The following is a 288,358-nucleotide window of genomic DNA, read 5'->3' on the forward strand; positions in this document are numbered from 1 at the left end:
TCATTTCTTATAAATTAAGAAATAATTAATCTTTTCTAAATTTTTATAACATTTATTATATTTATTTAATATTATATATATATACTTATTATTTATTTTATTTTTTAATTAATATTTACTTATTACTTGATTTTTAATTGATTTATCACTTCTTTATTCTTATGTTCAAAATCTAATAGAGTTATGTTAAAACATCCAATATAAAATAATTTATGAATTTTGATTTTATATTTAGTCAAATTAAAAAACAGTTAAAATTGTTCTATATCATTTTTGTATATCGTTATTATTTTTTACTTTAAAATGAAAAAAATAGAATTATTCAATTTTATATTAAATATAAAAATTAAGATTCTCAATCAAAAATAAATTATTTCACTTAAAAAAATAATAACGTTTTATTAATCATTTATATACATTTTTGAATAATATTATTAATCATTCATTTTTTTCTATTTCAAATAATTTGATTAAATTTGATATGATTACTTCAAATAAAAATCAATCAATCAATGCACAAAATGTTGGAAGATAATAGGATTTAAAAAGCGATGGACAAAAGTTAAATCTGGAATATAACTGGACTTCATTATACAATTGCGTATTTTAAAATTGGTAAATTATATGCTTTAACAATGAATCAAATATTCGAATATAATTATTTAATTTAAATATAAATTCAATAGGAACGATTAATAAATTTCAAATTAAATGTATGAATCTTTTATAGTAATATTTTATAAAAATATTATTATAATATTATTTTTATTTAATTATTATTATAATATACATATATACATTATAATAATATATATATATTATATATTTATTATTATATATAATAATATATGTTATAATATATATATATTATATATTATAATTATTATTATAATATTATTATAAAATATTATTGTACATAAATAGATTGAAATAGAAATTCTAAAAACTTTACAATTATTATTATTTATATTTTAAGATAATTGTAAGTTGAAAATTAATATTATTAAAATAATAAATAAATCTAATTTTAATTTGTGAAAATATATATTAATTATTATATATAATATCGTAAAAAAATTGTTAATCCATAATTTAACAATAAAAATTGTTAAATTATTAACCATTATGTTCAAAATATTAATTTCAATCGAATCGACAAAGTATGTATGTTTCCGCCGAACTTTGTAATATTCGCTTCGTCCTATAAATATACGCACGTCGCGAGAGAGCGACCATTTCATATCGAACTTTGGTGACGTACGGATCGGAAATAAAATATTTTAACTAAATTTAATATTATTCTACATATATTTAATATTGTTGTATATATTATATATAATTATTTTTTAATTGTTTTACTTGTTCATCTTTTTTTGTATTTTTATTTATTAATATTATTTTTCATTTATTTAATTTTTTATTTATTTTAGATTTATTTAACAATATTATTTTATTTATTTAATTTATTATATCAATTATTTATTTATTCATTTTTTCTTTTCTACTTTTATTTATTAATATTTATACTTTCATTTATTTGCTCATTCGTTTATCTTTTTTTATTTTAGATTTATTTATTCATTTTTACATTTACTTAATTTGTTTTTTAATTGTTATTTAATATATTATATCATTTATTTATTTTTATTTATTAATATTTATACTTTCATTTATTTGCTCATTCATTTATTTTTTTTATTTTAGATTTACTTATTCATTTTTACGTTTACTTAATTTGTTATTTAATTGTTATTTAATATATTATATCATTTATTTATTTTTATTTATTAATATTTATACTTTTATTCATTTGTTCATTCATTTATTTATTTTTTTTATTTTAGATTTATTTATATATTTATTTTGACATTTACTTAATTTATTATATCATTTATTTATTTATTTATTTTTTCGTTATGTAATGTTAATAAATTTCAATAACTGTTTTAGATGGATTTCGATGCGTAGTCACTTCCTCGTCGGTGAGACTTGATAATTGGCATTGCTTTCCAATTTTTTTACAAAATTTTTTTTACCTAAAAAAAAAAGAAAAAATATTAGAAATATTACATCAGAAATAGTTTTCGGAACGCGATGGCAAGCCAAGAACTACGCATACTTGTAATTCAGTTTAAATTTTGCGTAATTTTAATTATTTTAATATTTGATTAGATAGATTGGATTGTAGATATTAGATTGGATTATAGATATTAGTAAAATAAATTAATAAATTAATAAATATATAATATATATAATATATAAATTAATATAAATAATATATATATAATATATATTATATATTTATTAATTTATTAATTTATTTTACTAATATATATATAATTAATAAATTATATCAAGATATATTCTTTAATTTAAAGCGAAAAGTAAAGTTTCAGTTTTTTTGCTACTTTTACTTATATTTTGTTTTTCTTAATCATTGATAGATTGCAGGTATTAGGGAAAATAATATTAATTAGGTAATAAATGAATATTAATTAAAAAATATAAGTTTCAATCCATTTCATTATTTTTCTATTTTCATCTCGAATTTTTATTCTATTTCATTTTTTAATTATAAAGCCAAGAAAATCAAATAGAGAAGCGAGAAATGTTGAAACGATACGAAAAGCTTATAAAACAGAAAAGAAGATAAGCTTATAAAACGGAAGAAGTGAAATATGGCGCCATCTCTTGCTTTTAGAATTCACACTTACCTTCGAAAAATTGTCAAAAGATGGTGCTAAGAGTCCGTTTTTACCATATCACTATCCTTTTCCTATTATTTTCTATCCTTTTTTCCGTGTTTCATTTGCAGCACTCTGAAGATGGCGCTGATTTCAATATTTTTACTTTATCTCTGTCCTTCTTTTATCATCTTTTATCTCTGTCTATACTTTTGGCACGTGATTGCACGAGATACAGGATGTCAATTGAACACGTTTTCTCAAACTTGCAATTCGTGTTCATTCAAGATATTCTGTAACGGAATATTTAAAATTTTATTTATAATTTTATATGATAATATATCAAGTAGTAAAAGATTCTATTTATTATTATTTCTATATGTATATATTCTATATCCAAAAGAAGTTTTTAGTATTTTTATCAAAAACCGATCTATTTATCAATATTATCCAATAGATCATTCTCATTATTTTCATTTAGATTTCAAAACCTAAAATTTAAACTTAAAACTTCCTAAATCCAAACTTGTATCCTTCTCGCATCATCTTCCATCTTCCGATCTCCTTACCATCAAATTGCATTTCGCGTAATCGCCTCGCCATGCCAGGAAAGTATTGTCGAGCTTTATCTCACAGAAAGTCCGTGATACAAGTGCAGAGACTGCGCAGCATCCAACAAGCATATCGCGAATACCTAGAGGGGGTAGAGGAAGGATTTCGGTTTTTAATCCGTGGGTGTGGATACGTGGTGGGGATGCTGCAGACTGGAACAAAGTAGGGATGGACCCCCCTCTTGTCTATTTCTCTTGTCAGAGAGGGGTATCGCCCCACTCCACCAGCCTCTTGCCCGCTTGTTCCTGTTTTTCCGCCCCACTATTTCTCATGCCCCCACCAACGCCATCCCCCCCATAGGCAGACGTTCAGGCATCCTGTCTCACACCCACCGTCTCCTCCACGACTGGCGGGGGTCGCACTGGCCGCCTAGTGACTTTCGTGGGGTCGAGTAACACGTGCGTGAGGAAACAGCAGCCGGTCCGCGACCGGTTTCTTTCCACCGCGGTGTTAACCTTAAAGATCCGGTAAATCGATCGTGTTTTTTTTTTTCGAATTAAAAGTGTTTTTCCCCTCTTTTTTTTACACGTCTCGTATCGCGAGTTACATAATGGTTGTTCAGTGACTTGTCTTGTGTCGGTGTCGTTAATTGTTGTTAATTATTGTCCATCGAATTCGAATTGATACAAATGTGTTTGACCGTTATATTTTACTGTTTTTACGAACGGTTTCATTCGATTTGATTCAGTGTGTTCAGGCCGATCCTTCTTCTTTCGAGGTACTATGGATAGGGTGTTATGTGTCCGTGAATGGTTTCGAATATATTGTTGGTTGTTGCAAAATATTTAGCATGCTGAAACGTGAAATAATTATCGGATAAAGAAAGTTTGTAGTTGAAATACGTGTACAGAAGAATGTGGGTACAGGTATTCTAGATTGGATTTATTTCAGGATATTTTTAAAAATTGGTTATCGATCAAAAGATCGGTTGATTTTTTCCAAAGAATTACGTATAGAATATTGCATTTTCACGAATCATCACGAATCATCATTTCTCATTAGAAATTTTCGAAATATTTAAAAAATTCTGAATTTTTCACATTATTATACAAATACCAAATACTTTCATAATAACAACATTTCAAAAAATTCATATTCAACCATGAATCTCGCGATTGAAATTAAACGAAGATCGTTTCTTTTTTTTTTTTTTTTTTTTACAAATCCTTCAATTTAAAAAAAAGAATACAAACACATCAAACGTTAGATTTATTTCGAGAAATATTTTCAAGGATATCGAAAGGAGAAACGCGGCTTCTAATTAACTTAATTAACCTCCTAGCTTCCCTCGAGCGACATCCGGCTTCCTCGAACCGGAAGCAAGCGTTCGGAATGCCGTTTTATAATAAAATCTCGTAGCGTGATGACGATTGTTCGGCCGTTTTTAAACGGAGGAAAGAGAGCCGACCTTCTCCCGTAATTTCTGCCGACCTGATTCGAGAGATCGCGTAATTCATTTACGGGGCTCGTCCTTACACGGGGAGGGCAAGAAATAGAGCGAGGAAGCGGAAACCTATATTTGGATTAGTCGCTTTTATCATCTTAAATGGGGATGTTCGATTGCTCTCTGTGTGCCAGGGAGGGGGGGGAGAGATGTTGGTAGTTGTTAAAGTGGTTTTCCTCTGCTTGTTTGCCGCGGTATCTTGGACGTGTGTGCGTATGGAGGGGAGAGGGAAGCGAAAGGAGAGGGGGAAAGAGGAGTTAATGAAAGAAGAAGTGCTGACGAAAGAGTCTTCGTGCTGTTGGCTTGCTTCCTACAACCACATCGCCTTTTCTTTATTTCTGTGATTGCAAGATTTTGATGAGAGTCACTTTTCTAAATTATTCGGAGATCGTAACAACGAGAAGTAGCTTCGGTTAATTTTCTTTCTTGTTTTACAAAACAACAATTTGAATTTTATGTAGCTATTTGGAAAATTTATATTTATCGATTTATTTTTTTTAGATACAGATTCGAGAGAATTAAATTGTTGATTCGTCACTGCAAATATCGAATTTAATAATCTCGTTAATTTCAAAAATTTTTCAAAAATTTCGATATATTTCACGAAGTTTCGATTTCAATAATATTTCACAAAAATCAATTCTCTAATTTTTCCCTTTTTTCTTCTTCTTCCATTTTTTTTTTTTTTTGTAAATATATGGAACGAAATTTAATATTGGAGAAAAAAATATCCAAATCTTTCGAAATATATCAAAAATTTCGATATATTTCACGAAGTTTCGACTTCAATAATATTTCACAAAAATCAATTTTCTAATTTTTCCCCTTCTTCTAAAAAAAAAATTTTTTTCTTGTAAATATATGGAACGAAATTTAATATTGGAGAAAAAAATATCCAAATCTTTCGAAATATATCAAAAATTTCGATATATTTCACGAAGTTTCGACTTCAATAATATTTCACAAAAATCAATTTTCTAATTTTTCCTTTTCTTCTTCTTCTTCCATTTTTTTTTTTTTGTAAATATATGGAACGAAATTTAATATTGGAGAAAAAAATATCCAAATCTTTCGAAATATATCAAAAATTTCGATATATTTCACGAAGTTTCGACTTCAATAATATTTCACAAAAATCAATTTTCTAATTTTTCCCCTTCTTCTAAAAAAAAATTTTTTTCTTGTAAATATATGGAACGAAATTTAATATTGGAGAAAAAAATATCCAAATCTTCGAAGTATTGGTTTCACGACGAAACGAGTGGGGTGCGTAACTCGATAAAAAGGGTGGCTCCGCACACCCTCTCCCTCTTTCGTAATGACCAATTGGGAATGATTGATACATGGAATGACAGGCTGTTGTTTGTGCAAGAATCTAGATGGAAAGGTAGGGAAGGGCTGAAAAGTGACGAGAGGAATAGCGATGCAGTCATAACAGAACGAGTTATATACGTTTCTTTCTCTTTTTTCGATTTACACGTTTTTGTCCATAAATCATTGGATACTTCGAGGATATTTCTTTTATCAATTTCATTTACGATTCTCTTTTCAGAATTTTACGAAACGTATATAATTTATTAAAATTAAAGATTTAGGATGTTTTAAATAAATTTTTAGTTCAGTTAAAATTTCGAAAAGCAATGGAATAATTTACAAGATCAAAATATATAAAGAATTATATTATAGAAGCAATGGATAATATTTACATAAAATAAAATTTATAAATTAATTATAAAATAGTTATAAAATATATGAAATTGTACTTTGATTTTTTAACTTGGACGAAGGAAACGAATATTTACGAAATAAATTAAATAATCCAAAAAACTTCGAATCAAATTTTAAAAAAACTAAAAAAATTCCAGCATCGATAGTTTAATATAATTCACGTTTGAAATTAACGAAACTTCCAAACTCGTTTCTAGTGTACTCTCGTTAAACAGTGCCAACCACACTGGCTTGAAAGAGAAATAGGGATTTGCTTAAGAAATAATTGCGATCATTAAACGAATCGACAACCGTGGCTTTTCGTTCGCTTGTTCCATTATTCCTTCATTCGAGAAATATTTTTTTTTCAAGACTCCATTTTATTGAAATTCGAAAGAAGAGATGAGGGGAGAGTTCTTTTCGATTTCTGTCTTCAAAATGGAACGAAGTTTTTGTTATTTTTGTTTAGATCGATCTTGTTCGAGTACGTTTCAAGCTGATTAATAGAATTTATCATTTAGACAGGATTTTAATCGTACATAATTTTTTAGAAAAATTGTTAATTATTAATTTTTTTAGATAAAGAAATTAGATAACGAGAAATTAATTATATATATATATATTATATGATTTTTAAAAAAGATGTCGCAAAAAATTCTTTTTATATTCTTTTATAAAATTTTATATTGAATTCCCTTACAATAATAACTGTCTTTCTTTCTTCCAAATTTTTTCCAACTCTATAATTAGTATAAAAAAAATAAAAATAAAAAATTCGTCGAATAAATCTAAATATTTTACGAATTTCGATCACTTCAAAATCTTCGAATTCAATTAACCACCAATCTCGTTTCATCGTAAAACAACAATTACCTTCATTTCAAAATTTTCTCGATCGATCTCCTCTCGAATCTTCCTCTGAAAATCGATTTTAAAAACTTCATTCATCTCCAAACTTGCAATTATCCACAAATAATTAATACGATTCATCCGATCAATTCATTTTTCCAAAATCGAAGATCGAGATCGAAGCGAGCGAGGAGATAACAGATCGAGAAATGGTTCGAAACGTTCGTCCGTACAGAGCGGAATGGGAAGAGGAGAGGAGGGAAGAATGCGGTGGAGAGAAGAATGGCGCGTAGGTAGGGACACACGGTTCGCGCGCAGTTTATGATAATATTTAATCCAGTTACAGCGAAGGGTGAATATAGAGCGGACAAAGCGGACCTCGTGGTGGTCAGTCGATGCCTCGATGCACGGTTGGCAGCGGTGTAATCCAGTTATGCCCGAGCTACGGACGCAACGCGTTGCGGTTTAGTAACGTTCCGTATCGCTTCTACGCGCAATACGTTTCCGCGATATTCGTTTCGTTCGGCTATTTTCGGCTATTTTCGGCTATTTTCGGATCGAAGGGGGCGAAGAAACGAGTGGAAATTAGGTAACCACGCGTGGATTTGTTCTGTCAATCGTTTGGGATATTCGATCGTAGAATTAATGAAAAAATGAGTGGAAATCGAATTTGTTAATATTAATTTGCAATATTTTCTATTCGTTTGTTTTATGAACGTATCTTAGATTAGATAATTACGCGTGAATTTGTTAATCGATCGTTTGTTACTCGATCGAGGCAATAGGAGTTATAGAAACGGACAAACAAGTGGAAATTACGTTGTGGATATCGTTTGTTAAACATTCGTTTGAAATATTCGATCGAGGCAATAAGAGAAATTGAAGAGGATAGATAAATGGACATTAGATAATTAAGCGTAGATATCGTTTATCCGTTTGGGATGTTCGATCGAAGAAATAGGAAAAATTCGTAAAAGAGGAATTCATTATGTGTGGATCATTCAGAATATTTTAAATTCTATCGTTTAATCATTTATTTAACGAACAAATAGGAAGAATTGTAGAGAGAGTGAAAAAAGGAATAATTTTGGATTATTAAGTTTAGAATATTCGATTAAAATAATAGAAAAGATAAACAAATTAATGGAAATTAGATAATTTTTGTCTTCATTACGTGTGATTATCAATTGATTATTTAGAATATTCAATTCGAGAAAATACAAGTAATTATAGAGAGAAATGGAAAAATTAATCAACAACCTTTTGAATAATTATTCTTTGTCCATTACGTGATAATTAATTTATGATTTAAAATATTTAATTCGAAAAGGAGAAATTGAAGGAAAACAAAATCAATGATATCGGTAAATAAAAAATTCTAAATTATTTTTATCCACTATGAATGGTTATTAACTTTAGAAAAATTGTTGTGTATTTAACTATCAGTTTTTAAACGTTTTCATCAATCGATTTAGAATATTCAGTGGAAAAAATAAGAAGAATTAAAAAAAGATGAAAAAATTAATTAATAAAAATTTAATTTTTGTATCTATTAATTATCGTTCACTAAATCGATTGATTATTTAAAAATATTCGAAAAAAACTTACCAAATAGGCGAAGAAACAAAAAGCATTAGCAGTTAATAATGAGTTCCAATTAATTTTCTAATTTTCCACTTTTGATTATCAATCAATTGTTCTCAATATTCAATTGAGAGGAAATAACGAGTAATCACAACAGTTCCATTTTTCCTCTCTACAATGACTAATTTCCACGGTTAAATGGATTACACGGTTGATCACCGACGTTTGTCACTATCACTTTGATCTTTTTGATCTTTTTTTCCACTGTTGCACATTCCTTGATCACTTTTTTTATTTTCCACTATTTGCTTTATCGAAAATTTTCTCACTTTTCACCGTTTGGAATCATCGTAAACACACATATATTTTGAATCATCAATAGTCTCTTTTAGCTAAAAATATTTGGAGTTCCAGTTTCATTACTTTAGCAGCTTTTTCCCAAACGTACTGCACTGATCGAAACAGTTCTATTTTTCAACGTTTCAACGACTAACTTTAAGAGGATTACGCAGTTGATCACTAACGTTTTCTTTCATCGAGTCTTATTCACCACTATTCACCACTATTATAAATTTCTTTTTTTTTTTTCTATATTTCTTTTTATATTTAATTTCGTTTTACAAATTTAATAACACTTCACTTGATTCGTCGAGTATATTTGAACAAGTAACGATCGAGTATCAGATTACACACGTCAATGCTAAATATTTACGAATTTATTTGTGCAAAATTTAAAAACTTACAAAATTAATGCATAAAAATATATAAAATATAAAAAATTATCATACTTATTATTATTACTTCTTTGATTATATTTATAGAAATGAAATTTTGCATGAAAATTCGTAATATAATTGATCACGTGTAAGATAAGAAGATGATTTGTAGTTTAAATGTGGAGCTTCATGGTTAGAATCGATAGGTTACCGTTGGAAACTCGTCTTAATGTTGCAGTGAATCTCATTGGATCGCGAAGCCTTCGAGAGGTTTTTTACGCGTGTGACACGTGTTTTGACTCGATCCGCTTCTCCGCGACGGTTAGAAACGTTTTCGAACTAATCTCTCTTTTTAAGCACGAAACTAAAAAGTTGGAAAAATAATTGGATTGTATTTGGAAAATTTCAGATAGTTCTTGCGATTTGGATTGCTGTAAAAATATTTTTGATTATCGAGAGTTATTTTCCACGCAATTTAAATTATTCTATTTAGAAATTTGAAATATCGTCGAATTGTTTCGTTATTTTTTACGATTTAAACGTCTCAAAAGTATTTGTGAGTCGTTGAAAGTTTCGCGTTATTTTTTGCGATTTAGATCGTCTCAAAAATATTTTTAATCGCCGAAATTTCCACTATTTTTGTCAATTTGGATCAAAATAAAAAATATTTGTGATTGTCGTATATTTCGAACGAATTTCGAGGTCGTCGAATCTTCTGATACTTTCCACGATTTGAATTGTTAGAAAAATATTTTGGATCATCAACCAGTTATCTTTCGCGATTTGAACTCAAAAATTTGAAACATCTTAAATATAGAATTGAGTATTTTGTACGATTTAAATTATTCTACCAATATTTTCGAATATCGAAATTCCTATTATTTTCTTTGAATTGAATCATTCTATAATATATTTGTATTTATCTAAAATTTTATACATTTCTCAAATTTTTTTTCAAGATTCAAACCACTTTAAAAATAATAATTCTCTAGATTCGATAGAAGCACTCACAAGCAAACACACTTCCAGTGATATAGAATTTCACGACACTTAACAATAACGAATAAACTTCACGATATTAGTGATAATCTTGGTGCAGTGAAGTGTCAAAAGTGCCAGCCACGATAATAAATAACAAGAACAACCACGAAGAACAATAAAGAATACAACAAGAATATTTTCCACAAGGAAATGATTATCTATTCGCTATTCGATTTCGATCGAAGGCAACATAACCTAACATAAGAAGACGATCGAGGATAATTCTTCCTCGACCCAAGATATTCTTCTTCAAGTGTCCAATGGTTCTTCGAAGACTGGTCGAACATCATGCTCGATCTCTTCTGTATTTTGGTGCCACTACGGCTAGTGTAGAATCGATCACAGAATACGACAAAAGAAAACATAGCTGCGAGCTATTACGTGGAACTAATCCAAACGAGGATACGCGTGAGAAGTGGATCAGAAAGGAGCGTAGATGTCTCTGCCGCGATCTCTTGGCGCCTGGAACACAGTTTTCCTTTCGTACGCCACGCGCTAGACATTTGATGAACGACACGTGGCCTTGTAGTTTGAATCGGCGAAGAATAAAGAGAAACAGGAAGAAGATGTTCCTCGATGGGCTAAGAATCGAGCAATGTCGCGTGTTCTCGTCTCTCAACGACTCATTGTTGGATCAATGAAATTATAATTTTGATAGAAGATAAAGAGAGGTTAAGAGTGTTCAGTTCCTTGTGAGATGAGATGGAGATGCCTCATGTGGAGAGATGACGAGTATATTCGAAGAATCGAGGTTCGAGTTTATCTGCCTTCGATGTATAATATATTGTTCATACGTATTATCATTAGATTATTAAATAAATTATAGAAAAATAATATATAGAAGAATTGGTATAAAGAGACGTTTGATCGTTCTTATCGAATTAAGATTTTGAAAATTAAATCACATCCTATTTAGATCAAGAGAGGAGATCGTTATTTTTTTTCAAAAAAATTAAAATTTTGAAGAATTTGAAAGATTTCTGATCGAGACGAATTTATTATAATTTTCGAAAGAATTAAAATTTTGAAAATTGAAGTGGAAGATTCTGTTTACACGAAGAAAATCTTCGATCGAGAGGAGGTCGTTACGAAAACTGAACGTGGTCGAGTAAACGAAAGAAGGATTATTCCAACGATCGATATCCATTCTCTTTTGTCACAAGATGTTTAATCCTCGATACGGTTCCTAAAAGGATTTCCTCCTTGATCAGCCCGCTCATCAAGGCTGAATCTAAAGACCCATCCAAAACGAATCTATTCCTATCACGAGGAATAGACATATCGAAAAGAATCTTGGAAACATAAGAGAGATAGAAAAAGATCACGTATCTTCTATACATATTTCTCCTCTCTCGCGGGAAATCATCGTCAAAGAAAGAGAAGACAAGACTTGTCTTACACTATAGGTTGCCTTTTTCATGTGATTGGCTAAATTCGTAACAAAAACAAATAAATTCTTTAATTCTACTTTAATTCTACTATTAAAATCACCACAACTTCTACTTTATTTCAGTTAAATTTGTAACAACTAATTTTTTAATCAAACATAAATTCCATTGAAGATCAACATTATAAACCAACAATATTATCAAAATAAGAAAGTAAAAAAAGGACAAATCATTTTGGTGAAGTCTTCTTGTAACTTGGCTAAATACGTAACAACTAATTCACTAAGAACCACTACAAAACTTCCACTGGTTAAATTTATAAAAATTGATTCGTTAAATATAAATAAAGTCCACCAATAAAATCACTAAAAATTTCATTTCTATTAACATTCATACCACAATTGTTCTGTTAAGAAAAATATGAAATAAATATAAATAAAATCAAGAAACAAAATAAGAAGAGAAAAATAAAACTTCTTGGCAAGCTAACCTAACCAAGATAACCAAACTATCAAAATTGTATAATAAATTTTCTCTAACCTACAAAAATTCGTCTATTCTGATCTATAAAAACTCAGTAGAAGGAAATTCTTCTTTAAATATTAAGATTTAACGAAACAATGAATCTCGAAGCGAGGAAAGAATATCACACCACAAATATTTAACGATTTCGATTCACCATTACCACGAGCACGATTCTTTCAAACGCAACTGCACAGAGGGAGACACTATCCAGAATAGAAGATCGAGGTTCGAGACAAGTGTATCGAAAGAGCGAATAAAGTAAAACAATCGATTGTAGAACAAAGATCGAAGAGGAGTAGGAATCGAAGCAGGAAGTTTGTTGTTTCGTTCTCTTAGAATTTTTCTACGATTGAATCGTTCCTTTTGTGAAGAAGGATTAAAGGAACAAGGATGCGATCCAAGTGGAGAATCGGAAGGATCGTACCCTTTAACGGGAAGAAATGAAGTTATCAGTGTCGGCTTACAGAGCTCAGGCAAGTGCTCACAAGAAGATCCTTTCCAACTATCAGCATCAGCTGAGTTACGGGGCCACCAATCAGGCGTCCTCGGCCCGGACCCCCTCTGATCCCGCGACGTTCCTTACTGGCTTCAAGGTTAGTCATTTTTTTCTTTGCATATTCACGATTCAAGAAAAATTTCAACATTATAATCAATTAATTTTGTTTGAATTTTTTTTTGAATATAATTTCGAAGAGAATTATAGAGAATTATATAAGAGAATGATATATATTATATATCATTTTTTTTTTTGATAATAGGAAAACTTTGTCTTTGATATTTTTTTTTTGTAAAATTAATTTTTAAAAAGCAATAGTTTTGGAGGCTTTGTAATTATCTTTTGATAATGGAAAAAATTTATTATTAATATTTCACATTTTATTATATTTTGTAATTTCTTTATTCAAAATTATTTTTGCACAATAAAATTTTATTCACATTTTCATTCCTATAGTATACACATAGCACTTTCAATTATGCATGGAGGATATTTATAATCTTAGAATTCCAGATACAAGAATTTTTTCTTGCATTGATGGTGCTCGATTTTAATACTATAAAGGCAAAAACCTGTATATTGTATCATTAGAGATTAATTAATAATCGCGTCATAAGTAATTAATAATTAATAACTACTTTAGTTAAAATGATTAATTCGCTTTCTGTGTGAATTAATTTTCTGAATCGTGGATGAAAATTTAATTGAATTTTAAACATTAATTTAATGGTGCTTTTTACATGGAATATTTTTTATTTTATTAAACATTGGCAGTTTCTTGGAAACTAATTATACTTATTGAGAGTTTCATTTATAATGTAGTAAGTACGTAATTAAAGTGGGTGTCTTTGTTATTATGTTTTTCATTTTTCAAGAGAAATTAGAATATAGTCATTAATATTTTGCTTGAATATTTCAATATAATTTCCTATATTGTTTTTTGAATTGTTAATTGTCTGGTTCAAATTTAATATTAATATTCGAATGGTTAAGTTGATGTATTCTGAATTTTTAGGATGTTTAAATCTAAGAAAAATTTATTTTTAATAAATTCTTTTTTTTTACTAAAAATTTTCCAAGAAAATAAATGAAAAATATATAATTCGATAAAAATATAGGAATATAAAGGAATATAAAATTATATTCCTAGATAATTAAAATAAAAAAACTTATTCAAAATGTGATGTTATTATTAAATTAATTTTTTAACAATTAAATTAATATTTTATTATTATTAATACTTTATTTTATTAAAATTTAATAAATGTATGCAATATAAAAACGAAATTCTTTAATCGATAATTTTTAAAATAAACTTCGAAATTTCTTAAAACAAAAATATATGAAACACGAAGTAGAATAAGATTGAAAAAGATAATATAGAAAAACGTTTAGAAAAAGAACGTGGTAAGATGTACGTGACTAGTTTTTATTTGGATTTTAATTGTGACTTTACTTTTTTCACAAAACTCTAGCTTTCTTCTGCCATTGTCCTCATTTTCATTGTACCACTCGAGGAACAAAAAGTTTTTTTCGTCTAAAAACTTTTACTAGGTCCATAAAATATGCACTTTCGTTTATTGGAATTTTTTTATTTAGGTAATTCAAAAAATTTTCGAATTTCATTATTCGATTATTACAAATTTTGCTTACACGTAAAAATTTTTATTAATCATAACAATTTTTTTTAAAAATGAAAGATACAATATAAACGCATTATAGTAATAATTTTGAAATAAAAATTTTGGAAAATTGAAATAAAATATTCATTCAAAAATTTTACATCACGTTTCCAAATCTCAAATTTTCGAAAATCAAAATTACTTCATTCTATGCTCAGATGACAAAACCCAAAATTTTTTTTCAATTTTACAGCATTGTAATTTCATACTTCATTCATATTCTGTAAGATCACGATAAAAAATGCAATTTATTCTTCTTATCTTTTCCAAACGTAACAAACGTGTGACATATTTTGGAAATTAATAGTTATCTAAATGCATACGAAAAAAGCACGTACATACTGTGTATCCGAATTTCGACGAGAAAAATGACACATCAGATTTGTCATCTAGTCAAAGAAGTGTAACAACGGTTCTCATTCAATTTTATCGAAATTCTAAATTCTAAAAAAAAATCTTAAATTGAAAAAATCTCGTTTTTTCGAATTAAATTTATCAATTTTAATAGCAGAGAGGAAAAAAACCAAAAAGAATCGAGTCTCCGTTCTTTACCGCTCTTCGTCACTCTTTTAATGGCGTCCTCGATTTACCCGCGCGATTTAAATTTCAAACGAACTTCCACCCGAGCGATCTCGGACGATTTCGACAAGCGTCATGCCATCGATATCGACACGCAATTACCTGTTCTCGTACACGTTGGCACGTAACAAACCCATCGTCGACGTAATCGTGATAACTATGCACCGTCGTCTTCTCTCTCTCTCTTTTTCCTTCTCTCTTTTCTAATCGACCAAATTTCCTGGACCTGGATGAATCTATCGATGGCAACGACTTTACGTACTCGCTCTCCATTATCTCGACACTCGAATAATTTCCGCCCGGATCGGGGATGGATATCGAGCGGAAATTAAGAATGTATCGGCGCGCGATTCAAACGTGATTTTTCATTCAGAAAATGGAAACGAATGAAACGGATGAATGGAAGGATTGTAATCTCACTTCTCGCCGCGAGTGAAATGTTTTTCCAGTGCTTTTTCGGATTAATTAAAGGAATCGAAAAATACGTAATTTTTTTTTTTTAGTTTGTCTGCATATACAGGGTGGAAAAGAAATTTTGGAGGAAGATTTAAGGGTATTGTAAAAGTTTCGATAACAAAAATTCGACGCAGTGATTCTGTAAATTTTCTCCAACTTTTACGTTAGTTTCGATCTTTGATTTTCATCTTCGAGATATGTTCCACGGATATATATATATATTTAAACAGAATTTCATTAGAAAGAAATTAATTAATTAACGATCAATCACGATCTAAATTATACCCTTCGAAAATTTGTTCCAAATTGATCAAGCCAATTAAGCAACTTCCAAGTAATTCAATAACGAACTGATGACTCAATACCATCGGTTAACTGAAAGTTTGAACGATAAAGAGACTCTTGAACGATTATTTCTTCCCAAATTTAACTTATTTTTCGAGCAAATTGAATCTTGATAATTGCAATGATTAAATGTAATTCGAGAGACAATTACATATTGGAACGAACGGTTGTCAAAAACAAACGAGCTTCCATCACCACTTTTGACGTTTCGATGTCCGGTAATGATCTGTCGAGTTGTAGCTGGAAAAAAAAGAAAAATAAAACAAAAAAAAGAAAAAAATAAACCATTCCCAGAGAATTCCAGTCCAACCAGCGAAAACAACGGTAATTGATTTTTTCTCTTTTATATGGATGCAGCTATGTGAGCGGGGCAGCTAGGAGCAACAGTCCTAGAAAAATGTCGAATAAACTGCCAGTGGTTCGTATATCGGTTCCCGTAAGTGTTACTGCAATCTACTCTACGGTCGAGTGTGTTTATATTGTGTATACGGAAACATAGGAATCGTTGTGCAGGGTGTTGATATGATTCATGGTTTGGAAGGTACATCGAGGTATTAAGAAATTGGCAACGAAGCAAAGATTTATTTGTATATCGAAGTTTATAACGAATATTCGACAAAAAATTAATCGAAGTATTAAAATTTTATCAGAGATAGATAAATTATTCATCTATAAAAACAATATCGAAGTGGAAGAGAAATATAATAAATCACATATTTTTTTGCTGATTAATATAATTAAAATTTAAATTATTCAGAATAATTCCAAATTATAAGATTAATAGAGAAGAAAAATATAAATATAAATATATAATAAAAATATATATAAATAATAAAGATACATATATATATATATATATTTGATTAAGTACATTTTTATCGATCGAGCATCAATTAGAAAATGTAAACGATTCCACCGAAAAAGGAAGAAACTAGGAAACACGTACGTAAAGTATACATCTGGACAAAAATCCCTAGTCTAGTTACAAACATAATTTAAATTCGTCCCACTGACGCAAATTTCAATTGCTTGTAACTCGACAAGCAAGCCTCGACCGATACTTTTTTACCCATCTCCCCCCTCCATCATAATCGATTCCACGCCAAAGGGTATTCCACGAATATATCGACACCCTGTATAACGTCCAATGCGAAAGGAAAAATACGCGAACAATGTTTCCATCCTAAGTGTTCAATCGTAGCGTGCGTAATCGATTGTACGGTAGCTTTCCCCTATCCTGATCTTTATAGAGGCTAGATAGGGCGTAAATAAGAGAGATAGAAACCTGTATCGGTCTTGATTTCATCCTCCACGCGTGCCACGTAGCAGGGGTTCCCAACCACTTTCTCGAATCGCGAGCCCCTTCTGATAATTTTTCCTGGATTTTAAATTGGGAAATTATTTTTCGTAAAATTGAAAAGAAAATTAATCGCAGAGAGATTTTTTTTTTTAAATTCGTACGTAAAAGTAATTTTGATAATCGTGATGAAAATTTTCTGGGATTCGCAATTTTTTTTTTATAATATATTTTCCTCAAATTTGCTTGGAAACCGGAAATACGAAGAATATTAATGTTAAAATTTTTCGAAAAAGATTAAAAATTAAAAATATTATTCTTTCAAAAATATTATTCTCATTAAAAATATTGTTCTTTTAAATTTGATTTGGAAATTAGTTAAAATACGATGTTAATTTAAAGGAAGAAATTTTTAAAACGTTTTTTCACAATAAAATTCTCTATAAAAATAATTTCGAAAATATACGAATCATCCCTTCGAATTTTTATCTTTCGAGAATATTGTAGACAAAGAATGGGAGAACAACAATTTCAACTGAAGTAAATAATGTAAAAATCTCTTTTGGGGGTCGTGACTCACGTGTTGGGAATCCAGAGCCTATACCATTAGATCTTGATATGTGTGTCTCGTCCAAGAATATAGTTTCCAATTCCCTTTCGTTAGAACCTAGAGGCGTTCCTTGCATCTTCTCGTTAGATTTAGGTGTATTCTCCCTAGTGTCTGAATGCTGCATTCAATCTTTCATCGACTGTGTAAGTATTTACTTACTATGCGTTGTTTGTAAAGTAAATCGTAAAGAATTACAAAAAAGATTAAAATTAATCGATTCTAAGGATCAGAAGAAATATAAAATTTGATATTCGAAAATTATCGACCGAGTTACGAGCGAATGATTAATCTGCATTTTAGATAAAACAAAACGTGAATCGATCCTTCAATTTTATATCTGTCCCGTAAACGATTGATTAATTTAAACGTCGTTAAAATGTTAAAGCATAAGACTGTGAACAGAGATAATAATAAAAGAATAACAATTTAAAGTTAGAAATTGCGATAATTTTCTTATCGATACATATAATTATGCTTTTCTACAATAAAGCAATAATCACGAATGCTTGTAATATCTCTTATTGAGCATTTCAACGATGGATATATTTATTCGTCCGCCAGTTTTAATGTCAGTCTGGCACGATATCAACCACCATTAGCCATAAAACTGGAAAGTGTTATCTTTTACGGTTATGCCTGAATGCGTTTCGTGCGATCGAAATCGAAAAAGTTTCGATGCGTAGCAATATCATCTTCTTTCGAAACTATATTTTAATAATAGGATTATCGATCGATTAAATATCCGATACTATTCTATCACTATTTGTATTTCCACTTTCTGTCACCATAACCTTATACACAATATCTGAATAAATATTCTTGAATCAATCACTGCGCCACGTTATTTATAATTATTGAAGGAGAATAGAAATTCCTGCAATGATATTACGTCACATAACCACAACGATAATGCAACACCAATTTAAAGAATTTTCTCTATTACTACACTTTCATTCTCGAACGATTTCATTCTCGAACATAACCTCACAACTCGATTCTCCGTAAGCGATATTTCCACGATTTTTCCCTCGAAAAAACGTTACCATCGTTCCATTGTCGAGTGAAATTGCATCTGGTATAGCCATATCAAAAGTTAGACGTGTACCGATTGTTCGTTCGTGACGGCCGAGTTCCGTTGGATGGACCGGATCGCGGAGAGAGATCCGTTCTCGCGTGGCATTCGCATTGATTCGCCTCCTTTCAAGATGGATACTACCAAGTGGTGGGGGGTAAGAATTCCACCGATCTCTTGAAACGCAGCGAGATATCGGTGGAAAGTTTCGAGATCCCATTTCGCGAATGCGATTTCCTGGTTTTGTCGTGAAATACGTACTACCTTTCGAGTTCAAGTGAACTGAAAGGACAAATTGAGCTTGGGGACAGGAGGTTTTTGAATTCGTATTAAAGGTATGTGTGTTGTGGTCGAAAATGGAAAGGATATAATAATGTGAAATTTTCCACGAATAATTTTAACCGAGAATAATAGTTTGGTGTATGACGAAAAATTATTGTAGAAATTTTCCACGAGTAATTTCAACTAGGAATAATTCGTCGTGACCTACTTTATCGATAGGGAAATTTTTCTTTATGTTTCTTTGAAAATTAGTTTCACAGTCGAAGGTGAAACATATCGCAATGTAATAATAATCCTCTTCTGTGAACTTAATCTAACAAATAAAAATTGCCATTCGAAATTGACAAACACTCGTTTCGTGAAATTTTATATGTAAATAATATCAAGTAATCTTCTTTGAGATTGACAATCACTCGAATTAACTCACGTTATGATCTACGCATTATAATCTGCCATAAAAATTTAATGTTTCGATCTAAAAATAAAATTACTCGAATAATTCGTCATTCGATTATATCAGTCACGAATAAAATTATCTCATTAATCCTAAAAATACAGTTGAGAAACACTGGTATTAGTTCGAAACCCTAACCTGTATCAACAATTTCATCCACTTTTTCGCGTAGGGGAGAAAGGGAGAAAGGAGAAAGTGAAAACAGAAAAATAAAAAAAATCTCACGAGTCGATTCGTAAATTCTTGGCGAGAAGATTACGCGGCGGAGCAAACTCGTTAACGTCCTCGACTAAATCAATTTTCCCTCCGCCTCGATCGCGTTTCTTTCTCTCGAGAGGGCGCTCGCCTCGAGCGAACCAACCTCTTTCGGAAATAAGGACGTCACGCGGCCCATTTACCGATTCCCAATTATTTCTAATTGCCCTGCTCGCCGTTCCAACGTTTTCCTGTATCAACCGGTCCCACGAGGGGCCAATGTTCCACGCGAAACGAGCGTTACAGGTTAGGTTACTCGCGTGACGAGCGCTATGCTACTTCAATTAGTGCGATACCCGGGGTGTACAGGTTAGCTCGATCCTCGTATTTTCCCTTCGATGATCGTGCGCAACGGTGCATGTCGATATCTCGACGCGTCCAGGGGAGGCATTAAATTTTGCGATCGTGTGCACGAGATGGTGGCATGGAATCGTGTTATGGTTTTTTTTCCCTTTAAATCGATTTTTCGCTTGACCGTGAATTAGAGGGATTTTCGTATTTTTTGTTTTTTTTTTTTTTTGAAAATAATTACGATTATTGTATAGAAGATATATCGATGAATAAAGTGAATAAAGTAAATATTATCAAAGATATTACGTAATTTATTTTAAAAATAAATTATTTGAAATAAAAATTTCCAATTACTTTCAGAGTGCAAATTTATTTTAAACGTTGCACGAGAACGAAATAAATCGTGCGATATTCGAACGATAAAATCAAATTTACATTCGAGTTAACTCGAATGATTAAAAGAGGTTAGAATACTCTCTATTGTGTCGATAATTGCGATCAATATTATCCAGTTCAATTTTCTTCGAAATACAAAATAACAATCCCTCTCCGCAACGCAAATAAGAACAATAGAATCCGTGGTTTCGTCAAATATTATTTCTGCCAAACTGGTCGCGATTGATGTTCTCGATTCATTATTGACATTTCGTAAATAACGGTGAATGGCACGAATGCGAAACACCGTGTCTCGACACGTGTAAATACGAATAATTTGCATGCACCGACGAACAAAGTTTCGCAAATATTACGTGCGTATAAAGTAGCCGTAACACGCGATGTTATTCGTAATTGCAGGTTCGATGATTAAAATTCACGCGCAGGACGATTCGTCTTGCATGCGACGCCATTTTCCAACTACATTATCAACCGGTCGCGGTTGATTAATCAATTTTCTTTGGAAATTTAATAATACAAATTTCCATCTTTGAATCTCTTTCTAATTTTCTAATGTTCGATTTTTTCATTTCATAATGGAAACGATTAAAACAACTCTGATTTCAATTTATTATGATTTTTTTTTATTCAAATTTTTAATCTTAAATTTAAAATTCAATAAATTTCTAACATTTCGAATTATTAATTTCAAATTTTTCAAATTTTGAAATTTCAAATTCGCAATCTAATTGATATTTTCATTTCTCGCTTGTCTTATTACCGATCGAGCAGTAACAAAGACATCCGTTCGTCGCAAAGCAAAAAAAAAAAAAAAAAAAAAAAAAAAAAAAGAATGTCGTTGAAAAGCATCTTGTTCAAAACTACGATCACCGTTGATCAACTTCGTGCAACAGTTAATTATCCGATCCACAGTTGGATGGCTCGTTTCCACGTTTCGATGCGCTTAATAAAGTTTGTATTGTGTCAGTTCTGTGCACTCTCCATTCGGTCAAGTTGCGACGTGTTTCTCGACACGCGTCACGAAACATATGCGCTCTGCAACAACTTTCCACACGTTTGTATGTAGAAATCGATGTATATACCGATTACTTCGTTAATTAATTTTCGAATTAACGTGCACTGGTTAAACGTGGTTTAATCTCACGTACATTAGCGAAAATTTTTTTTTTATCTTGGATATATCTTTTTTCGAGTTAATCTTGCATTTTGGATTCATTTTTTTTCTCAATGATAAAACTTGACGTTAATTCGAGCAAATTATATCGAGGTTATGGTAACTTTGTTGATTGATAATTTATATTTCGAATTTTTAATAAAATTAGAATTGTTTTTAGATACATAAATTGATTGATATTTTTAATTATTCCATTCGATAAGTCCAAAAGTAAAATAAATTACAATTAAATTGAGATCATAGAGATTATCAAAGCAATTTAAGTTAATCATTATTTCCATATTTATTTTATAATGTATAAAAGTAGAAATTATATAGATTGATAATTCAATATCAAAATTCGTTTATTAAATTATTTCTACAAATTAACCAAACATTCCACTTAAAAGATACATATAGCGATTAACACATGGCAACACTCGACACGAGATAACCTAAAAACAAATCAACTTGCAAACAGTGCTTAAACGAATCCTTCTTCATCCTCTCTACCGACTCTAATCTCCCTTTAATCATTGCCTTCTCAACTACGAAAATTAACGAGAAATTACGCAACCAAAACACACGTTCTATCCAACCTAATCTTTATTATTCATCGCATCGTATCAAGTGCTGTTGAAAAGTTTAAACGACAGTTTTTCAATTATTTCTTGTCACATCACAATCTAAAAAATTTTAACTTTTCAATCGTTTCTTCTTTTCCATTCCTCGAAATTAATTCCTTATCGCAATGTCACAATCTAACCTAAATTTCTATATTAATCTACATTATCGATCGAAAAATTTAAATGAAAATTAAAAATTCTAATCTTAGTCTTAATTATTCATCAGTATTGAAAGATTCAAACTATAATTCTCAATCGTTTCTTCCTTCCCCCATTCCTCGAAACTAATTTCTTCTCGCAATGTTACAACTTAACCTAACTTTTTTCAATCTTCATTATCGATCGAAAAATTTAAACGAAAATTAAAAATTTTCCATAATCTAAATTATTCGTCGCTCACCAAAAGATTTAAATAATTCTCAATCAATCCTCGAAACTATTCCTTTATCGCAATGTCCCGACAATAACCTAACCTAACTTTTATTATTCATCAAGTACCACTGAAAAATTTAAACGACACTTCCCAACAGTTGCTCCTTTCTCATCCGTGAAACTGGCAATCCTTCGTCGACTTATATCCCCGTTCAAATATATTCACTTTCCACACATTTCTACAGGTATACGTTTCCTCGCAATCCTCGTATCAAGGATTTTGTCGTATCCGTTTCACGGTATTTCGCTTCGAAACATACGAATCGCAAAATATTTCCGACTTTCGAATTCCTCGACGAGTTCCACGCCCCAATAATTCACGAGGCCAGATTTTTATTCTACGACGCGAACATCTCTTCGAGTTCTCGTATGGAAAGACGAAGAATCATCTTTCAATGACAGTTTAATCTAAGTTAAGTCTCCTGGTTCGATCGAATGGATTATTCAGTGAAAGAAAGAGAGAGGAAGAGAGAGGGAAAATATTTATTTATTATATTCACAAAATATTTAAAAATAATATATATATGTGAGAATAATATATTTTACATGTATTTCTTATTTTTATTGTTTTATATTACTCTTTAAAGAAATTGAAATTATGTATATACGATTTAGTCTGATTAATTTTTGACTACACTACTTGTCGATTAATAATTTAATAATTAGTATTAATGATCGATAAAATTATAAATCATTGCATTATGATGAGATAATAGAAAGAGAAAAATTCAAATTTGATTATAGTCTGACGAATTTTTTACTTTACTACTTGTCGAATATTTCTAATAAGATTAAAATCAACGGATGATTTTTAATGGATTAAATCACTTGATATACGAGATAATGGGAGAAGAAGATTTAAATTTCAAATTTTGACGAAACTATGATCACTTTCTCTCGCCAATTATAAATTAATAAAAATTATAAATCGATCTCGAACTCGACTATTGTCTGACCAATTTTTGACCACATCACTCGCCGATAAAATTATATTATTTCGACTTCAAAGAATCTCATGGTGACAATCATCAGATTTCCAATATCTTTAGAAAGAAAAGCTATTGATCACTCGAATTGACTTACAAAAACTTCTCAATCTAAAAAAAAAAAAAAAGAACCGAGAATTTTTCTCGTATCCAATAGCACACAATTGTGAACACATTCCACATTAAAGTTGAACAACGGCGCACAGTGTAACAAGTGTAACAAGTGTAGACCACCACTTCGTTCATAACGGGTCACGCGTCAAGGGAATTGCATTCGTCGCTTTGTTTTTAACGATAGCGAGCTATCGTCTATATTCCCCCCTCTCCCCCTTGGAACCGGTCTCAAGGGGGGTTAAACCCTCCTGTTTCTAAATTCTCCACCGGCGACCACCACTTTACTCCCACGTTTACTCGGAATAAACGCAATCGTTTTATATACGAAGACCGTATCTCGATCCGCTGGGGACATTGGTTATATTATTATTATTATTATTCGATTACATTTGCATCGCACGCGACCGAGGAATAAAACGTGGATGATCAGGTGAGGCGAGGCCACAATATATATATATATATATATATATATGAAATTGTGAATTCCTTATTAATCATTTCTTTTTTATTTTAGGGTTTCGTACTACTTGATTCATTAATTTTTGATCTATACTACTTCTTTTTTAAATCGTGAATTAATCATTTTTTCTTTATTTTAGGGTTTTAGAGTTTTTGGTTTTGGAAGTAATGGAAAGAAAGTAACGAGTGACGAATTGTTTCTTATAAAATACTTTGTTATTTTTCATTTTTTAACATGAGAGAGGCGATGAACAAGTTGAAGAATAATTTGAACTTGTAAAATAAATTAATGGATAATTCGTACTACTTGATTCATTAATTTTTGATCTATACTACTTTTTTAAATCGTGAATTTCTTATTAATCATTTCTTTTTTATTTTAGGGTTTTAGAGTTTTTGGTTTTGGAAGTAATGGAAAGGAAGTAACGAATGACGAATTGTTTCTTATAAAATACTTTGTTATTTTTCATTTTTTAACAAGAGAGATAGGGAGGCGATGAACAAGTTGAAGAATAATTTGAACTTGTAAAATATATTAATGGATGATTCGTACTACTTGATTCATTAATTTTTGATTTATACTACTTCTTTTTTAAATGAATTATCATATATAATAATTATATGCTAACCATTTGTAATATTTTTTTTTGTAATAGTTTCCTGGCCAAATTAATATCAACATATTAATTGTCTGATTAATAATTGATTTATACCCACTTGTCTGACTCATGGTTCTTGTTCCACTTGTCTGTCTAATTCATATGTGATTGATGTACATATATATCTGGCTATACTACTTGGCTATTAATCTAATTATTGGCTATTTATTTGATTAGTGGATGGTTTATAATAAAACATTGATGATCATTAATTGTCTGATTATATGCTTGATCTATATCTTATTTGTCTCTGAGTCATGGTTCAAGATATGATAATCTTGTTCCACTTATCTGTCTAATTGATATATAATTGATATACACATCTGTGTATACTACTCATAGCAATCATGGCTAATAATCTAATTAATGGTCATATATTATTTATTTGATTAGTGGTTTGTACATTACTCGATGCATCAATTATTGATCCGTATCACTTTTCACGTGAATTATTGACTACAATCGTACCAATACTTTGATATTGCTCACACTTTCCTTATTCTCGATCATATATTAATTCTCTGATTTATACTAATTTATTTAAGCAATGATTTGAAAATATAATGATGCTTTTCCAATTATATCTATATATCTTCTTGTGCTCTATCGTGATCGATTATTTCACATTCTTTTGAACATATTTTGGTCTTTTCTACTTGTTCGTTACACACGCAAAAGATTGTTCAAGAATTTTGAAATATTCAGTGATAGTCGGTGAAATAACAGAGCCCAAATGCCCGCATAACAATAAACAGAAATTCGAACGATTCGGTTGAAACGAATCGCGTCCATTTCCAGTCCAGATCCATCCTCGAACGATTTATTTCCTCGTTATTTCCGTGTCTCGACCGGAAGTGGCCGTCTTACGTAACAATCTCACCCTCACAGCTCTCGATCCTTTTCCATTATATTTTTCGTAATTTCTCTCTCTCTCTCTCTCTCTCTCTCTCTCTCTCTCTCTCTCTCTCTCTCTCTCTCTCTCTCTCTCTCTCTCTCTCTCTCGAGTAAAAATTAAAATATTCGAATACTTTTGAATCATGAAAATTTCTCGTTCTAATAATCAATAATCTTTTTTTTTTAAATTCATCTTTTTTGCAAATATTCGAATATTTATTCAACTTATCTACTTCTTTTGTTCATATTAAACAGTGAGTTGTTTATTGTGTTTTCTCTTTGAGGAACGATCTAAGAAAAGAATTTTTTTTTTTTCAGAAGATTGAAATATATAACCGAGCATATTCAATTCAATAATAAATAAAGGATTTCGAGCATATGGAAATTCGTTTTTTAAAAATTAATATCGCCGCCATATACATTTTCCTATTCATACGTTCGAACGATCACGGGGTTCGTAAACTGCGAGGGCGTGAAATTTCCAATAAAAATTTTTCGAACGGCTTGCTGACCTTTTCGAGCAAATCAATCCGAGCAATGTGGGCAGGCGCTTTTTACTTTTGATTTGTTGAAAAATTATATAATTTTCCTCAGATTCCAGGCGACGCTTTTTAATATTAACGTTGTTTGAACGTTGAACCGAGTCGAGAATTTTCGAATTTTTGAGATTATATTCTGATAGTTTTGCTATAATCTCGGCCAATTATTGATCAACCAATAAGCTTCTAAGTTCTTTAGAATCTTTATAAGAAGTAAGAGAATCAGGAGAAAAAATAAATTCCCTATAAATAAATAAATCTTATTTCTCTTATAAGACTTTTCTTATAAATTGAAGGTTTAATTAATACGTTTTTTATTTTTTTATTTTAAACGAAAGAGAATTACTTTATTTCAGGATATTTCGTTGATGAATATTGGATTGTTGAGTTTATGATTTTCTTTTTTTTTTTTTTAAGTCGAGTGAAAAAGTGGAAGAATTGAGAGAAATAAAATTGAAGATTTGTTCATTATGGATTCAATTTATTATTGAATAATTTCGCGTTATTTTCAATTATCAAAATTTGATATCAACGTAATGAGAATGTTAATCACGTCAACGTTATGCCAAGTTTGATAAGTCGATACTAAACGTGTATGCATTATTCGTGATTTAATACGAAATTTTGTTTTTCACGTGAAAATCATTGATGCGGAAAATATCTTTTATTACGTTTAATATTATTTACATTTTAAAAGAAGAAATGTGTACCAAACAAGGAACGTAAATATTTGCCAAAAAATGTTTTCTGGAATATTTCCAATTCAATTTATCCTTGAGTTACTAAAAAAAAAAAAAAAAAAAAAAAAGAATACAAAATTCTATCAAAGCATGGAAAGATTACGCAAAATTAAAAAAAAAAAAAAAAAAAGAAAAAATAGTCGTTTTATATTCACCATGGATCGTTTATCGATTGAAATGCACCAAACAATTTTTAATCCATTCTCAATTAAACGCAACACACAAACGGAAATAATTATTTATACGAAATTATTTTAAATTATTTTACATTTTTCCATTCTCCAAATGTACTCCGTTATTTAATCGAACAAAATATTCCTTTTCGTGCCACTCCAATTTTATTCATGATCTGTATGCATTAAACTAGATAATTCACTTTTAATTCAATCATTTTATTTCACAAAATTTTTATCTCTTGAAAAAAACATTATTATTCCTCTATAATTATTTCCTGCGTACAAGCAGCTTTTAACAATTAAATACTTTTATCAATTCTAATTCTAAAATAGAACAATTTTTTTTTATCGTTAACGCATATCGATAGAAAATTTTGGTTACGTTGAGTTTTAGGTTAGGTTTTCAATTTTTTAAATAAAAATTTACCTTCCCTTCTCATGCTTGCTAAAATTTATTTTTTAATTTCACCGCAAAGAATAGAACACGAGAAAGAAACAACAAATTTCAAAATGTTTCCTTCCTCCATTAAATCGCGATGATATGTTTGTCATGTCCACGATATCAATCAAATAATGTGTACTCTGTTTTCCTGTATACCTACAATCGGTAATGCAATTACAGTTTGCACGTACAAACGTATTGTTACGTTTTGTCGCGTAACAAGAACTTTCGAGCTGATTATCGAGCAATCTGATTTCCTGATTATCTATCGCGATGATCAAGTGAATCTGTGGTGGAACTGTATATGCATGCGTTAATCACTTCGAGAATTTATACGGTTCCATCTTGCTTCGAATAATAATTCGGGGAATTTTGCAGTATAAAATTATAAAATTTTTTTTTCATTGCATATATATATATAAAATTATACACACGGTATTCGTGATATTTATTATTGATATTTATTATTATAATATTTATTATTATTTGATATTTATTATGTAATAATGTAATAAATAAAAGAAACGAAATTTTTCTATTCGACAAAAAATGTTCAGTCACGAATAAAAATTTACTGGAAAAACTTATTTGTTACATGGAACAGGTGTTACAATATAAATATCACGTTTGTAAATGAGAAAATATTTCATTGTGTTTCATTCGAATATTTTCCCCTAAAAATCCCCAGAATTCCCCATTATCATTTAATTCATCCTCAAAGCGACAACATATCTCGGCGCCCCACGCTGTTCCAATATTAATTCGAATCGCCCCAGTATTTTATCGAAGTTGCGGAGCAATATAAAGTTTCCCATTTTTCGAGGTTAAGAGATTATACCGATTCTCGTTTACGTTACGCGCAATATATCATAGTAGACTTGGCTAGTGTTTCAACGTGTTTCAGGTACTCGTATTTCAACGCGTATTGCCGCTTCCAGATTTTTAGGTGACGAAATTTCGTCGTATTTTGTAAGGAAGATGGAATGATTCGACGAACTTCAAAAAGAAAAATTAAAATTTTAGCATTGAAACGTAGTATTAATTTTTTGGCTATCTAATCAACGAGTAATACTACTTGCTCTATTTGTCTGTTTCATTATCGATCTATTCTACTTTGATCGAGACTCTTTCGAACTTTTTTAAGTCTAAATTCTTTAAAGAGATCTTGAAATATTGAGAATTCTTCAAAATTCTAATCAAAATTTCAACGTAAGGAAACATTCAGCTTACTGGAACGAAAAAAACCTGGATGAAAAAAAAAAATTATTTTCAAAAATAATTCGAAAATTCTCAAAACTACAAAATTCAAACAATGCAACAAACAACTTATAATAACTTATATGACGTCGAGAAATCAATAAATTCTCGTTTTTTATCTTATTTCCGATCGAAATTTTTATTGATTCTTATTCGATCGTTTTCATCGATATATAAAATAGTGCATAAAAGTTTCCATGGATGATGGACTGTTCTCTTCCGTTTAACACGCGCAGGACACCAAGGTTCTGCAGTCGTTTATACGATCCACCAAGGGGAACGAAATTTTCCAGGACTAGGTAAGGAGTACGAGTCGATAAGCGAGCAGACGTGAAATTTTCCAAGCCGAGCGCGGTGCAACAACGATTCAGGGATAAAAATGAAATAAACAGAAACGTGGTGTAACACGTCGTCTCGTGTTTATGATTTGAATATTATTCTGTTCTCCTTTTTTTTTGGAGAATATTTAAAAAAAAGAAATAGAAGATACATTCTTTCGAATCGATTAATTTTTTAATTTGAAACAATGTGTTAGCAAGACATTTTTGGGAATATTTTTAATATGTTTCTTTATAGAATATCGTTTATTTAAGTATTTCTAAATTTTTTAATAATAAAGATTTATTAAAAACGAATTAGTAATAAATATTTGGGATAAATGATCGAAAATTGTCTTTAAATTGTAATTTTACGTATAAAATAGGAAATCTGATTTCAACACGAGTTATAACACGTTCATAAAATATGCTACGCACTTTGAAGGTTAGAAATTTTTGCATAAAACAAGTTATAAGATTCGTGGTAATGGAAAAGGGAGTGATCAAAGTCAAAATGTAATGTTTCAAAGGAGAGAGAAAACGTCAAAGTGTTATTTTGCAAATTATAATTTTTCTTTTTTTATTCGCTCACTCACTCACTCACTCACTCATTTCCCTCCCCGCAAAGGATTTAAATTCTCTCGCGGCCTCGATCCTTTTAGTCTTGAAACGCTTTCGATGTTACCGATGTTACCATTGCATGGTAACTTTTGCAAGTTCAACTTTTTATTAAAAAAAAAAAATATTACAGCTACATTTTGAAATTAATTGTAAATATAATTGCGTGGAAACAACGCGATATTTTAATATTTTTATTTAATATTTATATTTATATCCATCAATTTTTATACGATATTAATAATTCGATAAGTTGCAAATTTTAGGTTAGGTTATTATTTTAAGTCTTGAAACGCTTTCGATGTTACCGATGTTACCATTGCATGGTAACTTTTGCAAGTTCAACTTTTTATTAAAAAAAAATATTACAGCTATTCATTTTGAAATTAATTGTAAATATAATTGCGTGGAAACAACGCGATATTTTAATATTTTTATTTAATATTTATATTTATATCCATCAATTTTTATACGATATTAATAATTCGATAAGTTGCAAATTTTAGGTTAGGTTATTATTTTAAGTCTTGAAAATAATTGAAACTAATATTTATATTTGTATCTAGTAACTCATCAATTTTTATACGATATTAATAATTCGATGAGTTGCAAATTTTAGGTTAAGTTATTCGTATCGAATAATATTAACAATTCGAAATGTTAGTCTTGTAAAAATTTCTCTGTGAAAAATTTATTAATCAAACTTGCGTCCGTTGAAAATTTTTCATTCTCGAAATAACAATATTTGAATCGTCCATTTGATTTCCTTTTATCGATAAAAGCAAAATATATCCTTTTCGAGGATGATCTAGAGACTTTTGCACAAAAGAATACGAAATAGGGGAAGAAATATTTTCCCCATATGATAAATAATGTACTATTTAGAATTTTACGAACGTGTAGTACATTTTCCTCTTTTTACGAAACAAATAGTAAAAAGAATATTTTCATATTCCATATTACATTATTCAAAATAATCATAAATTGTAGCCAATACAAAAAAATCATATATTTAATTCAATCATTATCAATTATTCATTATTATTATCAAGAAATTTCTAAACAAATTAAAATCACAAAATTTTATTAAATCTTCTCTCTCGCTCTCTTTTACATCCATCTCCATGCAAATCGAGTTAAAAAATCGCGTATAATAAATAAAGTCGTTTCGAAAACAACAGCAAGCAACGAAAACAAGTAACGAAATAAAGCGTTAAATTGGAATCGAATCTGATCTGAAATTAGAGAGCACGTGTGTTACTTTTTACTCCAATTCCCCGGTGGAAAAGTAGCAAGCTAATCCTTAAGTCTACGGAAGCGCATAACGCTCGTGCACTTTGTCACGCACCTCTGAGACCCCATTTTCACGGTAATGCAATAACCGAGATTCCGGTTTAAGCCCTTGACACCTCATTGATCGGAACGAGCGCAGTTTACGGCGGCGAAGAAAAATCACAGGTTCGACGACCCTGCGTTTCTTCCCGTTTCGTTTTAATCTTCATTTTATTAATTTCAATCAATATTTTCTTTTTTCGATCATTTATTTTTTTTATCGATTGTCGATAATACAATTGCAACTTACGAAAATTATGATCACGCGTTTCTTTTTTTTTTTTTTCGTTTTCAGAATTTTATTTTTACGTCGAAGAATTTTTCCTTTCGAAGAATGGCTTCGAGTTATGAACGAAGAACACTGGCCTGGCCCGGTAGCGTTGGCTACGAGTCGCGAGCAAGCACGAACAAGTAACAAGAGAATGGAATATTTTTTTATCGATGAAATTGTCTCCAATTTATGAATATTTCAACATTATATCGACACAGGTATATTTTTTTTTGTATGTATATAATAATATATAATAATTTTATATTACAATGTAATAAGACTGTTATACTTATTCATGTATCAAAGATATTCCAATTGTTGATCAATGATTTACTTATACCACTCGTTTCAGCACTGACGATCTTGTTCCACTCGCATTACGATCGAGTTATGATACTTTTTATCATGGATGGGTAATAAAATTTAATAGCTGAGGTATACTTCAATAATTTATTTTCTTTAAAATTATTATCCAAATAAAGTTTGAAATATTTTATAAACGAAGTAAAATAAGGTAATCGCTAAAGCCTGTCCGACTCTTACTTCTCTATACTACTTATTTGATTACGAATATGCTCTCGTTCCGTCTGTATCAATATGACTGACCTGTACTACTTATTTTCCTGTCCACTCTCCACCAGTGTATAATACATATTAATTCATATACAGTACACTTGGATTGCGAATCGATAATTTCTATCATTAATTAAGAGAACCAGCCCAAAGATTCTCCTCCAATTAAAGCAACCCTCATCGAATAAAGGAGGTGGCCAGGATCCAAACGAGATAAATTATACATCCCTTCTCATAAAGAAATTTTAACAAAATAATCATAGAGGAATAGAAATTGTTTCGATTTAATAAAGTTTCGAAAAAATAAATTGATCTCTTTGATGCAATTTTTAATTACTTTCAGTAACAAAAACTATTTTCTATCTCGCCTTTATTTTTTAATTCAAAAATAAATAAATAAATAAATAATATAAAAGTTGGAGGAATGTTTTCTCCTTTTTCCTGTTGTTGTTAAAAAAAAAAATAAAAGAACAGAGAAAATTTCCAATCTAAAAAGAATCCTCCATATAACCTTTGAACTGAAGTCGTCATCCACTAACAAGATACCTTCGAAGGTCTCGATAAACCTATAATTGCATCGAAGAAAATTACATCAACTCTGTCGTTTGGAAACAACGAGACTGCTAGTCTCCATCGCTTAAAAATATGAGGGAGGACAGAGAGAGAGGGAAGAAAGAGGAAGAGGAAAAAAAGAAAGAAAAAGGAAGCGAAAGGAGAAGACGAGGGGAGGGAGGGGGGGGGAGAGACAGTGTGCCGTGGCGAAGAGAGAAAATACGATTGGTGGGGATATTGATCTTCTCTGGGAGGTGGCATGTGCAGCGTCCTCGCTCCACCGACTTCACGATTCCTCCTATATTCTTCTTGTTTTCCTTTCTAACCTAACCCTATCCTCTTCCTTCGAACAATTCTGCATCGCGTTGGTCAATTTCTTCTCTAAAAGTAATACAATACGAGCGTTGCAATTTAACTTGTTCCTGTCTTTAACAAATATCAAAAAAAAAAAAAAAAATTAATTGTACTTTGAAGAAGAAACACATTCAATAATAATAATAATAATCCTGCTTTTCTTTCTTTCAATTGGCATCGAGATACCAATTTCTTTTTTTGAAAGTAATAATAAACAGAGATGTAACTTGTGTTAAAAAAAATATCAAACAATTGATACTTTGGGTACTATGGATATATTTTGAAGAAATGTTATATAATAATTCTTCTTATTTCTTGCTTCAATTGTAGCTTGGCTTATTTTCCAAAAATTAATTTTCCAAGATTTAATTTCTTCATTTGTTTAAGAATGGTAAACATCAAACAATTAACACTTTGGGATATAGATATATTTTAAAGAAACATTTAATAATAATTTATAATTCTTCTCATTCCCTTCAATTCTATCTTAGTTTATTTTCAAAAAATTAATATAACTGATTCAACTTCTTCACTTGTATCTCTTCATCTTTTTGATAATGGCCAACATCAAGCAATTAATACTTTGAAATATAGATACAGTTTAAAGAAACATTTAATAATAATTTATAATTCTTCTCATTCCCTTCAATTCTGGCTTGGTTTATTTTCAAAAAATTAATATGAATGATTCAACTTCTTCACTTGTATCATCTCTTCATCTGTTTGACAATACCAAACAATTAACACTTTGGGATATAATATATTCTGAAGAAACATTGAATTATAATTCAATAATTCTTCTTTTCATTTCGATTATTCTTTTTAATTTTCCTTCCCCAATTCTGGGTCCAATCTAATTGTTAAGCTTCCAATTGCATCTGCATTGAGATCCACATCTTCTTTTCTTTTTCTTTAAGCCAACACCGTTAATAATAATCGTATAACAAAGTTTGGAGCAATAGATACGTTCTTAAACAAACTTTCAATAATGATGGATCGAGCTATGATCTGATTACGCGAGCCTCGTGATAATGAAGAAATAATATGCAATTTCAGTTTCTAGGAAGCGAGGGAAGAATCTTTGGAAGGATAGAAGAAATTTGTTCTGGGTAGATTTTATTGATGGATCGATGGAGCCTAAATTTTTATTACACCAAAGACGAGCTATTCAAATGGATCTTTTTGATGGATCGAATTTTTTTCTATCGTTTGATAATTTTGCCAAAGTTCATGAACTTATTTTCACATTGTAATTTTGTAAAATAATTACATAAATTGGATTGGATTGAAATTGAAAAATTGCAAATAAGAAAATTTCAATTTCATTTTTTCAAAATTAATTTTATTGATATTTTTCCCTCCCACCTGCTTCCATTATAAATTATAACGGATTGCATGTAGATTGTCGAACTGTTCCGTTCCTTAAAGATATCACGAATGACGTTCAATTAAAAGTTTCGTCTTAACTTTTCTTTTTAAGGCAAAAATTCTTAAGGAAATCAAGCGTCAGCGACAAAGCAGGTATCGAAATTCGGTGAAATAATTCCACGTTGCTCTCACCGATGCTTACTTCCGGTGAGACGAATCTCAACTTTCCACTCTGCCAATTTCTTGGATTGATATTCACGTTTGTTGCGAATTTTCATTATCTCAGATTATTATTTTCCTTCGAAAAAACAAAAATTAATAATAATAATAATAAATGAAATTTTCTTTTTTGAAAAACGTAATTTATCATCAATAAATATTTTCTCAATTATAACAAAAATTAGAAGAAAGGAGAAAAATATATAATAATTGTCACAATTTTATGAGATTCTGTGGATTAAAATTTCCAAATTTATTTTCCAAATTTTGTTTAGGAGAAATATGAATTGATCAAGTTTTTAAATTTACTCCTCGAAAAATCGATATATGTAATTTTTAATGGAATATTATTTATTATTTATTCGTAAATAAATAATAAGGAAATTGATCGATCGATGTTTTCAGTTAGATTGAGGTTAGGTTACCTGACCTTAATCTAAGATTGATCGAAATTAAAATTTTGTGCAATTATAAAAAATTCTAATCCATCGTTGATATTTTTTTGTCGACAATTTTTATTTTATGTTAAAAAGAAGAAAAGATTGAATACGTTTTTTTCCTTTCCGAAAAGATTTCCTCGAGGCGAGGATCGATTCAAGAACTGGGACATCTCTTTCCGCCATTTTTCTTCTGATAAACGTAACGAATTTCGCGGTTGCCTCATTTAAAAATGGCGCCGCACAAAAATTACACTTCCAGAGAAATCCAATTTTCCGAATAATCCTTGGAACTCGTGAACGTAATCCTTCGTCTCATTTTTTTTTTTAAATACCTCCACCGATTCCCATCTCCCTTGCATTTACCCTCGGATTATTTGCTCAATGTGAAAAATCATTTCCTCCACGAACGTTGAATATTTCTTATGTTATTACAATGTCATCAGGGGATAATTCGTTGAATTCGAATTATGTTTGAAAATATTGAAACGTGATCCTTCGTTTCTATAATTTTTTTTCTTTCTTCTTTTTTTAATTAAAAGTTATAATATCTTTAATAAAATTAATCGAATGATTGATCAACGAAATTTTCAATATTTCTTTTTCATTCGAAACGTTACGTGTTACGTGTTAACATATCTCATAAAGAAATGTGTGTTTTCGTTACCGATGATCGGTAAAGAAATTTTTCGCTCGATTCGAATTCTTCCCAAATTAATTTAGGAAAAAAGAATTAAAGTTCCAGCGTGTGGAGCGAAAAAATTACAAGGAATATGTTAAATTACGATTCGCATAAGCTCCGTTTTATGATTACATCGTAAGGGTTCAATTCGCAAAGTGTTAATTTAATCTCTCTTTAATAGAACTTATAGTCTTTTACGAGGAGTTGAATAATAAGCACAATGCTGTAACGAGCTGAATTTTGAACATCTCGAAAATCATTTGAAACATTTTACGAGATTTACTTCGTTGGATTTGATAAATTATGCGTAGTTTAATCGTTTCGACGGGTATTTAAGTGTATGATTTAAAAAAAAAAAAATTTTTAGAATTTTTATTAAAAAAAATGTTGAGTTTATTACATCTTTTGAAATTAAATCGTAACTGTCGTGTCTGCTAGAAGATTATGACATGGTACGTGTCTCTGGGAAATCCTTGTATCTTTCAGGTTGTTTCTCATTTCTATTTCATAAGGGTGAAAAGACCCCTAAGGGAAATGGTGAACTTTCATGTTATCGTTCACGAATGTGTACGAGAGATAAAAGAAAAATCTAATTTTTAAGTTCGTGTTCCTTCGATGCTTTAAAATGTAATAACAAAAAATTCTGAAAAGGAAGGAATAGGATTTATTTGATAAATAAAATAAATGCAATGTATGCCCCTAACATTTCTCACATTTTCTCCTAATCCATTCTCAAACAAACATCTTAATTTCCAAGAATTTCCTTTTAATTTTCTTAATTTTCCTAATGCTTAAATTTTCGAATATTCAAATTTCCAAAAATTTTTCAAATTTTTTTCAATCCATCGAATTTATTCTCTCCTTCCTCGAACCAGAAAAAAGAAAAAAAAAAAAAAGGAAAAAACTTGATCACTTGATATAAATCTTGATATAAAATCCAAGCCTCGAGAGAGAACTTCCTCCCCCATCCTTGCAAAAACTTTTGCAAAACTGGTCGCAGATTTCAGCGTTCCAAGGAATTTTCTCGCTCTCTGGGTAAACACATGTGTGGGGATATAATAGCGCGAGTTACTTCCACGTCATTTATTCGAACGATAAGAACGTTTCGAGGAATCGAGGAAAGGCAGATACACGGACACGCGCCATCCGTCTTTTCCAGAAGGATCCTCGTTCGTTGGTTCTTCGATCCGAAACAGGCGAAGACAGCCTTGCCGCCTGTAGAAGTGAGTAGACGCTTGCCGTACTCGTTCAAACTCGTTCAAACTTATTGTTTTAGAAATATGCGATAAGACGGTCGTGAATAGTACGGGTCAATCATTAGTCAGGCGAAGAGAGAAGAGATAAAGTTGGAGTATATAGGTCAATGATTGGGGCAAGACAAGTAGAATGGTTCAATAGAGATTCGACAAGTAGTGTAAGTCAAACATTGATCGGAGGAAAAGGAAAGGATAATTGTTGTTAAGTAAATAATATTAATATAGATCAATAATTGAGACAAAGTTAAGTATATAGTGTAGTATAGATGATTGACAAAATTGATGAGACAAGTGGAATGGTGGAGTTGTGATTTAGTGAAATATTGATTAGAGAAAAAGAAGAGAATAATTAAGTAATATACATGAAAAAATATTTATGGTTTGATAATTAATGTAAGTCAATAAGATTTGATCAGAAGAAAAGAAGAGGATAATTATAGTTAAGTAAATAATATATGGATCAATAATTGAGAAAACAAGTGGAGTAATGTAATTATGGCGTGGCAAGTAATGCAAGTCAGTTGTAGTTGAGTGAATAGTATATATCAATGATTGATGAGACAAGTAAAGCAGTATCAAGTAGCATAGATCAATCATTTATTAGAAAAAAATTATTTAGAATTACACGAATAATTTTTTAATTGTAATTATTTTATAATTTTTGTTTTAAAAATCAAAGTTGGACAATTGTTTGAACAGTAATAAAAATTAAAAATTTTTTCGTAGGTTGCAAGTTACGGAATAATTGTGAATAAGTGAAATTTGAAAATGAGACAAGTAAAGCAGTAAAGTAGTATAGATCAATCATTTATAAGAAAAAAATTATTTAGAATCGCATGAATAATTTTTTAATTGTAATTATTTTATAATTTTTGTTTTAAAAATCAAAGTTGGACAAGTGTTTGAACAGTAATAAAAATTAAAAATTTTTTCGTAGGTTGCAAGTTTCGGAATAATTGTGAATAAGTGATATTTGAAGATGAGACAAGTAAAGCAGTATCAAGTAGTATAGATCAATCATTTATAAGAAAAAATTATTTAGAATTACACGAATAATTTTTTAATTGTAATTATTTTATAATTTTTGTTTTAAAAATCAAAGTTGGACAATTGTTTGAACAGTAATAAAAATTAAAAATTTTTTCGTAGGTTGCAAGTTTCGGAATAATTGTGGATAAGTGAAATTTGAAGATGAGACAACACGTGCCACCGATGCATATAGAATCTGATGAGAGAACGTAGTCTATATGCTTTCCTCGGACGAGAACGTGTTAAACATTCATCTCGAACAATCAGTTTCCGCAAACTGCGCCATGTGTCACCCAAAATCTGCTATACATGCCTCACGTAACACGTCTCTCTCTTACTAGTTTCTCCAAATCTCATCTATGATTAAATTCGTTTGGAACATTAATTGCATCATCTTGAATAATTTGCAATTAAATTTGCAAAAAATTAAAGAAAGAAAGGAAATCGATTTTGATTTGTCTCACGAATGATCGATGATTTCGTTCTATTTCGCATGTCTCGTCAATGATTGATCTATTCACTGCTTGGTTCTTTTCTCCACTTTCTAATTAATGAATGATACATATACCATTCGTCTGCTTATAATCTACACGTTTTATTTTTTGCTACAGTCTGACCACAATTGTTTTCTGTTACTTACGTTATATACGTTGACTTACACTACTTATTCTATTATTCTTCTGATTAATGATTGACTTACGCTACTTTTCTAACTGTCTTCTCCTTTTTTTTAACCAATCTTCGACTCACGCTACTTGTTCAGATTATCTTCTTATCTACTTTTCTGATCGATTATTTTTGGATTTTTCATTATCACAAGATGAGCAAGATGCTGTAACATCGATTACAGTGAAACTGGTGTCGTATTCGACAAAGAAAGAGATTACGGAAGTTTTTCTTTATTTCAAAGGTTATCTCGTGTAAAGTAAGAAAGCTCGTGTAAAAAACACGTGAAACACGATAAGAATTTAAGTTTAATATTTGATGTTATTCGATGGAACATTTCGACGAAGAAAAATCCTTTGGAAGTCTTTAAGTCTCTACGTGAAATTTTTGTTAAAAATCTTATTAATTTGGAGAATTACAAGATAGGGAGCAAAATGATTTCTTGTTTTTTTTTTAATGGAAAAAAAATAAAATTGAATAATTTCAATGGATCGAAGTGACCATTATTTATTATCATCGATTAATTTATCGACAATCGATAATACGTTAATTGACAGAATTTCAATTACTGTTTTGATTGTTTTAAATCGAGAGATATTTCTAAATCTCTTTAATCCACTAATATTTATAGTTTCTTATTTCAAAATGAAGAAAAGTTGGATCGTTGGATCCGATTATTTACGCAGAATTTTATCCAGGCAAATATAACACGTACCATTAACGAGATAACATAAATCTACAAATATTTTCTGATCAAACATCGGTGGCGGTATCGTAATATTTCGATGCGAAGCAGTTTGCCTAAATGTGCACTAACACGTGGAACGATGAAATATCGTTATACGTCCCGCATTATGTAGTACGATAACGTGACGCATAATTTATGGAGTAAAAGTGCTCGTAAATATTGGGAACGATTCACTTTTTTTTGAATCGATATTTACCATTTTATATATACACGTGTATATATATATATATATTTTTTTAATCCATCAATTCTCTTTTAATCGTTGATTTAATTCCACGTAATTTTCGCTTCAACGCGGATATTCTTTATAAAAAAAAAAAAAAAAAACGGCAATTAAACCTTTTTTAATCGGCGAAAATTAAATGTTTCAACGGTTAAATTAAAAAAATGGCATGGCGATCAATCGAAGTTAGCAAATATTCGAGGCGAACGCGACTTTATCGACGGAGTAACAACATTACTTTAATTTGAAATAGAGTTGAAAAACATCGCGTACCGCGTATTTACAATAGTTAGGAAACGATTAAACATTGAAGCGCAATTACGGGACGGAAAACAATATCGGTTTTTCACAAAATCGTATCAAGCTCGTTTTATCGCGTTTCGTAAAGGAAGTCTTTATTAACTTATCCTGGTGTCGTAAAGTGAAATAAAATGGCAGTCGTAAAAGTTCAAGGAGCGTTTTACATAATGAAAATCTCGGCAATCCAAAGGAGAATCTTAGGAGAATCTGGCGAAAATATTCGAAAATTTAAATCTTGGCGATTCGAAATTCGAAAAATCAACCGTTCGATGCAATTAAAAAAATTTTAATTGAAAATCTCGAGAATAAATCTCAACTTTATCGAACGTTTCTAACTTTAAATTTTTCCTAATCGCAATTTTTGACGATTCGACGGTAATCAGAAAAGAAATTTAAAAATTTTTGAAATTGAATAAATTAAATTTCTAATCATTTTCTAGGATACAAAGTTTTCCTAACGACACGATAATATCAAATTAATTTAAAATATACAAAACCGTTTCCACTCCTCACTATTGCTCGCTCCTAATTGGAAATTTTGTCGATGCATATTGACCTAATTACCTTTGTTGTATCTCAACCGCCGTGCCCTCACTTCCTTCCCACTAGAGTTTGTAGACTTTGCTCATTTCTCTCCCTCTTCCTCCTCATCTTCCCTCGCAAAGCAAAATTTTTACGTTTGAAAAACGAATCATATGAATCTTCCTTCCTTCCTTCCTTCCTTTCTTCCTTCCTTCGAGCCAAGAATATTTATTATTTTTATCCAACTCGAGTGTTCCTCTCGTGTTTTTACTTTAATCGTGTTTAAGCAACCGTTAAGGTATTAAAAAAAGTCTTCTTCGAGTCTCTTTCGAGTTAATTCGTATTATTTTTTTTCTCTCTCTCTCTCTCTTTTATTCTTTGTCAACTCTTTTGTATAATAAATATTTCTGTAAACTTGCAATTTCGAAATCTGAGATGCAATGAAGAAAAAAAAAAGAAAAGGAAGAAAGAAAATCGAAATTCTTGCAGAAACAGGAGAGAAATTGAAATTTCCAACAATATTGAAATGTCTGAATAATTTAGATATCTTCTTAATTTGAATAATTATAAAATGCAATATGCATTCGTTGAAGATACGAAATATCGATTGCAATTAAAATTTGGGTATCTTAGAATCTCGAAAACGAGAATTTTTGATGCAAGCACGAAAAATTATAATCTCGATCGAAACGTCAGAAAATTGAAATTTCCATATTTTGAATTTCTGTTTATTTCTATGAATTTCCAAATTTTGAAACGATTCCAAAAATTATATACATTACAATACATCTTAAATTTCAAAAAAATTAAAATTATCGTTCTCGATAATTTGTCCTTCTTTGTGATCCAAAAAAATTCTTATCTTATCTTAAATTCGAAAAAGATTAAAAAATGGCGCACGTTGTTTTTAATCTCAGACAAATCGTTCTCAGCAACTAAAAATACATCAATTCAGCCAGTTAATAGCCATCATTATCCGCTTGCTTTCCACGTGTCACCACGTTTCTTCATTACCGACCCACTCAACGAGACCTCTCGAAGAGAATGAGAGAGAGAGAGAGAGAGAGAGCGAGGAAGAAAACGTGGAGAAAGAGAGAGACACGGTTATCGAGACAAAAATTTCTGACTGTGGCTGTTTCGGGTCTTTGCAGGCGAAATTAACCCTTTGATTGGCGAATGCTTTGACGTATTAGGGTTGAGTTATGCGCGGTAGTCGCGGTTAGGGGCGGTGTTAAGTGGATTTTGGCGGGTTTCGAGCGTGGTTTATCGATTTTTCTTTCTTTTTCGGTTGTAATTGGGATATTATATCCCATTAACCCTTTCACTTGTACACTTGCAATCTTTTGATATAATGGATCGGTTATTGGAAAGCAGAGTTCGGGGGTATTGGATTATTTTATACGTAAGTTTATTTGAATAAGATGTAAAATTATAATTTTCTCTCATGCAAATTTGAATTGTCGAACGAAACTGTCGTGTTAATAGTTTGTTGCAAAATTTAAATTTACTTTAATAATTTTATCGTACAATGTTTCGAGGTTAAAATTTTATTATTAAAAATATCGAAATTTTGATCATTCGAGGATTTAAATATTTCTATATAGTTCATTTCGATGTAAGTGGACGATCTTTCTTTCAATTTTCGAGAAGAAAAAAAAGAAATTTTAAATTCTTCGCAAATAAAATTTCCTCTATTCCTAGTTTACGAAGTGTCTAGTATATATATATCGGTAATGCATTAACTTCGGTCGATAAAACAGTCTCTTGGCTATCAGCCTATCCGTGCTTTGTAACTTTAGTATTCTCAAGGACAATCGGGGGAAAGAGGGATTGGACGTGGAATAATTGACGAATTCCATTTTCACAAGTTTCAATCTAATTCAACAGTTGCACCAACTACGGACAATATTTTATACAGTTGGCGAGAATCGTTGAGAAGACTTGGCCAACTACTTTCCTCCTTCGATCTTCTTATCGACGATCCCCGACTTTGCCGATTATTCTTGATCGGAATGATCCAATTAATCGGGTGATTTCGTTTCGTCCTTGATTCGAATCAGGTTTAGAATTATGAAAACGAAAGAAGAATTAATTTACAAGACAGATAATTGTAAATTGGTCTTCGATAAGAGCGATCGAATCGTCCTTTCCAATCGTTTCGATCAATTTGGCAATTTAGCATTCGTAGGAAGTTTGGACGAAGCTCTTGAACTCTTTCAAAGCCATTCCCAAGTTTGACTTCATTAGAAAGGAATAAAATTGTCTCTCGGAGTTTCTCTTTTTTTCCTCGATCATCGTTTTTTTTTTTTTTGCATCTTATCTTTCGACTTGGACGAGGATTTGATCGACTTTTGCGTTGGAAGATATAAAAATGTAGGAGAAAAAGTTGTTCTTTACTCTGCTCACGATCTGCTTACGATCGTATTATTTGTTCGATCGAGTAATTGGTAATACGCTCCTTGCCCGACCAATGATTGATTCGTACCACTTCTTTGATCACCAATATACCGACCTGACTAATTATTGACTTCAACTATTTATCCGATTATCAAATTATATTACTGACAGCGTTGATTCATACCACTTTTCCAGCTATCTGGCTGATATTTGATTGATTTATTTTACTTGATCATTTTATATCGTTTACTTGATTAAATGAACTTGTTGAATCAATTAATCAAATTATTAATTATTATATAATTAATTAATATATTATTATTAAATATAATATATTAAATAATTAATATATTATTATTATTACCGGTCTGATCAATTATCCAGCTGTACTATTTGTCTGATCAAAAAGTATTGTTACTAACCTCGCCAATGCTTGACTCGTACCACTTTTCTGGCTATGACTGGGCTATTCTCCTTCGTGTCTGACCGTAACGCAAGATTTCAGTTATTTATACAAAATAATTCGCGTAAAATTAAATTTTTCACGAAAAATTATTCTCGATCTCGTGTTCTCCCATCCTAAATTATAATTACTCTCGCGAGAGTTGGAAACACGAAAAGTATTATCCTGGCGGAGAGATAGGGATAGAAAATTATTTCAAATCGAATTAATTAACACGGAAATATATAATCGTCGTGTGAAAATTCGAAATAAATGAATTTCGATTTCGAAGGAATTAAAAGTGCAGCGGCTTATAATTATATTAATCCAGAGAATTCAACCGACTTATTAGCCGCGTAGCCAGTAACACGTTTCACATCGATTTCCTGTACCAATGTCGAACAGATGGACGTAATTTCGACATGGAATCGTATTATAATCTTGCAACCGGTAATTTAGATCCCGCATTACATATTTATTGGGATCGAATTGCATTAAATCCGATTCACGTGTAATTAGCCAGGCTAGTGAATAGGGACAAATTGCGAATCCTTGTCAATATACATTCTTGCGCGTTTAAAATTTTCGAAAATTTACGAAATTTATATATATAATTTCATTCGATATATTCTTCATCTACTATAAAAATTGTCTAATAATAATAATTCATCATCTTAGAAAAATTTAATTTTACCGCGTTAAAAATTCCCACAATATTAATTATTAATCTCAACGATTGTTTTGAACAATTTCTTTCTCAACCTTTAATCTTTCTACACGCTGCTCCCTGTTTTCTAATGTTTCGAAACATTTGCGCGAAAGAATGCGCAAAGAATTCAGGCAAAACAGGTACCTGTAATACCATTAGATGGTATTATCATTAAAATCGGGGAAAAAAAAGCGCAACGAGTTTTTCCCTATTTAATCGCTCTTTTTCCTTTTACATTCTCTTTATTCACGTAAAAGGTATTTATATATGACGTGACATTCGATGCTTTTAATTTAATTAAAATAACCTTGACTCGTAAATTATTAGGCTTAATTAATCAGCGCTCGGTTCAGCCACAGTTTTGTTTAATTGATTGGACATGACGATCGACGACTAGAGATCTATGCCACCGATTTTTGAACGGGTCATTTGGCGCGAAAACTGATCGAGAGTGCTATTAATTTAGTTTTACACGCTCGAGAGTACCATTTATAAATTTTTGAAATGTTTTCGCTGCAATGCGGAATTTATAGAATAATTAAGGAGAGATTATATATATATATATATGTTCGAGGTTGCTCTGTTTGAAAATTAGAAAAAAATTAGAAAAAATTTTTGAATTATAATTTCTCTCTTAGAATTGAAATAATCGATTTTCAATCGATCCACTCGAGAAATCGTGCAACATTAAGAAACAAGAAAAGAGACAGATGGATAGATGGTCTGGTTATTCTAACACAGGATTATTATATGGTTATAAGGAAATATTGAAAAGTGGAAAAGGTGGAAATTTATTAATTTCGATTTTCATGGAAGTGAAAATTTTTTAAGGAGACGAGAGTGACGTTAATCGGTGGTTAATTGTTGCCCGGCTTGGCGACATCTTTTGTAGTAAAGTATTAATTATAAAGATACACAAGGGGGAAAAATTAATCTGGCTCTGGTGTAAATTAATATAAACGTGTTATAAAACAATTTCTTATTTTGCGCGCTTGGCATTTGGCAGAGGATTCAATTAAAACTTTAATTAAACAACAGCTTCCCTTTCTGATAAAAAGGAGGATTTTGTTAATTAAAATGTAAAAAATGTTTCGTCACACTCTTTAGCCTCGATATCCATCAATATTTCATAGCTTCATGTTCAGTTGAATGGATATTTTGCTCTTTCTTTATTTTATTTAAGGTTTAAGGTAATTCTTTTTAATGGTTGAAGATAAGACTTGCTCATTGAACTTGCTCGTTTATAGATTTTTAATTAGCTAATTGATCAAAAAAGGGTCATCCCTTACCATGTCATTAGATACTTAATTATTTTTATCGCCTCTTCCCTTATGTCGATCATCTTTTTTTTTTGTTTTTAATCTTCTTCGACCAAACCCAAACTTTGCTTCTCAATAGATTAAAAAATTTACACAATTTCTCTTCCAACAAAATTTCTTTCTGTACATGTAAAATAATTTGTAAAAATTCAATATTAATTCAATTAGAATAAACAAAACAATCTTCAAGTGAAAAATATTCCTTTCATTCTTCCACTTATTCAATAAAATTAAAAAAAAAAAATAGAATGAGTAAATAAATAAGCAAAAGTATTAATCTTCAAGTGAAAATTCCTTTCATTCTTCCACTTATTCAATAAAATTAAAAAAAAATTAGAATAAATAAATAAGCAAAACTATTAATCTTCAAGTGCAAAACATTTCTTTCATTTTTCCACTTGTCTAAAAGAAATCATATCGATAATGATACATTTTTGTTAAAATTAAAAAAAAATTAGAATGAATAAATAAATAAGCAAAACTATTAATCTTCAAGTACAAAACATTTCTTTCTTTCATTTGTCCAATAAAAATTATATCGATAACGATACATTTTTGTTAAAATTAAAAAAAAAATTAGAATGAATAAATAAATAAGCAAAACTATTAATCTTCAAGTGCAAAACATTCCTTTCTTCCACTTGTCCAATAGAAATCATATCGATAATGATACATTTTTATTAAAATTAAAAAAAAATTAGAATGAATAAATAAATAAGCAAAACTATTAATCTTCAAGTGCAAAACATTCCTTTCTTTCTTCCATTTGTCCAAAAGAAATCATATCGATAATGATACATTTTTGTTAAAATTAAAAAAAAGATTAGAAATGAATAAATAAATAAACAAAACTATCAATCTTCAACTGCAAAATATTCCTTTCATTCTTCCACTTGTCCAATAAAAATCATATCGATAATGATACATTTTTTAAAATTAAAAAAAAAAAGAAGAAAGAGAAAACTGCATGTAATAATCTAATATACCTTTCTTCACATCGTATCTTTATTTTATAAAATATCTGAATACAGCGTCGCATTAGAGAACTCAACGACACGGTTGAATTCTGCAATTTTCCTTTTTCCACGTGTCCCGAATCGTACTGAACAAAGTTACCGCGAGGTGGCGTGGTAGAATAGCGCGATCAACGTCAATCAAATATAGCCAGAAAGGGGATTTTCTACAATTTTCGAGGGAATTCGCGCCAGGAATTCGAGAATTGCTCCTCGACCACCGATTGCGGTTTCGAAAATGGCGTCGAGGACGTCCCATCGAGCGTTGAAACTTCATTCAAACCGCCCACGCTAACCCATGATTAATTGCTTTAACTTTGATCACCGCGATTAAAAGGGGCGGCCATTTTTTTTTTGAGAAATTAATTTTCAGAAAAAGAAAGAATTAGATTGCTCGAATATGGATTAATATACATATACACAATAATATTTGCCAATTTTTTCTTTTTCTTTTTTTTTTCAATGGTAATGAAAGGAGAAATTTTTTTGGATCGAAATTAATTTTGGACGTCGTTTTGGAGAACGTTTAATCCCTATTATCCCTTTCGTGGCATTGCTCATTTTTCAACGATCAATCGAAATAATTGGATGTAACACAATCGAGGGTGGAGAACTCGATGACCCAATTTCAGGGAAAAAAAATTTAAGTATTACTTGATCGGGCAGGAACGTATTTCAAGATCGAGTTTTCAATGAGAAGAGAAACCGTTCCATTCGAGAACTCCCTAGTTGGAGGCGAAACTTAATGAATTTTATCTCAGCCCAGGCTTATTCACAGAAATTCCCCCCTTTGTTGGAACACCGCGTGATATAATCATTTCCTCGATTTTCTACAATTCGACAAATGCGTATTTTCAATTATTATTAATTAATCAGCCGAAAAGATCTCTATTATACGTTTGACCATAATCGATTTATGCTACTAGCTCAACCAACAATTAATTTTATATCACTTATCCACTAAATTCCGAATCGTATGTTATTGGTTTGATAAATTGATAAATTGATCTATCATTGGCCAAATTGATCGACTTGTACCACTTACGTACCATCAACACTCGATTCGTTCCACTCGCTCGTCCATTATTAATTCGTATCACTCGTGTCCGATTCGAACTGTCTTACGCTACTTACTGTTCACTCGCTCGCCCATTATTAATTCGTATCACTCGCGTATCGTGTCCGACTCGAACTGTCTTACGCTACTTACTGTTCACTCGCTCGCCCATTATTAATTCGTATCACTCGCGTATCGTGTCCGACTCGAACTGTCTTACGCTACTTACTGTTCACTCGCTCGCCCATTATTAATTCGTATCACTCGCGTATCGTGTCCGACTCGAACTGTCTTACGCTACTTACTGTTCACTCGCTCGCCCATTATTAATTCGTATCACTCGCGTACCATGTCCGACTCGAACTGTCTTACGTTACTTATTGTTCACTCGGTTGCCCATTATTAATTCGTATCACTTGCGTGTCCGACTCGAACTGTTTTACGCTACTTACTGTTCACTTGCTCGCCCATTATTAATTCGTATCACTCGCGTATCGTGTCTGACTCGAACTGTCTTACGCTACTTACTGTTCAATATATACACGTTGCTTCTTCAACGAATTGATTATTTAAAATTCGCTCATTGCCCACATCATCTTTACGTGTCTTGGCCTCTCTCAATTCGCACAATTTCCCTCGAAAAAGCCTACAGGGTTGATTCCCAACAAGTCGTCTTTCTTCTTCTGTCCAAACAGGTTGGTGTTTTCTCACTTTTTTCGTGCAAACACCCGATAGAAAAGCCGTGTTATTTTTGCACGAACGAATTCAGGAGATTCGCTCCTTGATCACGTGCATCACCGACAAGTGGCGTTCTTCTCTAATTACCATTAGAGGCTGCGTTCCACGTTAAAAGAAAGCTTGTTGTTGTTGGGAGAGGAACAATGGTTGCTCGCGTCTGGCACAGGGTAATAATAGAAGATAACGTTGTATAGCTTCATCCCTTGTGTCTTCTCAGATAAACTTTGCTCCTCGAACCGAAATGAAGGGGAACATCTTGAGCGATTCATTAGCAATGCCGCCAGCCAGGTCCTTCCTTTCTGGAGGTTTCTGGAGGAAGAGATTTTTTCTTTTGAAGAACGTTGAGCAGGGATGTGGGGGAATTGAGGGGTTGTTCGTGTACTGTATTAATTGTGCCCGATTTGAGTTATAGTCGTCGTAGAAGAAAGTTGTACTACTCGTCTGCTCATTGGTAAGGCTGTACCATTTATTGTCTTTTGACAAAGTTATCGATGGTATATCTTGCTTATTGTATTAATTGTATTATTGTTTTATTCGAGTTTCAGTTGAACTTACGAGTTTTAAATTTTCAAAGTTTGTACAAGAGTTTTACTACTCGTCTTACTTTGTGACTGATTCGTACTACTTACTAGGTAAAATTTTCGATAATATATCATTTAATATTTATTAAATGTATTATCGGTTTGATTTGAGTTGCAAAATTGTTGATGATGATGTGTCATTAACAAGTTCAATTTAACTTTATTTGTACTATTTGTTCGAGTGAATCACGTACCATTATTTCAATGGTTGTACTACTTTTCTGAATTATATATAGTAGGCTGATTAATGCTTGACTTGAACTTTACGAATTTTAAGAATTCTTTTTATATCATCGTGTAAATGAATATTAAAATTAATTTATAGTTTTCAAATAGTCTTCAAATATATTATTTTCAAAATTAAACGATTTATCGAAGATTCACAAATTCATTTTCAATTTTTCGAATTTCCTTATACATAATGCTACGAGATAATTTCTTCGTTGAGGAAGATTCATTCAGAGTATAGAAAGGTCAGAAGAAAAAATGATTTTTTTTTCCAGTTTATCTCTAAAGAAAAAACCAGGATCGAATTAAACGAAGGAAATGCAATATCAGAGGAATAATATGGGAGGATCTCTCATTATTTCCGGATATAATTTTTACCAGGTGTTGATTGCAACGTACGTTCATTTCTGGTAGAGAATTAAATACGAATTCGTTTCCTCTTCGAACGTGTCCCCACGTATCGCATTACTTTTTTATTCCTTTCTTTCTCTTTCTTGCAAACACGAACAAAGAATTATCGTTCGTTAATTTCGATATATTTTTATTAAAAAAAAAATATATATACGTATAATAATTTTCAAATAATTCTTGATTTTTTCGATATTATAATATTGAATAATTACTTGAAAAAATTTTTAACAATATTAAAAACACGAATAAATGAAATTTTAAAAAAATACGGATATTGATATTCTTCTTTTTTTTTTTTTTTTTACGATATATTACTCTAGTTATATTCAGAATAATTCGAGCACAGTTAAAAAATGGCGAACGATGGGTTGTTGAGAATTCAGAATTCGTAACAAATCATTGATCGAGAGATAGCACGGCTGGTATATATTCAACAAATATGGAAATTCTCGCGATAAATGTGTGAGAATTCTAGTTGTTTCAATCGTGACGGAATTATTTATAAAAAAAAAAAAAAAAAAAGAAAAGGAAAAGAAAAATTAAAAGAAAAAAAATAGAGGATACGGAAAGAAAAGATAATTTCAAGATCACGATAGTGATTCTTTCAGATGGCCAGATAAAGCACGCGTGATGCCACGTAGGACAAATTTCTGATCAAAGATTGATTGCATATTAATAAGAACCTACTCAAATTTCGAGCGTTCGTTCTATTTATCGATCGATGGTAACGAAATATTATTTATTTATAAAAGGATTTAATTTTTTTCCTAAAATAAATTTAAATCAATCGTCGTTCTTTAGAGAGAAATTTAAAATGAATCAAAATTTTCAAGTTGCACCGTTAAATTACGAGCAATTGTTGTACGGTTTTTGTTGTACGACCAGTTGAACGTGTCTGTTTGACGAGTTGCCTATATACAGGCGCTTTTGCTTGTAAGTTGAAAAGTGATCGATATTCTTGCATATCAACGTTTATTTTTATATTTTAGCATTTAGAATATATTTTTCTTAAGGATATATAAATATTAGGTAATATACATCACCGTTCAATCTAAATATCCTGTTAGAATAATCTATTGAAATATGAATGTTAATTGTAAAAATACTTTCTTTATACTTTGTAAGAAGAAACTGATATTGGTACTTTTTCTTTATTTTCGTATCTTGATCAAAAGAAAGAATGAAGAAGCTTCCTTTCTTAAATATCACGATTTTTCGGGACAAAAATATTCGACGTGAAAATTCGTAACGAAATAAATTTACGCGATAGATGAAACGAGAAATGACACGTGCAGATGGCATCGCCATGTACACACAATCGACCAGCCTTGACATTCTGATAAAGCTTCCTCTTCATTTAACCTCTTTCCTTTTTTTAGGGTGTTCGATATCGATTGATACTAACGTTGAATATTTAAAAATAACGAATTTAAGCAATAAAATCGATACGTCAAATAAAATATCATCCCTCGTATTTAACTACTCTTCATCTTGTATCGACACGATTTAGCAATAATTATTATCGATATCAATCACGTGTTCATATCGCACCGACATCTATCCAATTTTTTCATTGCGTTTCAGAATCATTTTTATACACGTTTTCTATAAATAATATAAATAAATATACCTTTCTCCTGCTTTTTCAAAATTTACATTGCTATTCAATTTATAATTTTTTTAAGTTTAAAATTAAACTTTCTCTTTATAAATAATAAAAAGATTACTCGACGAAGATTTAAATAATTAAAACAAACTTCAAGCTCTTATCATCCAAAAATTTCTACTATTCAAATTTCTACACTTACAAAACTTATTTATACCAAGAAAGAAAGATAGTCAAGACATTTAAAATTCTTGTACCAAAAAATACAATATCTACAACTCCACACAAAATATACCCAATTATCCAATTATCCAACATTTAAACAAAGAAAGAGACACAACGAGTCTATTCAAAGTTCTCTTATCAAAAAAAGGTATATACTTTCCAGTATCTTTTCAAGCACAAAATATATGTACATATATAAGGAATGTCTATCTATCTCACTCACACCAGCGTATCGAGACTACCTCCAAAACGGGGGAAAGATAATTAAGACGTTGAAAGTTATTAGGCCACGGTGGTATATACGAGGGGGCATAACAGGTTACGATCGGTATTTGAAATCTTGTTTATCCAGTATACCATGGCGGCACTTAACGTCACGGTCAACAACGTCGGAACGGTAAACGTCGCTTAGATACGTCTATTAAATAGGAAGTTGCTCCGATGCCCCGTTGTATATTGGATCGTTACTCATTAAACCGGCCAAAGTGTTCCCCCAAGATCGTGGCCGCCCCTCTCTCTCTCTCTCTCTCTCTCTCTCTCTCTCATACACGTTACGCGCGCAAGAAGGAGAGGTGGTTTAGTTTTGGGTAAACACGTAAACCGCGTTCCCCAACCGATCTTTTTGCGTTGTGTAAAACCTCGAGAAACGAAGTTAGAGTGGAATAACCTTGCGGGGGTTGCGGTTCATCAATTTATGTGCATCACGTTGCAACGAATTTGGGGAGATTGTTCTGTGAAGAGGTATTCTTTGAATATAATATAATTTTTCGATTATATCGGAAATTTGATTTTAATTTTTATCGTGGAAATATATATATACGTTTGGAATATTTTTAAATTTTCGAAGAAATGGTTTGAATAGGAATGGCTTTTTTTTTTTATCGAAATATTCATTTTTTAAATTAAGTAAAGTTTGAGGTCTTTCGAATATTTTTATTGCAAATTTAATTTTAATGAGCATATCTTTTTAAATCGAAAATTTGATTTTAATTTTTATGTTTTTAAATTCTCGAAGAAATAGTGATTTGAATACTTTTTTCTTTTTATCGAAATATTCATTTTTTAAATTAAGTAAAGTTTGAAGTCTTTCGAATATTTTTATTGCAAATTTAATTTTAGTGAGCATATCTTTTTAAATCGAAAATTTGATTTTAATTTTTATATTTTTAAATTTTCGAAGAAATGGCAATTTGAATACTTTTTTCTTTTTATCGAAATATTCATTTCTTAAAATAAGTAAAGTTTGAGATCTTTCGAATATTTTGATCGAAAATTTGATTTTAATTTTTATCGTGGAAACACGTTTAAATTTTCGAAGAAATGGCGGTTCGAATAATTTTTTTCTTTTTATCGAAATATTCATTTCTTAAAATAAATAAAGTTTGAGATCTTTCGAATATTTTGATCGAAAATTTGATTTTGATTTGTATATAATGAGCGTATCTTTTTAAAGAAATTTTTGAAGAAAGAATATTTTGAATAATTTTTTATCGTAAGCTTGAGTTGAGGCTTCGAATAGTTTTTGAAATCTTCGAAGAGGTAATATTTTTTTTTTGAATTTTTCGATTATAGAGTGGAGTTTGATTGAAAATTTTAATTTTAATTCTTCTCGCAGAGATATCTTTTGAAAGTTTTTAAATTTACGAAGAAATGATACGTTGAATAATTTTTTTCCCACGAGTAATTTTTGAATTACAAATGAAGTTTGATCGAATTCGAATTTAATTTATATCGAGAAAATATTGTTTTTGAAATTTTTTTAAAATCTTCGAAAAGGCGATATTTCGAATAATTTTTCAATCGTAAATGGAATTTGATTGTAAACTCGAATTTAATTTGTATCGAGAAAATATCGTTTTTGAAAATTTTTTTAAACCTTCGAATGGATATCTCGAAATAATTTTTCAATTACAAATACAACTTGATTGTAAATTTAAATTTAATTTAATTTTATCTTAAAATTATTGTTTATTTTTTGAACTTTTTTAAAATTTATCCTAATTTTAGAGATAAAATAATATAATTTTGAACATTTGTAGTTTAATAAAATGCACGATGACTTTGAAAAAAATTTCGAAACTTGAAGATTCTAATTTATTTTTATCGCAAAAAGAGCATTAAACATCTAATTTTCTCTTATAATATTATAAACATCTAATATTTCCATCCAAGCAATAAATAATACAACTCTAAAAACACTAAAAAAAAAGAAGTCATTATGCTCGAATATATTATTTATATGAAATGAAAGACGATCGAGGTGCATTATTCACAATTTATAGTCCTATTTCGAAAGTGGACGATTTTATAGAAAAAGTTTACTTACCAACAAAACTAAGATACAAATATTCTGATTCTCTTCGTGGCGAGTACGATTTTACTTTAGATGTAAAGTGGGTAATATTATTCACGAGCAAGTTGAATTATGATAATTCCCGATAAACCATTCATATTCATGTGGTTTAACTCCTCGAGAAAAGAGATTGAAGATCCTTTTAACGGCGGAGGAATAACGAAACAAAATACAGATTCGTATTATCTCTGTTGCTTTTTCAAAAACTGTCTTCGTGTTTTCGAAAATACGTTTGAAAAATTTGTTTATTTATTTCTTTTTTTTTTTTTCGTTGCATCTTCTCCATGCATTTCGTCCGTATGTATATATATATGTATAGAATGTAATTGAATCTTTAAGGAACACACAGTGTATATAAACACAAAATTAAGAAAGAAAAATTACAGAAATGACGGGATAATTAAATGTGGATTGAATTTCAGGGACTATCTGCGAAATGCGGTTCTTCAGATGTTTCGATTCTGTAAGTAAGATTTTGTGAAAACACGTTGAGAACACAAGGCACAAAAATGGATGTTTCGTATGATGCACAGAGCCACAATCACTTTTTGTATGAATACGAATATATAATCTGTCAATCTATTGCGTGTGTGTGTGTGTGTGTGTGTGTGTGTGTGTGTGGATTTTGTTATTTAAGCGAGTATTTTTTTCTCTGTATCTATGTCTAAAAATCTAAAAATTAATATAAAAGAATAATCTAGTAAGTTCTACCTTAAACTGTCATTGATCGAAAAAAAACGGAAAAACTTGATTATGATTGATCTGTTCTACTTCTCCATTCGTTAGTCTATCTATCTTATTGACAATGATTGTTTCGTATTATTTTTTCTGTCAAATGGTTGACTCGTGCTACTTGTTCATACATCAAATATTATCTTAGTTCTATGATCAAAGATTGACTTTGTACTACTCGTAATATAATAATAATTATATTAGAACTAATCAGTTCCACTTGTCTAATGAAATTTAATTTATTTCACTTGTCGTTTCTTACAGCTATTGGTCTATATAACTTATATTCTGTCTTCCCATTTTAAATATCAATGGTCGATTTATACTCGTCTGATCCAACCACATTTTATTTCACTTGTCCATTCTAATTCATTTTTAATCGCCCATTGTTAATCTATACTACTTGTCTGACCATGCAATCGAATCGATGCATTAATTGTTCTTTATCACTTTTTCAAATGAATAATTTACACTATTTATCAATTGTTCAATTTGTCCAATCATATCTGGCTCTAATAATCTACCCTATTTTTCCACCCATTATCATCAATACCTTGCTTTTCTAATAAATAAACGAACTCTAATTCGTTTCACTCGTCGTCACTATAATCGACTTACTCCACTTCTTTTTCGATTAATATTAATCCACGCTACTTAAATCTAATAAACAGACAAACCTGGCTCTTCAGTCGCTATCGTTATGACTGACTTACTCTACTTTTCTAATAAATAAACGAACTCGTTTCACTCGTCGTCACTATGATCGACTTACTCCACTTCTTCTTCGATTAATATTAATCCACGCTACTTAAATCTAATAAACAGACAAACCTGGCTCTTCAGTCGCTGTCGTTATGACTGACTTACTCTACTAATAAATAGACGAGTCTAACTCGTTTCGCCAATGACCGATCCACTCCACTTCTCTCCCCATTATTATTAATCTATTCTACTTTCCAAATAGACAAATCTAACTTGTTTCGCTATGATCTACTTCTCCATTTCCCATTATTATTAATCTATCTAATAAATATACCAAATCCTTTTCACTCGCCCTCACAATGACTGATCTGTTCCACTTATTCCACAAGTCTTCGCCATTTTACACCACTCTACGTCCATTTTTCCCACATAAGACAAGAATGCCGTGCACACCTCGTGCATCGTTCTCAATTCCATCCTCGAGTCGCAGTGGAAGAATCGTACAAATAGCGATCCCGCGATACAAACGCTTAATTAATCCCCCGACGGGAGAGGAATTGAAAGCCGGCTTATCGCTGCTCGTCAAGACTCTGGCCCAAGCTGATATCCATTTAATTAAGAGCACGCGGATAGAATGTCATTATCGTTTCGACCGTTGTTGCACGCGGCTCCCTCTCAACTTTGCTTACACACCTGGAATCGTGCGACTCGTCGATAAGCCAAGCAAACAGGATTTACACCTTTGCGAATCTTCGATCAGTGGAACTGGTCTGTTTGAATAGAAGGAATGAATAAAGTTTATATATTACAGATTTCTGAAGAGAGATATCTTTTTTTTTTTTTAGTTATTTTGGAAATTTAAGAAGGAAATTCGTTTCTAATTCTAAGTGGGTATTTTTTTTTTTGATATTTCGAATTTTAGATATTAATTGTGAAATTGATATTTGTAATATTTCTTGTAATATTAAGTGGAATTTTATATGAATTTAAATAGATTCATTATATATCAACGATATGTACGTTACGAATAGGGAAATGAATGGAGACCACGGTACAGTTATTTCTGTTTTCGATACACCTTGGAAAGTCTGCGAGGGAATATGGAAAGAGGGGTGGTTACACGTCAGTAATTTTGGAGAAAGCCGGATCGTAAATCCTGAAATCCATTACTTTCCAGAGATGCGTCCAAGTCTGGTTCTCGTGTCGGTATACGTTACATTAGTAGTTATTGTGGAACTGGAAGAGATTCCACGAATCTTCAAATCTTTTATGTGTTCTGGTTAACCCAGACATGCCTATTACCGTTTTGAAAAAGAGATGGATTTCAAGTGTACGTATATTTTATTTTCGAACCAGTTTGTGCACTGCTTTCTTCCATATTTTCGTTCTTTAATTCCATTCCATCGAAGTTGAAAAGTTCGAGGGAATCTTCAAATTTCGAGCGTTTATCGATTTCAATTTTAACGGGAAATCTCCTCGTTAAAATATCTTGGATCTTTCGATCTTTGGAAATATTTAATAGGAATATTTAATTTACGAATTTTTAATATCGTAGATTATCGTAAACGATCGAAATTATTACGTCTCGTTTCTTAAAACTCGACTCGTTCTACTGATTCGATCAATGATCGATCTCTACCACTTGTTCGATTACACTCGATGTATTACCACTTGTCCGACGAATGACTCACTTGTATTACTACCGTCCAGTTTCATTCTTGCTCGCACTTTTGCTTGGCCTATACTACTTGTCCACGATCCCACAGCCTCTACCGCGTAAAAGCTTCGATTCGAAGTCACCAATTAATAGAACCCGTCCCATAAAATAACAATCGCGTGCAGCAAACAATTTAAACAATTTTACGTCCCGACAATTTTCGGGAAATTAATGGAACACAGGCGAGGCCATTAAAAGGCAGTGAAGATGCAATTAGACGGTCAAGTACGAAGTAATCGTTGGCTGACGAGAAACGCTCCTATTCTACTTACACTGCACTTAACTCGTTGACCGAGTGAGTCAGCTTTCAAACACGCCGCCGCGCATCGTTCGATAACGATTCTCACTCGGGTTTACGACACATGTCCGACTCTGTCAAATGCCCGATTTTTTATCCGATTTATTTTGCTCGTCAAACTTTCTTTCTTTCTCAATTAAAAATATAATTAAACGAAATATTATATAAATACTTTTTTTTTTATATAAATATTATTTATATTTGCTGCTAATTTTATAAATATTTATATTTTAATTTAAATATTTATATTGCGTACGAAATAATTGCAAAATATGTAAAAACTATACAGAATTTTAAAGTTGTGCGAGAAGAAAAAGAATTGGAAGAATTTTGTTCGATCGGTAAAGAAAAAATTATCGATCGAGCAAATTAAAATAAAGAATATTAATGTTACATGTCGAGTTTTCAAGCTCAAAAGTTTTCACCAATGGTTATTTAAACCCGTAAAAGGAGCATGAAACTTTTCAGTTCCGATTACAAATCCCGATTTCCTGCCCGCGAACAAAAGATTCCTCGTTCGTCATCCGGTTTTCACATCTTACCGCCACACGAGAAACACGAAACACGAATTTATCGAGTTTAACGGGATTTCAAGGGAAACATTTCTTCTCCTTGGCCATTCAAAGTTTTTTCACGTTGACGGAACGTGATGTCTACTTTTATACTCTTATCGAATCGGATCGATGAATCGAAATACGAATTATTTATCTTAACCCGCCACACAAATTTCTTATTCAACAAACATGGATCCTTTAACGTGAAAGTAAAAGCGGTTGGAAAAAAAGAATTTTCGAATCAAAATGTTGGAATTTCTCTACAACTTTTGTATCGAAATGTAAAATATACTTTTAAAATAATTTTACGATTTTTAATTTTAATAAATAAATCGTAAAGTATTTCAAACTCCATCATTACGTACAGACATTCTATAAAAAGAATTCTTGTTTCTCGAGCAAACAACACGATCAAAGACTATCCCAGAAACATCCATAAGCATCTCCATACTTCCTCCACAATTACAATCATTTTCTAAAAAAAAAAAAAAAAAAAAGAACAGCCCAATGGATTCTTCAGCTATTATTCTCTTTCCTATAAAAAAAAAAAAATCTTGATACGAAACATCAGATCCGATCATCGTCCAGCATTTTTCCGAATTCATTCGCGAGTGGGAGAGGGATAAAACGACGCGTAATAAATCAGCGTCCCGCGAAAGGGATGCTCCGAGGAGCATCTCTCCTCCTCTCCCTCCTCTATCAACTCCTGTTTCCATAGTAGCGGAAACTTTATTATATACCGTGCGTAGTAATAGCGTGACGAGGCGAGCACGCCTATCCGGCCGATACAAAACTGCGACACCGACCGAGTGGGCGGCACTACTCTAAATCAAGGGATGAATATCAACGCGTAGCGGGACAATGTGGAAGCTGTTCCGTTATTTCGCGCCGGCCACCCTTTCCTGTCCGCGGCACCCGCTGTGACCCACATCCGTCGATTTTCGTCTGGTTTCGACAGGGGTGGGGGGTGGATTTGAACGAGGCGATAAGCGTTTGAAATTTATACGAAAGGAGAGGAGGGAGGAGAAGCGTGCGTTGAATTAAGTTTAACGTAAATATTTTTTTTTTGGAAATATATTTTAGAGAGATATTGTGAAATTTGAATTATCGTATCATTTGGAAATATTGTGGGCGAAAATTTCTGTTTTTTTCTTGGAGTATTATTTAGGGTAGATGACTTGTCGTATGTGAAACATTGTACGGCGGGTAATTGGTTTACTCCACTCGCCGGCAGTAACTGGATTATTCTACTATGTGTCTGATTATGAGGGATTGTTTTGTTCTACACTGTCTCGTCGTAATTGTCTTATTCTACTTGCCCGGAGATTGTTCTTGATCTTGGCTCTTATTCGATTTCGTCGATCGTGATTCAATTTGCCAAGCCGTTACTAATCCGGTTTTATTCCACTTGTTCGTCAGAATTATTAATTACATTCGTTCGATGGTATTTCTACTGCCTTCTACTTTGATTGATCGGTATCTATAGGTTGACCTATATTACTATGGTACGACCATAACTGGCCAATTCCAAAATTGTCTAATCACATCTTGTCTTGCTCCACTTGTTGTTTCGCCAATGGCTGATCCGATCTACTTCTCTAGCCCGTCATCCAACCGCTGTTTCTACTTGCCTAACTATGTTTGCTCTCCTATTCTATTTGATTAATCAACGGTTGATATATACATATGTCTCGTTTTATATTCGTTTTCACTGTGGCTGATCTATTCTACTCGTCTGCCCATTGCTAGTCTATCCTACTTGTTTAAATACAGCTGCGAGTGAGTCACATTTATTGATCCCGTCTATTTTATCCTATTTTTTGACCAACAATCGATACTAATTTGCCTAATGATGATTGGCTGGATCTATTTTTATTATTATTTGTTTCTTTGAATAATCTCAATTATTTTCAACTCGTTCTATTTTCTATGTATACAATACGGTGTATCAACAAACGAATCGAATAAAATTACTATCGTGTCTGATCTTTCATCACATTGTATTCTTGCGACCTTTTCTCGATAAACGAAACTTCAGAGGGTTGATAATCATCGATATCGACGTGGACCACCTTCGGCGACGTGGTAATTTCCGCAGTGGAATTCCTTCTGCCTTGCTCCGCCATTGCACGATCGTATTAACGTTACGTTAGGGTCTTGCAATTTTAACGAACCTGTTAACCATCGGCTAATGAGTCGCGTAATTCGACGAATAGCTTTCGAACATTGATATTACTTAGTTTTATTTTAAATGGAGAAATTTGCATCGCTGCAATTTTTAAATAAATTTTCAAATTTCGTCCACTCTTAGAATATTAAACTCTTTTATTTATTAACGAATATTAATATATATACAAATTTGTATCTTTTTTGATTGATTTGTAAATAAATAAATATTAGTGAAGTATTTTTAAAAAAGGGTTCATAAATTTGTGTATCTTCGTAAGAAAGTTGCAAATATTAAAATTTTATTTTCTCCTTCGAGAAATCTCGATAAAGCAAATAATCGTTCGAACTATTTCTTTAGATATTTTCTTATTGTTAACCAAGTTCTCTGCACAGCTTCGTATTTCTCTGTGTATAAATCTAAGAATATCATTTTTCCGTATATTTCTATGTATCCCTTATTTCCCCGTGTAGGGGATCCGCGAATAGAAAATATTCCACATTTTTCCACGCGTTTTATCTCTCATCCGTGAAAAACACGCGTTTGTTTCACGTGTAGAATAGCTGCGATGCAAATTATGGGACGATTCATCATTCTTTCTAAATAAATTAAGGGTATAGCAACGTATAAGATCGATCAGAATTATATCCTAATTAATTTGTAATTTACAGGTATCAAAAAATTCCTAACAAAAATAATTAAACGGAAAAAAGTGAATATATTAATAATTATAAACTTATTCTACGATTCGCTCTATTTAGGTTAAGTGTTAACTCACTGGATAACGCTACATTACAGTTATCTGCAATTATTCGAGCGATAAATTATGGAAGTCACTTTATTCTTATTTCAATATTCTCTCGTTTCGTTCGATTTTAATAATTGATCTTTGCAACTTCTTACTTCATTCTTCTCTAATTATAAATACAAATTTATTCTTACTTCTTCCTTAAATTTCCCTTCCCTCCAAACTTCTGTCGCTCCCTCGAAAACAAACTTCGATAATGCTTAATTATCTCGTCGAGTTGACGCCACTGTCGGCATCGAAACGTTCGTACCGACAGAGCGATACCGGACGCGATAAGGTTGAATAAGGAGGCACAAGTACACGCGTATGCCAAAGTTTTGCGCGTCGAGTGGCTTTCGAGTGCAGCACACAGTCATCGAGAATGTCGATGACAGCGCGATGGAGTGGCGCGCGTTAATTTGAAAAAGTATGGATTGGCTAAAAGTTTGGGATGGCAAGTTTCTCAGAATCGACGATGAATTTTTTTCGATAATTTTATCTTACGATATCCCATATTCCTCTCCTCGAAAGTATTATTTATCGATCGAAATTTAAAAGTGATAATAATAAAATTTCTCTTTTAGGATAAATAGCCAGTTTCTTGTGATTTGATGTTCATTCAAAATTGCAAGGAATATTGGACAATCTGTTGATTTTGAATTTCTTTTTTTTTTTAAATAAAAAACAAGAAGAATTGAAATTTATATACGAAAACTCGAGAAAGAGATCGAATCATATTCCCTTTTTTTTCTATTTTTCGAAGAAATGGAGGATCGTTATTGGGAATAAATATTTCTAGGAGAAAAATCGAGGGCAAGATTTCTCCGTTTGTTTTATCAAGGATTGGTTTCGCGGGGCGCAGGTGAATCGAGGAACAAAGCTTGAACACACAAAAGCTTGCGTTATCGATCCTCTTGTTAACCCTGTTTCTATTAAAAATGAGATATTTATACGGGATCGTCTTCGACGCGATTTCATTCGAGCTCTATCTTCGTATACCGTAAATACCGTGGACGTGTTCCACGCGAGTGGAGGCGGGAGAGGGGAAAGATTGGAATCGATGCTTCTTTAGAAAGAGTAATCTCTCCTTTTTGTTTCGCTGTTTCTTTGGAAATTGCCTCAATCGTCCTTCCTCACGTAACGTTGAATTTTCTTTCATTGGATAAATACTGTTGTTAAATTATAGCGCTGTTAGTTGTGTGTAAAAGTGTTTAAAATAATGTTTAAATTTAATAGAGGATGCGAACGTAACGTAGTTTAAAGAAAATCTTACTTTTTTTTATTGATTTTTATTATAAATATATAAGAGAAACTGTTATATATTGAATTTATTTAAAATCTTTTTTAAAAGGAGAATATAAAAATAATGATGTGAAAATAATTTAAATAAAAATAATCTTCTTAAATTATTAGAATTTTAAGCTAATTATTAATTTCTAATTTTCTTTCATATAGTTATAATACTGGATAATGATTTTTTAAAAACAAGTAAATGAATGAAAGTGAATTTTAAAATTAAAATATTTGAAGACAATGAATGAGAAAAGAATTTAATTTACTATCATTTAGAATTTACAGTTACTTGAAGAAAAAAACATACAAGATCGATTGAACCAATTTGCAGTAAATAAAGAATCGGGCGATGACGACCGCGTTTCCCCGTTTTAATTACCCCGCCAATCGCGGAGTAAGCATGGCGCATTCGTTGTCGAAACTTGCTCTCGTTTGCCTTCTGTTACGTCCCAAACCTTGTAAGCTAAAGTTTTAATGAACGACGCTGTGCGACTCGGGTATTCCCTACAGTCTTCCATTCTTTCAACGATGGTCTTTTTATTCCTATATCGATTTCAGTTAAACGGCCGAATTTCAATGATAATTAATCGGTGGTCTGTGTTTAACCATTAATTTTCGTACAAAGCGAGGCGCGATTTATTTCCAGAAGAAAATAAATAACGCAGAATTCCTGCGAAAATAATTACGATTATCGATTTGTTTAATACTTATTGATGCATTTTGAGGTTACTTTTACACTCGATGTCTACTTTAAAATATCGTGGTTTAATTATATTATAGGTTAAGTTATAAATTTAAGTTAAGTGTAACCTATTTATTTGCGGTATACATATATTTCAAAATATTGTGTTTTATATTAGATTATAGATCATGGATAATAGGTAGCTAATTAAATCTTGCCCTAAATCTAATTTAATATTATGTATTTTCTAAAATATTATTATTCGGTTCTACGGTAGTCAAAAGATCCATCAGAGATCCTTGAAATTACATATAGTATTGTGTAAACGGATCTATATTATTACAATGATGGACTACTCGCATTCTACATATTTATATTTCAAAAGATATCAATAAAAAGAATTGAAAGGACAAAAAAAATGCAATTTCCAAATGATAGATCTACACAGAATCAAAGAAAAATATTAAATCCCAATACTACTATCTCCAAGAAAACTACTAACAACTAAAACGAGAAAAAGACACAATTTCTATTTCCTGAACGATAGATCCAGGAAAACGCACAGCAAACCCAATCACAAAGAAAAATATCGAATCCTGCCCTATTCTTTATATCCCAAGAAAGGTATCAACAAATCAAAATCAAAAAAAGTCGAGAAAAAAGGAGTTCCTATTCCCGGATAACAAAAGATCTACAAAAAGAAACACACATACACACACAACAAACGCAATCACAAACGCGAAGAAAAGTATCAAAACCTAATCATAACAAAAACTTAAAAAAGAACAGAAAAATACGCAATTCTTATTTCCAGATGACAGATCCACGCAAACAAACAAACGGTTAAAAAGGTAATAACAAAGAATCAAAGAGAAAACGTCATATTCCTATTCCCTTTCCAAGAAAGGTGTGTCTTGCAACGAGAAGTTAAGAGCGAGAAAAAGACGCGACGAATTCCCATTTCCGGATCCATCGGAACCAAGCATCGCTCGGGTCCTCGCGCTTCACTTCCTCCAAGGAGGTGGTCGAAAACGGTCCGAACGGGTCCAACGACGGGTTGTAGACGAAGCTTTAACGCGTTATCGTTCAGGATCTTCTCCTTCCCTCTCTCCTCTCCTCTCTTCTTTCTTCTACCCTCTGTGCTCGTCTCGCGTGCCCTCCCTTTGGTGTGCTTTTCTCGGAGGGACGATTGACGTATCGATTCCGTGAGGGAAGCGGGCACCAAGGGTGGTGCAGTCTGGCCTTCGCCGTCGTGTCTGCGTGGTCCAAAAGTGATGTGGCGTCGTCGACTGGCGAGGAGAAGGAGGAGAGCTTCTTTTCGTTTGGCTTGCCGTTTCCCTCCGATCGGTCAATCGATGCGTTTCTCACCGTCTCGGCCCACGTGACTTAACCTAGAAATACGAGTGTGTGCATTATGGCTCGTGTTAATATTTGGACATTGCGGTGCTTTCGTGACAGTGTGATATCGAATATCGATTTTCAATGGCGGTGAAAAATGGATGATGCGTGTTTTAAAATCAATGATTTTATAGATTTATAGAGATAAAATTCCTCGAGTCGAGAAATTTTAATTCTAATTAAAATGATATTCTTGAGAATAATTATATATATGGGTAATTTTAAATTTTAAATTGAATTAAAAAAGAATTAAAAACTCTTGATTTAACACACTAATAAGTTAAAGAAATAAAATTTTTCAAATTTTCATACCAATATTTGTACATTTATTTTGACAAGTCTAAAAATCGATCTTCCAAATGTATCAAGAAATAACCTCACAAAGTAATAATCTCTTCCATAAATATTAATGCGTAACTTCATTTTATGTATGAAATCTTCCAAATCTTCCAAACGGAGGAAAGGTTCACCGATGCGAAAACTTTAAAGAAAAGTTTCGACGACCTTTGATTGATTTTTTTTCACTCCTCTCATCTCGTACCAATTGTTTCAAAAGAAAAACCTAAAAAAGGCAATTTGTCCGTTTGTCATCGTTTATACTTGGTCGGTTGTGGTCTCAGAAACGTCGATGATCACTCGTGGTTCTAGAAAACTCTAAAGAGCAAAGATAGAATTCGTTTGAGAAATGGAATTCTGCGAGCACGTTGGGGGCATGTTGATCCAGTGACAAGACACGTGACTGAATTTCGAAGAATAGTGGCGTGGTCCTCTCCCAAGCTCTTTTAAAACTACAAAGCAAGTGTTTCTCGACCTGTGACTTATATTTGGACCAGTTCAGAATCTCGACGGTTATTTTCTGTGAAAGAAAAAGAAAAAAAAATAAATAAAAGAAGTGGATCGATATCGGATGAAGTTCACGCGAGTTTTAAATAAGAATGTTAAAAATATTCTCCAAGGGGATCCTTTTCGAATATGAAGAAATTTGATGGAGTTATTCGTGAAAATGTTTTGTTGCGAGTCGATGAACGGATTAATTTGGAAAAAGTTTGGCAATAATAACTGGAAAGTTGTGGAAAATTGTTGAAATATAAATATCGATTCGAGAATTGTATGAATACAAAGAAATTCTGACTTTCTTCTAAAAAAACAATGTAAACATAATACGATAATTGAAATCAGAAACGAAATTAATTTCGTTTAAAAGAAGAATACAAATATTTTTGTTTTGAAAAAAGATAAACTTAATTTTTGAAAAAATACTAAATTTCTAACAATTTATTACGAAATATAATTTTTCATGGAATTAAAATTGTTAATTCAATTATCGAAACCTAAATAATTATCTTTGGCACGTTCTAATCTAATGGAAAGATAATTCAAATTCTACAAGTGAACACGTTAAACCGATTACGACGTTTTCATCGACGTAGCATCGTCGCAAATGCTAAGGAACATCAAGGGAAATTTAATACAAGCATTTACAGGTGCTCCATTTGCTGATACCATCCGTATATTCCCCCTGACATCGTTGAACGAGCACAGTCGAGATTTAGGAGGACTTTGTATTCGTTAATTCTATTCCTTTCTGCTAGCTTTATCCCAAATATCCTTAATATACTAGAGATTAGACGAAAAATATTGAGCTGGTATGAAAGTTATTAAACCTTTAAGTCTTTAAAGCCAAGATAAACAATTTTGTGTTTTTTAAATGAAAATCGTTGCTCCTTGGAGATTAGAGAAATTACTCCTATAGACAGAGAACAATTCACGTCATCAAATATATAGAATTTTGAAATTGCAATGCAATTCAATTGTGAGCGTAAGCTGCTTGAATCATCAAGTGGATAACAAATAGTGCAAAGAAGCAATTTAAATATATAACAATTTTGGAATTACAATTCAAAGGATGTAGCTGCTTAAGTTATTAAATGGTTAAAAAATACTACAAAAAAGCAAGCTACAAATACAAATCATCAAATGAATTGAGGTTATAATTCAAAGAAATCAAATTCAAGTCAAATATAATTCAAAGTAACTTTGGAAAATAGAAAATTTGTATTGTGTAATTTAAATAAAATTTAAACTTAGATTTTGAAGTATTAAAAATCACAAAATATATCAAAATAATAATTAACAAGACCAAATTATCTTATAAAAAAATCATTCCAACGCGCAATTACAATGAGAGTAATCAAACAATTAAAACAATCGAAATTTCAAGATGGAATCTTGAGAATTTGGAGACATGATTAATGCATGAATCATCATTGTGTTCGATGCACAATGAATTCGAATTAGGAACCCTCTTCACGACACGACAATGTTCGTCACCAGGCGACCAAACGTCGATCTAAGAGTCCCACGGGAATTATTCGCGTCGAAGACTCAACCTCCTGACATTAATGCGAGGACAGGACGATCTGGCCAGTGACAGGATCACGAGTGGCCTTTCTGTGCAAATAATAGTGCTTGATCCATGCTTTTGTATCTGAAGATGTTCGATGTTCGAAGATGATCCTTGGTTTTTGGGATAGATAAGTGTTGGAATCACGGAGTCGTCGAAGGAGATTGGTGGTGATCGAGCGAAAGCTCTATCGCTCTTGCAGGTTCGTTTCTTGAAATATTATTTGTAAAATGAAATGAAAAATGATTGAGTGTTTGACACTAAAATATTTAATTAGTATTATATAATGCTATATGATTTGGAATATATAAAATTATGTATATTTATGTTCTTAGTTTTCCTCTTTATTTGTTTTATATTAATTCGTTATTATATTCATATTAAATTCATAAAGATTGATCATTTATAAATATTACATCAAATTTTTCTTCTCATAAACAAAAATTATGTTTATGAAAGGTTAAGTGATCATAAAAATGTTTAAAAAAATAATTTTTCATTTATAAAAATAACAATTCTAAGCAAATAATGATTATAAAAAGAAAATAATCCAACTATTTTAACTTTGCAATAAATAAAATTATATAAAAAATAGAAATATTAAACTATAAAATACTTGTTCAATATAAGAAACTTTTATATCAAATGTATCTACATAAAAATATAAATAAAGTAAAGTATATATATATATATATATATATATATATATATATATATATATAATAAAGTAAGAAATAAAATATTTTTTCATTTTATCATAGAAAGAATTTCAAGCAAACATTACATCCCAAAAATAACTTAACTATTTTTATTCTATAATAAATTTTATATATTTCTAAATGACTAGCATATAAGAAAAAGGGATATTATTCTATAATAGACTTCTCGTGTATCAAATATCATCACATAGACAATTTTTGTATCAAGTGCATTTAGATGCATTCATAAAAGTATTTAACTAAGCAACTTTTCAATTATATTAAAAGAACTTCAACTAAACATTAATCATCAAAAAAATAATTAAACTATTCCAATTCTATGACAAACTACATTCTTAAAATAAATATTATATAAAAAATATATATTGCAATTTATAATAGATTTTTGTAATACAGGAAATCATTATATATTATTATATTAACTATATTCAAATACATTGAAAGAAACATCCAACAGAACACTTTTTTAATTATTATTAAAACAATTTCAACTAAACATAAAATGTATGTAATCTAACCTCTCTAAATCTATAATATAAGAATATATCTATAAAGAGATTTCAATTCATGATATATATATATATATATCTTTATCTTTCAATATACAATATACAAAGCCTTTGCAAGTCCAATTTTGCAAGCCTTTGAAAACGCATTTCAAACGCATTGTAAAGTTTGAACCACGTACCTTCTTTGAAAATAGCTTTCGGAATCACGAGTCAAATCCTTTGATATCTCCGTCAAAGAAACTCTTTTACTTCATAATCTATGAAAACCAGGTATCTTTAGAATATCAATAGTTCTTTTTCTTTCACTCGACACTTTAACAGAAACTAAACTATGGTAACTGAAATTTACAGTTGCCTTGCTTTGTTTCGACTTCATAACTGTCTTGAAGTATGCAACATTTCGATAACAATCGATCGAGATCTAGTTCTATTGGGTTACATGCATATTTCACGTGATTCCGCTAGTGTGTAACTAGGAATTTGATCAATTTCGCGAGTGTTACGTTTCGGTAGAAGTGATTATAGGGACGACGACATGGTATTTGAGATTTGATTCAATGGGGTTCAAATAATTGTTGAACCTAACGCCCGGTATCGATCGTTGAAGCATAGACACAGTTAATTAAGTAGTGAATACTCGAGACGTGAGAAAGATGATAGTGTTAAATTCGATTGACTCGTGAAATATTCTGTGAATTCGAATAGAAAAAAAAAAGTGTAACTTTGACATATTCTATAGTTCGACATTTCAAAAGAAATTGAAATATTAATATTAAAATTTATGATAATTTATTTTTAGTGTTTATATATATATAATATTTTATTTTATAATATTTAATTAAATGTTTTTTTCCAAAATGAAAGAAACGAAAATAAATATAAAAAAAAATTTTAATTTTTGATCTCGGGTCACTAAAAATACAAATTAGCGTATAAATAATTGTATTGGCAAAAGTTTGCCACTTGATCCGTGAACGTGCTCGCATACGGCCATTTTGAAATTTTTTTTCGTTTGAATTGCTACATGCCGCGGCGTGAAATATTCGACACGTTCAATCGTTCTTCAAACATTTTCCATTTTATCGGTTCAACAGGTAGGCCATAGTTATATCCATAGTTGCAAACGTTTTACTAAACCGACTAAATTAAAATCAGTACCAGATTGTCGTATTTCTTTGATTTGAAAATATATTGCTCTTTTTTGCGCTGTATTTCGTGAATCATAGTTGATTTAAAAAAATTATATCGATTCAGTTAGGAAAAAAGAAATTATGAATTATATAAAATTTATTTAGAATTTAATTTAGAAGATGATTGTTTGAAAAATAAATAATAAAATATAATTTATATAATTTTATAAATAATATTTTTGTTTATATGAAAGAAAAATGTATATATTGTAAAAGAATAATTGTTCTTTTATAAGAATTATATTTTAGATGTGATTTTATTTAGAAATGAATATAGATATAATAAACTGATTAGAAATATATTGAATGCAAAGAAAATTTTTTTAAATAATTTTAATGTTATTGTTTTATGTTGAAATTATTCAATTCTTTTATGTTGATTGAGAAAAAGGAAAAAAAAGAATGGAAAAATTATTTCATTGTAGATTAATTAGCAATTCTTTAAGTAAAATCACTTTTGAATAAGATCTTTTGGATAGAATTTTTCTTTGAATAAAATTCTCTTTCTTTTCTTGAAATTAGGTTAGGTTATCTTTTTTAATCATTTTTGAATAAGATTCAGTATTGGATAGAATTTTTTTTAGATGTTTCATATTTGAATCTTTTTTAGATTTTTTAAATAAAATTTCTATTGGAAATCTACATTTGAATAGGATTTTTAGACAGGGACTTCTTTTAGACAAGTTGTTTTGTATGATAATGTTTTCATTTAAATAGAATCTATTCTAAATTTCAAGTATTATATATACAATTCATTTGTATAATACAAAAGTTTAATAATTTTAATATTAATATAAACTTAATATAAATATAATAAATAAAATCTTTTTCATAGAAGGATGCTTAGAGATTATATGAAGAATTTTGTTTTTTTTTAATAAGTAGATAAATATATAAATAAATTGGATATTAATAATTAATAATCACGTGGCTTAGTGTTACATCATTATATTATTAAATTACAACAATAAATTTTTGTCTTCAATAATTATTTTTATTTTAAATTCTATTTTAAATTCTCGTTTTAAAAATTCTTTTTTATATTTTCACAATTATAATCAAAGTAACTCAAAATAGTTCTTGATCAAACGTTAAATGATGTTGGATAATTGACAAATGGCAATCAGCAAATGATTAATCGGCGATTAATAGTCTGATTCATGGAGTGATTTTGCACGACAAACCTATTAAACGCGTTTTTTCTTTCGAGAATTGGCCATTTTCCAAAAATCGTTGCTTGTCCCTGACAGTCGGTGAACCCTTAAAGCGTCATTTGTTTCGCAAATATTCGCGACCTGGCCAAGTAAAACGACGCGGAAATCGCGTAATCGCGGTGAATCATCGTAATAAATAATAAATCTTTATGGCGAATCCGTTTCTATTAATGCTGGAATATTCACTTAATACTATTCATTTCGTGGGATGTTGATGCGACTCTCGCGTGTCTCTTCATTGAAAATTAATACGATTTCAAGATAAGATTTTTTTATTTTTAAACATCATGTAGGTTGTATTCGTGTTAATTTCAAAATATTTCTTCGAATTTTAAAATTGTTTATTTTATTAATCAATACAATTTGGATATATGAAGAGTATAGATAATATATAAATAATATAGATAGCATAGATAGTATAGATAGTGTAGATCAATTATTTGTCTCACGTTATATATAATATAGTCAAACTAGTCTGTTACTTATTTGATAAATGGTATAGACAATCAACTGAGATTAAGATACTTTTAGCATCTTATCTTGAAAGATTAAACTTCGAACCATGCGCTTCCGGTGCACAATTTCTCCATCAATTTAACATCGTAATTTGTAAGACTAAGTACCTTTTAAAGGGATCCGTATTATGCCATCGTTATTTGAAACTGGATGCTTTCGAGCGAAGAAATATCGTTGCTTTCGACGAAACAAATAGTTCCTAGGAAATTAACGTGAGGAATATCTTTCTTAGAATTGGTAAAGGCTCCCTAATTATTCCAGATTATTGGAATTTCCGCCATTTCACTCCTTCCTTCATTTATTGATTGTTATTCTTAATGCAATTTCCAAGTTGGACCTTCGTTTTCAAATGATATTTTCTTTGAATTAATTAGAAGCGATGAGTTGTGAAATTGAATTATGATTTCTCTTAAATATGTTATAAAATGTATAATATAAAAGTGAAAAATTATTTTTGTTTATTGTTATATTTAATTATTTTGTAGTTTTTATTTTTATCTTTAATTAATTTCGAAATTATGGATAAATCGAGAAAATAAATCGAAATTTAAATTAGAAAAATTCGGGAGAATTCGAGGGAAATCTCGAAAGTTTCGGATCGGTTCGGCTACAATCGGCTATATTCGACTGCAATCAGTCATGTTCGGCTATATTCGGTTGCAATCGGCTGTTCGGCTACAATCGACTATATTCGGTTACAATCGGCTATGTTCGGCTATAGCAATAATTCCAATTTTCATGTGATCTTAAAATCGCAATTTAGACCGTTATAATTTAAAATATTTAATCCTGTACATATTAGAATTACTTTTTAGAATTTTATTTAGAGATTTTATTTAAAGAGATAATAATTTAAAAATGATATAATGAAAAATAGGATTCGAAAAAATTCCTTTTATCCATAAATCGTTCCAACAATCACGAAAAGTTGTACGAAGAAAATTGCGAGTGCTATGAACTAGAAGAAGTTGACGACTTCTAATTTCTGGAAGAAAATGGTCAGAGGAAATGGAAGCAAATTGAAGGAAACGAAACAAAAGTAAGTTTTGTCTCGAGTTTGGCAATTTTACCGTCATAAGGCAATAATTACCTTTACCTATTTTATTTCTGAGATTGAGGGGGAAGACTCGTGCATATTGCTGAGCCAGTAAAGTGCTCAAGAGATAAATGAGAAGGGAAAAAAAAGAGTATTGAGAGAATGCGCCGTAAGATAAATGATATCTACTCACTGCTGTGCATTTACAAGAAAAGAGATTAAGAAGACTTGCTCGTGGCTTTGCTCATTTATTTTTCCAAAGATAATTCGATAATTGATACGAGGTGATTTTTTTACTCGAATTCGTTATTAATAAAGCGTTTTTTTTTGCGTTATTATTTAATACATCATTATTCGAATCACGATTAAATTTATATTCAAGTATTTTAATTCAAGTTACATTAATTTGAATAAGATTAAATAAATTTTTTCTGTGTAATTCTATTTCTATTTTGAAAACTTTTTAAAATTTTTAGAAATATTTTTTTTTTATTTTTAACACAAGTAGTAATTAAATTTAAATTTACAATATTTAATTAAAGTCGTAAACGCTTTTAAAATTCCATATTATTTTCATTTGATTTCAACTCAGAAGTGCTGTTCGTTTGTAAACATAGTCTTGAATTAAAAACTGGTGAATGAGAATCATATTCACGAGTTTTACCAAACACTCTACTGAATTGTTATCGAATTTTCAACAACATAAAATCGACACAAATTCTTTTATAATATATATATGTGTATGTATGTGTGTAGAGAATTAAAGAATATAATTTGAGATTCTTAATATTGAAAACAGAGAGGATAAATTGAAAATTGAGTCAAGTGAAAAATGTAGGCATAGGAAACTGGCTATCCAGTGAAATTTGATTCAGAAATTAGTTTCTTTAACACGCCATGGTTTCAAGATTCGGAATCCTACGCTTTGAACTTTCAATCTCACTCTGACGTGGACTCTTCGTTAATCCATGTCGAGATCAACTTTGACAAATGGGATCAGTCAGAATTGCTTTTGGAGCGAGGCTATCTCTGATGTAATTGCATTTCTTGATTTCAGATGTACATAATCATCCTATAATTAGATGTCTAATTTTTTTTTTGTGTAAAAATATGAAAGAATTATATATTATCGTAGATACCAAGCGATGATTATTTCTTCAAGTAAAAATTGTATTATAAATCTACTTTGCTTGTTTTATTTTAATCCGTGTCCTTTTTTTTTCGACAACAAAAACTTATTGTGATAATTGGGGAATACGTAAAAATTTTCACATGTACAGGGAGATTCGATCATTTTAATCGCAGGAAAATTGAAATTCAAGCTATTTAAATAGAAGAATCGAAATTTAATTTCGATATGATTCGATCAGAGCTTTGATTTTTCTTTTTCGATTTTACTGAACATACAACAATTTAAAGTCAAAATAATCGTATCGATATCGATTTGATGCAATCCTTTTCCAATAATAGAAATGATTCCTTGTAATCGTAATTAAATTTTAAAAAAATTAAAAAAAAACAATTCTTTCTTTAAGTAGTCGATACAGAATTGAAGAGATACCCTCAATCAAGATCAAGTTCTTTCTTTTATTGTATTGGATCGCCAACGTAGATATTTAAAATATTCCACTTTTTCTGATTAAACGACCATATTTCGAAATTAGAAAATTCAACTATTAGATCCTTGCCATTAAAATCTAGGACACGCGATTTATCTACAAAACTCGGGAATGGTTATGAGTCACCAACAGAATTAGCCAATTAGCAACAAGTTAGACAAACTTCTCTGTGCAAAGACAGCTCAAAAAAAAAAAACCAGTTATTTCACATAGTCACGAACAATTCGTTTTGCAAAAACACGTCTCATTAATATTCGCTTCAAGACTACATCATTAGAGCCACATCTAATTACCATTTCAACCTAACCTCAATTATTCTAATCAAACTGAAAATGTGTATATATATGTGTGTGTGTCTCTATGTATGTGTGTATAAATTCCAATACGAAATTTCCTTTTCTTTAATTCGACGAGTTTCGAGCAATTTGTTTCCCTTTGTTAAAAGTAACGGACAATGTTCCTCAAAACTTTTTTTTTGCTCGCTCTCTTTCTCTCTCTCTCTCTCTCTCTCTCTCTCTCTCTCTCTCTCTCTCTCTCTTTCTTCATATTTATCCATTTCCAACGGAAGTTGAATGGAGACCACATCCGGCCAAAGTTTCGACGAAAACTTTGTCCGTGGAAAAAATTTATCAGAATGTCTCTATAAATGGCCATTATACAGTTTAATGCCGCTATTCAACATTTTCACTGGCTCGTTTTAAAATTAAACATGGCGGAAAGCAAGGAAACTGTGATTACATAATTGAAGATTTCTGTGTGCGTTTGTGTGTTCTATGTTTTATTTAAATTTAAGTGGATGCAGTGAAGAAGATGTGGAATGATAAAGGAAACGGATAAATATTATATTTGTTTGTTTTTTACCTGTTATTATACAATTGGAAGATGAAAAAAGAATTTTGCATATTGTAACGAAGATTCTGTGAGTATATATTCAAATTTAAATTATGAAAATTAGAGTGTTCAAAAATTTATTTATTTATTTTAACATATTATAGAAGTAAAGAGAATGGAATTTTTTATTAAATATTTTTTTTTTTTTTAGCTTTCGATCGAAAAAATTTTCACTCAAATCTTTGGAAAATAATTCGATTACAATTAATCGGAGAAAATAATAATTGCCAAGATAATTCTTATTGGCGTGAAAGTCTCTTCGTCGCAAAAAATCGAGGTAATATTTTTTTTATCGACACAAAACATTCTTCTTTGATTAAACACGTCGGGCGTCTTGACGGCGTCGAACGAAGAAAGGAAAAAAAGAAAAAAGAAAAAAGAAGCACGGCCAACTTTAATATCGAAGCCAAGTGACGCACGTTGATGCGGGAGAGCTCTCTCTCTCTCTTTTTCTCCTCTCCTTTAAAAAATAATCCGTGTCTTGAATTAGAAACTCAATCGTTCTCTAACGCGTGACTGAGAGAACGCACATGTTTTCACAAAGGGTTGAAATTGCTTCTCTACGTGTGTAGAATCGATGATACTCACTTGTAAATGTATAAGTAAGTAATTAATTATATTATTGTAAATATCAATGTAATATAATCAATAGATTTATTAATTTTTCTTTTTTTTTTTTTTTTTAGATGATGGAAAATATTCTTTTCAACGATGCTTTATTCAGGTATTGAGGTATTGAATATCGATAAAGGGCTGTCTCTTTTTTTTTTCCTACTATCTCAAATTAGTTATTCTTTTTTAAGTTAATTCGAATTATAAAAGAATTGATATATGATTTTTCTTTCAGAAGTCAATCATTTGATCAATTTGATGAAAAAGATACAATGGTACAATACAATAGTTTTACAAAATAAGTAAACACATTGTTTGCTTCTTCTTCTATGTGAAATTTACCCTTTGTCTGGTATAAACTATTTTTGTGAAGCAAATAAGCATGTGTATGTAACGAGGGTACGAAGGAGAATCCCGATAAATTGCAAGAAAAGTTGGTATAATGTTGATGAAATATGGTGGAGGGTGGCGAGTTGGTTTTAAGTTTACGACGCGCAGAATATCCCCCTGTTTTAAAGATAATATCCAACAAGAGTAACGAAGGTCTTGGTCCCTTTCTAGAAAAGGGTCGCAAAATCCAAACATTGTGACCTTGCATGCTCAACTACGCGAATAACGGATTAAAAAATTAATAAAAATTAGAAATATGAAATTAATAAATTGATAAAAATATACATGCATTGAATGTCGAATATATCGTGAATTTTAATGAATATATTGGATTTTTGGAAAGAGTGAAAGTTAATTTTAATTCTGTATAATTTTTTTGTTTTATATACACTTCTTTGACTAATTGAGTATAGAATAATTTATCAATGGGCCACTGGATGATATTTTCCTTTGTCCCATGTGACCCATAAGATATTTTAACACAAGTGACTGAAAAGTTTTAAGACAAGATCACCAATTTAACAGGTTACAAATATTATTCAGAAAAAGCTAAATAGTTTTTTAAATTTGTAAAATTATATTTAAACTCGTCGTCAAAAATATTTTATATCCATGTATTCTTTCTTACAAATTCACGAAACATTCGTGCAAAAATTCGCAAAATGTATCAAAGTCGAAGAATCTTATTCTCGAATGTGCAAAAACTCACTCAACCATTTTTAAATTAATTAAGAGATCTAGCACAACAAATAAGCTTTCGTTCTTCAACCGCGAAATCTTTTATTAACAATTGTTCGCTCTCAATCTTTGGCTTGATTTTCTGAGTGAATTGATATATCCAAAAGGGTCCCATCGGGTTCCGTTTCCCTTTTCCTCGCGAAAAGGTAGGAAGGGTAAACGTTGTCACAGTATCTTCTTCGTTTGATCTTTCTCCATTGCGCAAAAGACTTCCTTTTCAGTGAAAATAAACGCGGTGTGGTCGTCGCTTTAGAATTTTGTGCTCGATTTCAGATTGTGGATAGATGGTTTGAGGTTATGATTACAAAAGTTACAAAATTAACAATGTGTTTAATTTTTTTCTCTGATTGATAATTAAATTTGTTAACCATTGTTCTTGGCTATAATTAAATGATAATTATCGAGCAATATTAATTATTCTTAATCAAAATATTTATGCTATGTAAATATCTAATGAAATTATTGACATTTACTACTCGCTTTAACAAATTGTTATCTATATTATTGATCCTACTACTGAAAAATTCTTCGACTGTGATTACCTTTTTTCATTTGTCTGCCAGCATCACAACTGGTTTATTCTTAGTTGATTATGATTCATAATTAGTCCATCTATCTGAGAAAAAATTAAAAACATGTCACAGCTATTGTGTCAGTAAATGAAATATATTTCCAAGAGATAATGTAATTCGAGAGATAATTTACTTATTTTTTGGTGACAAAACATTTATCAATATCTTCTTTTTTTTCCATTTTCGAGATTACTGTATCTCCTTTTTCGCTTGCAGGTGTATACATTTTCAATGAAAAATCGTTTCCATAATCCTTGAATCGATGATACTCCTTCGACTGGTTTCTCCGTATATCCGTGAAAGAAGTTCTTCGATTTTACGAGTTCACAGAAAAAAAAGGAAAAGAAAAAACGTTCTCATTCCCAAACAACAATCGTAGCAGCGCAGACACGTGACAATAACTCGGGCGAAAATTCTCAGAGCATCTGGAAACGTCGTTATTCCCCGATTCCCTGCCATTGTGTCGCATTCGATCTGTCAAAGGGGTTGCATCTTTTCTCCCCTCTTATTCGAGGCGAGGAAGAGCCGAGGATCTTGCGCATCCTCCATTCGTCCCTTTTTCTTTTTCTTTTTTTTTTTCCACGAGCAAGACGAGAGTCGTTCAAAGGGAAGAATCGTACGTGCCTCGTCGAGCATATAGATTCTTTCCAACTTGTCTAGAGACGTCTGTCTTTGTACCTATCCATTTGTCTATCCATTTCACATGGTCTATTAAGCAAACTGTCATTGGATTGTTTCAAATTTTCTTTTTTTTTCTTTTTTCAGTTGTTGTAACGTAGAATCTTTTATGTTGAATTTATATACGCGTGTAAAGATGCGACTATATCCTGTATATTTATACAGGATTCAGATATTGCATTTTCCTCTTTTTGAACAGACTTTTTGAACATGTAACAAGCTCAATATAGTGAAACAAAGGTATATATATTTATGTAACATAGTTTATTCTTATTTCCTTTCTTAAATATATTCTTTATTTCAATCAAATTTATTTCCTTTAATTTATTTGTATTTTTCTTTTCATAGGAATGTTGGGTATAAATAAATTTAAACTTGGAAAGAATAGCAAGTGTTGATTATTCCAATGGTTCAATGCGAGGTGCAGAGGTATTGATTGGCTCCTTGTTGATGAAAGGAATAACTTCAATGTAAAAATACAAGTAAAACAATTTTTTACAATCTAAATTTTAATCCACAAACGAAAAGAAATCAGAAACAAGTGAATTTTAACAGATTAAGATAAGATATATCAATATCATTCTCCACTCGTCCACTATAAAAAATATTATTAACAATAATTAACATTTGATTAAGATGATCAAAACATTATTAAACATTGTACAATTAACAACATCTAATAGACAAGGAAACAAGAGCTCGATTCCATGAGAAAAAAGAAAAATATATATATATTTAGAACGAAGATTCCACTCTACATCTTATTCTCCAACAAATGGATAACATTGTCCGTACGAAACGGATCGGTGCACCACAACCGGTTGTTACAAGCGATTCGAGCAGCTCCCAGGGACAGAAAGGCACCAAGTTTAATCTAGCCTGTGCAATCTCGTCTAAACGTATCGAAATCCGGTCGAATATAAATCACAGGGGTGTGAGGGGGTGAGGCGTATCCGAAAGCGAGCCATCATTTATTCAACGTTTCGCCTCTGATCCCTAGCCAACCTGAAGGGGGTGGAACTGGACTTCCTGGACACCTGGAATTCCCCCCATAGCTTCCTACTATTCCCTCGTAATCATGCCAGGGGATTAGTTAGTGACCAGCTTCGCTTTGTAATCGCCAGTGTTTCTCACCCTCTCCTCCCCTTTCGACACTCTGAAAGACGTCGTAAAAGAAACGGATAAACGGATATTGTACACTCGTAGGAGTGATGCAAGATTTAGCTTTATAGATAGTGGATCTAACGAGGAGATTATTCCGTGTTTTACAAGCATGCGATTCGGCTTATTGTCGGGGATAAATAGTTGTAACTTTCAATTGTTATTCTCTTGTTCAACGTGGGGAGGGGGAGGGGGGAGTTTTTCGAAAATGTTTGGACAATTTGAGGAAAGGAAAAAGGGAGATTCGGTTTTAGGGATGTGTTATCTATCGGACAAGTGAATTTGCGATTGAATGATCGATCTGTACTACTTGTTCCAACTATAATTGATTTATTTTACTTGTCCGGTTAGGTTTGAATTATCGATCGTTTCATTTTTCTGATCGTGACAGGCTTATCCCATTATTTGTAACAACAGCCACTGTCCATTTGTCTGGTATATGATCGATCTGTATTACTTAGTCGAGAATGATTGATTTATTATTGTCTGATCGTTTAAATTATATTTCGATGTAATATGGAATGCTTAAATGATGCTTTTCGATAAATAAAAGCATCGTTTAATTTAAATGTTATATATATCACAATGCAAGTACAATATTATAATTGGTAGAGCAATTGTTGGGAAATATTCAGTTATATGAATGTTATGTGGATTTTAGGGATGTAAGAAATGTTTCTAAGTGAACCAGAATGACATTTTCATTTTAGAAAAATGATCCTCAACCTGAGATGGCTGAATGAGTGCATCATTTATGCAGAGAGCAAGTTTAAGAGGCAAAGATACATTTTTAGAAAACTTCTGATTCTTTTTCCAACCAAGCAGTGAAAATTTTATACGCTGTTACTCTGATATTAAAATATATCCTCAAAAATAAAGAAACACAGTGTTTGAGATAAACTCACATAATTTTTCTCAAATAAAGCATATGAAATATTATAAAGATATTTCTATTTGCAATGAGAAAAACAACATGAGTACATTTGATGTTCATTTTTGATACATTGTCGACTAAAATCAATTTCCTTCTGATTAACAATAAAATGTTCAATGATTATTAGAATTATTAGAAAAACTAAAAACTACGATTAATAAAAATAATATTCAGGAAATCGATCCACGACCAAGAATTATCGTTCTAAATCTTTCCATGCATCATAGTCCCACTGAAATGGAATAATTTCGCGATATTTCATCCGAAATGCGTTTTCGCATTGCAGATTTTAGGCAAGGGAGAGGATTAAGCGACATTTTTTTTTTTCGAGAGAGAGAGAGAGCTTTGCCCTCGAGCTTTCATCAATCATCGAGCGCGTCGGTGGTCGGATCGACGAGGTTGACAATGGGTGGCGATTCTTCCCTCGAATATGTCAGCCATCCTTATCTTCTAACATCAATCACGCGTTTAGGATTAATAGCCGTGGATGAGACAGTGATTTTCACGATTACAAAACTGACAGATCCTTTTGCTTCGTTCTTATTATCCCCGCGACGAATATTGTAATATTCACACGTCGGATAAGAAGATCAAAGAATTTTTTAATTTTTTAATCTATCTTAAAGATTGATCCTTATTTTTTTTTACTTTTCATTCGATTTAAAATCAAATTTGTCTTTGAGATATTAATCTAGTTCTGCATGAATATTTACATCGATATTTCATTTTATCTACATTTTCGTTCTTCCTTCCTGAAATTTAAATTCAAAATCCATTCTTCACAAATATCTCGAATCCACTCCAACATAATTCACTCTTTCGAAAATTCCACGAGTATATAGCATTCCATGTAAAAAATAAACAATATATAAATCCATGGTAATGTCCAATTTCACGTATTTCCGGAACCGGAAGATCGTCATTCCGTTCCTTGATTAACCAGAGTTTTCTTCTCCCCTCCTTGCGAGAGAGAGAGAGAGAGAGAGAACGAAACAATTTCTCAGCTCATAAAGAAGCCAATGCTTCCTAGCAGAGATGTTTTGGAAAATTGATCTCTCCGTTGGATTATTCGGTACACCGACAATGAAAGGCTTTAAATTGGAGTTGGTGGAAGTTTTAGTCCTTGGCAACGATGTGTTTTGGGAAATTTGGGAAAATTGCGTGCGGTGAAAATTGGAACATTGATGGTAACTGATAACCAAATGGTTTCCACGATGAAGATTCGTCGAGTCGAATGATTGAAAGCATAGTGGAAGAAGGTGATGAAGGATTTGTGTAAAAAAGAAAAGAAGCCAATTTATTGTAAAGCGATCGACTCGTACTACTTTTCTCGACGAAATTATCGAGCATACTACTGATCGAATTATTATCGACTCTGTCGATTGATTCTTGATTTTGTTGCTTGTTTGATAAAATTACCGATAAACTATCGGTTTGGCCAAGTACTGTTGACCCTATATTGCTTGTCTGATAAATTTACCGATATACTACTATTTGCTCGAGTAAATTATTGACCGCGTGGTCCGATCAATTTTCGATCGTACTACTTGTTTGGCAAAATTATTGATTTGGCATATATATTTAAATTTGAAATTTAATTCAAACTCTTGATGTCTTCTCATTGAGTGAGAAAGTGTGTTTGAACGAAAGTCAAGAGTGGAAAAAGTGTTTTATCAAAAATAGCCAGAGGTTATTTTTCATTAAAGATAAAGGAAGAATGTAAAATAAGAAGAATGGGGCTCCATCCATTTTTTGCGAAGAAATGCATTCGTACTTATTTGTATCCCGTTCTATTTTATAAAAGTAACATCCTCCCTCTAATCCATCTCTGACTGTATCACGCTGCACCATTGGAGGGAATATTACGGTATATTAAATTCTATAAGAAATCGTTTCTCCTCGAAATATATTGCAATAACAAATTATCTTTCGTTTTCCTAAGATTGATAACCGAAGAAGTATTTTCCATTCGTAAGATCAAAAGTTAAAATTAATTAAATATCCTATCATTTTTTATCATTCCTTTATTATTTGAGAAATAATGATCATTTAGAAATAATTTGTTTCTTATTATAGTATTTCGATAATTTTATTTTATTTGTATTATACAAAATAAATTTGATATTTTTATTTCATAACAATTAAAATTTAATTACATTAAACAATAGACTTTTCAAATTCGTATCAAAAGCAGCAATAAAACAGATTTTTAAGGTTCACCTTAATTTTGATAAATTTCAGTTTAAACGTTTCTTAAACGTTCGAAATTTCGTGGAGAAGGGGGGAAAAGAAGTGGATTAAGTTGGAGAGTTAAGAGAATCGACAGTTCCAAACTCTTAAGCTTGGAATAATTCCGAGTGCAATAGCTCAGAAAATTCGGTCACCGGATTTTGAGACGTTAAAAACCACATTCGACTCATTCTCAATTTCCTTTGCAATATTTTTCAAACCTTATGAATAATAAAAGAAAGCTTACAAAATAAAGAATAAAGATTTTTTTACTCGAACTCTTCTTCCTTTTATTATAAAACTATAATAAAACATGGTTTGTCAGTGTATTATTCCTATGAATCTTCAAGCTTGTTTAAAAAATGAAGCTGTATCTGAAAAAATATATTATCTATATTTTACATTTCTTTACACAATTATATTTATTGTATTATGCCAATTCATAAATATACATATTGGCATTAGAAACTCAATTTTGAAAAGAATAGTTTAACTTCTAAAATCAAGTTACCACAATTACTTCAAAAACATAATTTATTTTTAGAAGATAATTAACATTATTGTGATACTAGTGCCATATTAACTACTACTTAATTATAAATGTTTGCAAATTATAAAATATATTTCTCCTCATTGAAGAAACATTCTTTCACATTTTTTAAATATATTAAAAAATTACTATTCTATTTCATTTTATTCATTGAAAAAGCAGATCACGTAAATCGATATTAAAAAAAAATTTTAATAAAAATCAAAATTGCTTGTTGCAAAAATCTCATAAATAATGTGATTAATATATAAACGATTAAAAATTAAATTAAAAATTCCATCAAAATTTCCATACGAAACACAACAACGAGATGTACAATCAACATCAATATTGAAAATGAAAAAAAAAAATGAATAACTATTTTCCTAGAAAAATCGTTGAACTCTTGTAAAATTTCTCGTCACAGTATGTGGCTCTGTTAAAAATTCAGATTCGACAATTCTTGTCCCAGAATCCACGAAAACATCCTATGTAAACCAACTGTGCATCGTATCCCTTCGAAATTCGCCATAAGGGACGGTTATATTCAACGTGGGTTGGCGCTAGTGTCGAGAATACAGATTTACGAGGAAATAAGTTATTAGAGCGTAAACTATGGTGTTAAAACAAATTAGTTCCTTCCTTTTTCTTTCTTTTTTTCATATCCCACTATGTAAGTCCATTTTCTCTCTGCCCGTGTAAAAAACAACAAATAAAATGAAAATCTTTTTATTGGCGCGTGACCTTTGACCCTTATAGGGCTTACGATAAATTTCTTACAGAATATAGAAATTAGCCTTATAGAAATAATTGATAGAATGTTTTAGGGATTAATAGGTATAGGATTTAGTTTGATGAGTTTTGAAAATTATAGTTTTAAAGATTTGAACAATTTTTTCAGTTTTATTTGATCAATAGATATACTTTTGACATATTAAATATAATGTAAAGGGGAATGCATATTTTTAAATATTTTACAGAAAAGAGAGTAAAGAAATAGAAATAGATTATACAACAAGAATATCAATAAAAGTAACTAGAAAGTTGGAATTATTAAAAAATTGTAATAATTATAAGTTACTGAATTAGTAACTAGAAAATTACTAAAAGATCACTGTAAACTGTAAACCTATTGACATAAGTTAAAATATGAACACGAATTTTTATTAATTAAATTAAAGTAACTAAATTAAAATATTAATTTCGCCAATACATATCACAATGCACAAAAGAATAAATAGGAATTAATATAAAAATTAAATTACATAACCTATGTCATCGAAATTATTAAATATATTTATTATTTTATTATACCATATTTAATTTGTTTAACGTTACATTGAATTCAATTCTGACATGTCAGAAATATAGAAATGTCTCTTTTTTCACATGATAATGTTTCATCAAAGTGATCGTGATATACATATACCATATACATAAATAAATAGTAAAAAAATTTTGAATGAAACATTAGAAAATCAAGATTTACGTATCAGAGGTTAGATGTAAAGATTTACCGGAAAAATATTTGAATTAAGGCAATACGAGAACGAATGGATCTCGTCTATAAAACGAGTTGTGATTTATCGATGGCTTAAAGCTTGGTTTGCATGTGCATTCTTTGCGTGCGCGAATATCGATCGAAAACTGATAAAGTTATATGACGATAAGAAATATAATTTTCTTCTATGAAAAAGTATTCGATTGGTTATTTTTATTCGTTTTTCCATCCAGTGGATTATATTTGCAAATTTTTATTCTTATTCCATTTTGAATAGAATTATATCAATCAAAGTGACAGGGCTTTAAAACTTTTTTTTCTTTTTTTTTTCCTTTATACATTAAGTAAAATTATTATTTACTTTTATTCAACCAAAAAACAAAATTAAAATGTTTGAATAATGTAGTATTTGAATCTTATACGGAAAATATAAATTTATTGATAATCATTTCCATAACTAACCTCAAAATTACTTTCCAGAGTGTCACAAATTAGCTTTAATTAACTTTAATACGTATCTTGGTCACTATCGATTAAACCATAATATCATATTCATTTAGTTAATATTGTTTGACTTTCGAACAACTGAAATGTGACCCGCAGGAATATTACTGAGTACTTTATTCCTAAAATACAATCAAAGCTGTACTTTTAATTAATGCAACGTAATAAACTATAATACCTTATAATAAATACAGCTGCCATTTAATTCTTTCATTATTCTCATAAATTCAAACATTATATCTCACAATCATAAATAAATCAAAATAATTTTTATCATTTTGTAATCAAAGAATTTAAAAAATATCCCATTTATTTTAACATAATTTATCATAAGAAAAAATTGAATATTTTTAATAGTAAAAATTCAACCAAATACTCTTCACAAAAATTCACACTATGTCAAAGATACATTTCTCAAAAAATTATAATGTTCTAGACAACTTCCTTACACTATGATATATAATGTTATTCGAAACAGTCTTGAGGTTAGGTATGTTTAACTGTCGTGTTCGCAAGTAGACAATTATGAATCCACCATCCATCGCATAGAATCATATTTTTGTCGAGAACCACGCTCCAATGATATTCGTTCGTTTAATTCATTGCATTCAGAATAAACATCAGATGGAGATGTGGGAATAAGATGTGTCTCTCAAGGATGCAATTCAATTCGAATAGGTTAATTGCTTGCCTTCCTTGAATATAATTATTCTTGTGATCGAAAGGAATAATATTTGAAAATATTGGATGGAATTGCAGTTCTGTTTGAAACTTTGAATTCGAGGTTATATCCTCAGATTTGATAGAATGTTGTAAAGTGCATTATAGATTAAAATATTGAATATGAATATAAATGAAAACGAATGTTTGTATTTCATTATGTAAAATTTTAATGTCACTTTACAATTTTTGGACATTTTGATTTGAAATTTTGAAAATCTTTGAGGTTATCAAATTAAAAATGTTTGAACTATTAATGTATTCCTTAGAATTTAAAGGTTATTAGTGCAGAAAATTTTCTCATGTAAAATCTATTAATGTTTGAAATATTTATTTCAAATTAAAATTAAAATTAATAGAAAATTCAATATACGTAATTATAAATTGAAAATTTGAAGTTATATTTTGTTAAATTAATAATAAGAAACTTAGAAAAGCAGTTATTTTTTCATATTTGATACAAAGTCTTAATATATGTGATATGTCTTGATACAAATTTTTAAAATTTCATTTATTTTCAAGCAATCGTTTCCAGAAATAAGAATAATCTTCTCGTATTTCCCTATGAAAGAAAGCAATTTTTCTCTTCTCGACACTTGTATCTATTATTTTTGTTTTCTTTATTCCTCGTCCCTCCAATTTTTCACTCTATTTTATTCTTTCTCACTATTTTCTCTATTTTCCTTATTTCGTTTTCCTGGATTTCTTTCCTCTGTTTTTGACTTCCAGTTCATCGATATACGATGAAAGAGATATTCTACCAATATTCGTTTTTTATTTGAAAAAAAAAAATGTTTCGATCTTATAAAATATTCAATCCATATAATACAAATTTCTGTTTTTAAAAAGAGAGCTACTTTATGAATTAAAAATATACAACGTTACATTTATGAATGAACAACGTGTATATGTATTAAATTCCTTACATAATACTACAGAAAAAAGAAATGAAATAAGTAAAAATATTAATATTTAAAATCGATATTCGAAAAATTATTTGATTAATGATGATTAAATATATATATATATATATATTTAAAATTATTTTAATTTAAAAATTATAATAATAATCACTTAATATAAAATTAAAATTATGAACATATCATTTTACATCTTCATTTTCTCTACTTTATTCTTGTTTTAATTAATGTTACAAATTTTATCACGACTGGAAACGAATCTATTAAAACTTGAATTTGCTCGGGACAAACATCAGCTTTCCAAATAGCTGGATTGTTTGAAAGGACGCGAAAAAACAAAAAAAAAAAAAAATCCTCGCATTGTCGTTGCTTACCTTTCCCCTGCTTCTTATTTGACTTTTTAAAATTCAACAGGGATGCTAATAAATATAGGAGGCTACGCCAACACGTGTACCTTGTCGTCTCTAATTTCTATCTTCTCTTTCTTTCTCTTTTTCATACGATTTTCTCCTTCTGCTCTTCCTTTAACCATGTTTTTTTTTTTTATTTTCTCGCTGCACACATTTTTTAATTTTCTTTCTTCCATTTTTTGTATTCTTCTTCTGTTTTTTTTCTTTCATTTTATCTTCTGATTTAGTTTAAATTTAACTTTCTTTTTCTATATTATTTTCGTTTCGTGTTCTTTCTTCATCCTTTTTTTCATTCTTCGTATCCTTGTATCCTTCCTCGTGTTTTTTCAAATTTCAAATCTTCGATTTCTTTCACATATTTATTCTCTTTAGAGATCTTTTACATCTCCCTTTTTTTTGACTCGAAATTCATCGATATGCGACACGAGATATTCCATCGCCAACCAACAGTTTTCGAATCCCCGCGCCACTCTCATCACCATAAATCCTATTTATCTTTCGTTATTTGACTATCAGAAATTTTACACGCATTATCATATCACCCGACGTATTCTCTTAAAAACTCACTCGACGAACTTATTTTCGCCGAAATTATCCGAGTTTATAATATTCCAATACATCTGGAATTCTTTTTAAGAGATCGAATCGAAAAGAGATTCTTATGGATATAAAGTCTTCATTTACTTCTCTCTAATTTTTCTTTCGAAAACGAGTTTGTTTATAAATGAAATTATATTTTTAATTATTTTCTCAGCTTCAAACTGGTTAATGAAATGATATATATTCAAAAATTCATGAATTCAAAAAAATAAAACTATTATTCATTCAAATTATTGAGAAAATATAGAACGTAATTTTCACTGCTTTAAAAATCTGAACTGAATTATAAACAAAAATTACTAAAAAAAGAAGAGAAAAAAAAAAAGAACTCACCCCCTATCCGTTCACGCATTTAATTTTCTCCCGAGGCACGAGGTCGTCTCGAGGAACACGAGGGTCGAGTCGAAGGGCGAGCAACGCCCTTGGTCGTTCACCATGCAAATTAATGCGCATTTAAATCGGGTGTCGTGAAATTACGCGCGTTAATCAGACGAAAACTCGGCCAGCTTGTTAGCCGATATTGTTTCGTAATCTTGGAAATTTTTGGATCAGAATGGAGCGGGGCGAGAAGAGGAACCGATTTGCACAGGCCGTTTTTATGGGCCTCGTTAAGACGTAGTTCGATGTAGTTGCGTGCCCGATCGATACCACTACACTACGGCTGACGCGCGATAGGCCTATACTACTGCCCGTATATCGCCTACGCTCGAACAATCGCCGTTTTACGGTATCGTGTCGCTGAATCGTGTGTTTCAGGATTATGGGTTTCGAATTATTCGTAAGGGAAACGTGAATAATAAAAATTGCATAATAGTTAGAAAAGATAGACACTGTTTACCAGATCACAAATTCCTTCGAATCAATGATTGTTTTTTTTATAAATTTCAAATTTCCATGATTAAAATTTTCAAATAAATTCATTTCAAATAAATTTCACGAATTGTAACATAAAATAGTTTAAGTGAAACGATTATTTTTCGCTCGTACTCGCAAATCCGTTAACTTAACCAGAAACGCCTGTACGTAGGCAACCGGTCCGGTCGTCGTGCTCGGTTGATCGATGTGAGCGGGTTGCCTGCGTACAGGCGCGTTCTTGAACATCGTCGCAACTCAAAGATTGAAGATTCTTCTCGCGTAATTTTCGAATTCTCTATAAACTCGCACACGGTGTCCCACATTCACGAGACAAGATAATAAACGCTCGAAATCGACGCGATGGCACATGATCGAAGGATTATTATTAATGCTGATCCCGACGAACGTTCCACGACGAGAAATCGCGTCGAGTCACGTCGAACTTTATGAAAGTCGTCAGCAAACTCGGCTCCCCGACATGGACCAAGCCTTTGATGCGGTGCTAAATTCGAGAGGTGAAATTTGACGAGACGGGAAGGATTTGCCCGACGAGTTAATACCGAGGATGAAATTGCGGCGTGGTTTATCATTTTCAGCACGTGGTATATATATATATATCTTTGATTTCTGCGAGATTACAGAGATGACAAAGTTGCAAGGATCTTTTGATCGAACATTTTGAACATTCAATAAGAATATAATTATTCCAATTTCATTTCGAATTCATCTTATTGAAAACAATTTTTTTTTATTTTGATAAATAACTTGATCACGTACATCTACACGTAAGTTTAAAATTTAACATTTGCAATTCAATTGTTTCACTCTAATTGAATTAAGATTCTTGTCATTCCTCGACGAAACTGAATATTATTTACAAATTCAAGAAAATCAAAAATTAACACTTATCCACCGGAACAACACATATATATATATATATATATTTAAATATAAATAAATTAAATAAATTAATTAAATATATAAATATAAATATATTTAAATATATTATAATATATAATTATATATTATATAATAATTAATATTAATATTAATATATTGTATAATTATATAATAATTATATATATAAAGAATTTAATTCACTACTTATATATTAATTTATAAATAATTATAATTTATTATATATTATATAATTATAATAATTCTTGTCATTCCTCGACGAAACTGAATATTATTTACAAATTCAAGAAAATCAAAAATTAACACTTATTCACCGGAACAACATATATATATATATATTTAAATATATTATAATATATAATTATATATTATATAATAATTAATATTAATATTAATATATTGTATAATTATATAATAATTATATATATAAAGAATTTAATTCACTACTTATATATTAATTTATAAATAATTATATATATATAAATATATATATATTATTAATATTAATATATATTAATATTTTATATTAATAAATATATATATATATTTATATATTGATATATAAATATTTATTATTTAAAAATTTTTTCAAAAATTAAAAAATATTAAAATTTAAGTTAATTTTTTATACTAATTATATAAATCATAAATAAACAAATATGAATAATATGCATAATAATTAATTTTTTAATTTAATTTTTTTTAAATTTAAATAAAACTCAAAAAAACCCAAATGAAACTCAAAAAAATCCAAATAAAACTCAAAAAACCCAAACCCCATATATATATATATATATATAGAATACGAATAAAGTTTCCTCCAAAATTCAACAACTGATCCAACAACTATTCATTACATGCCAACGCACGCATATTCAAGATTTCTAAAACACCCACTGGTATTCATCAGCCGTGTATATGCCCTTCCTCTGCAAAAAGGGGCAGCCTTTTGAAAGCGCCGTGTGAACCGACTGTCCGCGGCACGTGCCTTCAGACAGCAGCTCCAAAGAACAATGGACGGATCTGTAGGCAACGCGTACAAGCTGGATTCCAAACAGAGACACTCTGTATATCCATCACTGCACTTGCCCGGACAACATTGTCCTCGACTTGGCTATGCATCGATGCCTCGTGTTTCTAAGAGAGAGGGAGAGAGAGAGAGAGGGATAAGAGATTGTCTGATGGGAGAAACGTGCGTTCATTTAGGGCATTAAAGCTTTTGTCGGTGGTAACAAAAGTTTAAAAACTTTTGTCGAGGAAAGTGGATTACATTGAAGATAATTGAAAATATAAGGAAAATTGGACTTTGCCAAGAGATTGGCAAAATCATGTTTCAGATAATTGAGACAATTCTGCATAGGAAAATTGTGTCCACAAATAATGTAATGTTTATAGTTGTATCAAGTGTGTATTTTAAAAGTTGGTTCATATACATTAAAATTTTTGGGACTCAAGAAAGTTTGAATATAAGTTATACAGTTATATAGTTATATTAGTTATATAGTTTGAATATAAGTTTGAGAAATATTGTTGTGAATGGAAGAAGTTTTATTGAGTTAAACATTTTTGGAAGAGAAAATGAATTTGAATTTGAATATTTCATGATACAGGATATTCTGAAATATTTTGCAGGTTTCAGAATATGGTTTGTGTTATATTTGGATTGGTATATAATGAAACTTTGGGATATTAAAGTAGGGCATATTGAGAAACACTGTGTTGTGAGTGGAATAAGGGAATTTTTGTTGTTGTTGTTAATAAAAGTTCTATTTAATTAAAAACTTTGGGAAGGATGAACTTAAAAATGCTTTTGGATTTGTCTTTCACAATATGGAACATATGATCCATTTCAAAATAATTTGCAGGTTTCAGAGCATGGGTGACTGTTGTATAATGAAACTTTGAGATGTTAAAGTAGGGCATGTTTCAAGAAATGTTGAGAAATACTGTTGTAGATGGAGTAAGGGTGTCCTTGTTTTTGTTAATGAAAGTTCTACTAGGTTGAAAGTTTTGGGTAGAACTTGGAAGACACTGTTATAGACTTAACTGAACCAATGCAATGGAAAGAAAATTGTATGCATTGATATAGACCTATGTTTCATTATTTGAAACTATATTTCATAGTTTTACCATTTAACAATTTATAAATATTACTTTTATTATACAAGAACTTTGAAGTATGATTTAAAAAAAAAAAAAAAGAAAAAATTGAGAAGCACTGTTATGGATGTAATGAAATATGAAATTTGAGTTTTAAGTGATGTAGATTTTAATAAATTTCCTGTGTTACATATTCCTGTAGAATACATATGGAATAAGAGAATGAGATATTATACGTATAATGTAAAACGTGGGCGTACAACATTTGTTGACAGCAATAAGCCATCAATGATTCGAACAATAAAATATTTTATTCCCCGTATAAAACCAAAAATCCAATTACCTTTAGCAAAAGTCAATATAAATAAATATACTGGCAATATACGATGACGATCTCATTAATCGGCCCTTCTCGTCATCGTCGATAAACCGACCAACAACGTTGTTTCAACTTGAGAGTTTTATGCCCTCCTCGTAAATTGAACGAAGAGAGGTCGGTTAAACGAAGATATCGGCTTCTTTACCATAAAAGTCAGCTTTATTTTCACAAAACGACACATCAATTGCACGCCCTCTAGGTATAAGCCCTGATGCAGAAGACTTTCATCCTTCCTCTCTTTCGACAAGTATACGTTTCTTTGAGACACGTATCATTCATAAAGAATACTTAATGCTATAAAATACATCCAAAAAATAAAATATAACCTATAAAAAATATATATATATATATATGAATTTATAAAAATAAAAAGATTCTTCAATCTCAAATCTTGCTTATATTTCTTAATTTCGGTGAATATTTAAAGCTCATACATAATATTTTCATCTTTTTTTAGATAAAATTTGTTCGAAAGTTGAACCTGACCTAATCTAACCTATATATACGTTGTTTTTAATTTCTATCAGAAAAAATATTTAAAGCTCATATATAATATTTTCACTTTTTTTAGATAAAATTTGTTCAAAAGTTGAACCTAACCTAATTTAACCTATATATACGTTGTTTTTAATTACTATCAGAAAAAATATTTAAAGCTCATGTATAATATTTTCACTTTTTTTTTACATAAAATTTGTTTGAAAGTTGAAAAAAATAATATTATACGTAACCTAACCTAACCTAACCTATACGTACGCTGTTACACTTTTTAATTTTTATTAGAAAAAATATTTAAAGCTCATACATGATATTTTCACTTTTTTTTTTGGATAAAATTTGTTCGAAAAAAAAATAATATTATACGTAACCTAACCTAACCTAACCTATACATACGCTTTTTAATTTCTATCAAAAAAATATTTAAAGCTCATACATGATATTTTCACTTTTTTTTAGATAAAATTTGCTCGAAAGTTGAAAAAAATAATATTATACATAACCTAACCTAACCTAACCTATACGTACGCTGTTATACTTTTTAATTTCTATCAGAAAAAAATATTTAAAGCTCATACATGATATTTTCACTTTTTTTTAGATAAAATTTGTTCGAAAGTTGAAAAAAATAATATTATACGTAACCTAACCTAATCTAACCTATACGCTGTTACACTTTTTAATTTCGATCAGAAAAAAATATTCAAAAATTCATGCGTGTAGCAGTTTCACTTTCGTTTGCACGCAATTTTCTACACTGTGTGATGTGTTTGAACGGGATGTTTAACTTCTCGATCGTGTAATTCAGTAAAAGGAATATAAGAGCGAGGGCTTTTAACATTCATGATGGGGTGGCGATCGTGAAAATTTTTAAACCGCCTCGGCTTACTTTTTAAACAGGGGAGGCTTCTCAGGAGGAAACGTGTTTCGAATATTTCCTTCGGGGACGTTGTTTGGAAACCTCGTTTCGAGGCAACTTAATTCACCGCGAAAACTTAAATTCGATTTTGAAAGAAGATTGCCGATAAATAGAAATACGATAGAAATTTCGAACGTTGTATGAGTTCTTTCTTTCTTTCTTTTTTGTATCGCATAAAAATAATTCTGAATAGCGAAGGAATTTTTGGCAATGTTTTAAAGGAAGCTTCATAAATTTATTAGACAATTTGAAACTTAAAGTGAATAAAAAAATATGTATATGATTGATCTATAACTTATCTGAAAATTATTAAATCATTGTCGAAGCAATAATTGATATATATTACTTTTCTGATCGAATTATGGATCTTGTTCTACTTGTGCAGCCAACAGTTGACTTATACTACTCTAACCAATAATTGATCATACCGAATGGCTGGCAAGTAGAACAAATTAATTATGGTCACTTAGAGTAGATTACAATGAATCATAATTACATTAAACATGTTTAGTCTGATTGTGACTGACTTATTCTTGTTCAATCAAGTTACTAGCTTTTGTTTTGGATGTAAAAATGGCCTAATTATTTATAAAATATTTAATTAGATTCTTTTTTTTAGATATACTGTAAATTTCATTGTTCACATCTTTTTTAAAACTGATAATTATCACAGAGACTCTTCTTGCAATTCAACATCCATCAGTTATCGATTGGATAAGTAGAATCATAAACCAATTAACGATAATGATTGGTTTACTCTACTTGTCTGACCACAACTGGCATATTTCACTTGTCTGGTTACGCATAAATTCTCGAAAGCATGGAAATAACACGTGAATTTCCAACAATGAAAATCCAAACTGTAACCTATTAAAAGCCAAACTGTACGCTCGTTTAAGCCTCTCTTACTCGTCTCAAAATGATGGCGCACGTGCACTTAAGGGAACCATCTTCTTAATTGCGACTTGAATGGCGTCGCGGTTAACCGTACAAACATAATAAATGAAAACGTAGCTTGGTGTCAGTGTTGGATAATATTTACCAAAATAACTATTCTCAAATATTGTCTAACATGTTAGATTTTGATTAAATGACATTTAAAATAGGATTTCATTAAATGAAATAAAATATTTTAATCAAATAAATTATTTTAATAAATTGAATTCGAAATCATTATTTTCAGCAATAATATTTAAAATAAACGAAATCGATTAAAATAAATAAAATAATTCGAGACAAAATCTAAATATTTTTTTATAATATTCAAATAAAATATTATTTTTCAATACTTGATATATATATATATATAAACGAAACGTTTTATCCTCAAAATATATGCCCATTACTTTAAAATAAATAGGATTATTTGCCATTTTTTTTTTACTATTTAAAGTAATATTTTATCCAGGTCTGGCAAAGAGATATGTAGCCTCGTCGATCAACGATGTACACCGAATCGTTGATCTTTGTCAACATTATCGGGTCTCGGATCCGTAATTCCGTCGCTAACTTGCAGCATTCATTCTTGACCCAATTCTCGAGCCCGACGTTACCGACCGAGCAACTGTTTGCTAACTGATTTGCGACTGTTTGCCAACTGATCCCTAAGAAGAAACGTGATTTCACCGTAGGGGAGAAATTATCGTGATCGAAACGCTACTCGATATATTTTTGCATTATTGATTCCGATATGGAAATATCGAGATGGTTCAAGCGTTATTATTGACGGTTATACGAAGTTATAGGTGCATACATTATAGGAAATATATGAAAATTTTATTAATCAATACGTGTGAGCCATGCGACGCTATTTTGAACGTTTTACGTAATTTACCGATTCAGGCATACATCGTTGACTATTATCACTGAAATTATTCGGTATATCATTATAGAATTATTTAACTGCTATTTTTCACGTATTGTATATACATATATATTTTTTTTTCTTTTCAGAAAATAATGTTATCTTATTTTAATAAAATTTTAACTAAAATTGCGCGTAAAGAAAGAGCAATATTTTCATTTTTTCCACAGAGAAATATATTATGAATATTTAACTCGCTCGAAAGTAATATCGTTAAATTTAAAATTACGCTTTTTAATTATTCGTTGAATTACGTTTCATTAAGATTAAATTGTTCTTTATTCTTTGTTTAACAATTCTTCCTGTCATCTCGAAAGAGAGAATAGGTGTAAGAGGTATTTGACGAAAATATTTAAGCTTTTATTTTTACACGAAATTCGAATGATGTTTGATAAAGGATGGAGCGATATATATATGGTATTTCGGTATTTCGGCTTTATTTTCGAAATCGTTGGCCGAAAAATTGGCATTCCTCGAATAATCGCATTGTAACACGTTGAAACTTTTTGCCTTTCCCTCGGGTGTTAAATGACGCGCATTAACGTCGAAACGGGGAGGGAGAAAAACTTTTTTTTTTCACTCCCCCTCCCATGCGAATTTCTATTTGCTTTGAGATTTTTCACGTGTGAAACTCGTCATGAAATCGATGAATTTTCGTCGATATAATATTTTTACAAATTAGGGTTTATTTTATTATTATTATTTTTTTGAAATCCTTATAAAGTTTCTTTATTTTATTATTTTAACACGAATCTCGATTTTTTGAAATTATGTTTCGAAAACACTTTTTTTTTTCTTTTGAAAAAGAGAATTTTAATTTTGTATTTAAAAATTACCGTCAAAAATTGTATTTTTTTTTTTGAAAATTAATTTTTCGAAACAATCCCGAATTAACGTTATACTTTGTATCCAACGATAAATTAAAACGTTTATTAAAATTTTATACAGACTTTCAATAATATATTTGTTTACGAAACACAATTTTCTTTTCCTCAGTTTGAGTTTTTAAAAAATCGGGAAAATTGGAAAAATTCCATTTCTCGAATTGATATCTCATGTTATATTTTGCAATCTAGTGATTAATAGCCGACAAAAAGTTACCAGAAAGTTAAAAACGTTACGATTTATACATTGATTGATTCATTGGCTGGCCGAATGAAACGTTTAATTCTAAAAACGTACACGAATATCACACGTGTATATGTTTTAGCTGGTTAACGGCTCCCGTGTTAGGGAGCATGCGTTAGCAAACGTTCGTCGTAATCCTATTTTTTCATTCCGAACAATCGAACATCACGCGCTTCGTTGTTTGGGATTTCACACACGATACACGCGTCAGATCTTTCTTTTTTTTTTTCAAACAACGAACGAAATATTTCGAAAGTGAAAAAAATACGAAGAAATAAAAATATGATAAAAACGAATATAACAAATGTATATAGATATAGAATTAATTGGTTGGTTGAACTTTATTCTTCGAACAATTTAATTTTCCATCGAGTATGGAGATAAAGTGTGATAAAGAGAGAAGTTTTAAAGAGTGAACTTTTTTTCGTTCAAGAGAAAAAGAAAACGGGAATGTAGAAATAATTCTGCTATGTGAATTCGATTAAAATTATACGTTTAAAAAATATTCGTATAAAAAAAGTAAAAGGAGTTATTACTAGGCTTTATAAAATTAACTAGTTCCTAGTTTTTTTTGTTTTATTTCTTTCCTTCATCAAGGATGTAATTAATTATTGCAATTAATTGATTTTGTTATTTCATTACTTTCGTAATAACTGTAATAATTATATCACAGGAATTAAATCGATTATTTCGTAAGTGCTTTTTTTGGTTCAACGTTTTATGATTTCGTGCGTTTATTGGTTTTAATTCTTTTCGAGCCAAGTTCGAAAAAATAAAAATGTTTCCTCGAACAAGTTCAACTAAACGAACTACCTTTCTATTTTTTTTTCTTTTTTTTTTTTCATCGAACGTTTCACTTTCTGCTTGTGACAGAAAAAAAAATACCAGATTTTCGCGAGCAAAAAATTCAACAATTAGTAGTTATAACAAACGATGTATTTAATGAGCGTTTTTTTCTCTTCTTCTTTTTCTTTTCACCGATGGAACTGTTTTCGCGACTTTGTGACGCAAAATGAATAAAAGATTTACAAGCAATTTTCCTTTTTTATCGGATATCGATATGATATTTTATTTCATTTAAGAAAAAAAAAATGTCGATTTTATGTTTAAACAATCAGTCTCAAAGGAGATATTACTTCTTTTATAAATACAGAATATGTTTGTGCATACAATTTTGTGTTTTAATGTACGGATAATGGACAGATGAAAAAAGAATTATTTCATTCCGTATCTGATTGTTTCTTGTTAGAAATTCTTCGATCGTATTTATTAATTCGAATATTATTAAATTTTTTTAATAGCGATTAATGACATCTTTTCGAGATTTTATTTCTTCTTGAATAATTTAGTTGGAAAAATTCTAAGACTGAAAAATCATATATTCCTCTTTCACAAATTTCGCGAGGACTGAAATCCCTAAAAATGAAAGTCACTAGATGAAAGTCACTAGGAATGGAAGCAATCTATGTCAAAGTCTGGAAAGAAATGGTTCGAATTTAGCAACGTTGGCTGAGAAATCCTACGATTGAAAAATCGCAAGACTCTTTTGCAATCTCTGAAAAATACCAAAGACCAAAAAATTTCCTAAAAATAAAAAGAGATAAAAGTTATGAATAAACGAAGAACGTAACAAAAACCTTTTTTGTATTTATTTCTAAAATTCTCGATCGTTATGTTTTGTTAAAAAAGAATTCTTTTTTAAAAAAGAATTTTCAAAATTAATTTTCCTAAAATTCTTGTAATTTTTACAGGGAAACACCGGTCATCAAGGTAAAAAAAAAAAAAAAGAAAGAACCAGATAATTCCGCCATGTTCTTTTGTCCTACGACTCGGAGACAAATATCTCCATGCTTCCAACAATGGATCGCAGTTTTAATGCTTCTTCCTCTTTGAAATGTGAAAAATGTGCTCTTTTCGTGGCTAACGTATGATGGAATTTATTTCAGACGTGCCTCTGAATCGTATCAATAATTTCCAATTTATATACGCCATTGAAAGCCCAATAATTAACACTTTTTGATTAATTTTTAAGTATTATTTTAAAAATAAGTAATAACTCTTTCTCTTTTCATATCTAATTATCTATTATATTTACACTAATTATGTGTACTGTATTGAAAAGGTTGAGAATCACTGCGAGGTGAAAAAGTTATTTTCCAACCCCTTTTATGAGCAAATAACTCAGATATTCATATATAAAATAAGGAAGATTAAAATTAATTAATTAATCTTGAACTTAAGTGATATTTCTATATAATAGTTAAAGCAATAATCTTTGAAAAAAAAACACTTTACAAGTTTGTTTGAGGATCCATAGATTGGGAACCACTGCTTTAACGCGTCCAATTCGATATATCCAATCGCCATTTTGGTCAATTTTAGTGCAGCAATTCACTAGTCCTTAATATAAACGTGAGTATCTTCGGTTTTGGTTTGGGCAATCGATTGGTTTAACATTTTGCATCGATTAGCATTTCCATTTAATGTTCAATGTTATTTTAATCAATTCTTGTCACTAATTTTCCGTATCGCTGTGTTTAATGCGATAAATTGTTTAAAAAAACGTATTAATTTACGATATTTAATCGGAATAATATACTTTGTTCAATTTCCATCTAAATCAATTTCCATCTGAATTATGTATCCAATAATAAAATTGTTGTATTTCATATAATAATATTATCTATATAGCATATTTATATCACAGTAAATGGAAAGTATAGGAGAAAATAATGAAGAATATTTAATCTAATGTTTAATAATTGAATTATTGAACAAGAAATTATAATATATTAAAATTGTCTTTGTGTTCTTTGCACTCCATCGTTTATAATATACATTGAATAAAAGTGAATCAAAGTTTTCAATGAAATGTATTATCACTTATATAACAAGTTGCAAATTGATTTAAACTAGCCCCTTCGTATATGCAACTATTGCAAAATGTTGGTAAAGTTGGCCACGCCACTAATGGTAAAGTGTAGTAAGAATAAACAAGGACTGTATGAGAGCATGGAAATTGATGTCATATAGAAAGTTGAAGTGTTAAAGGTACAACGTTTGATATTTTGATAAAATAATTCTTGAATAACAATTATTCTTACACTTGTCTATCGACAAGATGCAAAAGTATAAAATATATACTTTTTTAAAAAAGCGACTACAGTTTGAATAAAAAATAATAAAATAATAAAACGTATGTAAAAAATATAATTTCAACATATATTTGAAACATTTCCACGTTAATTTTTCTCTTTTAAATATGACCGATCAAGTGGTACAAGTCGATCATTTCTTCGAAATGAAAAGAAATAAAATAAAAATATTTTAGAAATATTAAAAATAAAATTAGATCAATTTAAATAGGATACTTTGAAGGATTAGGAGATTGTGGCTAGAAAGGAAAATGTATGTTGATTTATATTTTCTAGGAAATAAAATTTTCCTAGAACAATACATCTTAGAAATGAAAACGAAACATTAGTATTCATAAAGAAACTAAATTTGAAATTTTGAAGCTGATATCCATTGTAGCATGAAATATATATTTTCAAAAATATTATAGAAAATCGTTCTGATAAATTTTACAGTAGATCGTGACGTGAATTGGAACCATTCTATTTGTTACAATGTTTAATCTTCCTTTTTATTTACGCCAATAATTTACAATATTTCCCACGTGTATTTCACCTGTATTTTCGAAACGCGTTATTTTAGGTCAGTTGTTGAGCAGACAGGTAATATACCCCGATCAGTTATTTTTCAAAAAGATCAGCCATTGTTGCACGATAAATCAATCAGTGTTCAGATAGTAGTATAGGTCAACCGTTCGATCAGGCAAATAAGTTGAAAGTCAGGATTGGATTAATTAATTCCGTTGAAAAAGTAATTGGTTAAAAACAAAGTAAGTTAATTGAAGTAATTATTATCGTCTTATTAATCGTTTTGCATTACTATTATAAATTATTCAACTCATCGAAATAACTTCAATTATTAAAAACAATCATGCAAGTAGTACGAGTCAATCATTTCTCGATTAAAGAAGAAAAGGACAACGATTCGTAAAATACAAAAAAAAAAAATCTGATTGAAAAATGAATATATAAAATTCTTCTCTCTTCGCTCGATATTTTTTTCATTCTTATAAAAACTTTCAAAAAATAAAAATAAAAATATAACGAGCTTCCCATACACGCTCTGTGCGACGAAAATAATTTGGCTGGGCAAAAATAAAGTGGTATTCATTGAAAATTACGCGTACCAAGCCTCTCTCATTCAAAATCTGATATCCTCAATTTTAATTACTCCTCTTTCCAATTCCACAAAGTTCACAAATTTTTCCACCCCTTCCTTTCTTCGAAGATAAATAAGAACGTTTGAACGAAAATTAAATTTTATAAAAAGAAAAAAACAGAATTGTTTTCACAAGATGCATTTTTATAGATACAAAAATCGCGGTAACTGTGCATCCGTGTATTCAGAATAACGATTTCGAAATAGGAAACGAGGAAGTGCAAAGCCGGATTCTCGGCGGGCCATTTCGAGAGCCCCCTTTGCGAATTCGCACGAATGGCACACCGGTTATTCTTATCGTGCAATTTCCACGCTTCTCGAGTAAGTGGATGGACCATCACGCTCTCCTCGATTCTCTTTTAATCCTCCTCTTTCTTGACTGAGGGTGAATCCTCTCCTTTTATCTCGTGCAAAGAAAGGAAAGGAAAATGTTATACGTTTTACACGTGTATAATTTTGTTCCCAATGAGCGAAGGATGATCAATTTCCAAGGTATTTTGAAATATCGTTTCGATGCCTTTTAAACTTGGAAATTTATAAATGAAAGTGATATATAAGAATTCTACTCGTTTCTATTTCGATTTGTTGATTTATATTGTGACGTTGCTCTTTCCATTGATTTATTCTCCTTTCGATTTTCTATTCTAGTTTTTCATCGATTTACTGTCACGATTTTTAATATCGACTTAAATATATTTTTTAGAAAAGTGTTTCAAAGAGATTGGATTTTTTCTGCTTCCAATAATGATTGTCAATACATCTTTAGAAGAAATGAAATTAAAATTGGAAAAATAAATATCTTCTCGCAATCTGTCATCGATAATATTATCTTTATATTTATTATAATAATTACACAGACGATTAAAATTAATAATACTTTGATACAATAAAGAAGTCAAGTGTCACTTTTTTTTTCAAAAGGAAAAAGAAATCGATACTTTAAATATAAACGCGTGTTTACGTGATTGCATACGGTTTCAATCAGGTCAAATTAATTAATTTTTCATATCTTGAACCGGATAATCGGCTATGGCGCGAAAAGCAAGTTAATTTTCGTTTCGTCGATTAAGCACCTCTTAACAGTCGTTCGATAGAATTCGCAGCCAATTAATTTTACGTGAAAACAAACTTACGATCCATAATTATTTTTGTGATACGTCGATATTGAAATTGAATGGCAAAATTTAATTCAAATTTTTCTTTCCTCGAGATATTTATATTTAAAAATGAATTTTATTGGCGAATAAACATTTTTTTTTTTTTTTGAACAATATTTATCGAACGAAAAACGACTTGAGATGGCCGTCTTTATCCAGTGTTATCAATAACAAATCCTCGGGGAGGGGTGGTCACGTGGTGGTTTCGAGGGAAAAGTGAGTTTTCCTCGATAGTTGGCGAGAACAATTAAATTGGTTTAACCCATCGACCTAATTTCGAGGAAGGATTATTAATTGAACGCATTATAACTTGAACCAGTGTCCTGTTTCTATTAGATCCGGGCCATTATCAGAATCTGCCAAGGATAATTCGTTTATTAAAAAGTGGATGGAAGAAACGAAAGAGTTACGTTTTAAAAAAGACGTTTACAAAAATCGTTGTGGTTTCGATAATAATGGCGGGACAAGTGGAAAAAGAGAGATCGAGGATTGAGTTAAGAAAGTATTAGTCGAAGTAGCGTGGATCAATCATTGGACTGGAACAGTAGAAAAAGACAGTGAGAGGCGGACGAGTAATGGAATATGATAATTTAATTTAATTTTTTGATTTTCGATTCAATTTAAAATTGTCATGAAAATATTCGACTACGTTTTATTCGATGGTTGTATCTTTCGCACAATCTAATGTTTAAAATATATATATTTATATTATATCGATGAATTTCAGCCGTAAAATGGTCAGTCTGTTAATCATGCAACAATGCATCTATTTTATTATACGCGAATTGAGTTCAAGTTATAGTGATATGGATGGTTGCTCATGGTGACAAATTGGTCAGCTTAGTGGTTACGGTAACTACTGTATGTAGAAAATACGTTTAATTAAATTTGCGAAAATTTAATTATAATATATTGCAATTTAAAAATTATTGAAATAAAAGATAATTGGTAAAAGAATATGTAATATTTGAAAAATATATCTATATTAATAAAAATTATATAATATTCTATACTAATATGATAATACTAATATAAATTGGAATAAATAAGAGCGAGTAACAAAAGAACACCATAGCGTAATGCATTGGTTCCTGGATTTTAAATCTAAGAGTCACGTGTTCGAATCCATATATTATTGTTTTTCATTTTTTCTCGTTTTTTCTACACTAAATTAGTATTATTTATACTAATACTAAAATATATAACGATATTAATAATATAAATTAACCTATATATTTCTACTATTAATATATTTCTATAATACTAAATACAATATAATAATAACTATTATATATTAGCTATTAATAAAATTAATTATTAGTAATATATATATATTATACTAATACTGACGGTGATATATAATAATTTACTACATTAAAAACGTAAATATGTTGCAGGTGGATCGTGCGGAGAACGAGGAGGGCCAGGGAGGGGGTGGTCTGTCGACGTCTTCGGCGGGCTGCAGCGGTGCTTCCGGTTCGAGGATGGGCCCAGGGCCCGATTCCGGTAGCAGTGCTCCCTCTTCTGTTCCCCACTCACTCGCGACGTCAAGAGACGACGAGGACGACGAGGACGAGGAAAGTAGCGGAAGACGTTCCAATGGCCACACAGGAACGCGGTGAGTCGCCTCGATTCTTTACTTCCTTCTTCACGTTACTTTTTTAACCTTTCTCGATCGGTGTCTCCTTTGGAACGATATCCCCCTTGACAAACACAAAGCACGCTTCCTTGTACGTCGAGTGATGATCTAAAAAGCTCTAAGATGAAGAGCACGTTCTCGAGTTTCATCGAGGATTGCGATGGCTGAGCTTGTCGATCGAGATTGCGTGGTCTCGATGTGTATTCAAGTTGATTGAAGATTGAGTGTAGGGTCGATTTACGATTACTCCAGGGCTTTTGGCAACGATTATGGAACCTTACGTGGCACTGATGATTCGTTTCTACGAATAAAACTGATTGGATTTTCGATATCTTCCATCTCTCATCGATAGGAAAACTCTTCATCGAAATATATATTAGAAATATTGCATTTTTTTTCTAACCCTGTTGCGATAATTCTTATTCTCGAAATAACGAAGAAAGAATATTATTCAGTAATAAAAGCTTATGAAATTTAAATTTAAGAAATTCATTTCACTTATTAAATATTTTTTCCAAAAAATACTATTTTTTGGGGAGGCTCTTCTATATTAAATTTTCCATAAATGGATAAAAATATTCATATAATTTAACGATTGATAAAATTTTATATATATAAAGCTTAAAAGATTCAAGATCATCAAAGAGAAAGAAAAAATTAATTCGAAAGCCATAATTGCAGCAAAATCGAAATAATTCTCATCTATAATATTTTCTTATTCCTTTAATTTTTCCTTCCTTTCGAAAAGAGAGAAAAAAATGATAAAAGTGAATTCTAACGAGAAAACGTGTATCGAATCGTTCGTGGTAACACTTGGCCCGATAATTCGCACGAAGCACGAAACGCGCGGGAATTTTAATTCGAACGACAGATCGAGTCGAGTGGAAAATGAATTCGTGTGGAACAGGAAAGCTGTGGCAAGATAATATATTGCGAGCGATGGAAACGAAGGGTGTGCGGATATTCCGAAATTATTATTTTCGTTCCACGATATATTCACGCATATTTGATTTCAAATATCTTTGAAAATTAAAAATGTTGCATTTATAATACATTTTTTTCGATAATTTTTAATAACAGAAAATTGGACATATTTTATTGTTTGGTTTGATCAAAAATATTGAATGGAAAGAGTATAAAAAATATTGTTGTATATAATGAAGGATGAATTATAGAAGTTATATAGGATAATATGAGGAAATGTTTGAGAAAAATAAATTTGATTATGTGAAACTTGTAATTTTTAATTACAAATTTTCTTCGATGATAAATGATGAAGAATTTTATTCATTTAATTAATTATTAACTGTTATTAATTTATACAGGGTAGTATTCGTATGACAGTTTAATAAATTTCATTCAATGCGAGCAATGTGAAATGATAGACACATACTTAATTTAAAATTTGACAGTAAAGTTCCATTACTAATGGATTACCGATAATCGGTAACTGATATAAGTTATTAATCACGCAACATTGTGTTCAATAATTATTAATTACCAGTTTCTATATGAACGAAATCGAAAAGTTAGTTTAAAATATTATTTTACATCATTAGTATTATCGTTAAACTCAATAAATAATAAATATATACGTAAAATTGAAATATCTTAAATTATATTAATATACGTACAATTCGTAATCACAAATCATATCTGGATAATGTACACGACAAATTATTTTGCAATTTTATACAAAATTCGAAGTAAGATATAAATATTATAATATATATATTATATATTTCGTTCATATTTATCGAATGGGAGAGAAATTTTCACAGGAACATTAAAATTCCTTCGACTGCCCGAAGATTAAATTAAAGCTGGTTTAATATCTGGAAGTAGTCCGAGTCATGGAAATCAATTGCGACCAATTTTCGAGGCGAATTGTTTCGATATGAAATTGAATTATTAACAAAATCACATTTACCGATGCATATAATTAACGTGAAAAAGATTTATTCCTAACAAATTTGCCATTGGATTTAAAATTTGATTCTACTATAATATCAAATTCAATCTCGACATTTAAATTTTAAATTGTTACAAATTAAATTTTTAATCGAATTTTAAACTTATTAAATGAAGAGAATCGAAATTTTGAGTTGAAGTTTTATTATAATAAAATTGTGTAGACACAATTGACGAATCTATTATTTCGAAGAAAGACATTGAACACGAAACGAATATATATTCTTTCAAAAAAGCAATTCTTCGTTTCACGTAAAGTGAAGTATATTACGAAAAAAGCTTGGAGGAAACTTGTCAAGATTGGTGACACGTTTTGTGCCACGGCCAGGGATATCACGTACACGTAGTTACGTGCCTGTTAGCTTGTCTTCATCGTCGAAGGAAGATGGAAAATCTATGTTATGAGACTTTTGCTTTCATAAGCGTGGCATGAAAGTGAACTACATGCACGATGAATATTTGTGAAAATTGAAGAGCTCGACGCATCCTTGACATTTCCTTCTTCGAATATATTAATGTAACGAAGTGACAGAGAGCTATTTATACGTATTTGTATCCGATTTGATTTATTTTCGCCTCGTTTGGTAAAAGAAAGTGACGAGAGAATGTGAAATGAAAGAAAAAAAAAAAAAAAAAGAAATTTCTATATCCCGTTAATTCGATTCACATCCATAAAAATAATGGACAATCTTCGAAAGATCAATTCTATACGTCGAAATAAGCAAAAAAGTTGATGTGTCAAAACGTCGATTGGATTGCACTTTTCTAGTTATGCGTATAATTTAATTTTAGAGCAGGAACGCCTGTACGTAGGCAACCGCCTAATCCAAGCCGCGCTCAGCTGATCGATGGGCCGGTTGCCTATGTACAGGCGTTTCTATTATAATTATTATTCCAATGATTATTCCTATTATCTTCGTGTTATTTTGAATACGTGTTTGATTGAAATTTTTTACATGAAGTATTTAACGTTAAGATATAAAAAAAATTATTGTATCGAGAATCAAGAATAATTAAAATCGACAATTCTTGATGCTTGAATCAAAAGTAATCCCTCGATCTTCTCTGCATTACAACTCGTCCAAGTTCTTTAATACCATTAATAGGATCTAATAACGTCGATGTTGCAAATGGTACGCTAATTATCTTCCAAACCAATTACATTTTATTACGTTCGAGTGCGGCGAGATATGCCTGTTTGCCTAGCTTTGATGCTTACCATCCTTTTTACAGCCAACTAACCATCCTTTTTATAATTCTCGTGATTTCGACTTTCGTGATTTTCTGCAATCTGCACACAACTTTACACGAATCGAAAGTTATTCGAGTGAAAAATGATTCGTGGTTTTTTTGCAATTATTTCTATTTATCAAATCACATATTCAACTGAAATATTAATATTAATATATTAACGATATCAATTACTATTAAATTTTCATTAAATATAAAATACATTTTAATATTTTAATAAGCATAAATGTATTACGTACATTTAATGAATTATTCCAACTTGTTATCTTCTTAGAGAACAAACATATCTAATATTATAATCCTAATTAAATTTGTATTAAAATTGAATGAAAAATAATGCTTTTGCAATCGCAATAAAATAATACGATATCTATTTGAAGTCTATCTATTTGATAAATATATTATTTATCGAGGAGGGATTCAAGAAGATTTGACGGGAAATCAAAAGAGATTAGTCATTTCCTTCCCGTGGAAAATGCGTTTAATTACCTCGTCTACGTTGTTACGGTTTAAGTTGTAATAAGGGCATACCATCTGGGATCTTTAATCAAAAGTCGAGTTCTTGAAAGACTTTACAACAATTCTCCTCAACTTTGATTTAAGCTAGCTAACTCTCTCTCTCTCTCTCTCTTTCTTTCTCTCCTCCTTCCTCCTCTCTTTCTCTCGATACTCGAATGAGAAATCGACTTTCCCACAATCTTACCAAGGACTTGGACTTCTTGAAATCCAACTGTTACTTGTCGTCGTTTCCTCAAATATAGACTTTTCCTTCGATTATTATATAATATTTAATATTAGTTTTTTTCATGATGCAGAGGAAGTTAAATTTCTGATCAATTGGTTAAAAAAAATGAAAGAAATTGTTTGTCACTTTCATTCGTGTATCTAAAGGGCTACAGAATCCTAGAAAAATTAAGAAAGAATCAAGTAACAATCGATAAATTTCAATTCGATATTTAAAGAAAATATACATATACCGATCGAGAGATTTCGAAAGAAAGGATAAGTTGAAAATTAATAAATTTATGAAAAATTATTTAATTTCTAAAGAACGAACACGGTACAATACAATAGTAGCTCGTTTCAAAATCGTCGCGGAATAAATAAAAAAAAAAAAAAATGGAAACACACGTCCCATTTTCACACTAGAAATGACACAACTCGAGACGACAACACGATTCACTCGCCGTTAACGCAATTCCCATCTAGGCGACGTTTCAAACAGCGGATGATAATGGATAGCGTGGCAATTAGAGCGAGAATATTTTTCCCGTGGCCGATGCATTTCGCATAGAAAATTTCCTCGTTTTTCCGTCAGATTAAGGCCGCGCCAATTCTCATTCCTCCCCGTTTTTTCACCTCTTTTCCGCTCGACGCGTGTTTGCAGCCCGTCCATCGTTACCGACCGAGTCCTCCTTTCTCGAAATCTCTCTCGATGAAAATTAATCGGCCGAGCGAATGGTGGAGGAGGGGAGGGGACGTGAATCGAAAAGAAAACCGGGCGACGATAAAAAAAAAAGAGAAAAACGAGAAGAAATATTAATTGGTTGGATTTTTGAAAAAGTTTTGGACGGGAAATTCGATGCGAATTTTCTTGAAAGTTTTTTAGCCAATTGAAGGAAAATTTGAAAAGTTTTCAAGATTGATGTAGATAGGATTTTTGACGAAGGAGGGGAAAAAATTTGACTTTTTTTTCTTTTTAAATTCGATTTTGACGAAGTATTTGAGATTAGATTTTTTTTTTTTTTTTAAGAATTATTTTAGGAAATAATTCTGAATGATTAAGACAATTTTGGGAACGAAATTAATCGGGATAGATAAAAATATCATTAATTTTAATTCTAATCCCGTGGATATACACGTGAAAATCTGTTCTGCCTTCGTTCTTTCGCAAAATTGCCTGTTAAAATACAATTTCGAGACTTTAATTATTCAATTATGAATGGACTATGTAAAATATGTTTGAAACGCAATTACGATTATGGGGTGGAGACGGTCTATAAAGTGTGGATGACGATCAAAATATAACGCAATTTACAAAGATTAAAAAGTTTGATGGATGCGAGAGATGATCAAAATAAAATAGAAGTTGGACGGATTAAAAAGTTGACTGAATAGAAGATCAAAATACGATATAACTTGGGAAGATTAAAGACGTTGCACAAGTTGATCAAAATAAGGTTCAACTTCTGAAGATTGAAGTTGCTAACGTGAACATGGTAACGCGATAAATGTATAACGTAATATTGAGGATGAAGTTTGAACGTGACGTGATTATTTTTAAAATGAAATGTGAGTATTTTCTATTTTCTGTTTTCCATGTAAAATTTATTTCACTTCAAACTTGAATATGTATCTTTAGAATAAATTAAATCATCACATTATAAAATTATTAAATTCATTTCTAATTGTGCAATTAATATTTTAAATAAAAATTTCTAAAGTTAGTACCATTTTTGTTATTCATAAATCTTATTTAATTTTAATTTCAATTAGATACAATTAGATATTTGTATCTGTCATAAGTGATTTCTAGTGATTGTCACCAGATGTCTCTTTAACTTTTACTTTCTCGCAAGTACTTATCTTCGATCCAATTGATATATACGAAAATTCTAAAAATTACAAATTGTAATATATTCCAAGTATCAAGTATACTTTTTTTTCACTTCACATTTTCTTTAATGTCTCTCTTTCCATTCTTTCATCACTGCGGCAATAATAATCTAAGAACGCGAGCAAAAAAGATGATATATATACTCTCTCTTCAGTGTCTCATGAATTAATCATAGTAGCCACTTCCTAATAAGCTACGTTGAGATATTTTAAGTCAAAAAAAGTGCAAAAAAAGAAGACGATGCTATATAAGAAGTTTTAAAAGTAGGAGATTAAAAAAAGTGGTAAGAATTTTAAAAAATAAAGTGTGTACTATATTTAAAATTTCTAATAAAAAATACACTTGAAACTTTTTTTAGATCAAGAAACAAAATGTACATTACAAAATTTCACCAGAATTATATACTTAAGATTCAAGACGTTATTAAAAAGATTAAATATAATGGATTCTATCGAATATTCCATAATCAGTTCTACCAATTGAACGAACACTGATGGTGTTATAAGCCACGAGTTTAAGAACCATTCGATTCGCAGAATCGATATTTAGCCGAGATGATGGCTCGTAATGTGCAATCTGACGGAGAGCATCTCGAGTGCAAAAACCCATTCGTGTCCACCGTAAGTGTTGGGGATAATTTCGACGAAAAATCGAACGTTTTATCTAACGGAGGTTAGATTCTTCACGTTCGTGCTATCGTAAAAAGCTTCGAATCGTAGGAGAAGATAAAAGTTCCGGTTAGCCAAATCGAAGTCGAATTTACCGCATCGTCTCGATCTCTTGGTTCGTGCTTCGTGTGATATATAACTCCCTGGTGGGTCTCTCAGCCACGATACATTTAAAATACAGTGGAAATTTATTGCTCGATAAAAAATCGTGCTGCGACGATGGTTTTCCGATCTGTTAATTAAAATTGGTCGAAGATGATCAATCTATGAGCAAGAAGAAATTATGCTTTTATCCATTATCCTTTTTTTTATTCTTTTGGAAAAATTGGAAGGAAATTTAAAGAGAAGGAATTATTAGAAAGGAAAAATATTTTTTTACTAGTCGTAAAAAAAAAAGAAAGTTAATTTTTAAAATTTTTAAAATAAGTTTATCATATTTCGAAAAGGATATTTTATCTAACAAACTCTTTTTTATTTTTTCCCTGTCTTTTCTCCTTTTCTTAATACTTCTTTTTCTTTGCTCACAACTTCATCCTAATATTTAGATAATTTCGCCATGATTCTTATCTCGTTCACGCTAGGGAATTATATGTGCGAATTGCTTAAAGTTGAAGATTGCACAAACTGTTAAACTTCGGGGAAATTCGGTGGAGATCGGATATGAGATCGCGATATTCTCGTTCGAGAATGTGAAATTATTTGCGATACAAAAACTTTCTATTTATTACAGTTTCCAAATTCAAAAAAAAAATTCTCGCGCTAAAGAAAAGAAAGTCTTACGTCTAGGGATCCCTAATGTTTATACAGTAACTTTTTTTTCAGAACTCTTCTAGTTACTTTGAGAATCGCTTGAAATAAGATTTTTCTTTCCTTTTCGAAAGATCTGGATCTCTTTCTTCAAACTTTTCTTCAAATTTTGAAAGATTTTTTAAAAAGATTCTATCGAGATCCGATTTTAGATCTGATCAAAATTTTTTTTCGATATTCTATAAATAATATAATACCAAAAAATATCATCATGTTCCACGTAAAGGTCTCATTTTATCTCGTTGACCAATTACTCGATAATAAAATATATATATTTTTTCATATTATTTCGTATAACTCATATAAATATCTACATATATATATATATATTTATCCATCCACGAGTCGATAAAATTTTCGTAAATTCACTGGCTTAAAAAAAAAGAAAAAGGAAGAGAAAAGAAATGAATCGAACTTTCGTCGACTAATAGCAGTATAGAAGTACAGGAACGTTCTTCCTGGATAACAGGAAAGCAAAATCGAACTGGTTGAACCGGGTGATGAGATTGGGAAAGGAAATACTCGATATTCTACAATGCGATGGAGATGGACAGACGGACACAGAGAGAAAGAGTGAATGTGATCGCGCGTGTGCGAAATTACGATAGAATTGAAAGAATGAGGGAAAGAGAGAGAGAGAAAGAGAAATGAATGAGAATAAGTGGGAGGAGGAAGAAGAGAACGATCGGTTTTCATCATCTGACCTGTTAACGATCCCCATTGAAGGGATCAAAAGGTTAGAATAGCTTCTTGGAAACATCGAATAGAATACTTTTGTCGGATGCTTGAAGCGAGATGGGAAATGGAAAATAAAGTTTTTCACCGTGGAAAGGAATCCACGTGAAAAGAAAGCAATTTAGTTACGTTTTCTCTTCTCGGTCGGTATTACAGTATAATAATTTCGACGAGAAGAATTTCCTAGATATTTCACTACTAGATTGTGTAAAATGTGTTTATGATTGGTGAGTTTTTGTAAACTTTTTACTCGACAGTTTTCGTTAAATTTCGTCTAAATTGAAGGAAGAAAAAATTTTTTTAAAATCTTCTTTTTGTGTCTTTTCGATATTAATAATTTTTATTTTAAAAGATTAAATCTTGAAAATATCGAAAAAGAATTATTATTCTTTTTCATCGCTTTTAGAGTTAAGAAATGGTGAATTTTTTACTAGCATAAAAGGATGTGATTTAAAAGAGGAATCGTTAATCTTCCCTAGGGATATATTTAGGAATATTTATTTTCCCCTGCACTGCATGATGTTAATTTTTTATACGTATACATAAAATATGTAGATAAATGAAAAATTAAAATAAATCTTTCGTTCATAATGATAATTATAATTATAATTATAATACATAGAGATTTTTCTTGCATTTTTTATTGCACCTCTTTAAAAGTAGATTCATCTCATTTCTGAAAGCACATTTAAGACGTAGGATTAACAAATTTCTATCAAAATTCTGTAAATTGAACAGTAAATAAATTTGAACATCGCACATTGTATAATATTCATTGTAACATAAAATTAAGCATGATGAACACAAACTTGATAAAAATAACACAAATAAAAGCACGATCATAGACACGTAATATTAAAAAGGGGAAGATTAACGATTTTTATTCGTGTAAATAATTCATTTTCATCTTCACATATCTTTCAAAATATTTTTTAATAATTAATTCTCTCGAAGAAAAAATAATTTTTAAAAAATTAATATTCTTGCAAGAATAGATAATTGATTAAATATAGATATATATTTTTAATTCCATAGAATTACGAATTCGTTAAACCAGTATCTTTATTATACAATTCTATGCTTATATTTCGTTTTGAATTGTAATCTTCGCGAGAATATTTGCGAAAATTCTTTGGCAAAAAAAACTTTGTAAAAATGAGACTTTTACATCGATATATTTTTTTATGAGAATAAAAGCATGTTATGTATATAAGTTCAATTTTGAAAAATTAAAAAAATAAAAAAGAAATGTACAAATTAAACTTCTAAAAACATTTGTAATTGGGATTAAAAACTTTGACTGTTGGTAACTTGTCGTTGAATTAATCGAATATTAAAAAATAAGAAAAACTTAAAAAAGATATATATACAAAACTTGATATGATAAATTTTTACGTTTACTTCGTATTTGAAAGAAAAAATTTTATTCAATTACTAAAAAATTTCAACAAAACAGAAATATACACAATAATTTCAAAAATAAAATCCTAATTCGAACGGTCAAAGATTCCGTATTCCCAACTGCATCCTCGAAAAATCTCCAAAAATAGTATGTATGCGACATCAGCGCCTCCAGTGAGTGAAAAAGAAAGCTTCAGTGAGATTGGAAACTCGAGTGTTAAAAATTGTTGCCGTGAATGAGGCAGAAAAAGCGAGAAAAATTAATCTTTTTCCCTCCCCACTTCCATTCCCCCTTCAAAAAAGAGAAAACCACCCAAAAACCAAGAATAAAAAAAAAAAAACAAAAACAATCAGAAAGAAAAGAACAAACGAGAAACAGTGAGAGAACAGAACGAAAGAATTTTGACAGATGAACGAGCGAATGGTGGTAAACGAGTGGGAGAGAAAGAGAGTGAGAGAGGCAACCCGTCGGGGTTCTGTCTTCTTCGCAGGTTATCCGAGCTGTACCGTCGAGACACATCCTCGAGCCATGGAGAATCGTTGGACAAGGATCCAGTTGGTGTGAGCGCGACATCGACCACTTCAGAGTCTTTGGAGAGCAATGGCCTCGATACCGAGATACCAGCCGCTGCAAGAAGGCCTCGTAGCACTAGGGGCTCGCAAAAATGGAGTAACGTACGCGCCGTCATGGCGCTATATTCCTCCCTACGCAAGATCAAGAGGTACTCCCGCCATTGCTCGAATATGGACGGTAACCTCTCTGAATTGCACCTCTCTCTCACCCCCTCACTCCGCAGCAACTCGTCTACACACCGGTCTACATGCCGGCCTCTACACAATCCGACACGTGTACACACACACACACACGATCGCTGTCGTCGTACATGGTACACAAGAGTGTTTCGCACGTTCGTCGCTACGAGGCGACTTCGTTTAACGGACACTGTGTAGCTGGGATGGATTACGTGGGTTTGAATCGTGGACTTGAAAAGGAATAGTGTTTTCTTTCTTTTTTTCTTTCTTTCTTTTTTTTTTTTTTTGAAGAGATAGAGGTCTGGAGCAAAGAAAGTTAGAAGCGAGACGACGTGCAGTGGATCGTGTATATTGAGGTTATGTATAATGTATAGGAAAGAGGCAGAAGTTATGTTTCTTTTAATGTTTCTTTTGTGTTTGTTTTAATGTTCTATTTTGTTATCGTTATTATTATTTGAGGATTTTTTTAATATATATAAAAATGTTAATGTTTAATGTATATTTCTTTACATGGTAAATCATTGTATGGTTCTTATTAAAGAAAATAGGTTAGATTAGGTTAGAGTTTATTTATCAATAAGTATAATGATATTCTTGTAAGAAAGTATTGAAACAATCTATAGATTTATCTTTCGTATATCATTTATAGATTAATTTTCTTTACTTTATTTTTTCTTTCCAATAATCAATGATCTTTGTTGTATCATATATAATTATTAAGTAAAATATTTAAATTCTAAAATACACACAATCCCAAACATGATGTTACAATATTCCTGTACGAATTTGGTATTTTTATTACTTTTAATTACTTTTGGAAAACAAACTCGTTAAAAATAGTTTCTCAAACAATATCAAAATAATCCAAGAATGTTATTTACGACTCTAAATACCAAGATCTATTTTCACCCATCATATTCCCCTAAATAATACATCTCTTATTTCGGACTGTTCCAACGTCTCTCGCTTTTAACCCACGCACTCAAATTATTCACATTCGGTCAAAAAGTCCACGTCGTATGCCATGATCCAACCACCCACACACACGTCACACGTCTTTCTCCCTCTTCTGGCAAAAGCGACACGCGCGTTCACACAGTACTTACGTACACGTTCCACTCGTTCACTATGTAAAATTTCCAAGATTCATCAGCGTGGAAGCAACGAAACGGGTCACTCATCTTGGAAAAAAAATATTAGGAAAAAATTTTGCTTTTCGTCTCTCGTCTCTTTAATATCCGCCAAGACTTCACTTTGACATACCATTGCAAAGTCTTCTTGATACTTGGAATATTAATAACGAATGAAATATCGTTAATTCGTTTTAAGTCTCTCTATTGGTGTGATGGCTCGTTTCTTGAAGAAACGAATGTGTGATTAAATAATTAATTGTGTTAATTATATTTTTAAAAATTAAGAATCTTTTGAAGTTTTTAAAATTATTCAAATTTTTGAAATTTTATTATTTCAAAATGTTCTTTTTATTGATATATTCAATAAAACTTGGGCCAATTAATAAGAATGTTTTTATCAAGACCTTCAATAAAACTTAATTATAAAATTAATATGGCGCAGAATTATTAAAAGATAATTAAGATTTTTTTAACAATTAAATCTCGATTAATTTTAACGTATTGAAATATAATTTATAATTTCGCAATAAATTCGCAATTTTTAAATTAGATTCTATATCAAATTCTATCACTCTGATCCACGTTTCGTTGCTTTTTACCTTGTGAACAATGGACGTTGATATAAAGGAACGTTGCATCGCACCAAAATAATGGCCAACCACTGATCACCGCAATTCTATCCTCTTTGATCTCTTCTTCTTAGTGTGCAATATCGAGTTCCAACCACTAAATACATTATATACTTTATTATGGATGACACGGTAATGGCCGATCACTGTTCTTATTTTCTACGATCTTTTTTTGAGATTTGGATGAGAAAGAAAAATGAATCTTGTTCCTTCGAATTTTTAATATTTTTAAAATTCCTCTGTATACAATAATTACACTGGCATACAGTGTAAAAAAATAAATAAAAAAGAAATATTCTGGGATAAGTATGAATTAGAAAAGACAATTTTTTTAAAACGATTAAATAATTAATTATCGAATTAAAATTAGTTTATTTTAACAATTTATACGCGTTTATAAATAATTATAATAATTTTTATCTCAAGATAAGATAGAGATAATATTTTTCGTAAAAATGATTGACCTTTATCACTTCATCAAGAAACTCTGTTTGATACTTGCTATAACTATGTTCCAAACTGCTGTTACGGCTTACATTATGAAGTTTACAACAGTGAAGCTTTAACGGCAAGAGCGTGAAGATCGTAAAAATTTCAAGACATGACTCTTCACAAAAAATCAAAAACTTAAAATCATTTCAAATCTATTCACTGTTGCGACAAACAAAATTATAAAATTTTTTTAATAATACAAATTCGAGATTAAATCAAAGTAAATATTAAATTAAAAACAAATAACAATTATGATTAATCTAGCAATTTAGTTACGTTTTTTCTTCTCGGTCGGTATTACAGTATAATAATTTCGACGAGAAGAATTTCCTAGATATTTTACTACTAGATTGTATAAATGTGTTTATGGTTGGTGAGTTTTTGTAAACTTTTTACTCGATAGTTTTCGTTAAATTTCGTCTAATATCGAATTCGAAGGATGAAAAAAGTTTTTTTAAATCTTCTTTTTGTGTTTTTTCGATATTAATTAAATTTTTTTCATAATATACTCGAACAAATTCGAGATTAAATCAAACTAAAAATTAAATTAAAAACAAATAACAATTATGATTAATCTAGTGATCGAGATTACAAAACAATTCCTATTTCCATTTGTTTATAATAAATATAATAAAAAAAAAAGTGTATTTTGAAACTCGCATAAATCATTCCTCTTTATAGCGACACATAATTCAAGCATCGATAGTTTCATATCCGAAAAAGAAGAAGAAGAAGAAAAAGAAGAAGAGACCAAGAGTTTACGATCGTTTTTTTTACGACGTTCGAAAGAACACGATAAATTCTCATCGTTTATCTTATCTTCGGCAACGTTGTTTTTGAGCCATCGAGAAGGGAGAAAGATGAAAAAATTATTTTTAATGGGCGAGCAACACAGGAAAGAATTTTTCTCCTCCAATAATTCTCACGATCCTGTTTTAATTCCTGTACAATTTAATCCAAACTTTCCACGCGACTCGGCGCGAGAAAAGTTAGGTTAGGTTTATTTGGAACGCTTAAATGTCACGATTATTAAGCTTGTACGTCGAGATATATTTTTCTAAGACTGTTCAATGTAGAATAGTAATGTAAATAAATAATAATATTGCATAATTCTGAGTCATACGTTACGTGAAATATAAAATACGATATTTTTGTGTAATTCCAATTACAGTGAATAATAGATACGTAATTTCATGCAAGGTAAATTAAACGTGAAAATGCTATTTCTATTAAATACCATTGATTGCAGATTATAATATAATATATTCGTTCAACAACTGTATGTGTACTCTGATAACAACTGATAATTCGATTTCGTATAAATATCGTATTAATAATATATTACTAACATCCTGTTGTATTATTAATAGATAATTAATAATCCACTTTTTTGTATATGCATAAATTTTATATATTACATTTATTAGATTATATAAATAATCGATTATAATAGATAATAAATAGATTATATAATAGAATTATATACATTAATGTTATAATGACGAAAAACGTGTTATTTTATTTAATTCGTTTCAGAATTTCATTCAAGTCGTTCTAAATAAATCTCACGATAAAATTTGCAATAGTTTCGATATAATCAAGCACAGGAATGAAACAGGATAATGAGAATTTTGGATAGCAGGGAAGCGAGAAGAAGAAGAAGACGAAAAATAAGGATAAAAAAAAAAAATTAGTATATCGTTAGAGTTAACAATTGGAAAGAAATGCACGTATTGCAAATTGCAAGCATCCTTGGCATTTGGCATGCGTTTAACAAAGAGTTCCGTTAGAAGTTTGTTATTCTTTTTAGTCATCACTTCATCAAAGAGAAGAACTACGTGTCTTCTGGCGACCTAATTCTTTTGAAAAAAAAAAAAAAAAAGAAAAAAATTGGAAACACACGTTTCGATACGTGGTTAATCGCGCGTTCGGCCAGAAGATTGCTCCTTTCACTTCCGTTTCCGGCCGAATAACGGAAACTGCGTTCCCAATGTCGAACTTTTAACGCATTATCGACCCAACACGCGCGTTTCGGTTCATCAAATTCCCTTTTGCGAGTTTTCGAAATCAAAATCGGAGGGCAAACGAGTTTTGCAACAATTTCTTTGTCACGATTGAAGTAATTATAAATCACGGGAGGAAAAATTTGAGTCATGTGAATCAAAAAATTGAATTTTGTTGATTTTATTGTTAGTTAAAAATTAATTCATACACAAAAAGAATTTTTTATTTTTTTCGAATAAAGAATTCTAAATTGATATTAATTTTTCTAGTAATTTAAATTTTTTAAATATTTCTGAGATATTATTTTTTTTTATTTTTGGGATCTATATCCATAAAAATCGATAGATACGAACTTATCGAATTTTTCTACCGTGGTTTTCATAGGATGTGCTCTGCTTGATCGTTGGTCGGTAATGTATTAAAAAATTAAATAAAAGAGAGAAAAAAAAAAAAAGAATCCTCGATGCACAATACCTTTTGCATGAGAAGTTTAGATTGCAAGATACGTAGAAATTTGTATCGATACGTAGTTGCAAGGAATTTTTATAAATCTTTCCTAATTATAGGCCTGCGACAAGGGAAATATCATGGGTTGTGCACCGATTTTTCGAATTTATTAAATTTTCGATTCTTTTTTCTTTTACGAAATGTAAAATATTTTTCTTTTAAATAAATGAAAGAAATTTTTTCAATTTTTTGAGACGAGAATACTTCAAAAGAATTTATCTCAAAATAAATAAATAATATCTGAAGAAGAAACGAAAATTTAAAAAAAAATGGGTACACAACATTTCGCAGTAAAATATCCAAAAATATATATATATACATATAAGAATAAAAAATAAAAAAATTTTCTAATAATAATTCTAGAAGAGGGTACGTCTCGTCTAAATTATCGAAAGAGAGATATCCCCTCTTCGATAAGTGTAATAATAATTAACTTCGTAGAAAGATAAACTGCTGGACATTCTGTTGTATTAGAATTCTCACCATAAAGATGGCGGTGCGCTGACCTTGATCCTGATCTGACAATGCTGATGCTTGACGCCCCCGATTGCCTCCCTTCTACCAGCTCGACTCGAATTAGAGAAGAAAGACCCGTGATCCAATCACCAGAAATGTTTCTTAAACGTACACACGACACGTACACACAAAATGCATAAAAGAAAAGAAAGAACACACACACACGCACAGAAAAGGCAACGTAAACACGACACATGCATACATACACAACATGGGTGTGTTAACGATTAAAAGAATGCGTAGTGGCATAATAAAAGTTTATTACCTATTTAGTTTTTCTGCCTCTGTCTATATATATAACGTACTTGAAAACTCTCTCGATGTTTCTGTCTCTGTCTGTTTGTCTATATCTGTCTGTCTGTCTGTCTGCCTCTGTCATCCATCTGATAACTTTAAAACTCGTTCTTTTTACTCGATTCTCGCTCACTTCTTATTTCAACAATTCACAATTTAAATCTGTCATCATCGTCATCATCATCATCTGTCAATCTATTTACCTGTTAGAGTTTAGAGAAAAAAAAAGGAAAAAAAAAAAGAGCAAGAAAGAAAGAAAATGGTATGACGATAAATAGAAAGAATCGACGTTTTCGATTGAATGGTGTGTTTTCTTTAAATGGGTTTTTATTGTCGAATGGAACGCAAGTAGGATCTTTTAAACATGCCTGCTTGCAACAATACCATAGATATTTATATACAATATATATATATATATACATATATATCCATATAGCAAAATCGTGTGTTGTGTGGAACGAGATGTTTTCAGAGAGATATGCTCCTTAGTCCAAGAGGTCTTTGCATCACGATTCATGCATGGGTCTTGCAAGAAAGGTTACGACGAGCTTTGAAATCGAGTAAAAAATTATTCGAAAAGCGTATCTTTTCCGTTTTATTTTAATCGGTTGCGAGAAAACGATTTCTTATTTTTTTTTTAATAATAGCTTCGAAATTGATTGCTTCTATATCAAATGCGATTTATTTCAACGGAATCGAGACGAAAAAAAATTTTTTCTCTTTTTTCTTTTCTTTTCTTTTTACTTTACTCTTTACTTCGGAATAGAACGGAATCTCATTGGCCGATCCGTTCTCAAGTTTTCAACGTGATTTCTTATTTCTGTCTTTTCCTTTTCTTTCTTCCTTTTCGCACGATCGATTCAATCGTGGTTAGTTAATTGTTCGGTTCCGTATTTTTATGAGGGGGAAGAAAGGAACGATCATTTCGGAGGAGCTGGTGATTTTAATTAAAAGTAGTTTGTCTACATTTGCGGAAGAGCTTTTAGAATTCTTCCAAAGGCATCCATAAATTTTATGGAGAGGTTAGAACTGTTTTAGGAGAAGCGCCTCCTATTGACCTGAATCTGTTTTATCGGTCGGTTAAGAAGTAGAAGGAAAAAAAAATTTTAATTTATTCGTTATTTATAACAAATAATTATATTGTATTTTTTTCTATTTTTTTTTTTTAATCTGAATCTGTATCTCTTGTTTTTTTTTTCTTTTTTTTTTTTTTACAATTTCCATTCTTCTTACCTTTCAAAAATTTCTCTGTACTACTCTAAATTTCTCGAAAAGAGAAAATTTACTTTCCTCTCAATTTTCCAAAAAACACAATTTATCCACTTTCCTACAATATTTCTATTGAATTGATTTCTAATACTAACATTATTCTAACATAAATTCACTTTTTCTTTTTTTTTTTCAAAATTTAAAACTTTTTCAAGAAGAATGCAATTTTTCTATAATATTTCTAATTTCAATCCTACACATAATCCTAATTTCTAGTCACTATTTATCACCAAGAAGATGGAGTCCCTGTCTTACAAGTCCCTAGGAATCACGTGACTTTACCTACATGGCGCTCGAGCGCCAAAACGGCGCAGACAGTTCCTAACCTATTTCACCGTACACACAATACTTAGCTGAAGTTTATCGCGTTTGACAATGAAGATTCGTTGAAGATGCTTCTTTAAATGAAAAAATATAATGAATTCAATAGATATTCTATTCTACAAACGAACAATACTACAAAGAAAATAAATTTAATATAATTCATAAATTATTTATCAACTTTTTTCAGTAAAAAACAGTAAAAAATCTGCGGAACAAATTACAAAAAAAAATAACCTATAAATCAAAACCTTAAACATCATCCCAATATCCCTGATTTTCACGAAAAGTCTCGAAAAAGAGAGAAAAAGTTTATTCTTCCCTCGTCCTAATAAGACTCCCCCCAAGAAAGAGCGCCACGAGGTAAGCACGCGTGAACAAACACGCGAAACTTCCGAATCCACCCGTCGTTCCCCTTCCCCCCCCTTCCACCCCCTCATCGTTTCATCCCTCATCTGGCGATCTACTCCTCTCTCTGTTCCCAGAACGAAGAGCAATCAACGTTGGATGAAGCTGCGCACCACCGTCCAATTGTCATCCGCAATCTCGACGATCCAGAAGAAACCCCCTTTGAAGCGGGAGGACTCGTTCCTGAAGAGGTTCTCGACCAGGCAGATACCCGAGAGCCAGGAGACGTTGGACACGGGGGAGGGGGAGGGGGACGCGGCCGACGAGAAGGACTCGAGCGGGAGGCGGCGCAGGAGGCCCCGAAGGTTGCAGAGGCCGCCCAAAACCGTGGTCAACCCGGACGAGAACTTTTACTATTACTGGCTTATGCTGCTCTCCGCATGCGTGTTGTACAATCTGTGGACGTTGATCGTGCGCCAAAGTTTGCCCGAGTTGCAGGCGGTCGCCCCCGCCACGTGGCTCGCCTGCGACGGTTTCACGGATCTGGTATTCTTTCTCGACGTGGCCGTGCAATTCCGTACCGGTTACCTGGAACAAGGTTTGATGGTGTACAACAGCAAGAAACTGGCTGGACATTACCTCAAGTCGAAGTCGTTCGTGTTGGATCTGTTGGCCCTGTTGCCCCTCGACCTTCTCCAGGTCAATCTCGGGAGCAACCCTATGCTCAGGTTCCCGAGATTTCTCAAGATATATCGGGTGTACAATTACTACTACATGGTCGAGTCGAGGACGGTCTATCCGAATCTGTGGCGCGTGTTGAATCTCATACACATACTGCTTATACTGGCGCACTGGTTCGGCTGCTTTTACTACTTGCTCAGCGAGGCGGAAGGATTCCAAGGGGACTGGGTCTACCCGTACAGGCCGGGCGAGTACGCGACCCTCACCAGGAAGTATCTCGGCTCGCTCTACTGGTCCACCCTCACCCTCACCACGATCGGCGATCTACCCACGCCGGAGACCAACGCCGAGTGAGTGATAATGTCTCTACGACTGTACACATACTCTTCCTTTGTTTTCTTTTCTTTGTTCCTTTTCTTCGATTTTCGTTTTGTGGTCTTCTTTTTTTGCGTGTCAGGTGGGTGCGAGAGAATTTCTTTCGATTCTCGCGTCATTTCTACGGTTTGAAAAAAATATTTTTTATGGTTAGTTTGTTGGACGAAAGAATAATTATTGGCTATATATTTTGTACAAGTATAATTTAGATTAGGTTAGGTTATGCGCAGGTTTCAATGATTCTCGTAAAGCGTTCGTCAAAATGCGAGAAGAAGAATTTCAAACGAAAGTTATATAGCATATAGAAAAAAAGAATATACTTATTATATATTGTACTTTATACGTTTTATATAAATATAATTTAAGTTGGGATGATTCTGATTAATTTTGCTTAAATTTCTCGTAAAATGTTACGAAAGAATAATTGTGACATAATTATAGGTTATGTTACTTACCTAAATTCATAGTACGTGAAAAGTGTATGGTAATTTTACGTACAAGTTGGATCAGTACGCGAAAAATAGAACGATCTTTTAATAATTCCATGCTACAATTTGGAGAAATTGAACGTACTTAAATTTTCACAAATTTCCACAAACATTTTACGTAGTTTGAACATCCAAATATGCTGCACCCACCTAACACGTATACTTTTCACATATATGTATATATATATATCTTTATACATCTTTCTTTTATCTCTTTGTGGGCTTGACGATTCTTTCGCCTCTTACACATGCAAACTCTTGTCCGTGTCTGTTGTCCGTTTGCTCGCCGGTTAGACGGTTATTCGTTCAAGTGTTCGCCACACAGGGCGCGGCCTGTCTCTAACTAGATATCACCCAATCGACACTCGAGACTTGAGAGAGAATGGAATACCGCAGCGTCGTTGATTTATACACAGGCACAGTTGGCCCGATTTACACACACGGATACTACTCTGCGCGGGGTTTTTGGCAAACTAAAAACCGTTTCCAATGTGGGTGGAAATGGTAAATTCTGAGAATTTGCGGTGATTTTTGACAGTTGGGAGTTTGGGAATTCGAAGGGAAAGTGGGTCGTGGGGAATTTAAATTAAGTCGGGATTTGAATCGTGTTGGAATCGGTGTTTGTAACGTAAGTACATCGAAATAGGATTACGATTGTAGGGGAACAGAAAGATAATCCTGGAATAAATATATTTCTCCGCAGGAGAAAACAATTTTTCATGAGTATTACTTTTTTTTTTTTTTTTTCTGTTTTATCCGAGACAATTTTTTTTAAACTTGGATAAAGTATCGATAGAGGACTTTTTTTTTAAATATCGAACAATTATTATTTATAAATTAAATTTTTATCTCGGCCTCGTTTTATTTCTTTAAAAAAATATACCAGAAATATACATTTATTTGTATAAAAATAAATAATCAAATTTGAAAAACGATCGATCTGTCATAACGAATGGCACGATGTTCCATTATACATTATTCTCACTAAACGTATATTTTAAATCGGATCACCAAAGAAAAATATTAAAATTAATTGTTAATCGAAACGACTCGTTATTCGAATTATTATTCTTTATATCGGATATATATAAAGTACATCCAATCGGCGCATGCAAATATCGTGCAACTCGAGACGATGGCAAATATCATTCGGATAATCGACAAATCCGGACGAAATATCCAAGAAATCGGTCGCGACACTCCTTCAAATACATTTCCTCGAGTTGAGGGGAGGAGGGGGGTAAGCCTCTTTAGAATCGTGAAAAAGCAAACAAGCTCGACTAAGCTCGGATAATCGGATAGAGCCGATGAATATGGAAAAGTAAATCCAACTACCGATTCTTCTTTTTTTTCTCCCCTCCTCCTTTCTTTTCCTTTTTTTTTTTTTTTTTTTTATTTCTCGTACAACATCGTTCTCGTTCTTCCTCGATCGAGAAGAGAATGGTTTTCCCGATAAATGCGATGACAAAAAAAGGATCTAATAACGTCGCGTGTTCGAATTTTCCATTAATTGCTCTTAAACGTTTCAGTTATAAAGGGGATAGTTGGTGATGAGTGGGGAAAAAAAAAGAAGAGGGAGGGAAATTGAATTAGCTCGCGCGTATAAATTTCGATCTGTTAAAGGTGATGGAGGCAAGCGGCCAATTTGCATCCACATTTTTGATAAAGGAAATTCGAGGAAATAAATAAAATTAAAGAAAAATATATCTATTAGAACGGAAAAATTCATTTGGATAATTGGACAATATTTGTTTATCCGTTGCTAACGAGTTTGAATTAACGATTCGAAAGAATATTCTTGGAACGTTTTAATACCTATTCTGTGAAGAAATAAAAGCGAACTTATCGATCGAGAAATAAAAGTGAATTTATCGATCGAGAAATAAAGTAAAGTTATCAATCGAGAAGTGAAATAAAGTTATCGATCGAGAAATAAAATAAAGTTATCGATTGAAAAGAATAAAAATTACTGTGATATATGGAATAATTTTATATAAACGTGTAATCGGATTAGAGAGAAGTAAGAATCAAAGATTCTTTGAAAATTATTCGATCGATTTATTATTATTCTTACTGTTGTTTAATTTTATAATACCCGAATAGATATTGACGTTGAAAAAGTAATAAGGATCGGTCAAGGAAGAAGAAGAAAAAAACTGTTGTAATATGTAATATACGATGAAAGTTCCCCTTTATACGGTTAAATGTGGTGTCTTTTAAGTGGTACTGCCATTCTGAAGCAATTCAAAAGGTAGAAGAAAGAAGTAGTACTTACAGAATTTTAACCAGGTTCTAAGCATATTTTATTCACTGCAACATTATAACGTGAGTGGCGCTGCAAAGTACGAAGTTAGAACTTAAAGAGTTAAAGACGACCACTTTAAATCTGAAACGTCTAGTAATAGTCCAATCTGGATGTATTACAAGTTTCCTCATTTTCACAATTTCGCTAATATCGTGACGTGTTATAAATAATAATTAATTAATATCATAAAACATTTAAAATATGATTCATAACCTATTTGAAAACTATGCATAATTTTTATCTACTATCCTATTTTATTTTTCCTATTTAATAATAAATAATAATTACAACATTTTTTTTTCTTTTCTTTTTTTAATATAGTTACAAACGAATATACAGATAGCATAGAATACAAAAAATAGAAAAGTGAATAAAAAAAATTGCAAGTCATAAAAAGTATTACTAATATTATTGGCAATATTTCTATGTATATACACGAATAATAATTTTAAGCGACGTTGAAGTGAAATTTGAATATATCGCGTAGAAAATTTAAAGTCGACACCTTTGCCTTGAGAGGTTAAGTCGGGCTGCCACTTCGGCCGCGTGACATAATAAGGTTTTCTAGCGTGTTGCTGATAGCTTAGAGTCGCGTGCATTCACGTGCCGTGTTTTTCGTCGTTTTGGAAACCATTTCCTCTCGAAATTCGTCACAGCGATCCGTCGAGTCATCGAAGAAAAGCGCGCGAAAATTCAAACGCAGTTGACGTTAATAAGAGATATGCTAATAACCGGTGATGTAACTATATTCTCGAAACATTTCTAAGGCTTTTCTACGTGTCAAATTGTCTTTAGGGGCGAGAAATGTGATTATTTGAATCACAATGTGATTCTTAAGTAATAATCGTTCTTCTTATATCGATTTTATTATTTAAATAATTCGATCGAGTATAAGAATTATCGCGTATATTTGAATAAATATATTTAAAATCTTTCGATTATTATTATTAATTCACTGTAATTTTCGATGATAAAATCAATCCGTCCGCGATTTTAACAATTAACAAACGATCCATCTTTGATTCCATTAAGAATCCAACAAATCAATTTTCATACGGACAGTTTAGCCGACATGGAATTGAATTAGAAGCATGATATTTGCGTGGAATCCAATTAGCATAATGAGATATTCCAACGTTTCTTTTTCTACTATTTGACTTCGTCTTATATACGTTATATATATTTCTTTCGATATACGTTTTTTTTAATATTATAAATATTTATTAATATAATAGGAGAAAAATTTTCGATCTGCTTTTTTTTTTTAAGAATTAAATAAGAATCTTTCAAATGGGACAATCAATTTGACAATCTTTTTTTTTTTTCCTTCCTTTTTCACTGTTTACCTTTGTGTTTCTCTTTGCCATCACGAATTGAAGTTAATTCACTGATAGAAAACACGAGGATGTGAACGAAAGGGGCTAAAGAAGAGATCAGAAAACACGACGAGTTCAATCTGATAAAATAAGAGAAAAATGGAAAAGTACAAGGGAATAAAATACGTTGCAAAAGTGGAATAATTCAATCTGAAAATGAAAGAAATAAAAGAGATAGGTATCACAAAGGGATGAAAAGTCCATAAAAATCCAAAAAAGGGTCAATTTAAAAGGGAAAGGTAGAGAAAAAAAAGGGGGGGGAATAAAAATGCAATAAAAGGAAAGACGAAAGAAAAATGGTGAGATAATTACACATATTCCGTGCAGTTCTAATTTTAATCTTTTAATCTTAATGCATATGTTATTAAAAGTCATTTTCTCGATTAATCCTTTCGAAAAAAACTTGAATCGTCGTTTATTATAAAATTAACAAAATTAAAACTTGAAGAAGAACAAGAGTTCAGAATTATTTCAACTTATTAATACAATATTCTGACAATATAACATTGAATTTAGAATTTAGATTCGATGGTAATACTGTGTCAAAATTTAATTACAATCTGAAACTGAATATCTTCCAATTTTCTAAAAAAAAAAAAAGAAAATTGTCACAAAAGTAAGCAATATAAACATTTCCTGTCAATTAATACTCGCTATTTCTTTTTCTTTTCATGAACTTTTTAATACACAATTGATATACAATTGATGGTTGAAGCTTAAGGTTAATTAGAGGAATGACCTTTACCCAACATGTATCAAGGTCGAGATCATCGAGCCGACTTACCTGAGAGTATCTCGAGAAGAGCGAAAGGTCAGGATAAAAAAAAAAAGGAAAGAAAAAGAAAAGTCAATCTGAAATGGAAATAAGCCACGACCCTCTTATAATTATATACAAAAATACATTTTCGATCGTAAGAAATTTCTTTTTTCTTAAAAGGTGGCCGAAAGAAACGAGAATATTAGTCAAATAAATCAAAAATATTTCAAATCTCGCGCGTTAACGTGCTCGATAATATGTCGATAATATTTTCGATTCGTTTCTCTTCGATTAACCTAACCTCTTCGTTCGTATCATCGTTCACAGATCGAAGAAAATCGTACTACGATAAATTTCAATTCAAAAGAGAAGAGAAAAAAATTATTTGTCCAAAATAAAAAGAAAAATGGGGAGGGAAGAAGATAGAAAAATTGGGATCGTTAAGAAAGAGGAGAGGAGAATAATTGAAGATTACGCGCGAGCAGGATTCCATTTTCTCTTAAGCATAACATGTCCCTTAGCGAACCAGATAGATGCCTAGGAATTAGACTCGTGAAGCGGCCTTTGTTGTTGTTGTGTTGGCAGAGTCGTAGCGGGCGGCAATCCCCGGAGCCTCGCTCGTCGTGGCCGACTGTCCCGGCTTCTGCAGTTCAAGCATAACGGAGGGTATCTGTATCGTTTCCAGAAAATTCAAATAAAAAAACGAGATCAGTAAAAAGAAAAAGAAAAAGAAAAAAAAAACGAGATACATGCGAAAAGAGAAAAATTCGAAGGAAAAGGGAGGGGGGAGGAATAGGATTTCGAATTTCGAGAAAAAGAAAAAAAAAGAAAAACAAAGCAGAGGTTGAGAGAATGGAGAAACGATCGTGAAAATGGCGTTAGACTTGCGATTCGGATTGAGATTGAACGTTGTGGAACGAGCGAGAGAGAGAGAGAGAGAGAGAGAGAGAGAGAGAGAGAAAGAGGTATGAAACGAGGAATGAAAGTGACGGGAGAGCGATTGGTTTCGCGAACGTGAGGAGAAAGGTTGATTGGGCGAAGGAAAAGGTGAGTGCGTGAATGGTCGATCGAATCGATGGAATTCGAAAGTGGAGGGGGAAGGAAAGGCGATTGGCACGTTCGAATTTCCCGCGCGAACAATGGCGAGGCCATTCTTTTCCCCGCGTGGGCGCAGTGGACGACAGAATAAATTTCATTCGCTTATATTATTATTATTATATTATATTTATTATATATATTTATTATACTTATTATTATATTTAGAATTTAGATTTGATTGGAGAGAGTACGATTTTTTTCCGTGGGTGTTTTTTTTTTTATTAAGGATTGGCGAGTTTCTAGGGAATTTTCGAACTGATGGGAAGATTATTTCAAAAATTAAGAGAATTAAGATGCATCGATATTTCTGAATCTTTCAGAAATATATTCCATAGATATTTTAGGATTAAAAATTTCTCTTCTAGGGTTTTTTTTTTTTTAATTTTACTATCAGATATTTAATATTATTCTACTGTAATCATTATCGAAGTATTTTTCTTCTCTATATTTAAAATACGTTTCAAAAAATTAGAACTAAAACACACGATACAATTATTTCTCGTGGACTCTTTTTTTCAACGTCGAATGTAACGCATTCAAAATAAAAAAAAAAAAATAGAATCGGACCAGCTTCCATTCTACTTTCCATTATAGAATTATCAGAACCGTGTTATTTTCCATTACAAAACAACTAACTGAAACAACTAAAGCACGTAACTTTGTCGTGAACTCTTTTTCCAACGTTTTACCGTATAATAGAATTTAGCAAAAAAAGAAAAAAAGAGAAATAAAACACCATCGTCATCCTCGGTCGCATAAAATATAAAAAAAAGAAGAGAATTATTCCAAGCTTAAAAATTAAAATTTCTCAACTTCTTAATCGATTCTTAATCCTCGATCAAAACTAAAGATCCATAGCCAATAATACAATATATATATATATATATATATATTTAAAAAAAAAAAAAAAAAGAGGAAAATAAAACACCATCGTCATCCTCGGTCGCATATAAAATATAAAAAAAGAAGAACCAGAATTATTCCAAGCTTAAAAATTAAAATACGCCCAAATTTCTCAACTTCTTAATCGATTCTTAATCCTCGATCAAAACTAAAGATCCATAGCCAATAATACAATATATATATATATATATATTTAAAAAAAAAAAAAAAGAGGAAAATAAAACACCATCGTCATCCTCGGTCGCATATAAAATATAAAAAAAGGAAGAGAATTATTCCAAGCTTAAAAATTAAAATACGCCCAAATTTCTCAACTTCTTAATCGATTTTTAATCCTCGATCAAAACTAAAGATCCATAGCCAATAACACAATATATATATATATATATATATATTAAAAAAAAAAAAAAAAAAAAAAAAAAAGAGGAAAATAAAACTCCTTATTTTGAATCGGCGGCAGTGATAACCGAAATTCGTTATTCACACGCGGTTGAATTTACGCGTGGCGCCTGGGGCCGGCTTTCACGCAAGCAAATCAGAGTAGTATTATTCATGTCCCGTTGGCCGGGTGAGCCTTTGACGACGAGACAAGGGGCGGCAAAGCCGGCAATTACTCTTTGTCCGGGGGAAGGTATCGGTAAATAGGTGTCGACGGTGCACCGACACGAGCGGAAACGCCTTCTCCTATCTCTCGCGTATCTCCCGCGTGATCGATGAAACCGGTTTCCACCACGCAATAGCCGCGGATCGATCGTGGAGTAAGAGAGAGAGAGAGATAGGTCCACCACTCTCTTGAAAACTCGAGAAGGAAGGAGAAGGAGAAGGAGAAGAAAGGAATTACGCGGAAAAGGATAAGAGTCGCTTGGGTGGGGGAAGAAGGAAGGAACGGTCGTAAGAATCGAGAGATAAGTGGAGGGGGGAGGATACGTTGATCTCTGTGGGTGGATAGTTTTTTGCTCCCTCTTGCGCGATCGAGCAGATATTATTAGAGGAATTTTACGAGTCGCGTAAATTTTTTGGTTTTTGTACATCGATGTTTAAGATTCGTTACATTTCCTTTTTTTTAAATCAAAAATGGGTTAAAGAAAGCTGTGATAAATTCATTTATGTATATTCATATATACATTTATAATATATATTTAAATAATTATAATATAATATACTTAATTATAATAATATACTATATATTTTAATTTCAACATTTTGTGCTGTAAGATAGTTTGAAAAGACTAATAAGAAAATTCGTTGCACATCAGGAAATAATATGGAACATTCGTTTCACAAAATTTCCCTAGATCGAGAAATCTTCTATCTAGGAAAATAATATGGAACATTCGTTTCACAAAATTTCCCTAGATCGAGAAATCTCCTATCTAGGGAAATCTTCTATCTAGTAAATTGAGAATTGTTTATATTATACTGTCATGGTAATATTAATTCAAAATTTCTTTAAATTCAATTAGTATCGTAACAATATCAACTCGATTAACTCGAAATTTCCTTAGTTAAATAGTTAGAAATCTACATTATCGATGTGGCGTTATTAATCATCCGTTTGTTTATTAGTCGTATAAAAGGTAACAAATCTATGTGCGCGGATCAATTAGGCAGGCATTATTTCCACCGTGCATAAAAGCTTTGATTAATAGATGGGAGGCGTAATCTGATTTAGATCCCCCTCGCGATTGTGAAATTCGGATTGCAAATAATACGTGAAAACTCATGGTTTATAGCGGATACAATTCGAGTCACATTCCGTTTTGCCCCGTTATCGTAGGATCGTTTATCGTCGATCCAGATGCTTCCATGTATTGGCCTGACTAATGTATATTTATTACATCGGAACCGAATTCGAAAGCAGATTTCTCGAAATCGACTTTACATGGATGTAATGCAAAAATATAATGTAGATGGGTTTAGAGTGTCTTGTAAATAGTGAAATATATAGGATAAAAGATTAGAAATGATTATTGCATAGGTGATATAATAGATCTGATTAAACATCTTTTGTGTCATGATCATATTAATATATTTAATTTAATTAAAAATATTGGATTAATTGTACTTAATTATTTTAGAAATTATTAAACGTTTGACCATTGATTTATATGGCGAGTAAAGATTACATAGAGATATAGATATGTACAATTAAATATGACTAATCAAAATTATTATACTTTTAAATTTACTATTTGTAGTACTGTGAATTAAAGTAGAAGAAACTTTTTATGGAATGCATTTAATTTCAAAGTTCTAAGAATGGATGCCATGCTCTTGCTCACAATCCTCTTAAATTGAAGAATTTAAAATTTGTAATTTTCAAAAAGAAAAGAAAGATATAATTTTGGCAATTTTTATACAAATCCAAAAAAAGTTGCTATGAATCAATTACATATCTATAATTATAAAATAAATTTAGAAATATAATTTGTACATAACACAATTTCAATTTATTAAATTATTCAGTCAAATATATATGTATAATAAATATATTGATTGTATTAAATACATTGATAATTTAATTTGATGTTTATTTTAAAATTTTTTTAATATCAAAAATTATTTTATATAAATCAATGACATGAGTAATTCCATAAATAGCATTAATCAAACAAATATCTTTCATCTAAAATACAATTATAAAAAAAAATAAAAAAATTGTAGGATTTATTTTGTAAAATTATTATCAATAAGAAGAGAAATAATGTGTATACCAAATAATAACGATAGTTTCATCGAATGTCTCATTCAACGGTAGGGAACAAATCAATGGAGACCATTATTCATAAGGGTGATGCATGAATAGCTCGATAACTCACGAATCAACGCGAAACAACAGGTATAGTTAATTATTACTTGTTTCATGATTGTCACTAGATACGTGACACTGCCATCTTGGTTATCGTGCTTTCAATATTACACTCAGCTAAACCAGTATTATGTAAAGCTTATGGTCTAGACTCTTAGGTAACGTTCATACTGCCAATTCGTTATCCCAATAGACAAGTTTGATTTTACGAGTAGAAGGATCTTGATCTTTTATATGTTTGGCGAGATATAATGTGTGATTCGAAATAATTTAACAAATTTTGGAAACTGTGAAATGTATTTTGTAGAAATGTTACTAGAAATTTTTAAATTTATTTTAATTTTCTAAAATTATCATATATTCATTTTTATCAAAAAGAAATTTTATGGAATTGAACAAAATTTATAAATAAGTGTTATAAAAATTGGAAACATAAATTTTTGCAATTAGAAAAAAAAATAATTTAAGAAATTTCTTTATGTTTATTTAAAATAAATTCTTGAAAAAGAAAACTTTTGAATTTAAATATTATTATGCATAAAGAATCAAATAACATTGCATCACATTGCAACAGTTCTTTTCTCTGAAAAGATGCAAGTATTTCATTTAAACTTTCTCTCTTGAAACTTTACATAACTTGTGAATTATTTAAAATATTAATCTAAGTTTCCATGTATAATTCCAATTCAAAATAATCCAATACGAAATATAAATATAACTATGTTTAACTTTTTCATTACATTAATATTTGAATAAAAATACCAATAAAAAAAGAAATATTATACAAAATTCTTGATTAAAATATATATATATTGATTAAAAAAATAAATTATATTAATTTTTTAATTAATGAATTTGCATCATTGTCATAAAATAGAATTCAGGATAATAGAATAATTAAAGTCATTCAAAGGATATTCACGATCATTTGACAGCTATTCAGGATCATTTTGTGATTATTTTAGTCACTTAACGTCATTCAAATGCACTTTATGGTCGTTCGAGAGCATGTCAAAATCAATTAATTGTTAGACGTCCTAGTTTCAACGATCGAAAAATCATAACCTAATAATCTAACCTAAATTATATCTTTTATAAATAAATATAATGTATAGAGAAAATTTTAGCAAATTTTCTTCTTAAAAAAGAAAAAAATGTTATCACAATAGTACACCAAAGCATTAAATATTAATTTTAAATTTATAAAAAAATATATATATATATAAATAAACGATACATATATAAAAATCAAATATTTCGATATTTTAAAACATCGAATGTACAAGTCAAATATAAAAATAAATAATATTAATATATCATATTACGATATCAAAAACAAAAATTTCAACTTACAATTAATAATTTTTCATCTCACATTTTTCATCTGACAAGAGATACAGTGGTTCACTATTTAAAATTTGAATATTCAATATATCACTGCTTCAATATTGCACAGTCATTCATTCGTACAAACGTATTACAAAGATTAAGTTATAGATCATGAAAACTATTTGAAGTAAATTTATTAAGACAATCAACTTAACGCGTTTAACGTGGAATCGTCGGTCACGAAGAATTTGTCTAAAATCCACGAATGTCTACGGTTTCATCACGATTGACAAAACGACAAAACGACACGATGACGTGACAGGAACGAATGCGTTCTTCAAATCGATATTATCGAGTTTCACGATATCTCAAAACCTATCGATCTCTATCGCATTTTTCCTCGATACGACAATCGTTTCATGAGGATTAGCCATTGATCAAAAATTTTATCAAAACTCGCCATTTTTTTTTTTATTTTAATACCGAGTGGAATGATTCTGACTAAAAAATACGATAAAAATTATGGCTAGAAAATTTCTTTTTTAAAACATTATACATGGAAATAGGATTTAATCACAACAATTTTCAAGATACCACAACACAAGATGTAAATAATGATAATATAAAAATAATGTGTACATATATGTACATATATTACAAGAAAATTTAAAAAAATCTGATACTTTTGTATATATATGTAGAGCTATATATAAAGAAATTTATTTTTTTATGTAAAATCTTTTTGAAGATTTCAAATTTTTTTTCATTTTCTATAATATTTTATTTAATGTGTTTCATATTTTATATAATTTTAATTGGAAATGTTTTTTACAACAGGATATTTGATTAAAAAACAAAAATAATACATTATAAAATAAAATAACTGAAACTTTAAAAAATTCTTTCATATATAATTCATTATCTTTTATATTACATTCATGAAATTTCATGTGAGACAGAATTATTCATCCTACTTTTCTCAGATATTTAAAAACATTTTTCGATATTATCAATAATAATATATTATTATATGCAATAATTCAATATCTAAAAGATAAAAAAATAATCTAAATTTAACAAGATCCTTTCTAAATTTCTTCAGTACATTTAATTTTTTTTTTCTCAGTTCATCCAATTAGCTTTTGTGATATCCAATACATTCTTTTCTTCTGCTTTACATTTAAACAACAACCTCATACAAATTTATAATCTGTCAAAAAGAAAAGAAAAGTCTATTAACTTAAATCATTCTTTAAAAAAGAAAAAAGAAAAAAAAGAAGAAATACTTGCACACAAAGATTCAAGATCCTTTAAAGGCTGAAAATTGAAAGGTGAAACGATCCTTGTCTTAATTACTCCATCCGATCTCAATACTTCTGAAAGTCTCTAAAAGATTACTGTTCACCAGAGATGGATTGAAGACATCGTGAAATTTTCGGTCGATGTGAGCGTGTCGTTGAACGAGTATCGACGACAAAGGGGAATGTTCTTCTCGGAACGCGAGTGAAACTCATCCTTTATCGGTGGCATTTCGAATTCTGGCCTAGCTCTATTACAAACGGTCCTAACCCGCGGTCGACGACAGTCGATTCCATCTAATTTGAATAATACCTCGGCGAATATTCTATCGGCCAATGGCAGACCTATCCCTCTTCCATGGAATTTTCATTCGTTCTTCGATCAAGCGTATTAAGTATCGGCAAGAAGCTCAACGGTGTCTTGAAGCATTCTTCATTGTCATGCAATTGGAACTTACTTATCTTGCTTCGTAGCAGGTGTCATTACACAATGGAACCTCGATTACTGAAACATTAATAGATTTTGAAAATAGTGATATTTTAAATATGATTCTTATAATTTCAATTAAAATTTTTCGACGTAATATTTATATGTATATCATTGTAATTTAATCAATTAAATATTTAACTGATTATAAGAGAAAAAAATTCGTATGGAAAGATATATTTTAGATAGAAAATATATTCGGGTTAGATCGGAAAATTTCGGGCGTGATCGACGAAGTTTCTATTATAGCTGATCCACAACCGTTCAATTTTAAAACAAGTATCGAATAATATAATATATCATGATTTCGTCCAAACTTTTTTAATTTTAATTTTCGAAATTAAAGATTCTGAGTTATTATGAGATTTAATATTTCTAATTACATTTGTTTCTCTAAGCGTAATCCACGAAAAATTTTTCACTTTTTTTTTGTATTAATCATAATTTTTTATTACGTGATATAATTTATATTCAAGTAAAGATTAATATTTTTCAGATAAAATCAATTGATGTGTACTTCAATATATTATATATTAATTGTTCTATGAATCGTATGGAAATTAATGGAATAAATGCATTCTAGATCGTGATAATTTACCATAATATTTATAGTGGTGTCATATAATGATATGATTGTTATGATGATGTTGTTGCAGTAATTCATTATAAATTCCAACTAATTTTCTAAAAATAATTATAATTTTCAAGAGGAATGAACAAAAAAATATCTGAAAAATATTCTTTTTATCCATTCATTATTTTAAAAATTAATCAACAAATTAATAAATTAATATTTTCTTTATTGCCGTGGAAATAAATATTATTGTTTTCTATTTGCAAATAAAAAATTTCTATACGAGAAAAGAACAAAAGATTGAAATTGCTTTTAATAACTATCAAAAAATATCTATATTGCAACAACGAAAAATTACCTCAGTATCGAATCAGTTGTCCACAAGCTAATAAACTGAAATTGGCACTCAATTTCAGAGATAAAGGGTGCACTTCCAATAGAGAGTAATTCAATGACATTAAACTATAGTACTCGTCGATAGCTCGGGAATATCCTCGATATTGTTAACCTTATCTTCCTCATCGGTTCGCTATCGTAATGGCGGCCCAATCGAAGGAAATTCAACCGATAGAGGGCAGGCATGGACAATTCATTTGCAGAAGTTTCGAAGGGAAAGCGCTAGGATAAAATATTCTATGGTCGATCTTTGAATTGTGATGTGTTTGTTCTTTTTGGATGGAATTTACTGCGCGAATAATTTCAAGGTTAGTTGAGTTCTATTTTCTTAATTCTTATAATAAAATGATCATGGAATGAAACATTTTTATTCTGGAGAAATGGAGAAAAATTTCTGATTCTGAAATGAGAAGATTGATTTGATAGGTTAACGTGAATAGAGGGAATAAAAAAGATAAATAATTTTTAAATATAAGATTGAAAATTGTATTTAAATTTAAGATTTAATTACTTATAGATAGAATGAAAGAGAATATTTTAATATTAAAGGATTAAAATTTATATATTGTTTTTATGAGACAAATTTATATAAAGAAATCACAATTTATATTTTATAAAATATTACAAAAACTATAACCTAATATAATAGAAGAAAAATAAAATCTTTAGTTTTAATTTTAATTATTTATCAAAAAGTTAAAGATTTTGAATTTTATTTATTTTTGTTAAGTATATCAATCGATTTGTTAAAATTTTTAACAATTTTTTGCTTTATTTCTTTCTGCATTTCAATGAATCTGCTATCATATAGTTTAACAATAGAAATATTAAATTTTTGTTTATAAGTTAGTTATTTTTTCATTTCTTTATCAAAAGAAAGATAACTTGACACTGAATACAAATATCTTGAACAAAAATGGCAATTCATCTGAGATATAAAATCTTATAATCTTCTTTCCAAATCAAATAGAACATTTTATACAGAGAATTTGCCAAGGGAGAACAAAAGACGAAATTTTTATGATAATTTTGCCCGAGTTCAATGTTCTAATGAAATTCCTGTGTTTGATTTTAATTTGTAACATTACGTGGAAAATTACGTATAAAAGAAAGAAATCGTAATTGAAAGTTTGAAAACTTGAACATTCAGGAAATTTGCAATGCTATTACGTTTTCAATGAACGTCGGGATTAACTTCATTAGGCACTTATCTTAGAAGGACTTGTTACTTGGTAATTATCAACGTTGCGAAAATAATTTTATTATCAAGGGGGACATGAATTTCAATGTGAAATTAAGGAAGAAGATTTTCATTCCGTTTCTTCTGAAAAATAATTTGCATATCAGGAAAGTGGAAAGTAATTTTCAAGAAATGCTTACTTTCTTGCCACGAAATTAATGCAAATTCATCTGAATTTTAATCTTATACTCAGATTCCTCTAATAATTTAACAGATTGGGATTTTTTTTTAAATAAATTGAATATTTCGCGTAAATTGTTAAATTGAAAAGTTTTGATAAAATCTAAATTGAGTTTTCAATATTTCAAATATATATTCTGAAATTAATTTAAATAATTTAATAAAAAATATTTTAAAAATATGTCATTATATTAACTTTTAATTGTATTACGAGAAACATTATACATATATCAGTGCATAAATTTTTCAACATTTATTAATCTAAAAATTTATCGAATGGTAATTTAATATGATATATTGAACTTTGAATAAAAAAAACATATAAAAAAAAAATATTATACGGAATATATTTTATTATTTACATGGAAAATTTTATTATTTTCTCACGTTGTACTTTGAATTGATAAAGTAAAAATTCATTAGAATTTATTACTATATATGAAATTTATTTTCATATAGTAATATACAGATATTTCCAAATAATCTATTATTATCTCAAATTCATTTCTCCTAAATATTTTAAGTTATAATAATTTTTATTACAAAAAGTCTTCAACATCTTATTTTTAACATGATTAGATACATAAATTTCCCAGAGTAAGAACAATATAATCAAAAAAATTTTTTAATCTTAAAATAATAGATAATATTGATCAAAACCAATATCATACTTAATAACACTTAATGAATTTTTATTAAAAAATAATGCTCTTATATCCACAATAAAAATGTTTTTACTCAAACATCTACATTCGAATTTCAACAAGAAAAAATTTCAAAAATTTCAACAAGAAAAAATTTCAAAAAAATATAAACGGAAGACCATTGGAAAAAGCAAGGAACGTATAAAACCGGTTTTATATCCGATAACCATTTAAAAAAAAAAGAAATCCCCAAAGAGAAGAGAGTCGACGGATAAGCCCGCGCGATATTTTGCAGCTGACTTAAATGAAAACCTTAGTGGCTGGAAGCGGGTAACCAAGTCGAAACCTGGCTTCCATCGAAATAAAATTAATCGAGGACTTACGAGTACGTTTCTCACCGTAACTCCATCCCGATTTGGCATTTCCGACCAACAACCGATGCAATTTCCACCGAGGGAGATCGAATTTTCCCGCGCAAGTGTCCACTTTCCCCCTCCACTCTACGCGAGAATTAATAACACGTCACGTGACACATTGTCGATCGCATTGTGCCATCCGTGAACAAAGAGATAAGGAAAATGCAATACGAGTTGACCAATTGTTTCATTTCCAGACCACCAGATCGCATAAAGTTAGGTTAGAACAAAGTATATCGTAAATTGAATCTAAAACTATTTTTTTTTTTTCGAAATGATGTTAAAGAAAAAAAATTAGATTATAGATATAGATTAAGTTAGGTTAGGTTAGGTAATTTAAAGTTTGGCGAATAAAGATTAGATTCATGGAAATTTGAAAACTATGGCGGAATTAAAATTTCAAAATTATCTCTTCAAAAGGAAAAAAAATTAGATTAAATCAAAGTTGGATTAAATTAGTAAATTAAAATTTGATAAATCAATATTGGATTCATGGAAATTCAAATATGATAGTAGAATTAGAATTTTAAAACTATCTCTTTAAAATCATTAAAATATTTCAACACTAAGAAAGAAAAATTAGGTTAAGCTAAATTAAATTAACAAATTAGATTTTAATAAATCAAGATTGGAAAATTCAAAGAATATAGTAATATTAGGATTTCAGAATTATGATATTGTTAAATAATATTTCAATGTTAAGAAAGAGAAATTAAATTAGGTTAGGTTTCAACAAATCAAGAAATCAAATCACAAAAATTCAAAAATTATGATAAAATTAAAATTCGAAAACTATCTGTTCAAAATTATTCAACCCATTGGAAAGGACACGATACTTCACGCTAAGAAAGATTAGGATGAATTGAGAGCAGAAGAAAAGGTCGATCCCCCGAGAATTTAAATCTCACCTCTTAACCTCGCGGAACGCGGAAGCCACTTCGAGAGGTTTCTTACTTTCCGAGCCTCTTCGCCTCCACCACTTGGAAAAATAATTTCAGAGAAATGAAACCGAGGAAATTGCTTTGATTAAAATATCGAGGATCTCGTAGGAGATTAGGCTACGGTCAAGGTTGTCCAGGATATTGTGTCATAAATTGAACGGAATGGAAACTTGGCTATTCCAAGTTTAATTCTCATCGTTTGGATATAAGAAGGAAAAGTGGGATTACAGCCTTCGACCGACATTGTTTTCCTCTGTAATCGCATTTTTATGTCGGAATATTGGAATATTGTTCAGGAAGGAAATTTATCGATGATTTATTTTGTCCTTGGATATATTAATCAAGGAAAGGATGAGTGTAGAAACTGTAGGAAAAGTTTTAGAGGAAAACTTATCAGTTTCGAGAAAGACTTTTTGATAGATTAATGATGGAATGGTATTATGATGGATTAAGGGAGAGATTATGGGTAATAAAAATTCAACGTCGAATTTATCAAATTTATCAATATTTTGCACCTAAATGCAAAAGAATTAAATGTAATATATATATAATAAATAGAAAAAAATTTAACTCGTACTAATATTAAAATTTATTTAAATAGTGATATAAAAATATTAAATCTCTTCTTCATCTATCCATACACATCATAAGTTTATCAATTTTTACAAAATTTTAATCATTTGTTATTATTTTAATACACTAAATGATATATTCCAAGAATTTATGAACTTTTTTTGGCCAAAAGTTAGGTTAGACTTCTTATAACCTAAATTTATTAATATAATTGAAATAAAGTTCCTATTAATATTTAAATATTTTATTAATTATACATTACAATTATATATTATTAACTGCTAATACACATATAAACAAAATTAAAATAACTCAAATCCAGGAATGAATTAATCACCACTGCCTAACTTCACACGTTTCTCACGAAGCTAAATAACGGAACAATTTAATCACGGGTGAGAACAGCGCCTTTCCGAGGCACGACGTGCCGCGAACTAATTTTTCACTATGCCAAAAGAGAGAGAGAGAGAGAAAGAGAGAGTGTCTACCCTGGTAAATTGATAGCTTCCACGTTTTCCTGTCCACGATTCTCTCTACGCGATCATTAAGATACACGAAGGCTTGAAGCGTGACGTTTCTTCAAAAAAAAAAAAAATAAAAAAAGAAAAAGAGAGAAAAAAAATAGGAGGAAATATTCTCTACCGCTTTTTCCACGTTGAGTGACGTTTCGCGGTTCTACCAACTGACCCAGCTTGCATTTCCAATTCTCCAAGATCTGGCAACACGCCTAACGACGCGGCCGCTTAATGACCAGAGAGTTTCAGGCGTACTCCCTCTCTCCCACATGCGCGAGAAGGAGGGCGAATACAGAGTAAGAAGACGGTTGGTACGGCCGAAAGTGGTATGGGTGAAATTTAATCTACCGTCAACTCGAGAGTCCAACGAATCGCAAATCGAATCTTCCTCGTTGACCTTAAGCCTTCGGGCCTGACCCGGAGATTCTCGAGGACAGTTTACCTGAAGAAAATCTCGAATAATCTTAAACCTATCTTGTCTTTCTTCGAAAATTTTTTTTCTTTGGTATAGGATATTTTTAGATAGGATTTAGAGATTTTTGAAGGGATAGAAAAATATTAAATTTTTTTTTTTTAAATTTATGCAGGAATTTGTAATGATAAAAATTCTTTCCACAAAGATTCTTCTTCTTTCAATGAAACAGTCTTGTATAAGAGATATCAATGAAAGGAAGCCAAAAAATTTCTTTCTTTATCTATCAACGTTAGATTCGCGAGAAAGAAAGCCTCGGCTGGCTCGAGGATAATGAAAGGATGCGGGGAGTACGAATGGCTGAAAAGTATAAAAGTAGAGACAGAGAGATTCTGAGAGAACATGGACACGCTCCAGGAAGTATGAGAATTCCGGGGTGGAAGGAGGCGAGAAAGTGGGTGGATGAGAATTTTCGTTAAAGAATGAACGAACGAGAGAAAGAGAGAGGAGGAAAAATTGGAGAGATAGAAATGCACGAACTTGTCTCTTTGCCAGTGTATATGTATATGGGTGCGTGAGTAGATATAAATTCTTAGAAGCACATCTGAGCGGTTACGTGATCGCGTGATATAAATGCAAAAATGAGGGTGGAAAAGAATCGCTCAGAAAAATGTTCGTCCTTCGTGAACCGGAAGCGATAGGTGTAAAGAGATAGAAGTGGAATAAAAGAAGATTAATTTGGTTTTATTTAAAATCGACCAGAGATGAGAGATCAGATTTGTCGTATTTGAGAAATTACACGATTTTTTTTTTTTTTTTTTGAATTACAGATTTGTATCTGAATATAGATATAGATATTATTTTCACTTCTGCTATATAATTTTAAATTTATAAAATTGAAATTAATCGAAATATAAATTTATTTTAAAAAATAATATCCTCCATTTTCATTATAAACTGTAAAAAAAATTTTTAAATTATATTTATATTTTTATTTTCAAAAATAATATCGAAGTAACGAGATATCAATTTAATATCAATTTTCGAAATTTTTGCAAAGAACGTAACAAAAATATGACCAGATATAACGAGTATAAAACCTGACTTTTAGCAGGTCAAAAAGTGTTAAAATTCGCTTTTTGCACGAAGCACATGTTCGCGTTTGACATAAAAAACAAAAAAAAAAATTTCAATTTCCGATTCGTCGCATTCCTCATGAATAATTTATGAAAGGAAATTGTTCGATAGTTCCTCCTAGGAAATTCGAAAAATATTCTTACCGCAATTCGTATTCGTAAAAAAACTCGCCGTATCTCCCTAAAAATTTTTCTGAGCAAGAAAATTATATACGTACGTACGTGAATATACATATGCATATGTGAACATCACGATGAGAATGTATATATAGAGATTTCCAATATGTGTTGTAGTCTATATACACGTATAAGTTGATGAAAAAAAAAAAAACATAATTATCTAATGTTATAATATAGCATGGCTTATTTTCATTAGCCTAATATATAATTTTTTTAATACAAGTACGTATCGAAATATATGTCCCCAAGTATATTATGTTAATATATTCATATTCTGTTCTGTGTGATTATTAATGAATATTTAAGCACATTTACAAGTAATTTGCAATGTAAATATAATTTTCTAAATCGCAGGTAATAACAAACAATACGAATTAATGAAGCTTATTCAAGAAATCGTCTACTTTATTTTTGATTTGATAATATGATAATGAGTGCATAACAATGACGTGTAACAAATGTCACATTAATAAAATTACGAAAAAAATAAAGTCGTATTATTATAGAAAAAAGAAAATCTTAATAATCCTGTTTTAATTTAATAATTAAATTATTTTTATCAATTTCTTTAAATAATTTAATTATATCCCAATAAAATTACACGTATAAATAAAACGTAAATATAAATTAAACTCATTATATTTCGATACACCTATATTAAAATTCACAATTTCAAATAACAATCGTGATATACATTTCAACGCATATATAGGAAAATCATCATCTCTAGTGTGAATGACAGAGAGAATAGAGCAGTGTGTCGAACGTGTGCTATAGAGAGAGAGAGAGAGAGAAAGAAAGAGAGGTTAGAAAAGGAAGAAAGGTAAAGGAGTAAGAAGGAACGAACGAAAGAGGAGATAAGGGAGGAGAATATAGGGAGAATATAAAAAAAAAAGAGAGAGAGAGAGAAAGGAGAAAGGCTCCGGCGGGGGCCGCTCGTCCATGAACCGAGGACACTGATCACATCCTCCTTGGACTGATCGGCTCTTTTTCTCGCTTCCTGATCCGTAGGTACGTCTTCACGATAGTGAGCTACCTGATCGGCGTCTTCATATTCGCGACGATCGTCGGTCAAGTTGGAAACGTGATTACCAACCGGAACGCGAATCGGCTGGAATTCGAGAGACTGTTGGACGGTGCAAAGACATATATGAGACACCACAAAGTACCGGGCGGGATGAAGAGGAGGGTGCTGAGGTGGTACGACTACAGCTGGTCCAGGGGTAGGATACAGGGTGGTGGTGACATCAACACAGCACTCGGATTGTTACCTGACAAATTGAAGACCGAATTGGCGCTGCATGTGAATTTGTCCGTATTGAAAAAAGTCACCATATTTCAGGTGAGGTCTTGTCGAATTTGATTTCAAATAAGTGTAATATTTTGTTTGGATGGTGAGTCGAATTACGTAAAATTATGCTTGCTATTTATTGTTTGTCGGTTATTAATCTAATAGGATAATTGTTCTGAGACATTTCTCTTTCTCTTATTACATTAAAAAGCTACTAATAGTTCTAATATTTTCACATTCTTCGCTTCACGTTGTAGAAGATATTATTGATTTAAACTCGTAATTAAAGAATAATTTAATTTAAATATCATAGAAAAGATAATTCATTTCGTAATTTTTAACAGTTGAAAAAATTCTAATTATTTTCTTTGTAATGTCATATATTTTGAAATATTGTAAGGGCTGCTAATTTATATTACCATACGATTTATTCCATGGATCGATGACTTGAATAAATAATTCTTCAGTCGGACAAGGTTTTGTAGTATTGCTTTCAATTTCAAGGAAAGCATTTTTAATCAAAACGTTGAACTATAGTGGAAAAAGGAATGCGATGATTGCTTGAATTATTAGTAAATTCCCTCATTTCTCTTAGAAATAGTAGAAATAATCCTATATAAAGGAAGATTCCAACGTGACTATTGATTTCTATTCAATATTTAGCTTTTGTTTCTGTTATTTAAAAATGTTTGAAAGGAAAGTATAAATTATCAAAATATTAATTACCTCTAATATATTCTCTAAAGCTCACTATAAAATTTGAAATTTGAAAATCCTTAAAATTGCTAGACCTTTTCGCATGATAATTATCAACATTGGAGATTATTTTCATCCCTTATGAACAACACCCTTATGAAGTTTCTCAAGCTGATAATATAAATTATAAACGCTTAAATTATAATTATAGAAGTTAATAATTATAGAAGAGTTGTGTATTCTATACATGAAATATAGCTAGATTTAATTTTTGCAATGATAAAAAGAATCAACGAATGGTTCATAAAGTACCAAAAACTTGTTTTTTAATGTAATTGAAATTTGAAACTATTTTAATTTCACGTTTAAAAAAATTTATTTATTACTGAGATTATATTGTTAAGGGTTTAATCTTGTTGTGTTGCTTGTTTATCATACAAGTTAACAATAGGTCAATTGAACCTTTGTTTGTTAATATAATACATAGGAAGTGAGGCTTGTTTGTTTAACACGAAACATTAACTAATTCTATATTTAGTTGAAAAAATGTTTCAAGAAGGTACACCCCTTGTGTTAAGTTAAATTGTTTCAGAGATCGATTTTATCGTTATCATTTTATCAACATTATCATCAAATTTAATTCAAATTTTTAATCTTGAATATAATTTAATTTTTATTATATAGATTTTGAAATAAATATTTTTGTTTCTTCAAAGAATAAAATATAATTATCGAGATATGTGAATGAAGAATTATAAATATTTATAATGAAATAATTGGTTTAAAAGTATCGATATTTCACATTAAACGTTAATAACAATAATTTCATGCATATATGGTTAATTCCATTCGATCTCAACATCAACTATAAGCAATTTGGAAGCTAGACCCATTAGAAGATCAGTTGCCCTCGAGTCGTGTCGGGTCGTGTGAGAATTCATGCTTGAACATACCGAATTGAACTGGAATTGCCATTAAACGTGATCGATAAGGTCTTTCCGTATTTCGTCGTCAATTTTATCCGAATCGAAATGACATTCCAACGATAAATATGTTAAATTATCAAATCAGTTACTCCAATTACAATTGCAATTATAATATATATTAAATATTATTACTAAATTCGAAACAATATTTATATTAATTTAACAAAGATATGCATTATTAAATGAAAATTTAATGAACAACTTTTATTCACAAACTTACACAGAATTCAAGAATTTTTTATATATTTAAATTTTCAATTGTCGAATCGATCAAATCACTAAGTGTGTATGGCAGTTTAATCTAACCTATTGATAGATGCAATGTCATCTTCATTATTTCTTGAAATTATTTCGGTCAAACGAGCATCTTCATTTCTTTGTACACAAAAAATAAACGAAAAAAAAATCCACAACAACTTTCGATCGATTAATCGAATGAATTATTCTCAAAATTGTTGAAAATTAAATTACGTACATACTTGTAATATGAAATTATATCAAAATCCCGAAAACTATCGAAGTGGCCCGATATCACTCGATCCCGCCCAATATTTTCCGATCTTGCCCGATATTACCCGATCCTGCTCGATATTACCCGATCCCGCCCGATATCACTCGATCCTGCTCGATTTTGCCCGAATTTTTCCGTACTGACCCGAAGTTCGAGATTTCCAAGTCTCGAGCAAAATTGCATACTCTTGATACACTATTTATAAGTGCAATATATTTAAAAATTATTTATATACAATATGCAGTATATAATAGAGCTTATTGATTCTATTACAATTATTATATTTCATAATTTTTTCTTCACTCCTTTCCGAATATTGAATATTATATGAATATTATATTTATATTCGTATAACAATCATTACTTAAATTTTACATCAGTGCTTCTCAAACACTTTTTTTCATATATCTGAAGAGATAGATAATACGTATAAATTGTGTTATATGTTATATATCTTTCGTATCGATTATTGTCAATACGGTGGTGATAATAGAGAGAGGCAAAGAAAAGAAAGACATTGAAATAGGAACAAAAAGATATGAGATACCATTCTCTCCAGTTGAAATATCTTCTTATTTTATCCTCGTCTTTCTATGAACCAGCTATATGGCGAAAGGGCGCTGATGATATCTTCAACAAAAAAGCATCAAAGTCCTATTTATTGGACTTTTAAACCGTATCAAATGATTTTCCGATAAATTTCATTTATAAAAGAAAATAATCGTTTTCGATATTTTTGATACTTTTTATATTATTCTTTCTGAGTCACGTTCAAATTAAGAAAAATAATTATGCGGTATAAATTCTGAATCATATTAAAGTTCTTAACCTTCCATTAATATTTTCCATTAAAAATGGAAAGAAAAATTTCTGCTCTCTGTTTTACGATCGTTCTTTTTATTATAAATACAAAAATACAAAAAATTAATGGATGATCTACTTCGTCAGAAATACAAACCACTACTTTTGATATAAATGATTTTAAAAAATACATACATAAAAATGTAGCTCGACTACATTTACGTTAAAAAAAAAGAGAGAAGAAATTATACTTTTTCGAGGACAAATTTATCTTTTTTTTTTTTTCTTTTTATTATTCTCATAATGTACACTCATCCCATCCACAAGTTATCTATTATATTTAATATTTAATACAATATATAAATCTCTCTCTATTTATCCATGGAATACTTTTTGTAGAATATAAAAAGTCAAAAAATTATACAAATATTTCGATTAAGATTTATCTCTATAAAAAAGAAACAATTGTGCGAGACAGCTCCTTCTTTGTCGCACCACCATTTCTATCCGTATCTCCGTCTCGCTTCGACTAACCTCGTAAATCGACATTTCTGTACAAAAAGTATATCCATTTTCGTATCGAAAATATTCTTACGAATATATTAACATCCTGTATTAATTAATATCGATACGATATTAAAATTATAACGTTAGTTTCACTTATTTAGATAAATTGGAAATTTATAGCTAGACAAAGAAACGTGTTTATGTTACGAATAATCATGAAGGAAACATTCGAGAATTATAGCACCTAGTCTGAAGAAACGATGTCCTCATAAAAAAGACGGGGGGGATGGATGGATACTTTTAATCCACCGTTTCTGAGAACGTCGCGATAAAAACCGACATTACCGACGGAAAAATTGAGTTTTTTTTTTTTGTTTTCCGAGAAATTGGAATGTAAAATGGACTTTAATGTTATTCGTTTATCGATTGCAATTCTTTAATCTTTGATCGATGGTTAATTTGATTTTTAATTATAAGTTAAAATTCAACGTACGTCATTTTAAATCTTGGATGCAAAATATTTTTCAAGACACATAGATTTATATTTTTAATTTTCGAAGAAAATATGTGAAAACATTTTTAAATGCATCACGACGAAAAGAATTAAGAATGATCGTATGTAATATTTATTCTTTAATAATACAGGGAATACACACGACTCCCACACGTATTTAACGAGAAAACAAAAATACCATTAATAGTACAGCGCATTGCTTGTATAATTAATATTTACAGTGTATACCGTAATATCAAGAGTAAACGTACACGTGCAAAGTTATAATATTTATAATCAAACATTATTGGAAACAATAATGAGTTTGTTCAGAAAGGAAAAAAAGAAAAAAAAAATTAAAACGAATAAAATTTCAAGTTTCAAAATTTTTTCTTCAATCTCTGATTAACAATTTTAAAAAAATATTCTCAACTTGTTGATAAGGATTTTATAAAAAAAAAAAACTCTACAGAAATTTTTCCGCCATAAATTCCATAAATTGTTCAATTTGTTAAAACATCAATTGCTTTCTTAATCAAGAATTTGAGAATCAAGGTAGTAATTGTTCGCTAAGAACAAAGCTATATTTCCCTTCGTCAATGCGGTAATAAAAGTTTCTTAGGGTAACTAGAGGGAACAAGAGTTCGCACTTGTACCCTCTTTTTATGAGTCATAATATAGGCGAAGATACAACCGCTTCTGTTCGGTTGTACGTGTAAGCGAGGTTTGCAAGTATAATGCGTTCCGTACTCGAAAGTACGGGCGAAAGAAAAATGTAACGAGACCCGAGGAGGAGAAGTTCTTATCTCATAAATTGCCTCTTGCCTTTCGTCATTCTCATCGTTGCGTTTTACCATCGGTCGGTTTTCTAATTCAGTTTTCGTCAAAAAGAAAATATTTATGTTTACGTTTCAGATTAATTTAATTGATTTTCGTTCTTAATTTTATTTAAAAATCGAATAAAAAATATGGAAATTTTCGATTTAATTTTCTTCGCATATTTATATTTTTATATTTAATTTGGATGTTTAGAATATTTTAAAATACCTGTGGGATACTTATTTGATCGATTGTACGTAAAAAAACAAAAGTTAACGCGCAAAGATGTTGAATAATAAAAAGAAAAAAAAAGCAATTAATTGGGCGCCTGTGTACAGGCAACCTGGCCGTCCAATCAGCTGAGCAGGACTGGTCGCCTGCGTACAGGCGCCTCCAATTTAATTTTTAACTAACATTCGATTTAATAAGCTATTATTCGTTGAATCAACTTCTCTTCAGGAAAAGTGATGAATTTCTATTGTTATTAAATATTTTTCCTTTAATATTAATGGAATAACCATGAACAAAAATAAAAGGAGTAACACATTGGAAATCGATAAAAAAAAAAATAAGATGATCGTAAGAAAAAAGGATCAAAGTTTTAATGTTTACTTGAAATAGAGAAATGAAACGTACCTTCAGATTCGATGCAACAAAAGGGAAACTTTATTACACATTTTTTAACTTTCAATAGAAAAAGGAAGAACATTAATTTTACCAGTTCGATTTATCGACCGGGGTAAAAATTTAAAGTTGAATGAAGAAATTTTAAAATTAACTAAAAACTTCCCTTAAATCAAAGGCATCTGGAATGAAAAGTTACGAGCTAATAAAAAGAACTTGGAGGATTAATAAAAACTTTCCACTTTTTCGACTTTATCTAAATAAACCAAAAAATGAGACTTAAAAAAAAGAAAAAAAAATTCGATATTATAAAATTTTTTGAATTAACAAGTCGAGAACAAGTTTCTACTCTCGATTGTGGCAGAAATATGAATGGATAAAAATTGAAAATTTTTTGTATTTTCTAATACAGAAACGCGATGAGATTTCTAAAATACGAATGAATGGTGTGATGAAAAAAATATTCTAAAATTCCTCCTCATCGAAACAAGTACACTGTGGAAACTAATTATCCGTGTAACTCGCTTGTTGACCGGGATTATAATTTATAGCTCATATAGATAACACGATTGGCCATCAATTTTAATAGAAACGTGTTACTTCGCTGCATTCCTCAACTCCAATTAATGTCTGATCCAGGTCGAGATCGGATATTAGAGAGCAATTATTCAAACTCATCAAGTGATATTCGAACGATGTCCGCGGATGCCTCTATGAAAATGCTCGAGAATCGTTTCCAAAAAAATTATAAAAGTATAATTAAAACGCCTAAAGTTTATCAAAGTTTTATTATACCAATTTGCTACAACAAATTCGAATCTCTTCCAAAATCTCGTATCATTTTAAAAAATATTTATAAATATTCTTTTAATTTATTACTAATTTTATTAATTATAAACATACATTTATGTTTTCTTTTTTTTTGTAATATTTATTTTTATTTCAAATAAAATATTTATGTATATATACATATTTAAATAAATATATATTCAATATTATTTATATATATATAAATATATATTTTATATTAATAAATATATATATATATGTATATATTGATATATAAATATTTATTAAACTATTATTTAAAAATATTTTTAAAAATTAAAAAATATTCAAAATTTAAGTTAATTTTTTATACTAATTATATAAATCATAAATAAACAAACATGAATAACATGCATAATAATTAATTTTTTAATTTAATTTTTTTAAAACTTAAATAAAATCTAAATAAAATAAATAAAACTCAAAATAGTACTCGATTTTTTAAATTTTGGCCTTTAAATCATTATTATAAGAATTTCGACGTCGATAAAATTTAAATTTCTTAAAAGAAGCTTCTCATTTCATTAAATCATTAATATTAAAATTATTATTATTTATTACGTTTAATAATTTTATTATTATAATATTCTATATAATTTTATTTTTAATTTATTGAAATTTAAAAAAATTTAATAATTTTTCTTTCAAGTAAATAAAAATCATATGTATCCTACAATTATTTAAAAATTATCCCATTTTTCATTAATAATAAATAATTACATGAATTATACGAAGAATCAAAAGAGTGATGGAGAATTATAAAAGGCAGAGAGATTTATCTTCTTTCGACAAGAAGAAGATCGGTTGTATAAATTCGAGGCGAAAGAAAAAGGAAATGAAAGTAGTACGATTGATCAGCCTCAAACAACAAACTTGCCTCGCCTGAGTGAAATCGATTTAACGTGAAATCTATTCAGCCTTGGGCAACGACAGATCACGAATTCAATCGTCTCGTGCCAGCCACTGATGCAATTAACGTCTGACGTACGTAGATACATCCGCCCTTTGATTTCACTTCTCATCTCGCTCACATTCGCGCGTCAAACGATCGAGAATAATCGTTTTCCTTCCTCTTTCGAGCTTTGATTCTCTAATTTTTTTTCAGAAAATAATTCTCTGAAAAAAAAAAAAAAAAGAAAAATTCCTCCTCCTTATCGAATCACGTTTTGCATTATTTTTCGTTATTTGTTTATTTATTTATTTATTTATTTATTTTTTTATCGGATTTTCGAGCGTATTTCTTCGAGCGTGTAACGTGATAAAACTTGGATTGGAAACGATGCAGGAATCTCTCCCTGTGGTGGACGACTCTTTCTCTTCTTGGAAACTTGGTGGAGAAAGATGGGAAAAGATCGAGAGGAATGAGTTGTGGATTCTGAAACTTCGTCGTGTTGGAGGGAGAAAAAAAATATGTGGAGAGAAAAGAACTCGAAATATTCTTTCGATTATCACTAACACAATAATTTATTATCACAGTTATTCGTAATTATTTGAAAATAAATAATATTAAAAAAATATTGTATAATAAATAATATTAAATAATATTACAAAAAAAAAAAATAATATTTATCGAAATAATTAATTCAAAATTTTAATGGACGCTATTTCTTTAAAAAAAGAGCTAAATCGTGAGAGACGAGATCGATTAATGATTAACCGAAGCATTAGTATCTGTCCAAGATGTATAAATCGGTGAGGAATAGTCGGGAGAACGAAGCCAGAGCTCCCTATCTCGCAAAGGAATTAGAATTTCAAAAGAGATGCATCGGAATTAAGGAGATACGGGACTTTGACAAAAGTCTGTTTTAATAGGAGTCGAATATCGCGAGAAATCCGACTATTCTAATTGACCGAGATATCTGATATTGAGAAATTTTATACAGATTAAATTTTTTTTAAGGATACAATATTATTAACAGCTTGTGCAAATTTTTAACTTATTTTCATTTGGACGAATAAAACGAATATGCTTGAGTTTCTAATTTTCAATGTTCGATTTTTAAAAGAAAAAGTTTTTTGGGTAAAAAGTACACGAAAGAGGTATTCTTGCCTAAGAGAATGCAATCAACGTGTTATTTGGTAAGGGGTAATGAGAAACAATGAGTGTAACAATTTATCGCGAAATAAGATTTCAGCGAAGGGTAAAATTAATCCAAGCCTGCCAGTGTTTCTAATGCGCTATCGTGGAGAAGATACTTTAAAGCAATCTCAATGGAATGAAGACGATTAGATGATAGCCTTGGATGGATACATTCTTGGTTGAGAGAAGAAGGATTTTTAATAGATTAATAAAAATATCTAATTAAATTTGTTTTATTATTAATATTTAATTATTGTTATTATTATTTTACTATTAATATTCCGTAGAGGAAAGATGTTTTTGCTCGTTGGTAGTTGCAAACTCGACATAAAATTGCGAAACTATTTCGAGTGAATAAGAATGAGGTTAGTACGTGCGTGGAAAATATCAAATTTTACAGTGTGTAATTGTACGAGGTTACGTTCTTTGTGAAATTAAAATTCAACGGCAATTATTAACGAAAATATGATAATTATTTCAAAAATATTTTTATATTAACACGGGAAATAATGTTGAATTTAAATGGATTAAAAATAACAGCTCGGAGACTCGAGGCTCTACTGTAATACTAGATATAATTCATTGCTTAAACCGCGATTACTTCACCCGAAATTTCCCGATGTTAGCCGAAGCTATCCGAACATTATCTTACGAGTAATTTTGATTTAACTGACGAAAGATGTACTGTTTTATCGTATGTTATACTTCTTGCTGTATTATCGACGAATAATTAAAAAATTTAAATTGGAAATTGTTAGAAAAATACGTATATTACGTAAATAATCAAATCCCGTGAATGATAAAAATATAATTTCGTTACTTCGAAATTTCCCCAAATACAAAATACAACTAGAATCAATCGAGTGATTATAAAAGGGAGAAAAGTGAGGTTAGAAAAAAAAAAAAAACATTCGACGAGATAGAACTTTCGAAAATTTCTACAAAAAAAAAAAAAAAGTGTCACAAATTGCGAAACTCGCAGATAAAAGATAGAGATCGTGAAACTTTTCGCCTGTGATAATCCATTTTACTCCACGACAAAGGGAGCAAAGACTTTTTGTTCGATAATCCCACAGAGGATCGAGCAACGTCCCGTTGGAAAAAAAATTTGTTCCCCGAATGGAACGAAACGCGATATTCGCTGGCTTACATCGTTACGTTATCAGATTTCGGTGGTGGTGGGGGGAGGGGAATAGCCATTCGAGCGTGGATAAATCGAGTAAACCGAACGTTTTCGTTGAAACGCGTTAGACGCTTTGCTTATTGTGATCGAACGTGTTTCTCCAACGGAGCCATTATTTACGAATGGAAGAAAAAAGAAAGGAGGAAGGATTTATGATGTCTTTGCTGCAACAGTTGAAACTGTTCGCTTTAAGGAACTCTGTCCTCGGTCGGTAAACTCGATGAAAATAAATAGAAGTTAAGTTCGTGGAGAAAAAAAAATTTTTATTAGACGCGATAACAATGAAATATACTCTACTCGGAAGGTAAATAAATACCTTGCTGTCATTCGTTCGATTTTAAATTTATCTTAAAGCAATAAGCATTTTTTTTTCTTCGATTAAAATTTATATTTTGATTTAAAAGATTTGGTGAATGAATGAAAGCGTAACGAATTAATAGAGAGGAAATATTTTTTTTTTTTTTTTTAATAGTTTACGAAGAATTATGTATGAAGTTCCATTTGGGAAAGAATAAAGGAATATCGCAAATTGTCGAGAATCGTGCATTGCATATTTCATTGCATTGAATGTGTTTTTAACGAATCGGTGCCACGGTATATATAAATATTAAACAGTGAATAATTTCATATTGTTTGCAAAACAGGTTATTTTTATTTCCGTTATTGGCCACTGTTAATGAACATTTTTCACGTATCTATGAATATCTATGAATATATAATTTTGAATCATTTCCATCGACCAGCATGAAGAAGGAAAAAAAAAAAAGGAAATTTTTCTTCAAAGTTAGAAAAATGATAAAGATGATTGGATATTAATTTTTTGATTCAAAAATTTGCACAAATTTTTACTTTAAACATTACAAAATTATATTTATAAAGAGATGTATCGGTTAAAATAAAATTCTCCACCATTTTACGCGTATTCCCTCTAAATAATTCCTCTTGGAAAATACATTTTGCCTAGGTAACCGAAGGGAAGCTTAAAATAAAGCAACGCGACTCGAACTAATTTTAGGCCACAAAAGATACAAGTTAGCCCGATTTCGAGCGGAAATGGATTGATTGGAAGCTCGCTCTTTGCGTAAGAGTGAATTTAATTTTGTCAAAACTAATAATAACAACGATACACGTGGAAAATTCGGGGAGGGGGGGAGGATGGATTATTAAATAATCCATCTTTATTCTAATCGATATGTAATTCAATTTTAAAATTAATAAATTTATAAAATTAGAAATAATTTCGAATAATAATTAAAAACAGTTCGAAGTCGCGAAATAATGGAATCATAGCAGTGTGAAACTATAGTTCCAGTTTAAAATCAGTTTTACTTGGTAATTCTATTTCACGACGAAGTTTGCCTTGTATCCACCACGAAAATTTAATTACAGCTATTTTGCCTGCACCGAATATTTCCAAATAAAGAATTTATTTCCGTTTTATAGAATTGTAATTTTATTATTTTTTCATCGATGTGTTAACAATTTAGAAGAAATTTATATTTAATAATTATATTTCTTAAAATCTTATTCGAACGAAATGAACATTTCGAATAAAATGATAATCTTTTGCCAGGATCGTCTCAGATTCGACGAACGTATTGACGAACGTTGCGGCTGTGCACCTATCCTCGAGCACATTCTGCATCCGTTTGTCACGAGTGCATCCCCCCTCCATCGCGATAAAGGAGAGAGAAGATCTCACGAGAAGGTCTTCGTAGATCGTGGAAATATAATATTGCCGCGAAATTTCCATTATTTCGAAGCCGATTCCGTGTTTTGGAAGATTACGAAATCTTTTTCACGAGAGAGAAATGAACGAACGTTGAAAAGAATTAAAGAATCTTTTGTCAAATGTTACATCTATTTAAATTTTTAATATTTTTATAATATTTTAATTTTTATAATATAATAAAATCTTAAAAGTGGAAGACGTGGTTTTTTTTTTCAAAAAAATGATTTGTCTCGGAGAATTTTAAATAATTGTAAAGAAAGAAAATTAAAATTGGAAGGAAATTTGCATAAGAATAAGAAAGATTGCGGAAGAATGAGGGAAGGAAAACGAAAGGGCAGAGTGTTTGAATGAATTACGTCACATCCTCCCGATATTTTATTTACGTTTATGGATAAGCATGCACGAACGCGCCCCTGTAACGCGTTTAAACACGACAAGCATCCGTTAATATTCACCCTCCTCTCGATATCCTGTGCGAGAGCAGAAACCGCAAGGTCGTCCTCAAGGAATCGATAAGAGGGATGCTAATTTCAGTCGTTTTGCGTACTAACATGCGTGAATATATATTCCATCCGTAACCTTCCTGTTATAATAATAATAAACCAACTCGAAACGATATTAAAAAAGAATTTGGTTATCAAATAAAAGAAACTCAAAAATAATTCTCGTTTATTTTTTTGAAACGAGTGAAAAATTAAAGGGGAAAAATAATTTTACAAAATATAATAACCTCTAATTAAAATGAAGAAATTCTAATTTCCAATTTTTTTTTTTTCCAAACGAGTATACACTTAATTGAATATATACGTACGTGTAATTTTAAACAAAGGAGAGAAATAATTGTTTAACGGATTCCCAGGAATGAAGTTGAATTGTTTCGCGTAGGTTTCGATCGCGCAATGAAAATCCGGCCACAATGTTGACTGACAAACACGCGACTCTCGGGTAAAAACCGTAAGGGAACGGAGGAGAAGAATTTTTTTACAACCGGTAATTACAATTGCCCGGGTAATTGGTGCATTTATGCGACTTTTAATTGCCGCTATAACGTGTCCGCCTCGATGAAGCCTTTAACGTACCTTTCATTACCATATCGTCCACTGTGCACCCGTGCGTTCTTGTGTACACGCAAATACGATATTTTAACGAAGTCTATTGTAGACCGAATGGACAAAAGGAAATCGTTATATCGAGTAGCAAATATTTTACGATATCGATCTGTCATTTGATCTCTGTTTTTTTTTTTAGCAACGATAAATAATTTTTAAATAATTTTTTATTGCAAAAAGATTGCGCACGATGGATATTTAAAACGTGGAGGATAACAGTTTGATGAAAATATTGTATAATGTTCTTCTTTGAGTAATTTTTTATGTAGAATTTAAGTAAGAATTTTAAAAGAGTTTTGAAAGAATTATTAACAGTAGAATATTTAATTAGGAATAATAATAATTCGTTAAATTAAGAGCTGTTATTTCTTAAGAAATTGTTGGATAAATGATATTTTCCAAGTTACATACACGTGGAATTAAATTTTTCACGGAGAGCGCCTGTGCGTAGACGACCGTTCGTACAATCAGCTGTTCTCGCTAGACCGTTTCACCGGTTGCCTGAATACAGGCGTTTCGAATGTAAAATCGAAATATTTGTAACTCGGAAAACGTATAAGTCTTTTTTTTGCAGTTTTATCAACTTTTATCTTCGTTTTAACGCTTTGAAATTATTTTACAACTATTTCTGTCTTGAGATTTTTTTAAATTTTCCACTTAATCAATATTGATAATTTCAATGAACCAATTCATATCAGTTCTTCTCTCTATGTTTGCAGGAGTGCCAACCCGAATTTCTTCACGATCTAGTGTTAAAAATGAAAGCTTATATATTCACGCCTGGGGACTCGATATGCCGAAAGGGGGAAGTGGCTAGAGAAATGTTCATAATAGCGGACGGGATTTTAGAGGTGATTAGCGAAACGGGAAGAGTTTTAACAACCATGGAAGCCGGGGACTTTTTCGGTGAAATTGGAATTCTTAATCTGGACGGATTAAACAAGTAAGTAACTTGAATTACCTCGTATTCTATTTCGAAATTTTCTTATTTTAAATCATTTTGAAAAAATATTGTCCAAATATATTTTATATATATATCGAATGATCGTGCAAATTATAATGAAACAGATATATCAATAATAATTAATATGAAATATTTAAACAAGCAGACTAGTGTGATTTCGAGCGAATTTATGGAATGAATAATTTCGATATTGAAAATCAATCTGTTTAATCAACATTAAGTAATACGATCGTTATTTTAACACGAATCTCGATCAGCTTTTAAAATGAGTTAAAATTTAATCGAGAAACACAAAATTTACATTATTTTGTTCAATAATATTCAGTTCATATATCTTCGTAGAAAAATTTTAAGAAAACTCTATGTACTTTGGATTTGTTAGTCCGTGTCTCGAGTTTTACGAAAATTTATCGAGCATAAATTGATGCATTGCTTAAACACACGAATCCAAGCAGTGAAAAATTTATCGGAATGGTTCTGGTTGAAATATCCGGCCGGACGAAAATGCGGTAACAGTCGAAAACTGCAATCGATAAAACCCTCTCCCGATTTTGTCCGCTTTTTATTTTCCTCGCCTTCTGACCCTGACATGTATATAACTCGTCCTACTTTCTTGTTTCGTCATTCACTATCTCTGAACTCGGCTCAAATTTCGTTCCCCTTCGATTTTCGAAATTTCTCGAACGAAAGCAGAAATATGAAATATACAAGAAATCGAAAAATTTTATTATTCCAATAATTGTATTGAATATTGTGAATATTGAATATTGCTAAAATTTTTAGAATTTTATAATCAAAAATTACGGGATATTTATTTATTTCGACAATTCAATTTCATAAATTTAAAAGTTCATCGTTTATTTTTTTTTTTTTTTTAAGGAAAACACAATTATTTCAATTTTACAATTTTTAATTCTCTTTATAGTTTCTACGCGAAGAAGACACGAATCGGAGACAAACTTTCTTGAACTTTGAAGTTCCTCGAAGCGAGCTTAACTGAATTACAAAAACTAATAATATAATGAATTTAAAGTAAGAAACAAAATCACTATGGAATAATTGATATATACGAAATTCGTTGCATCATTATATAATATTACCAAAAAAAATCATTCCTATTTTCGTTAAAAACACCAATTTCACCGATTTATCGTCAAAATTATCAATACTGGATAATTTATACCAAATAACACAACGTATATAGTACTCCGATTATTTAGGGATCCCTAGCCGCTCGCTGAAAACTGTTATACCGACCGAGTCCCCTTAAAAATCCCCTCAAAAATTCAACGTACGAAACAAAAAAAAAAAAAGAAAATAATAATAAATAAAACGTATAATTTTCAATCCCAAGCCACAATATTCAATTTTCGTTATTCGAATAATTAAATCATTAATTAAATCATCCCCAAATCAAAGGCGCACAGCCGATGTTCGCTCGGTGGGTTACTCGGAGCTGTTCAGCCTCTCCCGCGAGGACGTGTTGGCGGCTATGAAAGATTACCCGGAGGCCCAAGAGATCCTGCAAAATCTCGGTAGGAAGCGTTTGATGGAGGCGCAGAAGGTCGCAAGGGCGTCCCGGCAGCCGACGTCGCCCGGCCACGACTCGTCCGACAACAGCACCGGGAAACGGATCGTGGACAAGTTGAAGAGCGACGTGAAGGGGTTGAAGAACGCGTTGAGAAAAAGCAGGCGGAACACGAGGCCCGAGGAGAGCCTGGAGCTGCAACCGTTGACCCCGAAGGGGCCGACGTTGAAACGGCAGCAGAAGGTGGACGACGGCCAGGTGGACCCGTCCGCCTCGAGCGGCGTCCAGGAGGCGCCTGTCTCCCCCCTGGGCGCTGGCCTCCCGTTGCTCGCCAGGCTGAGGCTGTTGAAGGAGAAGGAGGAGAGGGAGGAGCGTCGAAACCTGATGGAGACCCAAGCGCACGCGGCCGAGCAACAACAGCCGGGCCAGCAGGAGGCGCAGAACCCTACGAACCCCAACCTGCCGTTCCTCCAGAGGATTCTGCTGTTGAAGGCGAAGAACGAGCAGGAGGCGAGGGAGGCGGACAAGGAGGCGCCCACCAAAGAGCCTCTGCTCCCTAAGAACACGAGTATACCGGAGGAGGAGCAGCAACAGCAGCAGGAACAGTTGCAGTCGAGGCAACCGCCGGTCAAATCGATCCAGAGGCAAGCCTCGGCGCAGAGCGCTGTGGAGCAGAGCGTCAAGTCGCCGACAATTGGGAACGTTGGAGCGTTGGACGGGTCGAACGGGTCGAACATCGCGAGGAAACCTTGGGCGATGCTGAAGGACGCCTCGCTGACTAACAAGGAGAACTCCTCGCCTCAGAGGAGTCCGCCGGCAAGGAGGTTGCAGTTGAGGCAGAGCTTGGTCCACATAAGGCAGCAGACAAAGATGTACGCGTCCGTTGACGACCTGTCGCCCGAGTATTGCGGTCTACCGTTTGTCAAGAAGCTGAAGATACTCAACGAGAGGCAAAAGTTGGCCGAACTCGAGAAAGCGGTGAGAAGCTCGAGTCTGGATTGCGGGGAGAACAACGAGATCGAGTTCGATGGAAACTTGACGAGAAGTCACTCGGAGGCTTGCGCCATCGAGTACGCCAGGAAATTGGAAAAATTTAATCAGGTATGCTTACAAAAAGGAAAATGATAATTTGATTTTTCAAGTGTTCGAATGTGTAATCTTGGTGGGTGATTAAAATTAATTATTATCGTTACGTGCGATATTTGATCGACATTTCGAGAATCCAGTCCTAGGGACTTTTGCATAGCAACACGTTATTACTATATTATTACTATACACGCTATTACGAATATCGAGGCTGTATATAGTTGGCTAATAGTTGGTATTAGTTTCTGAGAAACTTGGTTGATACTTGGTTGGCCGATCGTCGGATGGTAAAGTTCCGCCATTCAATTTCTGCGTTATACACACTTGATTTACTCGCTTCGTTCTATTCGGGCGGAACCTGTCAATAATACTGTCAATCGAACCAAAAATTCTTTCTACAGTGAGTTCTAATTTTATTTTTATCTCGTTAATTATATAAATATATTATTTGATACAATTATTTTAATCCTAAAATAATTTTATTTTAATCCTAAACAGGGGAAATTATATGGAATATCAATTATAAAATCAATAATTTCCAACAATTATAAAAATGATAATACAAAATTTTAGGATGAGATTACCAATCAAATTCAATAATTGTATTGTCAAAATTAAATTATCTATGGTTAACATCATGAAAACGATATATCACTCTACAAATTCTAAAATAAATATCGAATTTTTCAAAATTTCGCGAGAAATCCGTTTCCGAAGGGTGCGATCGATTCAAAATTCGCGCCATTTCTTTTCAACGCAATACAAATACAAATATTGCAGAATCGAATGGCGTCGATATCACCGACGGAGCAATTATCGCCCGAGAACGAGACGCTGGAGAGGCGGAACCTGAAAAGCATATTGAAAAAGTTATCGGCCGGGAGCAGAACCGGAAGCTCGGAGACGTCGGCGACGAGCACGCCGGACCGCGAGGCAGCCACCGCCGAATTGAGGAAATTGATGAGGGCACCGACCATAGAGGGATACGCGGCGCGCCACTCGAAACTCTCGAAGAGCGTCACGTTTAACAAGTACACGCTGCAAAGCCCACCGTCCGAGCAGATACCGGTCAATTATCCGATCGGGTCTCATTTGTCCGACGCCCAAGAGCAGGCCTCACTGCCACCGCCCAATAAACTCAGTTTCCGTCCTTTGGGCAGCGGAGGTATCCTGCAAATGGTATCTCGGCCACGAGAAGAGGAATACTTGGGGGAGTTGGTGTCTGGTATCAAAGAGATCGTTAAGGGTCGTCTGGTGAGTTTTCTTTATATGATTTATATGATTTTATGTATTCGTATACGATTTAGAATGTGTTGTGAGGAATTATAATATATATATGCATATAGGTTATTTATCCGAAGGATTGATTTTGGAAGTTTAAGCAAAAGTAAATACATTAAGATAATTAAATTGCTGGTAATTTAATAAATAAGTCTCGAAATTTTTGTATACTATGAATTATTAATATTTTGTATAAGACTAAATTTTTAATTAAATCATTACACACAAATTATTGATAAATGAAATTGATATTTATAAAAATTAATTTTTACCATAGCCTGCTTAAATATTCATAATCATATCCTCCTATTTAAATATTTTCATTTAAAAAATTGAATATTTTTTCAATTAATCAAAAATTGTAATTGATTCAACGTTTAGAATAATCAGATCAATAAATCATAAATCTGAGATGATAATTTTTTTTTAAAGAATTCAAAATTTCAAAGTATCTATAACCTTAAAATATAACCTTAAAAATAAAAAGCTTGGTAAAAAGAGCATTTTCTAAGACGATAAGATTCGATAAGATTCCTTAACTTTGTAATTTCTCCGCGAAAATATCAACTTGGAAGTTACCGACTTCGATACTGCAAAGTTCTCATGCATCATGTTCGCAAGAACTTTGCACTTCGACCAGTTATATTTCGTCCTATTTGCTGTTTCTTGTTCCAAGTCGCTAATACGTTACTTGTTACTATATTCTGTTCAAACAACGATAATGCTTCGTTGATTTTGCAAACACCGCTCAGTTACAATTAAATGATGTTTGTATCACATAAATCATGTCGAATCGCATAAATTTCTGTTTAGAATTTGTTATATTTAGCAATTATAATTATGTTCCTAATTTATTTTAGGATTATTTTTAATTATTTCTTTTTTAATTCGTTTTATTAACTATACTTGTGTTGTGTACAGAAGTGAATTCAACAGAAAAATTCTTCTAAGGAAAAAGAATATAGAAGAAATACTGTTAGAAATCTCAAGAATCCTAGGGAAAAAATTCTAGAGAGAAAAAATTTTAAGGAAAATGGTCACGTATCTAAAATATATCGATAGAAACCAGAAAGTGTATTAAATATAAATAAAAAATATAAAATTTGGTGAGCAAATCAAAACGCCTATATAATTCTAGAATTATTTTTGCACATTAGGGGAAAAAAAAAGAAAATCACTAAATCAATGCTCTTAACCTATACACTTAAAAAATACAGAAAAATTTAACTCGATATCAAATTAGTACCATATAATTACAACTTCAAACAATTAAAAAAGAAAAGAATCAAGAATCTCACGATATAAATCCATATAAATTAAATCTTAATCTTCGAACGAACCCTAACCTACAAATCCTCCAATATAACAATCCTGTTTCCAGGAGGATATTCAGACCAAGTTCGAACGTCAGTTCACCTCGTTGGAGCTGGAGATTCGCAAGCGGGACGAAATAATATCCCAGCTCCAGGCAAGGATATTAGAGCTGGAGCAAAGGGAGTCGCGGAACGCGGACGAGTCCATGGGCGACAGCACGGAGCACGACGCCTCGTTGGAGGAGGATCTGGACGACGACCGCGAGGACCATCCTTTCATGAGGGACGGTTCCGTGGACACCGTTCTGACCACCACCCAACCCCGTTACAAGCGTTCCTCGCCGTCCACCGAGTCTAGCTCCCAGAACAGGAGATCGTGGGAGGAGCACTCGGAGGAGGAGACGTTGGAATTGCAAGAGTTGCCCAGCTCGATCGTTCCACAACCATTGTGGAAGGACGACGTGGCGATCGACTTCGAGTCGAACAGCGAGAGCAGCAGATCCGAGGACGAGTTGGACGAGAGAGCGGCGAGGGACAGCGAGAACGACGGGGACGACGACGAGGAGGCCGAAGTGAGGAGGAGGCAGGGGCGCCGAAACAACTGGGAGGTGGCGATGCTGGCGCAAGAGTTGGAGGCGAGGCGAAGGAGTAGCGAGGACGCGAACCCGGGCTCCTAGCGCATTAACGAGATTCTAGACGTACTGTGTTACCTTACGAGCACGTTGCGCACGGAGGGCTGGTGCAACAGCAGGCCTGCCAACACCGCTGCTCGAAACGCCCCCCTATGCGAGAACGATTGCCCTTACCTACAGTTAGACAGCATGACCAGTTGTAGGGAGACGATGATGTGAGGGATTCGTTCCTTGTTTTCTATGATTCGCCAAGAGATTCTGTGGGCCAATCTAATATGAAATTCTCGCGAGATCAGGTTAATACACGCGTAATAATAACGACAAGTCGAATTTATGCGTGCGTTTAATCGTATCGCGGTCGAACTCCCTCTCTGTGTACGTGATATACGAGAGATGACGGTTTTGCGAAAAAGAGATTTGGGATGTCGTTTAATTCTTAAATACAAGATGTTGATAGCATATTTTTTTTTCAAGATTTGTATATACGAAAATGTTTATTGAAGCTTATTTATGTTAAGTTAACTCATTCGAGAGCATATCAAAAATCTATATAATATTGACGAAACAACAAGTACATTGAATGTGTATATGGAAAGAAATATGTGAGAAATTTCTTTTTTTTTTCTCATGCACATATTGCATTACTGTTCTCGGATGTGTTAACAACACGTATTAGATGAATTTTCGATTTCGAGATATTTTGTTACATATAAAAATATCGTGCATTTAAGGATTAAACATCGGTGTACTTTTGATTTCATTTAGAGTCTTGATCAAAGAATGTGAATAGTAATGCTCTTTTGAGATAAAATTTTCATTTTATTTGGCAATGTCAAACTAGTTATGAAATTATTGAAATTTTAATTGAAGTGTTAGAGTTTCTTAGTTGATTTAGAGTTGATTGTTTTAAACAAGAGGAATAGTTTTACGAGGAATAATAAAATGAAAATTGGATATAGTCTGTAGCGAGTAAAGATACAACTTTGTTTTTCAAAAGTTGAAGTTTATAGAGGTTTGAAATTGTATACTTAGATACTCATATCTGCTACGAAGATTTGACTAAAGAATTTTAAAATGTTACGTTACATTAGAAACGAAAATAATTGTAAGTGAGAAGTGATTTTAATTTGAAAAATTGATTAATTTTTATCATTTAAACATAAAAGAATAGTAAAATGATTCATTACTGTTGTAAACAATGGTACAAATTAATTTACGTTAATCTTCATCTAACTTGCGAATCAAGTTTATTTTCTAGTCATCTTTTAAACCTATAATTTTCAACAATTGAAATATATACATATATAACATGTACATTCGAGGAGAAAAATAAGTATAAAACGAAATAGAATTTCGTTTATACGTGAAAATATTTGCTCGTGGATTCAAAGGCAGCATGTAAAGTGCAATTACATTAATTACTTCTAAGCGTTGATAATATCTGTCTCACCTCTCCCTTTCCTCAAATCGTTACAATATGATTTACTCGGATCTAAGCATGAGTTTCTCTTGTCCACGCGCAAATTATAGATTACAATTTCAACTCGAACGATCGATTAACTTATTTTATCATCAGATAAGCACAATAAGTGGCTAAGTATAGGTATCCTCTTAATTGCAAGAAATATGTAAATCCTTATAAACTATTGATATATTGATAATGTATTAGGTTGGTGTATGAACCAATATCTACAATGTTTGAATTTAATATATTGAATTAAAAGAAAAAGAAATTTACTATAAATTATTATATTGAATCTGAATAAAATATTCATATATTATTTTAAACTGTAAAAATTTATAAAAATCACAATTCTTATAAATTCAGAAGAAAATTCAGAATCAATATTTGGATAAAATAAATAAAATTTATTTTAAAAAAATCTCATATACACCAACCTAGCATTTAATAATATATGCAATGTATGTATTTTTTTTAAATATCAGAAATTATCTTTTTCAATTATTAACGTTTCTTTTCTCAATTACTTTTATTTTAAGAAATAAGATATTTTCCTATTATGCAAAAATCTTAATAACATTTTTTTATTCCAAATCACAAATTTGGAATTCAAATTTTGATTATATTATAAATGGTATTGTAAATAATCACAGATGCCTGAGAGGATATTATACTTGAAATATCTTGAACTGTAAAACGTTAAGCACCTAAATGTGTAATCGTGTATACCAAATGGACGATAACTAATTATTAAACATTATCATATCGGGTATAGTTCCATTCAAATTCACGCAGAAGAAGAAATTGTTCGAAACTAGATCCATGCGATTATCCTCTTTTCATTGTCTGCCTTAGCGACTTATGAACGACGATACTAAACTTGTTACCAATTCTACGTAAAAAAAAAAAAAACGATTTAGATGTTTTATTTTTTTTGTTACAGAGCAATACATACCTCTTGTATCGTTTCACGAGATACTTGTTAAATAACGATTAATAAGATAAATTATAAATCTGTTATTACGGAAGAGATATATCTATTATATATATATATATATATATACACATATACAGACATACATATATATGTACATATTCATATAATTTTAAGTGATCGATTTTAATTTCACGATATCGAGACGTTAATTTAAGAAATCTACAAAATTTTTCTTAGATAGAGAGTTACGTGATCTATTCATTCTATGAAGGATTTAAATTTTGCCGCTCATTTTTCCCTCATTTTTTTTTTTCCATTCACATGGTTATTTTCATCGTTTATAGAGATACGATATATTACGATCGAAAATGAAATGATATTCGATACTACGATGAATTTGAAAAAAATAACCAATTTCGACGAAGTGATACACGCATATACACGTATACACGGACACATAAAACATGTATAATTTAATTAAAAAAAAAAAAAAAAGAAAAAACGACAAAAGTTAATGGGAATTATATGACGTATACTGACCAGACCAAGCTCAATATTTCTAGAGTCTTTACAAGATAAATAAATCTGTTAAGTGACAAATGACTATTAAATTAAGTAAGGAGAGGAAATCTATTAAGAAAACTTATACATACTAGCCTACAATTTATTTATCTATGAATGCGAGGGAAAAAAGCGCGAATGATGAGATATACATATATATAGAAAAAATAGAAAGAGAGAGAATTATATTATAGTGTGCGTGATAGAGAGAGAAAGAGCGAAAGAGTAAAAGTTAACAAAGAAAGGGAGAGAAAGAGAGGGAGCGAGTGTAAGTGAGTGAGAGAAAGAGAGAGAGAGAAAGAGAACGAGAGCGAGAGAGAGAGAAAAACGAAGAATGCATAAAAGGAAAGAGAACTAGTCTTGGAGAACTATTACGAAAAGCATTTTAGATGCTGATATGTACCTACTACGCGAATGAAAAGAGTATACAATAAAATAAACAAATGTTTTCAAATTTTGTGTATTTTTATGCAACCTGATAGTATATAATCATAATAATTTTATAAATTTCACATAATTTATATTTACTTTGGTAAAAAGTAAAAAATAAATTTCATTTTAATATCTTATATAATTGTTATAAATTTATTGTTATAATCGTTATAATTTATTTTGAAATAACTATGATATTAAGTAATATTTAACAATATTTTTTTAAAATATCAAATATTTTTTTATTGGACAATGTAGAATTGTACAATGACGATGTACAATTGTACAATGACAATCAAAAATTGTAATTTTAAAAGAATTCAATTTAAATTTTCTATAATATACAATAATATATATACAAAATATATATTACCTTGCTTAAAAATTTAAATCAGCTATGTTGTTCAAAATATGTTGATAATACATGTAATATTATCACAATAATTTTTATTATTATCATATATTTAAAGATATTTAAAAATAATATCTATACCGATACTATACGATACATTAATTTAAAATATTTTATCTCTAAATTATATTGATATTCACTTCACACCGATGCTGTTAAACTTTAAATCGTAATTTACAAAAAAACAAAATATAATTAAAAAGCAAAAAAAAATTCCTTGTTTATACACTTTATATCACTTTATACACTTTATACTTCGTATAAATCATATTTATTATAATATTTTCATATGTATTTTAATTTATCTTCAAACTTTTTAATACGAAATGACAAAACTATTTTATTACGCAATTCCATAATTTCAACTGACATTTTCGATATTCAAATCGAGCGCACTCGAAGTTTTCGATTTATATCGAGTGCAACGTACACCGTTCGATTTCGAAGTAGCTACATAACCTTGAAATCATAATAATAACAAAAGCGTCGCGACTGAGTTTTGTTATCAAATATTACGTGTGCTATACCCCGTTCCCGAAAACTAACTGTTTTGTTGTGATGTGGAAAACGTGATTTTATTTATAATTTTTAAAGGATGGGCGACATTAGAGCCGGCCTCGAAGAATTAAAACTCGACGGGGCTCTATTCGCCGATGTTAAATACTACGTCAGCGGCGAAGGTGATCCTAAGGTATGTCATTTCATCGTTTCCCGCGTTTTTCCTTTACCCTCAACATAATGTCATTAATTTCATGATATTGATATTATTATATTATAACTATTGAAAATAGTAATCTATTCACAAATACTCTGAATTAATCGCAATTAATACGAAAGAGGTTATAAAATGGAGTCAAATTTAACAGACTGCATTCCTTGAATGTAAAGATGACAAGAAATTTAAAAAAAAAATTGAATTGTATAATTTTTTCAATATGAAATAAATTATTATGTTAGATTAAATGAATTTTATTATTAATATTTTCAACAATAATTAAGCAATACATATCTTTTTTATCAACAATTTTAATTTAATGATTATATATTAATTTATAATTTTAAAAATAGGAAAATAAAAAGAATAAAAATATAATTAATGATTTTATTATTTTATGTATTTTTATATTTGTTTTAATTTTTAGTATATAAAGTACAATTATGTATTGTTTTAATAGTAAAGCAAAAAAATGTTTTAAGAACAAACATATTTTTAATTGTTTTCAGATTTTAAATTTACTACAAGAAGGAGGTGCAGAAAGATCAAATTATTTTAGTGATTTTGTAACACATTTAATAGCAGGCTATGATGCGTTGGAAAATGATATATCTGCTGCAAAGGATATCTATGAGATACCAGCAGTTACACAAAATTGGATTTTATATTCTGTCAAATGCAATAAACTTCTACCGTATCCTATTTAGAAATTTATAATCTATGAAATATTAAAAAATTAATTTATTAAAATATTAGTGTATCTTTTTTTAGTTTTTAAGAAAATTAATGATAATTTTTTAAAATAAGATTAAATAAGAAAAATTATTTTCTTATTTATAATTTAACTGCTTCATCCATTCAAAATTGATTTGTTTCCTTATCAATAATATTATTATAGGCCTCATTATTTTTCACCTGAAGATACACAGTTATTTTCAAATGTTCGAGCATGTATATCTCAAGTAAGCCGTGCAGATAGTAAAAGTCTTTGGGCAATGATTACACTTCAAGGTGGTAAATGTCAATTACGTTTAGATCGATATTGTACTCATTTAATTACTGGAAAGGCTGCTGGACTAAAATATGAAACTGCAATGAGGCATCCTATTCAAATTGTAACTCCAGATTGGGTAACAGAATGTTGTAAAAAAGGAGCTATTATAAGTGAGGTAGAATATCATCCAAGACTTTTAATATATCCAAATAGTTCTACAGCCATGATTACTGGTTTTATGGATGAAGATACTGAAAACAATACTACTCAAGAGGAACAAGATAGAACTAAAGCTATGTTGGAACAACTCAAACAACGCATGCCTTGGAATCAACCAAGTCCACCAGTATCTTCCAATACTTCACATAATATAAATACAGCTAATGTAACTGTAACAACAATATCTTACACAACAAATGGTCAAAGTAATGTTAATACACAACAACATCTTCCACGACCAATTCCTGCTACAAGTTTATCTAATACTTCCACAATTGCATCTTCTGTTTCTGATCAAAATGTTACACAAACTAATTGGTTACCACAAGCTTCTCAACAAAATAATGTTGTTCAAATAAAATCTGTACCATCGCAAATACAGCAACCAGAACTATCCCCACAGCAACAGCAGCAGCAACAACAAATGAATATGCAACATACATTATTACAACAGCAACAATTAAATCAACAACAACAACAATTATCTCAACAACTTACACATCAACAATATACCCAACAGCAAATATTGAATCAACAACAATCTCCACAATTAACATCTCAACAACAGCAATTAATAGGAACTCAACAACAGTCGCTTGCACAACCACAAATGATGCCACAACAGCAACAGCAACAAATTAATTCTCAACTACCTCAACATCAGATGTCATCATCTCAACAATTATTAACCCAACAACAAAAACAGTTAAATCAACATCAAATTCTTTCACAGCAACAAATGAATCAACAACAACATTTATCACAGCAGCAACAAATTAGTTCTCAACAACAATTAGTCCAACAACAACAAGTACAATTGACACCTCAACAACAACAACAAATAGTTTTGCAGCAACAACAGCAACAAATTTCCACTCAACAACAACAAATTGGAACACCACAGCATCAGTTAAACCAACAACAAACTCCACCACAGCAACTTACATCTGAACAACGACAACTTATACTTTTGCAACAACAACAACAACAACAAAAAATTCAACAAATTTCTCAACAATTACAACAATCTGCGCCTCAAGGTTCGCAACAATTTGTTATAAGGGATGGTCAATTACAGCAACAACCTCAAAATCAACAATTAATGGGTCCTAATCAACAAGGTTTTATTGTTCAAAGAGATTCTCAATGGCAACAGCAACAATATCATTTACAATTGCAAAGGCAACAGCAACAACAAATTGGTCCACAAAGACCAAGTGGACAATGGGCTCAACAACCACCACAACCACCAAGACAATTAATCCAATTGGATGCTCAAACTCATCAACAGTTACAACAAATGGATCCACAGCAAAGAGCTCAATTTATTCAAAAGATCCAGAAACAAAGAAATTTACTATTACAGAGGCAAATGCAAAATCGTCAAGCTCAACAAGGTGCGCATATCGCTGTCATAAGAAGTCCAGGAAAGCCAGTTCAACCTGGTGGTTTGCAGTGGATTCAGCAACCGCGTCCTCAAATGATAGGACCTCAAATTGCCCAAACTCCTGGTCAAAAACCAGTTCATTCAGGAGTTCAACCGCCTGCTTTAACGCCGATTAATTCTTCTAATCAAGTGATTGTGCAAGCCGGTCAAAATGTGCAAGGTCCACAAGCTGGTCAACCTGGTCAAACCTTTCAGCAAGGTCAACCTTTGACACCTCAACACATAGCACAATTACATATGCAAAAGCAGCAACAAATGGCAAGGTTGCAACAATTGCAGCATCTACAGCAGCAGCAGCAACAACAACAGCAACAACAGGGTGCACAACAGGAGCCTTCTTTGACCTCGTTATCGAATAACGCCCAAATACCACCGGACCAACAATTGGTCGTTAATGCAAAAACGAAAACTGCCCTGGCGAACATGTTGACGAACAGATTGCAAGGTAGTGCTGCTGAAGGTAGTGCAGCTGGTCAACTCAGATTAATGACCGCTCAACACAGACCACCGCCACCGCCGTCTCAGGATCCACAACTCCTAGCGGCATACCAGCGGAGAACCGTTGGGAACATCACAAATGGAGCGCCGCCCGGCGCACCGATAAAGATGCAATACGCTCCGGTGATGCCTCAAGCGAAAGCTCAGTTCTATGGTCACAATCCAAATCTGAAACGTATGGTCTTTCAGTTTTTCAAAAAAAAAAAATCTCGATTAAGACTATATGATTCATCATTATATATAACTTATATTTTCGCTTGGAAAGAATTTTTGAATAAATTTCAATTTATAATATAATTATTTAATATATCTAGTATTTCAAATTCTATATATAAATATCTAAGCATTTTCTTATACAATCAAGTAATCAATATATTGAAAATCTTTCAAGCGTAAATATATATATATATATTTTCTTTTCATTCATTTCATTCATTCATTACATCCATTTACAATGGCAATGAAACAAAGTCAAAAATAGAAGAATATAATAAATAAGGAATCTCTCTTCATCTTTCTCTTTCTTTTGAAAATAATCAATTGCTATTTTTTTCCAGTGCCACCAGATCTATTTTTGCTAGGTTGTATCTTTGTTATCGTCGAGTATGACGTCCAACGTCCAAATGATGTTTCCGTTTGGAAACAAGTGATCGAGAGACACGGAGGAGAGGTAGAACCACAATATTGCACCCGAGCCACGCACGTACTTGCAATCACCCAAAAACATCCAACAGTGGTGCAAGCGCTACGCGAAGGGAAACGTTGTGTCAGTGCCCATTGGCTATCGGATGTTGTCACTAAACAACAGGTACTACCGCCTTGGCACGCGTTGCATTTTCCAACGCCATTCAGCTTGACAGAACTTCCATGCGCCAAACAAATTGTATCGTTGTCTGGATTTGAAGGAGAGGAACGCGCGAAAGTGAAGTATATGCTAGAAGCATTGGGAGCTAAAGTTACCAATTATTTTACCAGGCATAATACTCTCCTCGTTTGTAGAAGGTATAAATTAATTGATCTCAATTTTTAGATTTTAACTGTTATTGATTAATATCTTAAAATGTTCATGGATAAGATATGAATTTAACAAGAATAATAGGATTTTGTGATCATGTTTGTCTTATATAATTTTATTTCTTCAAGATATATAATATAGATTGCAAAAGTTGTTGTAAAAGATATATTCATTGGACAAATAGATTTTACTTTTTCATTTATTATTTATAATCTATAATATTTTTACATGATGCAATGATTAATAACATTTATGTATCTATTCAACTAATACTTCAAAATATTTATCTGGAAACAAGCTAATATATGTATAAATTTTTCTTATATATATATTGAATTTTATTTTTATTCTCTAAAAATAAAAAAAAATAAAATAAATAAACTTTGTTTTATAATATACATGATAATCAATCGCTATCAATAATTTTTAATGTTTTTAAAAAAAATACGTTTCAGACCTGACGGTCAAAAATATAAGAAAGCTCGAGAATGGCAAACTGGAGTAGTGAATGCTCAATGGTTGACGGATTTATTATGCGGCCAAATGAACGCACTTCATCAAACTGAAAATCCGAAATATCAACAATACAGCTTGAGCAATCCTTTTAGATTGGATTATTCGCTAGTGCCTCATTTAATGGGTATCGTGAATTTAATTATATTTTTTTCCAACAAGAAAATCATAACATATTTATTTCATTAGCTTCTCTAAATTTAATATTCTGGATGGCATTAAAATAATATTTCTTTCAGCTGCATGGAAGATGCCAATAAACATTACTCAGGAATCGTACGATAAAGTAAAACAGGTTGGTCAGGGTCCAAATTCGATAAGAAAGTATAAGAAGCCGCGATTAGATGGTCCATTATTGAATAAAGACCCACATTTGTTGGGCTTGGATGAACCAATAGTTGTTAGTAATCCCGATCCTCCACCTCCGGATAAACAACCGAGAATATTATTCTCCGGTATAAATCCTAGGAAACATGCAAAGGTAATATATATAAAAGCATTTAATATTATATAATTCGCAAATATTTTATTAATATATATATTGTTGATGTTTGTTTAACAGAGAATTCGAGAATTAGGTGGTGCATTGGCAGCTAGTTGGCGAGACGCGACTCATCTTGTGATGTCAGCACCAATAAGAACTGTAAAATTGTTATGTTGCTTATCACGTTGTAAATATATTGTCACGTTACAGTGGTTACTCGATTGTTCTGCGAGGAACACATTTTTAGATGAAAATGGATATATTCTTGGGGATTCAGAATTTGAAAAAAATTTTAATTGTAATATTGAAAAAGCTCTAGCAAGCCCTAACAGGGGAACAGTACTTAAGGTAATATTAAGTCATTATTTTGCAAAAAATTGAAAATTCATGATGAACAACATATTAGCAATATTAATTTTTATATTTTAATAATTTTCTTTGTTGAATAGGGTAAAATATTTTATGTCACACCAAGTGTAATACCATCTCCGTCGGCTATCGCAGAAATAATTGAAAGTGCGGGTGGAACGATGGAAAAAGCACGAAGATCTTTGGTACAGATCCAAGAAATGAATAGTAATAAATTAACTTATATCATCGTCACTCATGAAAACGATCTTCATCTTCTTACCGATGTTTTACGTGCAAATATAAGTAAGTGATTTTTCACAATTTATTTTCCCTAATTTTTTAGGATAATGTTAAAGTAAAATGTATAAAAATATATTAGGGAAACGTGAACAAATTTCGTATTCCTGTTTGTTTATGTTTTTTTATTTTTTTTTTTTTTTCTTGAATAATTGTAGGTGTGTTCAGTGCAGAAATCGTGTTAGGAGCAGTTGCACGACAATACTTCCAAACTGAACAAATCTAAATATAGCACTGTTTTCAATGTGCTGTATTATAATTCCTGATGAGAGCTTACTAAATTCTTAGTGAGCTATTTTGGAGATGAAAATTTTTGCTTACCTTCTTCAATGGGACAATAAAGAACATAATTTTATCATACAGGAGGAACTATTTTCACTGAAAACATTCCAAAACCTCTCCTTTCATGCTTCGTTTCTGAAAATAGTATATTTTATATAGCATTTCAAATATAGATCATTTGATAGACTTGTTTTTTAACGTAAAAATGTATTGTTCATTTATAGTTAAGAAGTATTATTTTAATTAGCATTTTGTAGTTATTTTTTCCACGATAGTCTTTATCTCTCTTTATGCGCGTATGCTTCCCATCTTTTTGTCGCATATACAATATACACATATCATTCTAATTTGTATCGTTGTACACTTATTTTCTTCTATTCTATATGTTTCGCTTATCACTGTCTTTATACGATAAGAAATGAGTTATGTGTAAGAGTGTACGATTGAAAATAAATAGAAATATGTATTATTGTGTTCTAATTTTGTTACTAATCGCGTTATGTTTTTTCTCAGTTTTATTAAGATTGTTTAGAAAGAATCTTTGTGCATTTAATTATATAATTTATTTACATTCGACATAGTTATTTTATTGTACAATAAATTGTAAGAAACATTGTTACAAACATTTATCATAATGGGATAATTTAAGTTTGATTGTAGAATAAGTGGCTTACAATTCTCTACAAATTTATAAGAATATGTACAATATAAAAGTATGATTATAAAAAGAAAGAAGAAAGGATATGTTTTGTGCAAAAGAAAATGATAATGACACATGGAAATATTAAAATGTAAGATCAAAATTACATCAATAATAATAAATATTATATACTATTAAGTATAAAAAAAACTAAATTACAATATATTATCTATTTTTACAGATAAATTACATTTTTGTATATTCATTGATATTATTAAATATTTATATGAAAAGTACAGCTAATATAAGCAGTCCAGAAATATCGCATACATTGCTTTTAAACTTTACGTTTTACAGTCACGAGAGATTAAATTATCATCAATCGACTCGTTATTGATTTGGTATTATTTTACAGATTATAAGCAAATTATTTTAAATTTTAATTATAAAATAATAACTTATATGTAAAAATTAATAACTAACATATTTACAGTTACAGATCACAATAAAAAATTGTTCTACGAGGAGATCATATTTTGTATCCATTCCAAATGTTGTGCAACGTCCACGTAAACTATATACTGATTTAAATCACAAGACATGGTGGTTCTATTCAACAAGGATCTCGAAACGATTCCTCGCAAATAGAAACGATCCGTTTTATTATCGTACATCACGAAACCGCTTCCGCTATCACCGTTGCAAGGACCACTTCCATTTCTCAAACCTGCACAAAATGTCCGGTTCGAAGTGAACAAGACGAAATCTGAATTGCTCCAGTGACAATCCTCCTGTAATTTATTAATAATTATTCACCTTTCAATTGAAATTCTAGGCAAATGTTTGTCAAGAAATTATTGGAAAATGGAAAGTTATAACATTTTAAATTTTTCAAATCTGTATGAAAGTTGATAAATGAAAATCAAGTTTGAAATGAATGAAAGTATTCAGATAATTGATTTTATTGACTCATATTACTCTCAGGTATGAACAATTTCTTTATGATCTTGACTATTATATAAATATTCGTATAAAGATTTCTTTATATAATAGTACAATGATTTGATCAAATAAGTTTAATATTTAAAGAAAAAGATAATCATACCTGATGTACAATGGGAGCTTCGATCTGTCGAGGCGCTTGCAGATGGCGGTTTCCATTTTCATCACGTCCCCATCCGACCACGTATCCAGATCTTCCCACAACATTGGCAAGAAGCGCAGGTCCTGTCCAGAGACAGATTGGTCTGATTACATCATTATACTCCACTTTATCTCTCAGACTCAACACTGCTAGATCCGCATCAGCACTGCTCCCTTTGTCAAAATTAGGATGGAGCTGGTACGCTGCTATTTCTCCATTCACAGAACCCGTTTCAAACCAATCTCGAAGGCGATAGCGTCCCAAGGATACTACCAATGTATTAGGAGGTAAATTAATATTGCCTATTAGCAAACAATGTGCAGCTGAAACAAAAAGAAAAATAATTACCAAAAAAAATCTATCGAAAATTGTAATATTATAACTTTTGGACCATTAAATGGCAAGAATTAAATTACAAGAATTAATCTTTTTATATTATATAAAATTATTATAAGAATTAATCCTTTGATACGTAACAATTTCTTTCAAAAGTGATTATTAGGATATATTATGTAAAAAATGATATTTTTGACTTTCTATTTTTTTTTCTCTTCTCCCTTTTTATTTCATAAATATCTCAATTTTTAAGTCCTTAGCTAATATTTAATATTTCTTGAATTTTAATTTCAAGAAATATTTAAAAAGAAAGAAAGCATTTGATTCGCATAAAAATTCACATACCTGTAATAATGTGCTTATTAGTAATCAATGTTCCCGCACATTGGAACTCGAAATTCTTTTTGGCGACAAAAATTGCAACCAGCCAGGGCCACTGACCCCGAAATGCATTCGTTCCTCCAGCCACTAGAAGATTGAACTTGTTAATGCTGCTTCTACCACACTCCACCTTATTTTGCTTGCTGATTGACACGGATTTCTCAGATGATGGAGTGACGATTGGCTGATATTCCACTGGTGGATTGTCTTGAATGGATGGAAAGTTTGGCAAGGGCTGAGGAAAATTAATATTTGAATCGAAATTGAGCTTTAACGAAGGAGGATACAGCGTATGTTTTAGGGTAATGGACGTCATTATTGGTTGACTTGCTGGAATAAATAATTAAATATTAATACAAATTATATCATACAAAATTGTTATAAATTTTTATGAAAATTATTATTAAACTATTTGTTTTTTTAGGAACTTTTTGCACAATAATACAAATATTAATAAAATTAATAAATTATAAGATAAAAAATTTCTTTTATATTTATCGCTATACACTAGAATTTATTGATTAGTAATCAATAATCTTAAAGAAAAATTTTCTTAAAAGTTTATATTAATAATTATATATATCTCTTTAAAAAAATCTATTGAAATTTTCTACATACCGCTTGGACCTGAACAGATGTGTTCATCGTTAAACCATAAATCAGTTAAAATGGGTATGGGCCAAGGAAGTGGAAAATGGACTTTATAATATAAAGGCCTACCCTGCATGACTTCTCTAATCGATTGTTCCTTCGGTTGTGCTAATTCTAATTTACCAAGATAATTCTGAAACACAAGATCATATTGCATTAGTGTAACTTTAACTCTCATATCAATGTATCTTTTAGATCAATATTTTTCCAAGTTTAAATTCTTATTATCAAAAAATATGTGAAGTTATGATCAATGTTTATATGTTAATTATTTACCGTTGGCAATATAACGCCGATATTCAATTTGACAATAAGTGTCAAAGGAATTCCTTTCGGTGGCGATGGTATCTCAACAAAACCAATGATTTCATCTGTGATAGAATCCGAAATATATCGAAAGTATTGGGGACACGGCGACTGATGAACTGCTTCTACGATCAATTGAAGAATACACAGCAATAGTGCAACCTTGATAATTACACTCACCATCCTGAAACTCTATGATATACTATAAAATTTATTACTATAATTTTAATATATTATTATTTAAAATTTAATAATTTTCTTTTAAGATTTTATAATCTATCAATTAAATTTTGTTCATTTGATAATATACTTGTTGATCGATTAACTATCGTTTGGAAATTGATAGATTTATTTCTTTGTCAATTGATGAAATTAAACTGCTTATTCGTAATTTAGAGAGAAAAATCAGATATTTTGATTTTTGATTGGAAAAATTAGATTGAGAATGAAGATTAAGGAAATAGAAATCGATGAAGAAAATATTGTGTTGTGGAAATGGTAGGATTAAAAATAAATCATTAAAAGTCTACTGGAAATGGTAATAAAAGATCATATAAATATACCTACCTGTCATACAAAGGGACTAATCGCATCAATCCTTATACGAAGATACCTGGGATATACATCAATAAATAATTCCAAATATCTTTCAATACACAGTTCCTTTAAATCTTTATTATTTTGTTTCAGGAAAGAAACACTCCTTTTATTAAAATTTTATGGAATACAAAATTTGAAATAAGAAAATTAATTTCTGTGATTCCGAATTTATTTTAAGTGATGATAATTTTACAACAAAATTCATATTCATTTTCCTAACAAGCGATACTACCTATATGTTATCACAATAAAAGAAAAATTAATAAATATATTTTTTTTATGATAATTAAAATTATCACTTTATGCATTCGTAAAAGTACATTTAAATTAATATCACTTAATAACACTAATTTAATTCATCATTTGAATTGCAAAGGAAAGTCCTTCAAAACACTTATCAATAAATTTGAATTGCAAAGGAAAATTCTATCAAATATTAACTCAATATATTTGAATTGCTGAAAATACTTTTCAGAAATTAAATTAATTATAATTAAAATTAAAAAATTATTAAAAATAAAAAATTCTTCTGAATATAAATGAATCATTATATTATTATTAAAACTCTATTACTCTATATCCATAATATCATTATCTCTCTCAATTTCACAAATTATACAAAATTTATCAAAAAAAAAAAAGAAAATATCTCTTCCAAATATTCAAATCTTTTAAAAAGAAGAAAGAAGAAAATACCTTAGATCTTCAACAATATTGAAATATTCCAAAAAAAAATTTCACTCTTAAACGATTATTCGCACTTCACCATAAAAAATGATTTTGTATCAAAATTGTCAACAAATATTCTAGAGAGAAATAGAAGTTTAGTACAACTTGTCACGTTCATCACGTACTGTCTCACCTGAGGATTTATCGGTTCTTCTGTGGATTCTGAAAAGTGGTGGGGCATCCCCGACAATTAACCGTTTCATTCGTACGAAGAAATCCTGAAAGAAAATGATGACGCGGAAGAAACAATATGATCTTCTCACGAATTTGATCAATCGCATCGAATGAATCATATCGGTCATGGAAGTAACATCAAGAATACATTTGTGAATGTTATTGATCATAACATATTGACTAAATGAATTTATGTAATTTTAAATGAATAAGATTACATATATATAGAGTGTTAATGGAATATCTTAGGAGGATCGAAGCGAAAAGAAAAGTTAATGTAACAAAAATATCAATTTATTATTTATTTGTCAAGTTATGAATAAATTGAAGTTTACATTAGATAAAATAAAACGGATATAGAGACAATGGCAGTATAACGTATAATTAGGCAGTATAATTTTATTATATTATATTTACTTTTTCAATAGATTAAAATCTTACAATAGAAATTACAATAGAACACCCGTTATTTCTTCTATTTTCATTTCTATGTTCTAATACTCTTCTATTATTTTTTTTCATTTTTTTCAATGATTAGATCAGATTAGTGTTTAATTTCTTTTAATCAGAATTCATATTGGAATAAAAAATGAAAGAAGAAATAATAAATATTGTTATATTATATTTTATTATTTTTAGAATTAAAAGTTAGTTTATACAATAATAACAGTTAAGTTAGCCTAATTTAACTTGAATTTCCAAATATTCTTTTAAAAATGCTTATAATTATAATTAAAGATAAATAAATCTTTTATTATTATTTTTTAATCTTATCTCTAAACTAACTTAATTGTAAAACAACAATAGAATTGGATATCCATTATTTTTTCCTATTTCTTCATTATTTCGCTACAGTATGAATCACACTGTTATATCAATTTCTCTTACTATTATGATCAATATGATTAATATAAGAATTTATATGACAACTTTGTTTTTAATCCTTCAACATGTCATTGTTTTATTTCAAAATATATTATTTAATTGTTTGAATATTTTAATGAATATTTAATCTTTATCGTAAATATTATGATTTTCAATTTGTTTACAAACATAGTCGAATAAAAACAATATAATAGTTAAATATAAACAATACAATGTAATAGTTAAAGATAATTTTAATATTCAATATCAATTACGATGAATCAATTTGCGTCATTTCACTATTGTGTATTTCATGTTTCATTTGTTTTTGGAATTATGCAAAAGTATTAGTAATTAATAATAGAATTATTAGTAATAATATTTTATTAAATTAGTTTTTTTTAACAATTTTACAATTGAAAATATTATAGATTTTTTTTTATTAAAATTTTTTCATTCTTTTTTGAATATATTTTCATTTCTTCATGAATATATGAATGATTTCTGAGTGATTTATTGTATTTGCATTCGAAAATTCTGGATTTTTTTTATTCTTCATCTCCAAATTACATTCAACATATTTTCTTTTCTTTTTTCTATATTTTCTTTTTCTTTGATAGAAAAAAATTGATAAATGATAATATTGTCTTTCTTTTTATTCTTAGGAGTTTATATTTTACAAAAATATTTTAAAAAATATCATTATTCTGAATATTATTTATTAAAATATTATTTAATGAAAAATGCAACATTTATAATCATACTTTGGCAACTTTTACATTTGTCAACATTTTCTTTTTAATTTTAATATTTATATAAGTCAATATACACAAAAAATAATTTTCAAAAGCATTCTTTTATTTTAGTGAAATATAATTAAGCTATCTCAAATACAATAATTATTTATACTATAATTTTTTAACGCATTAATTTACAATTTACAAATAACAAAATACAAATTTAGAATTTAATATAGACTTATAATATTAAAATAATATTAAAAACAAAATTATCATTAGAAACAAAATATCAATTCACATAATTAATGATTGCACAAAAAAATTGTAGTATTTTAACAATATATATCATTACTCCAAAATTTATGAATTTATTTAATAAAAGATTATTTAGTATTACAAAGCATTACACATATATTATTTGTTGAAACATAATTGAGAAATGACAGCTAATATAATTTTAATTATTAATATCTAATATTATTAACTATATACAATATAATTATCTCTGGAAATTACTGAAACAATTCTTTTCATATTATATAATTTACAAAATAAACTAAACATTATAAATTTCTTTATTATATCGGGTATTCCTAAGATTATATGCAAATTACAGACTAGATTACTAAGTTAAATAAGGAAAATATTAACAATGTTTCTATACTTTTTGCATAATTTCACTTTTCATTAGTGTATTAACTTAAATTTCTAAAATAAGTATAAATTTATTATTATATAAAAGAAAATATTACAAATTTATTAAAAATATTATTTTTTGTTAGAAGATATAAAATTAAATTTTGAGATTTAAGAAAAATATTTCTTTTTTGTAAATATGAATTCTTATCACATCAATTATCATTATTGTTTTTTGAAAAATTATTTAAGAAATTTAGCAATGAAAATTAATAATAATAGTTTAATTATTAAAATATTAAATTTATACAAGATCAGAGATTAGAGATTATCTTTTCTAATAATTTAAATAATTTTTTAATTTTCAGCAGGTAATACTTTTTTTGTGTTATAAAAAATATTGTTTATATTATATCATTCATATATAAAATTTGAATCAATGAAACGAAGAATAAAAAATTTTTCGTATTTGAAACACGTATACACGTATACATTCTCTCAGTAAGATTTCCTTCTAATATTTTAACATTCGATTCTTATGATATTGTAATCGATTTATTTTTAAATTCTTTGCACGCTAGACTTAGTTCACTGGTAAAACAGTATAAAACAACAATACATTATCTGAAAAAAATGTAACGTTTTAATACTCGTATATAATTGATATTTGTTATTTTTTGAAAAGAATTATTTACTATGAATTACTAAGTTCTTTAAAAAATATACATAATTTTATTTGATTACTTTATTATAATTGAAAAATTTACTTAGCAAATTCTCAAAATAATAAAGAAATATAATTAAAAAATCTGATCTATAAACATATATTCATATATATAATAAAACATACATACATAAACACAAATAAGATTAAAATTTTTCTCTCAATAGATAATCAAAAGGATAATAATTTTTCTTTATTTCTATTCAAATATTTTCGATTCTTCAAAATAAAAAAATAATTCTAGGATACTCACTTTGTTATATTTATTACTATTTTTTTCTAAAAATATTTGAATAACGTTTGTTTCAAATGAAAAATGTTATTTCATGCAAAGTGAATACTTTTTAATTGACGGATCTACAAAATTAAGCACAAAATAAATATCGGTAAAAAATATTTTTTATACGAATATATGAATATATATACTCACCCATGGCCTCGCATTATATTTATAAATATATTTCGATGGTATCTGTTTACAATGATTCAAGCGATTCTTAGAACATTTGATGAATTTCCGTTTTCCTTTCTTATGACCTTTTTCCCCGGTTCCTAATATTGTAAAATTCTTCAAATGAATATTCGCATTACATTAGTCACTATTAATGAAAAATTCATTAATAAGATTTTAATTTTTATAAAAACCATTCAAATAACTAAAAAAAATAAAATAATACATGATTTTGATATTTCAATGACAAATTTATGTTTGGATCTATAATTGTAAACGAATTGTTTACAATTAGTAGTCATTCCTGTATAGCCTAATTAAAAATTAAAGAAATAGATAGATAATTTAATATAAATTCAATCTTGATAATAAATTAATGAAAAATAAATTAAAAGTATTGAAAAAAAACTATATTATCTAATAATAATTTTATTATTAATCTTTTATTGTATTTTAATAGTATGTTTTTAACGTATACACGACTAATTTGAATCAAAACATTTTTAATACGCATGCGTAGTAACGACATCTGTCAGATTCTTAGCAAAATAATAACATTTAAATATAACCTATAACGTGTAAAAACTGTTTACTACTGTTAAGTGCATTGTATTTTCTTGATTTTTATAAATACATATTATTATTATATATAATAATATATAAAAAATTATAACTTGACGCAAAATTTATTATAAAATGGAAGAAATGGATTTAGGAAGCGATGAAAGTACCGATAAAAATTTACATGAAAAGTCGGTGAACAGAAAGATCGAATCAGAAATGATTGAAAATGAAACTGAAGAAATTAAGGATGAATTTGATGAAGAACAGGATAAAGATAATGATGATGATGATGATGATGATGATGATGATGATGATGAAGAGGATGCTGATGAAGCAGAAGTTAAAATTTTAGAAACTTCTCTTGCTCACAATCCATATGATTATGCGAGTCATGTAGCTCTTATCAACAAATTACAAAAAATGGGTGAATTAGAACGATTACGCGCTGCCAGAGAAGATATGAGTTCAAAATATCCCTTGAGTCCTGATCTCTGGTTATCTTGGATGCGTGACGAAATTAAATTAGCAACCACCATAGAACAGAAAGCTGAAGTAGTAAAATTATGTGAGCGAGCAGTAAAAGATTATCTTGGTATGTTTTTTATTTTTAACATATAATAATAATATATCATCTGTGTTTTATAAATACAATTGATGAATATATTATGTATTAAACTGATTGTTGTAGCTGTAGAAGTATGGTTAGAATATTTGCAATTTAGTATTGGTAATATGGGCACTGAAAAAGATGCAGCAAAAAATGTTAGACATCTTTTTGAAAGAGCATTAACAGATGTTGGATTACATACTATTAAAGGTGCAATAATATGGGAAGCATTTCGAGAGTTTGAAGCTGTGTTATATGCTCTGGTAAGTGGAGAATGAAGAGATAAAATAATTTTAAATTATTAATAATTTCTTATATCAAGATTTCATATATTTAGATTGATCCTTTAAATCAAGCTGAAAGGAAAGAGCAATTAGAACGTATTGGTAACTTATTCAAAAGACAATTAGCTTGTCCTCTTTTAGATATGGAAAAAACATATGAAGAATATGAAGCTTGGCGTCATGGAGATGGTACAGAAGCTGTTATTGATGATAAAATTATTATTGGAGGATATAATCGAGCTCTTTCAAAGCTTAATCTTCGTTTACCTTATGAGGAAAAAATTGTTTCTGCACAAACAGAAAATGAATTATTAGATTCATACAAAATATATTTATCATACGAACAACGTAATGGTGATCCTGGAAGAATCACAGTTTTGTATGAAAGAGCAATCACTGATCTTAGTTTAGAAATGTCAATTTGGCTTGATTACCTTAAATATTTAGAAGAAAATATTAAAATTGAATCAGTTTTAGATCAAGTATATCAAAGAGCTTTAAGAAATGTTCCTTGGTGTGCAAAAATATGGCAAAAATGGATAAGATCATACGAAAAATGGAACAAATCGGTATTAGAAGTTCAAACTTTATTAGAAAATGCTTTAGCAGCTGGATTTTCTACCGCGGAAGATTATCGAAATTTATGGATAACTTATTTGGAATATTTACGACGAAAAATCGATCGTTATTCTACAGACGAAGGAAAACAATTAGAAATATTACGTAATACTTTTAATAGAGCTTGTGAACATTTGGCAAAATCATTTGGCTTAGAAGGAGACCCTAATTGTATTATATTGCAATATTGGGCAAGAACTGAAGCTATACATGCTAATAATATGGAAAAAACTAGATCATTATGGGCTGATATTTTGTCACAAGGACATTCCGGAACAGCATCTTATTGGTTGGAATATATTTCATTAGAAAGGTAATTTTCTATATTATTTTTAGTGTAATAATTTATAATATAATGTTTTCTAAATTAACATTATTTTTTTTTCGTTTAGATGTTATGGAGATACAAAACATTTGAGGAAATTATTCCAAAAAGCTTTGACCATGGTAAAAGATTGGCCAGAAAGCATAGCAAATTCTTGGATAGATTTTGAACGGGATGAAGGAACATTAGAACAAATGGAAATATGTGAAATACGAACAAAAGAAAAATTAGATAAAGTTGCTGAAGAAAGACAGAAAATGCAACAAATGTCCAATCATGAACTATCACCATTACAAAACAAAAAAACTCTTAAAAGAAAACAAGACGAAACTGGTAAATGGAAAAATTTAGGATCTTCTCCAACAAAAATTACAAAAGTTGAAATGCAAATAAAACCAAAAATTAGAGAAAGTCGTTTAAATTTCGAAAAAAATGCTGATTCTGAAGAACAAAAATTAAAAACTGCGCCTCCGCCTGGTTTTAAAATGCCGGAAAATGAACAAATGGAGATAGATAATATGAATGAAATGGATGACAAAAGTACAGTTTTTATAAGTAATTTAGATTACACAGCAAGTGAAGAAGAAGTTAGAAATGCTTTACAACCAGCAGGACCAATTACAATGTTTAAAATGATACGAGATTATAAAGGACGTAGTAAAGGATATTGTTATGTGCAACTCAGTAATATAGTACGAATTATTTTAAATAGAAATTACGATTAATTTATATAAGTAATAATGTTTAATTAAGAAAATATTATTTTTATAGGAAGCAATTGATAAAGCTCTACAGTTGGATAGAACTCCTATAAGAGGGCGGCCAATGTTTGTTTCAAAGTGCGATCCCAACAGAACACGAGGATCTGGATTTAAATACAGCTGTTCTCTTGAGAAAAACAAGCTTTTTGTTAAAGGTATGTAATTATTTAATATCTAATCCTCAGTTGGTATTTTTCAAATCATAAAAAATTCATAAATAATTCGCAACATTTTAATTGTTTATTTCTTAATTGTTAAATAATTTATTGATTATTTAATTATTTATTTAATTATTCACGTTTATTTTTTTATATTCTTTTATATACATATTATATTTAAATTGAAATATTAATTATTTTTATGGGATATTATAGGATAATATTATTGTAAATAATAATAAATATTAATTAAAATCATTTATCTTTAAAATCTTGTAAGTCATCAATATAAAAAAATTGTAATATTTTACAAAACTAATGTATACTTATATGATTTCATTATATTTTCTAAAACAGCTATACATTTCAGTTAAATAGATCATATTCGATACAACAAATTATATTTGTTTTCCGAAAAATAAGTGATATTTAAAATATTTCAATCAATGAAGTTGATTGGAAAAAAGACAAAGAAGAAAAACATGTTGAAATACAGAATGAATATTTTAATCATATTATTAAGACAGAAATTGAATAATTGAATACGAAAAAATTTCGGACATAAATAAGATATTTATATCTTATAATTATTTTAAATGATCCAAGAAACTTCTTTCAAATTTAAAATATTGCATCGAACTATTGTGGAATATTATTTAGATTGAGTAATTTTTTTATAATTGATAAAATTTTAAGATCATTGAATAAATGAATATTAAATACAGAAATTTATTAAAACGTTCATGGATCATACATGAAGTAGAAATGAAAGCATTTTTTAATTTGCTTTATTTAAATAATTTCTTCAAATCAGAAAATGAAGATACTTATTCTTTATAAGTTACAAATATTACGGAGCATCACTTATTTCCATCTTATTGTGCCATTGAACAAATTCTTATTCCTATTCAATATATTATGATTTAATGAAATAAGAAAAAGAAAAAAGAGAATGAAGATATATGTATTAATTCCATGATTTTCTTTAAAAATAAACTTTTACTTCATAACTGATTGATCATCAATAATTTTACAAATTATATGTGATACAAATATAAAATAAAATGAAAATTTTGTATAAAAAAATTATAATAATCAAGAACGATGTGAAAGATGTGAAACAATGTTGTAATATAATCGTGTAAGAAATTCGTTAAAAAATTAGAGAATTAATAAAAATTACAGATAATCCGATAAACGAAGAGGCTGTTCGACCAAAAAGACGACGCTGCAAAGAATGCTCTAGCAAGCTTGACAGAAAATATTCTACATACTGTATGAAATGTAAAAAAACAGTTTGCAAACAACATTTATTGCAACAGATTTATTGTTTCACTTATATCAAAGGTTTCAAAGAATCATATGATGTTATTTGATGATGATTTTTGATGTTATTGTTATGATCATATCAGATTTTTTGTTACAAACCAAAGTGATATCTATTAATAAAAATTTAGTTTATATTTTTTTATTCGTTCTCATATTTTATCATTCTTATTTATGTGCAAGAATAATATTTGCACATTATTTTTTATAATTATAAATGATATAATATATTCTACTTTTTATTTGTTTTATAATTTTATTTATAATTAAAAATAATATTAAAATTTTTATTTAAAAAATTCCTTCTTTGTATACACATATCCCATAATGATAATTACATTAAAAATATCATTACTTGTACAATATATCTATGGGTTATAAATAATTCTGAGATATCAATTATATTATTATTATACCAACTGAGGATTAGATTAAAAATCGTAAATTAAAAGAAAAAATATTTATTTTTATGAAATGACTAGGACTTCCGGTATCAACGACAAAAGAAGATCTTGAAGAAATTTTCAAAGTTCACGGAGCATTGAAGGAAGTCCGTATAGTTACTTACCGTAATGGCCATTCTAAAGGGTTGGCTTACATCGAATTTAAGGACGAGAACAGTGCCGCGAAGGCACTTCTGGCCACTGATGGAATGAAAATTGCCGACAAAATAATTAGTGTAGCCATAAGCCAACCACCTGAACGCAAGAAAGTACCAGCGACTGAAGAACCTCTCTTAGTTAAGTCTCTAGGTGGTACTACAGTAAGCAGAACTACATTTGGTATGCCCAAAACATTATTATCTATGGTACCTCGTACTGTCAAAACTGCTGCTACTAATGGCAGTGCAAATGTGCCTGGGAATGGTGTTGCTCCAAAAATGAATAATCAAGATTTTAGAAATATGTTACTGAATAAAAAGTAATTTACTACAACGTCGCTAATTTCTTGAATTTCAAAATCCTTGTTTTTTTTTTTCGAATGTGCTTTAATATATGTATATACGAGAAAAGTATTCAATTACATATTTCTTAAAGCACACATATAATAGAACTTCTCTTCTATGATGAACTCTTTCAGAGATTTAAGAGTTTATTTAAAAAGAAAAGAGAAAAATGAAGGGAATAAAACTAAGAATCACAAATTCTTAGAAAATAAATATGTTTAATGTAAGAAAATTTATATATACAAGATGAATGTGTGCAAGGTGAGCGATGTTATTACTCTAACTATAAAACGAAGACACGAACGAGAACAATTTTCCCATCACGCATACATTACAATGTCACAAAGATATATGTATACTTTTTTCGCACAGACACGCACGATAGAAAAATATTCTAGAATATATATATATATATATATATATATAAGAAAGAAAATGAACAAAGGAAGTTGCATTGCAAGTAGTAACAAATCAGGGTGACCATTTTTCTTTTATCTTAATGGAAAAAAAATTCTTTTTTTATGTATACATATATTACATATACATACATGACTTATTATTGTTAAAAGATATTGTAAGATAATGTCGAAGCAGCATTTACAGAAATTGTTACAGAATTATACAGTTCTTTTTACTTTTCTTTGTGCATATTTGGTCACCCTACCATCAAGTACAAATATCCTTCTACAGCTGCAGTGGTGCATTGGACGTGTTGTGTTTTTTATGCCTCGGTGGAGCGACAGGTGGACTTTCAGGTGTCAACCTCCTCGCCATAAGCCATTTTTTGGCTCGGCCAGAGTGATAGTAATACGCATAAAGCAACGCCATAGCCGCCAGTACAACCAACAGGCACGTACCAGCGATAATAACACTGAATAACCAATATGATCCACTCGGCTCTGGCACCAATGTTGGCTCTGTTGGTGATTTTTCTCCTGGAACCGATTTCGGAGTTGGTGGCTCTGCAGGTGGAAGAGGTTCTACGTCATCTCCTATAGTAATATCAGCACAAGCACGAAATTCTTCTTGAGGACCGCAACCTACAGCTCCTATATTATTGTTAAAAGAAGTACAATTTATAATTTTATGTTATGAAACTTATTGATTAATTTTTAAAAATAAGGTAAATTATTTTATTTGCAACTATAAGTATTTTTTCCTTCTTTCTTTTTTCTCTATTTTTATTTCTTTGCAAACTGAATTTGATAAATCTCATTTTTTATAATTTACTTTATATAATAATGAGTATGTAGTAATTGATCTACATATTAATCTTTAAAAATTATTTATTAATATATTATAAATATATCAATAAGTGAAAATAATTTTTCAGTTATTCTTTTTTTTTTTTTTCTTTTTAGTTATATATTGCATTATATTGCACTTCAAGAAAAAAATTCATAAATCACACTGGAAACACTGTACATGTAAAATAACATTTAAAACATGTAAAAATAGAAGTATTATGATGAATAATTTTGAAATAAATGTTTGTATATGAGATCTGAAAATAATAAAGCGATTGCTTAAGGATAAACTCTATCGAATACTAATAAATATGAAGCAACTATTCAACGCCATTATTAATTGTGTAATATTTATTACGTATAAAAAATTAAAAACTTTCCATTTATACTTCCGTTGAAGCATACTAATAACATTTTAATTATGTAATAAGAATTATTTTTCTATACAAAATTGAATCCATTTTATATTCTATTAATTCTTACGTCCATTTTTATTTTTTTTTCAGTAATAAAATTTTTGGACGACGCATACACATACAAATCGATAAGAAATGTACAAAATAAAAACACAAATGAAATTGAAAATTCTCATGAAATGAAGAGAAATAATATTAAGCAATGAAATTATACAAAAAATTACGTAAGAATTAATTTTTTGAAATCCATCTTCAAAAAAAAATCAAACTCTCAGATACCAATCACTTCACTATTAACAGAAGAAACATAATTTAAACCAAAAAAAAAAAAACGATCTAAAAATTCCATATCAAAAATCGAGGAGAGAAGCAAACTGAATTACCGCTCTACTTTATCCCCGATGCAATCAGCGGCTTTAATCGACTCCACCCTTTCGAACAAACGCTTCATTCTATCAACTTTTCCCAATATCCCTGAAATTCAATCTCCATGCACCCAGCTTCAACAACATCTCCGCAACAACGAAGTGCTTACGATGCGAGAATCCATTTTTGCTTTTTTCTTGCAAAGAAAAAGGTGTCTCTCTCGAGCATCCATTGTTCAACAAAATGCGGGCCAACCGTTTCGTCTTGGAATTAAATGGAATAGAAATTTTTCATTGAGAAAAATCTCCAACTTCTTTAAATCCAAAAAGGAAAATGATATCTGCCTCGAGTTTCGTGTGCATCAATGTCACGTGAGAAAAGAGAGAGAGGAGGAAAAGCAAAAGGATGAAAATTGGTTCCAGTGATACCTGTTCCGTTTCCACAGTCGCCCCAATTATTTCCGGCCACGTATCTCCATTGAAAAACGCATTGGGCGCAAGTCAGATCGTCCGGCAATTTGTAGAAAGCCTCGAAGATCTTGTTTCCTGGCCCCGGATAATATCTGATCGATCCATTTTTCGACCGAAGCAGATGTTGGTCCAAGCAATCTTGGTCCACTTCCTTGTCCTTGTACGTCATCGCACACGTACGGAACTCGAAGTAACCGTGGTGATTCGCCGTGAGTTCCACACGGACCGGTATCACAGAGCCTGTTCGATACTTTCTCACTATCACACCATTTCCGTATTTGCCACCTGTCTCGTGCAAACGAGGCTGTAAATGAAATTGCAATTTATATTTACTTTTGTTGTAATTTTTTTTTTAACGAAGTTGATACTTGTAATTTTTCATCACCATATATTGTGAAATTAATTCTCTTTTTATTCCCACATTATTTTAACAACCATGGATTTTATAATTTATTTGAATGTTATAAATGATAGAAGAATTCATTTTATAAATAGGATATAAATAGATATACTTGGTATATACTTTGGTAATTCATAATGTCTTTTGAAAAATTGCATTTACCTGTGAGGATTTTTTTTTTTAATTAATTTAATTGTAAAATTGTAAAAAAAATATGTAATTTTGTTGTTAGCTTCAAGTAAAAATTACATTCTATTCTATACAATTAATGGGAAAACAGAATTAATTTTCTCAATAAAATAAATAAAACTTAGACAGTATTTCTCTATAGAGAATAAAAGTTCACAAGAAGATTGAAGTTTCTTACTTTACTTTCAGATCTTGATAAAAGTTTGAATTTCAAATTGAAGATTATAAATTTTCGCAGAAGAAATTTTATGTGTGAAATATAAATGGTGCACGTAACACGTTATCAAGTCTAACTTTGGAATGTTATTGTATCTGTTCATTTGTTAGAAAAATGATCATAAAATTCGTTAATATATTGCAATAATTAAAGAAAATAGAAAATTGGAGAAATAAATCGGGAAAATTGATACAATTAATTGGTATAATAAAGAAAAATATTTTTCAATCGAATGATAAGAATCAAGAAAAGAAATAGAATCATCTTTTATTTTTTTATGTATAATATTATAAAAAAGAAATTTTTAATTTTTAGAAATTAATTAAATTTAAGAATTACAAGATAAAAATAAAAAAATAAAAAGTTACATTTATAAAATCTAAAAAATTTTACTGTTGATATAATTTCAAAAATTATCAAAAACAATTCAAATTATTGAATATTTAGTATTAATTAAAATAACATTAAACAAGTACTTTGAAAACATTTCGTTTTCTATTCTATTCTTTACAATTTTTACCATTTAAATAAATCTTTTTTCTCATTTTTTCTTTATTCTCCTATTCGACGATTTAAATTCTGTATTTTGCAAGATATATTTTTAAGAGAGGTGTTGAAATACATAGCATTGTTGTAGCAGGCTTATGTTCGTTCAACAGACTGGAAAATCGCAAATAGTAATTTATTCTGTGTTACAAGAACATTGCTAGGAGATAATTACACAAACTTCACAATGAGATGCATTTCGTTTGATGTAGTTCTTTTTTTTTTTTTATTTAATTTTCCTTTCTTTTTTATCTTTTTATTATTTGAAATAATGTTTATGTATATTTTTGTTCAATAGTGTAAAATTTGCTTAATAATATACATAAATAACAATGATAAAAAGTTCAAGGAAAATATATTTAATTATATTACTATTAAATTAAAGTCATTATAAATGCATGTGCTGCATAATTAATGTGAAGATGTGCTGATTAATTATTTAAAATATCAATATAAGAAAAAAACAACGAATATACATATATTATAATCCTGATTTTATGCATTAAATACAAAATGGAGCTAAATAACGTATTAATTTTATTATATTTTATTCTTTATTTAATAATAAATAAAATCTTTTAGCAAAAATATAGAAAATTTGAATATTTTACGAGATATTTTTCAAATATTTTACTTTGATAATTTTTTATGTAAAATGATACGTGAAAGAAATTTAAAAATATATTAATATCGTTTAAAATATATAATTGCGGGATTGATGATGCACGATTACACTTGTGAAAAAAGAGAGGAAAAGCTCACTCAGGAAAGCTCTTTAAACCATTCAACTTTTCTTCTGCCACTCTCTGCCTTTTTTTTTGTTTGCAAAAGAAAGATGTCCCAGTTACGTGACTACATATAACCTCATATATATTTAGCTAAAATTCTTTATTGTGAAGTTTAAGCAAAATAAAAAATAGATATTAAATATTAAATAAATTTATCTTGCTCAAATATAATTTTATCTGTTCGTAAAACAGGATTTATATAATCAAATAAAACGGATATTTAAACTGAAATAAAATTCAAAACTAAATTCTTTCAACTTTAAAAAAAAAGAGAGAAGAAAAATTTAAATTATTTAAATTCTTATCTTCTAATAAATCATATCTTCTTTCATTTTTTATCGTTATTATATCAACACAAAATTTAATATGTCAAATAAGTTTGAATGATACATGAAATTGATAGATGGCGTGCAATATCGATTATAACAGATCGATCTCTTAGTAGCCATTTTTTCGAATAGTTTCTAACGTCGCGTCGCGTCGTTAAACACCATTTTATAGTTATTATTAATTGAATGATTTGTTCTCTCAATTTCTCACAACAATTTCCTCATAAGTATATTTGAAATGCTTCAAATTTAATACAGTTACATCCAAGATTGTGTAGGAGTTAAGAATTTCTAAAAGAGTCCCGTTAAGCGAATTCCAATTCGGAAATTTCAATGATAAATGGACAGAATGATAACTGCTATTTAAAGAGTAGAACGTTTAATCGAAATTTATTTTTATATAAAAGTATACAATGATTTCAAAGTTTGTATTCACACATCTTATAAGGGAAAATCGATAACTGACGGATACGAATTTTTATGAAACTTTAAAATTATTTATTAGTCTAACCTACAAATCTGTTGCATTTGGTTCGTATAATTTTTATTTATTTTTATCTGTTTGAATTATACATGAATTAAATAGAATTTAAATATAGATATACGTGCTAATATTTCTCGAAAAATTAAATATTATTCAAGAAAAAGTATTTGTGCAATATGTAATCTATTATAATAGAAAGAAATATTCTTTCCTTCTTTTCCTTCTTTTCCATTAATGCATATTATTGTATAGTCACAATAAACTAGCAATTTTATAAAAAATTCATGTCTTACCGTTGGTGCATCCCAAGCATCACCGCATATGCCACACTTTCCCTTATTTCGTTGCCATTGCCTAGTAAATCCTCCGCAATAACATTCATGATCATTGTAATCGTGAGGAGTATCGAAACCATATCTCCACATTGAAGCTCTTGATGGTGGTTCTATCAGTCTTCCATGGGCTGAAATTTGCCTCACGAGTATTACACTTGCAAAGAATATCAAACTAAGAATCTGGAGACGCATATTTGCTATGATGAAATTTGGCCTCTGAAATTTGATCATATCATTCATTATTATTTATTACTTTTATTAAATTAAGAATTTTTGTTTTTAGATCATATGTAGATTGAGAAAAATCTATAAAATGCACATCGCATATAAAAATTAAAAATGAATAAAATCGAATAATTTGATTTCAATAAAATTTGATGGATCAATGCAAATCTAAAAAATATAATTTAATTACATAAAATTAAATCTTTTATTAAAAATTCAACGAATAAAATTATTATATTTTGCGTATATATACATTCGCATAAAAAATTTTATTAAGCTTAATTAAATTTTTTTCCTTTAATCATTATTATTAGAATTAAATAATATTAAAAAATTATTCAGTATATTTCAACATTATTTTTGTATATATATTCTGGTTATGTTGTATAATTTACATATGTTTCATTTACATATATTTTTCATAATTAAATATGTTTTGAAATCATTTTCAAATCATAATTCTATATAAATGTAAAAAAAAATCAAGATGTACTTGAATTCATTAATCATTTATTATAAAATTTAAGAAAACTTAAAACTTGTGATAAAAGACAAATCCTTTTTTAATAAGTCATAACTTAAATTGCAAATCTTTGCCAAGTGTTTAAGAAATCATCTCTTTTCAGGTTAATTAGTTATTAACTCTAAAGAAAAAAGAAACGAGGAAACCTCATAGAAATTTAAAACTTGCATAATTAACATTTATAAGTGGATGCAGTAAAAAGTAATTTTTCATTTATGCGTATAAGTAAGTCTTAAAAAAACTTGGAAGTACTATTGAAAAAAAAGTTAAAGAGCATTCACACACGTATACAGCAGGTAATTAGAAACTTTTCAACGGCCTGAATTTTTATTAGAAGAAAAAATTACGAATTTAATAAATTAACTTTGAAAATAAAAATAATTGAAATTTCATTCGAAAATCTAATTCGAAAAATTCAATATGTGCATAATAACTGTAATAAAATTTATAAGAAAAAGTTTCTTTAAATTGTGCTGTTTTTTTAATTTAATCTGTCTGTAATATAATTTTATAATCTAATAATTTTGTAACTTTATAGAAAAATTTAAAAAAAAATAATGATTGACAATGAAATATCAATTGAAGATGTTATTTGCTTTTGACACAATGAAAACGTGTCAAAGTTTGACAAAACGGGTTTAAAGAACCACAATGAAAATCATAAGCCATACTTTAAAGCGGTAGGAGACGAATTCGTGTCGATTTCGATGCAAAAATTCGTAACAAATCGTTTATCATCAAAGTCAATCGATTAGAAAGCAACTGAAGATTGATTGATCTCGCTTTACAACGAACGACACATAAGATTCATGTGAAAAGGATGAGAAAACTTGGATGAGATCAATGGCCGAGTACATTCCAAAATCATTACGAATTTCTATCCCGAAAATTATACAGATATTTTACACGTATACATTTTTGTTTCTTTTTTTTAATAATGCTTATAAACAAATTTTTAATAATTAAAAATTCATAAATTTTTATTCATATAAATCTTTTTATGCTGCTTATTTAAATTATTTAAATGGAATGTAATTTCATTATTTATTGAATATTTATGAAGATAAAAAGTAAATAAATATTTATAAAAATGTAAATCAAAATATGTACAGAGAAAGAGAGAGAACAAATTAAATAATAAATAATAAATATAAATAAAAGATAATAAACATAATAATAGAATGAATTTTTATTCAAATTATAAAACTTTAATTATCAGAAGTAAAGTGAAATAAAACTCTAGTTTGGAAATAAACTAAATTCTAATAAGTTTATATATATAATTATATATATATTTACTTAAATTTAAAATAAAATAAAAAAATAACTTATTTTACTTTTCTGTTATTGTTTTCATTTATTTAACAAAAAAAATGAATCATAAGAGTATTCGAATTTGAGAATTATTAATTATTAAAACTCGATTATTCATTATTATTCATTATTGCAAAAGAAAATCAAAAGGAATATAATTTGATTAAAATATCATTATTCAAAAATTTGGATCAAAAATTAAAGTTCAAATAAGATTTTATTAAAAAGAAAAAAATAATTGGATTCTGGAATTAAAATTCAAATATTGAAATAAAATTTATCTTATTCTACCAAGCTTCATTCGCTATTCATTCCAAATGCATAATAGTAAAGATAAAAACGTAGGTTTTCTCAAAAGAAACATGGATATTTAAACACGAGTAACAAATGAAATTCCATCTCATAGAACAATGCTCCTCTTAAAAATAATATCCAAACAACCTTTCTTTTCACACTCAGTCAAAATACTGGATATAATTCTATGATTTCACTTTCAGCTATATCTCATCTTGCTACAATTTACGTATATGGTTATTATATTTGGCCATATTGTATAATATTCTCTAATATTCTCGTTGTTTCCATATGTTTCATTAATGAGGATACACCAAACTAATATCATAATGATAATATACAAGAAACTAGGAAATAGGACAACAATTGTATGAAAACATAATTTTAACAAAGCTTTAGACCGAACTGGATGAGGATATTCCAACTTAATAGAGAACACTATAGTTACAATCATAAAGGAGAAATTGGTAAACCGGTTGCAACTACAAAACTATTGCTATAAATGCGTTATCAGAAATAATATAGACATTACCTAAAGATTGTATCACGATTGAAACTAATATCACTAAAGAATCATGGATATCATATTATCAAAGAAATAATGATGCAGAAAAATAATTTTTTTGAAAATAAAAAAGATTAATTTTATCTAATTAATTAAATAAATATATAATTAAATGCAATTGAGTTCTTTCTCATGAGATAGACAAAATAATTGCAAATAGAAAGCTTACATATCTTTTTTTTGAATATTTTAATTTTTTTCTTGTGAAATTTTTCATAATCCAAAACTACAACTGGATTAATTAATAAATTAAAATTAAAATTCAATAAAAATACCACTGTAAAAAAATTCAAATTCGATTGAAGCATCATTGTTTCAAAAAAATTCCATCCAAGGAGATAAAAATAGATCAACAAATACATGATTTGCAAACAAATTTTCTCTCGAAAAAAATACTTCATCCCCAGTTTTTGACTACTCAAAAACAGAATAGCGGTCTCATTAACGTGTCAAATATACGGAAAGTAGGTAACCCTCTCGGAAAGAGAGAAGGCGCAGACCGGTCTCCAGCGCATTGGATGAGAGAGTACGAATTCTCTTCATAGACACGAAGGAAAAAGCTGTCGGTTCACTTGCAGAGGAAGCGGATCTGGAATACATTAAATCTAATGAAAAGCTTCCGAACAGCTACGATATCTCTCTCTCCTCTCGCCTCGAGAAAATTCGAAATCGTGGCCACGGAACCAGGTTGAACGAACGAAGGTATCTCACGACGAAAATTCACTTCGTGTCGAGTGAAAATGGAAATTTAGTAGTAGTTCAAACTAGGTTCCAAGGAAAACAAGCGAGCCAAAGTCTCTATACAGCCGAGGCAAGAGGGGGAGAGGAGGGATAAGGATCGATAATGTAAAGCAGCACCTCCGGTGGTCTAACCACCTCCGTCGAAAATTCGGAATTTCGTGTCAGGATTAATTAAAAAAATAATAAAAAAAAAAAATCGAATATAGTTCGCCAGCGAAGCGAAATCTACTTTTAAAAACTGTAATCCACCTGAATACAGGAAGATATTTGGTGGTAATTGGAGGATGTGATTGAAAGGAGAGGAAGGCAAGTGTAAATTTGTTAATGAACGTAGTATTTAATAGGAGTTTTTCGCTATACTATTATAATTATAATTATATTGAATTTAATTAGGTATAATTATTTGAAGAATTTAATAATGTTTAATGATTGGATAGAAGTTTTATAGATTGTAGGTAATGATTTATTATCCTAAATTATTATACTATAATTATATTGGAAATAATTAGTATAATTAATAATAAAATAGATTGTTACATATAATTGTTTCATTAGATTAATTCATATGAAATTTTGTTTCTTCAGAATTTGAATGAGCTAATTGAGCTTACAATATTATTAATTGTTATCTATTATTATTAAGAAAAAATGTGCAATGAAAACAACATTTGTTAGAACTGAAAGAGGAAAAATTTGTTTTCCATAAATAACGAAGATATTATATGGTTCTAATAGATAAAGTAATTCGATCTTGATTCAGGTTTACAATAGTGATAGCGTTTAATAAGATTCGAAGAGTAATACGTTAACTGGTATATAGGTCAACAACGAGCTACGGCAAGAGTTAAAATTGCTTCCTTTCTTTTTTTCTTTATTTTTATCCATTGTATTTCATGTTGTGAGAATGAAAAGAAAAAAGTACAAAATTTATCAAGATTTATGATTTCACGTTATTTAATGATTTTGTACAAAGATAGATATTTTTCATGAAATGTAATCTCATATATAATTCCTTTTCGCATAATTTCATGAAATAATTTTACGATATGTATAATTTTAACGAATATATAAATTACGTTCAATAAATTGGTTTATATATTCGATGATTCATGAGGAAGGAAAATAAACGCCCTACTTTTATATCTAAAATCAACAAATGCCCGAATTATCATTAGTAAAGAATATTACGATCGATATAACTGTTTAAAATTGAAATGATAGAACTAGAAAACTAATCAATTATTGATTTGAACAATCTATAAGTTATAAATTAGTTTTCTAATATAATTTTCATAATATTTTCTATACCTCGCATAAATTTTGTCAGCAATTATTTATACAACTTATTTGTTACACTTATTGAGTGAAAATTTAGATGTAATATTGATCCATATGGGTCAGTCTTACCCAAACAGTTTCAATATAATAATTATTCCAACAATGTATATTCAATGTAACACTTAATACCTCATTTTTATGCACTTTATTCATACACTGCGCTACTAATACATATCCATAGCCTATCTCATTAATTCTCGACACTTCACTAGTTTCACTTCTTCACTAGAATAATATCATTGAAATATATTCATTTATTATTTTACCAACATTCTATTCTACTCGAACATCATATTAAACTTCTTTCATTAAAAGTTATCAAGATTGATATATTTCAAAATATACTATTACAATAATATTTCATTCAACAAAAATTTTTCATAATCAAATATACACAAATCTTCTCTAAATAATTCGATTAAAAAATTTCAAATTTTTTAAAAATCAATCAATCAAAATTCTTATATTTAAAAAATTAAACAATTTTTAAAATACAATCTCAATCCATGACTTAAACAATTTCCAACATACTCTATTCTCTAATCATATATGATATTTCCAATATATCCTTTCTCCTCGCACAATAAAACCCTCCGACAATTACACCCAGCACAACCGGAACCCGACACCGAACCGGTATTCAGGGTCAAAAGTCTGCTCGATCCACGTACCGTGTGCGCGAAAGGAACGAAGGCCCAGCTTTCTCTGCGAGGATAGTAGACGGCACTGGCATCGGCGTATCAGGCCCCACGGTACAGGCCCGGACCTCGATCAGCCGACGACTGAACCCGACTTTGCTTTTCAGCGTGCATAGACCCTCGTGGGAGTAGGTTATTAGAACGAACCGGTTGCCCGTACTCATACCACAAATCGCCTCGATGATGCGTCACACTAAGAGATTTTCAGTGAAATGTTGTCCTCTGCCAATACCATCCTTCAATCATTTTCGTCTATTTTCTCAGGAAAAGCAGCTTTTCCGAGATCAACATCTCTTCGATAAAAATTCTGAAATCGCAAAAGTTTGTAAGTGGAAGAAACTGAAGCGAAATATGTACAATCGGTTGCAAAAATATTTGTCTGATGAATAGTTTTTGATATATTTTCTTGGTAGTTTGTTCATAATTTTTTATTACACGTTGTATGATATTTTTCCTTATTTTGAATAAAAATTGAATAGAATCTTTCTTTAATTAAATTCGCAAAACTTCAATCCGAAACTTTGCAAAAGTTTGAAACTTTCGAAACTTTAAAATCTCAATATTCTTATCTTTTCTTTTTTTTTTTTAAGAAAATTTCTCGTAAATTTTTATCTATTTTCAGATTATTATTAAATTATACTTATGTATAAATAGAATATATGTGTAATAGATATGGAATTAGATAAAATATATCAAATGTTTAACCTCACTTTTGCAACTGTATTCGATACATATAGGTTACATATACTATGTATCAAGAATTTCATATAGTGGATTTTTATGAGAAAATATGAGGGTATTACTAACAATACGTACGGTTCACGAAACATATAAAGTAGATATATCGTACTTTTGCTTTGAAAGTGACATAAATTTAAGAATATTAATTTAAAAAAAAAAACAAAGAATTATCTTTGAATATGATCTTTGAATAAAACTGTGGATTTTATGCTTTTATGGAGAATTTAAAAATGCAAAATTATGAAAATACTTTTATATTTATTATTAAGAATATACAGAATAAAAATTCATCATTAAAAATCAAATTGAATCAAATTGAAAATCATTTCATTTCAGCACAATTTTTGTATTTCAATAAAAAAAGAAAATATTAAATTAAATATAAATTGTTATATATTCTATATGAATTTTAAAATATTTTCTCATAGCAAATAATTTAAAAATAATTTATAATTTATTTAAAGTTTGATTTAAAATTTTCTATAAAAAAATTTTAATGTTGAAAAGTATATAAATTATCAAATTTTATATTGTATAATAATAAATAGAAATTTTGATTAAAATTTGTTTTTATTTGTTTTTTTTTAAGAAAAAAGAAATAATAAAATTTGTTAATTGATCGAATATAATTTTTATATCATGATTTTATATTTTAAACGAAATAAAATTAATTAATTTAAAACTAATGCTAATAATAATGTTGAATAATTATTGAATGTTTTATCAAATATATTTTATTTCTATAAAAAATAGATACGTTATAAAAGTGAAATTCTCGATATAAATGAGATTAAAGAGAATACTCGATACATCGAGTGAAAGTTTCGGAAACATGAAATAATAAATTTGAAAAAGAAATGCATGAACAAGTTTTAAGCATAGACTAAGTACACTTTCAATGATAAATTAAAGTTTATATGAATTTCTAGTAATTTTATAGTTAAAAAACAAATTGATGATCATTTTTCAGATAGATAAAAGAAATCATGTGATGTCAAATAAATTACGATGAAACATTAAACGGAATTGATCGATAGAAATTTTTGATGATTTTTAATAAATTACTTCGATAAAAAATTTCCAATTAGTGCAATAATTGAAATATAGATTGTTTTTGGATGAGATTTATTTTAAAGTAAAAGAACGATTTCAATTTGAAATAATTTTTTTTAATTATTAAAAAACAGAATATTTTCGAATGAAACTTGAATAAGAATGATTTATATCGAATAACTTACCTAGAGAAAGTTGTCAAGAAAATTTATTTTGTCCACGAAAAGAAAAAATTCAAATTTAATTTATTAATATTCAAATCATGTGCAATTCAATAATAACTTAACCTTTAAATTTTACATCTTCCAATACTATTAAAACAATAGCTTTTAAAGATTAATAAGAATAAGCAAAAAAAGGTATAAATCTCGATAAAAACTTTTTGAGAAGACAGAACATATAGATATAAGTAACCAAGAAACATCAAAGGGATTTAATTGATCTTTTCGTCAAAAGAAATATTGGATCACTACCCAACATATACAACACAATATACATAATACAGTATTGTCCCGTGAGAAATTGACACATTTTCAATAGCTGCTTTGAAACTTTAAAAATTTTTGATTGATTGATAAGTAGAGAGTTGAAATACTTTAACCACAATATAAGCTTAATAAAATATGATTCAAGAAATTTGATTCGACTTCTAAATAATTTTCATGAAAAAGAAAAACTCTGATATGTAACTTTCACTAAAGTTAACCTATACAGATAGACGAACAGATTATTTTCATTCATTTCTTCTATACGTAAAATAAAAATTGACAATCTAATCAAGTAATGTGAAAGAAAATAAGATTAAAATTATAATGAATGATGGATTTATAATGCAAGACATCGAATTGATCGATCTTTTGTAAAGAAAGAAAAGTTGAATTCTATTAATAAAATACATCAGGTAGGAAATTCCCTTCTGATTGCTTTTTGATGATAATTATAGACTATGACAAATGCAAAATATTGAAAGGAAGTTTCAGAATAATTTGATTGCTTCTTTTGAAAAATACTTGGAAATTTCATTGAGATTTCCTTCGTAGATATATTTCTAATCGCTTCTTAAACTCTTGAAAAGAAATTAATGTTGAACAAGCGTTTCTGGAGCGGACAGATTTAAACCGTAAAATTATTCAACTATATTTAATTAATTCGTTTATTTAAGAAAATGTTTAATAATAATGAAAATTAATTGAACATTTAAATATTCAAAAAACATATGAGAAAGCTGAAAAACAATTTTTTTGTTCGATTTAATATCAAATATATAACACAAATATTTGAAATTTTATTTCGAATTATTGATACATTAAAAATATTTTTTTATCAAAAAAATATATAATTAAAAAAAAAATTATTGAAAATCAGAATAAATCAAAAATTAATTTCAGAAAAAAATATTTTTAAGAAAATGAGTATATAATTATCGAAATGATTCAATTCGAAAAAAAGTTATAAAAAAATCACAATTCTAAAGAAACAGACCGTAATTGAAATCATTTCAAGCAATGAAACATAAAGTAAAAACTTAAATAGAAAAATTGTCTATTACGAATATGATCTGTTACCATTAATAAACTTTTATATTTTTACAGATTCTATTTTTAGTGATTAACATTTCCAAATTTAAAAAAATTTTCTAGAAATTAAAATTCTGTTTACTTTTTTTGTGAAAAATATTAACTTTATTAATTTTTAAATAAATTAATTTATTTTTTTATTTTCTCAATTTATCAATTCATTATCAATTTAATTATCAATGTTGATTCCAAAATTGTTATCAAAATTACTTTGACCTAAGTTAATCATCTATAGTTATATTTTTAAGAATATTTGAAAGAGATATGTATTTATAAAATTGAAGTAAATATACCTGTTGCATGCTCTAAATGAATGTATTTTCCAGGCTCAAGTGTTTCTTCGCTACATAAAAGCGTCACTTTTTCTGCGACATGAAGCAAAGATCTTGGAAAAGAAGAAAAATGTCGGGCGTTTAAAAACGCTTACGGCTGATCTCCGTCTGCTCGGTTTCCCAAAGACATGCTTTTTGAGCATTTGATGCCCTCATCCTTCTTATTTCCAACTTGTGACGCATAATTTATTTGATACCACCTTTTCTCGTGGCTTCTGTTCAAATCGTTCAAATATTTGTCTCCTCTTCTTTTTTTTTTTTTTTATCTTTCAGCTGTTCAAATTCCATCGTTATTTCTTCGATTTTATTTTCAACAATTAACATAAATTCATGCTTCGTCGTATAGATCGAACAATTAGATTGAAATAATTAATCTTTTAAACTTTGCTCTTTTATTATAAAATTAATATTCGTCACAATAAAAAATTCTTAATAAAAATATTTAAATTGACGAAAATTAAAAAATTTAATTTTAGAATTAATAATGATTGCGTAATTGGAGCGTAGAATAAAATTGAAGAATTGAAAGTGTATATCGTACGATGAATATTTCCATATTGAATATGGAATTTGGTGAATTTAAAATTTTAAAAATTCATGTTGAACCGCGTTTCGAGAATTTATTCTTCGCGTTATATCGAATATATACGAAATGTATACGAATGTATTTTTTACAGATTAAAACGATATAGAAAACAAAGTTTCTAGAAAGGAAGTACAAATATTTGTGGAAAGAGAGTCACGATATATCAAAATTTTATAATTCTCCATTAATTTCGAATCTTTTTCTTTTATAAATCAATATCTCTATGTTTATTCCTTTCTAGATTATTGATTGTAAATGGATATACTAAATTTTTTTTCTTCTATTACATACTTATTTTTTTTTAATATTCAATTAATGCAATTCTCATATAAAAGAGGAAATTAAAAATTAACGATATAATCATTCTTTTTTCTAGGTTTAAAGAATATGGGAATGTATATTTATATAATTGGCAATATGTAATTATATTTAAAAAACACTAAAAGTCATTTAAAAATGAAAGAAACGATTCCTTAAAAATCATTGTTATTCAAAAGATAGAATGAAAGATGTGAATATATGTTTTATATATATATATATATCTTTGAAAGATTATAGATACAAAAAAAAGATAAAGTGATATGAGTAAGATTTATTTTTCAAGTTATAAACAATTTAATATTGTAACAAACAAAAACATAATAACTAGCTATATTCAATATGCTAAGCAGAGAACATATACAGTGTCACGTAGCAAAGCTTTTCAATTAAAAATTTTTGAAAAGATATATCTATTTATTATTATAATAATTGTTATTATCATTATTGTTCTTATTGCCATTGAAATTATTTCAAAAATTGAAAATAACAAATTAGATACTTTAAAATCCAGATATTATATATATTAAAAAAAATGTGATATTTATGTTGAGCTATAGTTAAATAGAGAAAGATATATAATGACTTAATACTACAAAATATGTGTATTTTCATGATTCTGTTAATCTTGCATGAATGTAACATCAACACATGAGATCATTCATTTTTTACTCAAGGATAAAACAATAATTTTTTTCATTATCATTCATATATCAAATGATTCATATATCAAAATAGAAAAATCTTCATATATTATATTTTAAAATAATTTAAAATATTCATATTCATATACTATTTTAAAGAAAAATATTGAAAATGTAAAATAACATTTAGAAGCATTTTTAAAAAAGAAGATTTTTCAATTAAATTCATTTAAATAAAATACTGTACAGAAGAAAAATTATATCTGATTAAATTTCTATATATTAAATTCATTTCTTAAATAAATCTTCAAAACATGTTCAAAATCTTTTCATTTCAAAAAAACTTACAAAAATATAATTTTTACAACTTCAATTTTTTATTTTTCTCTTTATGATTTTCAGCAAAACAATTAACGTTACAAACTCCTTTCCAACCATCAATTGTCATGCAAAGATATAAAAATTTCACTCACGAAAATAAATGGATAAAAATATTCCATCTCGATATACGATGCAATCTACATCATAAACTGTATCATTGGAATTATACATCCATGAGAAACACTTTCATACACGAATAAATCTAAATGCAGTGAGAAATTGAAATTGTATTCGGTGGTGATGATGCACTTTCGCGCGACACGCGATGGAAATTGAGCGTGCAAAGTATCTTGCTCTTGAGTTACAAACACCGCGAAGAGGAAATTGCAAACGTCTCGGAGGTTGGTCCCCTCTGTCTTTGTCTGCGCGATTTCTCGCAAATTTCTAACCGACGTGGATCCGCTCGATTTATCGATGGATTTACCTCGGTCGTCGAACTCCTTCATCACACGTAGCCCGGTTTAAATGGATGCCAGTCCATTAATTTTCCGCTATCGAAACGTGGGGATGGCAAAATTATTTTAAAGCAATTTATTAAATGAAAAAATTAAATTTTTTATTAGATCTATGATTATTCTTTATTTTCCTTATTTCTATTCGTGATGAAAGATGGAAAATATATTTGAAATTTTAATTAAATTTGTCAATGGATTATTATTTAATAATATTGGTACTTGTACTCTCGTTGATTAATTTTTATTCATCAAGCAAATTAATCGGCTTCTTTATAGGTTAGAGGACATTAATCGATCCGTGCCTCTCATTTCTAATTATCGTTTTATAACTTTGAAGTGAATATTTAAAAAAAAATAAAATATATTTGATTATTTTTTGCGTTATTTAAATACTCACGTATTATTATTTTTCTTATTAACTATTACGAATAAAAATTAGTTGATTTACTAGTAAAATTTAACATTTGATCATCTTAAGATAAATGTATATACAAGTTTAGTCACTTTCAAAGAGTAATCCTTTAAACTTATTTGTTGAACATTTAATCATGTGCAGATCAGATGATACATTTCGAAATTTTAATTATAACATACAGTTTTTTTCTATATCGAATTATATCACGTTAAAGTTGTTTATTAACTTGGTAAAAGTAACTCCATCATTGAGAATACTTATCTCAGTTTGAGAACCATAACTTAGCGTTCGTAAAGTGATCGAATCTTTCCAAAACGTTCATCTCCCTATTTATATTAATTTTCCATTATTTAAATTTTCTATTATTTCATCTTAGAACTTTAACTTTCGATTATCAGATATTTTATTATAAATTGTAAGCTCGACTATGAGATAAAATATCGTAAATATTAAATAAATTATAATTAAAAAGTTTTTAATCTCTTTTTTTCTCTATAATGATTTTATTACTTTGAATTAATCTTGATTATGCAACATGTAAATTGAACAAATCCATTCCTATATTGTTACATGAAACCTAATACGCCTTTCGTGTACATAATTTATACGTAGATACGTGTGTAAATATTTACCTTGCTCCATTTAATTTCGATTCTTGGTCTACTTCCAACTCTTGGATTGTTTGAACAGAAAATGCTGCGTGTATTTATTTCGATTGTTAAGTAATCGTTTCAAGCAATTTCATTAATAAAATAAATGTATAGTAAAATTTCGTTAAATATCTTTTTTTTTTTTTAATTTTCAAAATTTCAACAACATTGTACATTTTAAGAGAAAAATTTTTATTGCCTCTTTATCTGTTCATTTCATCACAATTACATCGCGATATTTTATTATTAACAACATTATTTTTCGTGAAAAAACACGAAAAGGAGATTCATAGATTTTTTTTCTTTTTAGCTATTAAAACGTTCGCAATTCGAAAGGTTGAGAAACGCTGGTTTAAGTAAATTTAATACGCAGAATCGGCTCCATTTTTACTTTGTCAAGAATTGCGTGGCTGCACGCTTTTCCTTTTAACCAGACGAAATGATTCAACCGGATGACCGGTTCAGGAGGTTCGCCATGGCAGTGCATTCACGCGGCCGTAAACGTTGTACTTGGCCAACACCCTCGAGGCAAGATCGATCCCTCGCCTTCTGCATCCGGTTCCGGGCCTCGGCTCAATGCGAGAAACGCTGCTTTGTATTTTTATCTGAAATTTAACTGGAATTTTTTCTTCGCATACATCAAAATTATTCAATTAAAAAGATCGTACTGAGATGAATAATGAAACTAGAAGAAGGAAGAGTTTTAATAAAATTTAATAAAATCTTGAATGTTTAAAGAATACACATTTAAATTTTAATATTTTGAAATAAAGTTTCAACAAAATTTGAGGATTAAATTATGAAATGCTGCTTGCTGATCGCAAAAGGTTGGATGATGTTATAATTAATATTGAATGTGATTTAATAAATTTACAAGAATAAATATATGTACACAATTTAGAAACGAGATTATTCACATCTGATGATATTAAAAAATAAAATTCGAGGAAAGAAAAGTTTCAGAAATTGTTCAACCTACTTGTTCAAATTAAGTTTGTCACATAAATTCAATGAAATAATAAAAAGGTTGGTGGATCTCGTTGATTAATTATTTAATCAACAAGCGAGAGCGTTTAGAAGAAATAATTATAACCGAGTTTTGAAAGGCGAGAAAGTGTGAAATTCTTCTTATTGCTCTTATTGCTAGAATTATACCTAGAATTCCCATCAACTGTGCGAACACGTTATAACTGGAAAACCGGGATTATCTAATATTGATTTGACCCAATATCCTGGCCACAATAGTAGTATTAAAAGATGACACTTACCTCGTATCTCTCTCTACTTTTATTTAAAAGATTTTAAGGGATAATTGAAATTTTATAACTTCTATACAATGAAACTTTTATTCATCTTAATTGTATCAATACCATTATAAATTACCATTATCATTGTAATAATAGTTACAATAAGATTAAATAAAATTTCTTTTCTGCCCATAATTTATTAATAAATCTCTCTCTGAATATTTTATTTAAAATTAAACTATCAAAGTGGAAGTATGATTGACATTTAAACAAACAAAGAATAATTTAATTTTAATTTGGCATAAGTAATTATAGAATAAAAGTATTTTTCTTTTTTTATGGATGTTCATTTTTCAAAAATAAAAATAGTACTTCTTTTACAAAAGGAATCAATCATTGTTTTGGTTAATATTAATATTTTCAATATTTCAAGTGGGGATATTGCTGGAAATATTCCAAGTTTAAGTTATAAAGAGAAAAGAATGACTACAAGAGTATAATTTGAACAAAGAAGAATCTTCTGTTCTTTCGCATCGTGTGACAGGGTGTCTAAGGGAAATTGCTTTTCCTTTTTGTGTCAAGTATTCAACCACACTGACGAATAGACGAATGTGTGTTTAATCGCGAGAAATGATCAGTTCACGTTTCGTGTATTTATATAATGGATGGAAAACATTTGAATTAAAAATGCTGAATAATTAAATTTATGATAAATTCATTTTACGAGAAAAAAATAAACAAAATAAATGATATAAAAAATATTTGAAAAGAAAGTCTATCTAAAGTTAGGAATAATATTTTAGCAATTAAAAATTGTATTTTTTTTTCTTTTTTATAAGAAAATTGAATTTGTATTTCGAACATTTTTAATTAGAAAAATTAGACATTTTTATTAGTGAAGAATATTTTTAGAGATATTTAAATGTAAAGCGAGAAAGTATTCCATGTTTCATTTCTTGATAAATATTTATAAAGTTATTTAAATTTTTAAATCAAATTAGTAAGACCATGGTCGCTCGTTTTAGAAATCAAATAATATTTCTAGTCACATAATTTACATGTATTTGCAACTTCAAGGAACGACGATTGTTGCATTATAATCGCATCAAACGCATAAGCTGTTCAAGAATTTTCATAACGAGATAACTGTTGTCATCTTATTTGCCTAGATTCTTTTGAACATAAACATTTATGCATGAAAATTGAAAATCTAATAAAAAAGGGAAGAGACATCTTCGTTTCAATTTGAAATGCATGTAAAGTTGCATTCAGATATTATCTTCTTTGTAACAAAAACTTTTGCATTAAATACATTCTAAACAGAAAAGAGAAATTTGTTAGAAAATTATTTAAAAATAAAAAAAATAAAATTAATCGAATTAAAAATTTTAATAGAGAAATTTGTTTTCAAATTTTCAAAACAATTTAAATCTTTTTTTTTTTTTATAATGAAAAAATTACAAAATCAAAAATCTCATGATTTATTTTTTGCAAATTTTTAAAATATAAATTCATTCTTTTTTTTTTTGGACAAAGTGAATATAAATATCTACATCATACATAAACAAGTATTTATTTCGTGCTATTAACCTCTAAAAAAATAAAAATCTTAATAATTGTAAAATAATTTAAATATAAGATTGGAATTTTTATTTATTTAAAAGAATTTTATTCAATGTAAATATTTAAAATATTTTATTTATATTGTTAGAAATTTTTATATTGTAAATATAAAAAAATATCTTTACTCATATGTATATATTTATACATGTTTGGATAAATGGAAAAAAAGGCAAGCATGATTCTTGAATTTTACGTGTATGAATAAATTTATACAAACGAAAAAGCATTCAACCGCAGAGAGAAATAAAAATTTTTCATTCTTTTTTTATTTTTCATTTTTTTTCTCGAATAACAGATTAAAAAGTCACAAATTGTTTGAAGTCAAAAAAATAAATTTTCTATTTTAACTAGATGCTGTAGGCAACTGCATTAAAGATCTTGCCTTATGCATGTTCTACTCTTTTACACTCTCAACAAACCTTTCCAAACATATTTTATGTAAAATTATTATCCAATAAAAACAAGACTTAAACTTTTTGTTCTCATAATATGCACACACACACACATATATATATATATACTCAAATAAAAAATTTAAATACATTTATTTGGTGAATATTTTTTTACTAATATTATATCTTTTTTAAAAAATTTAATTTTTAATAAAGAAAAGAAAAAAGTTTTATACACTACTTTTATCTTTTTCAGTAAATATTCATAATTCTTTTATTAGATTTTCTAATTACTTTTATTAAATATTATCATTTTTACAATTTTTGTAATTTCAAAATCATTCAATGTTAAATTTAAAATATTTTTCAAATTCTTTTTTTAAAACTTATGCAAAATTTCCAATGAGTAAATATATATAATTCTTTTTTTTTAAATCTAAAATTATCTTTCAAATTCAAAAATAATTCTCATTAAATCTCAATGCATAATATTGAAAAATTATTTTCTATATCTTTATATATATATATATATTTATCATATATATATTACTCTTTTCACTAATGAAAATCATAAAAAACTTTATGAAATCGCAAACACAAAAAAAGCACTACTATTACACATGTAAAAATCATTTTATTCTAATTAAAAATTCAGTTTTTAAATTTGTCAAAAAATCTTCAGCACGCAGTCATCTCATTTCCTATCGCAAATCCCTCGACCGTACTCGAGTCACGTGACCTAAAAAAGCATACGCGAATATCACGAAAAATGGCGCGTTTCACCTTGTTGATATATCAACTTTCAGACCTACCCTAGTAAAGAAATAATACGCAACTACTAGAATTTCTCATCAAGAAAATGGCTTGGCCATTCTAAACGATGATCACCTGCTAATCAAAGAGTTTGCAAGGCCGCCACATTCTGAATGATGGTAAGAGGATATGAGTAATTGATTACGCTATTTCACTTAGTATTTAACATGTGGTATTTTAGATAATTAGGTTAGGTAATTTTGATTTTTTTTCAAAAAAAAAAAAATGCTGAAAAAATATGAAAATGATGTGTTAAATTTATTATATAAAAATCTAAACGATAAAATGTTTCTAGAATTCTGACAAAAGTTTTAAAGATTTCAATCGATATATTAATAACTTCTAAAGAAATTCGTAATTTTAATAATTTGAAAGAAGTATTCTTTTTCATTTAATTTCCAAAATAATAAATAATATATTGTCAAAAATTTAAAAACAGTAATTTTAATTAAAAATGAATATTCATACTTAAAAAAGAACAAAAGAAATTGAGGTTATGAATGAAAAAAAAATTCGTCAAATTAAATATCGTTGAAGAGATCATAAAAACTGTTAATATTTATGATATATGTATGTAACAGATTTTTTTATGAAGTGTATTCCAAATGCATGACTCATCTTGATATTCAGGATCGAATAGTTTGAACACGTATTTTTTCTGAAAATTTATTCGCTTCGCGATGATTAATAATATACAATAAAAATATTTATAGTAAAATAACTAGAAAAAAAATTATTATTTTATTTTCTATAAATATTTTATAACATATTATAAATTTTTGTACGATATTATATTAAATTATTAACTATTTTAATCTAATTTGAAAATATGAAAAGAACAAAATTATAAACAGGGTTATAAAAAAAAAAATCTCTCGTTAGTGATTTGCTACAGAGTTAACAATTTATTACATAATAGCATGATAAATATCTAAAAAGATACAATTTGAGTCGTATAATTTTGTATAATATACATCGAAATGTTTGAGCAATCGTGTATAATACATTAAACGATTAATAAATTTCAACGCTTGATTCGAATCTTATACTATATAATTCCAGTCTGAAAAATTGAAGTAAATATCCCTACGATTTTTACAATATATTACTTATTAAAATTTATATATTATTCCGATAAAATAGAATGAAAAATTTAATATGAAATAATGGTTTTTCAAAAATAATTAAAAATTGTATTATAATTTTCATTAATATAAGTATAGAATTTTAATTATAAAATTAGACAAAAAATATAGACTGGAATCAAGTTGTACAATTTTACGAATCACTTGAACGCGTATTTCATGAATAAACAATAAAGAAATTCTACATAAATGGTCGATACATTATGTTTATATTATGTCTAAGCGTGCAACATGCATCAAAATTTCATCTGTAACATTTATATAAACATATATGCGAGGTCTTTAATTAAAAACGCAGTTCATCATTGTTATCATTTAATTATTTTTGAAAAAAAGAAATGATAAATTATGATTTTTCATGAAATACACTATTTTTTTTGTGAATAACATATGAAATAATAATCAATTATTATATTATATATTTTAAATAAAATTACAAAATATATTATAGGAAAATAAATTTTCCTTCAATAGTCAGAAACAAACGATATTAAATAATAAAATAAAATAAAAATGAATGTTTTTATTTAAAAAGATGAATAAATAATAGAAAATTGCTACGTTTTTAATTAATTTTTCCTTATACAATTACAATATTTTTTTGTTTTTTTTTTCTCTTGTATTAGGATTAAGATGGAATCAAGTTTAAACAAAAGATCAGTGATTTCTTTTCTGTTAGAAATATCACGAGTAAAAAGATGAAGTATACTTTTGAAAATCGTGAAAATATGATATGTACTCTATATAGAAAAGCAGATGCTCTGAAATCTGCGTTCAATTACATCGAAATAAAACGATATACACATGTATATAATATTTAATTCTAATTGACCAAAGTACTTTGGCACGTTTCAAATGTGTTCCAGACCATTTTTCTCTTCACTTACCTTCTATTATTCTAAAAAACGAGTTTTAACGACTATTAGACTACTTATCTTAAAATCAAAGTCACATGTATATATTTTAAAAACTAAAATTTCATTATTAAACTCATAATTATGATAAAAAGATAAAATTTTTTATAAAAAAAATATTTTATTCCAATTAAAATCTATCTATATTGAATTAATATTTTATTCTAAAATAAAAAATATCAAAATATAAATTTATCTTTTATATGAATAAAAAAAATGTTTTTTCTTTTATAAATAAAATGATTGATTTGAAATACAATTATGCATATATGATAAAATAAAAATCATTAACATTTTGATGATAAAAAAATTCATAGATCGATATAGTGACATCATTGTGACCTATATATAATTAAATTAAATTTATTTTTATATTGTAACACGCTATATAACAATAAAATAAAATAAAAAACAAACACGTGACTATGATTGATATTACTACATATACATATATGCATCGATATAGTTTCGATATTGACAGATCTAATTGCTTAGATAAAGGCTAGAGGTCAATCTAGAAGTTAATTTATATTTTCAGTTAATACTCTGTGCCTTTAATTGAAACCGGATACACGGTTGATTAACTGAAATATAAATAAACTCTGATAAACGTGCGAGTCACTGAGTATCACAAATATTCTTTTTTTCTTTCTGAACTATTAGTATTGACTTAGAGGAGTTTCTCGTAAATTACGTTTAAATAGATAATCGACTTGCATTAAGTTTGAAGAGAATTACTATTTTATTATGTGAACAATTAATAATTTTATGGTCATGAAACTCAGTTACTCCATTCAAGAAAATGCAAACACTTACAGATCTTGTTTTTTTTTTTTTTTTATCTGTTTTGTGAAACATGGAATAGGAGAGAAATAAAAAAAAAAAAGGCAGATATAAGATAAATATTTGAAATATATAATGTTAACTTGAAAATGTAATTGCTAACACAAATCTGTAATCAATTTGTACAAATTTGAAATTATGAAAAAGATTAAAACATTTTCTTGAAATGCACGTAATTGACCAATCAAGATATATGAAAGTATGCTATTTATGTATTACTAAATAACAGACTTTTCTCTTTAACTCCAACATAGCTCACTGAATGCACATCTGTGTCTTAAGGCAATTTTAATTTTTCATACCCTAATATATGCAACAATTGGCTTTGAACCTTCCTATCTTTATCCTTTTGTGTCATAAAATATGCTCGCAATTTTTCCTACTCTATACATATTATATACATACAATAAAATTTATATATTAAAAACAATTACAAAACAAATTTATAAATCATAACAATGTTGTATATGTAAGTTATTCTTTAAAATACTAATTTCAGCAGAAAATTTTTGTTGTTATAGTTATCAAGAAATAGTTTTCAATTATATATGTATTATGAATATAGGAATAGACAAGATTATTGTTACAGAAGAAATAGTTAACTACAGAATAATTATAATGAATATAGTTATATATTATTCACATATTTTAGATAAAAAGTATAACTTTGTTACAATTAAATATTAGAAATTTAAAATTTACTTATATCTTCTGTTTTTATATAAAAACATATTATCATGATCATTTTGATTGATTGATGATCAATTGATAAAATTTGATCATAATAACATATAGAAAAAATTAAAATTTATCAATTATATAAATTTTAATAAGAATTGTACATATTTTAAAAAATTATCTTAAAAAATTGTTTTTTAAAAAATAATAATAAAAATTTAAATAAATGTAAATTTATTTTTAAACATGCTGTCATTCAATATATATTATAAATGTATGTTATTCTACTATATTTTAATAGATATAAATAAAATTTGGCATTGTAATTATAAATTCTACACGGATAAAAAATTAAGAATATTTTTTAATTTTGATTTTTCAAATATTATAATAATTATAATAATTATTTAAATTATTATTTATAATAATACTATTTAATTATTTAAACTTTAAATTTCTATAATTCTATATATTTAAATCAAATTTAATATAAGTGTGTCTAATCATATAATTAACACATCTTATATAAAAATGAAAGTGATATTTTCAAATCTTACTTATTTTTCATGGATATACAAGCACATAGATTGGCCCCCAATAATACACTTACAGAGAAAGTTAAATAAATTATTTGTCTGCAATATCTATTGTTCCCATACTATTTATAAATTAAACAATAAAATTGAGTAATAAATTATTATACTTAATAATAAATCAATCATAATTATATATTTTTTCTTTGATTATATTAGATATATACACAAAGATATTAAAATATAAAAAAAATTTTAATATATTTTACATAAAATAGTCTTTCATAAATGTTTATGATCAGACACAAATAGTATTTGGAAGATATACTAATATTGGATATTTTTATATTACAAAAAATTTTATATATAAAAATTGCAACTATATTTTTTTAGTATTAGTAAATTTATATATATGTTTGTTAAACAAATATTTTTTTATAATTATCATTATATTATGAAGCAAATAAAATGAATATATTTATTATAAGTATTTCTAATAATAATATGATAATATGTTGATAATTATTGATAATTATCAACATATTTATAATAATATATCAGATATTGAATTTTTTAGATAATATAATATGCAACATTTTAACATAACATTCTTTTGATGTTATTTTAATAACTTTTGATTTAAAATATTAATAATAATTTTATAATAAAAAATTATAAATTAAGTATAATTTAAAAAATATATTTAAATTATACTTTAAATATAAATAAAAAATTTTAATCTTATTTTAATTGTAGATTTTTATTTTGTCCTACTATTTTATTGCGTAATAAGTTAAAATGTCCATGCACTTGAGATAATTGTGCTTTAAGGGAATCTGAAAGTTGCTTTTGCAATTGTTGAACCTCCAATATTTCTTGCCGAAGGTTCTGATAATCTTTTGTGACTTGATGAACAGACCGTAATAGACGAAGCACAGAAATCTGTTAAAAGCATAAAAAAGAATAAAAATAAAAATAGCAATTTAAATTTTAAATTTGATACCCTTTAAGCAAATAAGTTGAATTATAATTTTTTCTAACTAAATTTTTTCCTATTAATTTAACAATTGACATTTAAAGAAAAATATAATTTTTTGCTAACTATCTATGAATTTTATTTAATAAACAATTAATAAAAAATATATAAGTCATATTTTCTTAAACAAAACATACCTCACTACCAGGATCTTCAAATTCTTTTTCAAAAGCATCAATTTGCCATGCAATCATGTCTAGTTTTCCATCAGCCTTTTGCACCTATAACATTCAATAATTTATAAAATATTAATTTATTATTTATATAATAAAATAGCATTTGACATTCGCTTGAATTCAATATAGATTTAATAGTTATTGAAAAACATAAATAACATTCAAAATGAACAATCCGAAAATGAATAAAAACTAATAAAAATACTTACGCTTTGTTCAAGATGAACAATAGCAGATTCCATATTATCTATTATTTGTAACAGATTATTTTAAACGAAGAAAACGTAACTCACAAACCGTTCGTGTGAAGTCGTTGGTTAACTTTCTTACACTAGAATCGATATGCTCTCACTGGCATATTTGAAAAGCAGAGAACGACAGTTATAGTTTATATTTAAATATTTTATCGCTTGGGGGCAGCACTTACTATATAATTATTTGAAATTACATACTGTTTTATCAATTGTTACATTAATTTTTGAAGAATATAATAAATATTTTGAATAATTGTAATCATATATAAAATACATTTTAAATAATATAATTATATTTATATTATAATAAAAAAACTAATAACTAATGGAAATAGTGAATTTAAATTATCGCGTATATTTTTTCAATTATAAAAAATTAATTTTATAATTGAAATTATTAAACGAGAACTAAAAATAAATTTTGATTTCGTTATTTTTTAATATTTTTTTAAAAATCAGAAAAAATATTATTATATAAAAATATTATGCATATTACTAATTTTTTTTTTTTTCATTTTTTTAATCATAATTTGTTTTGAATACTCATTATAATATACCAAAGTATATTATTTTTTAAAGATTATTATTAAAGATATAATAATAACTTAAAATATAATATTTGTATTTTTTACATTACAAATTAAAATAAAATTGTAATTTTGAAAGAAAAATAATAAGTTATTCAATTGACATTCTCCATTTTTTCTCTGATCATGCGCTATGAATAAGATAACAAAAACAAATAATAAAAACAAAAATAGGAGGAAAATTGTGAAACTATCGCCATCTTCATTTTGTAAATGAAACATAGCAAGAAAAAAGTAGAAATAATATAAGAATTGTCAATGCCATTTAAATGTCAATAATATTTCTTCAAAAACAGAATAAGAAAGTATAAGAATTAAAGATCAGCACCATCTCTTGAATATCGAAAAATATTTCTTTAATAGTATTCAAGAGATGGAACTTATTTTTAATTCTTCATCTATGATACTTTTTAAATAGTGCTAATAGTTAACTTTTACCTTATCTCTATTTTTCTTTTATTATTCCCTTTCCGTGTATATTTGTTTCATTTATGGTATTCTGGAAATAATACTGATTTCCTAATTTTACTGTCTTTTTGTTCTCTCATTATTTAAATTTTTTATCTATATTTGTTTCATTTAATATTATAGAAATATCTTTTATTATAAGAAATAAGTATAAAAAAATAAATATCTTAAAATTAAGAAAATGGAACAAATTGGATTGAAATCTAACAAAATAATAAATATTTTATAAATAAACATTTTTAAATAACATAAATCATTAAATAACAAATAAAAAACAATTTAAATTTGAAAATCATGATTTATCATTAAAATGTTGAGAATCACTGATGGCAGTGATATCTACATATTCACTTATGCATAGAATGCCATCTAGTATAACATATCTTTAGATCTTACGTGTCTACGAATGTCACTTTGTCAAAAAATCTAACCAGACTTTAAAACTTAAAAAAAAAATTTCATTTAGTGTGTGCTGTGCTACGAAATGGCAAGTCAGAATTACTTAAGTGATCCAAAAAATCCATTTTTCTCTTTCGAAGATGACATCGATGATGAAACGTTTCTAAAAAGTGCACCATCGAGATCTTCTACTCGTATGACTTACAATCATTATAGTAATTCTGACAACGAATTCGAACAAAAACGTCAACAATTATTTCAACGAAAAAAAGAAATAGAAGAACGTACAATACAATCAACAGAAAGATCTATTTCTTTATTAAGAGATTCTGAACAAATTGGAGCTGCTACTGCAGAGGTAACTGCAAATATTTAACATTATTAATTATAATTATAATTAATAATTATAATAAATATTTATATTTTTATACATGTATATATTTCTATAATATATGATTATTATTATTTTAAATGTCTTTCTTGAAATATATCATATAATTTTATATCTATGTTCTTATTTGTTGTGTATATATTTATTCTTATTGAAAATAAAATATCATATAACATATTTATATATTTATTTAAATTAGAATTTAAAAAATTTAATTTTTTATATATTATATATTTTTTTATATTTTACATGCATTTTGCATGCATTTAAATATATTTTTTTAATACATTTTTTTTTAATGATTTTTAATTCATAGTTATTAATGATTTTATTTCAGGAACTCATTAGACAGAGAGAACAATTGGAAAGAACAGAAAAAAGATTAGATGATATCAATAGTACATTAAGATTTAGTCAAAAACATATCCAAGGAATAAAAAGTGTATTTGGAAGTCTTAAAAATTATCTCAGTGGTAAATCAATGGATGCACCAATACCATCAACAATATTATCAGAATCTTCTAGTTCAGAATCTATGGCATCTCCTGCTTTATCTAATTCTTTAGAACAAGTACAGACTAATATAGTTAATACAAGTTCAGCATTAAAATTACGTGGCATAGATGATGTAGAGAGTACAAATCGTTTAAGTAATAATGTGAATAAAATATTAGAAAAAAATTTAGATGAAATGAGTGGTTCATTAGCTAGATTGAAAGGTTTAGCAATAGGATTATCAGAAGAAATAGATTTACAAAATGATTTGATTGATAACATAACAGATAAAGCAGAAAAGACAGATATTATGCTTCAGAAACAAAACAAAGATCTTACTCATTTGTTGAAGAAATAAATAATAATACAAGAAAAAAAATAAAATAAACATGTTTAGTATATTAAATTTCATATATTTCAAAGCTGTAAATGAATGCATAATAAATATTGCCTTATTTAGTCAAATTTGAAAAAATTTTTATATATATTATGTTTATTATAAAATTATTTTGCAAAATATGGGTTATAATTATATAAAATCTCATATAGTAATCTCATAACATAAAAAAACAATTCACTTTCATACATTTCAACTATTAGTCTTAATTTTATGTATTATGTATATGGTAGAATAATTTAAATTTAAAATTAAATATATTATATTTTTTCTATGTTTTCAGCAATTCAAATTACCTTTAACATTCCTGTTAAAATTATTAAACTAAAATTTTTGTAAATTCTATATTTTAAGATTTAAATCATTTTTTTATTATGTTTTGTATTTTATATTTTAACTAATGAACTAAATACTAAAAAAAAGTACTGTGATAAAAAGTCATTGTAACGTAATAATTGATATTACGTTATTAATTGATGTTTTGTATTTAATAACAATTTAACATTGTTAGTAAATTTTACTAAAATTATTGTGAAAGTGAACATTGTTATTGGAAACATTATGTAAAACATTAATAAATATATTGGATATGAATTAAATAGATTAATAATAAATATTAAAAATCATAAGAAATATTTAAATTGTAGAAAATAAATTTAAAAATATAATTCTAAAAACAATGTTCTATATATTTATTAGAAATTGCTTCAAATATAATTATATGATATATTTATGTTATTTATAAGATAATTTACAATAAAATTACACATAGGTATAATCTTGTATATAAATAAATATAACAATACTTATATATTATAAAAACTAGTAATCTAAAAGAAATTTTTTCTTAAAATAATTAATTATAATGAAAATGTACAAATATTTATATAAATTATTATTTGTGCATATCTATTTTTTATTCTTTTTATTATAAACAAATATACAGATATTGAAAATGATATAAAAAAGAAAATAGACTATATAAGTTTTCAAAAAAATTTCATTTAAGCATTAATCTCATTTTAATATTACTTTATACATAATGTATAATATCTAAATGTATGAAAAATTACTTGTATAAGGAAATATTCATAATTTATAAGTAAAATATATATTTCACTGCCAATATTATTGAGAAAATTAAGAAATAAAATGTATTGTGAGATCTTATTTAAATTATATTTTAAACTTTATACATATATGTTTGATATAATATTAATAATGATGTATTACTGCATATGTATATGAATGTATAAATTTATCATATTTACATATGTGTATACTTATCATTAGTTATTTTTTCTTTCCTTTAAAAATGTCTTAGTAGTTTTTCCTACAATACTAAATCTTTTATATTTTTATATATTTTAATAAAATAAAAGAAAATTATATATATGATAATACAATAAAAAATAAGATTATTTAGATATACATTGATAAAATAATTGTTCTTCAGTAAACTACTTTATGAGAAAAAATAGAAAAGATATATATTTATAAATTCAGATTTTTTTTATTAAGAAACGTAATAATAATGCGATTATATTTTTTATTTATTTATTTTTTGCACAAAAATAATTGTTTTACAATATTTTATAGATTTTATATTTATTATATAATTTTATTTCCATTTTATATTTTTCCATTCTTATTGGTTTGTCTGCATTAAGATTCTTCATTTTATCCAGCTGTAAATCAATTCAAATTTAATGGTGTTATATATTGTATAATTTTTATATAAATTTATAATTAAAAATTATATAAATTTCTAAAATATATTTAAGACTAAAGTATTTAAAAATATGTATATATAATTATAATGTTCAAATTTAATTTCTATACAAATTTTAAATTAATACGCAATTAATAACATTTACATACACATCAATTGTGTTTGCAAAAACAGGAATTAAATATTTATTAATTTATTAATTTAAAAATATTTGTCTTTATATAAATTTTTTCACTTATTACCATTTGTGCTATTGGTATTATTATTATTGCCATTTCCGTTGTTAAACCATCGACAACCAGCTTTTCCATCATGATGATGCATGATAGATTTTATATTTATAGAAATTACTGACGCCTATCAATGAGGAAAATTTATATTAAAATAATATACTAAAAATGATTTTATTTAAAAACAAAATTTGAAATTATCACAAGTATCGATTTAAATGAACTACCTTATAAATATAGCATTTCAAAAATTTTTATTTATATTACGGAATTATGTAATTTAAAAATATGCAAAATTCATAACAAAAAAAAATAAGAATAAAGAATATTATTTGTAATAAAAATTATAAAATTTAAATTATTATTATAAAATAATATATCATTTCATAATACACAGCATAATAGTGATAATGGAATGCTTTTTTTATTTCAGATAAATTATTTTAGAAACTAGATAAAAATTGCAAAATTGCAACAACATAAATTCATCATAATTATATAATAGTTATATAAAAATATTATGTATTTATAATATTATTTATTTTTTATATGTATATATTTTTGCTTATAATATTAACTATTATCTAATCTTAACTATTAATGATATAGATTTATATACTGGAACGATATATATACTCATAACAAAATTAAAAAAATTATAAATAAAATAAATTTTAAAATAAATAATGACAAATTATAAAACAAAGAAATTGAATTTGAATGTGTAATAAATAATATAGAAATGTTATTAAAATCTTACCGCGATGCAAAGTAACATAAAAAAAAATAAATGTATTTTATACAATTTCATCTTAAGATATAGAAATTGAAATGAAAACTGTCACAATATGAATACTTGCATATTTATACTAGTTACATAGTATAATTATGATGTTATCTTTCAGAAAATGTTTCCTGTAATCTTCTATAATAATCATATTTTTATCTTTATTTTGTGTTAATATTACTTTTCTGTAATACTTAAAAATCATTTTATTTAGTTATTGTAGAATTCAATTGCAGTAAAAAATAAAGTGTGATTTTTGTCTAAGATTTTCAAATCTTATTGTAATAGAAAAAGATGATATAAAATATTGAATAAAAAAATAACTATTAAAAATTTGATTTTCAAATAAATTATTTATTTTTGTTTAACTTAATATTTATATTATTAAATATATTTTATATATACATATTATTTATTATATATCCCAAATTAAGAAATGATTCCTTTATAACTAATATAATTAATTTATCCATAATTAATTAAATCATAAATATATAATCACAAAATATTTTCCATTGCAAATTAATAAAAAGAAACATACAATATATTTTATTTTTATTAATATTATTTATTTTCAAAAATAACATAATGAAAATAAATTTAATTATAAAAAAATGAAAAATAAATATAAAATTTATCATAACCATCAAATATTTAAAATTTTTTGAAAACATTGATTATAGAATAAATATATATAATATAATAAACATTGAACATTCGAAAAATACAATATATAAATATATTGTATAAATAAAATGTAATAATTTTAATGAATATTAATATTATATTTTGAATTATAAAATTATCTATAATGAATATAATAATTAAATTAATATAATTATATATAATATATATATATATATTGCATTTCATTTATTTAATAATTTTATATTAATTTAATAAAAAATATATATATATTATATGAGAAAGATTGAAAGAAAAATTGAATTATTTCAAAAGTAAAAATATAATCGATATTCGTAATAAATTATATCGATATTAAAATCGAGATATCATAACTAAAAGTCGATAATCGATACGAAAATGAAGCTTTAGAATTTCTGGTAAGTTCTATGAAATTGATTACTTTAAACGAACTGCGAGACCAGTTAGTTTCTGGAATCATCTGCCTTGAACGTGTTTTCAGTATTACGTAAAGTGTTATTGAATTACAAAAATATTATTTAAAGATTTAAAATAAGTAAGTATTCTTGCAATATGTATTATTTAATTTTATATATATACTTTCATTTCTTTTTGTTGAATAAATATTTATGTATATATTATTTTTCGTTAACATCATTTACTTTTATTAAGAACTGTAAAGACATTGCATAATATAAATTAATTTTTAATTTATTACTTCTTATAATACTATGTTTTAAAAAAATTTTCTTTTATATATTATTGTTTATGTCATGATTTTTGCCGTTTTTAAGTAAAATCAAATTTACCATTTTTAATAATATAAAATATTAAATATAAATAAATATAATATTTATTTAATTCTTTTTTTAATTTAGAATGGCTGCAATTGATATATCTCCTAATAAGGATGGAGGTGTTATGAAAGAAATAATCAAAGAAGGTATTGGAGATGAAATTCCATCTCCTGGAAGTAATGTAACAGTCCATTATACTGGTACTTTATTGGATGGAACAAAATTTGATTCAAGCAAAGATCGTAATGAACCATTTCAATTTGAACTTAAGAAAGGATCGGTTATCAAAGCATGGGATATAGGAGTAGCAACTATGAAAAAAGGTGAAATTGCATTATTGACCTGTGCTCCTGAATATGCATATGGAAAAAATGGTAGTCCACCTAAAATTCCTCCAAATGCAACACTTAAATTTGAAGTAAGTTACTAAACATTAATTTTAACTGCAAAATATTAATCTTTATTAATAATATATTTTAAATTTCATTTAATTAAAAATTTAATGTTATGAAATATATTTTTCTTTATATTTTTTATTAGATCGAAATGATTAGTTGGAAAGGAGAAGATTTAAGTCCTGAAAAGAATGGAAGTATTGAGAGGCATCAAATTATACAAGGAAAAGATTATATCACTCCACAAGAAGGAGCTTTAGTAAATGGTAAATATAATTTTGTAATATTTTTATTTTATGCTAAAATTTTATGTTATTAAAAATTTAAATAATATATTTTGTATTTTTGTATTTTATAACATAACAATTTGTATTTCAAATTTATTGCTTTTTTAGTACATTTAATGGGAATGTACAATGGAAAGATATTTGAAGATAGAGATGTACAATTCAACCTCGGAGAAGGAGAAGATTGTGGTGTCATAGAGGGTATTGAAAAAGCTTTAGAAAGCTTTAAAAGTGGAGAAAAATCAAAACTTATAATTAAAAGCAAATATGCATTTAAGAATGTAGGAAAACCTGAATTTGACATTCCACCAAATGCAACTGTAGAATATATAGTAGAATTAAAAAACTTTGAAAAAGTAATTATTTTAATAATTATATATTATTTATAATTAATAAATAATAAAATTTTTTTTAATTAATATATATTTATTTCAGGTAGAAGTTTGGTCCTTGAAAAATCATGAACAGATTGATTTAGCTAAGATGTACAAAGAGAAAGGGACAAATTATTTCAAAGCAAATAAATACAGCTTAGCAATTAAAATGTATAAAAAAATTACTTCAGTTTTAGAATATGGAGAAGATTTTGAAGGAGATCTTAAAATAGAAAGAAATAATCTTATTTTATCAGCACATTTAAATTTGGCATTATGTTATTTAAAATTAGATAATAATGTTGAAGCAAAAGATTCATGTAATGAAGCTTTGAAATTAAGTCCACAAAATGAAAAAGCACTTTTTAGAAGAGGACAAGCATATCTTGCATTAGCATCACCTGAAATTGCAATTAAAGACTTTCAAGAAGTTTTAAAAGTAGAACCAAAAAATACAGCAGCTGTAAAACAAATCGGAATTTGCAATAATCTCATTAAAAAGCAATTAGCAAAAGAGAAAAAGCTATATGCAAATATGTTTGATAAATTTGCACAAGAAGATAAACAGGTTTGTGAAAAACAATAATAATTTTATATAATATAGAATTACAATTATTTTTTTATTACTCATTTATATATATGATTTTAATTATTAATAGCATGTTCTTTATAATTCTAATAATATTATAATTTATAATAAAAAATTAATATATAATAATGTTGATTAAATTTACATCATATAAAATATATATTTTAAATAAATTTTTAAATTATATTGATGTGATATGTTTGACCATAAATTGTTAGTAATATCACAGAAGGAAGAGGAGAAATTGCGAGAACAACCAGATGTGATGTGTGGGGCCTTGGGTGAATGGGGTCAGGAAGAACGACCTGGAGGTAGAGATGCAACTGCCTTTGAAAAGGAGAATCCTAATATACTTATGCTCAATGCTAATGGTACTGATGAATTTCAAAATATGTAAAATATTGATCATCCTTTACCCTGTTCCTTACACTGCCCCATTTTTAACTGCCAACAATATGAAATTTTGTTAATTATTCTAATGGGTTTCTAATGTGTTTCAAATATGTCTACATATATAAAGATGCATATTATATTGTTAATTAGTATTCTGTAATATTTATGCATCCTAGTCAAAAAAAAATTCCCATTTTGCATAATTAAATCAGAACTTAAAAGAATAAAATTTTTTTGCTTGAAATCTTTTTCATTTTTTATATAAGTTCAAACTATATAAACAAGAATTATAATTTAATAGATATTCATTTTGCAATTCTAATAATTGTAATTGGTGTTCTATCACAAAATTATATTTAAAATTTAAATTTATTATTATGTATACTTTAGCAATATTATATATTTTTCATTCCATAAAATTGTAAATGCAGTATGATAAAGCTAAATAATATATAATTCTTGAACAATTATTTGTACAAATAATTAATCTTATTATTATTTTTGTAAAAAATTTTGTTAAAATTATTAAAAATAAGGTAAGTGATATTTTATTAATATTATTATATTTGTTTAATTGATATTTAATTTATAATAAAACTATTTTTCTTATTAAAAAAAATTTATTATATAAAAATATACATTTTTAAAAATTATTATTTTAATAACATTATATATATTATTTTAAATATGTCGATTCTATATTTTATGTTCATTTTCAAAATTTTAAAATTAAAAAATAAAAACATACATAGCTTCTTATAAAGATTTTGTCACTTAGTAACAATTGTATTAAATCACAATAAGAAGACAATTGAGATAAATTGAGACAAAGTAATCGACTATTAATTGAACTCCATCTGACTTGACTATAATATAATTTATTTTTTTATTTGTAAAGCGTAGTTCATAATTAAAACATGTAAATATGTTGATGAATATATCAAATAAATTTGTAGAAATTTAAAATTCATAATAAATAATCTGTAAAATAATTATTAATCTACAAAATAAATATTAAATATTTGTTAAATTATTGGTTATTTACAGAGTTTAATAAATACTATAATATATCTTGCAATCTTATTGGTGATTTTTATACATTATTTGATATACTTAACCAATGATATGTTTTAATGTGCATTACTAACACAAATTCAATGACTATTAAGAATAAGCGATCGCCGCGAAACTACAGGCTCATATAATCCTTATTCTTCGATAGAACTGAATCCAAGTCGTCTACTAAAAGTGAATGAGAAATTAATTGTCTTTTAAAATGCCTAATATTATAAATGATATTAAATTAGATTTTAAAGATGTTTTATTACGTCCAAAAAGAAGTACATTAAAAAGTAGATCAGATGTAAGTAATATTTATATAAAGTTTATAAAAATTCATAGTCTATATTTTTGTTTCATCTCTTTTTTTATAAAATTTAGTTATGTTTCATATATAATCAATATAAAATTTTAAAAATATATATTTTTTTAATAAATTTAGTTTATAAAAAAGCAATTTCTTTTTCTATATTTATATAAAAAAAAATATTGAGGGCAAAATATTGTATTTTTTCTTATTTTTAAAAATTATTTTTATATTAAAAACTTCTTATTTAATAGATAACAATATAACATATTTATAAAAAATATATTTATAATTTACTAATTAATCATATGCATTTATATATTTCATTTCTTATAAACATTAATTAAGAAATTTTTTTATTTAATATTAATGATGAAAATATACTAAATTTTAGGTCGATTTATTTACGGAAATCACATTTCGTAATTCAAAACAAATTTACAATGGAATACCAATAATTGCTTCAAATATGGATACAGTAGGAACATTTGAAATGGCTAAAGCTTTAGCAAAGGTATATTTTATGTTTATTTTAATTTTATTATAATAAAAATTAATGCTTATAGTAAAATTATATATAATTATATATATTATATATAAAAAAATATTATAAATTATAAATAAATAAATGATTCAAATAGCTAAAAAATATTAATTGTCATATCAAATTATTATATTTTAGTATGGTCTCTTTACTACTATTCATAAATATTATTCAGTAGAAGAATGGAAAAATTTTGCTGCTGAAAATCCTAAAGACCTTAAATATGTAGCTGCTAGTTCTGGTACAGGAAAGGAAGATTTTGAACGGTTATCAAATGTTTTAACATCTGTACCAGAATTATCTTTTATCTGTTTAGATGTTGCTAATGGTTATTCTCAACATTTTGTTGAATATGTTAGAAAAGTGAGAGCAGAGTTTCCTAATCATACAATTATTGTAAGTAATTATATTATTATATTATAATTTTGTAGAAGAAAACAAAAATATTAAATTACTATCTTTAATATTGATCTTTTTGTATTTAAAAGTAAAAATTATTACTATTACAGGCAGGAAATGTAGTTACTGGTGAAATGGTAGAAGAATTAATATTATCTGGAGCAGATATAATAAAAGTTGGAATTGGTCCTGGATCTGTATGTACTACACGAATGAAAACTGGTGTAGGATATCCACAATTAAGTGCTGTAATTGAATGTGCAGATGCAGCTCATGGTTTAAAAGGACACATTATTTCTGTAAATAATAATATATTATTTTTGTAGTAACATATATTAATTTTTTTTTTTAAATTGTATATAATTTATTAAGAAATATATTTTGTTGTAGGATGGTGGTTGTACTTGTCCGGGTGATATAGCAAAAGCTTTTGGTGCTGGAGCAGATTTTGTAATGGCAGGTGGAATGTTTGCTGGTCATGAGGAATGTGGAGGTGATACTATAGAAAAAAATGGAAAAAAATATAAGCTTTTTTATGGCATGGCTTCAAGCACAGCAATGAAGAAGCATGCTGGTGTTGCTGAATATAGGTTAGTAAATAACACAAATAATATAAATAAGATTATATTTTGAAAAATGAATTATATACTTTTGATCTTTTTACGTTTTCTCTTTTGGATTTTTTTAGATCATCAGAAGGCAAAACTGTGGAAGTGCCTTACAAAGGTCTAGTAGAAAGTACTGTATTGGATATATTGGGTGGTTTGCGATCAGCATGCACGTATACAGGAGCTGAACGATTACGTGAACTACCACGACGTGCTACATTTATACGTTGTACACAACAATTAAATCCAATGTATGGTCCACCACCAGAAATCTGAAGTTATTCAAATTAATTTATTGTAGTACACATTTAGGATAACATTATTATTGAGTCAATTAACAAATGCTATTATTTGCTGGCAAATAATGTTTATATAAAAATTCAAAAGCTTCAACTAATGTAAGTGTACATACATTTTAATGGCAATTTTAAATTGCATTGAATTGAATGAATTTGAAAGATATAACGCTTAATGGCACAAATATGTACCTTATTTATATATATATATATATATTATATATATATATTATATATATTATATATATTATATATATATATATACATATATTTTTTATGAATATTTCATTCTTAATTATATATTTATATACGCGTATATTATTATACGAATTCAATATATAAATAGAAATGATATCAATACTAGAATGAAATATTCACAATATATTTTTTAAAATGTTTCTGTAAAGTCAGCAAGATCGTGTGTTTGATACACATATATATACATAGCTTTTATTAAGTTAATTACATATGTACATATGTATAAAGTAAATTTACGTACAATGCATGGATAGAGTATAAATTGTTTTAAATATATATATATGATAATACATATATTCTAAACAAAACGCTCATAAAAATATTAAAAGTTGAAATTCCTAATTGGCAATTATTTTATGTATAATAAATAATTAAATCTTAGAACATATTTTTTATTAAAGAATCTGTTTTCCTCTCTGTCAAAAATTAATAATTTTACAAACCTGTTATAAACCAATTTGCTTTCCTTTAAAACTTAACATTTGCATATATTTCAAATATCCATTAGTTGAATTTCTTGATCAGAAAGATTAAAAAATGATTATCTTCATTCCTGAAACATTTTCATTATTTTTATGTATGTTTATAATTGCAAAAATACAATGACTAAAACTTAAAAAAATTATATACCTTATATTAATAATTATATTCAAATTTTAACATATAAATTTATTTAATCCTTTAAAACTATTTAAAAATGAAATATTGTTTACTTACTTGAATTATAAAATATACTGCCAAAACACGAGTATAAATATAAATTTTTTTTGCTGTAATATAAAATAAAAACAATGCATTGATTTTAATTACTTAATATTGTTTGTGTGATAACATACTTGTAATGATTATTATTATTAATTACATTTAATCATGTATTAGATGATAAACAGAAACACATCAAAATTCAATGATGTAGAAAAAAAATAGATGTATAATTGTTTATGAAATACATATATTACTTAAAATCATACCAGACCATGGCCGATTTAAGTCATAACTGCAACAAAAAGAATAAATCAAAATTTGAATTTTTATATTACCTATATGCAATTCTATAGAAAACAAAACAAAATTCATTTTGCAATTTAATTATTAATAATATTTATATTACCTAGACATAGAAATGATTCAATAAGGCAAAATTTGTATAAAATTTTATTTTAATTATGATATTTACGTATTTCCCAAATATATTCATACATATAGGTATTCAACCATAAATAAATTATATTTAAGTATAATATAACATTAACAACAGAAACAGGTATATAAAACAAATAAAGTTCCGATCCTGAAAAATTAAATGTGTTTGATACAAATAATAAAGTAATATATATTTGTAAAATACACAAAAATGTATTACAAGTAAAAAAAATAGTTTTATTTTTTATGTATATCAATACATGTATAATAATAGACCTACTATTTATCTTTGAATGAAATTTAATACCTTTTTTATTATTGAATAGAATTTAATACCTTTTTTATCATTCAAGTGCATATTATAGCACATTTTAAAAATATAAATAAATCTTTGTTTGAAAATTTTTTATACATCCAATATTTTATATTCAAATTTTTATGTAATTTAAATAAAAAAATTAAACAATAAATATGCAAACAATATTTTTTTCCCTTTACATACTTATTTAAAATTTACTTATATAAAGACAAATTTTTTTCAATAAGTAAAATATTATATATGAAGAAACAACAAAAATATAACAAAAGAATTATCAGTCATTTTTGCAAATATATCTTTCCTGATTAACATAATATATATGTATAATATATATAATATAAAAAATATCTTAATTGTAGGTGATAATAAAATTTACAAATTCAATTTTGATAAAATTTAAATGATTTGGAGGTTTTACATATGACTAGTAAAATTTGTTGACAATTATTTACGATAATTAATACATTCGTGTGAATAACCATTTGATAAAATTAGTAAATAATATATATGATTTTATAAGTTGTATATAACAAACAATAATTTGATATGCCATCCATTATTCCATTATTCTCCAGTTTAGCAGGTCCTGATTCCTTTGAATATAAACACATAGAATGCTGAATGAAATTTAAAATAGTAGTTCCCCTTGATGAAATTTATCGTAGAACATCCCTATAACTGGCAGCTCCAAGAATCTAAAATAGTAGTGGTATTTGACAAGAAAAAGCAAAGGAACCAAGGTAAAATTGTATTTAGTATTGTTATAATAGTGTATATGTGTACGTAGACCATCATATATATATATATATATATCATATTCTCTTGCATACATAATAGATAAAACAATTCATAAACAATAGAAACGAATTTTAGCTGTCTTTACAGCCATTATACTTATAATTTTCCTAATCCACTAAAGATAAATGTTTCATGAATGAACCAGTGAAACATAAATAATGACATATTGAAATAAGTATCTAAATGTTTTTCTTATGAATACATTGGTAAAGATAATTTTTAGTATTTTTAACGATAAATGGGAAGCATAATATGGGTATATTGTTGCAGATTCCCCGTTCCTGTTTCTGACCTGCTGCTTCACCTGCCAGTTTGAATTTATGTTACAATCAGGTGTTATGGAACAAAAATACATACAATAGTATAAGTAGAACACAAGTAGACATCATGTTAATATCATATTATAATGTGTTAAATTTCTGGCATTTCACGTTACTTAAAATTAAAACCATGAGTATCCTACAATATGTATATCTATGTATATAAAAAACACAAAATATTATAGTATAAATAGAACATAGTTGGTTCTAGTGGCATTTTTCAAAAGTTTATGGATTTTGTGAAGCGATCAACTATTGTAATTTTATTGTAAACAGTATATGAAGTTACAGCAGGCATTAACCGCATCCCGATGGGAAACTATCTGAAAACTATCTGAAATAAACAAATAATTATAATAAAACACATGAAGTGTATAAATATAAATATACTTTCAAAGGTGTAAAATATATTATTTTAATATTTAAATAAAACATTAAAATATCATAGATTTATCATTTTTATAAATATTTAATTCCCTGAAAATATCAATAATTATCAGCATAGATATGATAATTCCTTCTTCTTACACCATTGATTTTCAAATATAATAAACAGTAAATATCAAGCCAATATAAATATAAGTGATTAGATACAATAACATATAAATAATTATATATACAAATAATTATATTGTATCAATATCAAATTAATTTGTGTGTATTATAGAATATTCGGAAATATATGTGACCTGAATAAAAAAGATATATTTTATTTAGTCATAAGTTGTTTATACTTTAAATATTTATAAAAAGTATATAATATATACAATATTCATGAAATATGAATTATTGTACTTGCTTTTTTATCAAAAAGATATATAATTTAAATGTTTTTTATTAAATTATTTTGTTTTTTATTTGTTAAGAATTAAAAAATAATTAATTTTTTTCAATTAATTCTACAATTTCTTCAAATTAATTTAAAATTAATATTTATATCTGAATTTCATGAATATTTTTCTGGATAATTTAATAATTAGTAATTGCAAACACTTTAAATATAATTTTAATAATTATAATTTCATATAACTATATTTCATATACTTTAGATATTTTAAAATATTTAAAAATTGTTACACTTTTTGTTACACTCAACTTTACATTGACTTAATATAAATGAATATTTAGAAAAAATTGTATGATATAAAAGAAATAAAAAAAATAAATAATAATAAAAACTTTTAAATCATTAAAATAATTTTAAATAATTTAAAATAATATTAAAAAGTATAGATTTGAAAATAAATTTTACATATAGTCTCATTACATTACTAAAATAAAATTTCAATATCATACAATTTTCTAATTCATATTTGTTTATTTATGATATGTAAAAATAAATACTTACAGCTAATATTTTTCCTGATGGAAGTTTAACTTTCTGTATTCGTTTGTGAATAAGGATAGTTCTGATAGCCCGTTGGGAAAGACGGATTTTGTTGACCAGTTTGTGGCTGTGTGGTAGATCCAGCTCCTGCTGCATAATAACCCGTAGGAGTTGAACTAGCATTTATTGTTGGATAACTACCATAAGTTTGTGGAAATGTATTAGGAGTCCCACTTGTTGGACCGGATTGACTTTGTATACTTTGTTGTATTTGTTGTTGAGCAATTTGATTGTTTTGTATCCCCAACTAACAGAAATAAAATATATTATTTTAATATTTTATAATCAATTATATTAATTTTTTTTACAAATATTTTTAATCAATATACCTTGCCTGCTTTCATTTGAGCTTCTATAGCTTCTGCTTCTTTTATTTTACCAATACTTCTATAATACTCTGCCCATTGTGCACTATAATCGGCTTGACCGCCATTCTGTGTTGCTCCTGTCTGTTGTTGTTGTTGTGTTTGTTGTTGTTGTTGTTGGGTAGATCCAGCAGCATTAGGTGTTGATGTATTAGATTGATTCTGTGTATTTCCTACACATAAAAATTAATTTATATTTAAATAATTTATACCAATTAAATTAAATTTAATTAATAAAATTAATTGATTTTTATATCTTCATATAGAAAATCTTTTACCTGATTGTTGATTATGATCTTGTTTTCCTTGTTTTGCTTGTTGTTCAATCATATCTGCTTCTCTATGCATACCTAGTGATCTATAATATTCTGCCCATTGTGCACTATAATCCGGTTGTCCCGTTTGTGGATTTACTTGAACAGGTGTTTGACTTGCAGTATCTTAAACATAATAAAATTAAATATATATATGATATATATATATATTTTTAATTATTATATTTATATTATTTTAATGTAAACATACTTGTATCAGTAGATTGAGGTTGACTTGGCCATGCTTGATAAGCTGTTCCTGCATTCCATGTTGGATTATATCCAATTGCTCCTTGTGTACCAGTAAATGAAGTATTAGCCGGAGCCTTTGATTCAATTTATGAAAAATATTAATGAGAAATATTAATAAATAAGTTCTTTACATTTTTTATATTTAAAAATTATGTGAATTTATATATTTACCATGCCTAATTTTTCACTAAATATTCTTTTTGCATGTTCCACTTGTTCGGGATTTCCACGAATTATGAAAATTTTCTCATTTTCATTACTTTGATTTCTTCTATCTAATTCACAATGTGCTCCAGTCTGCTGATTAATTTGTTTAATGGTTTCACCACCTAAAATAATGAAAATAAATATTTAAATGTTTATTAAAAATATTTATATATTAAATCTTATTTATATATTTATGAATATAATTTTACCTTTTCCAATAATGATACCACATTTTGAAGATGGAACAGTGAATGTCGTTTCTATTTTATCTTGCATAGGACCTCCTTGACGTCTATCCCATCCACCATATTCATTTGGATTTCGATTATTGCTAAATCCATTGCCTCTTGGACCACTTCTTGTTCCCATATTACTTCTACCATCATCTCTTCTCTATATATTTAATAATAATATAAAAAAATATTAATAAAAATATGATTTTTATGAAATATAATATCACGAAATAATAAAAAAAATATATTTACCATTACACTATCAATAAGTTCTTGAATACGTTGACGCACTTGTTCTACAGCTTGATGCTTTCCAGATACTATACATTTTCTATCCCCAGGACCATCTTCTCGTCCTTGTTGAAATTGAACTCTTGCTCCAGTTTCTGCTTGTATTTTTTTAATCATATCTCCTCCCTTACCAATAACAACACCTACAGCAGCTCTTGGAACAAGTACCTAAAAATTAATAAATATAATATTTATTTATATAAATATAAAACGAATAGTTTTTAAATATTATGTATAGAAATTATTAATATTTGTAAAAAGTATGTTATACCTCTACTCCATCAGTAGTTCCAGAACCATGATTAAAATTACTATCATTTGAATAATTTCCACTCCTATCACTCCCTCTTGAACCTCTATGAAACATTTGCATTTCTTTTTCAGCTATTAATTCATATACTAATTGTTTGGCATATTCAACTTTTTGAGGATCACCAGTTATCCTATAAAAAAAAAAAGGAGAGTTTATAACTTTTATAAATTTAAAAATTTTTTACAACAATAATGACTCAAGTTTATAATAAATTAGTTGGAAATTATAATTAATGTTACCTTAAAGGTTTTTCTTGTTCTTGAGAAGGGCCTTCTTGTATAACAACCATTTTTGCTCCAGATTTTTCTTGAAGTTGTTTTATTGTTTCTCCTCCTTTTCCAATAATTAAACCAACTTTTGGTCCAGGAATCATTATTTCAACAAATCCTGGATGACCCATCATTCCTCCACTGCTTCCACTCATATCGCCAATTCCTTCAGTTCTACTTCTTTGATTTACAATTGATAATACCAATTCTTTAGCTCGACTGAAACACACACAATTTAAATGTGCAATGTAATATTAAATAATGCTGAAGTTTGAATATAATCTATTAATATACAGTAATGTAATTTGTTTGCAACACATGATGTGATGTCTACTGTGTGCCAAGATATAAGTCATGAATGTCACATTATTTTTTGTTTGACAAAGAGTTATTTCTTAAGTGTATAATAAAATTAAATTTCATGTTAAAATGTTGTAGGCTTAATTATAAGCAGATTTAAATAAATAAAAATTCAATTTCTCTTCTTGTTGCGAATAACACGTCCCCATGCATATCCTATCCTCCTTCCTTCCTTCTTTCTCTCCATATCCTATTGAAAGCAAAAAACTATTAGTAAGTACAAAATTATTAAATTAAAAGCCACAACTTATTTATAAATTTTCAATGAGAAAATATTCTGAAGCATATGTAAAGTCAAGTACGAGCCCGCTATTCGCATCCAGGAGCTAAGTAAAGATTCTGTAAAACATTTGAGAATTTCAATATGCAAAAGCATGTAACCTACATTTAAAAAATGCATGTTAACATGAAGTGATAGCATATGGAGTATACTAAACACACGCAAACTATATTTCACCAGTCTATTTGTGCTTAAAGCACATTTTCTAACAAATACAGTTAGTGTATAGAAAGCATTATATCATATATAACAACACCACAACGTAAATTTTAAAATGAAATAGTTGATACTTTCAGGTGTTTCTAGAAAATTTTACAATGAAACTAGGTGGATAATTTGTTATTTAAGTAAATAATAATCTAATCAATTTTTTATGTATCAAATATAAGGAGGATAGCAGGTTTGTTTTCCTGTACATGTGTTTATAATATATATACACATATATGTAAATATCTATATATATATATGAACATATATAATTCTTTTACTTTCATTCTCTTTGTGTATATATATATATATACACACACATATATATATATGTTTGCATGTATATATACATAAGTATATGCACAGATATAAAATATATATTTTGCATTATGAGTGTAATCAATAAGTGCCACTTGACATAAACCACGAAGTAATCCTTTTTTCTAGGCAAAATTTTGTAAAGTGGAAATTGCATTGCATACAAAATAGTTAAAATTAACAAAATAAGAAGGGAAAAACAAGTTACTTGACAGCTTCTCGTGAACCAGTTAATGTGCAAACACGTTCAGGTAGCCCACTTTCTGATGCCATTTGTATTTTACATCCTGTTTCACTTTGTAATCTTGTTATCTGTTCTCCACCTCTGCCAATTACTGCAAAGATAGCATTGTTAATTATAATAATTCATTCAAAAATATTATAATAATTTAATTATATGTTTAAATTAAAATAAATTAATTTTATTATTATATTCATTATCCAATATATAATTATTAATACATATAATATCAATTTATCATAACACATATCAATTATAAAATTTATACAAAAATGATAATATAAAAATAAATATATTTAATATATATAATATTAAATATCAAAATGTAACATAATATTAAATTATAAATTAGAATTTATATATTTTTATTTAAATTTAATAAATAAAAATTAAGAATATTTATATATTTTTAATTAAATTTTTAAGAAAATACATATATCAATATTTACTTACTCAGACCAACCATGTTATCTGGAACTCTGATATCTTCATTACAGATACCACCTACATTTCCTATTGGTCCTGATGAAGATCCTCCTTGTCCTGATCGTCCAGTTGGATTAATTGATTCCCCTAAAGAATTACTTCCTGCTGGGCCACGAAGTCCTATTAATGGATCTGACACTAATGACGCCATTTTTTTTGCCTCAGGTTCTAAAATCATAATCCCATATCAAAAATTTTAAGTTTATTTTTTATTTATTATTATTTTAAGAAAAAATTCTTTTATATGCACATATTCTTTTTATATATAAAAAAATTATAATAATTTATATTAACATGATTTTATGTACATCCTATTTCTAAATTAATATATCAAATTTGATAATAAATTTTCATTATATGTACATATGCATATATATAATATTACCTGATCCATCTTCAAGGGGACGTTTTAATTTAGCATCCTGATTATTTTGAGCACCAGCTGGGTTAATCTTTGCTGCTATCTAAACATAATCACATTGAAATTATTGATAGCTTATTATTATTATTATTGATAGCTTATTATTATAAATTTAGATAATTAAACGAATCATAAAAGATAAAATTATTAATTACAAAATAATTATTTAAATTTTATTTAATTATTATAATAATCATATAAATGTGTAAATTGTAGTAAATGTGAATAATATAATTTAAAAAAAGAAAATAAAGTACTAGAAATTAAAATTATTAAAATTATGTGTATATATGTATTATATTTTATATATATATATATATACATATATATATATATTAAAATAGAATTTATTTGTTGTATTTTTTAAGTACATTGAACAAATGTTAAAATAAAATATTATTAAAAGAAAATGTAGTTATTAATACATTTACATTTAATTATATATTTTTATTTGTTGATGATTAAAGTCGACGTATGGTTTAACAAAAGTGTAAAGTGTTATATGGCCTACTTATAAATATATCATTTAATCATAACCTATACCACATTGATTTAGCATATTTACTTACTTGTTTTGCACGTTGCAAAGCTGCCGCAAATGCGGAGCTTTGACTAAAATTTTGAGGCGGAGCAACCGCTGAATAGTCACTCATGATGGAACATGAAGCAGGAATACGAATAAAACTACTCCAATATTCCTTTTAGCAAACTGCTATTAATAACCAATATTGTTTATTTAACTTTAATATACAATGTTTAAATTATATTTCACATAAAATACAAATATTTCAACAACCTGCTTTGAAAATACACAATTGTTCAAAGCAAAACTTTATGAGTGAAAGAACTGTGCTTTCACAGAAAGAACAATACAGCGCAAGCGTCGGTCATAGAATATAAAATTTTGAAGATTGGTAATTATTTCAAAATTGATAATATTTCAAATATATATATATATATATATACATATATATACATGTCGAATAAGTGTAGAAAATTTTTTCTATAAAACTAAAATTTAAATTAGTTTATTTATATATGTTTAAAATATATAATCAATATTATATAATATTTTGTAGTTATATGTATGTATTAAAATTAAGTTATGCATTAAAGTTAATTTATATCTATTATATTCATTTTTTGATTTTTTATGTAATGAAAAAAACAAATTTAAATCTAGCAAACCTAAAAGAAATATCTATTTTAACTAAAATAGATTAAATTGAAAAAATAAATATTACTTTTTGAATATTAATATATTTCTACCTCATAAATTCTTAATTCTATGCATAAGTATATTTCTATGTATACTTATGAACTAAAAATACATATATGACTACATATAATACTTTTGTAATATATAAATTCAAAATAGTATTTCAAATTTAATTATTAAATGCTTATATAAAAACGAAAATGAAATAATTCCTCATAATATAAATATATATATTGTTAAACTTTTTATAAAAAAAAATTACTAATCATATAAATAGGATTGAAAATAGAAAAACAATTTTTAAAAATATATTTATTAATAAAATAAAATAATATATGAATGTATTTTTTTATTAATAATTTTTTATATAACTAATTAATTAAAAGATAAATCAATTAATTATATTTATACATTCATGATATATATAATCATATACAATAAATTTTTATCGTGAAAATACTATAATATATTAGTATTTTCTGGAAACTATAATATATTTTTATGACATTCAACATATGAGAGTTAAAATTTCTAATTCCTTTTATTTTTAAAAAATAATAATTTTTTAAATGATTTTTCAAGATTTATTTTTAAAAAATAATATATTATACTTATTAATATGTCATATTAATATATTTAAATTATTGTTTTTTTTTTATTTTGGATTTGAAATATTATGTAAGTATATATGTGTATACAGTGACAAAAATTTATATCATTGTTCACATATACATATTTTTATAGTTTTGTTGTTATATGAACTTATATTGGATGATAAGATATGGCAAGTCAAAGAATCACTTTAAATAATAATAATTGTGAATTATAAATATTTTTTGATTAAAATATTACATATTTTATGAAAAAATTTATATAATAATGGAAATATCACGTTTACAACCTTGTATTCAATTACAACTTTCAAAAGAAGAATTAGAAAGTATTATTGATAAGGCTAAAGATTGGGCACTTATGCATGGTATTAATAAATATATTAAATTTATTGTTTATTATTATCAAAAATGTATAATAATGATTTGAAATTTATTTATCAGGTATAAGTATGCGATCAAAAGTATCTTTTAATAAAAATCAAGTGCAAGTTTTACCATTTACTTTATTACCATCAAGCTTTCCTAGAAAAAATTTTGAGAAAGCTAAGAATATTCAAATATTATTGAATGAATTAATTCATAAAGTGGCACATAATAATGATTTTCTAACGGAAAGCTTAAAAAGGTATATAAGATTAATAAGATATTTATTTCCATATATATATATGTGTATATATATATATATATATAATAAATAATTTTTATATATTTTATAGTACAATCGATGCAGATCCATTTACAGCAAAATTATTTAGTATATATGAAACTGTATATAAAGAAGGATTTAGTCAAGTAAAATATCAATATAATTAATATGAATATAATGATATTCTAATTAATATGTAATGAATAAGTTTTAAAATATTTTTTTCTTATAGACTTTAAGTCTTGGATTATTTCGATCAGATTATATGTTACATGAAAATCAGATTAAACAAGTTGAATTAAATACTATTGCAAGTAGTTTTGGAGGAATAGTTACTATTACTTCTCAATATCACAAGTAAATTTTTATAAAAGTATTTTTTTATAAAATATAAAATTTATAATTTAATTAAAATATTTATTTATAGTGTAATATTTTTTTAGATTTATTTTATCAGAATTAGGACATATAGACAAAATAAAGAATGTAAGTATCATAATAGTAATATAATAATAATATAATAAGTATTTTTTCTTATTTATTAAATACTTTTCTTATTTATTTGTCATTTATATTTAGATTCCAGAAAATAATCCAATTAATGGACTTTGTAAAGGTTTAATACATGCGTGGAAATTATATGGTAATAAAAAGTAAGTATAATATAATGAAATAATTATATATAATTATTATATAACTATATAATTAATATAATGCACATGGATAATTATATATTTTATTATAGGGCTGTAATATTATTTATTGTTGAAAATATTACTTATAATATATGTGACCAAAGGTTTCATGAATTTGAAATTTCTAAAATTAATCCCTATATTAAGATAATCAGAAGAAGTTTGAAAGATTTAGTATCTGAAGCAAAATTAGGATCAAATAAGCAATTAATAGTGTATGTAATCATATAAAATATTATAAAAATATAAATATAAATTTTATTTTTAATTTTAATTATTTTAAATTTAATATATCACTTAAAAATATATAGAAGATATTATATATAAATATATATACAAGGTATAGAAGGTATTATATAAATTGATCACATTAAATATTAACAAATAATTATTATTTGTCACATATTTTTTTACTTTTTTTTATATTTTTTAAATATATTTCTTATATTTAAATAAAAGATCATTACTAACATTTTTTAGTGGAAATTTAGAAGTTTCTGTAGTTTATTTTCGTTCGGGTTATGAAGTTGAAGCTTATCCTACTGAACGAGAATGGCAAGTTAGATTATTAATAGAACGTTCTCAAGCAATAAAATGTCCATCAATCCATTATCATCTTGCTGGTACTAAGAAGGTAAATATTTAACTTTCTTTTATTGAATATTATAAAAAATATAAATTTTTTCTAGGTACAACAATCTTTGGCTTATCCTAATGCACTCAATATATTTTTAAAAGATAGTAATAAAATAAAACAAATACAAGAAGTATATGCTGGACTTTATTCTTTAGAATTTGTAAGTATTAAAAAATATAAATAGTAATATATAATATTTAAAAATATTTTTATATTGATATTCTGTATTCTAAATACAGAATAATGAAGCAGAAGAAATAATTAATAATGCTATATCAAACCCAAAAAAATATGTATTAAAACCACAAAGAGAAGGAGGTGGAAACAATATTTATAATGAAGATATAAAGTTGCATTTCGAATCTATGAAAAATTCAAAAGAAAGAACAGCTTGGATATTAATGGATCGTTTTTATCCTCCTGTACAAAATAATTATATTGTACGTGTTCATAATGAGCCTTTTGAAGATAATCAATTACACTTTTCTGATGTTGTATCAGAACTTGGTATTTATGGGATTATTATTGGGTAAATAATAAAATATATCTCTGTAAAGAAAATTATTATATATTGAATTATATAATTATGATTTTTTTCAGGAATCATAATGGTATCATACATAATGAAGAAGTAGGACATGTTCTGAGAACAAAACCATCAAATGAAAATGAAGGTGGAATAGCAGCTGGAATTGGTGCTATTGATAGTCCATATCTCATTGATTAATATAAAAAAATATTTATTTTTTAATTATAAAAGTACAAAAAACTTATATTTTAAATTTATATTTTTATCGAAAATAATTTTAATAAACAATGTTGAACAATGACTTTTATAATAATTTAATCCAAAAAGTAAACAAAAAACATTACGATATAATTTTAGATATTATTGATTATTCAATTTTTATTTACATATAAAAAAAATGTATAAATTTTTTTTAATTAAGTCGCGATTCATATTATTAAATATTTATATAAATAGCTATATACAGTTAGATTTTGGTTCTATTAATTTAATAATTGAATTAATATGTAATTATTATATTAAACTAATATCTTGTTTATTCGCAGACTCTTCAGATTCATTATCCGATCGATCGAAATTAAGTATTTTTGTCATTTGTTTTTCATTCTTTTGTGTTATATTTTCATTTTGATTCTAAATAAGAAATACAAATTAATAGATATAATTTTTATAACTGAATATAATGTAAATATTTTACCTTTTGTATATCTATTATTGGATTAACGTATTCATGTTCTCCAGGTGGTAACCCCGAGATACAATTGAGCGTGGGTGCAATTTCATTTCTCTGATCATATGATGGATTTTGAAAATGAATACTGCAAGTGAAATAAGAAATTTATATTTTTAAGTAAAAATTTCAAAAAAAAATATTTATTTACCCATTAATTTACCTGAGATTATTTTTCTTTGAAAAGTTTGGTTTGATTTTCTGGTAATAAAAATAGGCTGATCCAATTATTATGCATGCTAATACTGTTATTATTATACCAATTAATGTTCCATTTTGATGTCGAATACTTTCGTTTTTATAAATAACTAAGCTTGAGTTGAATATAAGTTTTGTATTCATATTTTCCAAACAAGTATTTTTAGAATCTTTTGGATATCCATCAGGACAAATACAAGCAGGACCATTGTTTCCCAAAACACACATATAATTACATTTATATTTTTCACAAACATTTTTTCCTGTTTCAAAAGATAAAGATTTTAATTTATTATTAAAAAATGAAATTTAATGAAATAAAATTATCTTAAATAATCATTCAATTTACCTATAGGTTGCCTGATTGTATGTAAAATAATAAAATACTTGTTGATATTTGAAGTACCAATAGGAATTGTTGTACATGATTTGTCACCATATAATTTACATTTTCTTATTATACCAGTTCCTCCCATCAACCAATATAAAAAGTCCTCATATATATTAATACTCATAGCTTGATGTATCTAGAACAAAGATAATAACGGGGATCCTTTATTTAATATGTATATATTTTCTTTAAATAAATTAATTATTTGATAACTTACACCTGTATTTAAAACTACAGCACGATTAGAACCATCTAAATTCGAAGATTCAATATTTTTAAAATGTGTATCTGACCAATATAATTTAGATCGTGTATAATCAATAGTTAATGCGAGTACAAGACCAAGATCAAGATGTACAATTGCTGTTGCATTATTGCCCATTGTATTGGATCGATATATTTTCGACATAGGTCTATCATAAAATGCCCAAGAAGTTTGACTCCAAAATAGCCATCTAGATTGAATTTTTTTATTATATATAGAAAAAGAAAAAATGTTACAGTGTTTAAAAAATCATGTATTCAGAGATTTTAGATTATATATGTATACAAATATGATTAAATATGATAAAATTTGAAAAATTATTTACGATAACAAATAACATTGTTTTTAATTAAACATACCCTTTTTTCGGTTCGACAGCGATAGAGATTACATGATTTTTTCCCGCGATCGACACTATTTTAGCACATTTCTTTTGTTCTAAATTGCATACCTAAATTACAAGTAATTAGAATTAGAAAATCTTTTCTAATAAAATATATATAACAAATCAATATAAATTATAAATATATATCCAATATCCACCTCAATACTGCTGGAATAGTCATTATTATTAAAGTATACGTTATCGGTAATCCAATCAACAGCTAAAGCTTCCGGTCTGCCAAGACCAGTAACAGTCTTTCGTTCTTTAGTTTTCACATGTATTTTATTTATCATACCTAGCATTTCTGTAGAAAATAGTAAAAAAAAATTGTACAAATAAAATTGTAAAGTTGAATCAAAGAAAAAAAAAATTAAAAGTTTTATTAATGGATAAGAAAAAGAAAGAGAGAGAGAATGTTTCGAATACTTTAAATTTAAAAAAATATATAAAAATAAATAGAGAAAAATTTAATTTTATAATATTAATAAATATATTTATAATATTTAAAAAATATATGAATAAATTTTAACAAAAAGAAGTATTTAAGAAGAAATTCTGTAATAAATTTTAAATTTAATATTACCATTACTCCAGTAAATAGTGTCTTCTCTTGTGTTCACATCAATACCATTTATTTCGAAATCTATTTCTTTGTAAATAAATTCGATCGAATTTAAGTTTGATGACAATTTCCTAATATGAGTATCAGAAACAATAATTATTTCCATTTGTGATCCTATAATAATTGACGAAAATTAAAAATTAATCCATATATTCGTTTAATAAAAAATTATAAATTATAAGGATATTTTTTTATGATAAAAATAAAATAAAACCTAAGGAATCAAATATTTTTTTTTACCTGCCACTTTGCATGAAGTTTTATCACTTCGAATGACATATCCCTCGTAACACGAACAAATAAAAGATCCATTTGTATTGTGACAAATTTGTGAACAAATATTTTGTTTACATTCGTCGATATCTTCACAAGTTTTTAAATCATTGCTTAAATGATATCCGTTTCTGCAACTACAGACAGGACCAGTGGGTGTTTTGTGGCACATATTTGTACAGGGATTGTTCTTGGTACAAGAAATTTCTGTAAAAATGTATATATATATTACAATAAAATGAATTAAAAAATCTTTTGTACTTTTATCAAAATTAGAAGAAAAAAAATATTTTTCATATAATTAATTTTAATTAAATTACAAATTTATATAATCATAAATATAATAATTTACTTTTTAATTTGTAATTAATTTTAAAAAAATTCTTTCATTGTACACACCACAGTCTCCAAATTCGTCACTCTGATCTGAACAATCTATTTTTCCATCGCACACTTTGCTAAAGGGAAGACAGATTCCATTGGAACATTTGAATTCTTTGCAATTAGAAACCATGCTGATACTGTTCATCTTCCAATTACTACCATCACAATTTCTTTCATCCGATCCATCGCCACAATCATCGATTCTATCGCATACCCAGCTTTTCTCAATGCATTTCTTATTTTCGCAAACGTACTCTGCTTCGTTACATCGGGCGCAATCACGTTCATCATCGTTTTTTGGACAATTTTTAATTCCATCACATCTATAAAATGATATTAATAAAATTAATAATTTAGTATTTATTAAAAATTCAATTGAGATTTTTTATTAAACAAATAAATAAATTATGTTCACAAGCTATTTATTTTTATCTATTTTTTGAATTAATAATTCTTAAAAATAACAGTAGCTTGTATTTTATATTTCTTTATTTCTATAATTATGGCGACAAACTATTATAATTATTTATCCGTATTGGATTGTACATGAATAAAAATTGTTTTTGATAGCTAATTAATTAATTAACGAAGCGTTGCATTTGTATATTAAATAATGCGTATCGTTACTTGAACGTTAAAAATTACCTAAATCGTTTGGGAATACATAGATCCGAGTCGAAACATTTATATTCATCCGCAGTACAATTGATATTATTATTTCTACTTTTGTCGTTGCAATATTTTTCATCGCTATCATCTTCACATTCACTAATTCCATTGCACTTTAGAATTAAATCAATGCAACGACCGTTGAAACAAGTAAACATTTCGGATGAACATTTCTTTCTTTGGCATATTTCACTCTCATCGGAACCATCTGGGCAGTCAACCTTTGATCACATAATTATTATATACTTATATTTTAATACAATACTTTTAAATGATTTATTTTTCTATTCTATATTTTTATTATTCAATAATTTCATAGGTTTATAGGCTCCATTATAAAAAGAATTTGAGATTCAAAAATATTGTATGAAGCTTAATATTAGAATTCAAAAAAATATCCAATGAATAAGATTAATAGAAATTCTAAACTTACCTCGCCATCACATTTCCACGTTTTAGGTATACAAGTCCCGATTTCACACGCGAAGCTATCGTTGTCGCACTTGTGTTTGTTACAATTGAGTTCGTCAGAAAGATCGGTGCAGTCATTATAACCGTTACACACGAGATATTTCGATATGCAAGCTCCCTCGTGACATTGAAATTCATCTGAAAGATATTACAGTCATCATGAATGATTGCAGGCCAGATAATATCATATATGCCTTTATTCAGGCTACGTATGATATCGAATATCGTTTTTCGATGTTTCACTATAATAGTTTTATTCGAGTTTCGATCATGCGAGCTTGACATTTTTTAAAGATAAATAAATTGTCCGTAAGAAAATCAAGTGGAATACCTTAATAAACTCTTAATAAGATAATTAATAAATCGAAAATTTTTCATCTCTTCGAAAATCGAATTTCATAAATCGAAGTAATACAAAGAGAAAATTTTTCGATATTTCAATCGATTAATTCAATCTTTGTTCGACTTTTTAAAAAATCGTATAATATCGATCAATATAACTTAATATGCTACGATTAATCTAATTCGTGTGTTACGATTGTTCAAGCAAACAACAACACGATGGTTTTAAAGAATGTTAATTTATTGATTCAGATAAATATACGAGCTATTTAATGGTTTCATTCGATAATATCTCGATTTGTTCTACATTAGTCGTTATTTATATACACAGTATATAATTTATCGCTTTTATAATTTGTTCGCTAAATATTCAAACAGTTTTGTTATTGTAAATAATGAACACGTTGTAAATAATATTTAGTAAATGTTTGGATTTACTGGAGTCGCATTCCTTTTTAACGCAGCCTTCCTCATCCGAACGATCCGCACAGTCATAGTGGGAATTGCAGTAATTCGACTTGCTTATACATTCGCCGTTTTTACATCGAAATTGATCTTGGTGTTTGCAAGTGGACCAGTGAAAATCTTCGCAAAAACTACTTGATTCATCTTCTCCGCTAGGACAATCTATGGTTCCATCACATCTGAAATTGTTGCAAAATTTTTGAGGTTATGATATATCTAAATACTTAACGGAATATATAATCTTTTCTTTTTTAATTTCAAATTCATTCTATAGTTCGAAATAAAAATAAGAAAATAGTAAGTTAATAATAAATTAATAATGGATTATTAATTAAAAAGTAACAAGTGATTAGTTTATATGTAATAAAATTTATTGACAATCACGATTCTGCAATACCACATTATAATGTTGTACCTTTGATAGGATTTTATGCATTTATCGTGTTCTCCGCATTTTATTTCTCCAGTATTGCACGTAGTTTGAGAATTACATTTTCGATTATCTATGTTCAACATCATGTCAGGTGGACAAGCGCAAATCTGGAAGAATAAACATAGAAATAATCAAATATTGGAAAAGTTATTAGTTATATCGAAATAGTTTTAAACTTACGTATGAAGAAGGATTATTAGACAATAGGCACACGTGGGAACAGTTTCCGTTATTTTTACGACAAGGATGTTCCTTTACATATGTTTTGTGCATACCTATTAATTGCATTTTGTCCACATTTTCAGGCGTTTCTGAAGAATGAAAATTATTTTGATTTTCTCTATTTTCTTATTTTTTTCATTATATAATAAATTGAATTATAACTAACTATTAAATATTTGAATATATTATTAGTAAAATATATAAACTTGATCATATAAACAATAATTTTCATGAAAAATTGTTTGTCAAAAATGATTATATATATTTTTATTAAATTATTGAATTTTTATTAATAGAATTGTTTATTAATCATAAACCATAGTTAATGAATTCTTTAATTTTATTTTAGTAATTAATAATTTTCAAATTTATTTTATTAATTTTAACTTTATTTATTTTTTCTATCTTTTCTTTTTTTTTTTAGTTATTTAAATGAAAACTATTAAATATTTTACTCGTTTTGTATCACTTACGTAATGTAATGCGCTTTTGATATTGCTTTGTAATGGTTTTGCTAGTCCAGTACAACTGATTCGATTTGTATTGCGTCCAAAATAAATAATTACCAAGAATAGCAAGACTCACAGGTTCTGATAAACCAGTACGCAAGATATACGTTTCGAAACCTGAAGAAATTATTATTAATATTATCATTTAATATCATTCTTAATATTATCTTTGAATAATAATAATAATACTCATGGCAAAAAAAATTTTAAAAACAAGTTAATTGTATAAATCACGATTGATAGAAAAAGTTATTCAAATATCTTAGAATTAATTTAACATCTGTTTAGTTTTATTTTTGCTGATTTATCTGATCACGAAAATGCAGACCTGGAATGGTCGTGCTACCGATACGACCGGAACCTTGATCACACCAAAATAATTGTTTGAAATCTCCATCATAGGATAAGGATATCTTTGGTCCAATTAATAGAGTTTTATTTCCTACAATTGTGATTTTCGGTCCAAGCCCATTCATATTCATCAAGTCTATATAATATAATCCATCGCTTCGAAATACGACCATCATGATACTGGAACATGAACATCATATAATTTAATATTTTATAATAAATTCCATTCTTTTAGAAAAATAAATTAATTTAATATAATTAATATTTTGATAAAAAATTTTTAAAGTTAAAGATTTTTGCGCGTTATTGATATTAAACAGATATAAATATTTAGTTGGGATAATAATTACCCTTCTTCAGGTACAAGGGCAATGTCGTAAGGTTCATCTTTGAAATAGAAAATAGTTTTCTCTTTGCTATTCAAACTATGGATCTCGATAGTTTTATGCTTCACATCCGACAAATATACATTATTTCCAATGTAATCGAAATCCATTCCGCCTAGTATTTCGTTTTCGATAGTTATTATGCTCTTCACTTCACCAGTATGTGTGTTCAAATGGAAAATGGTATCTGTCAGTTGATCACTGGCTAGTAAACCACCTGTATCGATTTTTGTTTTATAATGTTACAAAAAAAGAAAGCACACAATTATAATATCATATTATAAAATTTAATGATTAAATTTATAAAGTAATAGATAATATGATAAAATATATATTAAAAATATCGAACATTATTACAATTAAAAATTATTATAATCAAAATATTATGATTTGTTTATGAATAAGATATTCAATCAATGATCAATTATTAAAACCTTACCAGTGAGAGGATTATAAGCAATTGCAGTAACGCGTTTCAGCATAATACTTGTCGCCATTTTTGGTTTTCCTAATAATTCGTGATAATAATCTATAAACGTGTTTCCTGCTGCGATAATCAAGTGCATCTTCTTTTTTATCGCTGAAAATTATTTCATTTTTATAAATCAAGTTTTACTTGATTTTTTTCACAATATAAATGATATAACGGTACAATAACTTACCACGACATGTGTGATTATCGTAATTCAATTCTTTGTCCAATGAGCATGCGCAAGTGTAACCATTTTGCGAATTCAATAAACACAATTGGGAACAAGGTTTCGAATTGCACGGATTCGGTATCTAATTAAATTAGATTAAATTAATATTTTATTTTATTCTATAAATAAGATGAATAAAATTACGAATAAAATTACTTTTGGTTTCAAAACGGAATGGTATATGTGTATGCCATAAACAGTATTATTTGTATTCACTAAAGTTTGCCAATCTTTCCCACTGAATTTATCGCAAGATTGTATAGTGTTAGATAACCAGTCGCTCCAATACAACTTATTTTCGAATACAGCCAATGAAAATGGCTTTTTTGCTATTCCTTTTAATACGATCTAAGGAAATAATAATAAAATGTGAGAATAAAAATTTAATTATATTAACTATCATTTTTAAAATAATTATTAATGAATCAAATTGAATAGTCCTTAATTTTTATTTATGTATTTCCAATTGTTTAGAAAAATAAGATGTACCCTTCGATCTGTACCATCCAATTTTATCGATTCGATCACTTTTTGTTTAGTATCTATCCAATACAATCTATTGTTCGGATAATCGATAGATAAACTATTTGGCCATTCCAAATCTTGATTGACCAATACGGTGATATTTTTACCATCCATTCCTGCCATTAATATGCTTGAATTCATCCCCCATTCGGTCCAATAAAATATACTTGAAAAGCACAATTATATTATTTATTATATCCTTAAATATTTCACATATCTTTCACATTTTTCTTAATGTATTTAAAAAGATGAAGATGTCTTTGAATTTCTTAAGAAACTACTTACCCATTGGATGGTAACAAAGCAAGACCTCTTGGTTTATCTCTTCTTTCTTTGATTATGACAGTACAGTAAGAACCATCATTGTTGCAAACACCGATATGCATATAACCACTGTCCGTGAAATAAACATTATCTGTTACCCAATCTACTGCTATATTATCAGGACTATTCAAACCTTAAAAAAATAAATATAAAAGAATGAAATTATATTTAAATTTCACATAAATGTATAAATATAGAAATATTTCTGCAATAAAGTATAGATATAGATAAAAATTGAAATCTAATCTTGTGTAAATTTAATATAATTTAACCTGTTGTAACAATAACTTCTCGCTGTGAACCATCTTCCAAACTTTTGATTATTGCTTCGTTTCCATTCTCGATATCGGACCAATATATATAATTTGCATCCAAAGAAACAGCGACAGCATGTTGCAAATTTCGAGATATCGGGAAGTATATCTGAGAATCAAGATAATAACCATGGATTTCTGATTTAATTGAAAATACCATAGTAGCTTCCCCACCTGTGGATAATCAATGAAGGTAAATAGATGAAATTTTATATTAACAAAACAATTGTATTTTTTTTAAATACATTTCTAGAAACTTTCTAAAAATAGAATTTGATTTTTCTATGATCTATGATAAATTGGAATTTTTGTAATTGTAATATCAATGAAAGTAAATAGATGAAATTTTATATAACAAAACAATTGTATTTTTTTTAAATAAATTTCTAGAAATTTTCTAAAAATAGAATTTGATTTTTCTGATGTTCTATGATAAATTAGAATTAAATTTTTGTAATTGTAATCAATGAAGGTAAATGGATGAAATTTTATATTAACAAAACAATTGTATTTTTTTTAAAATAAATTTCTAGAAACTTTCTAAAAATAGAATTTGATTTTTCTGATGATAAATTAGAATTAAATTTTTGTAATTATTCACCATCAGCTTTGCAAGTTTTCTTGTCATCCTGCATAATGTAACCAGGTTGGCACAAACATGAGTAAGATCCAGCATTATTGATACATTGTTGATCACAAATTCCATAATTGTCGCATTCATTTATATCTGTAATATTCATATGACTTTATTTATTTATCCTTTTGCAAATCCAAATTAGATCTGAATATCTATACATACATATTCAGTTGAACAAAAATATATTTAATCAACTTTTACCTGTGCAAGTTTGATTATTCGTTAATTTGTAACCAGATCGACAGGAACACTGAGCACCTTTAGGTGTTTTCCTGCAATTGTGTTCACATTTTGCTGTCAATTTGCACGACGCATCGGCTACAATTTAAAAGTGATTTTGAATTTTTATTTGCAAATTATAAATATAAAAATTATCATCATTTGATTGAAGTAATATTTTTTTCTTATTATTTACCCTTTTTGCAAGCATCTAGATCTTCATCCGAATTATCACCACAATCATTTTTCTCGTTGCAAGTTGCATTCAAAAAAATACATCTTTGATTCTTGCATAAATATCTATCGTGCTCATTATTGCATTTCTCGATGGATACTATATTGTTCTCTATGGAATATTGAATTGTAATTGAAAAATTAAAACTTGTTAAATATAGTAAACATTAATTCAAAAAATTTACCACATTTTTCCTCATCACTTTTATCAGGACAGTCTGGTACACCGTCACAAACCCATTCGTTTCTTATGCAATGGCTATCTTTGCACCGGAAATTGTTGTTGCATTTTAGCTGTGATAAAAAATATATCAATCAGACGAATATTTTTATTTTTACATAATTTTCAAATATACTTATTATTAAGAAAAGAGTACTGCAATTTTCCTTAATCTAATTATAATCTAATAATAATAATAATCTAATATAAAATATCTAATATATAATATAATCTAATATAAAATAATCTAATATAAATATAATCTAATAATAATCTGATCAATTATAAAATGATGAAATATTGATGAAAATTATTTACTGACCGTCTCTTCATCAATTATTTTTATTTATATAATTATTCGAATATTTAATATTAATTAATATCTGTCTATTCAATATATTTTATTCATCCCTCAACTATTAACAGAAGAATTGCTCTTTTAAGTATCGTCGAAGAAAGATCTTACTTCTTTCACGCAACCAACGTATTCGTCGCTTCCGTCGTAACAATCGGATTTCGCGTCGCAAAATTTCTCTTCCGGTATGCAAGAATGATCGGCACATTGGAACTCGTCGGTGGTGCAACGGATCATTTGAAGATTTGTCTGAAACGATCGAATTTTAATTAATAAGATTTTAATTAACAAGAATTTTAATTTTAATAACAAGATAAATCCAAATTGGAAATATTGGAAATATTTTTGTCAAACTAAAAAAAAAGGAATAATTTCATTAAATTAAAAATTAATTACATCCATTTTTTAAGAATTAAAAATCAAATTATTTAAATATAATATCTATCTCGACTTTTTAACGAAAATGATAAATTAGAAAATTTTGTTATTAAAAAAAAGAATATATATAAAATATAAATTATTACTAATTTGTTAAAAATAATCATTAGAATAAAAATTTATAAATTGGATTTGTTATGTTAATTCTATTTAAAACATATTTAAATTGATAATTGATATATATATATTTATATTATAATTACTTCGACGCCATTGCAATCCATTTCGTCGGAATTGTCACCGCATTCGTTTTCTCCATCGCAGCGGAAGAGAGATGATATACATTTTCCGTTGTTGCAATGGAAAAAATCCGGCGGGTCGCAGCGTATGACTTACGATTATGAAAGAAAAAAGAAAAAGAAATTAAATTAGAATTTTATTTTCATTTTTAAAAAGAAAGAAAAAAATTAACTTTTTAGAAACATTTCTTTAAAGAAACATTTAAATATGAGAGATATATTTTACGTATAACCGGCTTTTACCTGTGGTATCGATGCTCGAGCAATAGAAGTTGGTCAAAACGAAGAACACGAGTAAATTGCGAGACATAATCTGAAATAATTTTTTTCTCGTATAAGACCACCTTTTAAAATATCGAATTCTTTTTTTTTTGAAAAGAAAATTTTTCTATCGATAATATTTGAGAATTATTGAGAATTATTGAGAATATTGAGAATTATTACCTACTGTTGATATATTTTATCAATCTTGAAATTTAATAAATTAAAAATTCAATGTCTAAGCTGTATATGTAAAAATATACTTCTCTATCGATAATCTGAATAATTTTTGTCAAACCATTTTGGCGGAAGACCGATCGAATAATGGGGAATTTTTTTTTATTTTTATTGCCAATATGAAAAAATTGGCGGACTAAAAGTGTTTCGATAATGCTGATAAAGAGATATAGTAGAATACGAGAGTTAAATATCATTCGACAAGGGTGATACATAGTATCATTTTTCGTTTGACAAAATCATTTGAACAGCATTGGTATCATTTTTTCTATTTTGCAATTTCTGTTCTTTATATAAAAATCTTGAACAGAATCATGCTTAAATGGATGATAAGCAGAAAAATGAAACACGTATATTTAATCTATCGATATTCTAATAATAAATAGAAAAAATAATTTATATCTTCTTAATTTTTATTCCTTTGAAAATATAAATGGAACAAAATTAAAATAACCCTTTAAATTTATAATGAATTTTTTTTTTTTCTTTTCCCTCCAATAAAATATCGATTCGAAACTATACTCACAAAAATTCTTCACAATATGAATGTGAAGAAACGAGATAGAAATTAATATCTCTATTTAAATTGTCCTAACGGAGTTTCTAATTCAAGTTGTATCAAAATCCACGAGTCCTTGCCACTACGACTGTTATACAAACACTAGAGGACGTTACACAGAGCTAACTAAAATTATATAGTGGTTGAGATACCACTACATGTATTCCACATTTGTTGATGAATCCCTTCATCATTGATACAAATTTCTTAATTTCTTAAGAAATTGTTTTAAACGAGTTTTAAATTTTAAATAATAAAACGTATCATATTAAAAGTTTCTAACGAGAGTATTGAATTAAAAAAAAAAAAAAACTAGAGTTAATAATTATAAATGTTTCGATAAAACAATTTTTTTAAATTTTCTATATAAAAACGTGTATACGTGAATAATTTTCAGAAATGAACACGTTCCTGTTAAAGTAATTAATTAACATAAATTTCGCACGATACAAGAATTGGTTGTTAAGATATGCCATAAGAAACGTACACAAACCGTTTCGACTGTTTGTACGTTACTCTTGAGTTCAAATTTACTCGACCTTTTCGAAACTAGCTGAACTTGAATATACTACTTTTGTACCTCTTAATAATAATTGATAATTATTATAAAATTAACAATAATTAATTCTATATAAAAAAAAAAAAAAAAAAAAATAATATATTCCTCTACTATATTAAATTTATTTTTCAAATTACGTGGTTTCTCATATAAAAAAAAATTATTAATTTTATTAATCATAATTTTATATATATATATATATATATATATATATATATATATAAAAAATAAAAATATATTCTTGAAATGAATAATTTTAAAAAACGATTCGATAATTCGAAAAATTATCATTTTTCATTTCCTATTATGAATGGGAAAAGAAATCGGCATTAATGGTACAGATAGAAGGTACGCATTTTTTCGCGTTAGCTATGGGTGAATCTTTCGACATTACAGTACTGATGGCACAGAAGGTGACAAATGCCTGTCGAACGTGTGACAGTGGTTTGCTCCATCGCTGTTGCAACGGCCAACACTTTATCGTATTTCGTTCTTTTTTTAGCTGTGGCCGTTTCATCGTCGCGAAAATATGCCTCGTTGCTTGATCAAATCGATGACAAGGTATAGGAAGACCGATAATTCTTCCGAAGGTAAGACAGAATTCTCTTGTGCACACAGTATAGCTACAGTATACTCAGGGGACGACGAGTGAAATTTTGGCGTGGTTATGGAAAAAAAAAAAGTACAACTCGTAAAGTTGTTGGAGTAAATGAGTCCCGTTTTTTCATGGCGAATCTTACGTCTCCTTTCCACTCGACGACACAGTTTTCAATTTCATGTAATAAAAGCGAATGTGAAAATACGATGCGTATGATTCGTTCGAAAAAGAAAGGCAAAAAAAAAAAAAAAAAAAAAATGAAATGATTTTCTCTCCTAATTAGTAGAGGCAGAATTACCATGGACTCCGCCATCGTCGGTCGACGCGAAGAGAAAACATCAGATTAAAGACAATTCCACGAAATGCAATAATATATGGACCTCCTCGAGATTGCCAATTGTAACACGTTACACGTTCAATAAAGAGAACAACATATTTTGGAACAAGGAGTTGAATATAGCAGACGTGGAATTGGGCTCGAGAAATTTTTCCGAGATTGAGAATACGATACCGTCGACCACTCCGAATGTCTCTGTGAATACCAATCAGGCAATGGTGGACACGAGCAATGAGCAAAAGGTGGAAAAAGTGCAAATACCATTGCCCTCGAACGCGAAAAAAGTAGAGTATCCGGTAAACGTGAGTAACAACGAGATCAAGGTGGCTGTGAATTTGAATAGGATGTTCGATGGGGCTGAGAATCAGACCACCTCGCAGACTTTGTATATTGCCACGAATAAGAAACAGATTGATTCCCAGAATCAATATTTAGGAGGGAATATGAAAACTACGGGGGTGGAGAATCCCCAGAATTGGAAGAGAAATAAAACTATGCATTATTGCCCTTATTGTCGCAAGAGTTTCGATCGTCCATGGGTTTTGAAGGGTCATCTGCGTCTTCACACGGGTGAACGACCTTTTGAATGTCCGGTCTGCCATAAATCCTTTGCCGATCGGTATATTTCTTCTTTTAGTTTTATATATTTTTTTATATATTATATATATACACGAGTTACGAATAATAACAAAATTTTTTTCGAACCTTGAACGTATGATCAAAATTTCTCATTAAAACATTTGGAACGAAAAATGATAATTAAATATCGTAATCGGATGATTGCAACATATTATATAGTAATACATTATACATACCTATTTTATTTATTTTCTTTAGCAAATTATAAAGTTAATTTTATTGAGTTAATTTTACGATGTTTGAATTAATTAGTGGATACGAGATTATATGGTGTAACGTACATATTTTGTAGATCAAATTTACGTGCGCATCAAAGGACTCGGAATCACCATCAATGGCAATGGCGATGCGGGGAATGTTTCAAAGCATTCTCGCAAAGACGATATTTAGAACGACATTGCCCCGAAGCTTGTAGAAAATATCGAATATCTCAAAGGAGGGAACAGAATTGTAGTTAGAAGGCAAATTTTATTTCTTTAGTATAAACATATTTTTATATTGAAATATCTAATGTAATATATTAAATGTATTTCGTTAATTAACACTGTAAAATTTGAATTCGAAATATCACTGTATTGTTATTCTAATATACATATATATATGTGCACATGTAGTACTATAAAATCGTATAAAATTATATTATAAAATCACTTTCTCATACCTTTTTTTCATACTGTTGATTTTATATTAAATTTGTTGTATTCTAAAATTGCTAAAATTATTGATTTGATATAAATTCATTGTTCTTTCCCATAAATAATAATGGTTCGATTATAATATCGAAAGAAATATTTGAATCATGAAAAGGATAAAACACTGATATAAATTCGAATAGTTTTATGTAATATTTTTGTTCACTAACAATATTTTATATAAAATTAATAAATATTAATTATTCTAGAATTGTTACTCTTTTATGTAATAGAATTATTGAAACAGTTAACATAATAGTAAATACGTTAATATACATTCGAATATATTCGGAATATTCTGAAAATACGCCTTAAATTGCACAATTAAGTGTGGTTATCGATAGAGTGCGCGCAATAATGTAACGGTTTCTGATCTGAGTGTTTTTAATCTTTCATGGCGCATGTCGTGTACGTTCAACGAAGAATAATTATCGCTCGCATTTGACGCAGTGCGTTAGTCTCATATTACAAACGGAAAAGAACGTAATATAGTGCCGCGTATTACGCGATACGCTTTCCGAGCAAGTAATCCGTGTTAGTGCTCCGTAAAAAAGAACGCGGCGGTTAAGCACTGCAAAGAAAACTTGACATTGGAACGGCCATTTTGGCGTGTTGTTTCCTAATCGAGTGCTCAGCTCAGCATCGATATCCATCCATTTCAAGGTAAGTTTCTTAGTAGTTGTAGACATTTTGTTAAACGAATGATCTCATATTTAAGAAAATTTCATTTTTCGTTCAATCGTGCACGTTTATTCAAAGAAATTTTGAACTTATGCTATAGAAAGGAAAATTGACTTTACACAGATGGTTTTATTCTGTACTCTGTTTTTCATCCAGTTCACAAGTATGTCTGACGATAGTACCGCGATGTCTCAACATCGATTAAACCAACTTTATTAATATAGCAAAAACATATCCTAACAAACAATATGTGATTAATATTAATAAAAAAACTTTTTTTTTTGCTGATTTGTACATATAAATATAATAATCAAAAATATTATCAATATCTTAGGCGGTAGAATTTCCAAATAAGCGAATTGCCCTCATTTTTATTGATATAATATATTTGATAATTTTTGTTTTATTTATTTTATAAATGATAATATTTTTTATTTTAATTTTTGTCTCTGTTTTAAAGTTATATAAAGATTATGAAATATATTGCAATCAGTATATATTGTTGCAATCTATATTAATTGTTTTTTTTTTAATTCAAGTATTATATTCATAATTTTTAAGAATTTCTTTCTAAAAATATTATATTTTAATTCATGAATTTATTTTCATGTTAATTTTATTATATATCATATTCTAATGTATATATATATATATCTATATGATATGAAATCAAATGTATTATAATCACAAATATATTATAATATATTCTTCCAAATTTGAAGTTTTTCTGAACAATATCAATAACCAATATTAAACTGTTAAAATTTCTTATAAGGTTCAAGTACATAAAAACTGCTATTCTTCAAATGAGTATACGTATGATGTTTACATCCTATTGTGATCTTTTCAGCAGGTCACTTATACTGATATTGTCTTTTGTTCTATAGAAATATAACTGTTTGATTTCAACCCATCCAATATTTGCAAATTTAAATAATTTCTTTTATTATTTAATGTAATGATTATTTAATATTTTTAAGCAATTAATTTATTTCAATTGCATAAGAATTATAATATTTTTAAATTATAAAAAAATATATAAATTTAATTAATTTAAATAGTATATATATTTGATTTATGAAAAAAAATATATTTTCAGGAAATAGATAATATTTCATCATTTTCAAAATGATGACAGAAACACATATAAATTCCAATCATGTCCTAAATTCTGGTTTGAATACTAAATCAGAAATCGACAAAATGGACGATGTAGGTTGGAAAGCTAAATTAAAAATTCCACCAAAGGACAAACGAATTAAAACTAGTGTAAGTTATATACTATGATTTTTACTTTATTTTATTTTTGATTAAAAATTGATTGAATTATTTGATATATATATATATATATATCATATTATATTTAAATTATTAATAAAAGCTTTTACAAACTATTAGGATGTTACTGATACTCGTGGCAATGAATTTGAGGAATTTTGCCTAAAACGAGAATTATTAATGGGCATCTTTGAAAAAGGCTGGGAAAAGCCTTCCCCAATTCAAGAAGCCAGTATTCCCATTGCATTATCTGGTAAAGATATCTTGGCCCGTGCAAAAAATGGGACTGGTAAAACTGGGGCCTATTCAATTCCAGTGCTAGAACAGGTTTGTATGTTATTAATTTTTCTAATACCATTAATTCTATTATTAAAATTAAAATTATATTATATGAATATTTGATAAATATTATTTTATTATACTAATATATTGCTATTAATAACATATTATTTTAGGTTGATCCACGAAAAGATGTGATTCAGGCACTAGTACTTGTACCTACTAGAGAGTTAGCTCTTCAAACATCACAAATTTGCATTGAACTGGCAAAACATATGGAAATAAAAGTAATGGTAACTACTGGAGGAACAGACTTACGGGATGATATTATGAGGATTTACCAGTCAGGTTTGTATTGGATGTATCCTTATATAAAAACTAATTATAACAATTGAATTTTAAAAATAGTTTACTTATGATGTAATTTGTTTCTAGTGCAAGTAATAATAGCAACCCCAGGAAGAATTCTCGATCTTATGGATAAGAATGTTGCAAATATGGATCATTGTAAAACTCTAGTTTTGGATGAAGCAGATAAACTTCTGTCACAAGATTTTAAAGGAATGTTGGATCATGTCATTTCAAGGTATAACTATTAAAAAAATAATTAATGCTTTTTAATTTTGTGCATATTATAGTATTTTAATTCTTAATTATTATATATTTAGATTACCACACGAACGTCAGATACTGCTGTATTCAGCCACATTTCCCCTGACAGTGAAACAATTCATGGAAAAACATTTAAGAGATCCATATGAGATTAATTTAATGGAGGAACTCACATTGAAAGGTGTAACACAATATTATGCCTTTGTACAAGAACGACAAAAAGTTCATTGTCTTAACACACTGTTTTCCAAGGTAAAATTATTATTTTCTTTTTAAATATATATAATCTATTATATATTATATATATATAATATGCAAATTTTAATTAAATAAATCATTTATTAAATGTATTTTTATCAAATATTTTTATTTAATTTATTTTTTTATTCTTCAAGTTACAAATAACACAAAGTATAATATTCTGCAATTCAACACAACGTGTTGAATTACTTGCAAAGAAAATAACAGATCTTGGATATTGCTGTTATTACATACACGCGAAAATGGCGCAGGCACACCGAAATCGCGTGTTTCATGATTTCCGAGCAGGACTTTGCAGAAACTTGGTAAGTATAATATTTTATTAAAATTCAATAAAATGATATTTTATTTTTAACTTATAAAAAATTAAAGACACATGTATTAATTATATATATATATATTATTCATAGGTGAGCAGTGATCTGTTTACTCGTGGTATTGATGTTCAAGCTGTGAACGTCGTAATCAATTTTGACTTTCCAAAAATGGCAGAGACATACCTTCATCGTATCGGCCGATCAGGACGATTCGGTCACTTAGGTATAGCAATTAACCTAATCACATACGAGGACCGTTTTAACTTACATCGTATCGAACAAGAACTTGGAACAGAAATTAAACCTATTCCAAAGGTAATAGATCCAAGTTTGTATGTAGCAAGACCAGAAGACAATAATAGCATGGAAGAGGGTAACGTGTCTAAGTAGTTTCGATACATCGTCACGATGTTTTACATGCGCTCAAAGAGTTTAAAGTGTTAAATGGTGATTGTGTGACTCGTACATGTAAGGCATACATTGCTATGCTTTGAACTCACAGAGTGAAACGTTATCTCAGTTTGAAAAGTATTGTCTGGGGTGTTTAACAGTGTATAAAGACAAAACAGTGCTATGAACATTTAGATAAAAAAAAAAAAGTGGTCTATATAGAAAAAAATTGAAAATTTCAATCAACATCATAGTAAAACAGCGAAAATATGAATTACTTGTAAATAAGGCATACTGAGTATGAAACAATGAACTCAGTGAATGAAGTGATGCGAATGCCGGTGCGAGTCATTCTTTGTACATAAATACATATAAATGTACATAATCTAAAGTGCGCGCCAGAGTCAAGCCATTATCAAGAGCACAACATGTAAACAATTAACATAATAATCATTACATTTTACCACAAACTGTAAATATTACATGTGAGTATCTATCATTTTAATAGTAAATTTTTATACAATGGCTTCATACTTCCAAGATTTTTTGTTCTTTAAAAAAAAAAAAAAAAAAATGTGATGGGATGTGTGATTTAGAAAGGAACAGCATAACGAGAGTAAACTTGTAGTTAAATGCTGTTTATATCTGAATACCATAAATTAATCCATATTCCCATTACTTTTGCATCACCATATTTTACATATAAATTCTCCTTAAATACGATATAATACGATCACAAATTCTAAATATTGTATCGATCTTAATGTTTGATCATGGCTTGATTTTGCTACCTGTCAATGCTGTCATACAACTCTGAAATTCAAATCACTTTTCAAAAAAGGCAAGATTATCTTTTCTTTCTGTAAAGTGGTAATAGAAACTTTTTTTAACTTAATCCGATTTTTTTACGAAATTGTGATTGAGCGTCAGAGGTTGTAAAATTGACTAGTTTTATATAATTATTTTTTATAAATAACTGGCTGGTGGCATTTATCGAAGTTAGGGATTCGATGTATGATGTCTATTGAATATTTATGTGTCTATTGTAATTCAAAATCGTTCCACCAATTAATGTATGAGTAATGAAATTAAACTAGAAAAGATTCTTTGTTACATTTAAGACACATTTTAGGTAAAAATCTATGAATATAAGCAAAAAAAAAAAAAAAATGTACATAATATAGCATAATAATAATATATCATTTTCTGCAACAGATAAAAAAATAACTGCCAAAATATAATAGAACATCATCATGGAATCCCTTTTTATTCTTGGTTGTTCTCTTTGATATCTATGTACACATTAATCGTATAAGAAGCAAAAAAAAAAAAAATATAGAAGCATGTAAAAAATCATTTTCCGTAAAATAAATTTGTATTGTTAATATTCTCCTATGAACAAAAAGAAGTGTACCACCAGCCAAGACGACCTAGGTTTATGGAACGAAATGTGTATACATTAATAGGCAATAGTAGAATATTTCATATTTGAAGCAAAAAAAATTTCAATGAGAGATATTAATGAGAAAAAGATGATGGTAAAACGGTTTGGAATGCTTTTAAACTTATAATATCAGTTTTGGCGGATATTTTGCTTTAACGATAAGGAAACAAGAGAGATGTCTTATGACTTATGATTAAGGACTTGACTGCAAGGACAAAAAAGATTTATAAAGTATTTGAAATTTCTCCTCAATATATAATATATATAAATGTGGAACTAAAGAACATAATTTTGAACATATTCATTTGGTAACGCAACACATGTTTTTTATACGCGAGAATAAATCTAATGAGAGGCAAAATATTTAAATTTTGAATCGGTATAGTTCCATATATAGTTATAAACAACATATATATATATATAAATTTATAAAATTCGATTTATCATAGAATTATGCTTATTACTTAAAAAAAACTTTGACTTTTAATTTATTTCGTATAGATGACATATTTAAAATATAATAATCATAATATTAAACACTATTACAATCTGATATACAAGGGTTCTACGTACTGACTTGTATGCATATCAAAAATACGTGAAAATTTTTTTCATCCTTCATTTTTATTACCCACCACCAAGCATGTTTTTTAGTGGTACGAAGTAACCAGTGGGTTTTGCACAAAAAAAAAAGAAAAAACATTTTATATGTAATTCTATTCTATTTAAAAAAAAAAAAAAGAAAAGGAAAAAAAAAAGAGGAACAAATGATATGCTGTGAAGAAAAGAAGAATATATTAATTAACTGACGTATTAAAGTTTCCTCTCTTGTGTCCGTTATCCGAGCATTAATTGCTGTGATTTAGTATATTATGGTGTTAAAACGCATTTAAAACCGTTTTCCCGCGCTGACACAAATTATAATTTGATACGTACGACGTTTCAATATTGGAAACATGCCTGTAAAAAGCGCGTGCAAACAACGTGCAAAGCAACAGCATTGTCAATCGATTTACACTTTTTTGCCAGTTTGAGAACGAATGTGATTTGTGAAACTCGTTGATTTTTGTGGAGGAAATCTCGAAAGCTAATTGATTATAATTATATATAATGGGGGCGCGCATCGTATCGTTGCAAGAATCTAAACATGGCGGCGCTTGGAACGATAGGAAATATAGCCTTAAAAGTGTGGGAAGTAGAAAAATCAATGTGCAAAACATTCTTCTACTACACTTGGGATATTCAAATTCCAAAGTGGGGAGAAAAAAAAATAGTTAACAAAAATTGGCGGTGATTTATCGAGATAATTACGTATAATAAGCGTTGTATTTATAACAGTTTAGGGAGAAACACTTGCATAGTGTTTTTTTCATCGTGGCTCTATCTTTTTACCGATTATACGTTTCCCCCCCCCCCCCCTTTCTCTCTTCTCCCCTCCCCTCCCCTTTTTTTTCTTCATATGCGACGTTACTCGTATATCGCGAATGGAAAAAGCGAGAAATAGGGAAAAATCGTTAATTGGAATCACGAATTTCATACGATAAAATCGCATATGAATTCCGTTCTAATGTAATATTGTAATCTTTTTTTTGTTTCTGTCTTCTTTATTATCTTTCTCTCTCACTCTCTTTCTCTGTTCCTCTCTCTTTCTGTCTCTTTCCCTCTTCTCTATTTTTCTCCTTCTTCCTCTTTCTCTCTGTCTATCGTTCTCTCTTTCTCTCTCACATTTTATTATTATTATTTTTTTTTTTTTCATACGGGAACATATGTAATTCAATAAGTCGAGTCAGTATTTCAAACACGTCAGTTTTGAAAAATCAGAAGAATACTCTCCTACATATTCACCACAAAATTTTACTTTTGTGTTACAATATGTTTGTTCGATCACGGTTTTTTTTTTTTTTTTTTTTTTTTTTTTTTTTTTTTTTTTTTTTTTTTTTTCCCTCTCTCTCTCTCTCTCTCTCTCTCTCTCGTAAAGTTGTACAGACTAGGAAAACATTTCATATTCTTGGTCTTTATTATCTGAATTATAATTTAAAGCACCATTAGATCCGGAAAATACTGGAATCTATATTTTGTGAGATATATTTTTAAATCAATCTTTAAGGGAGTCAAGAAATCTATAAAGGAATAAAAGGAAGCGAAAAGCGGGAAAAAGGGAAACACGCTGAATAACGTGAAATTGTGCCTAATAATAATAATAATAATAATAATTTTACTCGTGTACTAACTTTTGATTATTACTCGATGAATAACTCGTTATATTGTGTAATATTCGTTTGTTTAACAATTTTTTTTTTTTTTTTTTTTTTTTTTTTTTTTTTTTTTTTTTTTTTTTTTTTTTTTTTTTTTTTGCAATTATATCGAACATACGATACGAAGACGAAATAATTTAATACGTTGTATAAGATAATGCAAAATCATTCTGATTGATTACCGATTATTATTAATCGTTTATTAATCTTGACTCTTTTCAAAGACTGATATATTCGTGTGGAATGAAAAAAAGGTAATAAATCTCAAGTTAGCAAGTTGGGTGATAAAAAAAAAAAAAGAAAAAAAAATTGCTAAAATGCAATATATGCTATGCGTATAGACTGAAGGAATCGAGGATATATATATATATATATATATATATATATATATATACATACACACACACACACACACATATATATATATATTTGTTTTGTTCTATAGTTAAAAACTGAGTAATGAGTAATAATTTTAACATTATCAACGTTACGTCATAATAAACAACAAACACTGTTGTACATGAAACTCGAATCTTCGAAAGAGAGAGAAAAATAAAACCTTTAGAACGTATACACGTACAAACGTATACACACACACACACGTACGTGTATCTTTCTTCGGGCTAATATTGCTGCACTTCGAGGATCGAATATAAATGTACAAAACGGATATCATAGTAACTTCTTTAGTTTCTTCTTAACCATCTTTAGCGGTTTAATTCCCTCATGTCTGACGCATAGATCGTGTGTAATCGTGTAATCCAATCCGGGCTGGAACCGTAATATCGCCTCGGATGAAAAAGGATGGAAAATATACCATATATTGATTGATGAGAATGTGAAAAACAATTTTGTGAGGGGGCACAGAAAAATGTAAGAGAAAAAAAAAAAAAGTGCTATGATGGGAAGCGACGCGTAACATCTGGATTTGTGGGAATTATTATATTATATTATATTATATTATCGTGGAAAAGAAAAACCCGAAGAACCATCCTGAGAAAAGGGTTTTTTTAAAATCATTTTTTTTTTAAAACGTGTACGATTCGTTTCGTATTCGATGAAGGGGGAAATAAATGAAAATCCGTCACCCTTCGTTCATTCGATTGCATTGGTTTTTGGAAACTCGAACGAGCCTGCCATTAAATAATTGAAAAAAAAAATAATAATTAGAAAAAGCGTACACGCATAATACATATTTCGCAATAGAAGAGAAGAGAGCATCTTGTTCGATCTAAATGATAAATGAAACCATCGGGAAAAATATTTTAGTAGTGGTAGTATCGCGCAGCGGCGGCTCGTTTCAACAATGTTGGAATAATAACATCTCTCCAACGATCCGTGCAGAAATTATTTAAAAAAAAAAAAAAAAAAAAAACAAGAAAGGATGAAAGACAAAAAGAAAAAAAAAAAAGAAAAAAAAAGATAAGAAGAAAAATTCAATTCAAAAAACGCGAGAAAAAGTACCGCCGAGAGATGTGATTCCATTTTGACAATTAATAACTTATTTCTTGAAAAAAAAAAAAAAAAAAATCTTGTTTTTACTTCTTTGTAATAAATAGTGTATCTTTAAACTGGTATGAAACTGGACGGCGGTACGGTGGAGAATATTTTTCAAAATTGTATTTTTTTTTTTTTTTTTTTTTTTTTTTTTCCGTATCTCGTGAACAATCTTCAACAAGAAATCTTTTGTGACGCGTTTAAATTGGTTTATCCTTTGACAAAAAAAAAAAAAGAAAAAAAAAGAGAAAAAAAAAAAATGAAAAAGAAAAAGAAAAGAAAAAAAAAACTCGAAATAAGAATCCTCTTTGTAAATGCAACTGGAACAATATTATACATTTGTTTCATGATGTTTTGTTTATTGGGATACGATATACACATTCTTCCAACATCTTCTTGATTTTACAAAAAGAAAAAAAAAAAAAAAAAGCAATAACAACACACAATGGCACTTACATTGTGAAACAAATGTATGATATTGTTCCAGTTGCATGAATTAAAAGACTATAAGAAAAAAAAATCACAAAAAAAAAAAAAGAAAAGAAAAGAAAAATTATAAGAAAAAATCGTATGATCTCTGCATGATCGTATGTGTTGGTCGAATGTTTTTTGTATCTGAAATTTTTAAGCATTTCTGTAACTTGAAGAAAAAAAAAAAAAATCCTCCTCCCTCTCTCTGTTATGTTGTTAAATAATATGTACGTTCGATGATATTATGCAAATTATGCGAAAAAGCAAAATCAAAAAGGAGAAATTATTTATCCAGGAACGTAAATTGTTTATTTCTCGATTGTAAAAGATAGATTTTGTGTCTGAATTATGAAAGGAACCTTTTTTATGTTTGTTTTTTATTTCTCCAAAGCACAGATTCGATTTTATGGAAAAGAAAAAAAGAAACGATAAAATTAAAACGCATGTCAATTTGTTTTTTCAAAAGGAACAAAATAGCAAAGAAAATTTGGTCCTTAATAAAATTTCCGGTTCAATATAACACGTATGTTTTCTTTTATCCTGTTTTTAATGAAATCCATCATCGATGATTCATCATATATATCTTTCTAAATGATTTACAAATTTTTTTCATTGTTATAAACATCTGATTTTTTTATTTTAAAAATTAAATTTCACCATCGAGTTGATCATTTTTATTTATTTCAGTTTATATATTTTCTAAAAAAATTTAGAAATCTTTCGAATTAAAATTAAAGAAAATAAATCCTTTTTCGATTATCGTTCAAATATCGTAAATACAAGCAAGTATTTTATACGAATACAAGAAACGAATAATTAAAAGATGATCAACGTGTCGAGCTCGAGTGATAATTTATCAATCAAATTCAAAAATAACTTAAGTGAAAAGCTATGTTAGATCACGATTGATCACGTAATTTTATTTTTGAAATTAATTTTTTTAAAAGATAAATGATATTTCACCCCTCGGTAAATTTTGAATGTTTAATTTAAACGTATTTGAAACTTGAGTTCAGAAAAGCAGTGAACGATAAAATTTACAATTTAAAAAAAAAATTGTGAATAAAATTTTAATAGGAAAAATTATTCACATGTTTTTATTATTATTCACATATCTCGTTTTTTGCATTTGTAATATTTTTCCACCGAGCCGTTTATTTTAATAATGCTTATCATTTTACGTGTCCCTCGATCGAACGGCCATGGTCGTACGAAACAGACGACGGAAATATAATTTCTGGTTAGAAACGACAAATATTGGCACAATCGTACAAATACAATTCCCAACTTTGTAATTACATTCATCTATCCATATAGTATAGTATAATCGCGAATTTCAGTTACAGATCGACGCGACAATAAACGAGGGTACACAACCGTGTGATTTACCAATTACTCTTTAAGCTATATATATATATATATCAATTCGACTAAGAATTCTTCTCGTCACGTACGCCAGTAACATATGTGAGATATTACAATACAGCACGACACAGGTGTAGCACGGAACTATCTCCTAATCACCTGAAACATTGGATCAATATGACAGTCGAAATCAATTAAAAAATCTATCATCTTTTAACTTTAATTATTATTCTTAACTAATTTACCGACGAATGATAAAACGATCGATTCTCGTACAGAATTTTCAATCAGCATATTTTCTCGATTCTATGAATATTCTATGAATATTTTATGAATTTTATAAACTATATAAATTTTTCATATATTTTATTCAAATTAATAACTAATATTATAACAAGGTTAATAATTATGCGCGATAAACTTTCACTCTTCGATCGTATTTATACGAACGTAGCCACGCGTCGTAAATCTACGAAACAATCGCGTTAACGCGCATAGTACACGTGTGTCGTAGTATACGGGGAAAGGGGTCGCTTGAAAAATGCGGTGAGCCAGCCAAATCCTGATAGAGCCAGCAGTGATTCGACGAACTCCCTCGGCAGAAATCCAACCATTTAAACGTCCTTCGTCTCGATGTTCTTTCTTTTGTTCCCTAACTTCGATCCGTTTCAGGTTAGTCTCCGTGGGGAATTGAGAGAAAGATGAGAGACGAAAGCACAGTTTGGGATAAGAATTATACTACCGCTTGTTGGCGCACACTGAACGAGCGCTATTGATTTTAAGTAATCGCTTAAATAGCGTCAGTGGCCTGTGCAACGGTCTGCCATCGAGCAAACGACATAGACAAGCTTAACCCACGTTCGTCGAAACCGTTCGTTTTTGACACCATCAAGTTTCATCTTATCGTTAATCTTTCTACTTTCTTCTAGTTTCTCTCTACTTTTTCACTCGTTATCTATATCCTGACCGATTTGTCGACACTGTGAATCGATATCTAGGCGGATCTCGCTCAAGAAGAAGTCTCTATATGATATATAGACTCATATCGGTATAAGGATCGAAAGATACATAGTTAAATTCTGGATATATTGGATGAGCATCGAACATCTTTATAGAAGGATTCTTTGAAGTTTCGCGTCCATTAAGAGTGCATTACGCGAGAACGTATGAGCGCGAAGACACGTGCACTTGTCGCCTCGGACGATCAATTAACCTTAAAAGGGTCCTTTAGGTAAAATTCCTCGACGTATACGTACGTACATACGTGTATGTATGTATATATATATATATATATATATATATATATATATGGTACATAATGGATGGCAGCGTCCTTCGTCATTCTCCATCGTAATGTCACTTTTACTTCTCGTTGTAGGCAGATTTAGCATCCTCCCCCTGTCCTCAATCTCTCCGACTTCTTCGAGCGAACCTGACTTTCCTCCACGGAAGGAATATCTTCATTTTCCGTATAATTTCCACGAGAGATGACGGAAAAGGAAGGAGATCCTGTAGATCCCTTCGTGGTGAAGATACGATAGTACCGAAGCGAGGTTAGAAAAGCGTACGCAAATTTTTCGAGGTTAGAATGTGAACGCGAAGAACTGAGAATCGCGTGGACGGAAGGAAGAAAACGGATGGGAGGGAATAAAAGAAGGATGATTTTTCTAGGGCTACGTGCGATCGTAGCTGAAAAACGACACCGACGAGGAGAGAGAGACAACGTCTGTGGCGGTTGATGGTAGCCGATAGACGATACCGTAACCACTGTTGCCGATCTTTTCTCTTTCTCTGCCGCTCCCTCTGCATCATCCTCTGCTCTTCCTCCCCCCTGGCAAGCCAGCCGTAATCTGGCAGTGCATTTAACCACTTTGTGAAATAGCCGTATATCTCGCCACTGTGACGTAGCATTCGATACGTCGAAAAGGATGGTCGGTGGGTTGAAGGTAGCACGAGGGAGGGGGGGGGGGAAAGAGAGAAAGGAAGAAGAAAGAGAGTTGGGTGGGGGAGGTGAGGTCAGGAGACTCGGTAGGAAAACGTGGAATAGATTGGGGAAAGAGGAGCCACGGCGCGGCGCGGCAGTCAGGAGTAGCTAGTGGCTAGTAGGTTGTGCGCGCGCCCGTACACCCTGTGTATCCTATTTAGAGGAGGTGGAAGGTGGCCAAGGTGGGGATCGTTTCGATGGTGGTGGGGGAATAGAAACGATCCCTACTATAGTCGGTTCTAGCCGGTTGGGAGAGCGCGCACAAGAGTTGTGTCTGTAAGGGAGTGGCGGGGGAGGGGTGGAGGTATCGGGTGGAGGGGGCCGAAGCGGAGCGGATTCGGGCGAGGGGGTGAAGGATGCTGGTGGATGAGACTGGAGGAGAGGAAAGGCGCCGTAAGGGGTGCTCGGAATCACGGTGGTAGTGTGTATACACCTTGTGTATATAGTCTAGCCAGAGTGGAAGAAGGGTGCGCCCTACTTCGCGTCGGCGTTTTCCCTCCTGGCAGTGTGCAACGACGTGCCGAAAGAAGGACAGAGAGAAAGCGAGCAGAGGCTATCTCTTCGGTTCGGTGCCGGGCTTTTCATAGTCTCTCATTTCACGACGAGCGTCCGTGGTATCGGTTCGAGTGTTTTGCGCGTTTCGATGAATATTCGGAGGTGAAAAGAGTAGGGAAAAAAAAAAGGAAAGAGGAAAGAGGAAGGAAGAAAGAAGGGAAAAGAAGGAGAGAAGCGACTGCGAAAACAGATATCGGCGGATACGAACCAGGGAAGATCGCCTGGCACGGACAACGCCTCGGATACAAAGTAGTGCGAGCACGAGAGAGAGAGAGAGAGAGAGAGAGAGAAAGCTCTCCTGTCTGTTTCGCGAGGATATTCCGGTGGTTCGCGTGATACGCGATACATGGAAGGTGGTGGTGCGAAGTACCGTATCGTCGAGAGTGTTATTACCATTATTGGTTTTGATCGCGGTGGTGAATCGTATAGGTGTAGTTCTCGTCAGCCTCGCGGCAAGTGCACGTTGATCGACGCGTTTACGTAAGAACGACGGACGCTCGTGGTGTATGCTTACTCGTACGTGGCTCGTATGTATCTCAATGTGCGCGCGCGCGTGTGACAAGCACCGACAAATACGGGAAGAGGAGCGAGGAAGGGAGACAGTTCTCGCCAATTCCTGAGATTTTACTGAGAATAATTCGGCGATTGATATCGTGGATTTTTCGTGGATCAGAGAGAAAAGGGATCGTCGATCGCCTCGACGAATCAACAGGATTCACGAATGGACGAGCCGAGACCGTTCAATCCCGTCCCTCTTATTTGCATAATTAACCGTGCTGTACTGCAACAGCCACACGGAGAGAAGGGTTCCTATAAACTTTGGCACAAGTGATGATAATTATTCGACGATAACTCGTAACGTGTATCGCCGAGAAAGGGATAATAATCAGGGGGGGGGATAAACTCGTGTCTCGTGTCACCGCGAAATACGAGGAGCGGGGAAAAGGAAAAAATGGACGTAAGAATATTCTCGGACGAGCGAGAATAACGTGTCTCGCTTATTGATGCGTTCGGCGAGGCTGGAAGAAGATAAGATCCGGGGAGGGACTAGGACCAGCAATATTCGACAATAACAAAACGCGTCCGTCATGAAAATCTTGATATTCTTTCTCTACGTGACAACGTTGCTGGGCATTGTGACCAGCGACAAGTGCGCCGTCGAGTGTTCTTGCAAGTGGAAGAGCGGGAAGCGCACGGTCGAGTGTGTAAATCGTGCCCTGACCAGCATACCGGAGTGGGTCGATCCGGAGACGCAAGTGTTGGACACGAGCGGCAACGACATTCGCACTCTGCCGAGCAACATCTTCGTACGCGTACGGTTGACGAATCTACAGCGTCTCTACCTACGCGAGTGCCGTATCGACCGAATCGATAGCGAGGCACTGGCGGGCCTTACGAATCTCGTTGAACTCGATTTAAGCCATAACCTCTTAACCGTAGTCCCGACCGCCAGTTTCTTGGACACGCCGTTCCTCAGGGACCTCGTACTCTCCTACAATCCCCTGAAGAGGGTCCACTCGCACGCGTTCAAGAGTACACCGAATTTGGTGAAGTTGGACTTGTCTCACACGCAACTGGTCGAAATCGAGGCGAAAGGGTTTCGCGGGTTGGATTTGCTGGAAAGTTTGAAGTTGAACAACAATCAATTGTCGACCCTTCACCCGGGCACGTTCGAGCCGTTGAACAAACTCACCAGTATAGAGTTGCACGACAATCCGTGGATTTGCGATTGTCATTTACGCGAGATGAAAATGTGGCTGGTCAAGCACAATCTGCCCACCCTTCAAGCGCCCCTTTGTCGCGGCCCGAGACAGTTGATGAACCGAACATTTACCGATTTGGGTATCGACGATTTCGCTTGCCGGCCGATCCTGTTGATAGCGAGCCGCTACGCCGAGGCGACGATCGGCGAGAATGCCAGCATTGTGTGCAGAGTTAGCGCGATACCGCCTGCAAAGGTGAAATGGTACTGGAACGGGCGATTGTTGACCAATCATTCGGCGTTTAGCAGTTACCAGAAGATCTTGATCTTCGAAGATGGCCAGTTCCGGAAAAGAAGCACGTTGGTATTGACGAACGCACAGGAGGCTGATTCCAGCGAGTTCTATTGCGTGGCGGAGAACCGTGCCGGCACCGTCGAGGCCAATTTCACTCTTCACGTATCTTTAAGAACTGCCGGTATGTCCACCCTTGGCTCCGGTCATATAGCCGGTATATCGGCCGCGTTGGTAGTGTTGATTCTCTTCATCCTCCTCGTCATTCTCGTGTTGTTCGTTCGTTTTCGAAGAATGCCAGTGAAGGACGTGAAATCAGCTGTACCGGCGGAGGGTGTGTCGGGCGACAGCGCGGGCGGGAATAACGAGAATAACCCGTCGTCAGCGACGTCCACCACTCGTAGAAAACACGAGGAGATCGAGACGACGTCGTTCGGCGTTGAATCGAAGCCACCGCCGGTGTCCTTAACCCTGAGCTACGTGCAAAGACCTCAGGCGGCGTTGTTGCAAACGGAGAACGAGTACGGCGCGAGTATCGGCCGTTTCGACGATCACAGCCAACAGCCGTCTGTGATGGTTGCGCCGGGTGCTTGTTTCTCGTCCACCACGTCGCTAATGCCGATCGACAATCCCGATCTTATCAGGGACACGCGACGCGGCTCGGCCGAAGATATCACACCGTACGGCGGGGCGGACTATAGTCGTATGGAAGTGGTGGACGATGCGAAGATCCTATACTCGAGTTGTATGTGGGAGGCGAGGGATACGTGCAGAACAACGGTTCCGGTGAGCACGTACCCCTCGAAGGAAACCCTGGCCGTAGTCGCGCCTATGGTCGAGCAATTCCCGCCTGGCGCGAAGCAAATAAGAGTGTGGCAGAAAGGGGTTCCGGTTTTACCGCCTGTGTCAGCGTTGAAACGTGTCCTCGGATCGACGCGTAGCTCCCCCGACGAGGGTTATCAAGAAGGGACTGGAACCGATGTCTAGGTACCGCTGCTTCATTACTGTGACGCCCGGCACCGTTACCTGGAGCTTCGTAGACGCCACCAGGACGACACCGACTGCTGAGAGGGACGGGTCCTGTCCAGTGCCGGACGAGCGGTAGTGAAACGAAATAAAAAAAAAAATTTCATGATTTATTTAATTATTGAACTCCGTCGCGATACGGACACGGACGTCGACCTGTCACGTGAATTGCGTATACATATGATATATATACACCACATACCACTCGTACATAGAGTATATAGAACGAGAGAGTGATCGATGAAACGGTTCGAGATATATTCCGTGGATATACATATGTGTATAGAAAGGGTGGGAGGTACGAAAATGGGAAGTCGTTCCGTCGACCCAGTGGAAACGAACGTCCACTTGTCGTGAGATTTACGTATAGTGGTCGATAAAATAGTTAAAGGTGTCGTCGTGACTAATGCACGGAACACGTAAAACGAAGAATCTGTCGAGGTTTCGATCGATAAAATCACCATCTGCCAGTTCTCGAGAAATAACGCCGCTCTCGACGATCCGAGGACTTCGTTTCCAAACGCGTTTTGTGTGTTCGACGTGTACGAAGTACGAAGGATAATAATATACACGGAACGATTGAGTTTGATCTGGTAAAAGAAATATCGTTTCGATAGTCTTGCAGCACAATGTTGACGGGTAATATAATTTCTATAAGAACGATTTAAGATACGCGATGAGAAAGCGAAGAAAGAAAGAAATTAAGAAAAAGAAAAATGAAATAAAGAAGAATAAGAATAAGGATACGGTATAAACTTACCGTTTCTTAAAATAATGAATACGAGAAGACTGCAGTGCATGTTCCGAAGAATGTGTAGATAGAGACTGACGTGAGAGAATTTCTATTACCGTGTGTGTTTGGCTACCGTGTATATACTACGCACGTGGATTTTCTAGTCAATTTCGAAGATATAATTTAGAGGTTAGGTGATTTGGTTATGGTGCGAGCACGACGACAATACGAAATCGAGAATACGGCTGACGTGCTGTTACGTATCATCACAGTGACGATGCATCCAGAAAATTAATTCGAGTCTTCGTCGCGCACCTAACAATTCGACGATCAGATCATTTTTAATTTAATATTAACGGTACGTACGAATTAAGAACATATTACGTTTTGTCGTATTTTGAAATAAGATCGAGTATCGAATCGATCGATTTGATTCGGAATAACGAACGGAAACGCGACATACGAGAGAGTCGATATTGTCAGATCGGATAGTTATTGATGTTCGTGTTCGAGGACGAAAATTCACGGAAACGATAGAGCGTGAAATATGACGTCGGGTACACGTCTGGATCGGTCGTTGCAATTCTCTTGACGATAAATTAATTTATTTTGTCGCGTGTTAGAAACCGTTTAAAATATATTCGTGTAACGACATATTGTCTTTTTCGATATCGATTCATCGAGTTCTTAAAAACATTAATATGTCGATGGTAATATCGTATCGTGTATACATCGATATATATCGAAATTGTTGATGCTTCAACATTACATATCGTCTATCACATATCGAATATATTTGTTTGTTGGACAATTTAATCAAAGATTAATTAAAGATTTAAACGAATAAGAAGAAGAAAAAAAATAGTAAGAAAAAAATCACCAGAATGTATCCGTCGTCGTTCGATCTCTGTCTGTTTTTTTGTATTACTCGGAGCCAATAGAATCAATTACATAAGACTGTATAGTAAGCATAGGAAGCCCGTAAGCCAATTGCAAGCGAATATAAACTATTGCTCAAACACTGAAACGAGGAGCTTGCGATTGGTTGACCGGCTCATGCCTCGCGTTAGTGTCTTACGTAAGTGAGTCTGTGTGTGTTGATCTAGGCACTTTGGCGGTAAGCGGTAAGCCAAAACGCCAATTGCGAATATCGGTCAGTTATCAACCTGTGTCTGTGTTATGTCCTGTGTGTTTCGCGTGTGTATGAATTGGCCCAAGTAGTTCGTACATGCTTGAGAGCCTTGTGCCTGAATATACGTATGAACATATGTGATAATATGATTATGTGTACATGTGAATATATGAGTGTATGAGTGTAACAGTGTATACGTGTGCTCGCGTGCGACGGAGAGATCGAGGGTGAGATAGTGTATTGCGATACAGTGCTTGTAATTGCTACCGATTGGTTTATCGCATATCGTTCAGATCGGCTGCTTTTCTCTGTTCAATGATTCTGGAATCGTTCAACGTATCCGTGATGAGGTAAAAAAAAAAACAAAGTAAAAAAAAAAAAAAAAATCGAGGAAAAAAATACCATGTCAAATACACCGGTTCTATCGAATCACATATTTTACGTGGATCGATAATACGTGGTACAGGCTGGAGAACACGACAGAACACGTTTCTAGTGGTCATTTTATTCGTCGACGAACGAGCCCACGGGTTTATTGGTTGTTTCCCGACCGGTATCTCGGCCAAATCACGGTAATCGCGGTGAAAACACGTGACAACCGAGGCACGAGAACGCATTCAATGAAATTCATTAGGATAATTTTTTTTTATTCCAATCGAATTTAACTTTATTCGCTACAATTCGTAACGGAAATAATACGCGTAGAATATGCTCGAATGAAATTTAAAACTAGGGAATCTAGAGAATTTATGTTGCACAGTTTTCCATAACACGAAAGTTACTGTCACAAGACAATTAGCTGTCTTTTTTCTTGGAAAATAAGATGTCTAGAATAATTTATGCATATCATAATTTCAATGAATTAGAAGATATGTTTAATACAGAAATTTTATATTCGGTCTTTCTGAAATATGCTGCAAGAATATTGTTCCTTAATCATTTTATTCCTATTCGTTTACCCTTTGTTTGATTTACTATAAATAAATAATTGATTTATACGATATTATATAATGCCATTAGCCACGGCATATAGAAATGTTAATTATTTTATCGTTCAGAAAATTTTTGCGACGTCATTGCGATATTTAAAGACTTATTTGCCTATTTATCGAAAGTATGAAAGAATGATATTTATTGCAGATTGTTTTTTTTTTTTTTTCATTTTTTTTCGCTAATATGAAACTCGATTTTTCTTTATCAATTTCTAGATATAGATCAAAATAACCTTTGCTTTTATATTTTATTAAATAAATAAGTAAATACTTTTCTCCATATATTAATATGACAATTGAAATTAAAATTTATTATTACAATTATAAACGAAAAAGTTTGTTCATATAAAATAATGAATTATAATGAACAATCAAATTATTCACTCTCAGAAACTCTTTTAATCCTATCATACGGTTTAATAATTTTAGAAAATACTCGTATACCATCCAAATACATATTATGATATATCGTACCGTATTAATGAAATCATATGGTAACACGTATGTTTTATTCTTAATTGTACAAACATCAATATAGCGACTATATTATTAATGTTTTATAATTTTATCTTAATTTTAATATTTTTCCTATTCTAACAATCTATTATCAACTCTCGATCGAATACCAAAGTTAATTGTTTAAAAACGTAAGTCAACAACGATAAATATAATTAAGTCAGATTTGATAAATAAAATAGATCGATTAAAAAAGGCCGAGTCACGATGCATATTTTAAATCTCACGCGAAAATGAAAATGACACGGTTCATTAATGCCTTAGCGATAATGACGTCATGAATTTTGAAAAGTCGAAGCGCGCTCGAGTTTTCGTCATAGTACATCCGGTGTAAATATGCACGATACATATTTCGACCCACATGACGAATAGAAAAGCATTTGTCGTCATTCTTTTTTTCATATATTATACCAACGGTATCAATAGGAATTTTTTTTTTTTTTTTTCTGCATGGAATTATGCTTTGACTATAATCTGCACTAGTTACGAAATGAAAGAATGAACGAGTAAAATAAACAAAAAAAATATAAAGAAAAATTAAAAACAATAGGATTGCATATAAAACAGACTTTCTCGGGAAAATACAAATCAAAATTTTCTTTCTTTTTCTGCGTGTATATATTTTTTTTTTCTTTTTTTTTTTTTTTTTTAGTAAAAATCTCAAACACAATAGCGTGCGGTCACAGTGGAAGGTTAATGAACATTTACAATATAACTCTCTTGATGTTACTGCCTACGATATTGCGATCCATATCATTTGAGCGCCACAAAAGCTTACAAGCTGGCATGTCTAACAATGAGTCGTAGCGGAAAGATATCGTGAACAATTACTCGAAGCTTTATATTCCCTGAGGGGATTAAGGGAGATATTGCCTCTTCATAAGACGGTGTTGAAATATATTGTTTTAATTCTTTGTGATCGACAGGAATATCTGTGTCTGTGTTCGCATATTTTAGAAGATCAATGTATCGGTAAAAATATCATTCAATATTATGTTCCTAGTAGCAGACGTATGTATGAAAACAGTACTGCCAACCACGTAATATTATTCAGTGTTGTATCTCGAAATTGATATTTAAAAGAAATGTCAAAGATGTGAAATATATTTTTCACAAGTTTGACACATTGATTTTTTTAAAATTAATCTAAAGACATTTATTACTACATCGTTATTATATCTTTTATTCGATTTGAGTATAATTAATTACGATTGTGGAGTGTAATTAAAGTTGTGGAATTTTTAGGCCAGTTTCGATTCTTTTATGATTTTTTCGGTTTCCTCGGAAAAGGAACAATTTTTTTATGAAAAATTTTTGTAAAAAGGTTTTTAAATTAGCTATGTATCACTTGATTCACTCATTTCTTTCTTTTGCTGTTCCTCCATCGATATAAATATTTTATCCTAACCTTAAAATTATATAGTATTTTTTTCTTGTATTTTAAATTAATTTAAAATGTAAATTATAGTGAATGTGTTATTATTAACAAAAAAATTGAAGTTACAGAACATTTTATTTCTTGATATTCATCAAATATATATTTATTTTTGGAATATTAAGAAAAATTAAAATATTTTTAATTAAATGAAATTACAATGTGATTCATATTTAAAACATGGTGTTAAAAGTTAAAATATCAGATAATTATAATATTATTAAATTGAATTTCTTTTTATTCGCAATATAAGTAGTTCATTGAGCAAAGTTTATTCTTTAATATCATAATAATATTCACGCCTTGTTTAAGAGTAATTGAAACAATATCTTTCTTGGGACATAATGAAAAATAAATCTTGATATTTTATATGAGAAAACCATTATTACTTTCAAAAGTTACCTTATCATTGCAGTTTTCAATGAAATCTTTTTATGATAAATGTATTTAAATGTATTTTTTATTTAATATATAACTTGAAAATAAAATCACTTCCAGCTACAGAAATAATATAAAGCACTTTAGCATTAATAAGTAATATTATTATTATTATATATTATTAAAAATTTTAATGCAAATATTGTTTCTAAAAATTAAAAAAAAATTTCATTATTAATTATATTTATTAATATATGTTTATAAATTATAAGCACAAATGTTTATACATATTTATAAAAATTTTTTTTTTATTATTGCAATATCAATTATTTATTACCAATTTTTATTTCATTAAAATAAAACAATTATTATAATTCACGCTACGTTTTATTCTAGCATGAGAAAATAGTTCGTCCTAAGAAAGATGCGTCACGACTGACTCAATTTTGATATCGACTACTTGATTTGCGTTTAAATGTCTTCTTCGTTTATCGAGCAAATATTTAACCATAATCCAATCCGTTAATGTAATTTCACGTGGGCAAGTTCCTAGTACTTTCTTTTATATAAATTTGCAACGACCACACCAAAGAGTACATTAACCTTTTATTGTATTAATTCAAGCGCATTGAAAATTGATTGCAAATCGTATAATTTTACTTCGGCATTTGTTTTTATTTTCTCAACGCGAAACAATTTGTCTTTTGATCTATATTTTTAAATGCAATAATATCACGATTGTATATGTGAATTTGTAGAAAAGCACGTCAAATTGTTTTATATCGATATCGACTGAAAAAGTTTGAACAAATTGTTACTGTTCAATTTCGTAGAAAATCGATTTCGTTCTCTCCTATTTTCAATTTCGTTTTTCCCCCCTTTTTACGTGCACATGACGCCGAGAAAATGCATTATTTAAGCATTTAAATAATACGTTCTCGATTGTATTAAATATTAATATAATAGTTATATGTAGTTTTTCATGAATAATATATATTTGGATATTAATAGCCTAAATATTTTATATACAAATATGTAATTAATGAGGAATTTATATAATTACATTAAATAAGTAAAATAAATAATGCGTATATTTTTTAACGAATATGAATTTTACAAAATTATTAATATGATAAAATTATTCAGACAATATTTAAATTAAAAGGTAAATACTGACTTCATATTATAATAAACCATTGAAAAATATTTTATCGTATTTATTTCTTAGAATCGATTACTATCCCTATTTTTTACTTTTTTATAAAAAATATTTTGTACTTTATTTAAACAAATTATTTCTATTTCACTATACTTTCAGAAGATATATTCAATTTAGTTTTCATTTAATACTTCATATTACTTAATGTATATTATATATAATTATTTATCTAAATCTTTAGTAAATGTTGCATACATACATTCATAAAGGCAGATTTTTACAAGATATTATAAATAAATTTCAAAATAGAGACCAAACTGGCATTGAAATAGCAATAAAAAGTAATTAGACAAAATAATTCTCATAAATCAAATAGTTTGCAATACCGACTTATCTTGCTGATGCTTTTTTTTTTGAGTTTTATTTATATGAATTAAGATTTAATTCAGGCGTAAATTCAATAAATTTAATTAGCAAGCGTTTCGTGTCTCGGCTGATATTAGTCGTTCATGTCGTTAGATTGCTCGTATACGATATATTGTTAATACGTCCATAATGCGTTCTCACGAATAAACATTGCAATATTAAAAATCACGCAAAAATATCGTTTATTTCATGCTATTAATACACTGCAATTAAAAAAATAATATAATATAAAAAACATATGTAATACAAATGGTATTTTTCTGAAGATATTTTTAAAAATTAAACAATAATAATCATTGTTAAAAATTATAATTAAGCATCTAGAGATAGATATTATTCCATTATGAAGTATAGTACAACAGTATAGGTTAGATTTCTCCAGACCATACCACGTGACATAAGGAGAGAATCGAAATTAAAATCGAAGAATATTCACACAATTTAATGTTTTCGAGCTATCGAAAAATAAATAGCCCATCTAAAGTTCAACAATTCGCAGAGTTTCTTTCTACTTTTTGCTTCTTTCTTTTATTTATTTTTTTCTTTTATTAAAAAAATTTGACGTCTAGATTTTTATTATATGGAAGAATAAATAGTAATTTTATCAACAGTTCGATTTTCGTTACTAATATTTTCTTAAAAAGAAATTTTTTCATTTTGATCGTATAATCTTTCATATTATTTATTCATAGGTTATGTTATTTGATAACAAAATTTCCTACATAATTATATGATTTATACATACATATGTATTTGAAATTAATAATATCTATGTGTTTAAATTATCTAAAAGAAATTATATTTTTTATTAAAAAAATTTTCATTAAATTATTCATTGATTGCAAAACTATTGTATATTGTATCGATCATTTCATGTTTACATATGAATTTTCGAAAATTAAAGAATATGTTAAAATATTCCATATTGTTTGATTACGATTAATTGAATAGAAAAATATATTATATTAAGCGTTGTTATATTTTCTCTAATTCAATGACATTCTTCATTTTTTATATCAGCTCGAAAACGCGTTGGTTACTTTTTATTTAACGATTGGTAGCAATACATACATAGTCATATAATTTCTAGTATTATTCTGTTCAAAGATTTCTAACATTGAAAAATAAGAATATTATAATATGGGTTTCGTGTGTGTATATGCGTGAATGTTAGTATACGTGATTTTTATTGCATATTGAAACAAGAAAAAAATAAAGTTATTTTTTGGTGTTCCATAAATTTTGCATATGAGTGTATTATATAAAGTGAATTGTGTGCATATACATAGATGGATGTATAAAGAGGAAAACCAAAGAATGTAACGATAAAAAATACATCGGTAACATTACCGCTATGAAAGTAACGTATGACCGTAACGTATGATAATACTGTCACGCACACTTAACGATTCTAGGAGTATTCTTAATATGTTTCGAAGCTGTTTGTTAAATACTTCTGATAAGCGTGTTAAATTAATTCTTTTCTATTTGATTTCGTGCAAGTCATCAAACACGCATATGTACTGCCATCTCGAGAGTATTTTTATAACTCTTATATAATTTTTTTATTTTTCATTCGTGAAATTTATTTGTAAATGTTAGTATTCAAGTGTTCAATTTATGATCGTCAGTGAAAACTATTAATATTGATTTAAAATATAAAAATGCAATATTATAATTTCATTCCATTTGTAATGCGTTGATTTCGGAAAAAAAAATTATCGTGTGCAAATGAATAATATTTACATATGTTTTGGTCGACTAAATCGATTTTTAATGTGATATACAATTTTCATATAATTATTTTACTAAGACAATAAGAAGTGTGAATAATTGTGTAACGTTTTTATTTAATTCCATGTTAAAACTATTCTATTTATTCTTATCGTTTAATCGACTGTCTCGTGAAAAAGTAAGGTTAAGGTTCTCGTTACTAATATATACTGCCTAATAATTTCAACGAACATCTTGAACACGCGATTTATAAAGAATTGTCTATTGTACTGCCATATGATGTTCTTGTTATAATATATCTTTAAAATCTGGTAAAAATTAGACATTTTATTTTTCGAACATTGAAAAGGAAAAATCACGCCTCGCGAAATTTCGTGACTGATGTCTTGCATTTTATTTCTAAAATTTAATTCATCCTTGATTTTTTTTGGAATTACCAGTAGTTCAAATTAATGCATATCAGACATGACATGCATATCGAATATATCATTCGTGGGTTAAAAAAAAATAATTCAAAGGATAATTCCTTTGATAATTTTTGAAGCCCAATTTATAAAAGTGGAATAAAAGTATTATAAAACAAATAAAGGTGTGTAATGCGTGCGTTTTATTGTGTGCGTATTTGTGTATGTGTATATTCGCGCGCGCGAGCACTTCGTAACAGGGACACGGAATATCCTAGTTTGTAAATGTTTCAAGTGAACTCAGACAAGAAAAGCCGTGAGAAGAAGAGTGTGTGAGTGAGAGAAAAAATGAGAGCGAAGAGAGAAAAATAAAGAGTGGAAAAACCAGTTTTAAGGGATGTTAACGATGTACAAATGTGTAATTTAGTGTCGCAAGAGAAATCCGTCTACGGCGCGGTAACATGATAGCAGAAAATACTAAACAGAACAAACAAAAAAAATATTACTTTTATTTTATGAGAGAGAAACAAGAAGAACGCGCATACAGGTGAACCTTTAGAGAACCTAGGCGTACCTATATTTCCATGATTACACATTTTTTGAACGTATATATGAATAAATAGAAAAGAGAGATTACGTACCATGAGCGAAAGAAAGAGACGTGAAGAAGGTGAAGACCCTCTCACACACTCACACGTAAATCATGTGCTATGACCGACAGTTGTCGAAATAAAATTCTTTTCGATCAAAAAGATCTTCTCGTGTATATTTTATTTACCTAAATTTTTATGAGTGTTTATTTTTATTTTTTTCGATGTGCAAATTGAATATTGAAAATGCTTATTATATTGATTGAATTTATCAATGAATAACTAAATTATTCAATATATATGCATTCATTAAAATTAAAAATTAAAAAAGAAATTTTTTAAAATTAAAATTTGAATCATAACATGAATAATAATTGTGAAATAATTAATTAATTAAATAATTAATCTCTTTTTTATTTTCATTATTGGTATATAACTATATTTTATGTATAGATATAAACAAAATATTTGTTTTATTATAGACATTTTAATCATTTTATCACGATTGTGTAAGTTTTATATTTATTATAATATTTGAAAATTTTTTTTTGTTTTAAGTAATTCATATTTGTTATTATCAAATATATTCATAATCGTGACAGCATCGATATACATAGAAAATTTTTCATTTAACAACAATAAAAAAATAATATTTTACAAACTAATTCAATATATATTTATTATTCATTTAAAGCGAAGTTGAACAAAAAGTCAAAAAAATACAAAACAACAATAAATATATTAAAATTTTAATAATTTTTAATAAAATTAATTTAACTTTCAAAAAAACTTAAAAAATATTTTAAAATTTATTAATTTATTAAAAAATATTTTAAGAACAAGTATATTGAGTTTATAAATAAGAAATAATATTTATAATATCAATTTTTTAAATTACAATAGCAAAGAATTTAATAATAAAAAGGAAAGAATTCAATAATGTGAATGTTTGACAGAAGGATTTCGATATTTTATTAAAATGATAATCGAGAGAATCGAACTGTACATTTTGCTATCTTCACATGGTTGATCCGCATAAATTCATATAAATGTATCTAGGTGGCGCAGAGAAAAGTAATGTGTTTTTAAAACGACAAACGTACACTTATAATGAAGAAACATTCTTCATTATTATAACCGACGTTTTATCAGTGAGAAAAGAATCGGTTGATGTCAGATCGATTAGTGACATTGTGTGTAAGTAAGAAATTACGATGAATCTTGAAAGTCTCGGGGCAGATAGCTGAATAAAAATCTAATTTTCAAGTATCTGTCGACATGTCTTGTATCACTAACGTATGAGCTGCGTGCACCTCCATTTTTCGCAGTTAAACGTTCATTTCTTTCAAATATAATAGGTACGTTCGAATTTTTTACTTAAACGATTAATTGAAATATTCATTATTTGAATAAAAATTTATAATTTTTATTTCTATAAAATTCAAAAAAAAATTTTAAAATTTCCATTGATTGTAGATAAATTTCTTTTCATTTAATGTATATATTTTTTTGAAATAGGAAATTTACGCTTTAATACGATTAAAATTTAAATGTTCACTGTTTGAGAGAAACTCTTCAGTAAAGCTTCATAATTATTTTAGCTCTCGTTTCTACGAAACTCTCAGAATTTCAAAAATTTTTGTTATTTCTTAGTAAGTTCTTTTTTTTTTTTTTTTTTTTTTTTTTTTTTTTCTCTTCATTTTCGAGGTTGATATTACCGGAAGGAAACGTTCAGAGTTTTCTTTAACTTTTTCAACTTCTTTCTTCTAAGTTAATATTACGTGTGATTTTGTCCACAACATAAGTGAAAAGAAATTCACGAAGAATAAAGCTAGAAAATTGTAATATTGCTCAAAAAATAAAATATAAGATTATTTTTTTTTCTTTTTAAATATAAATTTTATTTTCTCGAAACAAAGGAAAATGGAACAAAATATTGAAACATATTTTTATATTATATATTATTATTATATTTGTCGATGTAAGATAAATATTATAGATGACTATATTTGAATATTATAACTATAAAGTTATAATATTATAAGTTAAAAACGACGAAGAAGGATAAAGTTTTATATATTACATATTTTTTAAGAAAAAAATCATGTAAAATAAGAAGCAAACTACCGATAAAAGAAAAGAAACAAAAATGCACATTGACATTTTTATTATTAGAAAACAAAAAAATTCTGTTTTCTATTACTGTAATACTAGTTCAACAAAATTTTATGTGATGCTATAATTCTTTATCAAATAATATAAATATCTTTTTTTTTTTATAGAAAATAATAATACTTCAAATAACTTAAAAATTATAATTATTATTTTAAATCTGATATTTGATGTAATTATCATTTTTTTAATAATCAAAAAAATGTTTGAAATGTAAACACGATTCAAATCTATTTTTCTTAGGAATAATTTCGATCAAATTCAAAATACCTCGAATCTCACTGTACAATTTTCCATTTGCCATTCCATAATAAACATCAATTCTTGTATCAACATATCAGATTTAACTTTTCTCAACGATAACTATAGATTTTTACATTTTCATATCTATGTGAAGATATTTTTATATTTTTATATTATATCTAACTGTTCTTCGATATCAACTATGTTTCTCAAAGCAATGAAATCAAAAAGTATATATAAAAGGAAAAATATTTCTTTCAATATTCTTTGATCGTATAATGGAAAATCTATACATACATTAAGAACACTTGAATATCAAACCTACAAAGATATTAGATTAAGCTTGACAAAGGAAACAATATACAATATTTTAACTATATATATTATTATTTTTATATGTGAAAAGTATTATTATACTTGATTCAGATTATGATTTAACAATCAAAAATTTTGAATAGAAAATGAGGCTTGCTGTTACAATAAACTTTTAAATATATTTTAAAATACAAAATGATAAAAATAAATATCAAAGTAAAACAATATAAGATCATATATGAATGTAATATAATTTTCTAGAGCCAGCTTTCTCGCTGAAATTAATATCTCTCGGTCATCATCAACATGAATTTTCCACGGAGAAGTCATCGTCCCACGGTAGAAACATCTGATATCTGTTACCCTGTTGAAATTGCAAGGGGTGGTGCGGCGAGGGGTGAGTTCCAAAATTTCATAATAGACAATCGCGTTATCACGACAATATCGAATGATTGGTATCATTCTATTTACCTCGGTTTATGATTCTATTTTTTTTAGGAACGAAAACAAAAAAAGAGAAAATACCAAGAAAGAAAGAAAGGAAAAAAAGAAATTAGAAATATCCGAGCGAAGTTTTCAATTCCAAAGGAAATTTTTTATCTTCGTTCGAAATGTTAGATTTATCGAGATTGGACGTGACCTGAAGTACAATATATTATTCAAATAATACAGAGTTTAATCATAGTCCAAAATTATGGATTGTGCATCAATTGTTTGTCGAGGAAGATATTTCACATCCGATTTAGATTTACGTATGTGTAGATAGAATGATAAGTTGAATCGATTCTATGTTATTAATCTAGGACGCTAATTCTAGCGTACACGAAAGTATTTTCCACGAGAATACTTGTTTTGTTACTATAACGATTGGAAATGAGTCTAAAGTTAATGTTAAATTACTAGATAATTTTTTACGTTCCTCTATTTTTTTTTTTCTCTCAATTCTTTAATACATATTTTTCTTTCACTCTCTAACACACAGACTGTTTAATTTAGTATCGTTAAAGAACTTTTTATTGGTCATTTGCCACTTGTGAAGTTCTTCTTCTATTATTAATTACTTAAACTTTATTAGTCAAGTTTTGATCGTTCAAACTTAGTTTAATGAATGTAGATTTTATAGAATTTACACATGAAATTGTTAAGGTAGGAATATATATATATACAGGAGGAAAGATTTTACGTTGTATTTTAAATAATTTATTTTTAACAGAGAATTACTCATTTAATTTTTAACAATGTATGTCCATAGGTTGTCTGCTAGAACATTCAATTGATCGGAATGAGAAAGTATCACATTGATTGCTTTGCCTATTAAAAATTCTTTTTCATTGGAGACTGCAATTGACAGAGAGTTTGATACTTAATTATTGATTTTACATCAGATTTATGGCTATGCATGTTTGAATCTGAAATGTTTGACAATTTTTTCTTCTTTTATTTGTATAAAAGTACTCTTTTATCAGTGTAATAGTATCTGTATTTCAAATAAATCTCTAATGATTGATTTTATAGAGATATATTCTGACATATAGTGTGAAAATTTACAGCAAGTTTTTTTATATAATCTAATAAATTTTTTTATATAATTTATAACATATGTAATAACTACAGAAATATAGGATTTTTTAAAAAATTGTTTCTTCTTACAAATCTTATTTTGAAATATAGATATGTTAATAATTACTATGCATTTAAGATTGATATTTATATTTTTACTCAATTATATCTTGCTCTGTTTTGTACCTGTTACTTTTTCTTGAAACTTTTTTTTTTTTTTAGTTTTTCTTGCTACTCAGAAATAAAGAAGTAATTTCAAGAAAGTATGAAAGATAATGGTTAAATTGGAAAATGGAAAGCTGTGCAAATACAGGAACTTAAGTTAATTAACCGTCTCAAAATAAAGCAGGGATTTCGCTTTTAATATTTTCAAAAATAATTTTCTTGAAACTCTGGTAAGAATAACAATTGTTATTAATTATATTTTTACTTTTGCATCACTCTTCTATATCTGTTATACTTCTTTTCCAACACTTTGTTCGTGTCTTGCGTTAAGAAAGACTAGGATAAGAAAGTACAATTTCAAAGAGAAAGTGCAAAGTAATGGGTAAATTGAGAAATGGAAAAACGCGCAAATGCAGAGGCTTTAAGTTAAATAACTGCAAGAAACTTGTTCAATGTTATACGTTTAGAAGAAGAAAGGGAGGAACAATAACCGTTTCGAAGGGAGGAAAGAAGAAAGAGGTCTGAAAAAAGAAATGCGAAGCAAGGAAGAAAGTGGTGTAAAACAAACTGTGAACATATTGTCTAAAGGAGCTCGCTATTCGCAGAAGAAAGAGCTATTGTGCGCATAGCGAAGAAGAAAATTCTCGTGCAGGCATGGCAGCTAATGCAACGTCAAAGATTCGACCGAGTGGGGGAAAAACCGATTTGAAAAAAATCGGTAAAAGAATTGAAACCATCGAAACCGTTGTTATTGTTTACGAGATCTTGTCCGCGAGAGAAACTGAAAATTCACGGCGAGCAACACCGTGGTTGGAATCGGTTGGTCAGAGATAAAAAAAGAAAAAAAGAAAAAAACCACGAAGAAAAGAGGGGAGCGAATGGAAGAAGAAACGAAGAGAGAAAGACTCGTTGAGGAAAAAACATATTCATTTCCGTGTAATGTTTCCAGTTTTAAGCAAGTGGAGCGCAATATCTGGCGACAGAAGAAAATTTAATAGCGTTTTTATTTTATATCTCGCGAAGGGCGTGGAAATCAGGGACAACTTTCCTGCTGAAAGAAAATTTCAACTCATAATTAAGCGCAGCGAAAGTTTCATTAAGCCGGTGAAGATTTACGACGGCAAATGATGTCGGTAATTTACCCATCGTTGGTAAAAAAAATCATAAATTAACACACGCGTGCGTGTATGGACAGTTTGAAGGATAATCTCAGATCGGGTCTGGATATTTGACTCCTCTCTCTCTATTAATTTCGCCCGTCCCATTGGGATAATCATTTAAAATCCTCGGTTAATGGACGGATGTAACAGTGCGAGAACGTCTGGAAACTGTGTCCCAATTTCTATGACGTTAACTTAGGAGAACGTTTATGGGGTTATACTCGAGCGTAAATCGGGAAAAATTTAGGTTCCACGGAGGGCTGGTTTAATTAAATATTTAAGGAATGAATGGGGCTGGGGCAAAAATGAATTTAAATTCTTAGAAACTGAGACGTATTAAAACTTGAAACTAGTTTCAAATAGTTAGAACCAGTTTCGACTAGTTTTGATTAGTTAATAGCTGACTCTTTAAAAATAATTTTGTCTAGACTAAAATTAATTTGAACTAAATTAATATTAGTTCGAACTGGATAAAATTAATTTTGAATTGACACTGTATTTCATTAAATATTTTAGAAAAAAGAACGAGCAAAAATGAGTTATATTCTAACTGTTGTGTTGTTGTTGAAATTGTTAAACAAATCGATATAACTTTATTTAACTTTAAAGTAGATTGAAAAATTCAATTAAATAAATTTGACAAATCTCAACTCTCGAAAATTGTTCAAAAAAACTTTTTGAACAATCTGAAAATTGAAACACGTTTGAAGTCATCTCTTAAATAAAAAATTCCCTACTTCTATTAACATGCGTATATGTTATTCATTTTAGGTTATACTACTTTGCGAATGTTACTCTCCCGGTAACATTCACTTCGATGTCTCGTGACATCAATAAGTGTAACAAGGTAACTACACATCCTCTAGACATTTCTCTAACTTGCGACGATTAAATTATCCCCTAAGCGCGTGTATTTCCCCCCCGATATTCCAACTATTATTATTCATTTGGCTCTAGAGTATAAAGAAGAAAGTAAATCTCGGTTCGTCTCTTCATCGAGAGAAATGTCGACGAGAAAAAAAAAACAAGGGCTCGTTTAAAGCCTTTCAAATCCTCGGTCGGTTTCTGCGCTCACGTTTTCGCGGTTATATCTTCGATCCAATCGTGAGTCGACTAAGCTGAAACACGACTTGACCGTCACGACTTGGTCGTCTTTTTCTCTCCCCTCAAGGCTTGTCCTTCTTCCATTTTTTTTTTTTTTATTTTTTTTTTTTTCTACTTTTTTTCGCAGCCGACCTTCCAATCTCTTTCAACCGCGATGCCCTTGCCTCCGTTAATGAAGTAGGCACGAATAGACTTCCTACTCTTTCCCTCTCTGTCTGCTTGTTCTCTCAACACCACTCTCCTCTTTTTTCTATTCTTTCCCTCACATCTCCGCTATTCTTTCCATTTCGATCGTCTCGCTCTCAGTCTGTTTCCCTCGGGGTTGGCTCGCAATCGACACTAATTCCTGTCTCGTATGACGTCGATGGATTCGAATACGTTCGTGTTTGAACGAAATCACTTATATTTACGCATACATACTGGTCTCGTATCTTTCGACTATATCTAGTAACGTTTGGACATGTGGTCAATGTTCGGAATTGATCGGAACAGATCGGCACCGATCGTGGCCACTCGTAACCGTCGTATATCGGAAACGTACACGTACAGGCTTTTAATATTCGTGGAGATATTTTTAGGGAATTTAGAGGAATCTAGAGTTAAAACAAACACTA

The 288,358-nt window shown here is 28.8% G+C and overlaps 15 protein-coding genes and 5 long non-coding RNA genes across 43 annotated transcripts; 14 read left to right on the forward strand and 6 right to left on the reverse strand.

The window, feature by feature from the left end:
- The first annotated feature begins 3,146 nt into the window (after positions 1-3,146).
- LOC100576291 lies at positions 3,147-163,361 on the forward strand. Of its 10 annotated transcripts, none has more exons than XM_026439889.1 (11): positions 3,147-4,014; positions 10,589-13,143; positions 102,223-102,443; positions 112,406-112,636; positions 120,318-121,211; positions 126,748-126,828; positions 142,305-142,635; positions 155,673-155,896; positions 157,337-158,546; positions 159,312-159,785; positions 161,194-163,361. In XM_026439889.1, the coding sequence occupies exons 2-11, from the start codon at positions 12,991-12,993 to the stop codon at positions 161,800-161,802; spliced, it is 4,428 nt and encodes a 1,475-aa protein (XP_026295674.1). In that variant the 5' UTR covers positions 3,147-4,014; positions 10,589-12,990; the 3' UTR covers positions 161,803-163,361. The 10 variants fall into 10 exon arrangements, with proteins under 10 accessions (XP_026295674.1, XP_026295675.1, XP_026295672.1 ...); XM_026439890.1 differs by having other exon boundaries at positions 3,147-3,763; XM_026439887.1 differs by lacking the exon at positions 3,147-4,014 and adding an exon at positions 4,026-4,152.
- LOC100578458 lies at positions 74,374-81,321 on the forward strand. Of its 4 annotated transcripts, none has more exons than XR_003304502.1 (5): positions 74,374-74,818; positions 74,903-74,948; positions 75,064-77,202; positions 77,294-77,446; positions 77,555-81,321. It is a non-coding gene; the product is annotated as an uncharacterized LOC100578458 (long non-coding RNA). The 4 variants fall into 4 exon arrangements; XR_003304497.1 differs by having other exon boundaries at positions 75,064-75,261; positions 76,745-77,446; XR_003304493.1 differs by having other exon boundaries at positions 75,064-77,446.
- On the reverse strand, positions 126,362-132,915 carry LOC102656923. The gene is made up of 2 exons (XR_409647.3): positions 132,326-132,915; positions 126,362-126,832 (listed from the first exon to the last, which is right to left on the reverse strand). It is a non-coding gene; the product is annotated as an uncharacterized LOC102656923 (long non-coding RNA).
- A 2,640-nt stretch (positions 163,362-166,001) lies between the features above and the next one.
- LOC411600 (PAX-interacting protein 1) lies at positions 166,002-172,842 on the forward strand. Its single transcript, XM_006563258.3, has 9 exons — positions 166,002-166,252; positions 166,786-166,970; positions 167,175-169,609; positions 169,992-170,436; positions 170,905-171,089; positions 171,202-171,443; positions 171,525-171,794; positions 171,896-172,100; positions 172,253-172,842. Exons 1-9 carry the CDS (start codon positions 166,157-166,159, stop codon positions 172,318-172,320), a joined length of 4,131 nt encoding a protein of 1,376 aa, XP_006563321.2. The 5' UTR covers positions 166,002-166,156; the 3' UTR covers positions 172,321-172,842.
- A 467-nt stretch (positions 172,843-173,309) lies between these two features.
- LOC725606 (serine protease gd) lies at positions 173,310-177,710 on the reverse strand. Of its 3 annotated transcripts, none has more exons than XM_006563255.3 (6): positions 177,131-177,710; positions 175,805-176,026; positions 175,496-175,661; positions 174,842-175,207; positions 174,122-174,483; positions 173,310-173,807 (listed from the first exon to the last, which is right to left on the reverse strand). In XM_006563255.3, exons 2-6 carry the CDS (start codon positions 176,015-176,017, stop codon positions 173,535-173,537), a joined length of 1,380 nt encoding a protein of 459 aa, XP_006563318.2. In that variant the 5' UTR covers positions 176,018-176,026; positions 177,131-177,710; the 3' UTR covers positions 173,310-173,534. The 3 variants fall into 3 exon arrangements, with proteins under 3 accessions (XP_006563318.2, XP_026295755.1, XP_026295759.1); XM_026439970.1 differs by lacking the exon at positions 177,131-177,710 and adding an exon at positions 176,402-176,687; XM_026439974.1 differs by lacking the exon at positions 177,131-177,710 and adding an exon at positions 176,402-176,687 and having other exon boundaries at positions 175,805-176,036.
- LOC113218708 lies at positions 173,807-175,631 on the forward strand. The gene is made up of 4 exons (XR_003304492.1): positions 173,807-174,000; positions 174,164-174,447; positions 174,863-175,179; positions 175,302-175,631. It is a non-coding gene; the product is annotated as an uncharacterized LOC113218708 (long non-coding RNA).
- A 3,613-nt stretch (positions 177,711-181,323) lies between the features above and the next one.
- Positions 181,324-186,330, forward strand: LOC410749 (squamous cell carcinoma antigen recognized by T-cells 3). The gene is made up of 6 exons (XM_394225.7): positions 181,324-181,908; positions 182,005-182,186; positions 182,261-183,138; positions 183,218-183,842; positions 183,922-184,066; positions 185,878-186,330. The coding sequence occupies exons 1-6, from the start codon at positions 181,449-181,451 to the stop codon at positions 186,318-186,320; spliced, it is 2,733 nt and encodes a 910-aa protein (XP_394225.4). The 5' UTR covers positions 181,324-181,448; the 3' UTR covers positions 186,321-186,330.
- Positions 186,331-186,539: 209 nt separating this feature from the next.
- Positions 186,540-201,681, reverse strand: LOC725682. Of its 4 annotated transcripts, none has more exons than XM_006563254.3 (5): positions 201,491-201,680; positions 197,660-198,133; positions 192,087-192,344; positions 188,799-189,144; positions 186,540-187,390 (listed from the first exon to the last, which is right to left on the reverse strand). In XM_006563254.3, exons 3-5 carry the CDS (start codon positions 192,318-192,320, stop codon positions 187,026-187,028), a joined length of 945 nt encoding a protein of 314 aa, XP_006563317.1. In that variant the 5' UTR covers positions 192,321-192,344; positions 197,660-198,133; positions 201,491-201,680; the 3' UTR covers positions 186,540-187,025. The 4 variants fall into 4 exon arrangements, with proteins under 4 accessions (XP_006563317.1, XP_001121499.3, XP_026295767.1 ...); XM_001121499.5 differs by having other exon boundaries at positions 197,800-198,133; positions 201,491-201,679; XM_026439982.1 differs by lacking the exon at positions 197,660-198,133 and having other exon boundaries at positions 201,491-201,681.
- On the forward strand, positions 191,309-193,431 carry LOC100578378. The gene is made up of 3 exons (XR_120124.4): positions 191,309-191,840; positions 192,980-193,172; positions 193,415-193,431. It is a non-coding gene; the product is annotated as an uncharacterized LOC100578378 (long non-coding RNA).
- A 12,086-nt stretch (positions 201,682-213,767) lies between the features above and the next one.
- On the reverse strand, positions 213,768-214,753 carry LOC725746. Its single transcript, XM_006563253.3, has 3 exons — positions 214,588-214,753; positions 214,340-214,423; positions 213,768-214,108 (listed from the first exon to the last, which is right to left on the reverse strand). The coding sequence occupies exons 1-3, from the start codon at positions 214,618-214,620 to the stop codon at positions 213,908-213,910; spliced, it is 318 nt and encodes a 105-aa protein (XP_006563316.1). The 5' UTR covers positions 214,621-214,753; the 3' UTR covers positions 213,768-213,907.
- Positions 214,754-216,044: 1,291 nt separating this feature from the next.
- LOC552038 (synaptosomal-associated protein 29) lies at positions 216,045-217,356 on the forward strand. Its single transcript, XM_624418.6, has 2 exons — positions 216,045-216,444; positions 216,815-217,356. The coding sequence occupies exons 1-2, from the start codon at positions 216,172-216,174 to the stop codon at positions 217,328-217,330; spliced, it is 789 nt and encodes a 262-aa protein (XP_624421.1). The 5' UTR covers positions 216,045-216,171; the 3' UTR covers positions 217,331-217,356.
- A 3,804-nt stretch (positions 217,357-221,160) lies between these two features.
- On the forward strand, positions 221,161-223,750 carry LOC412287 (peptidyl-prolyl cis-trans isomerase FKBP4). Of its 3 annotated transcripts, none has more exons than XM_006563252.3 (6): positions 221,161-221,319; positions 221,642-221,978; positions 222,101-222,221; positions 222,351-222,598; positions 222,678-223,184; positions 223,424-223,750. In XM_006563252.3, the coding sequence occupies exons 2-6, from the start codon at positions 221,643-221,645 to the stop codon at positions 223,424-223,426; spliced, it is 1,215 nt and encodes a 404-aa protein (XP_006563315.1). In that variant the 5' UTR covers positions 221,161-221,319; position 221,642; the 3' UTR covers positions 223,427-223,750. The 3 variants fall into 3 exon arrangements, with proteins under 3 accessions (XP_006563315.1, XP_395748.2, XP_016768023.1); XM_395748.7 differs by having other exon boundaries at positions 223,435-223,602; XM_016912534.2 differs by lacking the exon at positions 221,161-221,319 and having other exon boundaries at positions 221,643-221,978; positions 223,435-223,745.
- Positions 223,751-224,764: 1,014 nt separating this feature from the next.
- Positions 224,765-227,469, forward strand: LOC552316 (GMP reductase 1). Its single transcript, XM_624691.6, has 6 exons — positions 224,765-224,961; positions 225,359-225,478; positions 225,647-225,904; positions 226,018-226,206; positions 226,298-226,497; positions 226,596-227,469. The coding sequence occupies exons 1-6, from the start codon at positions 224,875-224,877 to the stop codon at positions 226,789-226,791; spliced, it is 1,050 nt and encodes a 349-aa protein (XP_624694.1). The 5' UTR covers positions 224,765-224,874; the 3' UTR covers positions 226,792-227,469.
- A 400-nt stretch (positions 227,470-227,869) lies between these two features.
- LOC552294 (far upstream element-binding protein 3) lies at positions 227,870-236,482 on the reverse strand. Of its 4 annotated transcripts, none has more exons than XM_006563251.2 (14): positions 236,163-236,482; positions 235,558-235,636; positions 235,140-235,340; positions 234,654-234,780; positions 233,251-233,499; positions 232,970-233,141; positions 232,660-232,866; positions 232,384-232,567; positions 232,139-232,296; positions 231,927-232,041; positions 231,680-231,841; positions 231,366-231,574; positions 230,998-231,283; positions 227,870-228,066 (listed from the first exon to the last, which is right to left on the reverse strand). In XM_006563251.2, exons 1-13 carry the CDS (start codon positions 236,244-236,246, stop codon positions 231,023-231,025), a joined length of 2,208 nt encoding a protein of 735 aa, XP_006563314.1. In that variant the 5' UTR covers positions 236,247-236,482; the 3' UTR covers positions 227,870-228,066; positions 230,998-231,022. The 4 variants fall into 4 exon arrangements, with proteins under 4 accessions (XP_006563314.1, XP_016768020.1, XP_016768015.1 ...); XM_016912531.1 differs by lacking the exon at positions 227,870-228,066 and adding an exon at positions 228,911-229,226; XM_016912526.2 differs by lacking the exon at positions 227,870-228,066 and adding an exon at positions 228,911-229,979.
- A 1,049-nt stretch (positions 236,483-237,531) lies between these two features.
- LOC411372 (glutathione synthetase) lies at positions 237,532-240,230 on the forward strand. The gene is made up of 11 exons (XM_394846.6): positions 237,532-237,791; positions 237,868-238,051; positions 238,143-238,218; positions 238,305-238,429; positions 238,516-238,558; positions 238,652-238,725; positions 238,818-238,982; positions 239,248-239,401; positions 239,457-239,564; positions 239,644-239,933; positions 240,005-240,230. Exons 1-11 carry the CDS (start codon positions 237,692-237,694, stop codon positions 240,129-240,131), a joined length of 1,446 nt encoding a protein of 481 aa, XP_394846.2. The 5' UTR covers positions 237,532-237,691; the 3' UTR covers positions 240,132-240,230.
- Positions 240,067-252,403, reverse strand: LOC725920 (vitellogenin receptor). Its single transcript, XM_026439867.1, has 32 exons — positions 252,260-252,403; positions 251,479-251,548; positions 251,200-251,327; positions 250,670-250,807; positions 250,169-250,277; positions 249,946-250,095; positions 249,732-249,848; positions 249,495-249,620; positions 248,852-249,067; positions 248,541-248,712; positions 248,220-248,421; positions 247,887-248,078; positions 247,692-247,812; positions 247,469-247,609; positions 246,994-247,246; positions 246,621-246,823; positions 246,257-246,409; positions 245,742-245,872; positions 245,544-245,668; positions 245,102-245,307; positions 244,284-244,459; positions 243,827-244,071; positions 243,197-243,504; positions 242,765-243,004; positions 242,486-242,638; positions 242,061-242,206; positions 241,877-241,968; positions 241,470-241,707; positions 241,211-241,388; positions 240,827-241,124; positions 240,631-240,751; positions 240,067-240,566 (listed from the first exon to the last, which is right to left on the reverse strand). Exons 2-32 carry the CDS (start codon positions 251,543-251,545, stop codon positions 240,447-240,449), a joined length of 5,265 nt encoding a protein of 1,754 aa, XP_026295652.1. The 5' UTR covers positions 251,546-251,548; positions 252,260-252,403; the 3' UTR covers positions 240,067-240,446.
- Positions 252,404-253,183: 780 nt separating this feature from the next.
- On the forward strand, positions 253,184-255,049 carry LOC725945 (zinc finger protein 555). The gene is made up of 3 exons (XM_026446265.1): positions 253,184-253,295; positions 253,733-254,405; positions 254,718-255,049. The coding sequence occupies exons 1-3, from the start codon at positions 253,184-253,186 to the stop codon at positions 254,881-254,883; spliced, it is 951 nt and encodes a 316-aa protein (XP_026302050.1). The 3' UTR covers positions 254,884-255,049.
- A 427-nt stretch (positions 255,050-255,476) lies between these two features.
- Positions 255,477-261,072, forward strand: LOC552206 (putative ATP-dependent RNA helicase me31b). Of its 2 annotated transcripts, XM_026446133.1 has the most exons (8): positions 255,477-255,780; positions 256,898-257,067; positions 257,197-257,403; positions 257,532-257,703; positions 257,791-257,941; positions 258,024-258,219; positions 258,363-258,533; positions 258,639-258,935. In XM_026446133.1, the coding sequence occupies exons 2-8, from the start codon at positions 256,927-256,929 to the stop codon at positions 258,933-258,935; spliced, it is 1,335 nt and encodes a 444-aa protein (XP_026301918.1). In that variant the 5' UTR covers positions 255,477-255,780; positions 256,898-256,926. The 2 variants fall into 2 exon arrangements, with proteins under 2 accessions (XP_026301918.1, XP_026301917.1); XM_026446132.1 differs by lacking the exon at positions 255,477-255,780 and having other exon boundaries at positions 256,927-257,067; positions 258,639-261,072.
- A 4,250-nt stretch (positions 261,073-265,322) lies between these two features.
- LOC552187 (leucine-rich repeat-containing protein 4) lies at positions 265,323-275,411 on the forward strand. Its single transcript, XM_006563246.3, has one exon. It carries the CDS (start codon positions 269,595-269,597, stop codon positions 271,485-271,487), a length of 1,893 nt encoding a protein of 630 aa, XP_006563309.1. The 5' UTR covers positions 265,323-269,594; the 3' UTR covers positions 271,488-275,411.
- Positions 275,412-281,953: 6,542 nt separating this feature from the next.
- Positions 281,954-285,273, forward strand: LOC113219400. The gene is made up of 3 exons (XR_003306515.1): positions 281,954-282,383; positions 284,017-284,152; positions 284,254-285,273. It is a non-coding gene; the product is annotated as an uncharacterized LOC113219400 (long non-coding RNA).
- The last annotated feature ends 3,085 nt before the right edge of the window (positions 285,274-288,358 follow it).

The sequence above is a fragment of the Apis mellifera genome, linkage group LG1 (genome assembly GCF_003254395.2).
Source record: "Apis mellifera strain DH4 linkage group LG1, Amel_HAv3.1, whole genome shotgun sequence".
NCBI lineage: Eukaryota > Metazoa > Arthropoda > Insecta > Hymenoptera > Apidae > Apis > Apis mellifera.

What these genes read in the sequence shown, in the direction of transcription:
- LOC412287 (XM_395748.7), top strand. Translation starts at nt 221,643, where the DNA reads ATGGCTGCAATTGATATATCTCCTAATAAGGATGGAGGTGTTATGAAA. An exon ending in ATGCAACACTTAAATTTGAA is followed by an intron (nt 221,979 to 222,100) that starts GTAAGTTACTAA and finishes ATTTTTTATTAG; the next exon opens with ATCGAAATGATTAGTTGGAA. An exon ending in AGAAGGAGCTTTAGTAAATG is followed by an intron (nt 222,222 to 222,350) that starts GTAAATATAATT and finishes TTGCTTTTTTAG; the next exon opens with TACATTTAATGGGAATGTAC.
- LOC410749 (XM_394225.7), top strand. Translation starts at nt 181,449, where the DNA reads ATGGAAGAAATGGATTTAGGAAGCGATGAAAGTACCGATAAAAATTTA. An exon ending in GAATATATTTCATTAGAAAG is followed by an intron (nt 183,139 to 183,217) that starts GTAATTTTCTAT and finishes TTTTTCGTTTAG; the next exon opens with ATGTTATGGAGATACAAAAC. An exon ending in ATGTGCAACTCAGTAATATA is followed by an intron (nt 183,843 to 183,921) that starts GTACGAATTATT and finishes TTATTTTTATAG; the next exon opens with GAAGCAATTGATAAAGCTCT.
- LOC725606 (XM_006563255.3), bottom strand. Translation starts at nt 176,017, where the DNA reads ATGGTGAGTGTAATTATCAAGGTTGCACTATTGCTGTGTATTCTTCAA. An exon ending in TCGGCGTTATATTGCCAACG is followed by an intron (nt 175,662 to 175,804) that starts GTAAATAATTAA and finishes CTTGTGTTTCAG; the next exon opens with AATTATCTTGGTAAATTAGA. An exon ending in CATCTGTTCAGGTCCAAGCG is followed by an intron (nt 175,208 to 175,495) that starts GTATGTAGAAAA and finishes TATTTATTCCAG; the next exon opens with CAAGTCAACCAATAATGACG.
- LOC552038 (XM_624418.6), top strand. Translation starts at nt 216,172, where the DNA reads ATGGCAAGTCAGAATTACTTAAGTGATCCAAAAAATCCATTTTTCTCT. An exon ending in TTGGAGCTGCTACTGCAGAG is followed by an intron (nt 216,445 to 216,814) that starts GTAACTGCAAAT and finishes ATTTTATTTCAG; the next exon opens with GAACTCATTAGACAGAGAGA.
- LOC725920 (XM_026439867.1), bottom strand. Translation starts at nt 251,545, where the DNA reads ATGTCTCGCAATTTACTCGTGTTCTTCGTTTTGACCAACTTCTATTGC. An exon ending in AAGTGATGAGGAAAAATGTG is followed by an intron (nt 250,096 to 250,168) that starts GTAAATTTTTTG and finishes AATATTCCATAG; the next exon opens with AGAACAATATAGTATCCATC. An exon ending in CTGTAGTTTTAAATACAGGT is followed by an intron (nt 241,389 to 241,469) that starts GTAAGTTATCAA and finishes TCTTTGTTCTAG; the next exon opens with ATACATCAAGCTATGAGTAT.
- LOC411372 (XM_394846.6), top strand. Translation starts at nt 237,692, where the DNA reads ATGGAAATATCACGTTTACAACCTTGTATTCAATTACAACTTTCAAAA. An exon ending in ATAAAGAAGGATTTAGTCAA is followed by an intron (nt 238,219 to 238,304) that starts GTAAAATATCAA and finishes TTTTTCTTATAG; the next exon opens with ACTTTAAGTCTTGGATTATT. An exon ending in TCAAATAAGCAATTAATAGT is followed by an intron (nt 238,983 to 239,247) that starts GTATGTAATCAT and finishes AACATTTTTTAG; the next exon opens with TGGAAATTTAGAAGTTTCTG.
- LOC100576291 (XM_026439889.1), top strand. Translation starts at nt 12,991, where the DNA reads ATGAAGTTATCAGTGTCGGCTTACAGAGCTCAGGCAAGTGCTCACAAG. An exon ending in AAAAAGTCACCATATTTCAG is followed by an intron (nt 142,636 to 155,672) that starts GTGAGGTCTTGT and finishes CTATGTTTGCAG; the next exon opens with GAGTGCCAACCCGAATTTCT. An exon ending in AATCTGGACGGATTAAACAA is followed by an intron (nt 155,897 to 157,336) that starts GTAAGTAACTTG and finishes CCCAAATCAAAG; the next exon opens with GCGCACAGCCGATGTTCGCT.
- LOC552294 (XM_006563251.2), bottom strand. Translation starts at nt 236,246, where the DNA reads ATGAGTGACTATTCAGCGGTTGCTCCGCCTCAAAATTTTAGTCAAAGC. An exon ending in ACCTCAATCTACTGATACAA is followed by an intron (nt 231,842 to 231,926) that starts GTATGTTTACAT and finishes ATTATGTTTAAG; the next exon opens with ATACTGCAAGTCAAACACCT. An exon ending in CTCAAATGAAAGCAGGCAAG is followed by an intron (nt 231,284 to 231,365) that starts GTATATTGATTA and finishes TATTTCTGTTAG; the next exon opens with TTGGGGATACAAAACAATCA.
- LOC552206 (XM_026446133.1), top strand. Translation starts at nt 256,927, where the DNA reads ATGATGACAGAAACACATATAAATTCCAATCATGTCCTAAATTCTGGT. An exon ending in ACAAACGAATTAAAACTAGT is followed by an intron (nt 257,068 to 257,196) that starts GTAAGTTATATA and finishes ACAAACTATTAG; the next exon opens with GATGTTACTGATACTCGTGG. An exon ending in TATGAGGATTTACCAGTCAG is followed by an intron (nt 257,704 to 257,790) that starts GTTTGTATTGGA and finishes ATTTGTTTCTAG; the next exon opens with TGCAAGTAATAATAGCAACC.
- LOC552187 (XM_006563246.3), top strand. Translation starts at nt 269,595, where the DNA reads ATGAAAATCTTGATATTCTTTCTCTACGTGACAACGTTGCTGGGCATT.
- LOC411600 (XM_006563258.3), top strand. Translation starts at nt 166,157, where the DNA reads ATGGGCGACATTAGAGCCGGCCTCGAAGAATTAAAACTCGACGGGGCT. An exon ending in AAATGCAATAAACTTCTACC is followed by an intron (nt 166,971 to 167,174) that starts GTATCCTATTTA and finishes ATATTATTATAG; the next exon opens with GCCTCATTATTTTTCACCTG. An exon ending in ACTCTCCTCGTTTGTAGAAG is followed by an intron (nt 170,437 to 170,904) that starts GTATAAATTAAT and finishes AATACGTTTCAG; the next exon opens with ACCTGACGGTCAAAAATATA.
- LOC725682 (XM_016912543.2), bottom strand. Translation starts at nt 197,281, where the DNA reads ATGAATAAAGTGCATAAAAATGAG. An exon ending in ATAAAGTGCATAAAAATGAG is followed by an intron (nt 192,345 to 197,257) that starts GTATTAAGTGTT and finishes ATCAAATTTCAG; the next exon opens with AGGCCAAATTTCATCATAGC. An exon ending in ATGCTTGGGATGCACCAACG is followed by an intron (nt 189,145 to 192,086) that starts GTAAGACATGAA and finishes TTTCATTTACAG; the next exon opens with CCTCGTTTGCACGAGACAGG.
- LOC725945 (XM_026446265.1), top strand. Translation starts at nt 253,184, where the DNA reads ATGGTACAGATAGAAGGTACGCATTTTTTCGCGTTAGCTATGGGTGAA. An exon ending in CTGTCGAACGTGTGACAGTG is followed by an intron (nt 253,296 to 253,732) that starts GTTTGCTCCATC and finishes TCTCCTAATTAG; the next exon opens with TAGAGGCAGAATTACCATGG. An exon ending in CATAAATCCTTTGCCGATCG is followed by an intron (nt 254,406 to 254,717) that starts GTATATTTCTTC and finishes CATATTTTGTAG; the next exon opens with ATCAAATTTACGTGCGCATC.
- LOC725746 (XM_006563253.3), bottom strand. Translation starts at nt 214,620, where the DNA reads ATGGAATCTGCTATTGTTCATCTTGAACAAAGC. An exon ending in TTGTTCATCTTGAACAAAGC is followed by an intron (nt 214,424 to 214,587) that starts GTAAGTATTTTT and finishes TGAATGTTATAG; the next exon opens with GTGCAAAAGGCTGATGGAAA. An exon ending in TTGAAGATCCTGGTAGTGAG is followed by an intron (nt 214,109 to 214,339) that starts GTATGTTTTGTT and finishes TGCTTTTAACAG; the next exon opens with ATTTCTGTGCTTCGTCTATT.
- LOC552316 (XM_624691.6), top strand. Translation starts at nt 224,875, where the DNA reads ATGCCTAATATTATAAATGATATTAAATTAGATTTTAAAGATGTTTTA. An exon ending in TGGCTAAAGCTTTAGCAAAG is followed by an intron (nt 225,479 to 225,646) that starts GTATATTTTATG and finishes ATTATATTTTAG; the next exon opens with TATGGTCTCTTTACTACTAT. An exon ending in TAAAAGGACACATTATTTCT is followed by an intron (nt 226,207 to 226,297) that starts GTAAATAATAAT and finishes ATTTTGTTGTAG; the next exon opens with GATGGTGGTTGTACTTGTCC.